At 36.9% G+C, this 288,358-nt stretch overlaps 21 protein-coding genes across 25 annotated transcripts in view; 7 read left to right on the top strand and 14 right to left on the bottom strand.

Annotated features, from left to right (window-relative positions):
* The window catches only part of LOC135692262 (ubiquitin domain-containing protein UBFD1), a gene marked incomplete at its 3' end in the record, with an annotated part of 21,362 nt that extends 20,298 nt beyond the window's left edge, over nt 1-1,064 (bottom strand). The window contains 1 exon segment of the mRNA XM_089112099.1: nt 608-1,064. Coding sequence (XP_088968225.1) covers nt 608-656 — 49 coding nt within the window.
* A 2,522-nt stretch (nt 1,065-3,586) lies between these two features.
* On the bottom strand, nt 3,587-8,704 carry LOC148958663 (uncharacterized). The gene has a single exon (XM_089112197.1). It carries the CDS (start codon nt 8,702-8,704, stop codon nt 3,587-3,589), a length of 5,118 nt encoding a protein of 1,705 aa, XP_088968323.1.
* Nucleotides 8,705-9,569: 865 nt separating this feature from the next.
* On the bottom strand, nt 9,570-10,385 carry LOC148958662 (uncharacterized). The gene has a single exon (XM_089112196.1). It carries the CDS (start codon nt 10,383-10,385, stop codon nt 9,570-9,572), a length of 816 nt encoding a protein of 271 aa, XP_088968322.1.
* Nucleotides 10,386-16,731: 6,346 nt separating this feature from the next.
* LOC148958661 (uncharacterized) lies at nt 16,732-17,643 on the bottom strand. The gene is made up of 2 exons (XM_089112195.1): nt 17,563-17,643; nt 16,732-17,466 (listed from the first exon to the last, which is right to left on the bottom strand). The coding sequence occupies exons 1-2, from the start codon at nt 17,641-17,643 to the stop codon at nt 16,732-16,734; spliced, it is 816 nt and encodes a 271-aa protein (XP_088968321.1).
* A 1,512-nt stretch (nt 17,644-19,155) lies between these two features.
* LOC135692114 (cytosolic Fe-S cluster assembly factor nubp1) lies at nt 19,156-36,892 on the bottom strand. The gene is made up of 11 exons (XM_065210150.2): nt 36,720-36,892; nt 33,668-33,772; nt 32,467-32,600; nt 30,529-30,597; nt 28,067-28,099; nt 22,615-22,705; nt 22,181-22,335; nt 21,739-21,849; nt 21,301-21,403; nt 21,009-21,092; nt 19,156-20,042 (listed from the first exon to the last, which is right to left on the bottom strand). Exons 1-11 carry the CDS (start codon nt 36,748-36,750, stop codon nt 20,014-20,016), a joined length of 945 nt encoding a protein of 314 aa, XP_065066222.2. The 5' UTR covers nt 36,751-36,892; the 3' UTR covers nt 19,156-20,013.
* A 9,632-nt stretch (nt 36,893-46,524) lies between these two features.
* LOC135692112 (small G protein signaling modulator 3) lies at nt 46,525-67,348 on the bottom strand. Its single transcript, XM_065210148.2, has 31 exons — nt 67,110-67,348; nt 63,469-63,665; nt 63,120-63,183; nt 62,786-62,919; nt 62,138-62,212; nt 61,485-61,544; nt 60,651-60,707; nt 60,269-60,403; nt 59,930-60,046; nt 59,464-59,542; nt 59,038-59,099; nt 58,715-58,798; nt 57,116-57,211; nt 56,783-56,914; nt 56,304-56,406; nt 55,876-55,923; nt 55,398-55,468; nt 54,319-54,386; nt 53,802-53,889; nt 53,389-53,443; nt 53,102-53,151; nt 52,011-52,069; nt 51,392-51,485; nt 50,486-50,556; nt 50,058-50,106; nt 49,634-49,690; nt 49,109-49,137; nt 48,863-48,925; nt 48,517-48,576; nt 48,099-48,159; nt 46,525-47,601 (listed from the first exon to the last, which is right to left on the bottom strand). Exons 1-31 carry the CDS (start codon nt 67,174-67,176, stop codon nt 47,530-47,532), a joined length of 2,457 nt encoding a protein of 818 aa, XP_065066220.1. The 5' UTR covers nt 67,177-67,348; the 3' UTR covers nt 46,525-47,529.
* A 1,302-nt stretch (nt 67,349-68,650) lies between these two features.
* Nucleotides 68,651-112,354, bottom strand: LOC135692111 (serine/threonine-protein kinase SMG1). The gene is made up of 81 exons (XM_065210147.2): nt 111,768-112,354; nt 111,117-111,256; nt 109,653-109,711; nt 109,172-109,249; nt 108,785-108,866; nt 107,668-107,715; nt 107,363-107,411; nt 107,041-107,117; nt 106,223-106,295; nt 106,008-106,105; nt 105,536-105,624; nt 105,102-105,186; nt 104,754-104,826; nt 104,364-104,515; nt 103,688-103,789; nt 103,492-103,568; nt 103,101-103,353; nt 101,993-102,123; nt 101,760-101,879; nt 101,035-101,150; nt 100,705-100,798; nt 100,359-100,460; nt 97,754-97,939; nt 97,424-97,556; nt 97,191-97,311; nt 96,805-96,894; nt 96,506-96,633; nt 96,182-96,346; nt 95,821-95,975; nt 95,461-95,632; nt 95,109-95,239; nt 94,621-94,941; nt 93,927-94,089; nt 92,795-93,657; nt 91,852-91,915; nt 90,975-91,082; nt 90,273-90,461; nt 89,881-90,025; nt 89,426-89,599; nt 88,786-89,080; nt 88,152-88,263; nt 87,585-87,755; nt 87,261-87,395; nt 87,004-87,098; nt 86,702-86,800; nt 86,256-86,418; nt 85,593-85,682; nt 85,182-85,285; nt 84,765-84,918; nt 84,334-84,453; nt 83,848-84,116; nt 83,558-83,731; nt 83,266-83,365; nt 82,961-83,033; nt 82,718-82,785; nt 82,269-82,373; nt 82,019-82,104; nt 81,652-81,790; nt 81,343-81,436; nt 81,151-81,249; nt 80,648-80,766; nt 80,339-80,434; nt 79,976-80,134; nt 79,115-79,390; nt 78,566-78,674; nt 78,073-78,377; nt 77,779-77,888; nt 77,360-77,432; nt 77,009-77,104; nt 76,652-76,828; nt 76,376-76,500; nt 75,845-75,923; nt 75,571-75,699; nt 75,169-75,267; nt 74,569-74,668; nt 73,951-74,062; nt 73,287-73,372; nt 70,901-71,041; nt 70,618-70,674; nt 70,158-70,264; nt 68,651-70,011 (listed from the first exon to the last, which is right to left on the bottom strand). The coding sequence occupies exons 1-81, from the start codon at nt 112,102-112,104 to the stop codon at nt 69,934-69,936; spliced, it is 11,121 nt and encodes a 3,706-aa protein (XP_065066219.2). The 5' UTR covers nt 112,105-112,354; the 3' UTR covers nt 68,651-69,933.
* Nucleotides 112,355-115,043: 2,689 nt separating this feature from the next.
* On the bottom strand, nt 115,044-122,047 carry LOC135692113 (serine hydroxymethyltransferase). Its single transcript, XM_065210149.2, has 4 exons — nt 121,654-122,047; nt 118,931-119,212; nt 116,412-117,244; nt 115,044-115,440 (listed from the first exon to the last, which is right to left on the bottom strand). Exons 1-4 carry the CDS (start codon nt 121,806-121,808, stop codon nt 115,139-115,141), a joined length of 1,572 nt encoding a protein of 523 aa, XP_065066221.2. The 5' UTR covers nt 121,809-122,047; the 3' UTR covers nt 115,044-115,138.
* Nucleotides 122,048-128,204: 6,157 nt separating this feature from the next.
* LOC148958660 (uncharacterized) lies at nt 128,205-136,810 on the top strand. 3 transcript variants are annotated; one of them, XM_089112023.1, is made up of 5 exons: nt 128,243-128,335; nt 132,183-132,228; nt 134,681-135,620; nt 136,276-136,369; nt 136,629-136,810. In XM_089112023.1, exons 3-5 carry the CDS (start codon nt 134,682-134,684, stop codon nt 136,679-136,681), a joined length of 1,086 nt encoding a protein of 361 aa, XP_088968149.1. In that variant the 5' UTR covers nt 128,243-128,335; nt 132,183-132,228; nt 134,681; the 3' UTR covers nt 136,682-136,810. The 3 variants fall into 3 exon arrangements, with proteins under 3 accessions (XP_088968147.1, XP_088968149.1, XP_088968148.1); XM_089112022.1 differs by lacking the exon at nt 132,183-132,228 and adding an exon at nt 134,278-134,347 and having other exon boundaries at nt 128,265-128,335; XM_089112021.1 differs by lacking the exon at nt 132,183-132,228 and having other exon boundaries at nt 128,205-128,335.
* Nucleotides 136,811-136,950: 140 nt separating this feature from the next.
* Nucleotides 136,951-165,978, top strand: LOC135691696 (uncharacterized). 3 transcript variants are annotated; one of them, XM_065209649.2, is made up of 17 exons: nt 136,951-138,636; nt 142,265-142,324; nt 142,914-143,085; nt 143,209-143,342; nt 143,755-143,839; nt 154,859-154,946; nt 157,886-158,076; nt 158,212-158,688; nt 159,001-159,222; nt 159,912-160,177; nt 160,338-160,430; nt 160,673-160,825; nt 161,335-161,529; nt 162,102-162,220; nt 162,326-162,465; nt 162,842-163,035; nt 163,704-165,978. In XM_065209649.2, exons 1-17 carry the CDS (start codon nt 138,484-138,486, stop codon nt 163,791-163,793), a joined length of 2,832 nt encoding a protein of 943 aa, XP_065065721.1. In that variant the 5' UTR covers nt 136,951-138,483; the 3' UTR covers nt 163,794-165,978. The 3 variants fall into 3 exon arrangements, with proteins under 3 accessions (XP_065065721.1, XP_065065718.1, XP_065065722.1); XM_065209646.2 differs by having other exon boundaries at nt 158,212-158,721; XM_065209650.2 differs by lacking the exons at nt 136,951-138,636; nt 142,265-142,324; nt 142,914-143,085; ... (1 more) ...; nt 143,755-143,839; nt 154,859-154,946 and adding an exon at nt 154,976-155,792 and having other exon boundaries at nt 158,212-158,721.
* A 100-nt stretch (nt 165,979-166,078) lies between these two features.
* LOC148958659 (uncharacterized) lies at nt 166,079-172,701 on the bottom strand. Its single transcript, XM_089112024.1, has 3 exons — nt 172,558-172,701; nt 167,964-168,259; nt 166,079-166,307 (listed from the first exon to the last, which is right to left on the bottom strand). The coding sequence occupies exons 2-3, from the start codon at nt 168,250-168,252 to the stop codon at nt 166,225-166,227; spliced, it is 372 nt and encodes a 123-aa protein (XP_088968150.1). The 5' UTR covers nt 168,253-168,259; nt 172,558-172,701; the 3' UTR covers nt 166,079-166,224.
* A 2,573-nt stretch (nt 172,702-175,274) lies between these two features.
* Nucleotides 175,275-176,616, top strand: LOC148958658 (uncharacterized). The gene is made up of 2 exons (XM_089112020.1): nt 175,275-175,499; nt 175,878-176,616. The coding sequence occupies exons 1-2, from the start codon at nt 175,442-175,444 to the stop codon at nt 176,276-176,278; spliced, it is 459 nt and encodes a 152-aa protein (XP_088968146.1). The 5' UTR covers nt 175,275-175,441; the 3' UTR covers nt 176,279-176,616.
* A 2,308-nt stretch (nt 176,617-178,924) lies between these two features.
* Nucleotides 178,925-180,107, bottom strand: LOC135691611 (inositol-tetrakisphosphate 1-kinase). The gene has a single exon (XM_065209513.2). The coding sequence runs from the start codon at nt 180,057-180,059 to the stop codon at nt 179,028-179,030; it is 1,032 nt and encodes a 343-aa protein (XP_065065585.2). The 5' UTR covers nt 180,060-180,107; the 3' UTR covers nt 178,925-179,027.
* A 23-nt stretch (nt 180,108-180,130) lies between these two features.
* On the top strand, nt 180,131-188,652 carry LOC135691609 (uncharacterized). The gene is made up of 4 exons (XM_065209510.2): nt 180,131-180,487; nt 183,037-183,351; nt 183,481-183,620; nt 183,923-188,652. The coding sequence occupies exons 1-4, from the start codon at nt 180,193-180,195 to the stop codon at nt 185,801-185,803; spliced, it is 2,631 nt and encodes an 876-aa protein (XP_065065582.2). The 5' UTR covers nt 180,131-180,192; the 3' UTR covers nt 185,804-188,652.
* Nucleotides 188,653-190,014: 1,362 nt separating this feature from the next.
* On the top strand, nt 190,015-202,042 carry LOC135691610 (cytochrome b-c1 complex subunit 2, mitochondrial). Its single transcript, XM_065209511.2, has 20 exons — nt 190,015-190,174; nt 192,271-192,363; nt 194,244-194,393; nt 195,219-195,283; nt 195,834-195,890; nt 196,071-196,131; nt 196,301-196,364; nt 196,998-197,031; nt 197,255-197,312; nt 197,445-197,502; nt 197,949-198,047; nt 198,404-198,467; nt 198,590-198,629; nt 198,797-198,852; nt 199,355-199,397; nt 199,671-199,751; nt 200,262-200,338; nt 200,445-200,517; nt 200,923-201,003; nt 201,766-202,042. The coding sequence occupies exons 1-20, from the start codon at nt 190,103-190,105 to the stop codon at nt 201,850-201,852; spliced, it is 1,413 nt and encodes a 470-aa protein (XP_065065583.2). The 5' UTR covers nt 190,015-190,102; the 3' UTR covers nt 201,853-202,042.
* Nucleotides 202,043-202,369: 327 nt separating this feature from the next.
* On the bottom strand, nt 202,370-212,092 carry LOC135691608 (uncharacterized). The gene is made up of 7 exons (XM_065209509.2): nt 211,501-212,092; nt 211,299-211,364; nt 208,379-208,434; nt 207,402-207,477; nt 204,858-206,839; nt 204,496-204,553; nt 202,370-204,228 (listed from the first exon to the last, which is right to left on the bottom strand). The coding sequence occupies exons 1-7, from the start codon at nt 211,604-211,606 to the stop codon at nt 203,585-203,587; spliced, it is 2,988 nt and encodes a 995-aa protein (XP_065065581.1). The 5' UTR covers nt 211,607-212,092; the 3' UTR covers nt 202,370-203,584.
* A 4,084-nt stretch (nt 212,093-216,176) lies between these two features.
* Nucleotides 216,177-223,759, top strand: LOC135691688 (uncharacterized). The gene is made up of 5 exons (XM_065209637.2): nt 216,177-216,379; nt 220,461-220,531; nt 220,859-220,922; nt 221,914-221,955; nt 222,384-223,759. The coding sequence occupies exons 1-5, from the start codon at nt 216,317-216,319 to the stop codon at nt 222,651-222,653; spliced, it is 510 nt and encodes a 169-aa protein (XP_065065709.1). The 5' UTR covers nt 216,177-216,316; the 3' UTR covers nt 222,654-223,759.
* An 825-nt stretch (nt 223,760-224,584) lies between these two features.
* LOC135691687 (atrial natriuretic peptide receptor 1) lies at nt 224,585-247,548 on the bottom strand. Its single transcript, XM_065209636.2, has 20 exons — nt 246,652-247,548; nt 242,863-243,175; nt 241,535-241,893; nt 240,662-240,797; nt 240,109-240,189; nt 239,487-239,681; nt 239,056-239,134; nt 238,754-238,862; nt 232,616-232,762; nt 232,315-232,419; nt 231,762-231,833; nt 231,344-231,509; nt 231,043-231,192; nt 229,906-230,089; nt 229,185-229,449; nt 228,516-228,584; nt 227,939-228,113; nt 226,833-226,931; nt 226,347-226,438; nt 224,585-225,985 (listed from the first exon to the last, which is right to left on the bottom strand). Exons 1-20 carry the CDS (start codon nt 247,156-247,158, stop codon nt 225,608-225,610), a joined length of 3,681 nt encoding a protein of 1,226 aa, XP_065065708.2. The 5' UTR covers nt 247,159-247,548; the 3' UTR covers nt 224,585-225,607.
* A 5,463-nt stretch (nt 247,549-253,011) lies between these two features.
* LOC135691698 (cold shock domain-containing protein C2) lies at nt 253,012-262,894 on the top strand. Its single transcript, XM_065209652.2, has 3 exons — nt 253,012-253,185; nt 259,916-260,044; nt 262,364-262,894. The coding sequence occupies exons 1-3, from the start codon at nt 253,049-253,051 to the stop codon at nt 262,512-262,514; spliced, it is 417 nt and encodes a 138-aa protein (XP_065065724.1). The 5' UTR covers nt 253,012-253,048; the 3' UTR covers nt 262,515-262,894.
* Nucleotides 262,895-270,807: 7,913 nt separating this feature from the next.
* On the bottom strand, nt 270,808-279,919 carry LOC135691697 (actin-related protein 2/3 complex subunit 1A). Its single transcript, XM_065209651.2, has 10 exons — nt 279,744-279,919; nt 278,032-278,117; nt 276,567-276,632; nt 275,208-275,313; nt 274,362-274,431; nt 273,869-274,083; nt 273,461-273,637; nt 272,933-273,122; nt 272,293-272,383; nt 270,808-271,018 (listed from the first exon to the last, which is right to left on the bottom strand). The coding sequence occupies exons 1-10, from the start codon at nt 279,814-279,816 to the stop codon at nt 270,980-270,982; spliced, it is 1,113 nt and encodes a 370-aa protein (XP_065065723.1). The 5' UTR covers nt 279,817-279,919; the 3' UTR covers nt 270,808-270,979.
* A 7,730-nt stretch (nt 279,920-287,649) lies between these two features.
* The window catches only part of LOC135691818 (astacin-like metalloendopeptidase), an 8,641-nt gene continuing 7,932 nt past the window's right edge, over nt 287,650-288,358 (bottom strand). The window contains exons 10-11 of the mRNA XM_065209796.2: nt 288,279-288,358; nt 287,650-287,837 (exon numbers count right to left, since the gene is read on the bottom strand). The exon at nt 288,279-288,358 is cut by the window's right edge and continues 60 nt beyond it. Coding sequence (XP_065065868.2) covers nt 287,830-287,837; nt 288,279-288,358 — 88 coding nt within the window. The 3' untranslated portion in view covers nt 287,650-287,829. The remainder of the gene's footprint in view (nt 287,838-288,278) is intronic.

The raw sequence follows: 288,358 nt of genomic DNA, 5'->3' as shown, positions 1-288,358 counted from the left end.
TCTTGTTAAAAAGTAATATGTTTTAGCTTTTCTATAGGACAGTATTGCAGCTTTGAATCCTTTGTGAGACTAATGGCTAAAAATTTTTAAAAAGTTTTGAAGCAGATTCTGTTAGGCACTGATAGATTCAGAAAACATTTCCAAAATCACATTTAGGTGTTAGATTACCAAGTTGATCATTATTGGCCTTTTACTTGGTGGAAAGTGGCACATTTTAAGAAACTTATATGAAACTCAATTAGAATTTTAGGTAACTAAAAAATTTTGCTGCAGTGCTTCTATTTCAGCTTGTGCAATACTTTTGCTCACTAAGTGTAGTAAATAGTATTTGGACATCTGATTAATAGTATCATTCGAATATCCCAACATTCCAAAAAATATAAACAAGACACGATTAAAAGCGTGTTAATATGCTTTTGAGACGAAAAGAAAGCACCATAATATGCTCGTGAAACGGGGCTATTCTACCGATAAATTCATTATTAAAATGGAGAGTTTTGCATTGCATTAGAATTTTTAAGTCCACCAAATTAAAGAAGAGAAGAATATGCTCCTTAGGTTGTCTGTGCATAACTACAGAAAAGAATTGAATACATTTAGTTGGTACCTTCAGCTGTTTTCCCAACTTCCAAATCCATGATGATACCTTCTATCATGAGGATGGATGTTTGATTTTCATGCGTGCCTATCTCCTGTTCCCATCGAAGTTTGCCCCGTTGAGTTGAATTTAATTCCGACAGCAACAACGAAGAGATTCGAGGGGTTGTTGTAAGTTGTTCGATTTTTTTCTTTTCATGCAGAACTTTGCAATCGTAAGGAAAACTTTAGAAGACAATGAAAATGAAAAAATAAAAATTTGAGAAAGAACAGAAAGGGGTGCTGCAGCTGTATTTCGGCATTTTGTATTTAGAACTCGTCGGTAGAATCAAATTTATAATAAAATATTAATGTAACAAAAGAATTTATTACACTTACATGACTTGTCAAGAATATTCTCCGTTCTAGATCGACCGATGAAACATAGGTAGCGCCAGGTGGAGAGCTTGGGGCTTCAGCCCCCCCCCCCCCCCCCCCACTTTTTTGCAGAAGTGTATTTTTAAGCAAATAAAAAGAATAAAGGAAAAAGTATAAAGAAAAAAATAATCCGACAAACTTAGTTGCTTAATTTCCAAGGAAAACGCCGAGGTCTATGGGGCCTCATAAAGTAATGAAATCAATTCTAAGACTGAATTAATCAAACATGATAAGAGCATGCCTTATAATAACAAAATGTTTTAAACGATTGCAAGAAAATACCCGCAAGAAATATTCTGAAATGTATTGCAAGCTAATCTAAAAAGCGTGGTCGTGAAAATTGTCTGCTCGCAGGGAAGCGAAGCGCCATGACCACATGCGTGAAAAGACCTCAACGAATTTTTCCATTTGTCGATAAAACTTTCCTTACAGTGTCTTCTGACTCGATAAAAAAATATTAAGGGACCGGGAAAAAGTGTACTAATTGGCGGGCGTCCTACTTATCCGGGGTCCTGGTTAAGCGAAGTTTTTATGCTTGAAAAGAGTAAGCAAGTTCAAGGGACCAGGAAAATCTGTACTACATAGCGGGCGTCCTACTTACCCGGGGTCCCACTTGACGAAAGTAAACTGCATATATGAATATATAAAGCGATAACTCGAGTGCTTTCACAAATCACTCGGCTTGAATATTATCAGCGCTATCTTACCTGATCAAACCATGACTGTTCTATCTGTGTACGATACAATCTCCTTATAAAAATCTTCTAACAACAGTGGCTTCTGTCGTAGATCATAGGCGGCATTTTACCTGAATGCAAAGATAAGTAAGTAGAAGGTGATAAATGTACCGGGGTACGCGGGGAATCTATGTCGGGTATTTAGAATATAAAACATCTTCAGTTACCGCAAAACATAAAAGCCTATCATGCGACTAACTATGTCCTAACGCTGAGAAGATCATAAACGAATATAAAGCACGAAGTACCTTTGTAACATAAAGTACGAAGTACATTACAACTAGCAATAACAGATGGTGTTTAAACACGAAAACTAGCATAAATTGGCAGTGGCACAGAGAAGCATGGAAAGAGTGATGGTTACCATCAAATACCTGGACAAGATGCCAAATTAAAGGTTCAAGCTCACACATCAAGGCTGTTGAAGTTATAGAAAAATCTGAAAAATATACGTGAAAGTAGGCAGGCTTTTTAGCCCAAATGAAAGCAAGAAACTGGAAAAAGAAGAACACTAAGTTGATTTTGAATTCTATGAAAATAAGATGGCAAGGACCTAAAAAGAGATGAACAGGTGATCTCCAGAACATCGCATAGATTGCTTGGATGAGGGTAGCACAGAGTAGAAAGAATCTAGGAGACGCAGTGGGTCTATAGTACCCTGAACAGCGAACAGCTTATGGTGATGACGATGCCGTAGTATAGGATGCTTATTCTTTGAAAGCATATAACTATAAAAATTCTATACGAATACACATTTTGATAGCTTAATCTTCAGTGCAAAGATACATTTAAAAGCACAAAATATCTATTAATCTTGAGGAAAACTAACAAAATGCTGTTTTTGCTTTTAACTTTTGCGTTATCCTTCCTAAAATTAAACATTTCAACATTCAATTTCATTTCCTTACATTTTCTTTTATCAGGGATCTTTTCGAATGTTTTTCAGACAACCAGAGATCTTTTCACCCAGAAAAGGCAATTTTTCGAAAATGATGCATATTTTTTAGACCTCTCAGGATCTATCTTGCTGATTCTTTTTAAACTTTGTATTCCAGAGAAAACACTGAAGAAAAAGTCATTTGAGCTTTTCACATGTCATATTATTCAGCAAATCACAGCTGGGTTCGCACAACCACCCCCAGTTGCACGCACGCACTAACAAAACCCCAACGTTCTATATATATACTGTAAACTAATTAATCCAAAATAAACTACCAATGACGATGCTCTATTCAATTTACGTCAGTTGGCTCAAACGAAAGTGTAATTATTATAATCGAAGCAATTAGAAAATATGGTAAACAGAAAAGCTGCGTCACCAAGTCACAAGATACATTTTAAGGCTTAATTACACTAAACCAAACCTTAATCGACTACGCAATGAAAATTTACGTGAAAACCCGAACACACTCCCCTCCTTGACTCGTTAAGAGTCAAGCATCAAACGGGTTTTCCACTGCGAATCCTGACCTGCTGCGCGTTTAGATTTCCTACGCTGGGGTTCTACGACGCGATTAGGACAAATTGGAATAGGTGAAAATTCACAAGCATTCTGTTCCCGTACTTCGTTCTCTTTCCTCTCGATGTCCGTACTTTTTCCTGCGATTTCATTCATTCTTGCAAGTTCAAAAGGAAAAAGTTTTTGCAAAGGTCGAGATAAAATTTCTGACTTACCACTACCACATACTTTTACCTTTGCACCCCGAACAACACCGTCTTTCCCTTGCACAAGTTCCACGATTTTCCCCATTTTCCATGAATTTCTTTTGACGTGTTCCTCTTGTACCAATACTATATCCCCGACGGACACAATTATTTCTCCATTCCTGTTATTTCTATGAAATTCCCTGAGTTCTGTTAAATATTCCCTTCTCCAGCGTCCTGCAAAATGACTTAATTTTTTGATTAAATAGCAAAAATCGCTTAGAGTATGCTGATGAACTCTCCTCTAGTTCTAAATCGTTGATATCTAAATCATCAGCTAATTGCGACAATCTATGACCGTACATAAGATGAAACGGAGTAAGTGGGTAAACTTCAACTTCATCATAAATATACGTTAAGGGGCGCGAATTAAGTGTCGCCTCAACTTCTAACAGCACGGTATGCAACTCATCAAATGTTAGCTTGGCATTTCCAAGCACCTTTCTTAAACACCTCTTTACACTTCCGACCAATTTCTCAAAATAACCTCCCCACCAGGGACTTCTTTCCAAGTTGAAACGCCATGTTATTTTCTTTTCAACCAAATATGATGAAACTTCACGACTATTTCCCAGCTTATCTAGAAACTTATTAGTAAACTTGAAAGTTTTAGCGTTGTCTGAATTAATCAACGAAGGCGTACCACGACGAGATGTAAAACGCCTAAGACTCCTTATAAAGGTCGGTCCTGACATATCTTCAACGAGGTCAAGATGTATTGCCCTTGATGTAGCACAGGTGTAAAGTGCAATATAGCATTTTTCCATCTTACCTATTTTGCTTTTATAAAACAATGGTCCAGCAAAATCTATACCTATGTAGGTAAATGGTGGCACTTCCTTGACACGAAATTCAGGTAAAGGTGCGACTGATGGTACACCGTACGATTTACCTTGTACCTTTTTGCACTTTCTGCAATCCCTCAATATCTTTTTTACATACTGCCTTCCTTTTGTTGTCCAAAATCTAGACCTATATTCCGTGAGCGTTGCGTTCAGACCTTCATGCATTACCCTTTCATGGCAATCCTCAATAACCAAACGCGTAAACCAATTATTATTCGGTAGAATAATCGGAAACTTAGTTTCTAGTGCTAAATCTGAGTTTTCCAAGCGGCCCTTGCACTTTAAAATGCCATCTTCTTCGAAGAGTCCCAATTTCAATGCAATCTCATTATACCCTGGTTGTTTCTTAAGGTCAATTTGTGAGCCCTTAATCCAAATCCTTTCTGCCCTTGAAACTTCCTCCGAATCTAATTCCCCTAATTTCAATATCTTACCTTCCCTTGCAGACCTTAAGTTAGTGACGAAACGGATCACTCTTGCTGTAACCCTCAATAATTTCTTCAAAGAGCTAAATTTATCCACCTCTATTATTTCAGTCACACTTAGTCTGTTTTGTTCTATTACTGCTGTAACATTTACAGTTTTCCTTTTTTCCTCCATAATCTCTGGTGAATCCTCAAAAGTGAAACTTTTAGGCCAATATTCCTTCCCCATGGACAACCAATGAGGACCTTCCCACCAAAGTCTGCTATCTCTTAAAATTGTTGCAGAGACTCCCCTAGAACCCAAATCTGCTGGATTACAAACTCCAATACAATGTCCCCAGTCTTCCTTTTTAGAAATTTTCAGAATCTCACTGACCCTATGTTGTACAAATTGCCTCCATTCACCTTGATTATTTATCCAGTATAATGCTGTCTTACTGTCTAACCAGTACCTACAACCGTCTATTTTAATTTGTGGGCTTAACGCATTATACACAGTCTCCATAAGTGTAGATAAAATACGACCTGACATAAGTTCTAACCTTGGAATGCTTAATTCCTTAAGCGGAGCAACCCTTGTCTTAGCACAAATCAATCTTGAATGCATTCCAGTATCAGTCTCGCATACTAAATAAACCATTGCACAGTAAGCCTTCTTACTGGCATCTGCAAACCCATGTAAATAACACTTATTTACCTTATCTGTACTTTTTTCATATAAACATCTTGGTAAGGAAATAACACCCACTGAACTTAAATCACATACAAATTTATTCCATTTATTGAGCATTTCTACTGGTACTTCATCATCCCATCCTAACTTCAAGGTGCATAATTCCTGAAACAAAACCTTTGCACTTACAATAATTGGACTCACAAGTCCTAAAGGGTCAAAAAGTTTGGAAATCATGCTTAAGATGGTTCTCTTAGTAACAGGTGAATTTGGAACACTGTTCTCTATTTTTGTCAACTCAAATTCCAAATTATCCTTCAACATATCCCATGTTATTCCCAAAACTTTACTCTTAGTGTCTGAAATTTCTTCCCCTAGCATTTCCTTTACATAGCTACATTCACCCCCTCCATCTGCAGGATGTTTCCCAGTTTCTTCCATAACCTTAAAATATTGAGCAAGTTGTGGATCATTACTCTTCCATTTCCTTAAGTTAAATCCTGCCTCTAACATTCTTTTCTTTGCCTTATTGTAGAGTTCTTTACCACTTTCTACATCATAACATCCTAACACTAGGTCATCTACATAGAAACTTCTAGACAATTTTGCTGAGAACTCTGGATCAGCTGTTTCATAAGTGCTTAAATGATGTCTTACAACAGCATTCAACAAAAAAGGAGAACTATTTACTCCGAAAACAACACGATTAAAGCGGTAAACTTTAATGTTTGGTTCACTATCACAAGAACTATCAACCCATAAGAACCTCAAGCAATCTCTATCCTTTTTATCCACTTCAATATTCAAAAATGCCTTTTCGATATCAGATGTTATTGCAATCTTATTTTCTCTGAATCTTATCATGATATCAAACAAAAGTGGATTTAATGGTGGTCCAACATGTAAACACTCATTTAGAGAGGTACCTGACTTCCTATCTTTTGCGGAGGCATCATATACTATTCTTACCTTTGTTGTTTCTGCATCATTTCGTACAACGGCATGGTGTGGCAGATAACTAAGCTTCTCACTTGGCTCAAGACTTGTAACCTCTTCAATGATTCTATCCCTTTCTTGTTGCTTTATAATCCCATCATAGGTTTCCATTATTGCAGGCTTCTCCTTGAGCTTTTTCAACTGCCCCTTCAATCTGTTGAGACTAAGAGTATAATTAGTAGAAAGGGGCTTGTGCCCCATTTTCCAAGGCAAACAAACTGAGTATCTATCTCCTTTAAACTCTATATTATCCAAAAATTCTTCATGCACCTTATCTTGCCTTTTAATTCCTAAAGTCTCAAGATCCCACAATTTTTTAATGTCTTGTTCTAATTCCTGTTCCTTATTCTGGTGCATCAAATTAACTGTTATACCATTACCATTTACAACCAAATTTGAAGAACAAGATTCTGCCAAATCAGTTAACTTACCCTTTATTGGCCCTGACACAACCCATCCAATCTTAGTATGAATGGCAACAGGCTCTCCTGGCTCCCCTCGTATTATACGACCATCTTGAAGCGTCCAAAGCCAATCGCTTCCAACTAAAATGTCTATAATAAGGGAATCTTCGTGCCTACAAACATCTGAAAACCACAAGTTAGTAAGATGCTTATAATCATACTTCAATATTTCAACATGTTCATTGCGTATTTCTGAAACTTCATTAACAACAAAGGCCTGTATTTTCACTTTCCCTCCACTTTCAACTCCTTTCAACTCTAACTCGACCACATCTCTTATCTTCTCGTCCATATTTTGAGATCCGAATGTCTTTATACCTAAGCGCACTTGCTTAATGGGGTTCAAACCAAGTTTTTCTACCATACTTCGTGTTACAAAACTCCTCTGACTACCTGAGTCAAAAAGAACACATGCCTTAACATTCCTTATGCTACCTGTAACTACGGCCTTGGCGGTTTGCAAGACTGCTCTCCCCCCAGAATCTATATTACTTACACAAGAAGTGGTAACAGTAGTATCAGCAGTCTTGACACGAGCTTGGTTAGCACTAGGCTGACTACCAACAACATTACAAATTGCAACATGGTGTCGTTTGTTACACAACTTACATTTTTCCTTCGAATGACACTGATAAGCTCTGTGTCCCTTTTTTAAACACAAAAGACAACGTCCATATTTAAAAACAAGATCCTTCCTTTCTTCCTTGTTCCTGACGTTGTGACAATCGGCTTCTTCGTGATCTTCTTTACAAAATACGCAGAACTTTCTTCTCACAAATCCACCATCTTGTTTCGTGAACAACGCACTCGCTGTTGTTGTTCGACCAGGAAACCTCGGTTTCATCTCACTTCGCCGTTCTGATGACGTCCTACCAGAAACGGTCCCATTTCCCAAAGCCATTGAAATCGAAACATGCTGTTCACGAATCTCCAATTCTTCTCGAAAAGCCACAAGCATTTCTTCCATATCCCATTCTTGGTGATTCTTACTTCCTCGAATCATGTTCAGGCGAACAGCCTCTGGAACCTTGTCCATTAAAACAGGTACAACTATGTTCGAGTATGATATTTCGTCGACCTCTAGGGCTTTCAATCCACGATGGTGTGTCTCAATAGTATCATAAAGTTCTCGCATCTTCTTAACATGTTTTTCATTAAAAACCGCATCTAAATTCAGAAGCTCGTTGATATGTGCCCTTTTTATCGTCGTTGGTCGCGCAAATCTCTGTTCAAGCAAATCGACAGCTACGTCATAATTTTTTTCAGTTAAAGCAAGTCCAGCAATTACTTTTTTGGCAGGCTCTTCCAAATAGTGCTTCAAATACGAAAACTTGTCAATCTTTGAAATCTCTTCGTTTTCGTAAACCGCACTTTTATAACTATCCCAGAACTCCTGCCAATCTTGGGGGCGGCCACTAAATTTTTTCAGTTCCAACTTCGGTAGCTTCGCACGAACTTTACGAGTTGCTGACGACGCTGAACTTTCTACAGAATAAACTGATTCTTCTGAGCCATGTCTTGTTAAATTAGGCTTCCGCGATTCCAACTGCTTCTCATTCTTCACTAAACTCTTCAACTTGAGCAGCGCTAGATTTATTTTTTCCTTCATCTCTCCAGCCTCAGAAATTTCTTGTAAGCATCCCAAACCATCTTCATCAATTTCGCTTACAAGACCCAAAATTTCGTCATCCAATTTTCCTAAGACTTCAAATTTCTCATCTAGCTGTATCTCAAGCTGCTTCAACTTCAATTGATCTTCCAGACTATCTTCAATCTGTCTGATCAACTGCGTTGCAAAAGCTCTATGTCCTCCTCTGATGTTTCTCTTCTTCTTCAGTTCATCCATAGTTCATTCACTGGAACACAAATGCATCTAGGTTCGGTGGACCAGATTTTTAGACCTCTCAGGATCTATCTTGCTGATTCTTTTTAAACTTTGTATTCCAGAGAAAACACTGAAGAAAAAGTCATTTGAGCTTTTCACATGTCATATTATTCAGCAAATCACAGCTGGGTTCGCACAACCACCCCCAGTTGCACGCACGCACTAACAAAACCCCAACGTTCTATATATATACTGTAAACTAATTAATCCAAAATAAACTACCAATGACGATGCTCTATTCAATTTACGTCAGTTGGCTCAAACGAAAATTATAATCGAAGCAATTAGAAAATATGGTAAACAGAAAAGCTGCGTCACCAAGTCACAAGATACATTTTAAGGCTTAATTACACTAAACCAAACCTTAATCGACTACGCAATGAAAATTTACGTGAAAACCCGAACACATATTTAATAAATCGTATTGTGGCTGTGCATGAAATTCGAACTACGTATTAATAAAGAGGATTGTAAATGAACGATCTCACCAATCTTTGTTTACCGTTCCTTAGGCCATCGACTCGAAGAAAACAAATCAACTTGGTTTTTCTGTTACGTCTTTTCTCCAGCGAAATGAAAACTAACTTTTTACAAAACTAGGTGTATAAACATAAAACGAGTGGACGCGACAAGGGTGTTGTTGACAACGTAACTATGGATACGTAGACAATGGAAGGTGTGAATGACAAGATTACAATGGGAAACATGAATACGTTTAACAATGGTCGCTACATAGCTCCCCCCTAGAATGCAAGCGAGGAGAAGCATTCGATACGAGTATAAAATAAATGAATATAACAAATATTAGATTGTTCAAGCAAGCAAGTTAATATTCGAGTACATCCGGAAAATGAACTCTTCTCCCGGAGCGGGTTGTTCGGCTTGGTGGTAATGTAGAAGTAGTAGAAGGTTGAGCGGATGAAGGTGTTGGTGCTGTTGGAACTGCAGGTGAAGGAAGTATATGTGTGTCGAGGTATGCTGGTTTGAGACGGTCGATGCTGATAGTTTGTTCTTTTCCATGCATGAGAATGGTGAAGTGTTTTGTGTAACGACGCAGGATTTTGAATGGTCCAGTGTAAGGAGGCTTGAGTGGTTTGCGGACAGCATCGGTACGGACGAAGACATGGGTGCAGTTATGTAGAGCTTGAGAAAGGTACGACTTGGTGATTTGAGGACGTGTTGAGGTTGATTTGAGTGATTGCATGGCGGATTGAAGACGATCGACATAGCTTGTTGAGTCAAGGGCGGGCGAGGAGGTGTCTGGAGTGATAAACTGTCCTGGTAAACGGAGAGATGTGCCAAAAATGAGTTGCGATGGGGTGCAAGCGATGTCTGCTTTTACTGTATTGCAGATGCTGAGTAGAACGAGTGGGAGGATTTTTGTCCATCGGGACGAGCCAGAATAGGCTTTGATGGAAGATTTGAGCTGGCGATGGAAACGTTCGATCATGCCGTTTGCACCGGGATGGTAGGCCGTGTTGCGAATGCGTTGGATTCTCAGGAGCGCTGTGAGTTGGGTGAAGAGTGAAGATTCGAATTGGGCACCACGGTCCGTTGTGATGGTAGATTGAACACCAAAGGAAAAATATTGACGGTGGAAGTGGGCCAACGATGTCGATGTGGAGGTGGTCAAAGCGTGCATCAGGTGTGAGAAAAGTTCCAAGTGGAGAGGTGGTGTGGTGATGAATTTTTGCTTGTTGGCACTTTTGACAGGAACGGGTCCACTCACGAATGTCCTTGTTGATGCCGGGCCAGACAAAACGTTCTGTAATCAGGTGTTGAGTAGCATGAATACCTAGATGAGACAGAGAATGGAGGCTGTCGAAGACAATTCGGCGGAAAGATGGTGGAATGTCTGGTCTTGGTGTAATTGTGGAAGTGTCGCAGAGTATTTTACCAGAGGAAAATGGTAATGGGACATCTTTGAGACAAAGAGATGACGTAGTGTGCAAGGAATGTATCTCTGGATCTTCTTGTTGGGCTTTGGCGAGGAGGTTGAAGTCAATTGAGGTACTGCAGTGGGGAGCGTTGATGTCCACGCGGGATAAAGCATCGGTTACTGGATTGTTGGACCCCTGGATATGGCGAATGTCATTCGTTAATTGTGAGACATAATCCAGGTGACGGGTTTCTCGTGGCGAGTAGCGATCTGGTGAAGATGATAAGGCATTGGTCAACGGTTTGTGGTCTGTCAAAACATAAAATTCGCGTCCCTCGAGATAGTGGCAAAAGTGGCGTATGGAGAGGTATATTGCGAGCAGTTCACGACCAAAGGTGCTGTATTTGACTTCAGCTGGTCTTGAATGTGTTGCTGTAAGACACCCCCGACTGCAACGTTAGAAGCATCAACCATAAGGCAATACGGTGCTTCTGAAGACGGGTGATTGAGCATTGTGGCCTTGGCAAGTGCGGTTTTGATGTTGTTGAAGGCAGACAGCGCAGCGTCGGTGAGCTTGAATGACTTGTTGGAAGATTTTCCAGAGAGAAGATCTGTTAAAGGTTGCAATATTTCTGCACAATTTGGGATGAAACGGCGGTAAAAATTGATTAGTCCAAGGAATTCTCTGAGTTTCCGGATTGAATTAGAATGTTGATAATCCTATATGGTCTGGACTTTGGCTGGATGCGGAGAAATTCCATCTGCTGAGATGTGGTGTCCAAGAAAGTCGAGAGAAGAAACTGCAAACGTGCATAGTTCCAGATGTTGAAGATGCTCATCGTTGGAATGATTGGCAATCAGGAGGTCGTCGATGTAAGCATACACGAAATCAAGGCCTCGGAGGACTTCGTCGATGAATCGTTGGAATGTTTGAGCAGCGTTCCGCAGACGAAAAGGCATACGGATAAATTCAAACAAACCAAATGGAGTTGAAATGGCGGTTTTTGGAATATCATCTGGATGGACTGGAATCTGGTGGTAGGCTTTGAGGAGATCGATTTTGGAGAAGATTGTTTTTCCATGAAGAGATGCAGAAAAGTCTTGAATGTGAGGAATTGGATAACGATCTCAGGGCCGCCGGAGCCAGGGGGCCACGGGAGCACAGGCCCCCTGTTTCCAAAAAGTATAAACAAGTGCCCCTTTTTGAAAAATATATTGCGTGTATTTTTTCACTGCCAGATATTCTGCCTTTAGAAGCCAAGTAAAATAACTTGAATCTGGGCGTTGTTGACGGACCATTCACTGAAATTTTCTTAAACTGTTACTTGGTCTTGATGCAAAAAGTGCAAGCCCCTGTGATGAACAATAATAATTGTGAAGGAGACAGCCAGTTTCGCGAAAAAATTTATTTAGTATATCTTCAGCAACAAAACACTGAAAGGTCCGCATCAAGTACCCGGCGAGCACAGACAGGGGCGAAACTACTGGGGGGTATGGGGGGTGCTGCACCCCCCCCCCCCCCCCTCCAATCTTCAAAAAAGCAGATTTTGTCGGGCAAATTTATGGCTGCCAGTGTATCTGTCGGGCAAATCTGGAAATTTTCTTTAGGTCGCACTTTTATTGCTACTTTTTGCCCTAGGTTGGTTTTTTAATTCATGGTCTTTTCCCCCAACTTTTTTTCAATCTCCTCCCAGTTGGGAAAACAAAACAGAAACGAGGCAAGGAACAGCAACATATATACATTTCTGTCTTTCGTCCGTCCACCGATCAGCGCTTTCGTCTGGAGCTCAACGCGCACATGTTTATCTTCGCCTCGAGATAAAGTCTGAAGTATTGATCGACAGCAAAAGTATAGACGGAAAGTAAAGTGTGTTTGATGCGAGAAGGAAATGAATACTGTGTATACCCCTCCCCCCTACTTTTTGCAAAACAAGTTAGCTTTTTTCAAAATCTTTTGTTGTGATTTCTAAATTTTTCCCTTGAAAAGCCCCCCCCCCCCTAACGTTCCATCCTGCCTCGGAGCCCATAGAACACTGACAGTTTTAGAAGCATCATGAATCAAAGCATGGAGGATATACCATCTCGGAATACGTTGTTGAGAAAATCAATCAATATTTTCTTTTCCAAATGTATGAAACTTTCATTCATGAAATCATACATGTTTTAGAGATTTAGGTCAGGACATTTGAAGAAGACATCATTTGGGTTTTTAAACATTTCATAACATCAACAGGAGCATAATAAAACTATTTACAATAAACATGATCCAACGTGAACACCTTTTCATTACAACGTGGCGTGAACAACTGACTAATGCAACTTCGAGGTCTAGGAAAGAGTGAAGGATTAACCGCGTGCTGCTCCTTCACAACAATACATCCATAAGGAGTTATGCCCCAAAATTATCTTAAGGTTTTACACTTACGGTTCGAAAGTATTGCACCCTTCGCTAGAAAATGGTCATACAGACGCCAAAGTTTTTTAACTAAAAAAATTTGAATAACCATAACAAGTAACAGGAAGTTTTGATCAGTTCAAGCGGGAAATAATATAAAATTTATCAAGAAATTGTAGTTAAGATATGAATTGCAAAAATCTTTCGAGTTTATTCTATTTTTGAACAATATCCATGATTACGAAAACATGAAAATTGAGCTTTGATGATAGGTATACCTGTAAAATACCTCCAATAAAAAACTTTTCTTTGCTTGAGGGATTTTGTTATGGTGAATTTAGATATACGTACTTTGTGCTTGGGTGTCTAAAAATATTGAAATTGCTTTCGGAGCAACCGAAAATTGAAAATGAAACTCAGAGAATGCAACTGAAGCTCTTTTTTGTTGAAACATTGTAATCTGCGTAGCTGTTTCTAAATTCCGAAATTCCCAAGCTGTGTTTTGGTGTTCCACTTTGATAAAATTGAGACCCTACTTCAATCTCTTTTTTGAATTGCTCTCTTAATAGCTAGGTGATTAGCTAAGTGAAGACGTTTTTTCTTTTATAGAAAAGACAGGCCTTACAAATGTTTATAGCCAACACCAGAAAAACTAGAGGCATATTTTTTAACTTAAAACAAACAGCCTGGGTCTAAAGACCCTCTCTCGGGCTTCCCGATGATTTGAGCCCTTGAGGCGATGTGCTCTAAAAATGAAGTTCATGTAGGACACGCCCTTTCATCAACCATGCCACGCCCTTTCGTCGGGCAACTTAGCTTCAGACCCCCCTAATGAAAATAGTAAAGTTTCGCCCCTGGGCACAGACAGTTGGTCCAATGTATATCGTGTGTGTTCCTGAAAGTAGAAACTTGACCTCTATCTCTGATTCTGGGTTAAGTAAAATGTACCCTATTCTGTGACTTTGCCAAAATTTTGTAACCCTTTTCACTGAGAACATTCAAGCTTGTGCAGGGATTTTTTATTATACCAATTCATGTTAGAACCATTCCTTTTCTTAAACTTATGTCTAGGCAAGATAAAAAGCAGAGTTCACTAAATTTGATTTTAGCAACAATCCCTTATGGTTCATAATATATATTAACAAAATCAGGCAGCTGTAAAACTATAACTACAACATATTGCTCACTTCATTACATTCAGGGCCGGCGAAACGTATTTGAAAGTGGGGGGGGGGGGGGGGAGGGGGCCAAATATGAAGGTCTTGAAAGGGCTTAGGTTAGGCCACCATGGTTGGCGGCAAGAAATTTTTGAGATTATCGTATTTTAGGGATGGCCAGAGACAGTATCTAAAATGGAAAATCCGAGAAAAATCCGAGAAATATCCGAGAAAAATCCGAGGACGTTTACTGAAGGAAAATCCGAAGCAATATCTTTAAGCTTTGCTTAATCAATATGTACAAGTTCAGCAAAAACAGGAGAACTATTAACTAAAATAAAAGCAAATTAACCAATTTGTACACTTGGGATATTGTTTTGTAACATCTGATCTTAAATATTTCGGAAAAAAGGTGCTTTTAACAAAAATCAAAAAAAGTTTTAATAGAATTTACAATTGCGTCTAGATTTTCTTTTTTAGTAGGAATGGATTATCGATACAATCAAGTGTTGAAGTTTTTTTGATTTTACTTTTTTAGAACAAATCTGCCCATTCTTTTTTCTCATGTCCTCAAAAATTTTCCCTATCGTCAGTTTCTTTCCCTTCCACATCGCTAGCAATTCCTCTCTTTTTGTAATGTTCCTGAGAAATTTGTTGTTAACAAATAGACCTTGTGAGCCACGTTTAGGCAATAGAAAAAACGAAACTCCGTCAATTTGTGCTGGCACCAGGTTATTCTGGATCAGGTTTCTCGATCTATTTTTTTTTTAAGCCAAGCTGTTTCTCGTTGTACAACTTAGACAATGACCGATTCCTTTGATCTTATTTCCCATAATCAAATTTATATATGTCTTCTATGGTAAAGTCATAGCAACCAAGCTAAATCTAAAGGCATATAAGCTAAATTTATATATGTCTTCTATGGTAAAGTCATAGCAACTAAGCTAAATCTAAAGGCATGTAAGGGATTACTAAACACAGTTACTTACAGAATGCTATACTACATTTATTTCCACTTTTGCCTAAAACTTTCCTTTAGCTCTGCAGAAAAGTGGGGGGGCCATGGCCCCCCCTGCTTTCGCCGGCCGTGACATTGTGTTAAATTTTTTTATTAACATTAAAAAGTTGTGTCCCTGCAATGAGTACTTGCTAGCAAAAACGTTAAATTTTCTATGGCAGTGAAGAATGTGCCCGCACCTCCAGTCGATTGCGTAAAGACGACTTAAACATAAAATTTTGTAGCTTTTAAAAAATATTCCATGGAGGCGAACAAATTATGTGCTTTAGTGGCGATGGGAAGGCGTAAATACCAAGGGGGACTAAATCGTTTAAATGTACAATTAAAAAAATTGAAATCATTACTCGAACGAGCTTTCGATAATCATAGAGACTGAAACTTTGCTTTGAAAGGGAGAGGGATTGAAATTGGCATTGAAATATATAAAGACTAGGAATTCAAAATTCCATTCAGTTCATATTTTGGGTTAGATTCATTGGTATGTTGCAATAAATTTGAACACTCGTTTAGTATAATTCGCCTGCCATAAGGTTAAAAGAAGGATGTGTGCTTGCCTCTTACCCGGGGCCAAATCCACTTACACTGCAAACTAAAAGGAAAGACAAGTACAGCGTATTGCAATAGAGGTATGAATCATACATGGAGGTACAAATCAAACATAGAAATGTCATTTTCTTATAAATTTCTAAATTACCATGAAATCTGTACCATTTTTGGCATTTACTAATGTTTCGAAAAAAAGATATTTGTGCCCTTTTTATTCGTTTTGGGGCCCCCCCCCCTGCGTCCGGCGGCCCTGTGATCAGGAACTGTGATGCGGTTGAGAGAGCGGTAGTTACCACAATGACGCCAGTCCCCAGGTGTCGGCTTGGGTACCATGTGAATTGGCGAAGACTAGCTGCTAGAAGAAGGGCGGATGATACCAAGTTGTAGCATGTGGTCGAATTCAGCTTCTGCCACCTTGAGGCGCTCTGGAGGAAGACGTCGGGACGGCAGAAGGCAGGAGGGCCACAGGTGGTGATGTAGTGTGTGATGTGGTGCTTGACAGCAGCATCGTTGTAGCATGGACGGATGATATCTGGAAATTTTGCAAGAAGATTCTGGTAGGGTGTTGCAACTTCTGGAAGACAATACACAGGACATGGAGAGCGATGCAAAGACTTGATGCCATTCACCGTTTAGTTGGTAGTCGTGTCAATGAGTCTCCGATTACGGATATCTACCTTGAGACCGAAGTGTGCGAGGAAATCTGCGCCAATGATTGGAAATGGAACATCAGCAAGAACGAATATCCAACAGTAATTGCGGAGGAGTCCGACATCTATGGTCAAAGATTTTTCGCCAAATGTGGGGATGGTTGTCTTGTTGACGGCCTGCAGGGTAAGTGAGGAAGGTGGAGGATGTCGTTTTACAGCAGGTATTGGCGGGAGAACACTGATATCGGCACCTGTATCCACCAAGAAACGTGTACCAGTGGTACGGTCGGTGACAAAAAGAGGCGACTGTGGTTGTTAAGTGGGCCAGTGGGACTTGTCGCCGTTAGTCGCTGGCTTGGTAGTTTTCCGACTGCTGGGTGGAGTTGTTAGCTGTGAAGGAGCATGGCATTGTACAATGGTGGGCATTTGATCCAAATCGGCGATGGTACCAACAAATGGAGCATTTTGGGCGGGTAGCACTGGCATCTCGGCGATAAGTGGAGGACTGTGAAGTTGCTGGACTGCGACCACGTGAGCGAGAACGAGAGTATGAGCGAGAACGAGGCTGGAATCGACATTGAGTGACAAGAGTAGCCAGGTGCGTCGTAAGGCTGTTGACTTGGTTGCGGAGGTCGTGGAGTTCCTTTGCTACGGAGAAGTCAGCTAGAGTTGGCGAGATGCTTGAAATGGATGGCTGTGGAGGAGCAGCGTCAAGAATTTTGTCAGCTAGCAGGGCGAGTTCGTCGAGTTGAACGGTGTCAGGGGTCGAGGCCAAGATCAGCTGAATGTTTTGTGACAAACGTTGGAGAAAAAGACATTTTAAAATGCCATTTTCCAAGTTGTTATCAGCAAGGAGTTGACGCATTCGTTTCAGCAGTTGGGAAGGTTTTCTGTCGCCAAGTTCTTCAGATATCAACAATTGGTCGAATCGCTTTTGTTCAGAGGCCGTGGTTCGTTTGATGAGTTCTGTTTTCAAAACATCGTAAGAGTCGGTTGTTGGAGGTGAAATGAGAATGTCCCTTATTTCTTGTGCGATGTCTGGTTGGAGCGAAGATATCACGTAAGCGAATTTCGTTGACTGTGAGGTGATGTTGCAAGTCAGAAATTGTGCTTCAACTTGAGCAAATCAGACAATCGGGTCGTTAGGCCAGTAGGGAGGAAGTTTCAAAGTAACTGCTTGGACAGTAGGCGATGTAGCAGAAGTGGTCGATGTTGATGTGGATGCAGCGGCAGTGAATGGAAAATCGTTGTTCATGGTGATGTTGAAATGGCAATGAAAATGGCGTGGAATGGATGGGCAAAATAACACCAAATATGAACCAGTAAGAATCCAAGAATAAACGGCGATAAAGTGGAATAAACGGCAAAAACAACGTCGTGGTTACCAATTTAATAAATCGCATTGTAGCTGTGCATGAAATTCGAACTAATAATAAAGGTTGTAAATGAACGATCTCACCAATCTTTGTTTACCGTGCCTTAGGCCATCGACTCGAAAAAAACAAATCAGCTTGGTTTTTCTGTTACGTTATTTTTCCAGCGAAATGAAAACTAACTCTTTACAAAACTAGGTGTATAAACATAAAACGAGTGGAGGCGACAAGGTTGTTATTGAAAACGTAACTATAGATACGTAGACAATGTAAGGTGTGAATGACAAGATTACAATGGGAAACATGAATATGTTTAACAATGGTCGCTACACATATTTAATTTCCCGCCCTTTTCATCCTTGACGAATTGCGTCATGTTTTACACGGCCGTAGCAGTGAACATCAGTGGACTTGAGCTTTTCATCGATCTTCAAGTCTTTAAAATGAATATTCAAAGTACCCGAGTGCAAAAGAAATCGTACAATTGTAGTTTTTTTGAAGAGAAAGGTAGACTTCATTTTCTCTCAGTTGAATTTAGCGATTTATTTCGTCGTTAACACAAACATCAATGCCGACAAGAAAAGATTTTAACATAGGCTTGTGAAGGTAAGTTCATATTTGTTAATGACGTTGATAAAACAACTTTTAAGATTTAAAACTGTTATTTTTCTGTTCTCCGTCCCCTCTAATTATTATAAGGATTTGAAAGAGACAGTTTCAAGCCTTTGTAACTAACGATCGCGGAAAACTTTTTGCTGAGTACAAGGGCAGTTTTTTCGTAAATTCATCAGAGATTCCATTTTTAAAAGAAAATTAAGGTTATCTTTCAGCACATTTTACACTATTATTTTTTGTGGGTAGTGGTAAAAGCATCTAAAATAGGCCTAGCTCGCTACAATTGAAGCAGCCCTGAAATGCTTGTTTGAACGTTACAAATATAACAAGCCCGATACATAAATAAGTGCATTTATTTAAAAGTTAAAATAAAACAAGTCCGAAACAAAACGCATTCATTTAACAGTCACAAAAAAGCCCTGAACATTTGCCAGATGTTTCTCTCAATAGTTATAAGATTTGCTAATTGGTTTAGGTCTGGGGCAAATAAGTCTGGGGCATCAGAGCAAGCGCAAAATATATGATATAAATTTTATAAAAACATGGGATGAACACAAGCCTAGGAAGAAATTAGAGCGGATTATTAAATTTACGATAAAGAGAAGGCGAAATGATTTAAATGATAAAAAAGTGGCAGGGAAAGGAATTCTGAAACATGTGGTATTTTATAAAACGATGTAAACTAAGTAGTTTAGACACGTTTCTCACCTGCCAAATATAGGAGCAAGGAGTGCCAGTATTTTGCCGATCAAAGTAATGAACATAAAAACGACACAAAATTCTTTCTTGATAATAGTCATTGCTAAACTGAGTCTCCCATGATATTTTGCATTTTGTAACAATGTTTTTAATACTTAACGTACCTATGCTTAAAACTTATAATAGAACTGCAGTTAAAACTTGGGTATAAGAACCTACATTTTTTCAGTTTTGCCTAGATGGGATCTTATCAAACGAAATGGTAATGATTATTTGGGTGTTAGGTTATTGTATAATTGATCCTTCCAGCCTGGTTTCCATATAACTCTTACGTGTCGCCGACGCATCGGCGCCACTCTAAACCCAGGCCTTCTAGGGAGCCTTTTGACAACAAACTGTGCCTAACGGGTGGGCATGTTGATTGATAATGATTTTGATTGGCTAGTGTGGGTCATGCGTCCATACAGAGTTGCCAACGGGTCGGTGATGTACGTTTCCATTAAAATTTTCAGTCATCGCCCACGTCGCCGACAGAAAAAAGTTGAACTAGATTTAACTTTTGCAGGGCATCGCCGATAAGTCGGCAACAACCTTGTGGCAGTGTTTCCATTTAACTTTCACTCGTCGATGACCTGTCGGCGATGCATCTTTCTTAATCCTTCAATAGGAACCAATTTTTGGAATTCCAAAGGGGTTAGCAACGCCCAACATACCATTCTTTAATATAGCGGTTCTTAAAAAAGTAGGTTTTTTATATGCGCGTTTTACTGTACATCATCATCTAAAAAATTCAATTAAAAAATACTGTACTTGCGTAGACAACACTTGAACAGTAGAATTTGTTGCTATGAAGCTTGCATTTGGACAAGGAAACTGAACAAGGAAATTGGGGTATCCATGCGTTAATTTCTACAATTATATCGCTTACTGCTACAAACTCATGGACGGTTGCAAAAAAGTTTCACATCTGCAAGAAAAATACATTTCTTTAAATACCAGCAAGCTCGATCATTATGCGCCTTTTTGAAAGGCAGATGATATAAGGCGGCAAAAAGATAAAAACGGGTAAAATGACAGTGAAACTCTGATTGAGGTTTGAATAGGAATTCATGCTCCATACTTTACAATACGATCAAAAGCAACCAAAAATACTTTGACAAATACAAACTGCAGATACTGAAGACTTTTCTTGACATAAATCATATTAAGAAACCACCTTCTCTTAGAATAATGCGCTGCAAGTGTCTCGACCCTATCATTCATTGCTTTGATACTGTTTCTACCAAAACTGCGTGTATTAAGTGATAAACGGTGGCAACAACAATCTAACTTTCGTGTACACTATATCTGGTTAAGTGAATTCTGAATCAAGACAATTATGTTGCTGGCAAAAGCTTGATAAAGGCTGTGTTTCTTAACAAACCCCAATATTTTTTCCAATCTTCTACACGCAGATCATATGAAAATCATTTTGCCTTACAGTAATATTTGCCATCTCAATTTTGTTCATTGGTTACTTCTATATGAGACTAAGATCCGTTTTCTTCAAGCCTAGGGTGTGGCAGATTTTGCAATGTAAATACCAAACTCCTTCAGGCAGCTTGCACTTGCAGATTTAAGACTGATCCCCATATAATCGGAAAAGCTTTTTTTTTCTGCAATGGTGCTACGTCAAATTGCCGTATCACTTCAATTTAAGATTGTTAGGTTTTCGATGCGAATCAATGAATCATTATCAAATATAACTAAAACATACTCCCAGTCAGAGTATGTTTTACAAACAAGTAATGTTGAATTGATGTTCTTCACGTCATATCATTATGCCATATTAGAATTGCTATAACTCTTCCGATTGATTACCTGGTGGCCAATAAGGTTTCGTAACTTTTACTATCAAATACAATAACGGAAATAAGATGAAAATTCCACTTACTTTCAACAATACTGAGTAAGGCAGCAGCTGCCGGTGATTCTGGTCTCTCTGAGAGAAACGACAGTCCATCATCACAGCTGCGACCTAGAAAACAATAAGGTAAACTTAATAAAACTTGGCAGACCTGCTCAGGATAAACATGCAATCAAAGTAATGACCATGTTATGGCATGAGGCATTGCAAAAGTCACTCATCAGTTTTTTCGAGTTTTTAAATCATTTACGAATAGAAGTCAAAATGTTGCAGAAATTTGCATAAACAGGGAATGACAAGTACTGTGAAAAAGCTCTACCTATGCTAGGATCGAGGGCAATTTTTCCCAAAAGTGGTACATTCAATACTTCTGCCATCTTGCCTGCTCCGCCAGTTGTTGGTGGAAAAATCTGTGACTGTTCCTAGCATGGAAAAACAGACAATGTTGGAAATGGTTGCGTTTAGGAAGAGCTCATTGGTTAAAAAATTGAAAAAAATCGATAAAAATTTAGTTCAATGGAATCAATTTGATACAATAACAAAACGCATAAACAGAAATTGCACGAGTCTAAGTTCAACGTATGGGACCTAATGCAAGACCACTGTATATGGCATAGATATTGTTAAACGATGACAGTTTGGAACAGTGGGGATAAGATGAAAAATGATGAAGAGGTCCTTGGAGGAATGCTTCGATGTTTATTTATCTATATATTAAAATATTGCGTAAGCTTAATACAAAATGTAAAAAGTGTACCTTACAATTGGGGCATATGAAGCCACTCATATTTTCAATTATACCTATGATTGGTAAACCCAACCTTGCACAAAAGTTCGCTTCTTTTCGAACATCTTGTAATGCTACCTCCTATTAAAAAAAAGAAAAGAATTATACATAATTAAACAAGATTACCAATTGAAATTATGAATTAGCGGCAGAACAGTGTACTCAACCACAGGCAAGAATTCAGCTGCCTCTAATACTTAACTTGGCAACGGCTTTCTCTACCTATCCACCCGCTTCGAATCTTCATTTTACTTTCGCTCACTAATCACAACAATAATAGCACTCGTTCGAGTCTCTCACAACTCAGATGCTATCAAAACATTGACTGTCTTTGAAATCGCATCATTTAGACATGGCACTCCTATGACAGATCTAAGTATGTTAAAAATAAAAGTAAAAAAATAATTTAAACCTGGGGTGTTGTGACTAGTATAGCGCCATCAACACCTGCAAGCTTGAGATACTGCGCAACAGATAAATGCTCATCAGATGTACCAGGTGGGGTGTCTATCAAAAGATAGTCCAGCTGACCCCAATCAACATCGCATAAAAACTGCTTTATCAGGCCTAGAAAAATACGAAATATTAAGAAGCAACAAGAAATAGAAGGAGCAACAAGTTTTCTTGGTATCGGAAATATAGTTGGGAAACCTAGGAGCCGAAATCTATAAATTTAATTCGCACTTTTCAACACATTTGCGATATTTAACGAGTTAAACACGGCTTGAAGTAACATACCGAATAAAATTTCATCTATAAAATGCTATTTAAAGGAACGTCATGAGTTAAAAACGTTTTTTTACAATCAATATGTACAATACAAAATACAATACACGAGATATGTACCATTTTTACGTGGGCCCCTCCAAATGACTGCTTCTTCTGGACTGCTGAGCAGGAAGCCAACAGACATCAACGACAAATTATCTTGAACGAACTGAAATGATGCACAACAACGATATATGAAATAAAGCGTGTTCAGATATATCAATTCATCATACAAAAATGCATGATCAAGAAAACGTTAACCCTTACTTGCGGAGTTGAATAATGGTGGTAAAAAGTTTTATTCTCACGGCCCTGGAATTTCAATCAACTGGAATTTCAAATTGTTCTCCTGGAATTAATCTTGAGCTAAATCAACCAAATATTAAAGTTAAAAAATGACATATATGTTTAACAAAAAAATGAATCTAGCGGGTTTAAATCGTTCTTGTCAAAACGCAAGCAATGTTGTACGGTAAAAAATAAGGTTTCCAAATTAAGCCCATAACTTGCGAGGTCCTGTCTCAGACCACTTTTATGCCTGATTTAAAAGAACAATCTTCTGTTCGAACTTCAATATCCAAAAGTAAAAATATACGCTAACGCTAAAAATGTAAGATATACAGGAACAAAGCAATACGACGACGAGAATCCAATGTCCAATGTCTAACACGGAACGGAACGTACTGAAAAACCTCACCAGACGCACGGACATCGTCATCAAACCCGCCGACAAGGGATCAGGAGTCGTAGTCATGGACACGAAGTTTTACATAAACGAATGCAACAGACAACTGAGCGACAAGACTTTTTACATAAAACAAGACAAAGATACAACCAACAAAGTTACGAGAAAAGTGACCAATTACTTACGACTGATGAAAAACGACAATCACATTAACGAAGAAACATTTACCTACCTAGCACCCAAACAACCAACATGCTCCAGATTCTACATTCTACCTAAAATCCACATCGACCGCAGCAATCCCCCTGGTAGACCCATTGTCTCAGCTAATGGCCATCCCACAGAGCACATCTCAGAATACGTTAGTAACATCCTAACCCCACTGGTCTCTAAACTGCCATCCTACATCAAAGAAACCACACATTTTCTCGACTCTATCTCCACACTTCCCAACGACTCTCTCCTTGTCACCCTTGACGTATCATCCTTATACACCAACATCCCTCACACAGAAGGTATCCAAGCTGCCAGGTTACACCTTGACGAACGCACCTCCAAAACTCCACCCACAGAAACTTTTTGCGACCTCATCAACATTATACTGACAAATAACAACTTGGAGTTCAACAGAAACTTTTTTCTACAAAAACATGAAATGCACAGCGATGGGTACAAGAATGGCACCACCCTACGCCAATATCTTTATGGGGGTCCTTGAAACCAATGCCCTTGACAAAGCCCTGCACAAGCCTCTTGTGTGGTGGCATTTCATCGACGACATTTTTATGATTTGGACACACGGACAAGACAAACTCACCGACTTCATCGATACACTCAACAACACCCATCCCACCATCAAATTCATCACAGAACAATCCAAAAAATCCATACATTTTCTTGACGTCACCATTATCTTGATAATGATAATACCCTCTCTACAGATCTCTATGTTAAACCCACGGATACACACCAATATCTCCTCAGCACCTCCGCACCTCTGCACACCCCAAACACACCAAACAATCCATTCCATACAGTCTTGCCCTACGACTACGACGGATCTGCTCCGAAGACGAAACGTTCAAATATCGCACGAGACAACTACTGGAATACTTGACAAAACGGGGTTACAAACCCAAACAGACAAACAAACAAATACAGAAGGCTGCTAAAAAAACCAGACAAGGCTGCCTCAGGACCACCAAACCACGCACTAATCATCGCACGCCATTTGTTGTCACCTACCACCCAGCTTTGCCACAACTATCCACCATACTTAAACAAAACCTTGACATACTACAAAACTCTAACACATGTAAAGAAGCCTTCCCCGACGCACCCATACTTAATTACCGCAGACCGAAAAACCTCGTGCCAAAATTAAAAATACCACACCCAGTGATTCCATAGGTTCTTACAAATGCCACTCACAAAGTAACTGCTATTACAAATGCCAACATATCACAGACGGGACTACAACATTTAATTTTTCTAACACTGACAAAAACTACGACATAAAACAACGACAGGACTGCAACTCCACCAACGTCATATACGCATTACAATGCAAACGTTGTCTACATAACGGAAACAAAAACTGCCAATACATCGGACAAACTAGCAGACAACTTAAAGACAGATTTAACGAACACCGACGAGACATTATCAACAAAAAAGAAGTCAAGTCTGGAGTTGCAGAACATTTTTGCAGCCCAGCATACACCATCAACGACCTTGCTATCACACCACTACTTAGACTTAATGACAAACGAGAGTGTTCGTCGAGCTAAGGAGCAATATCTCATTGGCCTGGTGAACACCCTCACCCCCAAGGGCATGAACAGAACTACCGACCGTTAACTTTACAAAACAACTTATCACCTATCACGCCGCCCTCACAACCCACACCATATTTTCCGTACCCATTATAATCATCATCACTACTATTACTATCATCAACATTCCATTATTCTCTGTTCTATCACAATTATTATTATTCTTTTTTTATATATATATATTCACAGTCATCATTATCATCTTATTGCATCACCCACCACCCTTCCCTCCCCCACTTCCATCATCTCATTTTTTCTCCACTGCGCTGCATTTACACCATTCGACATCCACCAATCCGGCATCACCATCTCACATTTCAAATCCATTCACTCGTTCGTTTCATCTACTCTGATGAAGCCCTGTATGCCGGGGCGAAATATTAGTTTATTCTTTCAATTTAATTTATTTTGAAAATTTTATTTCGTGACATTGGATTCTCGTCATCGTATTGCTTTGTTTCTGTATATCTTTCATAACAACATTCATTACAAGATTCACAGAATCCGGCGGACAGCCTATCCTGCGGTTCTTCCTTCTCACACAATAAAAATGTAAGCCTACTTTCCTCGTCAAAATTATTATCACATGAACGTTAATGAAAGTATAAAAAAGTATAAAAAATATCTAGAATGTCAATCTGGCTCAAAATAAATATGGCTTTTTGAACCAGCCGCCAAAAACACACGCCATAATGATTAGAAGTAAGCAAAAGATCAAATGCATCAAATGTTTAACATAAGGCCTTCTTTCAAATTCATTGGCGGAGATATTACATTTATCAACCAGGGGCATCGTGGCGAATTAATTCTAGAGGGGGCCAGAAAGAAAAAGTTTCCGAAAAATTTCTTTGATTTATTTGAAATAGAAGCATTTCATGTAAGTGTAAAGGGGGGTGAGGCAGAAAAACTCTTAACTTTTGCCTTAGCTGGGAAGAAATTTAAAATACATGTTGCCTTTTTTTCATATTTACAGTGAACGCCCCTGGCATCCGTAGATTAGGACAAGTTACTACCTGTGGCGGCACCATGGTTGCCGCCAAAGGGAAAAATTTTTGATGATCTAATGCTTTAAATTCATCAGAAATCGCATTATTTGAAACAAATTTTAATAATAAAATCTTATCCTTAAATTGAATATCCACTTGGGGAAATCGATAGTTTCGATCGACTTCTACCTTTTTTTACCTTACGCAACATAATTGCATAAATGCACGAATCTGGGACAAACTTTTCAAAAATCTGGTGATAGGCACCAAATTGGTACTGTCCCGGTTTTCAATATCAAATAGAGATATAATTTATACCCATTTTGACAATTTACATAACCAAATTTGGCCCTTGAAGTTTCGGATTTTAACTGGCAAAATCCGAACAGCAAATCATTCTATGGTGGGAATAAGTAAATCCTGAGAAATCATTTTGCTTTGTACAAATCTAGTATTTTCTTTACAAAAGTGAATTGCCTCTCGAATTTTCGGTAAGTACTTTAGTCCAAGTAATTTATGTTACTAAGGCCTGGTTCAAACATAGCAATTCTCATGTGCCGAACCTAAGTCGAGAATTAAGTGCATGAGGGGCGCGACGTTTGAATCAATTTGGTACGGCAGATTTAGTTAGGAGCGGCAAACTAGTTTGGATCGTCAGAGCTTGCCGAGCTGCACGACTCCAGCACGGCACGGTTCAGAGCGTCGAACTTGTCATGTACCGAACTCAATGGCTAGTTATATTTAATTTATTTTATTTTGAAAATTAATCTCATAACATTGGATTCTCGTCGCCGTTCTGCTCTGTTTCTTAATTTCAAACCAAGATCCTTTATGTAACAATCCTCAAACCTATTTGGCGCGACATAATTAAAGCCCTGTTTGCACTAAAACTTTCAACCTGGGTTGAAACTAGGTTAACGTTAACCTGGGTTAGAAATTTTGTAGTGTAAACGCAGCTAACCTGGGTTGAGCCAACCCTACTCTGGAGGTGGGTTGAACCTAGGTTGAACCCAGGTTCTAGAACTTCGAAATGCAGTGTAAACGTAAACCTGGGTTGAACCCAGGTTAACGATCTTATTCGCGCATGCGCCTTTTGAGCCATGAAAGGCGCCAAACACGCCAAACAAGTCAAAACAAAATTCGTCTTGCTCGCTCGTGCAAAAATGTTCTTCAATTTAAAGCAGCATATCTTGAAAATGAACGAAACAAGGCTGAAAGAGGTACACTATGGGGCGACGATGAAGTCATGTCGTTAATCGAAATATGGGCGGACGAAGACATCCAGCAACAGCTAGATTCATGTACCAGAAAGCGTCCTTCACAACGAAGCCCATGCGTGACGAATCTAACCTGGGTTCAACCCAACTTTGCGTTTACACTATACTTTGTTGTAAATATAGTGTAAACGAAAGTGGGTTCAACCTGGGTTCAACCCAGGTTAGCGTTAACCCAGGTTAAAAGTTGTAGTGTAAACAGGGCTTAAGTTCGAAGTTTAAAACGGGAGTCGCGCTAAACATGCTAAAGTGTCGCTCTAAACAGAGTTTGGTTCGGCACATGAGAAGTGCGACGTTTGAACCAGGCCTAAGAGTTTGAGAATTACCTACAGCTCAAGTTTGAGAATTTTTCGACAAAACAATGATTTTTCCGAAAACCCATCAAATTTTGAGGCCACGGCCTCAAGCAAAAATTCAAATGGCAGCTATACATTACATCAATCCTCTAACGGTATAAAACGGTATATTATTAGGTCCACAGCTATATCAAGTTCAGACTAAGGATTTGAGCTTCCAAAGCCTTAACAAATAGAGGAAAAACTGGCAAGATCTGAATTTATAGTACAGAATATTTGCCTTGATGTTCCCGTTGATACCGAGCAATCAGAAGCAGAAGCAACTCCATTTTCTTTGAACTAAATTTAAAATGGTAACAAAGATTCTTCTAAATGCATCGAACTTTTTAAACTTCAAAATGTGTATCTTTTCACTGTTGTTAAGCATATTTATAAACAATACAATTGTACTCACTACTGGAGACCAGCCAGATAAGCTTTGATGTACCTATCAAAAAATATCAAAGCATATTGACGATTATGAAGTGATGTTGTCAAATATTATTAGATTTTCCTCTATGAATTGAAAGCCAGAATTTTTCAAGATCATAACAATTGCATTTGCAGCCTTCTCCTTGACGTTTGTCATGCTTGCTAGTGAATTTGTTAAAGAAAAAGACGCAGATCTGTCAGGGTATCAAACAGGTAGATCATACCATAAATAAAATTGATAAATATTTTTCACCATTTTATCAAGGTTTTACCAAAGAATTAGCTATTAACCATAGAAAGTCTACATTGAATTCAATTATAAGTTCTTCTTGAGAGACTTTTGCCTGTTTTAACAACTGACTTGTCAGTTGATATTTGATATAAATAAGAAACTTCTAAATTTTGACAAAAGTAAAGTGAATTGGCTTTGGTTCTCCAAAATTTTGAACATGTTTACCGTACATACTTTTGTGCCTTTGGATAAAGCTAATACCTTCGCCTACATATGATAACACTATGAAAGATATAAAGATACGTTCAAAAAATCTAGGCTATATTTAAAGGTGAGCTGACACACAAAATTAACTTGACTTCAAATGAAAGCTTATCAAACATAAATACCTGAGACATTATCAGTCTTTTAATATTTAACATTTAATTTTTCCGAGCACGTACGAGATTGCCCCAGCCTTCCGCATAATCGTCACGTCAAAAACACCATGTTCAAATCACTTGAGCAGCACGACAGCATAGAATAAGTTACCGTAATGCCTCGAACAAGCGCCCCCCCCCCCTCAAATAAGCGCCCCCTCGAATAAGCGCCCACCCTAGAGGTGAAATTATTGAATAAGCCCCCCCCCCTCGAACAAGCGCCCATCCTTCAAGTCAATTCACCAAGAAAGATTGAATGACCAACACAGTTTGTTGTAGTTTTCATTCTCATTGTTTGCCTTTCAATCATAATAACATGCTTCAATTGAAAACACATTCATTTTTTAGTCTCTTCCAAATCTATTTTTTAAATAAGCGCCCCCTCGATTAAGTGCCCCCTCGAATAAGCGCCCATCCTGGAGCCTCAAAAATTAAATAAGCGCCCGGGCGCTTATTCGAGGCATTACGGTATTCTTATTCTGCCACGACAGTCTGGAAGGCCATAATTTTATGATTTTGCGGAAGAGTAGGTTGTGGCTCAATTTCTAAAACCTGTTTGGAAAACAGATTATGATTACTTTGCAAATTTTTCATAAAAAGAAGTGCAAGAAAATCGTATGATTCAACACGTTTGAGGCCCTTCCTCCGTCTTGCAGGACCCAGTGTGTGGCGGGCCAACATACCAAATAAAGGTAGCGATAAATATATTGGTAGGATTGGAAATAGAAATGGTAATTAATTGTAATTTTTAGCATTGAAAATCTTTGTAAGTGACATAGCAGTGACATAAGTGACTACAAAACGACTCCTTCGTGTGATCGACTAAATTGTCCACGATGATTTTTTTCTTATTTTCTGGAAACTTATCCTGATTAACTTATATGCTGTATACTGTAAAGATTTCGAATTCAAGTCACTCTTCATACACAATCACATGAAAGATTTTAGAACCTAGTAGAGCTTAAGAACCTAGTAGGATCGAGTCATTATTTGCAGGAAAACAACTTCGTAAAAAATTAAACTCCCAGGCCACTGCACCTCTGTAACTCGGGTAAACCGATGAGTTTGCAAACACAAAATGATGTTCGTGATTTATTTGGATGTAGAAATAATATTTCAAAGCAAGATTATTTTGGATTTATTCGAAAAAAATATACTAGATTCGTAATGAAATGAAAAAATTCTAACATTCGCCGCATGATTTACTTCAGAATTGAGAATATCTTCGAGCAGCTAAAAGTGTCTATTCCTTCCAAACTTGAATTCCCTCCCAACATTATGCAGTACCATAGCCTTTGTACATTTTATTAGCCTCGAATTTTTATATATGTTTGATCAAAGGCTACATAGATCTCCTCGAATAATAACTGAACTAAATGAATTGAACTGACCAGTTCGTGTGTGATTTGCATTCAAGGAATGAAAACATGGTGTTTGTGACGGTACGTGCGCTGGGTCACATGAAATGCCGACAATGGTCGAGCACTCGACGATAATTTCATGACATTTAAAGAGGAAGTGCGTCAAAAAGGACAACAATAATTAACCAAAAACCTGAAATTTAGTTTCCATGCATCGTTTTCTGCATTATATCAAAAAACAGTTTTACATGTCAGTTAACCTTTAAGGGTAATCTAGTAACTTGCTTGCTCTGTTTTTGCTTCTGCTCAGAGCCAATTTATCGAAACAATTCTCATACAGCCATACCTTTATCTTTGACTTAGCATTATGCTGGAATATGTAAAAGTTGTTGACAAGGACATCTTTGAAAAAGAATGTATACTGTCAACATACCTGTTCAAACTCTACTCCAAATATTCTAGGCATTGATGGACCACAGATGTCAATGTCAAGCACTGCAACCTAGCATATCATAAAAGCACTTAATCAATTTCCTTGTAAGTAAATGAAATTAAAGTTTGAGTACACAGTTAAAGGTCTAGTCACCAAATAATCAGAGGATAAAGACAAAACAAAAATCATCCTAGCTTTAAAAGCATGGTTCCAAATCATGAAAAATCGTTTCCACTATCTTTCTTTCATTTAAATACAGAGTAAAGTGGTTGTCCCCAGAAAAAGATGGAAGTCAATGGAAGATGCTTGCTACAAAAACTTGTTCTTTTGGCTGTGAACAGTGCCCTATTTCCATGAACAGTAACACATGAAACCACAAAGGAATTGCATTATGCCCTTTGAATACATTTGTAGTTCAACTCATTGTGTTATAATTCATTTGAGAGTATTCGTATCATCATGTCTCAGTTAGTAGTCGATTCTATGCATCAGGCATTAAGGAGTTTGGACTGCTGGAGAAAATTTACTACATAAGGCTGATCTGCTGTGGTACAAAATGTTTTGTGGTGATTATGGGTAGGGATGATTATGGATATGGGCAGCACTCTGGAATTCCATGACCACCAGTAACAGCAAGTTTAATATGCCATATGCAAATGAAATGATAGTTTTGGCTTTTGAGGTTTTGGCTAGCAGAAATGCTGATACCTTTGCATAAAAAAATCAGTTACTACTTTTGATGCTGTACAGGTATTTGATTAGATTTGTACATAAGGTGACATGCAGGGGCAGATACAAAAACAGTTGATGGTCGCACAATAAAACTACTCAGCAGGTGGTTTAGGGGGCCTCCCTCGTTCAATGGTGGAGCCATGACGGGGGCCCAGCCGCTGGGGACCAGAGCAACTAGGTATGAGCAACTAGGTATAGGTAAGGCAAAATGCCCTGAAATTTATCGTGTCAATTTTTTCAACCATAAAAAATACAAAAAAATAATACCACTTGGCTCAAGAAGGCCATCTTCATTTTTGGCCTGAAATAGCATTTGAATGTGATTTGTCTCGCTGAGCAAGACTGATAAACTTTGATTGATGAAAAGCGGCAATTGGACGTCCTTCTCTCTAGGAGCAGAAGTTGTGACACCAATGAAGTTCCTTTGTCTTGCAGTAATTGTGAGGGTGGAGCTGCACTGGGGAAACTTTTCAAAGTTTAGCTAGCTTTGAAACATTCAAATTTTTCATTTCATTAAAAAATTCAGCCTTTATAAGCTTTTCAAATTTCTCCAGCAAATCCAACACACAGTTGAAACAGAATATATTGAGATCCAAAAGTTTACACCCTCTGTGCACCTCTTCTGAATAGATAAAGGAAATTTGGAATCTTCTCCTTTCCTCATCCACTTTCTTCCCATGCCAGCAGAATAATCTAACATTGTGTTTACAGACTTTTCATGCTGCACAAATATGCAAAAACTTGAACAGTGATTGGAGAGATATGGTAATATTTTTGCATAACAAAGGCCCCTGCATAATTGTGCAGCATGCACAGCATACTAAAAAATCCTGTGCACAGTCTAGATTGATCTTTAAATTTCTTCTATATTGAATTAAATTGTAGCATTGGGCATGAGAACAATCAAAGTTGGTCCTGTGTTTACAAAAAGAGTTAAATGTATTAGCTGTAAGGAGGGAAAAAAGACTATGGTAAAAATGATTGTCTAATATTATTGGCCTGAAGGGAAAATTCAATTCTGAAAATCCTTTATCAAGGAGATCCAACTTATGCAAATTTCATGGCATCTACATATTTAACAAATAGAAATCTACAAATGATAATCTGATTTTAAAAAAGAGCCCAACACTGTTGCCACTGTATTTTCAAAACATTCAGGTTCTTTGATAGGTAGAATCCTATTTTGTTTCTAAATGAAAGCAATACCTGAGTCTCTTCATTTGAAGCAAGAGCACGCGCCAAGGATGCAGTCAATGTGCTTTTACCCACACCACCTTTTCCAGACAGAATAACAATTTTGTGCCTCACTTGTGATAGCACAGCATCAATCTTTCCAATATCTAAATAAAAAATATAAGAGAACGTGGCTGAGAATAAGATAGAAATGATGCAGAACAAAGATCCAATCGAAATTATGAAACCATAAATCATATCTTGATAAAACCTGTTTGCAAAAACATCGAACGTATAAAGGCTAGCAATTTGTAACACTGAAAAATCTGAAAACTAAGTAATTGAAAAGGTGTCTCAAAATTACTTTTTTATTGAAAATTGACTATGAACCCATTTGGAAACTGGCAGTTCAGCCTGTGACATTTATAATCAACTTTAACAAGCAGAGGGGAGCAGAAGCAATATGGGGTTGCCAGCATTGTATAAAGAACATGGGGGTATAGCAAAAATTAAACAGTTAAGAAATGGGTCATCATTGCTCCTCATTTTATTCAGTTTTAGCCCCCTTCCACTTTTCTCGAAGCTCTGCACTGCCTGGGTTGCCAATTTGGCAGGCAGCATGTAGGGCAAGGTGGCTTAAATCCCGAAAAAATGTCAAATGGCCCTCTTCCAACACCATTAAATACAAGTTTGTCATGGCTCCATTCTTTTGTCAACTGCAAATAAACAAAACTTCTTTATCCTCTATCAGAAAAACTCTTCCATGAATCAGTTAATAACAATAAAGGCTGTGTTGATACTTAAAATCTATAACTGGAATAATCTATTAAAAGAATAACAGGATGAAAATGTGAAGAAAAACAGCATGTGTGTGCAACTATGGCAGCGGGACTAAAATCCACTTCACATACAAATCCTCACACAGACTAAAATGTTTAAGTTTGAGACTAAAGTCCTGATATTGTTTTATGACTGCAATCTTCATTTTTATTAACAATTAGTAATCTTACCTATACCAGGTCACATTATTTAAATACTTTGGCATATCTGACTATTTAAAAAACATTGAGTTAAATCCAATTTTGAACACTCAAAATTAGGCTGGAATAAATTAATGCTTTGTAGATGTTCAAAACAATACTTTGAAAAAGTTTAAAAAGTTTCTACATAAGAGGACTTGGCAAAGAATTACAATAGGCGTTCTGATTGTGTAATATGCAGGAGAAATGTCAACCTGGATCAGGTGCTTTACTTTCACCTGTCAGACAGGCTTGTTGATTTGGGCAGCCTTGGCATGCACTAGACTTTCCAGCATCACCACTCTGTGTCCCAGGACAGTCTAAAGAATGGGAAATTAAGGTCAAATTTAAACAGTAAGTTTCATCAATTTCAATATCAAAGACAAAGCCCTCAAACTACCAAAATCATTTACCAAAATGTAAATGAATAATTTATCTCTTTTTGTCTTACACATTTGTCATTTCTCCCTAATGCCATTTATTATGATAATCTCATAATTCTTGGTGTTACATGGAACACATTAAAGCTCCTTTATCAATTTCTATTTCCAATATAGCAGTGCTTATGATTAGTTGTAGTTGTAATCTATTCTGCATGAAAAATTGGTAATAGAGAACTTGAAATGATTCAATTAGTTTGCGTGGATTCTGAATGTCAGAACTTCAATTCTATTCAAATTTGTTTTGAAATGAAATCTTTGCCAACCATAACCTAGAAAAATCTAGAGACAACTTTTCAACCAAACAGGTTGACAAGATGAGAGCTGAAATCCTTTCTAGGGTGCCCTGATTATTAGATTGCATTTCTGGCAACACATTAATCTTAGTTTGTTTCCTGAGTTCTTCAATACATATTATTAATCTTCTTAGTTTATGCTGACTAACATGTTAGCTTTTAAGCCCCGTTAAAACGCTCTCAACATTTCACTGAACATCGCTCAACATTTGTACAGCAATGTTTAATGACGTTTAGTGATGTTGAATTGGGTTGTTGAATCGCTCTCAACAATTCAACGCAACATTCGTTGAGCGGTGAACTTCGGACTCTCAGAGATCCAAGACAAGTTTGGAAGATGAACTTCGGATACTCTTTCACTTTAACAGTAGCTGCCTGATAATTTCCTAAGGTCAGGATATTGGTCTTGCAACATGCTTTGAATTGCTATCTCATCCGATTTGCTTTCACTGCCAACTGTTTCCAAGCGTTTGTCATGGTGTGCCATTCAAATTATAGAATTCAACTTCTCTCAACCTCTTGGTCTGATCTGAAATCTTGACACGCTGAAGCTTTTCTTTGGCACGCAAAATCCAAGTCTAGTGCGCTTGCACCGACTGAACATTGTTGTATGGGGTGTTAAAACGCTCTCAACATCTCTCAACAACAACTTTAACAATAGAAATGTTGAGTCGACCGGCTAAACATTTTTGAATCTGTTTAAACTCCACTCAACATCGCTGAACACTGCTCAACACCACTCAACATCACTAAACAGGGTGTTAAAACGCTCTCAACATTTGCACTCTACAAATGTTGAGCGATGTTCAGTGAAATGTTTAGAGCGTTTTAACAGGGCTTTAATTGTATTTTTTTCTGCACATGAATGCTTGAGACAAGAGCCTACCGCAAAGGTTTAATGGAGGGATATTTAAATTTTTCGAGATAATTTTGCTATAAATAGAAATATTAACAATTTTTATTTTAAATGGCTTTGAAAAAAGCAAACATTTAGTAAACTAAAGCTTTTCGTCTGACACTCTTCAGAGTTTAAAATGTCAGAACATAGATCGAAAACTCTACGCTAAGAAATATATGCTCGCTAAAACACTCTCAACAATTTGACGCAACTTTTGTTGAGCGGTGAACTTTGGACTCTCAGAGATCCAATCTACATTCTAATAGGCAAGCCGCATTGATTGGTCAACCTATACAGTCATGTGCTTGTGTTTCTGATTGGCCTATTTTGATCCACAACTGGGTATATATATTTCTTAGCGTAGAGTTTTCGATCTATGTTCTGACGTTTTAAACTCTGAAGAGTGTCAGACGAAAAGCTTTAGTTTACTAAATGTTTGCTTTTCTCAAAGCCATTTACAAGTTTTGTACCACCAAAAGATTGTTTGAATTTTTATTTTGTGTGTGTGTGTGTGTGTGTGTGTCCTTCAGTATTTAATTTTCCCCTGCTGACAATTTCATGTAAAATATGCTTGTAAATAGTGATAATGAAATGTTGAAGTTGAAGAAGTTGAAGTTGAAGTGTGTTGTGGGGTAATTTATCTGGTACGAGGCTTCTCTATGCACTGCACGTCCGGCGAAAGCCATGGCCCTCACTTTTCTGCAGAGCTAAAGGAAAATTTTAGGCAAAAGTGGAAATAAATGTAGTATAGCATTCTGTAAGTAACTGTGTTTAGTAATCCCTTACATATGCCTTTAGATTTAGCTTGGTTGATATGACTTTACCATAGAAGACATATATAAATTTGAATATGGGAAATAAGATCAAAGAAATCGGTCATTGTCTAAGTTGTACAACAAGAAAAAGCTTGGCTTGAGAAATAGATCGAGAAACCTGATCCAGAATAACTTGGTGCCAGCACAAATTGACTGAGTTTCGTTTTTTCTATTGCCTAAACGTGGCTCACAAGGTCTATTTGTTAACAACAAATTTCTCAGGAACATTGCAAAATAAGAGAAATTGCTAGCGAAAGGGAAAGAAACTGACGAAAAAAAATTTTTTGAGAACGAGAGAAAAAAAAGGGGCAGATTTGTTCTAAAAAAGTAAAATCAAGAAAACTTCAACACTTGATTGTATCGATAATCCATTCCTACTAAAAAAGAAAATATAGACGCAATTGTAAATTCTATTAAGACTATTTTTGATTTTTGTTAAAAGCACCTTTTTTCCGAAATAGTTAAGATCAGATGTTACAAAACAATATCCCAAGTGTATAAATTGCTTAATTTGCTTTTATTTTAGTTGATAGTTTTCCTGTTTTTGTTAAACTTGTACATATTGATTAAACAAAGCTTAAAGATATTGCCTCGGATTTTCCTTCAGTATAAGTCCATTTTAGATACTGTCTCTGGCCATCCCTAAAATACAATAATCCTAAAATTTTCTTGCCTAACCTAAGCCCTTTCAAGACCTTCCATATAGGCATACGTAAGGGATCACTTTCAAATACGTTTCGCCGGCCCTGCGCTGTGCCATAAAGTATAGAATTTTGAGGATTAAACGAATGAAATTTGTTTTTCCAATGTCCTCTTACTTTCTGCTGCGTTTTCTGGAATATCTGCCATCGGTATACTTTCGATTTCTCCGGTTTTCGTTTCTATAGTTATGTTTGTTCACAGTTCATGTGTTTGTTCCATTCATATTATTGCAGCCTCTTTTGGACGACAAATATTGGTCTCGATTGCGGTTATTTGAAAATTGGGAGGTTTCAAATTCCACGAAAATGGGATCGTCGCGGAGGCAGCGTGTATTTATGTCTCACAAATTTGATGTTAAGGCCAATTCGCTCTGGTCGCGCGACTTGGCGAAATCGAATCAACAAGTCAGCGAATCGGCGAACGCGATCAGTCCCCCAGTAGTTGTTTAACTGAGTTGAACTACTCAGCGAATGGTCGCGCATTCGCAGCGAATAAGGAAGTTCAATTTGCGCATGCATAAATGTGCATTCCCTCAGTCGCGCTACCAGAGCGAATAGGCCTTAACATCAAATTTGTGAGACAACAGGGCCTCCGACGAAGGCGGGGCGGGGGGCCTTGGTTATCCGCCTTTACTTATGATCAGTGATAAGGAGTGAAGGAGGTCAGTGTATAATATAAAATATAAAGAATTGCCAAAGAACTTTTTGGTGCCTAAAAACTGGAAGTGCTTTAGTATGCCATGCTTCCGGTATTTCGTGTAACCATAAAGAATTCCTTATCTTATGGCTGTTTTTATTTTTATGCATTATGACATCAATGTATCACATCTTGTTAAATTATATTAAAATAGACATCAAAAGTAAAAGCCACAGGGTAATTTAGCCATGATAACAATTTTGACAGGAATTTTCTTGAAACATTTTTGGGGGAGCATTCCCTGTATTATTCGTCCTGACCTGGAACCCATAAATCCTCTCCGCGGCCCTGCTTATGATGAAAGCTCATAAGAAAGAAAGATCCAAGGGGCCCACATGAAAAGTTTTAAGGGGCCTACCGGGAAATTTGCCGAGTTCCGATTAGCCACCATGCCCCTAAGAGGCTGTAATATTTTCTGCCAGATTGAACAGCGGAGAGAAAAATATTTGCTTTCCAATTGAATGCTCTTTACAAATATGAGGAAGACGAACTCGATGATTCTATATTCGACAAATATTGTAACTATGTTAATTTTTTCATCCTAGCATTTTTTAAAAAGTATGTTTGTAAAATTAAGTAGCTCCTCAGAATCTGTGGATAATAAATATGGTGAAATGAAATGACAAGGCTGCCTATCTAGTGAAATATTTGTGTCATTTTCTAGAAAACCGATATTGTGCCATAACTTTAATGACCACATTTTTTGGATTATTGGCAGAGCTCGGTCGTTATTCCATCTAGCAGTTTTCGAATCAATAAACATCGAAAAGAAAAAGCATGCTGAAGGAGTTTGTTATTACACTTGGAAACATTTTAAATAGGCAAGCGACACTTTGGGCAAGCCATGTGCTCGCGTTCTTGATTGGCCAATTTCGATCTACAATCGGGTATTTTTTTATAGTTTTGCGCTTTTCATCTATGTTCCGAAGTTTTATATTCTGAAGAAAGTGGGACGACAAGCACCAGATTGATTCATAATTGTTACTTTTTTAAAAGCCAATTTTTAAGACCTAACCACAAAAAGTAATTTTCAAATTTTCATCATAATTCTGAGCTTCGAGCAATGGCTACACTCTAACAACGCATCTTTTGTGAAGGCAGTGTCAACTTCCGGTGGGGCACCGTGTAGGGGTCTTCCCGTTATAGGATTCTCTCAAGATTTAACCATAACCCCACTTCGCATCACGCTGGGGCTTTGCTTTATATAAAGCAACCTTCAATGCAGATTAGTGTCTTTTAATTTTTAGTTTCTAGATGTAAAATCGTTCTAACATCCTAAACTGGAGATGATCTTAGGTTCTTTCGGTTCTTTCTGCGGAACCTGAAGTCAAAGTTTCTGTCGATATACTTTTTACGTAGCGTACGAACAAACGTGTTTTGGTGTACCACAGGGATATTGCCTTGAATTCTTTCTATTTATAATTTATACAGAAGCACGTCTCTGCCCGAGTACCAACGATGTGAACATAAATGACCTTGATTAAAGCGCTTTATTCTTCAATAAAATTCTTCAAATTTTGTTTTAACCCTGCTGAAAGGAAATCCATCCATATCCTTTTAGGAATTTTCATGTTTATTAGTGAAGTCATAATAGAGCTTTAAACTAAGCAGTAGAATGGAGATTTTTCCCATTACCAAGAATAATAAAACGAAATTCAATTTGTCTCCGTTAAAAAGGACCAATACAAACGTTCCTGAACACCTCACACCATGTTCCTGTTAAGAGTCAAGCAAACAGCTACTCGAGGATTGCTGCTTTGAAGGCATAAAGCAATGCTCAAGATCATAACTGAATAAAGATCTGAATCAAGACGATGAAAGACAAAGCATATTAGATAGCTTCTAGGTACTAAACAAATTTTAGAGGATTTAATAGAGAATGGTCATTGTTGCTATTCTCGTTTTTAATACTGCAATGCTTTCAGCTTTGCTTGTCAACAGGTGGTTGCTGCAATCATTATTTTTCAAAACCAAATCTGTAAATGGAAGTTTTATTACTGCAAAAAATTTCAGTTTACCACTGCACAATCCCGATTTATCATTGCACAAATTGGTTACCACTGCGCGTTTAGATAAACTTGTGCAAAATTGCAATATTGGGTCTCTTATTCTTGTTGGCATCTTTAAAGCTATTTCAGAACCAAAACGTTTTTATGGATCATTTCATTAAAATTTCTTTCACGTGAAAGTGTCTGAAATACTTTTCAGTCATTTAGGGAAGTTCTTCAGACTTTCTTAACGTCTTTTGAAACAACGTATACACGGTGAAACACTATTGACTGAAATAATTAATTTGTCTGCATTTTACTGTCTGAAAGAAAAATTTCACCGTGTATCTCGGCCTTTAAGGAATCCCGATATCTGACGATATCTGATGCCCCCTTCCCTGGGTACCAGGCTCACTATATATGCCCTTAATAGAATATTGAGGCTGGTACCCAGGGTAGATGCCCCCAAACAGCCACCGCGCACCAGCCTGAAAGTGAGGGGGCTGAAAAGAGCGTGACTGAAGTTTTTAGGCTATGCCTTTTAGAACTTCGGGAAACGCCCTTTTAGAAGATACTTGCTTCTGTCCAATTATTATTTATACACAGTCCGATTCATATATTTAGCTTGAGGACCATTAAACAGTAAGCTAACAAAATTAGAAAATACAGCATATCATTATACAAAGTCAAACACAAAGAAAATGTACAGAAAAGGGTTCCCAGTCAAATAGACCTGCTACTCTGCGCTTCAGTAAACTTTCTTAATATTTACTAACCTATAATATCAAAAAACGTTTCTAACTGCTTGTTGGAAAATTTGTTGGAAAGTTTACCACGTGAACAATTTCGTCAACAAATGTCTTTTTAAAGTTTGAACCTTTGAGAAAATCAATTCAATTTTCTGAAGTGTTTTTAATAGAGCTTCGCACGCATATCCATGCATATCCACTCAATTTCGACATTGTTGGCTCTTACCATTGTCATTGTACAGGATTATGTAATGTTATGTTGTGACATAATCAGTCAAAACCAAAAGTTCTCATGTTTCAAATATACCTGCTGACACGAACTTTGGTTTAGGTTTCATCTTATTTAACTCAACAAAACAATTTTACAGCTGAATATAGATTGCAAAGGAAAATGGTCGGTCAAAGTAAAGTTAAACGGCAAAAAGTTGAATGCTCCGTTTGGCGTTTGTCTTTCAATAGTGGCTATCGAAGAAAACACAATGAAAAATACCATTGTGAAATGATTGCTGCCCACCGAAGCATTCCATAGAAGATTTTTGGGACTCCGGAAAGTCAATTTTCTCTCGCGAAAAAAGAAAAACAAGCCACCCCGGAGACATTTCCTAGAGAAAGAGCATCATCGACATCATCGTCACAAAGTGTCCAGGAATCATTGACTGGAAAATCAGATGAAGCCTGTTTGACTCATATTGACATGCAACATCAACCAGATACTGATGCTCGAACGGGTGACCAGGCTGTAGCCTCTACACTACACTCTGAATCTCAGGTGACTTTGTGGCCAAATACATTTGGTGAATTTCCAACGGATCTGGCTAACTTCCGAGATACAAGAATAACAGCTGAACAACGTGCCGACATTGTGCGACAGTTTTCGAAGAATATCGATGGTAGATGCTTTCAATAATCATGGTATAAAAGAAATAAGAGTTAACGGAATGGTTGACATTATTATCCAAAGGAGTAGAAAATGTTTTGTTTCTGCAAAAAAAGATTTAGAGAATAATTGGAGTCAGATAGGTGTTGGAAATTTCAAGAAAAGAATCCAGAAGATCAGGACACACGAAGATATAAGGCTTCACTGTATTAGTCTTGCACAATGGGAGTCTTTTCAGCAGCGACTTCTGCATGTCCAGACATTTGATGCAGAACTTCCGAGGCAATATGAAACAGATAGGGAGAAGATATTATAGATCCTAGATCGAATCTTCACCATAACTTTGTTTTTTTGAAAATAAAAGAGATTTAATTCAGAGCTCATCGGCTTGAAAACCAAGCACAAGTACTATCTCCTCTACTGTTTGTGTTATGCATGATTCCACTGACGTTGACCTTGAGGAAGGTAGCAGCTTCTTATGAATGGGGTAATAAGGAATTCAGAATTAATCATCTATTATTCATGGACGATCTCGAATTATTTGCCAAGAATCAGGACTAAATAGATTCACTAGTACAAACTGTGCATCTCTTCAGCGAGGACATTGAGACGCAATTCGGATTAAAAAAGAGAGGTTGTGTTGGTAATGAAGAGAGGGAAAGTTGTGAAGCAAAATGGTATTGCACTTCCGAATGGGCAAATGATGAAAGAAATCGACGATAGTGGATACAAATACCTGGCTATTGTAGAAATGGATAAGATCAAAGAAACAGACATGAAGGACAAGTTTGCAAGCACGAATACAAGAGAAGGTTAAAGTTGGTTTTGAAATCGAAATTGAATGGTAAGAATATAATCTTGGCAATTAACACATGGGCTGTATCTTGTCATTGATTCGAGGTGTTAGGCTTGCTGAAGTGATGGACACTGAAGATGTTGTGAATAAGGATGAGTTCAAAAGAAGATGGAAGAATGAAAAAGAACAAAGATGGAAAGTAAAAAGAAAGTACGGGCAGTTTGTTAGAGAGATGCCGGAATCAACAGATGAAAAGAAGACATAGAAATGGCTGAGAAAAGCTAATCTTAAGATACAAACAGAATCACTTTTGTGTGCAGCGCAAGAACAGGCTCTCCGAGCAAACTATATTAAACACCATATTGACAAATCAGCAGAGTCACCACATTGTAGGATGTGTGAAGAGAAGGGCGAAACTGTACATCACATTGTCAGTGAGTGCAAGAAGATGGCACAGAAAGAATATAAACGAAGGCACGAAAATGTTGCCAGGATTGTGCATTGGCATTTATGCAAGAAAAACAATCTAGAAAGGACGGAAAAATGGTATGAACATACCGCTGAGGGTGTAGTTGAAAATGACGAGGTAAAGCTACTATGGGACGTGAATATTCAGTGTGATCATTTAATTGAAGCAAGAATACCAGGCATAGTTGTTGTAAGCAAAGGCGAAAGAAAATGCAGCATCGTTGACATTGCGGTGCCAGGTGATAGTAGAACTAGTGACAGAGAAAAAAAGAAAGTGGAGAAATATCAAGATTTAAAAAGGGATATCAAAAGGATTTGGAACATGAGAAGTGTAATAGTTGTACCTGTGATTGTTGGAACACTCGGCACTATAATGAAGAAACTGGATGATTGGTTGCAAAAACTGGGTATCACAGTGAATGCAGCACTCTTACAAAAGACGACATTATTAGGAACAACAAGGATATTGAGAAAAGTACTTGAGTACTAAGCCGGATAAATATTATTACACTGTGCCGGATAAATTCTATCCGCATCAAAATTATTTCAGATAGGCGTCGCGTTTACACTAGACCCACGTTATCCGCACGAATTTGAGAGCGGCTATCCGAACAAAATTAGTTCACCTAGGAAAGTGGATTAAAATAGTTTAGAAAGCTATGTGGTAAAGTGTAAACGCTTTTATCTGGATAAATTTTATTCACATCGTATCTTGCTCGAAAGCGATTGGCTATTTCATCCAATTTAGTTTTCACTGTCTCCCAATCAAGGCCTTTCGCCATCTTGGCTGCCTTGTTGTCGATAAATACTCGTGTTAAAAGTGCAGTATCTTGCCAGTCCACGTAAAATTGGCATCCTTGTCAGCTTTCCCTACTTTCGTTGCTAGTTCAGTGTCATTTTGTTTCAAGAACAAACTATTCAGACAAGTTAGGCCTAATTTGTATTGACAATATTTTTGGATCTGGTCTAAAAGAGAAGCAGATGATTCTGAAAAGAGAATGAAGTCTTTTTACGTTGGCGGGAATTTTTTTATTATTTTGTTGCCCAGAGAAGAATTTATTTTGGGCGTTTTGTGCAGTTGCTAGGCACAGTGTAAACGGGAGGGCAAAGTGGACAAATTTTGTGCGGCACAGTGTAAACGCAAATCAATCCGAACAGGTTTTATGCGGATAAATTTTATCTGACACAGTGTAAACGGGGTCTAAAGGACAATGACCCCAAGGGCCCCTTGGTCAAAGGTTTTGACCCGTTTTCTTGGGATGTAAAAAGTTGGCTATTAGAACTGCCAGTGCTTAAAGCAGAAGTATACGATAATAATGATAATAATAATAATTGGGTAAGAATTAAAACTGCAGCCGGCTGTGGAGTTTCGACGTGGGATAATGAGGTTACCCTTTGCCACAGTTACCTCCAGGTCACCCTTGAGCAAGGTGTAGTACCTGTTAGCTCTCCCCGAGACCATGAAGTACCGTGTTGGTGTCCGGCGGGGGCTAGTCTGTCTCATGGGTAGGAGGGACTCTTTAGCCTTGGTTGGCAACTCTCCTGGTGATGGTGTCACGATAACAATACTGGTGGTTGTGCAACCGAAAAATCACAAACCTCATAAATGAGAGAAAATGCAAAATGATAATTTATCGAATGACGGCGTGAATGAGATTGGAGCTAATAGTGAAGGTCTCTTGCCCGGCAGGAGTCGCCCGGCCAAGCAGCGGGGATCCGGTCGTCATCATGCTACTACTGGGATAAGAACTAGAAGGAAAAAGTGGAAAAAGGAAGTAAACAAGGTTGTGATAGAATGTTGGATTAGAAGTTACTCTACAACAAAGGATTCCGAAAAAGAATGAAACAAATATGGGATGAAAAAGGATTATTCTAGGCTAATGAAGAACCGTTATTTCTTGTGGCAAATAAAAGATGTAAAGAACAGATCTCCAAAAAGCAACTTGTGAAGAAGAAAGGGGTAAAGGTTGTTATGGAAGAGCTTAAGCAAAGAATAACAGCGAAAGCAGCAAAGATAGACAGATATAAAAAGCGGATAAACCAATTTAGAATGAACAGGATGTTTTCATCAAACCAAAAGCGAGTTTTCATAGAACTGAATAGTGAAGTAATTGAAGAGAACATAGTACCAAATGCGGACGAAAGTAGAAAGTTCTGGAGTGAAATATGGGACAACCCAATGAAACATAACAATAACGCAAAATGGCTACGAGAGATATGTTACCATTAGAACAGAAGGGCTGTCGTAAAGAGACACACGGAACGAAAGGTGAACTACTGATTGACAGAATGGTATTTAAGAGCTGTAAAAGAAGACATACCAACTTAGCTATGGCGTACGTGGACTATACAAAAAGGCATATGACACGATACCACACTAGTGGATACTAAAGGGTCTGCAATTGGTTGGGGCAGCTGATAATATCACGAACGTCCTTGAAAAGAGTATGACGAAATGGAAGGTACAGTTGAACGCAGGAGATGAAGTATTAGGGGATGTCAACATCAAACGTGGAATATTCCAAGGAGATAGCCTTTCGCCACTCCTATTTTATATCTGTCTCATATCAATGTCACTCATTTTGAGAAAGATGAAAGCTGGATATAGTTTGGGAAATAACCAGCCAAAATTAAATCACCTCCTATATATGGATGACTTAAAGTTATTTCGACAGAGTGAAAGAGACATAGAATCACTTGTAAATACAGTTCATAGGTTTAGTCATGACATTGGCATGCAATTCGGTATAGAAAAATGTGGTGTGATTATCATGAAGCGTGGAAAGATGGTCACCTGTGATGGAATTGAGCTACCAGATGGAGAGAAGATAAAAGGCGTCGACGAAGAAGGTTACAATTACTTGGGTATAGTAGAACTAGATGGGATAAAGGAGAAGGAAATGAAAGAGAGATTCGCGAAGGAATACAAGCGAAGAATTAAACTTTTATTGGAGAAGCAAAGATTTATTGGAATCAAACTTGAACAGCAGGAATGCCATTTCAGCAATGAATATTTGGGCAGTTGCTGTGATGAGATATGGGGCTGTGATAATGAAATGGACAAAAGAAGAACTGGAGAAACTAGACAGACAGACACCGAAAATTATGACAATGAATGGAGCGTTACATCCAAAAAGTGACGTCGATAGACTGTATGTTGCAAGACAGAGGGGTGGAAGGGGATTGCAAAGTGAATTAGAAACCATCCGGTTAGAGGAAAATAGCCTTAGAAGGTACGTTAAAAAGGGCAAGAACAGTTACTGAGAGCAGAACATAAACAACAGGAAATTTCCTGTTGTTTATGTTCTGCTTTCAGTAACTGTATGAACAATGACATCATTAAGCCATCATAGTATAGAGATCAGAGAAGAAGAGAAAGAGAAGTCATATGGCACGAAAAAGTAATGCATGGTCAGTTTTTCAGAGATACAGATGGGATAGTAGACAGGAAGAAGTCATAGTTGTGGCTAAAAAACGGATAAAAAACGGAAACTTGAAGAAAGGGACAGAAGCACTAATTATGGCGGCATAAGAGAAAGCAATACGTACGAATTACGTCAAACATCATATTGACAAATCAAGAGACTCGCCAACTTGCAGAATGTGTGGTGAGAAGAGGGAAACACTGTGAACCACATTACATATGAATGTAGCAAATAAGCCCAAAAGGAATATAAGCGACGCCACGACAACATAGCACGGATAGTTCACTGGGAGATTAGCAATAAGTATACAGTGGTACAATCATAAGCCAGAAGGCGTTACTGAAAATGAAAGCACTGTGGGACTTCAACATAAACACCGATTACGAAAATGAGCATAGACGACCAGACATTGTTGTCGAGCTAAGATCAGAAAAAGAGTGCTTGATCATTGACATAGCCGTGCCAGGAGATACAAGGATAAAACAGAAAGAACAAGATAAATCGGAAAGTATCAAGATCTAAAAAGATAAATTGCAAGGTTATGGTGCCTTCGAAAGGTAAGTGTCATTCCAGTTGTAGTTGGTGCATTGGGATGTGTCACAAATGAAGCAGAGCAGTACATAAAGAAAATAGGAATCAAGATCAGGACTGAAGTGATATAGAAAACGGCGTTGTTAGGAACTGCAAGAACATCGAGAAAGGTTCTCGAAACCTGAGGCTGGTTGTTCTAGCTTGCTTTAGGGAAGGACTTACCAGGAACATTTTCCTGTGATGGAAAGAACATAATAATAACAACTACCTTTTCACTTTCTCAAAACAAAGTACTGTTTTACAAGTCCTTAAAAGTACTGACTATAGCTTGGCCAATGCCGGCGATTCATCTATTCCCTTGAGCAATGGATGAAGGTATTAAGAAGGCAAGTTATATACAGAAATTTCTGATTCACCATATAATCCTCATTTGAATGCAATCAAAATAGTTTGACATGAACAAATATTTTGCTGTAAAATACAGGTATGGATTTGCTAAATTTCCCGATGAAAATAAGATTTGGGCACCTATGGTATGCAACCGAAAACAATTCAAGCAAAATCTATCTAATGATTCTAATTTACAACAATGTAAACAAATTCTATTATCTGAAAACATACCTCCAAATTCAAAACCTCCAAATTCAAAAATCAAAAAGCTTCGAGTTATTTGACAATTATGATTTAACTACCAAAGACAAGGTCAGAAAGTTTCCGGGTAGAATGAAATAGAAATTTCGCTGTCTATTGAATTCTTTAGTGAATTTAAAACCTGATTAAATATAATTCAGTACATTGTCATCTGTCGTGCATACCAGGTCGATCATGCTGATACTACAGAAGATTTATTGCGAACGATTTTTGGCGGTACAGAACTTGAAAATGCCTTTGGAAAAGGCAAACATTTCACAATACACTTTTAAAAGCTTTTTCGTCGTAAATGACCTTGTTAAGCTACTGTCTTTATGCGTTTTATACTCTGAAGAGTGTCAGACGAAAAATCTTTCAGTAGTATGTTGTGAAATGTTGCTTTTTTCAAAGCCATTTTCAAGATTTATTGCATTCGTTTTTAAATGTGAATTCTGGCTACAAGCTTGCTTATGTTGTTCATACTGTTGGAATGCAAAGATGTGAAATTTAAGATATGATCTTAAGGCTTCAGTAAATGCTGAGAGTTTTATAAGAATGATTCGGCAACAACTTATTCCCCATCATAAAAATAAGACTTTTATAGGTTGAAACCAACTTCGATGAAGCTACCATTTCGTCTTCAACTCCATCCAATTTGTTAAACATTGATGAGATATTTTTAACTACATTTTGATTTACAAAAAATATCGTGTTGTATTTAACAAATTTGTATGTTTAAAGCCAAAAAATGCATGCACTTAAATTGTTAAATATCCCAACTGAAAAGATGATGTTTCACCAACATGTCTTGAACATCTTCTTTCATGTCCACGGAGGTCTGCATAAGGGACATGATCCAGATTAAAATGATTACAAACAACGGAAATTGCAAAATGAAAGTGATGGGCCAATTGTCTGCAAAATGACAATTTAGTGTGTTATTTGATTGGTCTAAACCAATCACAAGCATAGCCAGGTTGGTCGAACCAATCACAAGCATAATCAGGTAATCACAAGTATTGCCAGATTGATCGAGCCAATCATAAGTATAACCATGTTGATCGAGCCAATCAAAAGCATTACCAGGCTATTCTAGCCAATCATCAGCATGACCATGTTGCTCGGACCAATCATAAGTATGACCAGGTTGATCGGACCCATCACAAGAATTACAAAGTTAATCCAACCCATCAAAAGCATTGCTGTATGCCTGATATTAAAGGTCCACTCAAAAGCCCTTCGACTATAATTTTACCTTTTATGGTCTGTGAATATTGAAAAATCATCTGTTAAACAAAAAAATTCATCAAACAAAGTATTAACCGGAATACTTACGTCTACTTCAGTTGAAATTTCCCAGTCAACCGAAAGCCGCAAGGAAAATTGGGCTAAGCACCTAGAAATTATGAATACCATCAGATATAGCCCAGAAGTAGTGGAATCTCAGTGAAAATTTTCTATGTAACTAAGAAAATGGCCTAAACAGCATATTTCATGGATCAAAAAATCCAAAATCAAATTTTCAAATTCGATAAATATCAATAACAAAAAGTATAATCTTTATAATACTCTCATGAAACGACATGTCTATTGCCTTCGTCGATTTTATGTTTCTAAGATTACAGGGCAAAAAATTTCCAAACCAGTAGTGATTATGTTGTTTCGAGGTATTCTGACCGTACTGAAACAAGAATTTGTATATTTTCTGCTGGAGATATACAAATAACAAAATTAACTCCTGAGCATCCATTACCTTAGTTCGCATTTTATTTGAATCCAGGCGGGACTTCTTAAAAATGAATGAGGGTGGTACCTGAAAAACGAAAAATTCATTATAGCTGAGTAGCAATCATTGTTTGTAATAAAGAGGCTATGAAACAAAAAGTACAAGGAATAATTCTGGGAAATGCGAACTCTGCTGTCTAAAATATCACCATTACACTACCCTAACAATGTTAAAGTGGGGGATTGTTGAATTCGACATCTTAAATTTATGAAAATTTTGTAGCCACAAGCAATTCATATGGCCAACAAAAGCTGCAAACTGCAAAAGCGTAGAATTGCGTTTTTGCCTTAAAAAGAAATAATAATGATAATACCATTTTGCGAGGACTTCTTCTGAAGAACAAAGCACCTCAAACCAAAGATGCAGCACCTGCTCACTGAAAAGGAAATTATTGTGTGAGGATGTGGTTAGTTCTACCTTATTCAAGAATGATTTTACATTGCAGCTAACTAGCAAACTATACAATAGATGATGCAAGCATTTAAACTTAGCTGAAAAGCAGCATGTAACAATAGACAAGATCTTGTAGAGGAAATAAAGACCGTGGCATTATACTTACTTCAGTCCATAGCAAACAAAGGAGCGAAACTGAAAATAAGCATAAAACAGTATTTAAGTCTGAATCAATCAACAATCAATCTTGCTTTGCTATTTCACTTATTCAACATTAGATATAAGAATGTATAGTAAAAAGTCAATAATTTGAAATATCAGACACTTAGAACTTGGGGAATCAGCTGGGGAATCAGGCTTATTTCCATAACTGAATTTGAGAAAATAAACTGGGAGAAATGTGAGTTAGTGTCACGACTATGGCGTGACTTGAGCCCGTGACTACCTGTGACCACTGCGCATTGCGATGGGTGCCGCGATGGCCCCCATGTGCACTTGGTAAAACGGGGGCAGTGTTGGTAGGTGGCCGGGCTTTGAGCTTAAATTTGAAAACGAGACAGTGTAGCTCAGTCGGTAGGGCAACGGGTTCGGGTCTTGCCCTGGCTGTGCCACTCGCTCTGTCTCTCAGCATAATTAGAGATATGCTGTTTAAGAATATGCTGTTTAAGAATGCCAACCTATGTATACCTACTTTTACGTCCATTGATACCTTGGCTGCATCGTGACTTGAATTAATTGCTTGAACGGCCTGAGATGTATTAAAAAAGCGAAATAAGTGAAAACGTGAACAAGCTTTTCACTGGCTCAATGACATAGCAAGTATCAACTGCGTACAGTCTTATGAGATCTTGAACAAGAACAGCTACAGCAAACTTTAAAAGAGTTTTTAAATATGCATTGTTGAGGGGAAAGTCTAGCAGACAAAGGTGAAAAAGGATCCTTTATTTAAACTGCCAACTTCATTCAATCCATTATATTTGGGAAAGCTTCCCCTCAGGTGTTAAAAAGGCAGATAGATTGATATGACAACGGAATTTGAAAATGCGTTTAAGCTTATCTAGATATTTAAAAACGGCAATATTTAAAATTTCATAGCAAACAGATATGGCAAATACCCTGTATAACAGCTCCTCCGGTGACAAAACTTTGCCATCCTCATCAAGCCTGTTGATAGAATGAAAGTCATAACAGGAAAAAATTCACGGGATAGAAGCTTGGTATTTCTACAAAATGCCACCGAGATGTTTTTCTCTATTCAAATGTAGTGGAGGCCTATAGCTGATTATTAAAACAGAACAGCTACATATTTCTTTACAAAAATTAATTTCTCTTCGACGTGTATTTTTCACCAAAGGTTCGATCTTTTCCTTATCTTTAATCCAATTTCCATCAATGATAATGGAGGTCAACAAAATACTTAATGAAAAAAAATGTGATGAGAATATTTGACGGCTTGAGGTTTCCTTTATAGCAACTGAAATTACGTGAAGAGTTCAGATATATCTTCCTCTGAACAGAAAATGTATTTCAGATGATACGTTACCTGTATGTCTTGCATAACACTAATCGAGAATACACTGAGCTAAAATCTCTTTGCACCTCTATGTTGCTAGCCTGTAGAAAAGAACCAAAATTGTTGAACCAAAATTTTAAGTTTTTCCAGCTTAGGGCAAAGAGCCATATTTCAAAAAGTGCTTGATAGCTTAAATCTAAAGAATATTCCTTTTACGAGAAAGGGCATTCCTGTCGTGGGTCAAAATCGATGGAGGTTCAGAAAGGGCCTAGGCATCCCGTGCGGTAGTGTAGAGGAAGGAAAAGGCAATCATAAAGCCTAGTTTTGTTTGGAAAATACAATATTCCCAGTTGATGGCTGGGTGATTTATTTGTGGAAAATATCAGGTAATTTAAATCTTAAAAAAAATTCCTTGTTTAATTATCGAAAACTTCATAAGAAATAAATCAGGGGGTGGGCATTTTTGGCGGTAGGGCCGAGGTAGAAAATAGGTAATGTTTCACAGCAGATATTTTACCAACCGTTTGTGTTCCTGCTTAGGGCTCCTAGATTCGTACCAAAAAATAACTTTAAAAGTAAGTTTAAAAAATCTTCTTCGTAGAAAAACGTAAATTTTTTTCCCGGGCAAAAATATAGGGGTAGGTTTTTCTCCACAGCAACTGTGTTTTGGTTTGAAATATTGAAAAATCAAGCTCGAAATCGAGGCAGGTGATTGGCTAATGACATTTTGTAAACAAACTCGCTGATTGGTCTAGAACAAAATGTGCTCTCGTTTTTTGTAGTTGATGTATTTGAAATACGCTGCGCGAGTTTGACCAATTACGAGTAGTAAAAAGAAAAACCTGGTTGGCCAGCAGAAACGTATTTCTATATACTGTTCAAAAACCCTGCAATAACATGCCTTCCTTTCAACAAATTCAAAATAGTTCTTCTCACCTCTTCGATAAACATCCAAGGGTGGTAATTTCCTCCAACCATATTGTATTTTCGGAATCCATTCTTAAATATCGCTCGGAGAGCTGTGCACAAGCTGTCATAAAAGTTTATATGAATGCATAAGAAAGCCTAGATTCATGAACAGTATTTTTCATTCAATAAAGCCAACTAAAAAAACAGATTGGAGAAATAAAGTGCCCAATTAAATTTACTCTGTAAGAAGATAAATTCACGAAGTGTCTTCTTATTTCGATTCCAGAAATTTTGAATGCTTTCTCGCTTGAGCATTGTTGTCTGTAGGTTTACAAAACAGCCATGTTCTTCTGATTTAAAACAATGGAAACAACACAACCCAAGAGAGACGGGCACATGATCGTCCACTGCTTTTAATTCCTTTCAAAGGGAAATACCCCTAACTGTGTACCTCGATTCAAGTAGGGACTTTTAAAACAACGTATTTTCTCTATATATCCAACTTTCTTTTCAATAAACCTAATTCAAATGAGAGCGTACTCTTAAAGAACTGGATGCTGGTTTACAACAGGGACACAAAGATCGACTAAGCGATACAATAAGATCTCATTACATTGTCATGCAAAATTTAAAACAAAAGACTTACTGTCCACGGACAAGATCTGTGACAGCTTCCGTGACAGTATCATCACCAGCCATGGAGTACTAAAACAAAGATAATTATTTGAAAACACTTTGTTTAAGACATTATTTCATGCCTTTACAGAATTCGGTTAAAAAATTCCAAAGACAAACATGTTACATAGACTTGACAATCAAAAAAACAAAATGTTCACTAGAACCAACTGGATCTTCACATCTCTTAGAATAACAGAGAGAAAAAAGTATCAAGAAATCATAAAAAGTTGAATCATTAACGCTTTTATTAAAGGTGAACTGACACGCAAAATTAACTTGACCTCAAATGAAAGCATATCGAGCATAAATACCTGATACATTATTATTTTTTAATATTCAACACAGTTTTCGAGTTACTGAGAGCCAAAGTTAGCCACCGAATATTTTTTGAGCACGGACGAGTTCGCCCGAGCCTTCCGCATAATCGTGACGTCACAAACACCACGTTCACATCACTTGAGCAACACGACAGTCTGGAAGACCGTACTTTTATGACTTTGCGGATGAGCATCGATACATTATTTGAGTAGGTTTTGGCTCCATTTCTGAAACCTGATTTTGTCTTCTTTACAAACCATTCATAATAAGATTTGCAAAAATAACGTTCATGATTTATATGATGTAGAAATAATCTATCGAAGTAATAATATTTTGAATATATTCGAAAAAGAAGCTAGATTCATTATAAAATGAAAAAATTTCATTAGCCTCGAATTTTCACCTATCTTGGATCAAAGGCTACGTAGACCTCCTCGAAAGTAATTGAGCACGATGAACTAAACGGTCCAGTCCGCGCGTGATTTCCATTCAAGGAATAAAAACATGGTGTTTGTGACGTCACACGCACTGGGTCACATGAAATACCGATAATGGTCGAACACTCGACGATAATTTCATGACATTTAGAGAGGAATTGCGTCAAAACCGACAATAATAATTAACCGAAATCTTGAAAATAATATTCCATGCATCACTTTCTGCATCATATCAAAAAATAGTTTTGCGTGTCAGTTTACCTTTAATGATTGCTAATAACAAACGTAAGAAATAATTGGAAACCTCTTTGCTTCTTTCGTCTAATGGTCGCACAAACTTTGCAGGAAACCACCCTGAGAGAAAGTAAAGATTGTCATAAAACTTTGCTTGACCATATATATATTAAACACATGAAATATATACAATATCTTCTACGTTCAGAGACCTAAGATTAACCACGCAAACCCAACTTGCTGATAGAAAACTAATCACAACAGAGAGAGCATTATCTTTGTCGATTAAAAGCAACTACAAATTATAACTGGCTCTCGCAGTTCTGAATAAAAGTCATTTAATGACTCACTACAAACCTCTCAAACCATTTAACTCGCCAATCCAGCAATGATCATCCTTCTGAGAAATAATCTGAAAAACGCAGAGAAAATCGTCACAGAGCTTACTGATATTGCAGACTAGAACACAAAATTGTTACTGTAAACAGTGAAACATTCTTAACATTCCTGCTACCAAAACATCCCGATAGAAAATGACGGCTCAGACATAGTTTAAAAGCCATAAGCTTTTCGCAGCTAGCCTTCTGAAATCATATTCTAAAATAGTTCATCTGACTTATCGACGTTAACACAACATTAAACATCAAATTTTAGCATTTCAAAAATTAATATTAACATGTCATATTGTAACAGGCAAGGAGGAGATGCTTTCTGCCCGGAAAATTCTTAGGATTTTCTAAAATTTGGTGTTATTAGATCAAAGTTCTTACTGTAATAATATCATGTTTTCGAAATCCAAGTTCGTCATCTTCATGTCGTTCAAAATCAACAATTGCCTTTGCACGACGAAGTTTACTCCTGGCAACAAAATAAAACGTGTCTAGTGAATTTTCTGTGATTAGCGTGAGCAAATGATTACACAAATAAGGGTAGAAAGTTTTGCTCTAACAAAAGCTCATTACCGAAATTAAAACTAAACTTAAACAAAAGACTAAATTGAAGCGCAACAGAAAGCACAATGGAAATGGAAGGAATGGCTATATTTGAAGAAATGTTGTAAAATAGAGATGAAGTAATATCCTTTTGGCTTTAGATATCACGACTGCTATACTGCAGTTACTAATGACATGATATTTCAGCAAATGTTGAAGCTTCGTTGAGAGAAAATATATTTCGAGCAAGAAATATATCAAGGACACTAGGCATCGTTACATTCAAGAAATGCATTTAAGTGTTTTAAGGGAAACGCTTCGTCCCCACTGTACCCAATTCCAATTATTACTTTACCTGGCAACCTTAATATAATTTTCATAATCTTTGGCGTGGCTGTCCAGTGAATAGTCAATTCCCAAGCTCTATTATGAAAAAATGCAAGTCACAAATCATTGATAAAAAGATTGCAATATTTTACCAAGAAATGTGATGATTCATGGCCGAAAACCAAAAAAGCTTTTGTGTTCGTGCATTTGCAACGAAGATAAAGTTTAAGCTTCAATGAATAGTTTATTCTGTAAGATGCTAATCATGTTAGGAGGAATATAAGAGCCAACTGCAGGAGCAGCTTTATTCAGTTATGGGACCAAAGAAGTATGACAAAGCGCAAAAAACCTGCCTTCAAGGCATAGTTGTTACGAGTACGGCGATGGTTTGCAAATCTATCCTTTTAGATGGGTCTCAAGTACCACAATACGTCAGAAAGTAGCGGGAAATTGGGAGCCATTTTTTATGTATCCAAACTAGATCTATATCTTATTCGACCATTAAACTTTGGTGCAGATCGAGTCAATATGAAAGAAGGTGTGCCAAATCAGTTTTTTTACACGATTCAGTTTCTTTGAAGCATTAACCTTGACGTAATTAGCAAACAATTATGTTTCCACATTATTGTGTCATCCTAAAATTCTAGTTTTATCCCTTTTTGATGAGACAATTATAAAGGACAACATTGCCGACAGCACTACACTGCAAGGAAGACAGGTAACCAATTGGAAAATACCAGATCATGTTTGACGCATAGGCTTTCGTAAATACCCCAAATTTCAGAAGTATAAGAGGAAAATGACTGTATTTGCCTCTAAAAATTACGTACTAATTTTGTCGTACTAATTTTGTCGAATTTGGATTAAAGCTGGTGATGTCTTATTTTTCGACGTGCAGACTATTCTGCTTGTTTGTTTATTCATTCAAATATACATTAATTAAGAGAGACAATTATCTTCCGAACAAAGATGAGATATAAAATCTTGTTATGTCTGCGGTTTTGCAGTTTTGAAAATCATGCCATAATTTTATCACTGTCTGACACTGACACAGAAGTATGCTGAACATAAGTGAAACAATGGAAATAACAGTGTTAGCTTTCTCACCTTCTTCGTTTGATTGCTCTTAAAATGTTTCGCTATAAGCATGATTGATTCTCGTAAGTCCGATATCATTTCTAAACAGCAAAAGATATAAGTAACTTATATTTAATCATTTAAGTTTAAGTTTAAACTCTAGCTACTCCATTCCGGAGCCCAAGTTTTCCTTACATGAAATCTATAAACAATACCAAGTTTCGAGGAACATCCGACAGGTTTTCACTGAGCTTTCTTTTTGAAAAAACGCAACAGCTTAACAATACCAAATTCCTGATATATTTTCACATATTTTAGCACGGAATAGAAAACTTATGCATTGTGCCATATTCTTTTTTGAATAAACAATATGTACAAAATACTGCAGAAGGTGAGGCTGAGTTGAAAAAAATTCTGATGGACATGAACAAAGCAGAAAATGTAAACATAGACAAATCAACAGAGAATACAACTTATTTTGCTGAAATAATATCACGCAGGAACTTGCCTGTTTTCTTTATGTTCTTGGCTTTCGCAGCAACACTCGAGTCTACACCTTTGATGAGAAAAAATAAACAACGATTGTTCTTATAAAGCAAAACAAAAGAGACAACACATCACAAGAGAGGCAGACACAACATTGTCCTCGGTGCTTTGAATGCACTCTGCTCTTATTTTTTTAAAGGAAAGACCCCTAAATGTCTACACTGTATTCTCAGTTTTAAAGTTTTTTATACGTTAAATAACAAATAAAATAATTAATCAAATGGGTTAAATCTCGCGTGGCTATCTTGGCTGGTCTTTACGTGAATGAAGGTCCCTAACAATAAGCCTCTGAACTTTTCCATAATGAGTCATATTAGAATTTTGCAACTAGGTTTCTTGAGCAGATTTTGGAGCAAATAGACTTGAAAGTAAAAATTTTATAACATGTACCAAGATGAGAGCCACAAAATTGGGTTGCAATCATCACAGGACCATATCGATAGAGAAGACTGAGCCAAGAAGTTGCTCCAGATATCCCAAACTTGTGCAGTGTCTAACAATGAAAACAATCCTCTTTATGCATCACTTATATGCATCAAAAACACATTGTGAAGACAGGCATGGTTTAATTTGATTCTCTCACTGACATTTCACCTTTACTTTACCTTAATTTTTCCGCAATTCCTTATCCTATCCTAACCCAGGAAACTTTCCAGAGTGAAAAAAGCTAAAGGCAAATTAAAGAACTGTCTGCATAAAGTTGTCAATACCTTTTTCAAATACAATGTGATGGGGGTTCTATAAAAATTCTTCTGAACACTGGAGGCAATAACCATTCTATTTCAAAAAATCTTCTTTATACTAATCTTTTTATTGGAAAATATAACTTTTTATAAATCTCATGAAAAGTGTGTATTTCAAAATGATACCTTCACTGAGTTTGCAGCATCCAGAAAGGATTCTTTTGACTTGCCAAGCTCTGTAACGAGAAATGCCAGATGCTTTTTTCGATGAGCGTCCAGTATAACATCTGTTAACGATGCTGATGTCTTTACGGCAGCCTGAATAAATAGGAAAAAAGCAAATGTATTCCTGACTGTCTAACCATGTCAAACGGAGCCATAACTTACAATATTACGACGAAGTTGTCAGCGATGCATTTTGTACCAAAGCAGACAATTTCATTGACGCTCAGTAAGCCATTGACTTGGACAGCATCAGTAAACCATGTAAAAGAAAGAGGCCTCTTTGGACAGCATTACCTGAATAAGCTCTTTGGGCTCGATCATTTCACCTGGAAGATCCGAGAGGGCATTGAAAATCTGCGCAGAATTTTCAAGTGTAAGCAGCGTCGGCTCCTACATGAAAAAAGTGAGATCAAATGAAAACCCAAGACACAAACCAACAATAGAGGACAACTTCAAACAGAAATAAATCGCAGTAACAACTAACGTTGCTAAAACGTAGAAATGCCCGCTATTGCTTGCACTGTTGAATTCTTTCCCCACTAAATTAGCAATAGGGAATTTCATTTATCTCTTCCAGTATATCTGCAATGCCTTCAAGCTATTACCTTGGCGTTAACGGTTTCCAGATATCGTTTGCTGAATAGAAATAATGGTTCATTTACGCTTCATTTATAAGCATTAATTCACTATAAATAACTGTACGCCCTATTACAAGTATACAGAATAAAATCAGTCAATCTGGAATTTACGATACAGTCGTTCGAGCATCAGAAAAAGAGCAGAATCACTCAGCCAAAGTCAAGCAAAAGATTTAGAGGTACCGTCGAAGGCCTAGTCCTAATTTCAGGAGGAAAAGAGGGACTGATGCAAGTGACTTGAGTCGAATTTCAAGGCAAATGTAGAATGTTTGCAGAGCAAAAGGGAAGCATCCTCTACCAAAAATAGGTTTTTCCCAGGACGGGGTGCTTAAACAGACATAATAGATCAGTGATTGTTTCAGCAGCTGAATGGAAAATAAAACACAATTATCGCAATAGAATGTGAAATTATATTAAAAAACAAGAGAGATGCGAACGCTTTCTCGGAAAGCAATAAGAAACCAAAGTTTGGTTGGACCTTGACTAAACTAACGAAAACAGTCAACCACAGCTAGAAGACCAAACTTGATACTGGAGGGTAAGAAAAATAGAACTTTGTTTAGATCTGACATTGCGTGCCCAAAGGAAGTGAAAACCAATGCAAAATGAACGGAGATAAAAACTTAAATTCTTCAATTAGCATAAAAGAGAGAAGACAGACACAAACAAGAAACAAAAGAGAGAAGACAGACATACTAGGCGGATATAAACCCAGTGATGATTGGATGTTCGGGTGGAAGAATCTTAGAACATTTGGAGAAATCAAAGAATGATTTGGATGTGAAGATATGACCCGAAGGGTACTTGGAATGATCCATAACACAGTGTTGATGAAGAAAGAGAAAATCATCAGAAAGATATATTATGTGTATGTGATATTACAAAATACAAATAGAAATAATAACTCTTTAAAATTTCATAGAATAGCAGCTTCAGTGGCTGGTGGACTTTTGTATTAATTTTTCTGGTCATAATGATTTCAACTGCAAAATATTCGAAGTAATAAAGCATTATATAAACCAAATGGCCTTCGATATATATTGGCTTAAAAAGGCCAATTATGCACTTGCAAGAGCAAAATGTAACAAAACATTATCAAAATAAATGCCAATCTTTAAGCATACGTTCTTCAGTTTTTAGGTTTGCAGCTTCAAAGTTCTCTTTACAAACTCGAACCCAGCTCACAGCTAGAACTAATATACATTTCAAAATTAGCTTAAGAATATGGAAATTACCCGAAATATCTTTCACTTACCTTTATTTTCAACATACCAAGAGTGACTCGAAAAATTGTAATGGAACCATCGTAAAAGAAAATGTCCCAAACACGGAGCAACACCTAGAAACGATTTGGGTGAATGCAGCCGTTAAAAATGTACAAAAGACACACAAAATACTTGGCAAGCGATTAACAGTTCAACAAGTTATCAAACAATTCCACGCAGTATAAAGTCACTTTTGTTCCCATAAAATCATACACAAAGAATGCTGCATGGATAACTGGCTTAGCAATAAAAGACAGCAAAAACAGAACGAGGCGGTACGAAACAGAGCAAATAAAACATAGCGATAACACACCCGAAGTGGTAAGACACTGGACATCATTGTTAGAAACCAATGCAATGTGATGAGAGATAGCTCTAAAATAAAATGGGTTTTCTCTGAATCAGGTTGTTGAATGTTGGCACAGTTTGGCTTTCTTAACAGTATTAATATCTTCTTAAACCAAACGTAAACCAACATTGTTTATGAAATAATTTTCTAGCTTTTCACAAAGCAACAACTCTCAGTAATTCTTGGGAGACAAGTTAAAGGCGTGATGCTACGTAAAATATAGCAAAACATAGCATAGTGCAAAAAAGTATCCAGCTACTCCGTAAAGTTTTAGTAAGAAAGAACTGCATGAGCTACACGTTCGAATTTGGTTGCCTTTTCTATTATGAATTGCACAATCTTGAAGCCAATATCACAAAAAGCAAACACAGAAAGAAAGTGCAAAGTTACCGATGTCGTGCTCCCTGAGAAGACCATCCAAATTTGGCAAGTAGCTAACGATGAGCTGACGCAAAACTCTTTGGTCTGCCTGATAAAAAGATAAGAGGCTGGTACCGACACATTCAATAATATTATTGAATACAAAAATTATGAAAGAAAAAAGGGAGGCCAACAGTTGGTCGTAGGATGACCTACTTTCGATAATGTCCTCTGCAATGAGAATTTACTCATCTAGAACAGCTGTTGAATCTAACATGGCGCCTAAAGAAAGCCCGTGAAAGTTCATTTGAACTAATTTAGAGAAGCAGAAGTTTTTTATTTCGAGTGCAGTAATGCAAACTCTAGTTAGGCTATAACCAGAAAGGAAATACTGACAAAAAGAAAATAATGGTGGCAAGACTAGGAGAATTTATCCTGAAATATATTTTCTTTTTGAATGCAATTAAATTAAATACGCAATTAACTGCACATCTACCTGAACACCCAGAAGAGTTGTTGAGAAATACGAGCATGGAAGTAAATCTTCGATTATGGTTCTCATCATCCAAAAAACATCTTCTTCGTCAAGGAACAGCAACAAAGATCCAACAATCTAAAACGAAGTTAAAACTATTTGTTAGATCAGTGCAAAAAGTTCATAATTATGTTAAAAAGATTTAGAATCTACTGTCATTATAATAAGAGCATTGAACCCAGATTTTATTCAACAGAAAACCGAGCAGCAAGCACAAAGGCTTTTGTAGCAGAAAAATACAAATTATAACGATATTTCTTCTTGTTATGATTTGTTAGTCTTGTTGAAAATAAACCTCACCATTCCAAGACCCTGACAATAACCAATATCAGGATAGAGGCCTGCAATCGCAATCAGAATTCGCTTCAGCTTTGGAATACCAATGGCATCAGCGGTTTGAAAACAAGCATTCGAAGGCATTGTCCTGCACAAGTCCTAAAACAGCATACCAATGCAATGTGGTAAGCAAAGTTTCTCTCGCATAATGCACATCAAAAGTGGGAACAGAATATGTACACAATTATGAAGTAAGCAATATGCACAACTATTTTGTAACCAAATGCACCAGTAGGCTAGAGAGTTAATTCAATTGAGAAGCAAAAAAAGGTTAGGGTTGATACCGCATTCCTCTGTGATACATTGTTAACGATTTATATATGTTTAACAAGCAATACCGGACTACCTTTTCAATTTGGTGAACACAAGATGAGTCATCATTGTCGCACTTCCTTAATATTTTCTACAAGAGAGCGAAGTTTCTTACAAAATATCTGAAATATCAAGAGATAATGTTACAGGTAAGACAAATAAATTGAATATTTGTGTGTTCTCGACTTATACATTCACACATATTTCCAGTAAAACATACACAAAGTTGATGCTTAGAGCTGAGAGAGGGCAAACAGCATCCAACCCGAGTGGCTTTGAAAAACTATGATCGTTTACATGAGACTCATCTGAATCAGTGAATGGGTTAATTTTGCCGTTAGTTCACAGTATCTCATACAATATCATGTTATAACGATAATATGGTTAGAAAATAAATTAAGTACTATTGAATGAATGAATTGAGTAATATTGAGTACTAGAATGAAATAAAATAGCTTGATTGATTAAAACACGACGTTTCGAGCATGTATTCGTTATCAAGTCACTTGGATGAAGTACCACACGCAACGTACATATTTAATTGGATATATCATGTTATCCTGGTAATTACTTGAAGTTTATTTTCAATTTCAGAGTGGAAACCGAAATTAAAAAAATCGAGTTAATAAAGTAATAGAGTAAATTCGAGCCAGCCTAAAAGCTGAAAGCAAAAAAAATCCATTTAACAAGCTTTTTATAAGCATCTTTTTGAACCTTAACAATTGTATATAACCGTCAGTATTGAAGTCATGAGGTGATGACATACATGCTTGTTTGAATCCTTTTGTAAACAGGCTGACTGGTTGATCGTATTAACATTTTGCTTAAGACTTGACAAGTTACAGAAAAACCTTTGCTTATTTCTCACCTTATAACTAATTTTGCTCTCCAACTTTTTTGCCAGTGCACCAGATATTCTTGGCCATACCTATTATTGGAAAAAGCTCTGATCTCTTCACAATAAACAAATTTAAATACTAAAATTAAAAAAAGAAATAGTAGAATGCACAATTTCCAAAACAAATAAGACATAAATATGGTCTATTTCCAATTCCCTTCATAATAGTACAGCGGTTTCGTTAAAATTTAAAGAACATCCGTCTAATATTGTGAAGAAAACCCATTATTCGATAAAAGTTAAACCAAGTGAGAAGTATGTCCTTTAAACAATGGATTTGCTCTGATAAAATCTAACAAGCTCAATTGTAGGCATTACCTTGCCAGAACTGGCAGTTTTCTATTAACTTATAATGGTCATGTTTATGATTTAATTTTGAAAAGAAGTTTGTTCCTTTAAAAAGTTTTCCAATTCAAAAAATTGTTGCCTCTTGTAGTTAGAGATTGCTAAATATAATTTTCCGCTTCTATTTTTTGTAAACTTATTGCATTCTTAACTTAAATTGTGTATGTAAAATTTTATGAAAATGAACTTGACCCTTTACCTTACCTAATATTGTTTTCGTTTTTTTCTCTCGAAATTTAAAAGAAAATCAAACTAAGTCATCAAATTTAAAAACTCACATGCATTCTCATACTGTGTGGTATTCCAGCATATACGAGTTCTCTCAGCTTGTCTGATTTTGGCAATAATCCAACCTGCACAAACAGAGCATTTCTCAAAAAAAGCCCATCTAGATAAACCAACTGGGCTGCGAAACGTATTAAAAAAAGTAGCATGAATAAGTCTTTTAAAAAACTGAAGGGAACATTGACCTTAAAGGCGATTTAAAAAATCATCAACATCATATATAAATCATAATAATGTTTGCGTCACTGCGTACGAATTCAAAAATGCTTCGTGACAGAGAGACTTTTGGGAAACCACTAAAAATAGTCTTGTTTTATAAAAACAGCGATTTGAAGCAACTCGAAAAATTTTACTGCACTATTTAATGGAAAGGTTCTTATTGGCCTTTGGCTTCAAAAGATACCAATCTGAACATGAGCTTTCGTGTTATGGAGTGTAAATCTGATTTGATCGATCAGCAACCGGAATTTGCCATGCAACGCAGTGAGGTAAAAAATGTGAGTTCTTGTGGCATGATTCGCCGCTTAACTGTCAAGCAGCTGGATAAGTTGCAATTTTCGTTCATCGAGGTTTTCAATCCAGCCAATCAATTTCTTTAGAATCATCGGCACAGTTCAATAAAAAAACTAACTAAATTCTACCTTATCCCAACTCAAATCCCCTGCTATATGGTTCTGCGTAAATTCTAAATGTGCAATCCATTTCAGCCTCTGAGTTGGGTCTTCTGTTGTCACAGATGTTTCTGCGTCAGAATCGTGTGTATCATCGGCCTGACCTGGTTTAAAATGAAAAAAGCCTTTCAAATATAAAATAACTTTCAAAACAATGCAAAAGGTACAACGAGAAGAGAAACGCAAGTTTCAATTTTATAGGAAGCTCACCGTTGCAGCAGCAAAAGGGCGACAGCAAAAGTGACAAAAGATTACCCCTAATGAAATCGAGAGCTAGCAGCTGACATCCACTTAAGATTTTTACCTGCTTCAATACAATTGCCAAACTCGTCGTAGTCGCATTCGGGGCGCGAGCCAGCATCCTCGGTCTATTTAAAATGAAATTTTCATGTTAGCACAAGCTAAGTTACGAAAATCTGACGATATTAGATTGATTTTAAGACACAATATCAAATTCATGACGGATATTTGTGAGTATTTACTACTGTATGGATTCTCCGGATTTCATAACAAAAAACGAGGTGCAACAAATTAATGAGTTAGCCACAATTTTGCTAAAACTAAATTACACAGCCTTTATCTTTGAACTGCTAACCTAATCTCTTATAACTGCCCTCCCAACGCTGTTCATAGAATGACTCTACAAAAAATACCTGTTGAATACGAGCGAGAATGTCCTGCGGCCACATAGTTGGCACTAATGCAGAAAATGGGCCGCATGTTCCGGGTATATAGGTGGCGCTTGCAGGCGTTCCGACCCCGGATTCACTGCCAATAATATCTGAAGAGGCAGTATGTCTCCACGAGGTATCGTTGTCACTTTCATCAGATGATTCACCAACTGTAGGAGCTGTAAATATTACACATTTCATTAGATTCATGTTTATTTAAAGACAGGACAACAAGCATTATTTCGACAAGAAATATCCAAAAAGGGATGGCTTCCTGCAGAGCACAGTGTCTGTTTTTGAGTTACGTAAGGTCGTGCGTAGCGTGGTATTTTGTGACTCTAACACAATTAATCAATTAAGAATTAGAATATTTGAAGAAACATTTTCCAGAAAATAGATTTTCTTTTTAATGGCAAGCACAACCTGTAATGGCACTCCTACCATCAAAGATCCAGCTAACTTCCTCTAGAAACCGACCAAGATTTTTTTATTTCTTGATTTTCTAAAACTTTTAGCAAACTTTTTAACTTGAAAACTGTTTAACAGGTATTTGTCTTTGCCAGTGCTTCATTGCTTAAATTTGAACTACAATGCAACAAAGAGGCGTGTGTCACTTTTAGACTGGTGGTTAATGAAGGTATAAGAACAGACAGTGCTTTTATATGCAAGACTGGAAGATAACTTTTTGCATGGAACAATGTTTTGAGACCAAATAAACAGGACTGGAATCTGTCCTCCAACCACTATGTAAATAGCATAGATATGAATAATGAATTACCCCAAACAAAACTAACAAATTCCTTGTAGGATAGCTAAAACACAGTTTTAAGTGTCATCTGTAAGACCCTGGTGTATCTGGTGGGATGCCAGCTTTTAGAACAGTGATACTTTACACCATTATAAAGAGGATTTTTAAGGAGATAGGTTGCTGGAAATGTTTTAGTTTCTATTAGTTAATCTGATTTGAGTAAATTGTGCATTATATTTAGTCCAATTTTCTGTGGCATAGGGGATAGGATGGGGCCAGGTTATAGTCCAAAAGCTTTTGCAATTGATAAAATGAAAATAGATTTCGTCATAGGTGAAAATTTGGTTTCTTCTTATGTGTAGATTTGGAGAAAACACAGTCATACAAAAGGTACCCTGAATTAACACAGTTTTCTCTTAGTCCAAGTCTAGCTTCCCTTTGAGTGATTGAGATTTTTCCAAAAAACTATAAGAAACCGCAAAAGATGGAAATTAAATTTATCAATTTCAATGACATCCACACAATTTATCAATTACAATGACATCCATTCTATTTTTAATAATTGATTAATTTTTTGCATGCATTAGCAATGATCCTTCATAAATATCATTTTTCATTTACAGAAGGCTAGAAAAGACCAATATAACCAATATAGAAAATCTAGGCCTGCTATTCACATTCTATTTTAATTACAATCAAATAAAAAAGAAACATAAAATAGACAATTTAACTATTTAAAGTCTTACAAAATAAAAACAAGTTATTAAGTTCTAACCTGTTGGAACCTGACGTTTTGAACATATGTTTTGGGAAGCCTACAGTTGCATTTTCTCTGATCCAACATTTAATCCTTTTTTAAATAAGGTTCATTGTAATTGATTGTTTTACTCTTTGCAGTAAAATCTGCCATAATTTATTACCAAGGTATAATATTGTCTAAACTCCAAAGGACATGGTTGGCCCCTTTAGGAGCTTGGCATCATTGCAATGTCTTTGAATGTAGCTAATAATTTGTTCTCTGAAAAGATCATCAATTAATGGTAGATCTAGATCTGATTATTTTTATAGACCTCAATCATAAGCAGTTTTAAGTACAAATGTCATACTATAGAGTTCTAAAATGATGATGTCAGGAAAATCTATTTCTATAACTTTTAAATTTTGATCCCATATCCTAAAGGAACATGGTGAAATACCTCTGTATACCAATTGGCTGAGATAAGGCCAAACAAGAACACGACTTTATGAACAGAGCCAGAAAGACAGTGATCCATTAGCAAATTTAAAATCTTTCATTGGATATATCTCACCCAGTTTTTTATGCATTTACCTGATTTTGCACATTTAAAAGTATTATATGGAGTTCTTTTATTTTATGTGGTCAAAATTCAAAAATTCTGAAAATGGTTTTCTGTGTCGTCACACTTAAGAACTTTACTACTTTCAAAATAACTTTATTCAGTATATTGATTTTTAGAACTAATTATGGTTTGTTTTGGCACAAGTACAATGTTTTTTAATAGCAAAAATGGATAGTTGCGATTTGCCTGCCGATTTGTATGGGTAGGAGAAGTGTACAAAAAATTCACAGGAAAGAGAAGTCAAAGTTATTCATCTTGCAAATTTAAGGCTCTTTATCCATTGTATGGATAGTATTTAGTCTAAATGCTGAAAATATGAAATTCATCTCTACAAATGGGCTCCATGGAATTTATTGTATGGAGGACTATGCAAGGTTGAAGAATGTTTAAAAGCAAGAAACCAATAAAGAGACGCCCACGAAATAGTGCACGCAGTTTGCAGCAAAGGCTTTTGAAGAGACCTTGTATTTCTTGTTTTTTACTATTATCAGAAGTTAGAAGTTTAGATGGTGGAATATTCCCGAGTAATATGACAAGATAAACAAATACCATGCACAGAATCTACAACAGATTCTTAATAATGCATTGGCAGAATTAAGACAGAATTTCAGTCTGGAACTCTTGGCTTCAAACCAAGTTTATTGTCTTTCTACATGTCTTGGAAAAAATCAGTGCAACACCAACACTTCTTAAGCATTATTTCATTTCCAGATACACAAATAAGTTTTGAGAACACATATCAACCTTATACCAATAACAGAATACAATTTCATCAAATTGCAAACTTTCATAAACTGCCATTTAAAAATGGAGGATGATACTTTCTGTAATTTTTACAATTAATCTTGTTAGAAAATTTCAGTTATTTGTTGAGACAGAGTATAAAAATCAAATAACACTTACTGAATTGTAGATTTTCAAAAGAATTTCAAAATTCTATGACTGACATGAATAACAACTTAGGCTAACAATTTGATGCACAGAAATGAAAAAAATGTGTGAATTAAAGATAGTTGAATTGAAAGTTATGTGTAGAATTAAAACATACAGCATGAAGTAGCAAAGTCTGCCACTAAAATATCGCTAAAAATTAAATTGTTTGCGCCACCACTTTTTGGTGCGTTTAAAATTAGTAAAAAGGGGATGAAACACTTAAGTTTCAACCCAACATCGTTGAGGCATTGTTGATTACTAAACACAAATCTGGCAGTTAAATTCAAGTAACTCCTGTGTTTTCGTCAAACAAAACGAAGCGTCCTCAACATCACGAGAACTAACACGTCCTATGTTTTGAAAAACAAATGTATCAGATGCCACCATTGTCATAAAACAATAAACTTTATTTCAGAGAAACAAAGCGCGACAGACAAATACGAAAGTATGGCTTGGTTAGGCCCTTTTCAAAAGCCGTTGTTAAAACTTTGCAAAATAATCATGAACCTGTGAAGAGATGGACCCATATATAATCATTACAGGAGAATTTTTAAACATGAATAAAATCGAAGCTACTGCACCTGTCATCCCAGGGTCTAAATATCCATCTGGTCTACGATTAAAAATATGCGCAAGGCCACCCAACATCTCCTTATATCGTTCCACTCACAGTACGCATAAATCTACACCATTTACCATGACAGAAACACACTTCATAATCTTCCTTTCATATTTATAAAACGAAAAGGCTCTTCCAAGTTCCAATGTCACGTCACCAATACTTTGAAAACTTCTTCCTTTCATTAAGAGCAGTTTTGTTTGCAAGGATCATTGATCAAAATAGTAGTTGTTGTTGTTGAACCACAAAATGTTGAACCAAAGAAACCTCGTCACCCGGACAACTGGAAATGTGACTGACATAAATTTTTGATCTCCAAGATTAGAGTTCCAAAGAGATGACGTGTAAAATATTTCTCTAGAATATTTTTTTCTTTATCGCTAAACCTTAAAGAGCATTATGAAAGCCTAAGTGGACAAAATCAGGTAAATTTTGCGCAAATTTACTGGGATGTGGCCACATGAGCACAGGTTCTTTCTCAGTAGGTTCTAAATATGTCAACAAGGCCAAAGCAACGAATGTCTGTTAACAAAATTCAGTTCTTCTACTTGCTATAATCTCAGGCAATTTTCAATAGATTATATGTATTAAGAGGTACTTCTCAGTGCTTACTTCAGGTTGGGCAGTCGAAAGTCAAAATTTCTAAATGTAGATCTTTGGTGACTGTTCACTTCTGATTCTAATAAATAGCATTCTTTACAATTATTGATTTTCATCTGAGTAAGTCTGTGGTTCAAAGTCAAATGTTAATCCCAATTTGTCACACACTGAGTTATTTAGCCAAGTTAGGTTGGTATCTCATTACGAACATTCATTCTGTTCAAAACAGTTTACCAAACTGTGGTAGGATCGGAACTTGGTTTCGATTGGAAGCATCTTCCAAAACTAGTGGTAACTGTCCGTTCGAGGTGCTGGTAGGTTGGTTTGGTATCTGACCCGGTTGGCTTCTGACCCGGCTGGCTCCAGAACCGGCTGGCTCCTGAACCGGCTGGCTCCTGAACCGGCTGGCTCCGGGACCGGCTGGCTTCAGAACTGGTGGCTCCTGGAGCGGCTGGCTCCTGAAGCGGCTGGCTCCAGAACTGGCTGGCTCGTGAACCAGCTGACTCCTGAACCGATTTGCGCCTGAACCTGGTAGGCTCCTGTACCCGCTGGCTCCTGTATCTACTGGTGCCCGAACAGGCTGGCTCCTGTACCGGCTCACTCCAGACCCTGGTTTCTCCTGACATGGCTGGCAATTAATCATCAAAACAGAGTATTCAGCGAGCACCAAGAAATAAGAGCATCTTTATCTAACATCTCTCCCAATGCTCATTGCAAGTTATTACAGTTTGCATCAAAACTCCGAAATCCAAAGATTGTTAGTGGCAGTTTTATTATAAACACAGGCTTACAACACCATTCTTTTCTAAAAAGCAGGGCACCAAAAAGACGTGAAGTACATCAAAATTACGATAATAGAATGATGATAAGGAGACAGATAACAAGTGGACAGAGATACTCGCATTTGGAAACAGGAATTCCATTTTTTGATAAAACAAGAAGTAAAACAAACGCCAAAGCAAAATTGTTACATAAACAAGAAAACAAGTATACATGAAAGCAGCTATTGGGGTGAAATCTACCATGCTCAAATAACAGTCAAATAACAATAACAAATCTACAATCGCGTAATTTAAACAAAGTGCTGGCAATTAGTTCACGCCAATGTACGACGCAAGGCGAAAATGCTGAATATGTATAAGCAACTTGCAGCGACTAGGCTAATAATCAAAGAAACATATCTGAAAAAGAAAACGACTTTGACATTTAAAGAATGAAGCATTTTACACTCTAGTAGAAAAAACCAAAACCAATATTGTTACAACTACAGTACCAGCATATCTGGCGTTCATTTGTTCTTTGAACCAACTGTTGAAGCTTCTCATTAAACGTAAGTTATAGCTGCTATTTCAACTATAAAAGGCAATTGAAACTTTGAAATTAACTTTGAAAGTTCATTTCATCTTAAAAAAAGTGTTGCTTATGACTTTCAGAATTAGTGCCTCCCTTTTTTTACTAATAACAGGTTCTTATGAAAAGATATCACACGATGTATTAGTTTCTGATTTGATCCGCTAAAAGAAACGGAGAAGCATCCTTTCAACAACAGTAGACAAATCCAATAATGGTTCAATAGTTTGACCAAAGGAACAGCATATGCTGCTATGATATCAAAGAAAAATTGAGCGCAATAAATGAAAGGAAATATTTCAAACAGCATGCTATTGCATGACAGAAATAAAGACATCCTCGGCGAATGAGACATACATTAGCAACTGGATGAACACCCCGAGCGCGAAGTAATGCTACATACTAGATGACCCCTGGCCTTGACAAGATGTTTACGTGTAGCTAACAGTATGCTCGGGTTCAATGTCCAGAGATCAAACCAATCTTCTTAAATACCAGTGAATTGACTTCGACAGCAAAATTAGCCAAGCAGCTACTCTTTTTGCTGTATGTGTCGCTTCAATTCAGTTTAACCAATTAAATTTCAAGCTGCAAAGCGACTTTGCATGATTTTGCAAATAAGAAAGGACCAGAGCACCAACTACAACCAAAGGCGACAGGGCTGTTTCTGCAAAAGCTGATCGCCAACACCTAAGGACTGGCTCGTCGTCTACTCATTCTGGTCCTGATTGCTGGCTTCCAACAACGACTCTTCAGGCAGTATTGGTCATGCATGGAATACAACGATTCCACAGTGATCTATCCAAAACCTCGGGCGAGGCGGCACACATTCCGTTCTACACCCACGGTGTCCATCCTTCGTAAAGCTGACAGAGATTGTCTACATCTACAGCTTCCTTTATGACAAAATCCACCTAAAGATTGAAAAACCAGAAATAGTAAAATCTCTTCCAGGTTTATTTTTAGACCAATTAGTTGCTTCCAATACAATTTTTAAAAACAGAAAGCGAGAATAATTTTCAAAGTGGCTTAAAGATTTTTAAAAACAATTACAATTTACCTGCTCATGGATGGTCATTCGATGATTTAAATCCAAATCTTTGCCTTCCAATTTTGCCTTGATACGACGCCAAACGTTGACTGCATACATGTTCTTCTCTTGAGTAGCTGAGAAAAGACACCAAATAATTTACATCGCGAAAGCGAGCCAGAAAGGATAGCAGACGCTTTTTGTCAGTAATCTATTAGAGAAACTTTATAGCAGGTATTTGTTGGGAACTATGAAAGGAAACTCATTATTTTTTAGATATCCCTTGCAACCAAATATGCCACGTTAGTATCTGAAAAGTAACAATGTATTTTTCAAATCAACGAGAACATTGTCTTCAGCTCGCAAACTTAGGCTCAATCCCTGAAAATGGGAAGTAATTATTTTTGCAAAATTTTTGGATTATTTTTGCATTTTATATAAGCAAAAATGGTTAAAGAATTAAGTTTGATGATAAACAACGGACTCTTACCTTTACCCGATTTTGGATCCTTTGTCAAACCAATTGCTTGCTTTGGACTAGTAGTACCTACGGCAAAAATGTTAAATTGATATCTAAAGCAGTATGGTTGAATAGGAATGGAACGTAGCAAAAATAAGCAATGTTAAAAGCATTTTGATTTCTTATCGAATTCACCACAAAAACTCAATATTTGGGAAAGTTTTAACAACTTCAGGTTGATCGCCCAACCGGGCTTCAGGTAAAAACCAAGTATGATCCCAAGCATGCAGTGAGAAGTACAAAGAAAACCCACCACCACGGGCAACTATCTTATGTTGCATATTTGGCGAAAGCACAGAATTGGTACTGGCTCCGTCTGGTTCTTGGGCCTGAGGCTTTGGCGTCAAATTGGAAGTCGAATCTGGCACTTTAGGCGGGCTCTGGTTTCTTAGGGCTACAAAAGAATGGCATATTACACTAATGCAATCTCATCTCACAGCCCAAGATGATACAGCTGGTAAAGCTAGCTTTCAAATTACAATTTAGAAAATCGCATAACAATCTAGAATTTAAATCAGCCTTCTATGAAAGTGATATATAATTTCGAAAGCATCATGTAGTAATTTTGAATATCTTATTAAACTATTTAACAAATTATGTAGCAAAAAATGTCTGGCAATCTTAAAGGTGAATTGAAATGCAAAATTAACTTGACCTCAAATTGAAGCTTATTGAACATCAATCCTTGAGACATTATCAGTTGTTTAATACTCAACACAGTTTTAGAGTTATTGAGCGTCAAAGAAAGCCACCGAACATTTTCCGAGCACGGACGAGTATGCCCGAGCCTTCCGCATAATCGTGACGTCACAAACACCATGTTCAAATCACTTGAGCAGCACGACAGTCCGGAAGGCCGTAATTTTATGATTTTGAGGAAAAGCATCGATACAATAAATGAGTAGGTTTCGGCTTTATTTCCGGGCTATTAGATGTGAGATGCTTCATATTAATTTGACACTTCAAAACAAGAAATCATTCTCATTATTTCTTTAAAAATCTAGGGGCCTATATTTCTTGACTTGCTACGGGTTCCTTAAAAAGGGTGATATGCTACGGGTTCCTTAAAAAGGGTGACTTGCTACAGGTTTCGCTACAGACCTCGCTGAATCACCAATTTTCGCAAGGCTCCATACATTGCCTTGTCGTTATTTGCAGGAAAACAAATTCAACTCTCGCTGCGCCCCTGAAACTCGGTTGCACCAATTAATTTGCAAACCCAAAATAACGTTCATGGTTTATTTGGATGTAGACATCGTATAGCAAAGTAATAATATGTTAGATTCATTCGAAAAAAATATACTAGATTCGCGATGAAATGAAAAAATTCTAACATTCGCCGCATGATTTACTTCAGAATTGAGAATTTCTTTGAGCAGCTAAAAGTGTCTATTCCTTCCAAACTTGAATTCCCTCCCAACATTATGCAGTACCAGCCAGTACATAGCCTTTGTACATTCTATAAGCCTCGAATTTTCATATATCTGGGATCAAAAGCTACATACATCTTCAGGAAAAGAATCTGTTCTGTATAAACTGAACTGGTCCGTTCGTGTGTGACTCAAGGAATAAAACTTTGTTCTTGTGACGTCACGCGCGCTGAGTTACATGAAATGCCGACAATAGTCGAGCCTCGGCGATAATTTCTTGACATTTGAAGCAGAATTGCGACAAAACGGAAAGCAATACTTAGCCGAAAACTTGAAATTCAGATTCTACGCATCATTTTCTACATTATACCAAAAAACAGTTTTGCGGTTCAGTTTATCTTTAAAGTTGTCTGGTAATCAAAAAAACGTGTGGCAATCAAAAATTGTTTGGCAATCTAAAAGTGTCTGGCAATCAAAAAATTGTTTGGCAATTTAAAACTCCTCTGGAAATCTAAAAATCGTCTTGCAATCTAAAAATAGTCTAGCGATCTAAAAATAGTCTAGCGATCTAAAAATTGTCCGGCAATCTAAAAATCGTCTAGCAATCTAAAAATCATCTTGCGATCTAAAAATCGTCCGGCAATCTAAAAATCGGCTGGAAATCTAAGAAATTGCATGGGTTCAAGAAAATAATCGTTAAGTAACTAAATCGTGTAGCCATTCTTCGTACATAAAGTCGAGTACAATTTTAAATGAACTGTGCAGCAACCTAAAATATCAAGTATAATTTTTAAAAAAATCGCAAAGGAAACTTAAAAATCGTTCGTTTAAAAGACTGTTTTCAGTCTAGGACTTCATTTGCAATATTTTCAGTAGGCAAGCGTAACCGATTGAGAAACCTCTAAAACATTTACTTGTGCTCCTGATTGGTCTATTTGGTTCCACAACTGTATATATATATATATTTTTTACCTAGCTGAGAATATTCGATCTATGTTCGGACATTTTATACTCTGAAGAGTGCTAGATGTAAAGCTTAAGTAATTTCAACATGTTTGCTTTTTTAAAGCAATTTTCAATGCTAGTACCACGAAGAAAGTTGGTAATACGTTAGGTAGTTTTACCCAAAATCGTAGAACATTAAAGCATCACATGGCAATCCGGTTGGAAATTTTGTCATGGATTTGAGCACATTACGTGAGAGCAACGTTTCACGAAAATGGTATGCCGGGGTTTTGGTAAATTGTAAGGGAAACGGAGAACACTCACCAGAAGCAAACGTCTGTGGGCCTTCTTCGTCCTCATTGTCATCCACCAGCACATTCGAAGCAAATGCTAAAAGCTGATCATGAAGCCTAAAAATAATGAATTTTTATATACAGCTTCTTAGCGCTAAAAAATTATTTCTTTAACTCATTTGATACAAACGGCATGATCAGATTGATTTTTTAGTTAATGCTTGACAGTCAATGCAATGCTTTCTAAGTCAAGTCACGTAATGAGGAAGATAGAGCTGTACATGTGAAATTAATTGTTTTACTTGATACAATGTGAAAAGCATGTTGCATTACCAAAGAAATTCTTTTTAAATTTTAAATAGCACCAATCTATAAAAATAAAATATTTTACTAAATAAGCATACAACTAGTACACTGATTGGCGTAATCGGGGGGAGGCCAGCAGTTTGTACCCTTCTGTAAAATGACCATCAAATGCATGATAATTAGCACAGATATACTCTTTCCTGTTTATGACAAAGACATCTTTATTTCAGGCAAAGTGAATCACCTAATGAAAAGAAATTTAGAGAAGGTAAACATTTTCTTAATGTGGGATGCAAACATTTCTCAACTAAATGAGCGCTGCCAAGGCCCTTAAAATAAAGGATTCGAAGAGGTAGCGACATCGCTTGTCCAAAGCCTACTAGACCCACCAGTTTGTGACAACTATAAGCTCTCTTATTTTGTCAATCACATCACTAGATCCTTCGCAGCTGTACTGGTTTGTGTCCTTTGATTCACTTTCGGGCTTGGTCGCACTACAAACTACAAAAAAAGAAAATTCATCTACAGTGAGTAAGAAGCTGCATTTAAAAAAATTGATAATAAATTGAAAGATTTATCTTATTGAGAAAAAATTAAAGTTATAATGTCATAATCGGGAACCTAGTGCACAGTTCTTCAAAAACAAAGCTAACACAGTAGCATTCTTAGTTTACCATTCATTTTTTCTGGTGATGGAAATATCAACTGAACAATGTGTAAAATAAGATGTTGTATATAACTGACTGAATCGATTAAGTATTTTGTTCAAATCAATCTGTTACATATAATATATGATTAACAAGAAATCATGGTACATTTCAGGTTGACAGGACAAAAACATATCTAAATGAGTGCTATTCATCGCATTGTTTTACTGTGCAAGTTTCAGGATTTTTTACTATGCAAGGAAAATTCTGCCTAAATTCTGCCTAAATTCTGCCTTCAAATGATGCCATTGCCAACATCGAATCAATGAGATTCTTTTATCCAAGTTACACTATTCTTACGTTGAAGAACTTTTCGCAGAATACTCGAGGCATCTTCAGAAAACTTGTTGTGAGTTGCAATGAAATTTCGCACAACTATACACTCTGGTGCTTCTTCGTCCTGAAAAGAAAATAACATCTTTTAACCAGGTCGGGAATTGCAGTGTGTTGCTGAGGCAATAAAAGGACACTGATAATAACATGGATTCTTGGACTGAAAGATCCCAAAGTTCTTTAGTCCCTTGTGGCGAAAAAAGTTGCACTTTGGTTTTCATTGATACACACAATTATAGCCTGGCAAATGTCTACTATCCTTTTTTACTAACAAAACTATAAAATCACGCTCTGGTGCATAAGCAGAATGATTCTAAATTACAACTCCGAGTTTCACGCTAAATGCGAAGCATCGCCGAATGATTGCATTAAGCGTGAAAACATGTGGACAGCTCTTCCTATAGACAGGTAAGCACTAAATGACAGACCGGACGGGCTGCATGTATGACATGTACTTCAAAAACTCAGACGGGCTGCATGTATGACTTTAAAAGACAAAATACACGAGTAAATGATTGCATGCATCGGCAAAATTTACGTGTTAATGATTATACGGCGGCTGTATACCTTGGCCAATGCTTTCAGCAATGATTTCACATCACCAACTAATGAGCTATGACCAGTTAGCAAGTTCTTTACTGACTGAACATGGGACTTTACGGTCTCCTAATGAAATGCAATCAAAATATTCCATCATATCCTATACCACATACAGTTTGTTATACCAAAAGAAGTGATGCTATGTATAAATGGCTCCATTTGAATTTCATCGTAAAATAGCTTTCTCTTCACTTACAAGAACGAAAAACCTTAGAAACAAAGCAAAACAAAAATGGAAAACTTTTAACAAACATCAAGCCCATCAAATACACGGTTGCATTGATCCGTAGAATGTAATACAAAATTCTGTTTGACTAAACGCTAAATAAATAAGGTGAAACAGAAAAATTAATTTCTTGTGACCCATACCTTATGGCTGTTGCTAGTTGATTTCAAGTTTCTTTCCTTAGCTCTTAAAGTCTTAAGCTTCTTATCAGCTGTATCAAGTCGATTCTTCATCCATTCCACATTTATCGGTTCCTTCGGTGGTATAGGGATCTAAACATCAATTAAGAAATGACATGAAAGATAAGCTCAAGTTGAAGTGATCTTTGGGTTGGCACAAGTTCAAGAAACCTCTAGCTACAGAATATATTTCACAGCCAAGGTTGGCTTGTCATATAAAGTTTTCTTTTTGACATACCTGAAGATTCATCATAAGCTGCTCGACGTCGCCAAGTTCCCCTGTGTTTGCTTCAAGAGCTTCACAACACTCCTTACATCTAGAATGGAAGACAAAATAATGAAAGCTAAAAAACAGCCTTAAGTTTTCACTAAAATGGCGTCTTTCGAAATAGCTGCGTGCAAGAATGTTTTCCTAAAAGTGTATATAAGTGGTAAAAATAAATTCACGCATATCTTTACGAGAATTTCTGTTCAGTAACAATCGCCTCGAAAAAACCAGGGGAACAGGAAAGTTTTGAAAAAGCTCCTTAACTGGTTTTCAAAGGAAATTTGTAAGAAAAAATGCGAGATTCAAAAGTATAATTACAGTTACCATTAGATCAAAACAAATGAAGCATGGGACCGTTCGCGTGCAATTAGACTTTTCAACCAATATCTATAAGTTATGCTGAACTTAACTATCATAAGTACAGAATGCGAGTCAATGCATCAATAAATATGGAAGGGTGTACAAAGGATTCTAATTAAAGAACGCAAAAAAATCACACACTTCTGCACGAGGCTCACGACAGACGCGTCAAAGGCAGTAGCATCTTTGGTGAAAATGCGAAATGTTTCTAGTCTCAAAACTGCATTGGCCAGCTCAATCACCTCTGGACTCAGTTTCTTTTCGCTCTAAAACAAGAAACAGTCATTACTAGAACTTCGACATGAAGCAAACTTCAAATTTGCATTCTATTAACTGCCTAAAAAGCAAGCCAAGGAACGAAAATGTAACACCCAATAAAAAATCAAGCATATTGCCTGCAAGTAAATGATGTCATACCGCAAGGAGAAGCTCTCGGACTCCTACTGTTTCCTCGAATTTATGTTGCACCAAGTTCAATGCTGGATTAGCTCCAGCTGCCCACTTCAGTCTCTGTTCGATCGATGATTGCAGTTGTGAGTAGCGTTCCAATATATTTGGGAAACTAGATTCAATTTGACTAATGGCCTGAAGACGCTGTGAATTGAACAAAAAACACTATTTAACATTTCTCAAAATACATCTAACATTCAGTTAGCAACGATGGTATAAAATCAACCATCGATTTTCAGATTTTTTCATTCTAGGCAAAAAGATTACCGTTATAGGGGTACAACGCACAAGAAAGCAACGATCATTTAAGGTTAAAATGTTCACCTTCTTGATTTCGCTGAGAACTGAGCTTCTGCTTGGGCTTGCCATAGGAATGATATGCTTCTTGCCAGGAGAGCAGAGAATTTGCTCATAAAGCCACTAAACAAAATTTAGAAAATGAATCATTATCTTTCATAACAGGGTTGATATTTTTCCTGCAATTATAGGTATGAAATGTTGAAGAAATTTTTTCAGGATAAAAAAGTCAAGTGAGAGGAAAGGAAATGGCAATAAAGTCCATATGATAGTGCCATATTCATAAACACGATCTAGAGTCTCCTTAAAAATTGTCCCCTAATACTGCTTACGCTAGAACCAGGTCAATAAAAAAGGAAAATTAAGTGACAAACTAACCTGGAACCGTGCAAGCTGAAGCTGAGCACGTTGGACGATGTCTTTTTGCACGACTGCAGCTGACTCCAGGCGCCTTTAAAGGAAAAAAAGCTAAAAAAATGCTTTTCTAGAGCAACGTAAAACTTAAATTAGTTTTGTCCATTTCTATATTTTATTTTTGACTGGAACAGCCATTACACATCACATCATCCCGTACTTGATTATGCCAAGCAAAGGGGCAAATGACCCATAGGAAAAGTTGTTGAGATTTAGGAATGACCCTTGTGTTTTCTTTAGGTTCAAATATCTTTTATTTCCAGTTCTGGTGTTTATCTATTTCCGGTTCATATACTTTCTACTAACGGAAATTGTACATTTGATGAAACAAACTCTTGTCGCAACCTTGTTCCACAAATTTTTTTTCGTTGGACAAAGTTTACCTGGCAAGGTCATGCTTCCGCCAAGCTACATCATGAGCGTGAATCAATGACGTTGCTTTGTTCAAATGGTGGTGATTGAACGAAGAATTCTTTAAGCAGTGCTCGACAGCCTGTCAAAACAGAATAAGAATCAAATGAATGAGCCAAATATTCTTAATCAAGGCAAGAAAAATCAAACGTGCTTTGTCAAATCATTAAAAAATTGAAGTGGATACAATGTATATTTACTACTACTAGAAAGTCTGCGAACATTGAAAACATTGTTGCAATTTTGGGAACAAATAAACATCATACCTTTTTACATAGGTCGTCGATGCTTGTATTGCACTTCTTGTCTTTTAGATCTTTTGAAACGTTTGGGTTGAGCAGGCTGACAAAATACATTATAAGTTGGGAGAGTGAGTAGGATGGCATGCCAACGATGAATTTCTGAACGCATTCTGCGACAAACTGTTTGACGTGGAAAGCAAGAAGTTCCTCGTTGAACACAGTTATGGATTCTGAATCAGTTTTCGATGGATCCCCAGTGTTGCCGTCTTTGTTATATTCAACTCCATTTGCTACATTTGACAAATTGGCTGTGATACCTCTAGTTGCAGCTGAAAAAATACTGTATACTTCAATAATGGCCAGTGTTTAAGCTGCAAGATGCAAATATCATAAATCGATGCAAAAAATAATACCAGATCACAAACATCATGTCCAAATGTCCGAACACATGTCATAAATTCGTATCATATGCCAATGCGAAACAAATAAATTCAGTTCGAAAAATTGGGCAACTCACCAGCTTGCTTTGTACAGGCTTTGAAAAAGTTATCAATCACTTGGATTCTTCTTGCAAACAGATAACCAAGGCAATGACCAAACGGTAAATTTGCCATGTTTTTGCTCGTCTAAAATAAATTTGTGGAAAACAATGTACTACCAACATCCCAAGATCAGAGTATCGTCTATCTAAAATACTGTAATATTTATGAGATGATTAGCTTTTTGACAGGCTAGATTCAAAATGAGTTGAGATAGTTTGAGAAGAAGAGCCTAAATTCAAAAAGTTTAAACGGGAAGATAAATCAATGATCACTTTCAGATAAAGGGAACAAGGCAATGCTTCCCTTATCTCGACTTAAAAAGCAATCTTCCTATTCGACAGTTCCTTGAAGCATAATCACACAAGATAAGGGAATATAGGTCGCCTAAACCTGATCCAGTACTTTTTGTTTTCACTGAATCGAATAAAATCAAGAATTAGCTTTTTAAGATTGATAGACGACTGCTAAAACGCAAGATAGGTAAAGAGGATGATACTCAACCACTTTGGTGAAAATAATCCTACCTTGGGCAACTTCTGATCCTGGTGCAGGTCAAGGTTTTCAAAAGAGTCACTGGGCTGGAACTTCTTGAATGAATCATACAAGGAACCAAGCTCGGACTCTATTTTTGTGAATAAGCCACTGAATCCGGCAAGAAGCATTTGACCAGGTGACATTTTCGTATCGCCAACATTCTCTGTTTTTCCGTTCTCAGTTTCCACCAAGGGTTCTATGATTTTGCCGAGGTCATCTTTCATCGATTCTATAACACTGTACACTTCCTGATTATCATCAGTTGCCTACAAAAAAGTACAATGCAAACATAAATGATAGCAAAAACAATTTCCAAGAACAGTGTAAACCATACATCGTTTAAACTGAAAATCATTACACAGTTAAAAAATTCATTCAGATATTTTTGTCATCAAGTGACATGAAAAAGAGCTACTTGCAATGTCCGTTAGATTTCGGCTTGAGCTCGCTTCTAAGTGTACTAGTCTCGAATCGGTATTGGTGTTATTGCAAGAACCTCCGATCTGTTACGAGTGGGACCTACTTCATAAATGAATTCATCTCCACAGGCACCAAGAGCTAGCCAGTCTGAAAAAAGTTTCCTTCAGCGGATTCCGATGTAGACGTAATAAAAAAGATGGTATTTGTTCAGGACAGGCTACCAATGGAAGCGATGCAGTAAATACGTATTACGCTTCCTAAATCTCACATTGGAACAAACGTATACCTATTTAATTGACCTAAATTGTAAAATGAAAATTTCTACAACAGCCAAACTTCCTAGCAGAGCCAGGAATTTAACAAAAAAGCGGGCAGGGATCTTCTTAATACATTTATTTATATGGCGGAGCCAATATTGCCCAACTACTCACCGAGCCTTGCAGATTTTCCACGATATTTGACAATGACATTGACGCCTTGGGAAGACAATCAGAAAATTCCCCCGTGACTGCCACGTAAGACTCGTCCCCATTTTGAATGCTCCTCAGTGCTTCCGGCAAGATTATTGTTCGAAAATTAGACATCATTTCCTGTTTGATTGAGAGATACCGGCAATAAAACGGCAAAGATAACTGTCGATTTTGTTATACGTTCTATTGCATCAAGTGACATACATCAAGTGACATACATCAAGTGGCATGCATAAAGCGGCATTCAACGACAAAAAATTGTGAAAAACAAAAATCATCTCTTCATGATAACAGCTACAATTAATAATTTAATTAAGAGCAAACCTGAAAACTGCCATAGACTTTAACAGAAGCAAACAGAACTTGCATGCAGTTGTTTATTTGCTCAAGGGTTTCCTGTTTCTGGAAATTCTTTGGACGCTAGAATAAATGACCAATTTTACCAAAATAAACATATTACTTGAATATAATACAAGCGGGACAAAAGGATTAAGTTGTGCAAAATTATCCCACAAACTTTTAGATGGAACTGAATCGTGACAAGAATGTTACAAGTTATATCTTGAAACATCAACCACATAAAAGGTGCTTCCTCTTTCACAAGGTCGGTTAATTGAAGTCAAGATCACTAACCAGTGGGTTATTTTTCAAAACGGAAAGGAGCTGGACAATATTGCCACACATTGTACAGAGTTCATCTAAGAACCAATCGCCATCCCTTGATGTCAAATGCATTAGTTTATCACCGGCAACTGTTGACGAAAAGGTAGAAATATGTCAAGACATCGTTGCAAGAAAACTTAAGACATAAGGACCATATGCATCCGTCAATTGTGACACTACAAATGGCTGGGAATTCCTTTATAGAACGTTTGTGACATTTAAACGAGGAGTTGAACCTTTGTCATCGCCCTTCACCAAAGTTAGAGACAGTCCGGGTCATCTGAATACGTGAATGTAAGGCTCGAAGCCTCCCTCCTAGATTAAAAAGACTACCTATTCTACTTGTATCGCTGTGCGTATGGCACGGGTTTTCTTCGCTGACATGAAGTGCTTCAATCGTTCTATAGAAACCATCGGAAACAGCCAACAAACAAGCTTCACAGCTAAACAAATGGAGATGTGACAAATCTAACCTGTTGCAGCATTTTCCATTGCCATAAACCTTTCATTAAGAGTAGTCAAGGCTGTGATAGTGACGCAAGCCAAACTTGTTGCCCCAGCAACTCCGGCGTCTGTGAAAACATCATTAATTGTTTATTTCAACAGATAATGAAATTAACAAACAATGCCTGAGAAAGTACCAAGCATAAATGTGAGAATGTTACCTCCGACAAATTTCCTCATTGCATTCCAAGTCTCCGTCACTGGACCCGATAAAGAAGATGTTTCCTTTGGTTCTTGGCCTCGCCTTTCACTAATCTAAAACAAAATTTTGAAGACTTACCAACAACAAAATTGTGTGAGTTACAAAACCAAATAAAGAGCATCATTTACCATCCGCTGAATGTATTTATGGTAAGTTAGCTTAACTGGATGTACACAAGCGCAGTGTGTTGATGAAAGCCTTAGTTGATTTTCCGATATTTGTTTTCTCCAATCATGAATGAAACTTGACTTATTAAGTAGCCACTGACCTTGACAAGTTTTGAATTCTGATCTACATAATACTGGTGCAGATTTGACTCCAGAGATGTGACTGCCTCCTCGCTCTCTTTATTGGATCGCAGCCGACGTTGGATTGACATATCATGTTCTTTCAAAACAGTGTTACAGCTAAAAGAAAAAAATTTTCTTTTAGCTTAAATTCCTCCTGGTCTTTAAACATCTTAAAATATTAGCTCTAAACCATAACTTCAATGATGAATATACAAGTAAACATAAAATAATTTGAAATTAAAATTGCATAAAAACTCTAGTCCTTGAAAAGATATTTGTTTTTCCGGGACTAAATGGCAAAACAATTTTCACGAAAAAATTAATAATTTTCAAAACTGTCCTCACGTTTCTGCCGTGGAATGTGATATTATTCGTTCCAGCCATGGAATCCACTTGGCACACCAAGTCTGTGAGGCATAGTCACTTGGAAACTAAGAATGCAAATCAAAATTTAAACATAATCTTAAATGCGTAAAAAATCATTTAAAACTGAAAACAACCGTGAATGTTTAGAGCACCAAATATTAAGTGATATAGCAATTAAATTACCAAGGAATTTTGACGAGAAAATGAAAATAATAAAGACTACACATACCTGTACAACAATTGTGGTGTATGTAAAGAGAGAATCCAAACACAATCGAAGAGATGAGCGCCTTTGGCTTAGGAACGCTGCCAGTTCAGTTTCCATCTGGTCACACTACCAAAATAAATAAATCCATTAGCTTAATAAGTGTTATGAGGCAAAAAGGACACCCCGAATGACAAAATTATTTGAAGCATCTCGGGCCTGAATCATATACCGTAACATGAAAATATATATTTATTTTTTGCCAATTTCACTCTTTTCTGCTAAGAAAATTACGATCTTATTCGTGATGAAGGTCCCAACATATTTCCAAAAAATATACAAAGAATAACCATAAACTAAACATGCCATTCTCGGTAATTGTTATGATTAATACATGATTAGTGATGATTAGACAATGTTGTATTCAAGCTAAAAATCGGGAAAAGACGGAATTTGAAACGTAGAAAGACTACCTGAGCAATGACATTTGCTTGTCCGGCACTTCGCAAGAAGCTAACGACAGGTTCGTAAAACGGTTTTCCTTCGAAACAAAGAGGAACGATGAAAGCAAAAGACAATTGCAAGACTTTGTTTAACATGCAAGCAGCACAGCAAAAATCGACATTATTATTAATAGCCTTGTTATTACAGAAGAAAAGTCAGAAATGAAAAGAAGTCAGGTATAAAAGACTGAAATAAAAAACCACTTGAATTACCAATGTCCACCGGCTTGCGAATTTCGCTATAAATATCGTGAATGGTGTTGTCTCTCACTTTGTCAAATCCAGCCTACAAAATAACATCTCAATATGGAAGTGGGCAACTCATCGGCATGTTTTAGCACCTTAATAGAAACTGTCAAATCCTCCGGAGCTGTGTGTTACAAGAAATGAACGCGCTCGTTATAAAATGTCAATTTATATGAACGCATAGGTACGTCTAAATACAAAACTATAGCAACTTTGGTTTTTTGCTTGAATCGTTTAACTGGTCTACAAAAAATCAGCTAGAAATGACAAACCTTGTCCTCTCCAATGAACTGCTTACACTCTTCTGTTTTATTTTGTATTTTGAGCTTGTTGTCCTTCAAATTATTGACAAGCTTTTCTTGTCTGTCATACCTATGAAGTCAATATTTAAGGAGCTATTTATTTACAGACACAATCTCATTGAAAGTATTCTATTAAATCACATTTACCGTGTTGACATATATCACATATACTGATATAAAAAATGAAACGATTTGTTTAAAAAGGGTTTTCAAGCAATAAACAAAGGTTAACAAAAAAGACCAAATAAACAAAGATACCGACCTTGCCTGTAGTGAATGCAGCGGGTGGTCTGCTCTCCCAATAGCGGCCATTAGTACGTTATATTGGTGCTGAATATCCAGTCGGTCCTTTTGAATATTTCGCTGTTGGTTTAATGTTCCACAGTAAACACTAAGGGCTCCTTCAAGCTTCTGCAATACTGCCAGCAAGTCGTCCCTAGCAACAGATAACCATGAAAATATTTTCAAGCCAATTTTGATTTTACTTGATATAATGAGAACATTTTAAGTGACACAATCAGAATTATGTTGTTGAAGTGTCGCGTTTCGTACCTGTTAGACGTCAAAGATACTCTCATTTCTGCCGTTCTGGTTGCCAATAACGTTTGAGTAATACTTCTTTCCATTTCTTTCTTGCTATATTTGCTAGCATCTACCCCAGCTGCTCGGCCTCCGAAAAAAGCACCAGCAAAGGCAGCATCGTTGGCAGTGGTCCAGTCCACCAATGGATCATAAACGAATGCCTCCAATAGGGTAAGAAGTGTTTCTCTTCCTTGGCGAAGAATTTGCATCACCCTCTCGCATGAAATTCGAAACAGTCCCTAAACGTGGAGTACAGAATTTAAGGAACCATTCAATAATTGCAAACAGATAAACACTGTTTTGCAAATCACAGACGATGTCCTTCAATTCAAGATAAAAATAGCATGCAAAATGCCATTATTTTTTTAACAATGTGCAAACTTTGATTAGAAAATGAAGCTTGAAATGTTTACTGGACAACAAATGTGGAAATGAAGGTTATTCTAAAAATCTGACCTCAACACCTGAAATGCCAAGTGCTGCCTCGATGTTTCTCGTCATTCTGAATGGGACCTTTTCAGACACTCTAAGCGCTTTCCCTTTTTCAAAACAAACGTTGTAATCGATATGAACAACCTAAAAATAAGAATAATTCAAAATAAGATAAAAGGCTGAGATCAATAAACATGCTTATGGTACAAAAAGATGAATCGATTTAAGCACATTGCAAAATGAAAACAAAGCCGTGCAGTAGCACTAGTCATTAAACTTTACAGCTAAACTTCGCTGTGCGAAAATGCATCACGTATGACATAAATTTTTGCGAAACGTGGGCTGTGTTCTGCTTTGTTGAATTGTAAACGCTGATAGCAACATTGGACTGCTCTTGAGATGCCTTCATACTCTCTCCTACGTCCTGTTCCAAAATGAAACGTAAATAGCCATACCTCGCCTGTTGAGAAATCCACAAGGATGTTGTCAAGATGCCTGTCCCCAAGACCAATCACGTACCCAATCATCGACATCACAGCCACGGAACGACAATACTTTTTCGTTGCTTTCCACCAATCAGCGGCTGTTGTCGAAGAGCACCAAAGCTCCCTGTCAAACAAAATTTAAAAAAAAATAGAAGGTACTTCCGAAACCTGCCAAGTTAGTTGACATAAAAATAAGCTGTCTTTCAATAGAAGATGGAACAGGTTAATCGCAGCAAAGGGGCTTATAATACAGTTCCCAAACCGCATCACAAGGTGAATCACATTCTAGAATTGATTTACGAATCCAGACAATAATAAATTGTATCATCAATAAAAAACTGAGGATAACAATCATTCTAAAACCAGAAAATTGGCGATGAAACGTACTTGGCCAACAAATCACACGGAGTTTCATCTGAAAGCTCATGATAAACTTTCTTTAAAATCGCCAACGGCCAGTCTTTCCTTGAATTCGCGGAATCATGTATACCCTTAAAAGCAAAAATAAGCAATTTTGTTTAGAACGTCTAAATATATGTGGTCACTTCTACATTGCTTATTTACTATCTTTAAATAACGGAAACACAAAATATTTTGGAAAAATTACATCCTACCAAGTAAAAAATTTATGACACTAACAAAAAGTTTCAATAAACATATGCCATAACATTTTGAAATACATTATCTTTAAAAATCTGATATCAGTTAATTCTACATTTTGGCCTTCATCCTAAATCCTCAATATCTCATTATTTGTTATCTGACTTTTGAATAAAGAATTCCTGCAAATCTGAATACCTTTTCTTTCAGCAATGGCGATATCTTGTTATAGAATAGCTCGCTTGGCCGTAAAGGGGCTGTAGGCACGATATGAGCAGTCTTTTCCGCCTAGAGGAAATTAAGTAGACTTTCATACATATTCAGAAAGGAGCAACAACTAGAAAACGAATATAAAGATCCATTCAAGTAGACGTTTTCTTGCAAAACGAACATAAATCTATTTTTGCTTAAGGTTAACTCGTTAGACAGAACAAAAAATTGCACTCAAAGGAAGGTATTTAAAAACATCGTTGAAAATGCGCCGTTTTTGAAAAGGCCTCATTCAAGAAACGATCATTTTGTAACGGAAATACCAAAAACAGCAAATACGGAAAACGCTTTCACAAAATCAATTGTCAACCATGGCAGAAAAGAAAGGATGGCAAATAGTATGCATTGTGAACTGGAGGCTAATGCGGAATGGCCGCTGGGTAGCCTCTCTCAGTAAATCTTTTTCGCTTTGTCGAAACAAGAAGAGTTTATTTATGTATGGTTAAAGAAATCGGATAGAGGAAAACGGTGCAAAAAGTTGCAGATAACTTAGGTAAGACACTTGTTTAGAAGTAAACGAAAACACACTAGGGGGAACGATTATTTAAAGCGCAATAAAAGCAAAATTAAAATATGTAAATAAAAACCAACCTGAGAGACCTTGGCTATATTCTGAGTGGCAGCATCTCTCTGTTGCCATCGTTTGTAAAGAGTGAATATCGGGGTAGAGCCGTCAACCCACTGAATAAGACCAGATCTGGAGCCCAATGGTGTCACGGAATACCTTCGTGCGACAAAACGTTTGATGGAAGACCTACAATATCCAATATAATGTATATTCAGTGACTATAGAGCAACAACTAAAGCAACAATTTCGCCTTGTTTACGCCGGGAACATGGAAGATTAAATTTTCAAATATCTTATTATAATTGATAAACTTTAACCCTTACATAAGTAACACCTTAACATAACATAGCTAAACGTCTCATAGGCAAGGAAAAGCGCAAAAGCAGTTAGAAAGGTCTTCAAATGAGGATGAAGAATAAGTTAGTGACGACATAATACAATATCTTAAAAGCAAAACATTTATCCATACTTCTCATCCTTTGCAAACATATGATTGCAAATCTCTAAGAACTGAGTAATCCTTTCGTCGAGGTGAAGATCCTCCAACCCTTTAAACAGATACGTATATCTGGAAGGAAAACCTTGTCTTAGCACGGAGCTCTAAACGAAATTACGATGCAACTATAAAGAGAGTTTAAGTATAGAAACAGAACTTTCATACAAAATAACTTTCAAAAATATAATGAATAGTCAAATACGCAGTCCTTCTGCGAACAATAATTGTGCAATCTAAAAAGATCTTGCAAAAAACAAAAAGGATTTGACACTGACCTATGCCCATCTGATCCAATCATGGCTAACTTCTTCGGTTTTGTCTTTGTTGGCAAGATCACCACTTCGTCGGCAAACGACTCAAGAATCAAAACCTATTAATATTTGCAAGACAGTTATAAATTGTTCGCCTACCTACAGAGCAAATTCATTCAAATGATTATAATAAGTTAACTGACAAGAGACCGACAAAATGATGAAGAGTAGTAACAAGCAAAACGCAGGATGATAAGGAGGTATGATCGCCAAACACTGACCTGGTTTCCACTGAAGTCAAACCCTGGCAATGGCATATGTTGAAACTTTCCCTTAGCAAGAATTGGGCTTATCTCTTCCATTGATAACGTATTCATGGACCTCCGGTTAGTTCTTGCATGCAGGGCAGCGTGCAGCTGTAAGAAATAGTTTACCCGTTCTCTCAGAAGCTTACAGTCATGGGGAATTGATAAATCAAATAAAAAAAGAAATCACTGCGAAGAACATCTTAAATGAATACAAATGAACAGAGTCCGGTTGGTACTTCAAAATTCAGCAACAGGACATGAAAAGTAGATTCTTTTTGCAACTAAAGAATCTCTCACCTGTTTCAATGGTTCCCAGTTCTTCTGTGGGTCGGAGGGGTCAATAGGCATTTTCAGCTTCTCAATGACCTTATGCACAGTATGACCAAAGCTTTTTTGGAAGCTTTCTTCGTGCTTGGTTTCCGGTTCTTGACTAGTGATTTTTTCAAGACGTTCCAGAGAGAAGACAAGCTAGTTAGAATAAACCAATAATTAAAAACAAAAAATGAAATGAGTCTTAACAAACAATTTCATTGTGATCAATAATAGATTCAACAGCCTGTATGGAAATATATTCATTCTGAGAATACCATATAATTTATATTTTAACATTTAACAATGCTAAACGTTAACAAAGAATGGAAAATAGCGTTATTGTCAAACGGCCGACGACATAATCAAACCACATAGAGATTTTCCGCTCTAACGACATTCTTCTGGCTGTTACAAATGACCCAAAATCTTAGCCAAAAAACAATGGAACCCTTGAGGACGACAAATTTCTTCCCGAGTCTCAAACCAACCCTCACCCGGGCTTGGTTAGAAGCATAGGAAAACAACAACAACATAAATGCAACAACAACTTACAGGTTTCATGAGGGCCGTGTACTTTTCTTTGATCAAAGCAGTCTTCTGTGGTGCAGACAACGTCTGGTTTTCATTAACACGATGGATTTCTTCTTTCAACTGCTGAATTCGCCTAGAATTTAATGAAATTATTCTCTTTATGGTACTCTCTCAATGATACAAACTTTACTTCGGCAAACTGATGCGAGCAGTCACTTTCGATGCTTTCGAAAATATTTGAAACAAGCGTCAGTGTTCACACAAGACTGTGTTCACTTCAAGCCATTGCACATCAACGTGGTATGTAGTACTATTGGCATCCCTTTAAATGTCACTGTGAGAAATGAAAACGAAGCTACCTTTATGAAACAGAACATCCAGACCCTAGCCGAAATGGATTCTTGTGCTCAAATATCAGCTCAAATATGATTCGATATGGTTTCATAACACATTCAAAGCGGAGTGACCTGACGCCATTAAAACGACAAAGAGCATATCAGCTCTAGGTGAAAGTATATCAACCGAACATCTATCCGATAACAAAATTGATCCGATACGAAAAGAATTTGGTAACGTATGGAAATGCTTTAGTGTTCACACACAAAGGCGTTTATGATATAAAGGTGCGTGAAACAAGAACTTCATTGCAGAATACCTTTGTGCTTCGTGATTGAGTTGCATTAATGAACCAATCCAAAGTTCGTCCCAAAGTAGAGTAATTCGCCTTAATTCCTTTACAACTGTTTTTACTTCACTGACGAGGCAAGGGTTATCGCTAGACAAAGAGTCCAATATTGTGTGTAATGAGCTCTGAAAGATTTTGTCGTTCACTCCTTCTTGCTGCATATCATCTTGGCTATTTCCTTCTTCATTTTCACCCTCAGCCGCGTCATCTTGAGGTTGATCACAGTACTCCGATGTGTCCATCAGCTTATAGCCTTTCAAAATTCCTGAAATTGGTTTTGTACAAAAATACTTTATGTTATAAACTGTTGTAACAGAATGGAAAATATAAACCCTGAAAACGTAGCTACTGCCCTTTGAGTTGTGGCCGACCTTAATTTGCATAGCACTAAAATCAGTGTTCTTACATTGATGAAATGAAAAGTCTACAACATAACTATTTATGGGGTTCTCTATTTGCAAGGAATACATTTTCAAGCAGTCGCCTCATTCTTATATCAGTTTCGAGTATCTAAAATGCAATTTTAGGGAAACGTTCCTAAAGTTAACACATAACACATGGCAAATAGAGATGAACGTTTGATGATAGAGATGAAGGTGAGAATACAAACCAGCGGCAGATGTTTTGCTTAGCTGAGCAGGGATGACGTCACTGCAACCAACCACGGTTGGGTAGACTATGAGATGAGGAAAGTCTTTTGCGATGCGACATAGCAAGCTTGCCACACTCGTTTGAACGTATATTTCAGGGTGGTTTAGACGAGCAAACAGTTGCGGAATGATCCCTGCAACAAAACAACACCAAAACAACATTAAAAATGAACAGATAAATTTGGGAACATGTTGTATTTTCCAGATTCTCAAGTAATCAGAATGTTACTTAGTTATTCACCAACAACAACAAAACTGAAAACTGAAATTTACGGATTTCAGGCCTTCAATAACAAAATCCGGCGCTTTATCAGTCGCTGAGTTTATTTACTGAAATGCAAGGACTCAGTGGTTTCGATCCGAGTAAATCTTAATTGCATTATAAAGTAGATCATGTGAACCAAGGTCTGACTACCTTTCCATGGTTTTGTTGGAGTCTGACCCAGCTGGGCTTCAAGCTCCTGTTTCAGCTCTCCTGAATATTTCACCAATAGTCTGAGAATCCTCAGAGTAGCCGTGATATGGCCATGCTCACTTCTATGTTCCTTGAGATTATCCAACTAAAAAAAGGCAATTCGAAAATAATAAATTAAACAGGAATTGATGATTCAAACTGCCATTGGAGAGTATTGATGGCTAAAGAGGTTTCGTAGAAAATTCATCTAATATGTCAATATCAATTGCAGTTTTGAAGTGAAGCTTTATGCAGATAATCAATACTCTTATTAACTATTGCAGAGAAAATAAAAAAAAAGTTTTCAATAAAATAAACATTTCTCATTTATTAATAAAAATCGCTGTATTTACCTGAGCATCTCCAAGTTTAAGATATGTGAAGTAGGCAGCGCTTGCTTGCTTATAATAAGAGAAAACGCGATCTACGATGCCACGCCAAATTGAGAGCAACGATGAAATCAGAGAAGGTTCTTGCATCAGGTTTGGACACGCCATTGTTAGTTGATACTTTGTCTTCTCCTCGTCATCTTCGGTTAGGTTCTGAAGCAAAGAAAATAAGCATCAATATCACAAAACAGCGGGAGATGGCACCATTCATGATGCTACAGAAAAGACTTGCTTTTGAATTCTGAATTCTTCCAAACTGGTAGGATGATCAGTTGCTGAAATATATGCTAAATGGTGTCCTGATAAGGGGAATTGGCGCATTATGTTTTGTACTTTAGAATTACCAACCTCATTCATGTATAAACGTAGCATAAACGTCTGATAATGTGCGAAGGTAAGCAGAAAGTAATATTAGCTAGAACTATAGCCAGATGAAAACTCTACATCTTTAAGCGACTATTTTGAAAAACCAAATGGCACCAGAAAAACGTAGAATGCCGAAAACAGGTTACTATGAGAAATATAGCGAAATGTAATGGAATGTCTAAGAAGCTGCTTTTATACAATTACAAATCAAATGGCTTGACGCAACTATCTATTGTGTGCCATAAAAGAACAAAGAAAATACAACATCGAAACTACGATGCAACATGATTTGTCTAATACCTCGGTGAGTTCTGTAGTTGATATATCCTCATCCGGAGAGATCAATTTACTTGAATGGGCTTTACTTAAGATTGACATTACTGATTCGATATCCTCGCGTTTCGTACCCTTTAAATAAAAACAGTTCATTCAAGCAGGAAAGTCAAACACACATTTTCAAAAAACTGCTTTTATACTTATCCACTGTGTGGTTTTTTATGAAAAATTTCATAAAAGAAAATCTGATAGATCACGAAGGCAATTCTATAATATTTCATTATTATTTCATTTCATTATATTTGCGATATCTATGATCACTATTATAATGTCTTATCATATTAATTTTATAAATCAATCTATTTTTTAATTTCATGTAAACAAATTTTTGTTTTTTATTTTTGCTATTAATGCCAAAGCCATTTATTGAATCATTTAGCGCTAATTTGGATACCATAATGATACATCACTGTTTGAATAAATCACATCTTGCGAGTTTAAAGCTCGCGGACAACAGATCCAAGGGTCCGTGGTTCGAGTCCCTGACATGACCAAACTTTCACCCAGAGTGAGGAGAGTCGCCAGCTCTATGTAATTCAAGGCGTAGGAATTATGAGGTGTGGTCACATCGAGAGGAAGGACCAGGACAGTGCTCGATAAGCATAGTTTCTCACTGTCCTTAAAACTACCTTCGGAGGCTAGGCTGGGTAGAAACAGATACAAAAAATGGTTCTAGAAATCAATAATGAGAAACTCCCAGCACCAAAACATTAGAAATTTTAAGAACCTTCTTAACAACAAAAACTATACATATTCGGTACCGTATTTATCCATATATGCCTTTGGTAATTAAAAGGGTGAATCTGTGATTTTATAAAGAGAACGAATCTATAAACAATACCTCCGGTAAAATTTTGGTGATTTTATCTTTCTCCTCCTCGAGCAATTCAATTTTTCCATTCCGGCTGGAAAAGGAAAAGAACAAATGAATTTGTGAATACGTTTCATGAAGCAGAAACTTTAATTTCTAACCCATCTACACACTAAGTATCAATTTTCACACGATTATCTTATAAATGGCTTTGAAAAAAGCAAACATTTAGTAAACTAAAGCTTTTCGTCTGACACTCTTCAGAGTTTAAAACGTCAGAACATAGATCGAAAACTCTACGCTAAGAAATATATATACCCAGTTGTGGATCGAAATAGGCCAATCAGAAACATGAGCACATGACTGTAAAGGTTGACCAATCAGTGCCGCTTGCTTATTAGAATGTTACCAATGGAGTCCTAAGGTGAAAACGAACTCCTTTTGTCTACACAGTAGCGGTTTTTTCGTGCTTATGTAGATAGATTCTAAAACTGCTAGGTGGAACGACGATCGGGCTTTACCAATAATCCAAAACATGTCGCCATTATAGTTTTTTGCACAATCTGGGTTTTCTAGTAAATGCTGCCCGATAGCAGAATCGCAGGTTTTAGTAGTAATTTTGGATTTGCAAGACCGAGACCGATTATCTTACTTGGCTTACAAAAGCGTGTATATATTAAAAGCGTGTATATATCCAAAGCGTGTATCAAATCTACTTTTATAAAGCGTGTACCGAACTGTTGTTTGATGATCGAATTTAGCGTGAAACTCGGAGTAGCAACTTAGAACCGTCCTGTTCTATACACCAAAAGCGTGTACAGCTCTGCCTATACGGCATAGAGCACTTTCTGACAGACCGGTAAACAGACCGGTAAACAGACCGGTAAACAGACCGATAAATTTTATTATCTTCATACCGAGATAAATAAAGATAAGCATGTGTATGTGTGTTATTAAAAAAGGCTGTGCTTGCCTTGCTTGCTCCACTGCCTTCCTGCCCCACTTGTAGCACCACTCGGCGTACGCATACCATGTTTTGTCAAGAGATGGACAACGATGGGTAGAAAAATGCAGCAGCTGGCCACAAATCTTGTCACATTCTGGCAACGAAATAACAGAAAAGCTCACATTTTGCAGAAGTTTTACTGAAAGGCCACCAGTCTTCACAATAATCTTCAGTATCTCTTTGATTTTAGCCCCGATAAGCACAGGATCATCAACTTCATTTGGCAGTGAGTTAAGCAGTTTAGGTTCTGCAAGCAGCCAGCGGGAGAGCGTCAATAGCGAACTAGCTGAAACCTCTGATAATCTACAGGCGCCTGTCGTTTTCTGCACAGATAAATGATGCCTTTCAGCCAAAATTATACTTGAGCACAAGGTGTCAGCGGCATCAGAGCTTTGACCGAGAACTCGCTTCAGTTTAGCAGATTCCCTGAGAATCTCAACAGCTGACAAGGGGTCTGAGACTTTTCCTGAATGAGCAGAAGTTGAAAGTTGTCTCAACCTTATTTGTGCATTGCCGATGTTATGCAGCTTGCTATCAGAGTGACCTTTACCTTCAGACAACAACAGCTGTTTAGCAAGCAAGGCCTCTGCCAACTTCACATTTCCTTGCTTTCTAGCCAGCTTCGCAGAATAAACCTGCAACGACGATATTCCAGAAACCTCACTGAGTGCATTTGACGATTGAGCCACCCAACCTTTCTTGTTTGCAGAGTGATGGAACTGAAGATATGATGCAGACTGCAGAGCCTCGTTGAGAACACCGGCATCTGTCTTACTGTGGTCTAAACATCTCTGGATATTCGAAATCTTCACCGTAAAACTTTCATTGTCCTGCAGATTTTGGAGAAACATTTTGACGTCAATATGTTAAGCATCCCTTAAAAGATCTGCATTAGCATACATTACAACATCAGTGTTTTATTAATAATCAACGAAAGATCTTTCTGCACAGCTATTGACACACAAGATGAAAACGACTTGAAGCTAAAATGGTAAAACATAAAACATCATAACACCATTGCATGACTAGATCTTGCCAGATAAATGCCATGTACATATAAGTCAAACTCAATGCTAGCAAAGAAGTTGCCTCTGCATACTTGATCGTTTGACAATGCAAAGAATGTATCGTGGATCGTAGATAAAGTTCTCAATTGCATAGTGATCAGTGCAGATTCATTTGGAACACCGCAAAGGAATAAGTCGCGAACTAGCGTCATTAAAGTATCCTTGGCGCGTGTAAGAAGCTCTTCTAGTGTTTCCCTGCAAAACAGACAAACCAAGCTTTAAGAATACAAATCATAAACAAAGATTAAAGATGCACACTAAATAAGCGTCAAATTCAATTACGTCCAAAAAGCTTAAAAAGGGATGATGGGTATTATGTTAGAAGTATTGCTTATTTTGAGTACACATCACAAGCCCAATTTGACAAAAGAAAGAAAACAAAGGTGTTGTAAAATAAGTAGAAGATAGGATAAGCAAATTCATGTGAATATGATAAAAATGGGGTGAGATGTGAAACAGTAAAATAACAAATAAATTCTTTAATTGATCTAGACAACAAATTCAAAGTGGCTATATCAAAATTCATTTGGTACTTGCGCAAGCTAGGTTATTGAAATAAAACGCTGCTTTTCATTTCAGTTTTTGGCTATTCAGTTGTTTTAAACGGATATTGGAAGGAATTAATTTCAGAGCAAAATGCAATGCATTTATAAGAAAGTTAAGAATATCTCCCTATATTAAAGAGATTTTAAGAATTTTGCAAAGGAAGAGCATTGCAATACTAACCATGATGTGCTATGCAAACTATCGCTTCTTCTTCCTTTCAATGTGTTTAGTCCTGATGACCAATATAGTGTCAATGCTTGTAGAAGGTACAGTTTACTCTGCATCATCAGTTCACGGGCTTTCCATGAGCCTACCCCCAATCTTAACACGCTCTTGCTATCATTTTCCTTCTTGGAGGCAACACTGTGATCCTTCTCTTCGTGAACAGTCCCCAATACAGGAAATTGCTCCTGCAACACATTGGATATGGTTGCACCTGGTATCAGCTCAAGCTGCTCTCTAACGCCTGGGAAGTCATTATCATCAAACTTGGCCATGGCTCTAAAAAGAAGGTTTGTCATGAAGCAGCGATGCTGAGTTGATATCTAGGTTAAAACTATCACGTGTCACTAAGATTTACACGTCTTCCTGAAAAGCATTAGCATTAAATATTACATAATCTCAGGCAATTACAAGCAGTTTTAGATGATTCCAGGTATGACACTTACTTAACATAATTCAGATCGACTTTCGCTGACAAGCCCTGTACGTTGTGTAGCTTCTGATTCATTTCGTAGAGGTGCTGGCACCAATTTTGGACTGAGCTCCAATCGCCAAGCTTCATGTAGCAATCCAGGACCTGAAAACACGAATGATAACTTAGACTTAACTTTACAAAAAATGCAGCAGTCACCCTTGACAGTTTTGTTGATATCTAACTACTCAAATCGAAAAGATTGCTTCTGTCAACAAAACCCTTGTCACTAATATCCATGGCCATATATTTAGGAATGATCTAATCGAGTTTAAACTCTTTAAATTAAAGTTTGCGTCTGGCATGAGCATAAAGTGCGGGCCTACCTCATTTGAAAGGGAATTAGTGACTTGTGCATCTGAATGGATTACAGGCTCTTTAGTCAGGACTGTCAGTTTTTTCTTTTGTCTTTGGTCTTCGACGTGTTCAAGGAGTTGTCTATCGGGAGACAGATATTTCTCCAATCCACTCTTCAACTGTTCACTGGCATTCTCTAAACTATCAAACAAGAAGCGCGACAAATCGTTAGTTGGTTTTTAGAACCTAAAATTAGTCTTTTTTCTTCTTCTCATTTAACCAAAACAAAGAGCATGATAAGTTCCAACTGAATGTAGTTAAGTACAAATAAATTATACAGAGATAGTTCATAATCGCAACTACAATTTTTGGGAAATATTGTTCCTTACCATCCTTTCGATTTTGAGACAAAGCCTTGAAGCCAGAAGAAGTTTCGTCCAGCAACATTTTTACACCATTCAAGCAGACCACTTACAGATTCCCAAGACTGTGCTTGACAAAGGCAGCTCGCAACAACAACAACAGCTCTCTCAAATTCGGCACCCTAGAACAGAAATTGTATATCGAATTATTTGTTTGAATTCAAAGCATCAAAAAGTGAGGCAGTAATTTCATCTTTGCCCAGTACCAAGTAAATCTGCCGGGTATTTTTCATTCTTAATGACGTAACTTAATATGGGAATACGGGAATACAAAAGGCGCTATGACATTAAAGAAAGGGAAATTCGCCCAGACCGATGTAGAACTTACGTGCACACATCCGCTGTCTTTAAGCGATTTTAGCCATGAAAAGCCATATCTGATCGCAGTTGCTGGACAGCCAACCATTGCAGCCACGTGACATGCAGGTTCACGAATTCTCATCAACCACTCCTGACATGTTGTCTTATTCGTTCGAAAAAAAGTTCTAACAGCCTTAAGAAAAAGAAACATTTTGGTATTAGCAGTTAGAGAATTGAAAACATCTTCTAATGAATCGACTCTCGGGAGATTTTATCACGAATGATATACAAAGCTCTAAAGCAAATGAAATAAGCTTTGGGTACAACTAATTGAAAATAGCGAGAAACTTACACGCATGGGCTGGGGCAGCGATACCGCACATCCTTCAAATGCATTGTACATCTGTTTTTCCAAACTTTCTAAAAACTGGAGCAATAATAGCGACTGGCGCAGTTTTCGGTCATGCGTAGTGTTTGAAGCTGTTAAAAAAATTAGAATGTGGCTTGGTTTTCTTGTCAGTAAAAAAGGTAAAAAATAAATCACGTTTTGCAAGAATAACATACATAAGTTGTATACAATAAAAAGCTTTATTTGCACACATTATGTTTCTGCATCAAAAGAACTGAAAATTGATTATGACCGACACATACCTCGGTTTGAGCCTGCCATTTTCTCCCCGTTACTTGCAGACAGACGTGACATGTCACCCTGCAGACTTTGTTCCAAATCTTTAAGCACTCCTTGAGAAACAGGAAAATGTGTAGCTACAAATAGCCTTAATATATCACACACAAACTACAAATACTGTAGAATGTGTTATGCTCTTTTAAGACGAGATCTGTTGATTGTGACTCCGCTGCTAGAGTTGGTGATGATCAATGGTGATAACTCTCCATTAACGATAATCGAAAAATGTAAAACTGGCACACTTTTTAAAAAATTCAAACAATTATGTACCACTTCTGGCAAAATGGAAAATAAATAGAGAAATAACGCTAACAATGAAAACCACTATAAAAGCAAAGGTAAATTATACCTTCAATGGCATTAAAGGTTTCCATTGCCTTTCCTAATGGGGTCTTTAGCCTTGCTAAAAGGCAAAACTGAGCCGCTTCCCAAGTGGCCCAAAACCAAAGCAATTCCCCGGAGCAATTCACCTGAAATTAGTAAAAACACTTTTAAGTGACGAGAAATGCTTGTTTTTGATTGATGAAGCCAGGGGCTGGAAAGTTGTGCACTGTCAGTGAAACTTATCTGAGAAAAACTTACGTTTAGTGGGAGACTGGAATCGTGTAACAAACAAAGCCTCTGCATGCAATTCATGTCACCCATTGCAGGCGGTGTTATCTTCCCGAGTCTTTGGCAGGCAAAGTAGATGTCTTGAATCCAGGTGGCCTCATTTCTGGACGAAAGAGATAAAACGTGAAAAAAGTCACAATCTAAATAGGTAACGATCGCCAAACAAGGACGGGAGACCAGCCTCCAAAACAAAAATACTAGAAGTGCCTAGTAAAAGATGATGGTACGGAGGCGTACTTAATCAAAAAGGGGTTTTTGGCCATAAATCCTAGAGGATGATCATGAACAAGTGACACTTACTTTGAGTGGAGACCTTGCAAAATGTGGCCCATGATCACTTTGAAGTTGTGAGACCGCAGAGTGCCTGTAGCAGTCCTCATCATGTGACACTTCTTAGCCAACCAAATGTCTTCTCTGCACGTGACTTCCTTGAAGTGACCTTCACTTGCATGTCTGATACAACTAAGCGATTGAGAAGCAGCCACCCTTTGAAAAGAGGATGAAAATTGAGGATAAAAAAAGAGGCATCAAACATAATTACATTAACTGCAGCGACATGTAGTGCAAGAACGTTCATTATTATGTTCGAATCAAATGGGAAAATGTAGATAAACATCTAGTTTCATTTTCAATCCCAAATATCTAGTTTCATCTTCAATCCCGACTTCTAAAATGATCTCCAGCTCTTCTTATTGAACGAGAGGTTCCTTCCGGCAAATGTTTAAAAAATGCAGATTATTTCAAAGGCAGATGACCCGCTAACACAAGACATCCCTTCGATTTCTCTCTCCCAGCTATGACATGCGAATCGAACTATAATGCAGTTTCATTGGCTCCCTTTCGGGTGCTACAAGAGTTTGCCCAATTTACTCTCCCATAAACATAACCATATGAAGACAGCTAGCTTGTGAATACCATTGACCAATAACTATGGGGCGCCAAATGGGCCAAAATTTCAAGACGGGACAGAATCTTGTGAAGACCCTAAAATATCATCAAGAGTTGGATATATAATCAAGATTAGAATATATCTCTCTTTACAACAAAAATTCTTCACAAGATAGCATATATTCATTTTTTCATGACATTTCTAGTATCTTTACCAGAATATTTGCACAACTTCTTGATGAGATTTTCGCTGATCGCTTGATGAGATTTTCAAACTGAATTTTGTCCCAACCGGCATGGTCCGCAAATTGTGAGCCCGCAACATGCAAACGAGGCCTTTACTCAAACGAAACCCAAATATGGCGTTGGTGTTGCCAGAGATCGTGGGTGCGATGCAATCTGGTGGGTTTTTGTTTGAAGACCTGAAAAGGTTTCGTTTCTGTAACCAGTGGCGGATTTAAGGGGGGGCAACTAGGGGCAGTTGCCCCTCCCTCAATGAGTTGAAGCAAGTCTGGCGCCCTTTTTTTGGAAATTGTGCGCCCCTTTAGAAGAATGAGAATCAGATGAAAAAGGTTCTTGGACCGGTAGGTTAATTTGCTTCAAGGAGTGCCTCAAAGTCATGCTGTTTTTTCTGAAAAGGTATCTGAAATTGTTGTATACAGCGTACTCTCGTAACCAATTTTTGAATATTTTTCAGCGCCTCCACTACCAACTGCCCTTCCTTCAAATTTGCTCTGGATCCACCCCTGTCTGTAACGACGATTTAACGTTTGATTTACTGCAAGTTAAAATGCACATAGCAAAAGTGGTACATGTTCTCTAATTTAGTTACAGACATCAACTTTTTCAACTTGTGACAAGCAGATGGTTCTAATACTGACAAACACAAGTTCGAGTTGTTTTATGAATACTAAAATCCCAATTCATCAGCATTTCAAAATTTCAAAGAAAATGTTGTTTAGATCAAGAAAGGAAAGCAGCGTTTCATAAAGGGTGGTCCTTAAAAATTTTCTAGTAGCCAGAAAAATGTGTGTGCAGCCCTATGTTTTTGTGTGCATTAGATAAGCCTCTGAAAAAATCTCGTGTGTGCATATGCCACACTCTGCAGACTGTTCTGGCACCAAGTTCTTCATCGTTTCCACATGGTTCATAGCTATACAAATGCCACAGAGGATCACGATGAACTCTTCGACTTTAGCTTGCAGTAAACCATACGTTAAATCGTCGTTACAGAAACGAAACCTTTTCAGGTCTTCAAACAAAAACGCACCATATTGCATCACACCCACGATCTCTGGCAACACCAACGCCATCTTTGGGTGTCGTTTGAGTAAAGGCCTCGTTTGCATGTTGCGGGCTCACAATTTTCGGACCATTCTGTGAACATGCCGATTGGGACAAAATTCGGTTTGAAAATCTCATCAAGCAATCAGCGAAAATCTCATCAAGAAGTTGTGCAAATATTCTGGTAAAGATACTAGGAATGTCATGAAGAAATGGATATATGCTATCTTGTCAAGAATTTTTGTTGTAAAGAGAGATATATCCAACTCTTGATGATATTTTGAAGTCTTCATAAGATTCTATCCCGTCTTAAAATTTTGGCCCATTTGGCACCCCATAAATAACCGATAATTTTGCAAATGTTCTGTGACTTTGTGAGAAAGCTTTTTCTGTTTCGAATGCTTATCAAAACACCGAATGATATCTATATCAAAATACAAAATTTTGTCTTAAACCTCTCAGAAATAAATCATTTTGCTGCAAAATATTTGTTTGAAAATTAAATGTCATTAAAATATGTGCCCAAAATTTCTTTCACTCAAAAATGTTTGATTGTTAATTCAATTACATGCAACTCACAGCGCACTGAACATTACGTCAACAAAAAAACTTCCCCACACTTGAATATTGTCGCAACAAAGAAATTCTAGTCACCTAACACATTCTAATGGAATACATTAGTATCATTTGAGTGTCTTTGTAATACGCTAAAGCAAACAGATGAAACTTTTACCCTGCAAGGACATCCACTGGAAACTTCAAAATGATCTTGAGAAACATGTCTTGTATTTCTGGCCTCGTGTCGTTGAGGTGAAAAAAGTTCTCGATCAACACCCTAGGCGCAAGAAGAGAAACAGATACCATGTCAAAGGGTTTTTACTAAAGAATTAATAAATAATAGCTGGAGGACACATCTTATACCATAAAAGGTTTCGCTAGATTATGTATCATGAGCAACCACATGATAAATCAATATTTTGATCTTCAAAAATTAAAGTAGACTTGCAGCGAATGACAACTTTGAAAATAGAATTACCACAACCTGAACTGATAAAAACAAGACACGGCAATAGGCCTACCTTGGCAAAGTGAATTCACACGTAGTTTCTCCACTGAGAAAGGCCTCAAGGCACATAGCAGACAGAAAAACCACTGACTTCTCCGCACTGAAAGCTACAAAACAAAGAAAAGAATCGCATATTCAGCGCTTAAAACTGTGCTTTTTCATGATACAAATTGACAAAGTTTTGAGATTTTTGCGTAACGATAAGGCCAAAATCGCCTGCCCGCTTCGAGCTAAGGTGAAGCAAAGAAATGGTCATATCCAACAGTAAACATCTTACAATAAATAAGAAAGAAACGAAACATTGACATAAATGCATTTTAAAATATTTTAATTTAGCACTTACAAGCATTTATCTGTGCATCAAACAAAGATGACAAATTTTCAAATGTCTTGAACTGATATGATGAAATCCCTTGAAGTGTTTTGACGATATCGGTTAGCCACAAGGTACAAACTTCCCTGCAATGTCATCAATGAACAGAACAATCATATGGACATATAAAATAACATTGTTGTTGATCGATAATATGAAAACAAAAATTGCCAAAATTATGACCAATTATGACTTTCTCGTACTAGAGCGTTACTCGCTTCAAAGGATCACAACATTTATTCTCCTGGCAACCCGACTGTATTGAAAGGAAAAACCTGCAAATGCATTTATCTATTTGTTGGCCTACAGTTCTCTTTATCTTTGGCGAAAAGAGTCAATCTTTTTTCTCCCATGGAAGGCTGCAAAACTAGATCTACACGTCATAGAATTAAAATAGAGGTTCATTGTGAAAGAGCCTTCGTGGCAGGAGAACGAAAATTATATACTGTTCTATGGCTTATGATACGCCTGTTCGAACCTAGGAACATTATTCAATCAGTCGCTATTAGGAACAAATTAAAAATGTGCTGAAGCGAAACGGTGGTTCTGCATCTCAGCATCTTTAAAGGATGAAGCAGTCTTAAATAATACAGCATAGTATTAAAACGACTGCTGCAAGCTTAAGCACCTTACTGAAACTGATCAATTCAGCTTCATTATAACAAAATCAAGCATTCAATAAGAACTGCGATTACCTCGAATCTGGTGAAGAGGAGAGGTCAGATACAATGTGGCAAATAATCTTAATTATTTGCGAAAACTCTTGTGACACAATGGTTTTCTTCGCATTTCCAATATGCAAGAAATGATTGGATCTACAACAAAAAGTACAGATTAGCAATGTTGAGAATGGCGTATAAAGGAGCCGCTAAGTACAGTTAGCAATATATCTATAGTCATAAAAATGTCATAGAAACAAGAAACGCACCTCTGTGAATGGGTATAGAGTGTCGATATTATGCTGAACTGCACTAAAGGATACCGTACTGCAACAACTTCATTTAGCGGTGAGATGGTGTTTGTTAGCAAATGAAATGTGTTTGGGTTGACATTCCAAGCCTAAAAACCAAACAAATGCGAACAGAAGATTAGAAACTACTAGCTAAATAAGCAGGTAAAGTGAATATTATTAAACCCCAATTAGAATTCGAAGCAAGTTCTCTGCTAATGTCATATCTGGTAATGTAGCCAAAACTTCAAAAACAAGGATCGTTAACTGCTAAAACTAACCGTGTCCTGGTGCCTCCAAAAAACCACGAAAATATAGAATTTGGGATCAAGCATGAAAATAGAATCATTTCTTTTCAATATTTTTGATAACGAAAGTCAGTTGTTTGTTTTTCTTTAAAGAAGTAGCAAGTTGAATAAATTTAATTGTGGCATATTCATTCAACTACTAACTTATCCACATTTGAGACAGAGTCTTGGCACAAGCTGTTTAATAAGAGACTAGAAATATTTACAAACAATTTTTCAGAAAATCTTATTCAACGTTTGTTTAATAGGGCAAACAAACGATCGAATGATTCAACATAGTCTAGCGTAATGAAGCCAAAACTTTGCAGAAACATAAAAATTGGTGCACCGGAATCTAGCAAAGAAAAAAAATTTTGTAGCCATTGTGAATCACTACCTTCATCTCATACTACAGATTTCTCACTATAGCTCTTTTGAACAAAAGCTCGGAAAAGCTTAGAGATAAAATAAAGGGTAAACCAACATGTAGGCTGCGACGAGCCCATAGTTTAGGAAATCCTGCTGTAATAATAGTAGCATCCTTGATTTTGAAACATCCCTTTGTAGCACAGTCAATTGACGAGGAAAAAGAGTAACTAGCTGTGCTAAACAAGCCACACTTCTATCTTCGAAAAAATTCTGAATAAATACCAGGGAATGAAACCAGCACAGAAAATCACAGAATCAAAGCAGACGTATAAAGGACAAGCAAAACTGGGCAAAATGTGATAACTTTTATATCACTTGACTTTTATAGAGCTTGACAAAGATTGACACGAGTAAAATAAAGCTTTGCTTACACCAACAATGGCTGATTTGTATGTCACTATTTCAGCAAGAACCGACAGATCAAATATGATATGGTCATGTATCTCTTCTGCCCTGCTTCCATTTTCACATTGCTTTGATTGTATTTCGGCCTCTTTAGTTGCTTCACTATTCGCCATTTCTCCTTCTGCATCGGTAATTTCCTCGCCAGTAACGTCATCCCAGTCAGCTGCAGTGAGAGCCTTGAGTGTATGAAAATTCTCTGCAACGTCATCAGCCAAGCATCTACGATGAAAACTTAAGCTCGTGAAAATCGAAGGAAACAAAAAAATTTCAAATTTAAATTAACTTGTATCAAGCAAATAAAACGATTAAGACTGAAACAAAAAAAAGAAAGTTTTCAAATTGAAAAATAATAATTACTTGTAAGCTGCTTGGACAATAGGAATGTTCTTTGTGCTTAATAGTGCTTCGAATGTTCGCAGTAACAAAGCGTAGACCTAAAACAGCACAAAAATGAAATAACAAACATGAAGGAATTAAGCAATTTCTGGTTAAAGGTATCTATTCTGAGCAGAGTAGAAAATTGTAGATTAGGACGATAACACCGAGGGATTACCTTTGCACTTCTGACACTGCGCAGTTTATAAAGCGCAGAATCGGCATGAAATAGAGTGTTGACGACTTTGACCGGAACTGACACGCCTACCTTGAGAAACATCTGCGATAAGAAGTAAAATCATAGGCTTTAATAACGTGTGGGGTCCTAGATAACCACGGTATCATTAAAAACAGAGTAACCTTTCTTCAGAACACTTCAGAACTGAGGTTATAAAGGTTTCGAATGGTTGATGCATAATCAAAATAAAATATTTCAATTGCAAGTTAACACGTTGTATCGCCGTTTAAATTAATCAACAGTAAATGGCATAAAAATCAGCCCGAAATTTGTTCCTTTCTTCATATGAAGGAAAAGGGAGAAATAATCTTCAGGAAATCATTTAATATAAGGATATTCGCATTACGATAATTAAAATATTATTCAAATGACAAAAAATCATAACAAACTTCGATAAATTAAGAAACAAGCACACCAGTGCATTCTTTAGTTTAATTGTTAAGATCAGCAATCAATTGTTCATAAATCGAAGCATTACTTTCAAAAGCGCATTAAAAATCAATTTGAGTATTTTCTTGTGTTTAAATTTTACAGTATACTCTAGGCAAATTTACATTGAATACAATTAGTAAACAATTTCAGAAGCATTTTTAAAAAAAGGAATGCAGATTCTTACGGTTTCTAATAACGACAAAATGGATACTAAGTGACAATAAGAGAGAGTTTCTTCAGACGACAGCTGTCCTGTGACATAATCTGCAACTTGGTGACAGTTTGGTGCAAAGTGTGAGGTTAGATAGCCAATCATCACCTTCAAACAGTCGTTTGCTGTGAATCACAAGAAGATCACTTTACATCTAAATAACATCTGCCCCAAATCAATTAATACATCTTTATCGCCAATTTTTAATGCAGTATTCAAAGGAAATTGACTGATGGATTGAGAATTGCTTATTCAATATAACTTGTAAAACGTATTTATAACCCTATCGCCAGTTTATTGAGGGGTCTTTGGTAATATTTGAGCTTTCCTACATAGAACAATAAATAAGGAAAAAGAACGTACCTGAAATTAGAAGCTTCTCGAACTGAATACCATACGATGTTATGTCTGTACACTGGATTATTCTTGTCACCGTCTATAAATTGATATAGGCAGAGGTAAATAGGCAGAGTGGTATAGACGGAGTGTGTGAAATTACTGTGGTTGCATTTTTAGGTATTCTTAAAAGACAGAAAAATTATTAAAAAAGTATTGTAAAAAATGACTAATTATGTACCAAATAAATATGTTTCACGTATTTATAACAGACCATAAGCCTAAAAATTTAAAATTATTCTAATACGCAATGCGAAAGTGTATAATGAAGTACAAAAGCCAGGTAGAAAATTGTGTGAAAAGAGATAACCATACTTCATTGACGTATGATGCGTTGACAAGGCAACCTCTGCCCGGAATGAAAAGGTCGCCAATTCCTGAGACAACTGTCGTAAAAACACTGGGCGGGAAATAAAAAAGAACATACTTTAATTACTGCAAAGAAACATCAAAAGTTGGAAATTAAAACTAGCAATTTAACTACGATAAGAAACTGTACAAAGATACAAGGTACAATATTTACTGCAAAATTAAACTGGAACACATGTTTATAACATCGTTTTCTAAAATGATATATGGATGTACTGAAAGAGATCCAACCGAGAACAGTAGCTCATAGTGACAAAAATTATCATTATGATGTTATTCTTTGATCAATTGAAATTATGATGAGTTAATTACTAGGAATTAATAATTAAAAGTAAGCAATTGAGAGTAGGCTTCAAAAACTGCTTTCGCAATTCGCATACCTGACAAGAGAGCTCAGCTTCGGCAATGCTTTAAAAGCTGAGCTTGTTTCTTCTTCGTTGTTGTCACTTTGGAATGCATTCTTGAGCACCTAATGAAGCAAGGCATTTTTCATGGAGTTCATGTTTTTCTTTCATTACTCTATTAAAAAACATTTAAGGATTTTACATTCTTATGTTTTGCTGTCCAGTTTAAAACAAAAAGATGCATGAGAAAGTGTTGGTAACTGAGATCAAGTCCACATAATACTAAATGGATAATGTCCCATTGCCACTGAGAAGAAATATAATGTTTTTTTGCCTTTAGGGCTTCTTCATAAGGCATTTAGTGGATCGGGTGTACCCCTACTCCATCTAATGATAATTCACCCAGTTACTGCCACACTGGAGGTAGAATGGTCGCAACTCCCTTGGCAACAGAGCTTATTCATGCAATCATTATCATAGTATAAGCTAGATAACCTTATTTACAAACCTCAGAGTAAGCTTCCATATCTTCCATAAACTGGCTCAGAAGCGTTAAGGAAAACCCCATATCAGCAACCCAGTAAGCATGAAATCTGATCAAACACTCTGAAAGGCAAATTGAAATATTGAGTTTATTGACAAGCAAAATTTTTGGTAAGATTTTTTCATCCTGGCAGCAAAAGAGAATGTATTCAAGAAACAAACAAAGCTATAGAAAGAAACCTGAGGTGCTTTTAACCAGCGCTTCACTTTGACTTGTATCAATGTGCCAGCCAACCAAGATATCAACAATGTCCTAGAAGATAAGGTTATATTACTGTCATAAAACAAGTTTCAATATTGTCTCAAAAAGATCTCTTTATGGTCTCGAAACAGGTCATTAAACCTTCTCAAAATAGATCCTAATACTGCCTTAAAACAGGTTGTAATGTTGTCTCAAAACAGATCTCGTCAAATCATCTTTAGCTAAACTACCGTAATGCCTAAAATAAGTGCCCGGGCGCTTATTCAATTTTTCGTTAATTTTTCGTATTAAATAATCGATAGGGCGCTTATCTAAAAAGTAGATTTGGGTACAAATTGTGTTTTTTATTAATCTTTTTTGTTGAAATGCCTTCTAATTATGTTTTCGTTGAAAATTCGAATAAGAGTCCGTTTCTGAAGGTTGAAGGATGGGCGCTTATTCGAGGGGTGGGCGCTTATTCAATAACTTTACCTCTAGAGTGAGCGCTTAATCAAGGGGGGCTCTAATTTGTGGAGGGCGCTTGTTCGAGGCATTACGGTACACATATTTAGGAATTAATCTGACAATATAAAATAATTTCAATCAGAAACAAACACATTTTAAGAACATTTTGCTTCATTTTCTTTCATATCTGTTAGGACTATTTTTTGCTGTGAAAATACAAATAACTGAAAAAACAAGCAAAGAGTTAGCAAAATTTGTTTAATAAAAATTTTTCAGAAAGTTTAGCAAATTACCTAAAGAATGTTGTATAACATAACGCAAATCACTTAGAAACATAATGTGTTATGATTACCTTAAAATACTCCTCAAAAATATCTGGATAATCAGCACTGATTATGCATATGATGTCCATATTGACCAATAACAAATCTATGAAAGCAAAAACATTTTGAACTTATGTTTTCTTTTATGCTGGGAAGTCTGAAAGCGTGATCAGGAAAGTTGTGACATGGGGGCATGACAGAAGGGAGGTTTTGAGTCATTACAAAGGCAAGCTGACAAAATATGACAAGGTTATCCCAATATTTGATCATATATTATTTATAAATTCTCTAAAGAAATTGATAAAATTTATAATAAATTCTAACTGAAAATGAAACATGTAGAAAACAAACCTGGTACATCAGCATTTTCCAGTATATCTTGCAAACTTGCCATAATCCTCTGCAAGAAATAGACTGATTTTAAAATTATTTTACATTGCATGTTTATAGACAACTAAAAAACTTGGTATTCTATTCATTTCATTTTCACAATTCACAACATATAACAACTTTCAACATCAACTATACTCAACTTGTAAAAACAGCAGACCTGGTTACGAGATATATAATTCACAATTTTACAAAGAGTGAGAATATATAAGAGAGCTGTATTAGGGACCGCATAAACTACACAATGAGCAAATACAACCACTTACCGGCATTGCACTATAAAAAGTTTGTTTTCCACCATCAAGTCTTACAGCCTGTTAAACAAATGATCATGCTTAGGGAAGTTGCTGAAACCCAATAATATTAAACATAGAGATATTTCACATCTATTTTAAATGCAAGACAGTAAACCTCTCAACAAGATATATAGACTCCTTCTAATAATACTTCTTCTCATAGTCTTACTTCTTCTTAAATCAATTGAACATGTTTTGTTATTCTCCAAAAGAATTTTCACCTCTTATTTAACGTAATCCACCCTGTATAAGTTGGTCCTTTTCCAGATTATTATTGGCTTAGTTGGAGGTTGTGTCTTATACAGTATAATCCGGTTATAACATACTTTAAGGGACCAGCGTATTTAGTATGTTATATCCGAAGTACCTTGAAACGACGGTAAGTAATAATTGATTAAAACCAAGCACACCTTTTGCCAGGACCAAGCACACCAGTACAAACATGGAATTAAAGGTTGCATCTTATACACAGTAAAATACGGAATAATTTCATATATACAGGCAATAGTTTCTATCCACAGACACATTGCAGAGTAGTTAAAAGTATAAAATGCAATAAACTTCTTCTTGACAATATGTCTAGTTGAACATTCCTTAAAGCAATTCACACAGCAAAAATTTAAAAACGCAGGTGAACTGAAATATCATCAACAACACTCAAAATGACTACCAAACACTAAACAAAGCAGTAAATAAAAGTTGAGTGAATAATTTACTGACATGTTTAGCAGTAAAGTAAACCTTTAAAGGAAGATCTACTGATGATCCAGCTTGACTATATGCTAAATTGTAGCCAAAATGGTCATAAAATGTATTTTGATTGCTCAGTATGACCATTGTTTTTCAAATAAAACATGATCATGATTTTGTTTAAACCAATAAATATGTAAAAGAAGCGTAAATATAAAAACTCCTCAATTGTTCTCTATACAGTCCTTCAATTTTAAGCTTAATGTGCCATTTTAAAAGTGGATAGTCTAATGTCTAGTATTATATGGAAATCGATTTATAATACATTGGTCTTATAAAAATGCATTGTGCATAACTGATAATATCTGATAATAACTGGTAAGGTGATGAAACTTACTTCTAAGACAGTGCGTAGGTACAAAACCCTTAAATGGTCGCTAGAAGCATTAGGAACTTTTGAGAACACCCATTTGAAGAACCTTGACAAAAGACAAAAACAATTTGTCAAAATGCAAAGAGAACAAATCTTCAAAAAAAGCAAGAAAAATAGTGTAGTTCTTTTTTGGTTGGTTGGAGACTTTTGCATCTTTCTAAGATTAGATTGAAATGCGAAACTTTGGAATGCAAGGAAAAAAGGAAAATTTTAGATAAACTTGCACTAAATGATTAAATTGGCTTTATGAAAATTCAATTGGACAAACCAGAGTGCATTTGAACGTCTTGAGTAGATGGCAGCAAAAAATATATAGCTTCCTTATAAAAGACACTGTTAGCTGTGACAAACCTTTCAGAATCCATGTCTAGCAGCAATCCAATCAAGCCAATGCTAGATATTATCTGATCTTTAAGCTCATTTTGTCCTCTATATAAAAAAATTGTAAATATATCAACCTTTTTTTAGAAAGGTATAGGTAGCTCGGTAATATACACAAATTTCACATGAAGAATGTAAGAGCTGTAATTTTGCTCTTCAAACTGTATTACTTTTCAAACTTATTTCTGAAAAACTATTATGAATACATATTATTTGTATGTACTTGGTGTTTGATAATCCCTCAAAGTGTTACATATAATAAATACTTTACCCACATAGTATAAAATCAATAAATATATTGTATAGGTTACAAGTTGTTATTTTGGAACTCTACTGAGTTCAATTACAACAGACAAGAATATTTACCTAAAGATGACAAAAAGATATATACTTTACTTTGTTACCCTGGCAATATCAAAAAATCTACTCTCTAAAATGGCTGGTTATTTACCTCTCTTTTAAAACTTCTTCCAAAGCGGTGAAGATGTTACTGCTATTGTATCTGAGAAGCTAAAAAAAATAAACCATGAGATTTCACAATATGTTCTCACAAAATTTAGCTTTCCTTATATCCATGCATTTTGGTAATAATAATCATTTTGAAGAAGATCTTATCGCAGTCAAAAAACACACATCTTCAAAGAAGAATAAAAGACTGTCAAAGAAGGCTACTGTGCTGTTGTGGTTGAGGTGTTTGGCTCACAATCCTATGGTTGAAGGTTTGGGACCAGGACATGCCATTAATCATTGTATTGATTCTTGATTAAGTACTTCAGGGAATGCAAGACTATCAAATGTTACCTTCCCATTCTTTTAAGAAGGTTACTTAGACAAACACATGCAGGTAGAGCTTTGTATTACAATATGTTAAAGAAAATTAGTTATTTTGTAAAAATATTGAATCAAAAAATTGGCAATCTTAATGACATTGGAAACAGTAAAAATAATGCACTGGCAGACAGAAGTATTGGTAGACCTCAAGTATGGGTATAAGCCTATAATAGTTATATAAAATGGAGTACTGTTTCCATTATACATTATTGCAACATTATTTATGCCAAACAAATTATTGCTGGTTTAAGGAGTTACAATTGTGACCAAGATGCAGATCTAACTAAGAGTTAAAGTTAAAAACCTCACTAATCGATTTATTAACATCTTTACACACCTGCCTTGAAAAACTTACTCTCAGACTTGAAGTAGGGCCTCAAATTTTGGGTATGTACAATTACTGGTAGGTGGTTTTTGGTATGTAGTATAACTGCCTATAGTCTTTTCATCAGGCGAATATGAACATCAAAATACGAATATTTTTGTAATGAACCTTCCAGTGAAAAAAATTTGTTTTGCTAAGCCGAAGTGTTAAAAAGTTAAAAGAAAGGAAGAAGTTCATAAATTCTTGTTGACCACCAACCCTAATTGAAAACAATCAGTTCTGAATAAGCTAATAGCGAAAATAAGAGATAATAGTTTTTTATTGTTGTTTTTCCAGAATTTTCTACAAAACTAGATTCTCCTTTGAAGCATTTTATTATCCTTTTAGATCTAAATTTGTTTGATGTTTAGAGCAATAGAAACAAAATGGCAAGCATTCAAAGTGAATATCTTATTGCATTGAAACTTTTCTTTGCTTAATGCTTTAAAATCAGTCTTATAATAAATTGGATCCTAAGGACAGCTGGACGCAATAGCCAATCTCTCACAGATACTATAATATCACCAGTGTCAATAAAAAAGGAGTTAAGTCCCTGGTATTGCTATCAACAAGAAAAGCAGCAACCTTCTGAATTGTACTTTAAGAGAGTTTTAAATTTATGATACAATATCATTTTCTTTTCACCTGTTCATTTTGGCCAAAGTAGCAAAAAATATCATAAGAAACTTCTGCAAATGGCTGTAGATTAATATATCAAACCTCAATATTAGCTGGGTCTTGAATGTATTCTTTGAATTGCTTAGAAACCTGCAGCCTGTTGCCACTGTCACCATGCATATTTGTCAATTGACCAATCATTTGTGCAAGCTTTGAATTGTCTTGAAACAAAGCATGTCTATCTAAAATGCAATACAAATAAATACATTCAACTAACCCTATCCTTGGAGAAGCATAAATCCCCTTACAGGACAATTCAATAGAGTAAGTAGACTAAACTCTTCTTGACACTACAACAGCTTGAGGCTAGCCTAGGCTTCTGGAACTTAAGAACCAAAAACATTCTGATATTCTAAAGATTCAGGTTTAGAGTATAATACAAGGTCTGACTTCCTGTACAACACAATTTGTTTATTTCAATATAAATTGGTATATGTAGTAGAAGCAATGCGCAATTTTCTTGCACTTAAGAGAAATGTCAGAACCATATTTAGTGAGGATTAATCTGTGATACAAAAAGTCTAGTTCGATTTCATATCTATTAGAAATAACAATTAATTTTAAATTATTAATTTTATGGAACCAAAAATCATGAAGTAAAAATTGTTTTTTTTTTAAATATATCATCACCATAGGTTTTTCAAATGTACCTTGTTCCATTGACAAAGTGAATCTTGTATTAAAACAACATACCATTGGATGCACTTTTATTTGCATCTCTCCCCTTTTCGTTTGTCAAAGCACTGCTTCTCTGTTTAATATCATCTTTCCTTCCAGACAATATTTTGGAATTCGATGGCTTCTCAGTGACAAATTGATTTTTGTTGCTTTCCCGTGTCTTGCGCGGGCTTCTACTTGTCCTTGTCCTGGACGTCTCTTTCTTTCTTCCTTCATCTTTCTGGCTTGTGCGTGCATTTGAAGATTCTTTCTCACTCCTGGTTGAGTCTTGAGAGTTGTCTCTTAGGCTAGAGACTTTTTTATCTCTAAGTTTTTTCGATCTACTAAGATTTGGCTGTCCCCTTCCACTCATCACATTTCATGCTGAAATGCTGTCACTTTAACCAGCTATCTTAGAACCAGGGTCACTGTTACCCTCAAAACCCGTTCGCCTCAAAATTCGTTTCAAAGTGAGTTGGTTTGGTGACAGGTGAACTAAACTGAGTGAACCTATTTACTGTATAGAGATAAACATCACTTGTCTTTCTTCCACTTTTGAAATGGTATCCTCAGTCCTTTACTTCTTTATGCAGACCTCCATGTAAAAAATCACAAATCCAACATGTTGCTGCCAAATTTGTTGAATTGAATTACTGTCTTCTCCAAAAGACCCTCCAAAAAGACACTGGGCCAAGACTCCGTCGATACGCTCAGCGGCGTCGTCACTACGTTGGGGCGTTGGGGGGTGTGAGTCAAGGGTGTTTCGTCGGTAAATTTTCAGACTTGTCGTCAAATAAAAGATGGCTAACCCACTCACCCCTTGAGCACAATAGGTAGTGATGACCCTGGAAATGCTGCAACGTTTTTGCATTCAAAAGATTTTACAACACAGGTGCAGGGGCAGCAAGGGTACAGCAAAGTGACCTTTCCAAAAATTGGTTTCCAAGAAATATCAATTCCCATCAGTATTTAAATGTTAGTATGATCTCGGTAAAAGTGTATCTTGATTCCGATAATCAAGAAGGAACTCAATATTTTGCGTTTTTGATAAAAACTTAAAATAGATTTGCAAAGCATTTGAACTAAAGAATTCTAGTTGATCATTTTTCTTCAACCTTCATCATCATGCTGAATAAATTTAGTTTGCCACTAATGCCACCAACGTTGGCTCGCATATGTTCGACAATTCAGTCAAGGGGTTAAGGATGTCTTTAGTTCATGACCTTTTATTCAAAACGTTTTGAAATCAAGAAGTTTTCATGTAGCACGGTATTCATATTTGACATCTTGCGGGTCATTTTTAACATACTGACTAGTGGGACATTTGCCCCAGTGGACCCTTTGCTTGTCTCAGCAGTGAAGGAAAATTATTGCTTCAAATTACCCAGCGGTCTTTGTCAAATCGATGTACTTTTCAGTTTTCTCTTGTGAACAGAGCCTGTTCTGTTTTCTCTTGTGAGGCAAGGCAAGTAATGAAGCAGGGGCGTCGTGGGTAATGACTCTAAAGGGGGTTCGACCAATTTCCGAATGGCCGATTTTAGGGGGCACGTTCCCCCTGCTCCCCTAAGAATTCGTTCAGATGTCAAAGATAGGCCAAGGTAGATCACTTACATGTCAGTACACAAATAGGCAGCCCTACGTAAGGAAAATGACAGAGCATTGAGCTGCATGTCAATCCACCATCTTTAGGTTCTTGAATTAAGGAAGGGCAAATCTTTTCGTAGTGGGTTATAATACCGATCTACATACCGTAAATCCTCGAATTAGCCCCCTGGGGACTTATTTACTTTTGATATTTTTGGATGGGGGTTATTCGAGGGTACGTCTACAGTAGGAGGAGGATACGGCAATCAACATACGGATACGGCAATCAACATACGGAATCTCTTTCCCATCCCACGGAAGATGATACCAATGGGCACATTGTTTTCTGGAATAAACATACTCTGTAGAATATGTGTAATCTATAGATATGCTAATTGCGTTTCTAACCATAAAGATACTAGTGGTTTACAAATTTTTAGGCCGATGTGAAGCTCGTAGTGAGTGTCAGTTTTTCGGTGTTAAAAATTTTTCCATGAAGTACTCTGATGAAAGGAACCTTCATGTTCGATAAAAATTTTGTTGACCTGCAATAATAAAAAATACATCGGATCCAAAACTGTCCTAATTAAAACATTTCATCGAAGCTAAAACAAAGTCTCTTGGTGCTAACGTTCGCTAATAACTTTCCTTTCGCTTTCCACCAATCAGATCCAGACATTTTCTTAGCCTAACAAAGGGCAAGACTAAAACAAAAAGGTTACAAGCCTGTACTCGGAAAACCACTTTCCCCTCAAGCTGTTCTTTACAGTGTGACTTGCTTTAGATATTTAGCTACCCTTCAGACCGTTTTTAAACATTTAATCAGCTGAGCAGATACAGAATATATGATTAACCAATCCGACCAAGAAGCATGTGATCTCCAGAAATGCTAAACGACCGAACAAAATGGTTCACCAGGACATATGCTAAAAAGATAACGGGAAATTTCTGTAGTTCTTGGTTTATAAAGACTAAAGAAATGAGCTGGTTTTTCACGCCTTATCACACTCTTAGTAGGTGTATAAATTTAGGCGCTTTTAAAACTGCTTGAATCGTTTCCTAGCAGGGATTTGTAGAAAGGTAGCAATCACATCCCAGTAGTATGTTCTTAGTCATTCTATTGTCGAAAACTGTTTCGTCATGCCCTGATTGGCGCTAAATTAAAATAAGATCAAAGAAACTGCTCAAGTAGTCAAGGGGAGTTACTTTCCACTTACAGAAAAGATTATGCTTCACTGCTATCTTAGAAGGATAAACATCCATTGAATCGTAGATTTAATCAATATAAATGGAAACTAGGGAGCAAATAGAACAGCAGAATCGGCTTTTTCGCACAAAACGGATCAGTATTTGTACATGAGACACGAATGAAATTAAAGATAACCTCTAGTGGTCGTGGTACTTCTTTTCATGCCACCTTTTTGCACCAATAATTACATCAAGATCTTACCTTTGTGGCTGAGCATTGAGAAATTGCTCAAAGAAAGAGTTGTCCTGGTATGAAGGTTAGAAACAATATTTTGATCACATCGGTTACCAAAACAGAACTGAATCTGCAGCCAAGCCTTACTTCAAGTCGACAATTACTGTACCTGAACTTAGGGCATTAAACAAATCAATAAATCTTATAAGGCAATAAAAATATTTTATGATTTATTTTTTACTAGGGTTTTGCCTCAACACTGAAAAAATACTAGGGTTTTGCCTCAAAAAATGAATAATCACAAATGACTACCATGTTCGGACTTCTGTTATATCTTAATATTTAAATAAAATATGGAAATTGATTACACAAATCTTTTGAGTCTACCAATGTTTGCTTTTTATAAACCAGGCATCGGAAACTTGCTGGCAAACTGTTCAACTTTCTCTCTAACCTCGTCAATTTTGGTTGCGAACTCTGGTTCTTGCAACTTTTTCTTAAATTCTGCAAAGGTTGACATTTTCCCTGATAAATTGAAAGACCTTTCAACTTGAACTGCAATTCGAATGGCGTCATGCATGAAATCACCGACAATTTGCATTTCAGCCTCCTTCATGTTCCGTGATGTCAGCGCAGGCGTCCCTATCCGCAAACCGCCTGCTCGCAGTGCACTTTTGTCACCAGGGACTGTGTTCTTATTTGCTGCCAAAAACAACAGTGTCAACTTGGCTATTATTCAGTTTAAATGAAATGAATATGCAAAATAATCAGTCGGTTTCGTGCATAAAATAAAGCAGTCATAACAATTTAAGTACCGAGATATACGTAGTCGACGGAATTTATTAATATATCAATGAAAAATTACAAAAAACAAAATCAATTATTTTCTAAAAGGGGCGTTTTCCGGTGTTCTAAAGGACGTAGCCTCAAAAAAATTTTGGTCTCACCCTTCTCAGCCCACCCACTTTTAGACTGATGTGCGGTGCCTGAGACATTTCACAAGACGATACCACAAGAGCTGTGATCAAGCACATCTCTCCTGCAGCCAACACGAAAACGACCAAAAACAAGCAGTGACTAACAATAACAACGAAAAATAACTTTTAGGAAGAATTTTGAGGATCAAAAATGGCACAAGCAAGTTTCATAAAACATGCTTTATTGAAGGTTTTTGAGACGGGGGGAGCTTTTCAATGGTATGCGGTATATATGCAAACAGTGGGATGGCTAAACTGTTGCGCATCGTACACTGATTCTATATTGTTGCATCAAGAAGTCTATTTTACATACTCGGGTTTACTGCAGTACCTTGTCGCTATACCAATATCATAACAGGAACATGAAATAATCATTTTTGATGAAAAAGTGGCCTTAAAGGCTCGTACACAACCGGCATGCTTGGCAACCATATTTCCAAAACCGGGCTGGTATCGTACTGCATGAAATTTCTAAATTTAGTCCATTGCTCTCCGCATAAAAACAGCTACCGAAAAGCATGTCAGCTGCGCAAGAGCCTTAAATGAAATGCAAGAGCCTTAATGAAATATGGAATATATGATGATGAAAACATAGGAAAAATGAAAAAAATGATGAAATTTTGAGGTTCAGCTCTTATGGCAGGGTGCTTCCACTTTGGAATAATACTTGAATGAGTAAGAAACCGGAAAAAATACCTGTTACACTACAGAGCTCAAGTACTCTGTCTGCTTTGCTGCCATCGATTCCCTGTGGTTTCAAGTCTACTAAAAACATGTGCATATCAGTGCCACCAGTGATGACTGCGTAGCCCTTGTCCTTCAGGAAATCTGACAATACCCGTGCGTTTGTGATTATCTGCTGCACATACGCCCGAAACTCGTCAGTACCCGCCTGTTTCAAAGCTACAGCTATTGCTGCTATATTGTTATTATGGGGACCGCCTTGCAAGGCAGGAAACACCGCTTGGTTAATGCGGCTTTCATAGTCGTATTTGATAGGTTCTCCTTTACTGTTTACAGTTTTAACTCCCTTTCTGTAGAAAATCATCCCCGCGCGTGGTCCACGAAGACTCTTGTGTGTTGTTGTTGTGACAACGTCCGCATAGTCGAACGGCGACTTAAGAGCGTTGCCAGCTACTAACCCACTGATATGTGCCATATCAGCTAAAAGTACAGCGCCAACAGAGTCACAAATAGAGCGAAATTTAGCGTAATCGAATTCACGAGAATACGCACTGCTCCCGGCAACGATAAGCTTCGGCCGGAACAGTTTTGCTGAATTTTCAAGCTGGTCGTAGTCAATAAGACCAGTTTTTGGGTCCACTTTGTAAGGCATCGATTCAAAATAGATTGATGTCGCAGAAACCCTTCGTTTTTCCGTCATGAAGCCATGAGTAAGATGTCCACCGTCAGGAAGATCCAATCCCATAATTCGATCGTGTGGTTTTAACAAGCCGGTGTAGACTTCAAAATTAGCTGGAGACCCGGACAGGGGTTGGACGTTTACTCCCCATTTTTCTGGATCCAGCCTACAAAAAGCATTGGTAAAATTAATACCAAGTTCAAATATTATAAGAGAGTGCAGTTATCCATTTCTGAAAATAGCCTTAATTGGGTAAATATAATAATATAATATAATAGGCATAATAAGAGCGATACCACGTTAAGAGCAATACAAAGCCAACAAACTGCAACATTAAGTAATATGGCGACTACTATCTAATATTTGTATGTAAATAAAGGAAAGTGCATGGTAGCAGGCTGCTCGATGGAATCCAATGGAATGCTTGCGGCGAACAGTCGATAAAAATGTAGAAAATAAGAAACACCGCAACGCGCCGAGAAACAAACAACAATAAACACAGGCAAATAAATAGCAACTTAAATTTCGCCCTGGCATACGGGACTCCACCAACGCAAAAGCGATATCACCCTCACCCTAGAACTATAAATTGTCAAAAAGCCCCCCCCCCCCCCACTGTCACTGTAAATTATCGAATTGGACCCCTCCATTTGATGACTTTTGCCATCTGCGGTTGCCTATGGCTTTTTATTGAATTACCACAACAAATTCATACTTCTGGTAGTAATTAATTAAATGCTCATAAAGAAATTCCTACCAGAATAAACGAGGTCTTTTAATAATGTCTTCTTAATGTCTACAATAATTTTATAAGCCCCCACCCCTCGTATAAGCCCCCCCCCTCGAATAAGCCCCCATCCAAAAATATCAAAAATAAATAAGCTCCCAGGGGGCTAATTCGAGGATTTACGGTACATAGGTGCAGACTGATATCTTGACCTACTCCATTGCATTGCTTTTTCTTTTTTAGAGTCCTGTTATTAGCTACTTTAATATGTTAAGTATGTAGGGTATGAATTGCCAAACCAATGTAGTACCTTAAAAATTCTGCTAGAACATCTTAACAGCAGTTGACTTTCCTCGGGCTTGTCTTCGTAACTTTGCTTGCTTTTGTCACTTACTGTGTAGTTTGTGTCGTCATCGTTGTCAGTTTCAGTTGATGTTGGTAACCATTTGTAAAGTGAGATGCTACCTGTGATCTTACGGTCATACTGGTTTTTGCTGCTGCATGTGAGGTAGTGCTAGCAGTCACAATTTATGGAGTCTCTTTGAACCTTGGTGTCAGCCTATTTTGTCGGTCTATAACATACATATGATCTCCAATTTCTAAGTCACTTGTTTTTGCTTACCACTTTCCGTTTACATAAGTTCATTGTATACCTGACATAGTTCACTTCTCTTTGCTTCATTGTGTCTACCAAAAACTTATTTTGTGCTTTTTAGTGTCTGTAACATCCTTTGGATTGTTTTGTTGTACAACAGCTCCCCACGAGGTAAATATAGCGATCTGTTTCTTATCTTATAACTTTACACAATATTTGGTCAATAACAAAATATTTGAGGAATATGGAAGGTTCTAACGTGATAATATATTTATCTTTGTAGATTCTATAAATTTTTATTACATTTCATTGTTTACATTTCACATTTTACATTCAAATTCATTTGCTGCTTGAAAATATTATGAGGGTTTACGGTGCAGTTTTTCTAAATATATGTCACATGCCCAAAGGTAAGAACTATTCTAAAATATCATGGGGGGTGACATTAGATGAACTGTTTGTGAATAAAACTTTGCAATTGATGGTGGTAGAATAACAAGCTTCAGCTGATTTCAACAAAAATAGACTACCTGTAGACAGAAAGTGCTCTTGACTTGCAAAGGTCTTCAATCTTGTCAATATGATCATTACCACTGTAATATCTCATCCCAACTTCTCCTTCTGAATACTTGTTAGTCAAACAAGATCCAAGGGCCTGCATAACAGCAGCGCTTGTAAAATTTTCTGATGCAATTAGCTCTAGGCATTTGATTTGCCGTTCCTTTTCCTTGCAGATCAAATCATAAATTTCAGCGTCATTCTTTTCCAATGATTCATTCAACCAATTGGGTGATGCCATGTTGTTCATGTGCCTATGAAAAAGATGACTGAGACAGAGCACACTACATTATGATGTTGCTAAAACAACATAGTGTCCATTGATTCTAGTAATCTTTAAGATGGTTTGTAGCTATTCCAATACACTATAAGAGAATGTTGCAAGCACATGCATCAGTTCAATCTTAATTGTATTTTGTGGAATTTCAAATCAACTGAAACTGAACTGAAGTTAAAAGAAAACAAACACAAAGGGAAAATTAGCACTCCTACCAAGCAGTCAGTTAGTAGTTAGAATTTCAGTTTGCAATTTTCACGACAGCTCTTCAAGAATGGCAACAGACTTTAGATTGAGCAACAAGGAATTGTTTGCAGCATGCTGTGGTGAAGTACTTACCCTACCAAGGGCGAACGGGAACTTCGAAAGTGGCAATGAAGATTTGCCTAGGCCCGATGAGATCCACTTTTGGTTTAAAAACTGGTTTATGTTGTGTACATGTAAAGGTAGTATTAAATCTTACTGCAATTCAGATTTTTGGGCTGATAATTCGAAAATGTCAGATATTTAATAGAATTGCATAAAATATGCCTAAAATAGATTAATACCTAAAATTATATCCACCTTGCTAGGTATCTACAAACAGTGGCCAATCAATGGATGATTTGCTGGTTTTGGGTATTTGGGCTGGAATAACTGGACAACTGTCAGCATGCATTTATCAAAAATTTAAAGACAAGAACTTTAGTCAAGAAGACAAGGGTTTCAAAATTCTGCAGAAGGACAATGAAAATGCAAAAATCAACTACCTACTACATATACAGTGGAATACAGGGGTTATATTCAGGAGTTATTCAAAGGGACCAAAATTTTAGTTCATAGCAAGAAAATTAACAGCAAGATTATTTTCATAGCAATTAACAGCAAGAAAAGAAATTTGTTATAAGTTCGAACTAGTGGGGCCATGTTATAAGTTAGAAATTTGTTAAAACTAGTGGGACCATGGCCAAATCTTGTCAACCCTAGGCCATGTCACTAGATAAGTCACACCAAGAGGGGAAGGTTTGATATTTTTAGGATTCTTAAGGTGTATTTTTCAAGATATTTCAATCACATCAAAATGTGTAGAATAGTTTGGGTTTGATCAAGTTTTTCTCTTACAATAAAGCTCCTGTACCACCTGCTTGGTTACAATTTCTATGAATAATCAGAAGAAAATGTGTTACCTTTAGGGTACAATGTTCTTTTAATTAATGTATTCTGTTACTGTCTGTTGTTTAGATACACTGTTTTTAAATTTTTAGAATGAAGGTTTTTTGGTGCCCAATTGTTTTTCCTTCTTTCCTTCTCCTGTTTTCGCTTCAACTCAACATATTCATAGAGAACAGTTATGAGATAAAATATCTGACATATCTTTTGATAAGATAAGGTCTTTTGATAACCTTGGAAACATACATCATTTAATGGTTGTGCTTTAAGTCCTCCCCTTTTATGTCCATCCTGGTATGAATTTCCTCTGGAGACTTTGGTCGAGATGTTTTAACGCAAAAACTGTGAATCTTACTCCAAGGTACTTTCTCTTTTGAACAACTTTAGTTAATTGTTTCATATATTCAGCTCATGTAAGACTTCATTGCGATTTTCAAGACAATTATGTTTTGCTTGACATTAGAGAGCATTGACATTAATGTTTTGCTTGACATTAAGAAATCTTCATAACTCCCACTCCTATTTCCCCAAAATCTGAACCAACACTACACCATAAACATTACAAGCTTTACCAGTTGGCAATCCATTGAAGCAAACAAATTCAGAGTGGAGTGAAATCCCCAAAAAATTGTTGGTCAGATGTAAAAAGAAGGCAAAGATGTTTTTCAAAGAGCCTCCAGATGACTGGTAAAACTGTTATAGGGCATAGATAGATTTTCTGCCTGCCTCCATCTTTGAAAACTAGAAATGTTTGTGGTCTTAGCAGGAAAACTACGAAAGGCCTTCATTTATTCAGAAGCCCCGGAAGAAAAACTAGCAAAATTTGATGTTTCTATCGATCGAATTTTTCTTAACGATAATTTTGATGAATCATAAAGGAGAAAAACACTCTGGGTGGTGGTTGACTAAAGTAGACTTGCGAAGTCTATGAGGAAAGAACAGATACAGATTTGGGTCAATCATTTGGCTCTTGCATAATCTTGAAATTGTCTGTTGAAATTTTGAGAACGACAAATGCAAAATACTCTAAATAACAAACTCTCATAGCATGCGCACACCAGTTTCTCGGTCGTCTAGAGCTTTTACCAGTAATTCTTTGGTAAACAGGTTTCTTATTGCAAAATACGGTAGGCCTACGTCAAAAAGTAGGCCGTGAACCGAGGAGAAGTTCGAGTATCACAAGAAAAAATTGTTGCAAGATTCCTATCAAGCTCTAGTATTAAAAAAACTTTTTGCCTAGTAATATGGCTAAATTTAGTTGTTTCATACCTCTCAATAGACAAGCGACAAAGTAAAAGCAACTTGCCCAAATACCAACTTTCTTTAGCAGATGAGACCGTCCTTGACCACACGGCAACGTGACCCACGCGAGCGAGGCGCCAAAACTTTGTTCGCGCTCTTTTTGTTTTTTGCCAACTTGGCATTGGTCCAGGGACGCCAGTGCAAACTTTGGCTTGGGGGGCTCCTGAGTTGGAATATTTGCCTCCATCGCCTTTGATGCAACAACCTTATCAAATCAAATCAAACTTTTTCATTCAGCAACAATCGTAAAAGCTTTAAAGGTATACAATTGCTAAGATTATGATAGATATGCAAAAAGTCACATATATAATGCTAGGATAGTTAAATAAAAATTGCCAAGGACACTGAGGTCGACCTTCTTTTTAGACTGCCCCCCCCCCCCTCAAAGACAAGCAGTGGTGGATGTTCAGGCTTTCACAGGGCCGGCGAAACGTATTTGAAAATGGAGGGGCAAAAATATCAAAGTCTTGAAAGGACTTAGGAATAGCCGCCACTATGGTTGGTGGAAAAATTTCAGAATTATGGTGTCTTAGGGATGGCCAGAAACTGTATCTAAAATGAATTTTGACTGAAGATGTCACATAGTCGCGTCTATTGTGATGTTGACTTGAAATAGAAAAGTTTTGCAAAGTTTTAGAATAACCACTATCTTATGGCTCGTAATGAAACCTTTCTTTAAACTTTAAAAGTACCCGAAATAAGATGGGGGAGAAATATAAATGAAACACGGATTAATAAAAAAAATTAACGTTGAAATATCAGCAGAAGAAAACATCTGATCTTAACTTTTTGGGAAATTAAGTGCTTTAACAAAATTTTGCAAAATCCTTCAAACTGGGCTTGTCAAAATGAGTTTAAATAGAATTTATATTGCGTCGATATTTTCTCTTTCTTGGTAGGAATGGATTATCCAAACGATCAAACTCTGAAATTTTCTTGATGATACTTTTTAAGAACAAATCTGCCCATACTTTATTTTTTATATTCTTAAAAAGTTCTTTTCAGCTGTTTCTTTTTCTTCAACAGCTGATTTCTCTCTTTTTGTAATGTTTCTGAGAAAGTTTTCGTTAAAAAATAGACCTTGTCTGCCAAGTTTAGGCAATGGAAAAACGAAACTCCGTCAATATGTGCTGGCACCAAGTTGTTCTGGACTAGGTTTCTCGATCTACTTGCTAAGCCAAGCTGTTACTCGATATAAAACTTAGACAATGACCGATTTCTTCGATCTAATTCCCATCTTCAATTTTATGTATGTCTTCTATGGTAATGACATAGCAAACAAGGTAAGGCTAAGGACACATTTAAGAGAATACCAGGCAAAGTTACTTACAGAATCATATACTACATTTATTTCCACTTTTGCCCAAAAATGCTACTTTAGCTCTGCAGAAAAGTGGGGGACATGGCCCCCCTCGAATAAGCCCCCACTGCTACCGTAAATCCTCGAATTGGACCCCTCGATTCATACTTTTGGTAATAATTATTTTAGTGTTTATATAAAAATTTCTACTGAAATATACGAGGTATTTTATTAATGTCTTCTTAATGTCTACTATAATTTTATAAGCCCACCCCATATAAGCCTCCCTGAATAACTCCCCATCCAAAAATATAAAGAATAAATAAGCCCCCAGGAGGCTAATTCGAGGATTTTTGGTAGGTTTCCTTTAAATGCAGGTCTATGTCTGTTATATAATTTTGTATTTAGTTTATGAGGGTATCACATATGCTCAAAAATCTAATTGATATTCTCAATGAAAGTTTCAAATTGTTTATTTATCTAGTCTACACATTTGTGAACAAATTATTACAGAATTTTACGGATTGTATTGATTACGTTTTATCATCTATGTCTTATAACATTCATCATTAGTAATAAGGACCACATAAGGACAGAAGTTTTAAAATTATGTTGGCATTTGTTGCAGAAGAGAAGAAAATTCATTTGAATTTTAAAATATCTATCAAAGTCTAACACCTTATCCACATTTGCGAGTTAAACCAGCTTAAGGAAAGTCGTTTTCGATCCAACTTTAATTGTTCCATAACTTTCGATTCATAATTTAATTGGTCGATTCGATCTAACAAATCGGATGCATTTGACTGATTGCCTAGTATACCATTAGAGCGCATAAAATAGTTTCATCATTAGAGGCGTTAAGTTACATATGTTGTTGTATGTTTTTTCTTTGGCCTTTTCAGAAAAAAAAACCAAAGAGTATTAAGGCTTTAAAACTTGATTTAAATTTCATTAAGTATAGGGGCCCCAAAACACCACTTTTACCAACGGCCCCACACTGCTCCGTTACGCCACTAAAACGAAACAACAGTTTATGGAGCAAAAACCAGAATAATATATAATGATAATAAAAATTCGGCGGTATAATAGTTCGGCAACAGTTCGGCGATTAGTGATACAAACAAATATCGGCGGCGACAAGAATTTCGGCGGGTACACTTTACTCAATTTAACGGCCAACGGAAACTGACAACAAGTGATGGCAACTAATGAGAAATGGCATGGCAACAGATACCGGATTCATTTCATATCGGATTTACTGTCCCAATCAGGGCCTAAAATAAGCGTGGATCTGACACACTTTGTGGAGTTGTAAATTAAAATTGTGGATCTGTAATTGTAGAAAGTGTGGATTTGTAAATAATGCATGTTCTTAAAAGTGCAACATAAAATACCAATCGAAACGCCTAAGAAAGCAATGGGAACATTTTTCCAATTCGAAGTGAAAACCCAATCCCAGGCTGGGGCGAAACTTCACTATTTTCATTAGGGAGGTATGAAGCTTGGATGCTCGACGAAAGGGCGTGGCATGCTTGATGATAGGGCGTGTCATACATGAACTTCATTTTTAGAACACATCGCCTCAAGGGCTGAAATCATCGGGAAGCCCGAGAGAGGGTCTTTGGACTCAGGCTGTTTGTTTAAAGTCAAGAAATATGCCTCTAGTTTTTCTGGTGTTGGCTATAAACATTTGTTTCCGAAAAGCAAGCATTTGTAAGGCCTGTCTTTTCTATAAGATAGTCTTCACTTTCTAAATCACCTAGCTATTAAAAGACCAATTCAAAAAAGAGGAATGAAGTAGGTTCTCAATTTTATCAAAGTGGAACACCAAAACAAAACACGGAATTTAGCAACAGCTACGCAGATTACATTGTTTCAACAAAAAAGAGTTCAGTTGCATTTTTTAAATTTAATTTTCAATTTTCGGTTGCTCCGGAAGCAGTTTCAACATTATTAGACGCCCAAGCACAAAGAACGTATTTCTAAATTCACCATAACAAAATCCCTCAAGCAAGGGAAAGTTTTTATTGGAGGTATTTTACAGGTACACCTATCATCAAAGCTCAATTTTCGTGTTTTTGTAATCATGGATAATGTTCAGAAATAGAATAAACACGAAAGTTTTTTGCAATTTATATCTTAACTACATACAATTTCTTGATACATTTTATATTATTTCCCGCTTGAACTGATTAAAACTTTCTGTTACTTGTTACGGTTATTCGAATTTTTTTAGTTAAAATTCTTTGGCGTCTGTATGACCATTTTCTAGCGAAGGGTGCAATACTTTCCAACTGTAAGTGTAAAACTTTAAGAGAATTTTGGGGCATAACTCCTTATGAATGTATGATGAATGTTTCATACATTTTGAAAAGAAAGTATTGATTGACTTTTCTCAACAAAGTATTCCGAGATGGTATATCCTTCATGCTTTGATTTATAATGCATCTAAAACTGTCAGTGTTCCATGGGCTCCGAGGCAGAATGGAATCACAGCAAAATATTTTGAAAAAAGCTCTCTTGTTTTGCAAAAAGTAGGGGGGAGGGGTATGCACAGTGTTCATTTCCTTCTCGCATCAAACACACTTTACTTTCCGTCTATACTTTCGCTGTCGATCAATACTTCAGACTTCATCTCGAGGCGAAGATAAACATATGCGTGTCGAGCTCGAGACGAAAGCGCTGATCGGTGGACGAAAGACAGAAATGTATATATGTTGCTGTTCCTAGCCTCGTTTCTGTTTTGTTTTCCCAACTGGGAGGAGATTGAAAAAAAAGGTGGGGCAAAGGACCACAAATTCAAAAGCCAAGCTAGGGCAAAAAGTAGCAATAAATGTCCGACCTAAAGAAAATCTCCAGATTTGCCCGACAGATACACTGGCAGCCATAAATTTGCACGACAAAATCTGCTTTTTTGAAGATTGGGGGCCGCAGCACCCCCCATACCCCCCAGTAGTTTCGCCCCTGATCCCTGCCTTATGTATTGCACTCCTTTTTTATAAGAAAATTGCCATAAAAAATAAGCAATGGACAATTAAAAAGAATTAAGAAACTTCAGAACTCAAAGCTTCAGTACATGCGGAGAAAAATCAATTGCACTTTATGATATTGTTGTGTGCTATTTTGAAGTGAGATGGACTCTGTATACAGCTTTGATTTCAAGACATCATCTCAATTTAGTTTAATTGTATGATTTTCTTCAACTTCAAAAGAAAATTATGATCTCCTGCCCGTAATGTATGTTGGGGTTTATGTGATATCTTTCAGTAGATTTCAGAAAAAGCTATAAAGCAATTCAACTAAGGTGTTTTAAATTGGAGAAGCATTGGAAAAATTCCTCTCAAGGCTACAGCAGCTGAACGATGATAAGCCTCTCGGTGGTAGCTGGGAGAAACATTCAATTGGGAATGTTGTATGACAGGGACTATAGTCCTCCCCAACTTTTTTGCAATAATGGGTGAGAAAATGCTTTGAAAATTTACGCTATCGAACGCATTAGTAGCAGTTCTGCTGGGAACACGTTTTTGTTCTTTTTGATGGTGCTTTATCTTGTGTGGCCAAAGGTAAATTTGTATTTTATCTAACTCGGTTTTGTATTTTTATGTTAATTGAAATCTTCTCTAAATCGTAATATTTATGAATAAGGACAGATAGAAGCGAATATTTTCTGAAAGGAGTGTTTTTCGGGGTTTCGAAGGGCGTGGCCATAAAAAAAATTAGGGGCAAGTCCCGTTCCAGCCACTGCATTATGGGCTGGTGCCAGTGTGACATGATCTAGCGTAATATTAGCATAATATTGGCTAAAAATCGTCATTAAGCATAAAATCTAGCATAATTTGGAATCTAGCATAACTCTGGCATAATTCTGATTTTATTTAAAAGAATCATTGTTTCTATTGGAAACACTTTACACCAGCATCTGTGGATTCATTTAGGGGTAAATTGTGACTTTCCACCTTCAGGATTTTGTCAGTTGTTTTGAATGGTTGGCAGCCACATATTATCTGTGCAAAAATTTTTGTTTCCTTTGAACTTTCGTTGTTTTTTGAAACATGCGGCCAGAATTCAGCCAAATTTTTCTTCTTCGGCCAAATCAATTTGTGGCGGCCAAGGGGTTTTGACAAACTGCCAAAATGGAGAAATTTGGCCATCAATCCATGAAACTAAATTGCCTTTTTGTTTATGAAGAATGAATACACTGGGTTATCGAAAAGGCCAAATTGCAACTCTGGCCACTTTTGATATTCTGAGCATGCATTAGCCTCTTTCTCGAGCAGGGTTGCCCTGATTTCCGGGTGAAAGAGTTTTCAGATAACGTCTTTGATACTTTTGCTGATTTCAGGCCAAACAAGACTTTTCAACGAGGATTTTATACATGCTTAGAAGAAGTACTGGACTCATTCAAAGTTTGCTGTCTGCCATTATTGTCGTATAACCTGACAGTATGACCGTTGAAAGAAGTGTTTCATTATATATTCATAATTAAGGGAATCAACATTAAGAAATAAACTGTTCATTGCATGGAATGGCCTCCCAACATCAAAGTTTGACACATGGCCAGCCATACCAAGATTTTTTAATAAAAAAGATTGTCGTAAATCAAAGCCAACTATGGAAACTCACAAAAATAGAGAATTTATTCCTCAGTTTTTTTAATGGATTTTCTGGGACTTTCATCAGACATACATTTTCACTTTTGGATAATATCTTGACTTCAAGTGTCAACACAAAGCTGTTCATTTCATTTAAAATACGAAATGAATTTCTTTGAACTATGGAATCATCAAAGCTTTCTAGAAAATACCCCTTTTCTCCCGTTTTTGCTTGTTTATCCCGTCCCTTTTCAAAAATTGCCCCCCTACTTAAAATTTCTTTAAAAAGGCACTAATTCTAATTTTAGTCATTGAAAATGTACCCTTTTTGAGCAGCTGCCCCCGTCACTTCAAAATGCTTCCGGTGCCCCTGAAAAGGGCACAGAGATGTTATCGAGGCCCCTCGGGGAAAGAGGGAAAATCGGATCAAAAAATTCGGCAATTACGCCCCTTAGATTAGCTTAAAATTCCTTTTCAGAACGATTCCTTGGAGTAATTTCGACACGTTCAACGGTTGTCAATTATCCGACGAAAGCCTGAATTTTCCGATGGCATCGCTGATAAGGGGGCCTGAGCCCCCCCCCAAAAACCCCATAATTTCCGTGACGGAGTTGGTCAAGTTGAAGGTTTCCGCCACTTGTCTGCCTCTCCTACGCAAGGACTTAAGGTGGTAGCGTTTTTCTTGCCATTGAGTAATGTAGGGAAACCGGGAAACCGCACTCTTTCGGGGAGTTGTTTTCTAAAGATTCTACTGAAAGTAAGTAAAACCTTTTTTGGTACATACATTGATAAATTTTCATCATAATGATATATCGATGGAAACAATATTTCAGTTTTATCTTCTTATCAATCCATCCTTCATACAATTTTAAACAATATGCAACACACATGGATATCTATGAACATATACAACATGGATATGTATCTAATGCTGCTATAGACACATTCTTTACAAGGGACTGTTTATGAGATTGGGAGTCCTATGATGACCAAGAATTGAGAAACCATATAGTAATAATGGTTTTCATGCATAAGTACAGCAAATCGAAAAATAACTTAGGCCAGATTGATCAGAGAACCACTGCGCGCTGCTCTAGGATTTCACCGATTTGCAGAAAGGCGGAAACTGTTTTTCTCTGTGCGCAATTTGATTGGTCAAGCGCTCGTGGTCGAGTGGCTGTAAGCCACTTTTATCTGTGTCAAATGCAGGGCCTCCGACGAAGGGGGGGGGGGGGCCTTGGCCCCCCCACTTTCTTGCAAAACAATAGAGTTTTTTCAAAATCTTTTGTTATGGGTGTTAAATTTTCACTTGGCCCCCCCCCACTTTCCAACCTTTGTCGGAGCCCATGAATGAAATGACAATGGACATCGTTTTCAACAACCTTGTCCGCATTTAGGCATCTATCTCCTGTTCAATTGATAATAAAGATAGAGGAGCTCCATGCAAATTATAAGGCTTTATTTTTCATAGTGAGTTGTGTTAAATCTTTGTTTTTCTGAAAAGTAGCTCTCTAGCAATTGGCTACCAAGTTGGTATTTAAGAGATCTTTAAGAAATTTTCGATACTGAAATCAGCAAAGAACCAAGAAACACAGTATTAAATTTGAGCTTAGTTATATTTGAAGCCTGTATAATAACACAGATTGGTCAACTATACCAGTCTTGTGCTTGCGTTTTTCTGATTCGCCTATTTCGATCCACAACTGGGTATATTTTTCATTGTGTTCTTATGGTATGTTTTCTTTTGGACCCTTATTCTGACGTTTTATGCTCTGAGGAGTGTCAGATGAAAAAGCTGTATAATACCCTACCCATAGGTATTTCATGCAATGGTCAGTGTAGAAAAGAAAATCAAACTTGTTTCAGTGATAAACAAGAGTTGAAAACAGTTGTTTTTGTAATGTAATCCTAAAATTATCAAGGACCACAGAGGATACTACAGATTGAGAGAGCTAAATCCTTTTGAGGGGCAAAACAGGCTAAAAACCAAGAGCAGGCAATTTTCTATGGCAACAGGTGCCTAAGTTGCTCAACTTTGGGGCTTGTAAAACAGGTGCAGATAAACTTTGTGTGTTTGAGAATCAGTTTTTTGCAAACTATGTGATAATTAATCCTTAAAACCCTTCGCAATGGACAACAGAAAGGGAACTAAGTTGGAAACGAAACTGGGCCCTGGCAAAAATTCAAATCACGTTTTTTAGAATGTCAGAACATGCTTTGTGTTGAAAATCAAAGTTTTATTAACAATCGGCAGTGGCATGAAGAAACTCTCAGGCAATTTGACTGTATTTCAGTATGATGTTTTTTAAAAAGTGTTTAAGATTTTTGGCTTCAGTTAGTCATAATTTCTATTTAGTTCAAAACTCCTGGTTTTAACGTCTCATATACAAAAAGCAAGATGCCTAAGAGTTATAAGTTGATTTGAAAAATAGAATAGCTTGTCAAAGAACGCTTAGAAAGTATTGTCCTCTATCATATCTTTAAGTATATAGTTTTCATTATTAAAAGATAGTTGTTGGCCCAAAGAAACAGGACTATTATTCAAGCTAGACAACACAGGGAATATGCATATATTATGCAATCAAAATGTATGCAAATTTTCAAAGATCCCCTCCCTGCTGAATTATCATTTAAAAAATTTTTTACAATTGGCCATAATGACTGTAGCTGTTTGTATAAATCCCCTTCCCCCAACTTTGTTTATGTAATATGTAAATGTTTGCATACCCAATAGCCACATATCTATAATTTTATCCAGTTACAAACAGTCTGACTCAAAAGAGCACAGGGTAGTGCTCAGTATAACTTTTCTAAAGTGCAAGCCCTTTCAGTTATTGGATATCAAAAAACTAGAAATAATTTGCATCAGTCATAAGTCAAAGAACAAACATGGTTTGTCATAAATCTTGGGTTTCACACAAAATTATTAGTCATTAATCAGTTGGCAAAACAGTCTACTTGTTAGCTAGTAAAGACCCCTACTACACCCTCAACAGATAGTGAATCAATTAAAGTATTGCGCACTTGCTTGAATAAATTACAAGCTAACCAGGTTTGTAGCTGGAGTAGGCCTTCTGGCTGCTACATAGTAACTGATGTCAATAAAACATTTTGCATAAGAAAAATGAAAAGCTTTTAGTAAGTTGCAAAATGTTTGCTTTTTCAATGCCATTTTTAAAAAAATATGTTCTTTTCAAGTTTTTCAATTTCAAGAATTTTTTTATCAAACTTTAGTCTTTCTATGACTTTTAGGATTTGGAAAACTTTGCAATTAATTTTAATGTTGCTCAACTTAAAGGTGAAGCTAAACTTTTTATGCAAACATGTTTTTGATAAAAGGTCAATTTTAGTTCAGTGCGAAGATTATTTGCCTTTTGAAAGTTTTCAAGTTTTTTGAAAAAAAAACTTGAGGCAAAGGGCGCACCAGGGAATTCCCCGGTGTCCTGGTGGGCCAGTCCGCTTCTGTTCAAGCTGAATTTTGGAAATTTTGGAGGGTTGAAGCCTGGTTTTCACAGGTTTTAACAGGTTTTCAGAAAACAATATTACAGGAAAAAATGGCTAAAATACCTAGCAATTTCATTACACCTGACATCAGTGCTAATTATCACCTGCAACACATATATGGAAATTCATCTTTTTAGTTTATATTAATGATATCTATAATACAATGGTAACTTCATGCAATGGGTCAATACTTGTGGACAACAAAAAGAAACTCAAAGACATGACATAGCCTTCACTGAGCTCCAGCCTCAACACAAAGCAGACACCTTCTGATGCCATTGGCAAGAGAAATAAATGAAAGGCTGAAAAAAGTTGTACAAAAAATTCCTCCAACAAACCCAGGTAGATTCTAGATACCAGTTATAGACAGCATACTCCAAACTGTCACTTCAAATGGCAACCGATTTCCTCGATTTTGAATTCCTCTGATACTTTGGGATAAAAAGATGAATTAGGAAGCTGGGAACTTTGTCGGAAACTTGTGGAGGGGGGGGGGTTCAATTCAGTATGTAAACAGAAGAACTGTAGTCAGTCAGGGAGAAATGCAGCAATTGTTGCAATTGAAATTTTAGATCAAAAATTCAAGATTTACAGAGAAACATAGCTCTTAAAAATTTGACTGGTTTTTTGAAACCTTTGCAACCGGTCTAGATCTGCACTTGATTTAAGCTGATAGTTTGATATGATCAACATGAATAGAACTTAGCAACATACACTACCAGGACAAAAGTATTGCAACACCTGTGAAGGGGATTAATGGCGGATTACACTATAAGTTTTGTTGTTGTCTGATTAAGCTATTGTTTAATCAGCCAATGGCGCACAAATAAAACTGCAAATTCAATGAAAGGTTAATTCGAATATTCCATTTTCATTTTTGAAAATTTAAAATCAGCAATTCAAGTATTAATTAAACAAACATTTTGTAGAGGTGCTTTTGGCTCTCTGATAAGTGTGGGAAATTGCTTTGAAATTGATGCACAAAATTTGTTAGTGAAATGCAGTGGGATGCTCATTCATTCTCAAAAACATCTCTAAGTGGATTTCAAATCAAGTCATTTTCATTGGCAACAAGAAATTCTTGCTTATTTTAAATTTAGGTCATTGTGATGGCCAAGGAAGGACTTAGAGTTTGCAGATTTTCAGGTAAATTTGAGAAAAAATGGCCTTGTAAGAGGGATGTATTCAGAGGTGGTGCCAGAAATCTTCTGACAAAGGGGCTGGAGCTTCCGCTAGGGGGGGCTATAATGACGAAAATAAGCAGTTTTCGTACGTTATTTTGTCAAATTTGCTCCGACAATAACCTAAAATTTCCTCCGATGGGGGGGGGTAGTTGCTACCGACAGAGGGGCTGTAGCCCCCCTAGCCCTCCCCTGGTGCCACCACTGGATGTATTGCTGCAAAACTTAAATTTTTTTGATGCCATTTTCATTTGGGTGTTACAATAGTTTTGTCCTGGTAGTGTATATGAATGGGAATAGGATTCCAAAATATAAAACTAAATTATCTAATTGTTGTATGTCCATAATGTGTTGTACTTTTCAAGGAAATGAATTTTTCACATACAGTGGCTGTTCCTGGTCTCTAGGCATAAGAACTGAGATTGAAATTCTAGATATATTGTGGCAAGAGTTTATTAACCGATTTAAAGGTATATGTTAGTTGAAGGTATGATCCCAGATAATAATGTCATTATTGAGAAAAGATAAAAAAATGTAGAGAGAGAGAGACAAGTGCTGACATGTATAATAATTCTTACTTTGAAGGAAAGTCTAAGTACCATAAATCCCCGAATAAGCCCCCACGCTCGAATAAGCCCCCCTTTCTCAAATAAGCCTCTACCTAAAAAATCATTATTGCAAATAAGCCCCCCCTCGAATAAACCCCCATGGGTGCTTATTCGAATAAGCCCCTACATAGAAATTCATTTTTGCAAATAAGCCTCCAGGGGCTTATTTGAGGATTTACGGTATTCTAAAAAGTTTTTGCAAGTTCATTTTAGTGGTATTTCGAAAGATTTAATGCAAGTTTGTTGCAATTCAATCCAATAACTCAAAACTTTCTGTGGATAGTTGGTAGAGCCAAGTCATTGTTCCATTTAGCATTTCTAGAATTCACCAACATAAAAATTAAAAAACTGCTGTTCTTCGACTTCATTTGTAACCTAGTGTATTTTCAATAGAGACTGATTAGGCAACCGTAACAGTTGTGTGCTTGCATTTCTTACTGCCCTTTTTTGATTCATCTGGTTTTACATATTTCCTAGCTAGCTTAGAGCAATAATTGTCTGCTTTAGTTTAGAACAAATGCATATTTAGTTTAAAAAATGATTCTGGAGCCGTCTCAGATAAGAAATCAACAGGAGAAGAAAATAATCAAAAGCCCATAACCAAATTTCAAGAAAAGAAGGAATTTCAGTAAAGATCTAAGGGTTGGGTTAGACCTAATGGCATTGTCATCTTGTTCTTTGGGGGTTTTCACTCAACACCCCATGTTATGTTGCCATGTTCCAAAACATCCTTTCCAAAAGTGCCAGAAAAATTTATGGTTGTATAAACTAGCCTTTTTAATCAAGACAATTCTCCATGTCGCACAACTTCTCAAAGTCCAGGTCCAAAAGTAATTGAAAATGCTATGGTTTCTTTGGTTTTTTATGAAAGATTAAGCGAATCGCGATCCTTGGAAAGCCAAGCAATAATGAGTTAATAAAACCTTTGAGCTTTGTCAAGTATTCTTATCACTTATTTTGAAAATGGATACAGATAATTTCTTCACAGGCCCTGTGCTGTCCTTTTGACTCTTGAGTACCTCACCAAATATTTAAGTGAATTAAATGAATAAAATGAATTAAATTTAATTTTAAAAGTGATGTAATTTACACTTTGGTTTATGATTAGCTGAAATTTTGAAGTGATTCCTATTGTCATTGTATAAATATAAGCAATAAACGTTTCTTTTTGTTTTCATTAACTTGAATCAGCACTGCACAACATTTGCTTTTGTTTGATTTCTTTTGGGAGGTGAGTGCATATATAATAGCTTAAAAGTTTGGCTGGGAAGCAATCTATCAAAATCCAAACTGCTTTAAATCTTGCTCTTCTAATAATTATATGCTTTTCATGTCCAAAAGCTGAGTCCTACAATCTTTAACATATTATTGAATTTTTTTAAAATTTTTTTGATACTAATCTCTAGTCAAGTGCTGATGATCACATAGCATATTGGATGGCTAGTCCTCTTGAAGCCTGAATCACATTGCCAGAAGGTGCAACTTATAATGTTCTATATTAAGAATAATCATTGTTTATAATCTAATCAGTCAAATAGTGACTGAAACTATAATTCCTTTCAGACTGCAAACTTTTTTGTTTTGTGAAATTTACACATCCAACTTGTGAAATACTACTGAGTAACTACTAAACACTCATCCCTGTTATTTCTTTTTGTGCTGCAGCTTTTCTCTGGCCCCTTTCTCTTGTATAAAACCCTATTTAGTGTAGGAGACTGAAATACTTTGTTAGATTTCCATTTAAAGGGATCTCTCTTCTTTATTTTTCATGACAAGGCTTGACTGCTAACATTGTTTACATAATTTCAGGATGGAAGAAGTAGTGAGCAATGCAGCACTTCAAGGAGATGGACAACCAGAAAATGTTGTAGTTAACTTGAGAAGAATTTTTGTTGATGAGTCACGTGATTTGAATTGTCCAAAAGATTGTGAAATGTCAACAGAACAGGCTACTGTTGACCTAAGTGATAAAACTAAAACAGAAAATGGTGTGAATCTTCCTAAAACCCAACATGGAGGTCTTGTTAAATGCGATAATACAGAAACCGTGAGTGCAGAAAGGAATCAAATGTTGAGAGATGAACCAATCAGTGAATCAGAGTTTCAACTGCTGTTTGTGAATCTAGATAATCTTGAAAACAAGAATCCGTATGTGAACCAGCATAATTTGGAAACGACTTTTGGTCCTGGTAATGGATTCCCTAAGACTCAAATAAATAGTGATGTGCCAGAGAGCAATAATCCTTCACTAAAAAGAGGTCGTGGAAGACCGAAAGGATCCACCAATAAAAGCACTGCAAAGAAGTTGAAAAAGAAAGAATCAAAGACAAAGCAGAAGCGATTTGTTTATCAACAAACCGAAATATTGCCGGACAGGTTGAAGAAGAAAGTGAAAGTCGAGTCGGATGTTGTCATTAACTTGACAAAGAGGATAATTGCACCCGTAATGGAGAAAACCTTCGAACTAAAGGAGAATGTTGACAAAAGCACTTGGAAGCTCCTAGATAAAAAGTCGATTGTCTGTGCTCTTTGTAATAAGCCAGGAAACTTTGCTGTTCTTGGCCCTCTCTTTGGTCCTTATAGACTGAGTGTGAATAATGACCCGGGAAGACAAAAACAGCCACACAAAGATGAAAAGACCCTTTTTATTAGATTGCACAGAGACTGCAGTATATGGACCCCTGGAATCTGCATCATAGAATCAGAGCTGCGTGGCATAGCGGGTGCCATTTCGGAAGCTGCTAGAAAGGTCAGCCATTAAATTTGGAATGTTTTGCATAAAATTGCTATCTACCCGGATGATTAAGTTCAGTGAAAAGTGAATTTTGAATGTGCCTGTGAATTTTGATAAAGACTTGATCCAAACCTATAACGTATTATATGTCAAGTTTATCGTTCAGTTCTTTTTTATCAGTAACTTAGATATCTACATCAACTAATTGTTTTTTAGTATTTAAGTTTTGTTTCTAACAATGCTTATGTTTTTGTCTTTAAGTGCTTTTGAATAACCTTGATTCAATGTTTAATGGTAAATTCAAATGTTTGTTAATCATATCTTCAGTTTCCTGCTACGTGCTTGATTTACTCCTAACTGGGCATTCTGCTAGTCTTATAATTCATTTCTAGATTAAATTAATTAGTAGCTTCTGTACTATTTAAATGTGAATGAACTTCATTTGGCTTTCAACAAAATTTCCCATGTAGACATTGTTCTGAGTCAAAAAAAATTGTTAGATATTATCTTTAGCTGAAGATTACTTCTCATTATAATATCAGTAGTCTGCTTGCATTTTAAATTTAATTGCAACTACCAGGTGCATTTTAGTAATTTGACTGCTTTAGGAATGGCTTCATACGGAGTTTTATTCGTCTTTAGTAAATGTTTAATAAACATTCTTTTTCAGAAATGCAACATCTGTTCTGAAATTGGTGCATCTCTTGTCTGTCTCAATGGTGCTTGCACGAGATCATTTCATTACGTCTGTGCCAAGCAAACTGGTAAGCCGTCATTTTCAAATTTTGTATCGGAAAGGTTAAGATAAAATCATCAGTCCGCTTATCAATTGGTCAATAGAAAAATTAATATAGACAAATGCAGTAGTATAGGATACTGAACTAAGAATTGTTGTTTATAAGATTCTTATTTAAAAAAATGACAAGAAACTTTCATTACCTTTGACATTGAATCTTCTAAGTACAAGATGTAGAATAATGATGTATAATGAGCATCTTCAGTAACAAACCGGTATCATTTCAGGATGCGCCTTCAATTCAGAAGATTTAACAATACGCTGTCCTAGCCATAAGTGATGCAACAACTTCACCTGGATAGCCTGAAATGTGCGTTTCAAGTACTGACTGCGAGAAGTTCCGTAGATGTATTATTGTCTCATAGTTAACTGTGTACACCAAATTGAACTTTAAGCAATTTAGACAGAAGGTGTCTTTTCATAACGTCTTTCTCATAACTTGGAAGCTTTCAGTTTGCTGGTTAAGCGTGCCCATCATGTATATGCAAATTTATTGATCTAGCTTTGTGTCACAAAAATGAAAGCTTTGTGTCCATTTTTGTAGTGGCACTGCAACTATGATGTTTCTGGATGAAGGTTTAACATGTGCTTAGTTTTAAAATGCGAAGGAAAGATGAGAAAGATGGTTCTTGAATAGTATGCAACAATTGATCACCAGTCACTGGTCCAAATTAAATGTAGCGAACTTCTTTATTCTTGAAGCACGCTGGTCTTCCCATGTACCAGCACCATTTAACCCTAATGCATGATGCCTTTCAGGATTCCACTACCTTAAAATTGGGTATTAAAGCTTGAAAGTAGGATTTTGTTTGTCTTCCATCTTTTTCAAGGCTTTAAATTGGTCGTGTCTGCTTCTGCCGTGCCGTGTCTAATGAAAGCACTGACTGTCATTAAGCGAGGACACCACTTGAAATAGTACAGAATATGCATGTTTATTCAGAAGTGTCTATGCCTTAATCAAATCAAAGGGATTTTTTAGACAAGTGATATCAGAATTGACTGGATACCTTTCAATGAGCATTGCTATGGAGATGTTGTCTCTGTAAGAAGAAGAGTGAATATTGACGAAATTTATTCAACAGTTTTCCAAAATGCCGTTTGTTTGAGTTCAAGCGCCAGTGAGTCGAATATTTTGCAGCAGTAAAGTGAACTATGATTACACATCTCTACTGAAAGTATGGTTGGTAAGAAGCGCATAGCTTCGTTCCAAGTAAGGCTGTCATTTACAACAGTATGTAAGCGAATGTGAATGTTCAAGCATGGTGTGGGCTCTATGAATGCAATCATTTTTGACAGCAATTAACCTACTGAATTAATTTAATAATAGGGTGGGAATGATTGCCGTTAAATGCTATAAATGCAAGCGTTTCTTTCTAATTTATAATTTGATCGATTAAATGCAAGCACCTGTTCTCATTTTCAAGTTGCTCCATCCAGGTCTTGGCTTGGAGACGGGGGGCTTCATTGGAATCTTTTCCTATATCCTGGATATACCTGTTTATAAGCTGCTTCTTGCTGGTTTTAATAACCATGAACAATTTTTATTTCTAGCCTTTATAGACTTCTGTACAGCCGCCTCGAGAAGCCATTGGGGGTGTCTATTTGCTCACAGAGCATTTTCTCATTAGTAGCAAAAGATGCATTGGTTCTTGCTTCATCTGGTCAGGTTTAGTGAAGAAATGTGTGGTCATTATAAGCCTTTTTTCTGACAGTTTTTTTTTAAATGATTGCACTTCATAGGTCTGCTTTACCCCCGTGACACCTGCTTCGCGTTCTATGAATAATTTTATGGCTCAGACAATTCAAATCTTTAACCATACCCTAAAGCTTTTAGAATTATGGCTGAGATGTCATGAAAATTTGGAAACATTAACCTTACGCTCAAGCTTAGTGCTAATTTAGCCTACTAAGCGAGCAGGTATCAAGCGAAAGTCAGCCTGTCCGATCATATCATTTTGTCAACATTTTGCTTTTTATATCCATGGAAACGTGCATTCGCAATATGGTCATACGATGAGTTACGACGATGGAAGAATGCTGCATTCCTCGTAATTCTGTGCTATTTAGTGAGAGTATTGGCAAATGGCATCCAAAAGGACTATCGTCATCAAGTTATGCCTTTTCCTTCACATCTTGGAAGTTCTCTTGGGAATTGTCTTGACAGTATTTTCATTTTTGTTGGAAAATGCTGCTGACGTGAGTTTGGCTGAAACAGCCAGCTGGCTCGGTATACCAGTGAGTTTCTTAAATGCTTAAATGAGTTCGATTACTTATTCTCAGTTGAAATGGAGTTTTCGTTTATACTGGCCGGAAATGCAAAACTTAAACTGTTTTGTTTTCATTATCCTTAATCAGTGATTAGCAAATGAGCATCTGTTGTGCATCTTCTATTGTACTAGCTAATAGTTTCAAATTTCTTAATATATGGAGTTTCTAAATGCCAGTTTATGTTCTTAAATTTACTGTTATTAGCTTGTATAGTCCCATTCCTTTGCCGTACGTGGAGGAATTTGATGCCGACTGCACCTTTTAAAGACATCTACAATTTTTTTTGATCACATCTAAAGTCATGAAAATATTTGAAAAATACGGTCATCATCGCAGGATGCAAAGAAAATTCAAGTATCAAGTTCTAAAAATATATGTTTTCAATTCGAATTTGAGTTATGCAGAAATATTACTGCGCATAAAAAATGACAATGTGAAAGAACATGAAAGATGTGGAAGATGTGAAAGGAGTGTCAATTGAATCTAAATGATTCATCATTCGACAGTCATGATCATGATTTATCTACTAGGATAAGTTGCTAAATCCAGGAACGAAAGGAATAAGTGGGCGCCTATAGTGTCAAGTCTTGTTTCTATCCATCAAAAGGGCACCTGATGGTGCTTTATTGCATATTATTCAAGTAGTGGATTGGGACCCAAGTGCATCTGAAGTAGCCATTGCATAAACTCTACTATAATTCGCCGTTGATTTCATCACCAGATTTGATTAATCTTTGCTATTGATCAGCAGCAGCCTTTTATCAAACGCTGTATTTGATTACTAACTGATTTTGTTTTACCGCTACTGCCTAGCAATAGAATTAATTTTCATGCCGCTGTTGCAAACAGAAATGTGCAAATCTTCTTTATTGTTTAGAAATGCAGTCATTTTAAAAGCGATGTCTGCAAGTTTTACTGATGTTGTTTTCTTCAAAATTTGTACATTCCTATTACCAAAACCTATGTGGATATTCGAGCCAATAATGTCAATCATGTAATTTGATTTTCTTGAACCTAAAAACATATGTCAACACCTCCCACCAAAGCACATTTAAACGTTCCTTTTTCATTTTATGATATTAAGTTTTGATGAACACAAATTCGAATTCCTCCTTCTTTGGTATGAACATATATCTTCTGAGACTATTACAAGAAAAGTGGTAATAACACCAACACAGATGGGTTCACTCTCAACCCAACTAGAATAGGATCATAATTTGAAGAATACAGAGCAGGAAATTTTCAGGAAAAAAGCTGCTAATCAAATAGGTACCATCGACAGAATATGTCGAATAATTATTGATAAGACATAAAGTTAGCACGATATTGTCACCTTTACTGGATGTTATTTCAAAACACAACAGCGTGAATGAATTTCAAAGGTGTCTTATGCTCAGGGTGCAATGGCTACTGATTGAGATTCTTATAATTGACAGAATATGTAATATCTATTGGTAAAACATGAAGAGAGCAAGATGATATTGTAGCACTTTCTTGAGATGATTTAGAAGGAAATATAGCGACGTGAATAAATTCTTTAAGTGGCTTTTTCTCAGGTGCAATGGCTACTGATTGAGACCTAACAATTCACAATTACGTTGCATTTTCATTTAAAAGACACGAAGAGAGCAAGATATTGTAACATCTTCTTGAGATGATTTAGGAAGAAGCATAGCGTCGTGAATGGATTCTTTAAGTGGCTTTTGCTCAGGATGCAATGGCTACTGACTGAAATCTTACAATACGAACATTGCATATTTAATTGTAACTATTGTAACTTTTACTTGAGACGATTTCAGGAGATGAATCTTAAAATTTCTAGTAGTTTGAACACCTGTAATTGATTAATTAATTTTGCTTCAACAGCTGTGATTCAGATTTGAGTTGCGTCATAATTTCGGTTTTGCGAATGCGATTTATGTTTAGTAAAATTTATGACTTGTGCAAAATTGTAGTGGCTGGAGTATTAATGGTTTTAGAAATGCAACCACTGTGAGTTAAGTGTCGTGCATAAGGATAATTCGATGAGTAACTGAACATTGCCGCTCACAGTAAAATGCTAAGATTCTTTGCGTAAAGTAATTTCAGCTTAAAATTGAACGAAAACTGCACCTGTTACAGATGTATTCATTGCACCGCAAGGTCAAAAATTAACCATGATTTTGACATCTCTTAATGGACTTTGATAAAATTTTTACGTGGAATGCATTTTGAAGTCTATTTGAGGCTCTATAAAATCGATCTCGTACTTGACTTGGTGATCATCGCGAAAAGAGAGTACACAATAAACCGGTTGTCGTAAACTCACGGTTTTCCAATAGTTTGGTGCTAGGAATGTTTCTACATCATACTGTTGCTAAATCAATACTTCTTACGTGAAATATATACTTTGCCAAACCCGTTTTTAACATAATGTTTCTATCCAAGCTATTTCAACTCTTAAGGGATGTGTCATAAAGCATCTACTACAGGGTGATGGAGGATATAGGTCGGGGCCACCAAAACTTTTCACAATAGGCCACAAAAAATGTTTGCAAAATTTTGATTGGTCACAAAAACGTTTTGAGCAACTCGAACAAAAATGTTTAGAATTATATGATGCTGTCATTGACTGCAAAAGAAATGTTCAAATTGTTGTAAACAGTCAGAATCTGAAGTTGAACTTTAACAACTACTTGAACTTTCCTGGATTGCCTTTCTCTGAAGACATGAAAATAATGTTCTCTGTTTACTTTTGTCCTTCTCCTCTTTTGCCTTCTTCCTCTCCATATGCAAAACTGATCCACTTGCTTTCAGAACTCCTTGGTTGTCCAATAGCCTTTTCACAAACCCTTCTGCTCTCTTGTGGAAATGGTTACTTTCCAACGAATGCTTAACTGCATTAAGGTGAAACCATTTCTGAGAGTCTTCTTTTTCCTTGTTTCACTCTTCTTCTTGTTTTCTGCTTGCCTAGTCTTTCTGCGCTTTGTTTCTGAGCTCTTTGCAATCGATTCAGGGAAGTTCCTTTTCAAGGTAAGGGCATTGTGATTCGTGCAACAGTCAGTAACGATGATGACAGTGAATAGGGAGATGATGACAGTGATGGTAAAAGCATCTTCATAAAAACAAAAGTGGTCGTGTCTACAACAGAGTACCACAAAAAGTTCGTTTCATTAAGATACATATTTAGTTACAATAGACCAGCGTAAATTAGTGTAAATATTGGTTTTCAAAATATTTATGGCAACAATTTTAATGTCATGATGAAAACATGCAAACAAAATGATAACTAAATCTACCACGCTGAAAAATAAAACACGAAGTTTTGACATTGGCTACGAAAAACATTTGCCTTTTCACAATAGGCCATGGATTTTTCTCTCCCTTTTTATAGGGGCTGTGAAAATTTTTGGATAAAGCCACATACCCTCAGCCCTCCTGTCATAGATACTTTATGACACGTCCCAAATGTAACTGAAAAACTAACCCAAGTTATCCAGTTCAAACACTAGATGTTTTCTTCCCTTCTGATTTAGAGCCTGCAGAATTTTCTCTTTTAAATATTAAATGTATATTTATTGTATATAATTTGTAACGCAATTACTTTATTCTACAGTGTGCACTATTTGGCCTCGTTGGAATAGTCATCATTGTTTTAAACAAATTAAAGGAAGAGGTGGGATTATTGTTTTTTCATTTCACAATTGCGGTTGCTTGTAAATAACCCGCAGACAGGGCATTTTTTAACATATTCAGTGTCGGGGGAATTGCCCCACCAGGCCCGACGATTCCCCTACCACTGACGAGCAAAATGCTACTTTTACCCTCAAATGTCAAAGCAACTGTGAGGCCTTTTAAAAAGAGCTAACATGAAAATATGTTCTGGCAAAAAGAAACATAATATTCTCTTTTTTATCATCATAAAACAACCAATCTAGCCCTTCAAACAAGCCAGGATGTGTAGCGTAAGCGAGGTATTTATACCCCACAAACTTTCTGGTGGTAAGCTTGAGTTTTTTTGAAAAATGCCCCACCACTAAAAAATTCTTAAAAAATGTCCTGCCATCAGACATCGATTGATGCTCAAGTGTCGAAGTGTCTTTTGCTTTGGCATGAAGCATTTGTTATCTTGTTTGAAGTTTTTTAATGTTATATCTAAATCTTTAATTTTATTAGATAAATTAAATAAAATTAGATAGCAATGTTGTTGTTTTTATTTTGAGCGGTGTTATGTATGTTAAACAATTTCACCCTTTACTTTGCAGCTCGTTTTTGTATTAGTCTTTCATGGACTTGTCATTACCCTTTCCATCATATGTTTGATTCTTGTTGCTCCGAAAGTCGTCAGATGGGAACCAGTTTCAAGCTATCAAACATCGGGCAAATGTCATCAGTTAAAAGGAAGCTGCAATTGTACTGTGCCCTTACCAACTACAGGTTAGTTGAACTGCGTTGCTTCATATTTGAATGCAATTTCAAAATTTACGGAGCAGCCCAAAAAAAATGTTTCACTTTTTTTATTCAAACTTTATCATATTGATGGAGTTGAATTTTTTGCAGTGTATAAGTGCGTTGATTTAGCCGGCATTTACGATTTGGCCCTGATCATTGCTGTCATTGTTGGACTGTGCTTAGCGATTGGTGTCTTGGCCGCATACTTTGACTTTCTTATCATCAGCAAATACGTTCCAAAGGTAGGAGTTACTTTCCAGTTTTAGCGTAATAAAACATATATAAAAAAGAAACACAATGTATGACATGAAATATTAGTCTGTGCTGTAATTTAAGAAAAATTCGTAAAATGAAAGTAAAAATAGTTGGTCTAAGCTACATAACGATATAAGAGCTTATGTATAAGAATTGCCAAGCAGTTATGGCCAATGAATTGCCAAGTAGCTTTAGATTTTCGAAGTAGATGTAGCGGTATAAATGACATAAAATGCTCAGCGATGAAGCAATAGTCTTCTGTGATATATAGCTACACAAAAAGTTTTTGTTAGCTCTGCTCTTTGCCTTATAAAAATTCTTCTTGTTACTACTTAATAAAGAACCATGTATAACTTCCACATTCATTACAGTGCTTGGCTCTGTTTTATTATCTTTTAGGATAATCATATGCAAAATTCGAATCAGACAAAGAAAGGAGTTTACGACCAAGAACACCTTGTAGATTTATCTGAAGATATTGGACGTGAGTGTTATCTTAACATATTATTCATGCTAATGTCTCCATGACGAGACAGTGGATATGTTTTGACAAACAAGGTGTCTGGTAAATTGCACCTAGAAATTGAAATCGAAAGTGAAATCAGGTTTATTGCTTTTTCTTCAGATATCCATAGCGTTCTGCACGTCAGTGCTTTCCTTGTTAAAGCAGTTTAGATGGTAGAGCGAAAAAAAATTGGCTTATATGCAAAATCATATGCACAGGGCTTCCGGAGCTGGGGGGGCACGGGGACACAAGCCCCTCTGATTAAAAAAAATCTAAAAATGCTCTTCTTAAAAAATATTTTTTGTGTATTATTTTCACAACAACGTGGTTTGTCTTTAGACACTTTGTAAAATAACCTATATTTTGGCTTTGCTGGAAAAAGCGCAAACGTCTGTGATTCTCAATTTCAAACAACATCTACTGCGAAGGAGACTGTCTCTTTGGCGGGAAAATTTCTTCAGTATAGGTCGACCAGCGTACACAGTGTCTTCAGTATATACACAGTGTCTTAGCTGTTTTGTTTTTGTCTTGCTAACTTTAAAAAAAATCCCCTTGTAGAAAATGCTTGCTTATTTCCACTAATTATTTACAAACAGTCTTTTTCAAAGAAGATATTAATTACTATAAAGATAGATATGATTAGCATTAAGATAATAAAAAACCAAGCTAACCATGTCAGAAATACCAAATATCATTACAGAAAATAAAATACTAAGAAAATTAACAAAAAAGGGTTCCCATTCAAGAAGAACTGCTACTACGTAAGATCCGTATGAATAAACTATCCAAATATTTTCTAACCTACTATTGCAAGAAAGTGGGGGGGGGGGGGGACTATAGCCCTTGCTAGCCCAATGGCTGCGCGGTGCCTGAAAGAGATAGTAACTGAAACTTCACCTTAAAAGAGAAGAGACTGAATGTTCGCTTTGGAAAGGATAGAGACTGAAAGTTCGCTTTGAAAAAGATAGATTGAAAATACGAGAATTCCATTCATTTCTGAACATTATATTTTCGGTTCAACTTGTAAGTTTTATTACTATAGTATGTATGATTGCATTAACGTGAATTCATTTTTTTTCTTTAGTATGTTATAATTGATCTGATTATTTGTCGAATATAATGCACCTTTCACAAAAATCGGGGAAGGGTGTGTGCCTGCCGCTCAATCGGAGCTACCCCAAGTTACAATAAAAATTAAAAAGAAAATTAAGTACAACGTATTTTAAAGAAAAGATGTATCAAAAAAGAGGAAAGACTCTTCATACCACCTTAATGAAAATAGTGAAGTTTCGCCCCTGCTTTCGACATTAGTTGTCTTTTCACAAATTTCCCTTTGAGTGAGACCATCAAAATATGTGCCGATGCTTTGTACCGGAGCGAACTTAATAGCCCACCATTCCCAGAGGAAGTATTCCTTGAACTGATGGAAACTGCAACACGTCCAGTTGAATTCAGTTTTAACAATAAAATGTACCAACAAAAAGATGGTGTCGCTATGGGTAGCCCTCTGGGACCTGCCTTGGCTAATATCTTTGTTGGCTTTCACGAAGAGCGTTTGTTCGACTACAACCAAAAGCCAGGTGTCAGTTTTCGGTATGTGAATGACACATATGCCATTTTCAAAACAGAGGCTGAGTGTGACATTTTTCTCAAAACACCTTAATAGCCTAAAAGGGAGAAAATGATTCCTTGCCATTTTTAGATGTTTTGGTCGAAAAGTCTATCGCTGGATTTCTTACCAATGTATATCGCAAGCCTACTTTTACCGGTCAGTACATACGCTGGAATTCATTTTGCCCAAAACAACGCAAAGCCAACCCAGACCTACCAAGTCACACGCATTTTGCGTGAGACACACGCATTTTGGTCATTTCTCACGCTCACATGCATCGAAGCAAGATTCTCACGCATTTTGCAACAAACTTCTTGGCTGATTTAATTTATTCAATTTTTATTCCAAATCCTAGCAAAATCTCTCCTTTTAACAAGGCATGTTGGCACGATAACAGCAACTAGATAATAAGATGACTAGATAACAGCGAATTTGTCCAGGTTAAGTGATGTTACATTCATTGGCAAGCCTACACGAATAGCAGGTTAGCTGCGACTATTTGGGATATCAGTTACACTGTCGCGCTCCGCTTGCTCGCACGTAAATTCCTTCCCCTGCATTCCAGGTCCACAGTACTGTGTACTTTTGCAATTATTTGCGCAGCGCAGTGCACCAGATTAATTTAATTCATGATTATGTACTGTTATACATTCTTTCTCAATAAAAACAGAATAAAATGGCGAAAAACAAAGCCCCCTCGATCCCCCTGCCACTTCTGCGGTCCCTGCTAAAAAAGGTGTGTCGGAAGAACTAGAGGGCGTGGCAAAGGAAAAGTTTTTGGGGCTACGCCCTGTGACCCTGCTTTGCTTTGCTTGTGTGGTGGACAGGAATCGTTCTACAAGACCCCACCCATGACGATCCTTCCTTTTCAAAAAACTCACTTTCATTTTCAAAACTGAAACTTGACAGGTCTGCCAACCTTGTCAAAACTTTAGTACATAGGGCACTGATGATCTGCTCGAAATCTAAACTGCACGCTGAACTGGAAAAACGTAAAACAATCTTTTTGGACAACGGTTATCCAGAAGATGTCATTTTATCTTATACTAAAGAAAAGATCGCAAGTTATACGAACAAAAAAGCTGCGATTGTTGTCGTGAACTCAATATTGCTTCGAACGCAACAACTACATGAACAGTTCACGAAGCAAGAAATAGACCTTTTTAATTTTTACCACGCCGAAATAATCACTAAAATCATTACAACTCTACTCACTAACCACCACTTAGAAAAGAATCCCCTCTTCACGGGCACACAGCCTCTATTTATACTCCTACTTATTATTACGTAACTTTACGAAAATACCTATCGTGATTACATCATACTTGCAAGATTACCATCGAACGTTCCAGAAATTTCTACGCGTACCATGAATTATAATTACAAAGCAATGTCAGCGGGGGATAAACAAAGCAAGTCTTAAACAAAACAACCGCATACGTAATGTTTCTAAAAATTAAGTTAGTTTTCATCACGTGTCTTCGTGACATTTCCCCCTCCTTCGGTAGACAAAAATGGTACATTTTTGACTGTCTTTTTACAACGTGTTCAAATCCTTGATAATGTGTCCGCATTTGAGTTATCCTGTCCTCTCCGATACTCTACTCTGTAGTTATACATCTGTAATGCCAAACTCCATCTAGTTAGCCTGCTGTTCTTCTCTTTCATCTGGTCCAACCATTTTAATGCATTATGGTCTGTCTGAATTGAAAACTTCCGGCCATATAGATAAACTCGCAACTGCTGTATTGCCCATATGATAGCCAAACACTCTTTCTCTACAACAGCATAGCGTCTCTCTCGATCAAGTAACTTGCGGCTAAGATACATTACGGGGTGTTCTTCATTGTCATCTCCAATTTGACTAAGAACTGCTCCAAGTCCTCTATCTGATGCATCCGTCTGTAGTAAAAACTCTTTGCTGTAGTCAGGGCTTCTCAAGACTGGTGATGAACATAGAGCCTTTTTAAGTCTTCTGAATGCGTTTTCACAATCATCTGTCCATTGAATAGTACCTTTTACTTCCTTTTTAGTGAGGTCCGTTAATGGGGCTGCGATGTTTGCATAACTGGGTATGAATTTTCGGTAATATCCCGTTAAACCAAGAAATGAGCGCACTTGCTTTTTGCTTTCTGGTCTCAAAAAGTCTCTGACCGCTTTCACTTTGTCAGCTTCTGGTCGAACTTTGCCATTTACAACAATATGTCCCAGATAATGCGCCTCGTTCATTGCCAATGAGCATTTCTTTGGATTTGCTGTGAGCCCCGCTTTACTGATACGCGTCAATATCTCCTCCAAATGTTTTAAGTGGTCCTCCCATGTAGCACTGAATTCTATGACGTCATCTAAAAATGCTGCTGCACATTTTTCCATTCCTTTAAGTATCTTGTCCATCATCCTCTGAAAAGTAGCAGGAGCTCCGTGTAATCCCATAGGCATAACTCGAAATTCAAATAAACCAAAAGGTGTTGTGAATGCTGTCTTTGGTACTGCATCAGGACTTAATGGGACTTGCCAATATCCTCTTGTAAGATCCAGGGTGGAGATGTACCTTGAATTGCCAAGCCTGTCAAGAATTTCATCAACCCGCGGCATCGGGTATGCATCAAATGAAGACACCTTGTTCAATTCTCTATAATCAATACATATTCTCAGCGATCCATCTTTTTTTGGAACAATCACTACTGGAGCTGCCCATTCACTATTTGAAGGCTGGATGATTCCCATCTCTTCCATTTTTTCGATTTCCGTCTTGATTTTCTCATACTGTGACTGTGGCAGACGATACGGCCTCTTCCTAACTGGTTTTGCATCTCCTGTGTGAATCTGGTGTTCTACTACTGTTGTTTTTCCAGGAGAGTCTTTCAAAACGGTTGCGAATCTTTGTAGTAGGACATGCAATGTTCTTGATTGGCTGGCACTAAGATCTTCCTCAATTTTTACTGCTTCCCAGCCATCTTTAGAAAATTCGTTGTTTATAGAAGGTACCACTAAGTCATTCTCCTCTTGATCTTCTGAGCTATTTCCCCTCTCTATAAACCTCACCTTGCCATTTAATGATGACTTCAACTGCGCATACTCCTTACATTTATCCAATGTTGTGTCATTCCCCTGCATTTCTCTTATCTCTGCAGCGCTCCAACTGGAATTCTTCATCTCTAAACTTCCTTCATTTTCGTCATTTGTATTTATCTTTGCTGTTTCCGCCATCTGTACTTCTTTTGACCCAGACAACGATTCAACTGTCCCCTCGGTATTGTCGTCTCTATCCACATCTCCAGTTGAAGAATTTATCTCGCAATTTACATCTGAAGTTTCCTCTGATTGATTGCCTTCTCCGCTAGCGTCGCTTAAAGCCCGCGCTTTTGCACCCGAGCAGATCTCCCTGGCCAACTGTATCGCCTCTTCTTGTTCCCGTGCTTTCTCCTGTGCTCTGGTCACTACTATAAAAGCTTCAATTTCATCCCTCTCAAACTTCTCATCATTTACTATGTCCATGCCTAACAGAACCGGTCTTGGAAGATTCGGAGACACCACAACCCTTTGCAAGAACACTTTGTCTTGAATCTTTATGCTGACTTCGGCAGTCGGGTAGCTGACATAATCACCATGTGCGCATTGTATATCAACTCTGGTTTCCTCATTGACTTTGCCTTCTGGTATCAAGTCTTTGTGCACAAGTGTCCTTGAACAGCCAGTGTCGACAAGAATGTCTACCGGTCTCCCTTCTATTTCCCCTCTGCAGCTGAAAGCCTTTAGAATTTTACCAACTGAATGCTCTCCAAAGTCAAATGATTGTGCTGATCTGATCAACTTGTCTTTATGTTTAACATAATATCCCGTATGTCTCCCTCTGTTGTTGTTGTTGTGGGCCTGATTTGACGGACAATGCAGATGTGTCCTGGTCTCCCGCACTTAAAACACTGAATTGTCGAGCTCCTTGTAGGTGTATGTTGTATTGTATCGTTTTCAGGCTTTCTTTTGCCTACTGGTACCGTCGTATCTGCTTGTTTTGGTACAGGGCAGTTCTTTAAAATATGGCCAGTCCTTTTACAACCATGACATCTAATTTCTTGGGTACCCTGTCCCCTGATTGTGGCCTTTCGTGCTAACAGGTAATCGTCAGCCAATATGGCAGCTTCTTCTGATGTTGTAGGCTTTCGCTCTCTGATCCAAATTTGTAGCTCTAATGGCAGAGAACTTAGTAGCTGCTCCAATATGATAGCATTGGAAATCTGCTCCTTTGAACTTGTAGAGGGATGTACCCACTTGCAGTATAGATCACGCAGTTTCACCTCCAGTTCAGTGCAACTCTCCTCGTTCCTTTTCCTTGTGGCTCTAAATCTCTGACGATAGGTTTCTTCATTAATATCGTACCTCCTCAAAATGGCTTTTTTCACTTCTTCGTAAATGCGAGACTTCTCTGGGTCCATGTTGGCATACGCGGCTTGTGCTTTTCCAGAGAGCAATGGTGCTAATTTCACCGACCAAACCTCTGCTTTCCATCCATATGTTTCCGCTACACGCTCGAATGTGGTGAGAAAATGCTCTATATCGTCATCGTCACAGAGCTTTTTAAGAGCAGGCTTCCCAAGGTTTATCATTGGTTCTTGTCCCTGGCTGGATAAACTGAGTTCTGCGAATTTCTCTAAAAATTGCCTTCTCTCGTTGTCAGCTTGAGCTTCCCACGCAAGTCTTCTTTCCTCCTCTCTGGCCAACCTTTCCTCTTTCTCTCGCTCACGATTTACCTTTTCCAGTTCTCTTGCTTTAATTTCTCTCTCTCTTTCTCGCTCTCTGGCTTCCCGCTCTTCATTCTGAAGACGAATAATTTTCTCCAACTGGGCCTTCTCCTCTTGTTTTCGCTGCGCCTCTTGTGCCTTTACTTGCTCTTCTATGTCGGATTGCTTTTTTCCAAGTGTGGCTATTAGTTGCATAAACTGCTCGTCTCTCTTTCGATCCTGCTCCTCTCTATAGAGGCGCTCTTTTTCTTCTTTTTCTGTCATCCATTTAAGTATTTCTAAAACTGCTCCACTTTCCCCTCGTTCTTCGCTTGTATGCTGGGCTTCTTCCTGCCTTTTCCCTCGTCTTCCTTCGGCTGCCATGGTACTATTCCAACACACCACAGTATTTCAAACCAAATTAAACAGTTTTTACTCCACTTACGTGATCCTCGCCTACCGAAGTATTTTTCCTCGGCGATAAATGACCCCACTTCTGGTACCAAAATGTCGTGAACTCAATATTGCTTCGAACGCAACAACTACATGAACAGTTCACGAAGCAAGAAATAGACCTTTTTAATTTTTACCACGCCGAAATAATCACTAAAATCATTACAACTCTACTCACTAACCACCACTTAGAAAAGAATCCCCTCTTCACGGGCACACAGCCTCTATTTATACTCCTACTTATTATTACGTAACTTTACGAAAATACCTATCGTGATTACATCATACTTGCAAGATTACCATCGAACGTTCCAGAAATTTCTACGCGTACCATGAATTATAATTACAAAGCAATGTCAGCGGGGGATAAACAAAGCAAGTCTTAAACAAAACAACCGCATTCGTAATGTTTCTAAAAATTAAGTTAGTTTTCATCACGTGTCTTCGTGGCACTCAGTGACTCCGTCACATTGTGTAGACAGAAGGGGTTCTTGGGCTCCAGTGGGGATTTTTCTATATGCACGCAGCACTGATTGGTCAATTATACCGGTCTTGTGCTTGCGTTTTTCTGATTGGCCTATTTCGATCCACAACTGGGTATGTACTTTTCATCGTGTTCTTTCGGACCTTCATTCTGACGTTCTATGCTCTGAGGAGTGTCCGACGAAAAAGCTTTTAGTTAATATGTTGTGAAATGTTTGCTTTTTTCAGAGCCATTTTCAAGTAGCAAAGTTATTTCTAGCTATGTGCAATGTTTATTACTTCTATTAAATTTCTAAACTACCATGAAAGCTGTACCAATTTTGCAGGGCCGCCGGACGCAGAATTGAACAGGGGGAGGAGGGGGGCAAAACGAATAAAAAGGGCAAGAATATCTTTTTTTTCGAAACATTAGTAAGTGTCAAAAATGGTACAGATTTCATTGTAATTCAGAAAATGACACACGTTGGACATAGTGAGAATTGTCTTTGCTGAAAGTGGACATTGCCCCGGGTAAGAAGCGAGCACACATCCTTCTTTTATACCTGTGGCAGGCGAATTATTCTCAACAAATGTTCAGATTTATTGCAACATACCAACAAATCTAACCCAAAATATGAACTGAATGGAATTTTTGAATTCCTAGTCTTTATATACTTCATTGCCAATTTCAATCCCTGTCCCTTTAAAAGCAAAGTTTCAGTCTCTATGATTTATTGAAAGTCCAGTCGAAGAATCATTTTAATTTTTTACTTATATATTTAAGCAATTTAACCCCCCCCCTCCTTGGTATTTGCCCCTTCCCATCGTCACTTAAACACATAATTTGCTCGCCTCCGTGGAATATTTTTTAAAGGCTACAAAATTTTAAGTTTAAGGCATCTTCACGCAATCTGCTGAAAGTGCGAGCACATTCTTCACTGCCATAAAAAAAATTTTGCACCATTGATTAGGTTTATCTCATCAGTCTTATGAACGAAACAAGTTTTAAACTCTCCTTAGACTTGATCCCGGTGGGCTCAGTCAGTTGGCCAAACGTATTACATCTGATTTCCGAAAAACTCCGAGAAAGGAAGGTCTGAAAGCTAGAATTCTGGGGCATAGAATCTGCTTTTTTAATCAGTCAGAGGAAACACAAAAGGGCAGGAATTTACTGATATGATGTTACAGATAATTTTTTAGGTAAATCAGTGGCATTAAGAAAGTACAACAAATTTAGCATCTAGTCTTGAATATTGTTTCAATCCTGGGTAAGAAACTTAAGTCTTTGTTTAAGTCTTTGCTAGCATGTACTCATTGCAGGGACACAACCTTTTTATGTCCTCATAGAAAAACTTTAACACGATGTTGTGAAGTAGGCAATATGTTGTAGTTATAGTTTTACAGCTGTCTGATTTTGTTAATACATATCAGGAACCATAAGGGATTGTTGCTAAAATTATATTTAGTGAACTCTGCTTTTCAACTTGCCTAAACATAAGTTTAAGAAAAAGAATGGTTCTAACATGAATTGATATAAAAAATTCTTGCTCAAGCTTGACTATTCTCAGTGAAAAGAGTTAGACAATTTTGGCAAAGGCACAGAATAGGGCACATTTCAATCAACCCAGAATCAGAGATAGGGGTCCAGTTTCTACTTTTAGGAACACACACGATATACATTGGACCAACTGACTGTGCCCGCCGGGGACTTGATGCGGAACTCTCACTAATGCGTTTGTTGCTGAAGACATACTACGGAAATTTTCTCGTAAAAATAGCAGTCTCTTTTGCAGTTGATATCATACATTACAGGAGCTTGAGTTTTTTTGCATCAAGACCAAGTAAAGATTCAAGGAAATTCCAGTGAATGGTCCTCCAACAACGCCCAGAGTTATGTTATTTTACTTAGTTTCTAAAGGCAGAATATCTGGCATTGAAAAAATTGATTTATCGAAAAAGGGCATTTGTTTATACCTTTTTCAAACAGGGTGCATGTGCCCCCGTGGCCTCCTGCTCCGGCGGCCCTGTTTTGGCAATATAAAATGTTACGCAAAAATAGATGTTTATGCCCTTTTTATTCATTTTGCCACCCCTCCCCCCTCCCCCCCCGGTTCCAACCTTCATCCGGCGGCCCTGATGCAAAAATGTACAATGAAAAAAATTCAAACAGTTAACATGAAGTAACTAATCGCCTTCAAGGTACCCTTTCAGCCTTGAATTACAGTTAATCTTGCAGAGAAGAACCTTTTATTCTAAGAACTATTAGCTGCGAATGCGCGACCAGTCTCTCAGTAGTTCAACTGAGTCGAACTACTCAGCAAATGGTTGTGCATTCGCAGCGAAGGAAAAAGTTCAAAATGTCCATTTGCTCAGTCGCGCGACCAGAGCGAATCAAGTGAAAACCGACCTTTAAAGTCTCATTCAAACGACACCTATTTAACGATTTAGGGTGTCAGTTGTTGATACAAGAAGTATTTTAGTGCAAAATTCAGATGAGGTTTCTATAACAGATCGAAAAGATCGAAAAAACAGATCGAACTGCGGTGGAGAGACGCAGCGATGGATTTCGCTCGTGAACTGTTTACAACGCATGCGTAGATATTCGTCGCTTCGCATCGTTCGGGCAGATTGACCTAGTGGAAAAACAGTTCTAAATTAAAGAATTAAAAGGGTAGATATAGGAAACTGGTGAAGTTCTAAAAAGTAATGGTAACGGTTAATCCTGTATTTGTTATCGAGCGTTGGGGAATGCGCTGTTAGGGTGCATCGTCCTGAGCCACGGCATTGTGTGGTAGGATGGCCAGTTCCTTTCCACGCCGCTTTTACCTCCCTAGTATAGTTCTACTTGATAAGATTCTCTGTAATAAGGATTCTTTTTAGATTGCTCGAAGACTTCATTGGCTAAAAGTCTAGAAACATGTTCACATGATAACCGGGAAGGAGAAATAACATGCCGAAATCACTTTGATTTAGAAAGGTCCTTTTTAAAAAACGGCTTTTCCTATTCTTTGAGTGTTCTTGAACAGTGTGGCTCTGTTTGATTCTTTATTTGTAAGTATGCAAAGAGATCTGATCCATTTTTAGCTGTCAGTAGAAAGGTTTTAATATAGAAAGAGGGGTAATAATTTCAATTCTTGATGAGAAATGGGCAATTTCAAGGTATCCTCAACTGGCTGTGCTCCTCTACTTTCTTAATGAATTATACGTCCCTGCGTAGCAGTATATTGATACAACCATTCTACGACTCAGAAACTATCAAGTGAAGGATCCGATTTTTTTCTGTTATCAATGCCACTAACCGCATATTGAAGACAAAACCTGTCGTCCCTAGACCGCCATTCATTATACTTAGAGATAAGATGTTTTGTATTGAATCAGAAAATCACTTTATCTCCAACTGCTTGATACTACAGAGATGCAACCGTTGTCCAATGACTGTTCAGTGGGACTTCACTTAGAAATTAGACAGTGCCATTAACGTAAATCATCAAAGTAGCTACTTTCTCTTGTTTCTCGTTTCCAAATGGATATTTCACATTGGTTTGTATTTCACAGGAGATTTTGAATTTTACTTATACTTGTTTTATAGTATACTTTTATTGCTAGTGATTCGTCAGCAGATGAATTTTAAGACCTTCCACACCCCATGAAATGTAAGAAGAACCTGAATTATTACGATGTATCACCTCTTGTGCCTTCGAAAGTAGAAAATACCCAGTTCATCATTTAAAAGGAAATTCTTATTTTATGCAGATATTGGACCTCTTAACACGCCAGACCTAGTGCCGAAATTGGATGACGAGATTCCCTCGAGAGTCATCTCAGTAGAATGGAACAGATGGTATGTACGTTGAATCAGTGTCCAATCGATTCGAAGTATTTACTGACAATGAGACCAATTTTCTTGCAATGTTAAATTAAGATATTTTCGCCATCATATTCGAGCTGGCTTACGTTATGGTAGCCAAAATTTCTAGAGCTAAAAAAGAAGCTAAGCCAAAATTTCTCAAGGTTTTTATCAAAACTTTTAACTTTTGACGGTAGGGAGAGTTTTACAAGTCGTCTAGATATGCAATTTTGCTTCTGGGACGGTTTCAGCAAAGTTGTTTTTGTCCAAAGTTTTTGGTCTATTTTATGAATAACTTTATCGAATCGCAGAAATCGGTAAGTGCAAAATTCTGCAAGAATTTGCCAGGACAAGCTATTTCAGATACTAACCAGCCCACGTGATGAAAATATTCGTCTTGAATACAGCTTGTTTTACACAGAGTTTCGTAAACAGCATGATATGATTTTGTCAACAATTCGCCGGGTCTTCTTGTCAGCATGAATATTAAATGTGCTTTAATATTTATCGTACGATATCTCAAGAAGCAGGTTGTTGAATAGAGAATGCTTGCCTAGTATTGAAACTGAATCTGAACCAGCAGGAATAGTGGGATACCTGCAAATAACATCCAGAGCAGACAACCAAGGATTGCGTTCGGGAGAAAATTTTGGCCATAGCCACAATGTTTTATGCATTTGCACAAAAGAATAAGGCCGAGAAGCCTACAAAGAAACAAGACAGATATTTCCATGACAATCATTGTTATGATCAGCATAAATTTGACTATAAGTCGGAATATTTGGAAGAAGAAAATCCCGAGGAATCAATAGATGGAAATGGTGAAAATAGTGTGCAAGGGTAAATTTGCAAATGTCAGAATTTTTCGTCAAGCCTGTTAAATTTTTCCCAAAATAAGTGACCAAGAAATTATCTTTTCGCTAATTAATTTCAAGGTTTTCTTCATCTTTGAGCTTATGTTAATTGTAAGCATGGAAACACATCTCATGTAAAATTGTAAACTTTTATTTTGTTGCCTAAGTAACCGACTGGGAGTATTTGTATCTTAGGTCCATTGGAATTTCTAAAATGTTAAGGAACTGATGTTGGGAAGAGTGTTCTTTTTGCAACTGCGAGCGCTATTTTATCGTTTGTTAACTCTATTGCTCAGCCTGCAGAAAGCGTGAATATTTACTGATATATTGCCTAGCCGATGGTGAACATTGATCAGTTACCGCTGCAGTGAAGCACTTTCCATTGCTGCAGCTAACGCAGCGATTTAATTTGTCTGTACATCTATTTACACATACAATTATGTATAGAGATTATCGCAGATTCGATTCAAATAGATTTAAACGAGTGCTCAAGAAAAGTCTTTATATTATGAATAGTGTCGAAACTGAGTATCCTGCAGACGGATTGTTAGGTCTGGTAGAAATTGCCATCAGAAAATACAGTATAAAACAGTATTCTTATCCTAGAATAAACCTCATAACGGAGAGTGTACAGCAAATCCTCAAAATTTCAGTTCCAGCTAGTTACAACTGAAAATGTTTTGCATAAACAACAAGAACTATAGCAAAGTAAGGCATCCCCGACTGACAATATCGATAACATGATTCTAAAGGAAGATTCTGATATTTTCTCTTATACAATACAAAAACCCTTCAACCAATCCATAAATAACGAAACGTTTCCTTTTGAATTAAATGATGGTAATGTTACGTCTGTGTTTAAGAAACTACATTTATTGCAGAAAGGAAGCTATCGACCAATAACAGTTCTAGCTCAAATATTAAAAGTTAATGAGCGTATGATAAAAGCCAATTTGGCCTTTCTCAGATCTCTTATGAAAAAAGGTAAGCTGGAGCGGTTTCAACGGACCTTTTCAAGGCTTTTGACTGCCGCAATCAAGAACTCTTGATAGCAAAACTCTTGGCATATGGATTCAGCAAAGGCGCTCTTAATCTAATACACAGCTACTTGTATGAAAGGTGACAAAAAGTAGAAGTAAAAAGCTCTTCAGTACCTGGAAAAATACTTCATTGGACGTTCCACAAGGCTCAGTGCTAGGCCCGCTGCTCTTCAATATTTACATTAACGACATTTTTACTACTATACTACTATCGTCCCATGTGGATCCGATCTGGACGTAGTATTAGAATCGCTCGAAAGAGACGCTTGCTTTTTATCGCATGAAAATGAACGGTAAATGAATGGTTTGAGAATAATTACATGAAAATGAACGAAGAAAAATTTCATCTTCTAATTTTTGGGAAAAAGGATAAAGAGGACTCTGTAAGCATCTGTGGGTCTGAGATAAAAGAGAGCACCGAAGAGAAACTTTTTGGAGTAACCTTAGACAAAAGGCTAAGCTTCCTATTTTATGTTGATAACCTCTGCAAAAAAGCCAGTAAAAAACTTAATGTTCTAAAACGCATATCAACATTTATGGATGCACCTCAGCTAGTTCTAACAATGACATCATTATAATGCCTCATTTTTGTTATTCACAAGATTCATGAACGTGCACTTCAAATCATATGCAAAGATAGCTCCTCCAATTATGTTCAATTATTAACTAAAACAAAATCAGTGTCTATTTACCAGAGAAATTTACAGCTGCTCTGGTTCGAGATATATCAAATTGTCAGTAACCTGAATCGAATAGCATTATAGACGATGTTTTTGTGACTAGTAATCTAAAATATGAATTTCGAGCAAACAGCAACATTATCTTTGCCTAGTGCAAAAAACATATGGCACAGAGACCATTGAATTTATTGGTCAAAGAATATGACAAAAGCTACCTACTGAAATTAAAGATTATGAAAAACGTATAATGTACATTTAGGTAGGCTTTTTATAAATAATTACTTTTTATAAACAATCATTTTTATCGTAAAAAGCTGGCACAATGCCACCTTTTAACCTGATGTTTACATCTTCTGCAGCAGTGAGGCAGAAGTGCCCTTGGAAGAGGTAATGCAAGAAGTTGAGAGATATTCAATGGGTAGTGCAGCCTCACTTCCAGTCTGTCATTCTGCTGGTGACCCTAAACCTGAGCAATTAGACAAAAAATCACGGCCTTCTTCGATGCCTAATTCTGTCACTGGCAGCAAGCAAAGCATTCGTTCCAGGAAAGGTAAGCATTTGCCCCAACATAATTCGATTGAATATTTTACTGCACTTTCTTAATTTTTGACAAAAAATCGGATACCTGTGATCAAAATTTGAATATACAGTTGAGCACATTTTGAATCTAACGAAATGTTTTTAGACACACTTTTGCGACGTCTGCAAACAGTACAGGCACGTAACCAGAACGACGAAAATGGTGGTGAGGACGACCAGGACGATGCTTTATTGAATGAGCTGGAGAAAAACTCTCGATCCTCTTCTGCTGGTCAGCTTGATGGAAATGCTTCTCCCATAAATGGCAACAACATCCATGAAAGCAACAATCAAGCTAAAAATCCTGTTAAAAGTGCATCAAGAAATGCAACTGGTGCAGAAGAGGGAGGAGATGTATCCCCAAGAACTTCAACCCAAAAGGCCGATTCAAAACGAAGCTGTTCGGAGAGCAATTTTAATCAAAAGAATATCAAAGGACAATCACAAAAAGTTGAGGCTCAACGAAGTCTTTCAGAAGGAAATGTTGTTGATGAGGTGCGAAGGAACTCTAGGATTAGATCTCTTGGACAAATAAAGCCAACAGATTCAACCGAATTGAAAGATGCGTTTAAGAGTGGAGAAGGTAATGGCGTAGATGGAAGAGAAGAGGCAGATCGTTAGTTATCTTACTTTCTTGCTTTTCTAACCATCATAACCATCATCACACAAGTGTGTGATTTAATCAATAGAATGACCTTCAACAAGAAGTAATATTGACATTTATCACTTGTGTGAGATTTTGAGAGATAAATCATTAAGATGTAGCACTTCTTCTTCTTTGATATTGAAATTTTGGTATTAAGTTATCAACATATATTTTCACTTGGTACATCATTAAAGATAACTGCAGGCTGGCTGCCCCCTTAGAACTCGATTTTTTTTATTTTTTTCACAGAAGATGAATTGGCTCAAGGAAATGCAATCTCGCAAAGTCCATCTCGTCGCTCTGGCTATGCTAATCGAGAGTTTTATGGACTCCCGCCAATACCGCTTAAGGAATTAAAAGCTGATCTTTCAATCCAAGAAAGGACATTTTCGGCACCCTCTTTGCCATACTTTGATTTGAACACCAAAGAAACAATTACCTTGCCAAGAGCAATTAGGCCAGGAAGTTCAGGTGATAGTTTACATTTCTATTAGTCTTGTTAAGCAGATTACTAAGCACTTTAAAGTCTTCAACAACAAAAAAGAGCTGGTAGAAACGATCTCATAAGAATCTGCTTTTAGAATTTTTGAATTTGTATCATATAACTGAAATAAACACTTTGGAAAATCACAAAATGTGCAAAATTTTCTTTGACGAATGAGAGCCTAATGGATCACCGTTGTTCGTAAATATTTTCACGAAGACCAAAATACAGTGTCTTGATGGAGAATGTGCCAGTGCTCATGTGACTAAATTGAAGTCAATCAATGGAGTTTTTTCAAAATTTATTATTGAAATCAAAATTCTAAAAATATTTTTTTTAAAATCTAAAAATATAAATATTCTTTGTTAGTTTTATTACTTTTTATTAAACCTAGGATTTGTCATAGATCTTAGGGCCTAAGTTTGTTTATCGAAAAGAGCGTTATCTGCTGTAACTTATTTATATCTTGCTAGATGCGAGATGACATCATTGAAATGCAGCGTAACAGCATAGTTATAGACCATGGTAACAGGTTGAATGTCATTTCTCAATCTTTTCTTAAATGTACGCAAATATAGTAAAATGTACGTATAAAATGTACCAAAATGTAGTAAAATTAAATCGAAAGTTAAATCGGTACAGTAACTATTGAGAAACAAAGTCTTTCACGTTATAGGAAGTCAGGTTCTTGCGAGAGACAAGAGGCGAGATTTGCCACAGACCCGAAACAATCTCATTGACGATGAACTCCTCGTTCACCAAACAAGTAATCTTTATGAGAAGCAAGACAGCATTTCTGAACAAGATGACGAGCCACGACGGAGAAATTCTTTCGAGACAGTATCAACTGACATTGACATAGACGATGGGGCAAATATTTCGGAAGCTTCTGATGAGCAAGGAAAGAAACCGAGATGGCATCCACCCTGGCAGTTGAAACAAGTAATTTTTATCTACAGTAATGCTTGCTTGAAATATTTATTAGACCTCGTGTTTTTCTATAAGATTATTGCCCTTCCAATTGATTATTGCCTTTTTGTTGAAACCAAGGATCGATTTATGATAAAAGCATGTAACAGGACATTATGTGTTTTCCCTAAAGGAAATAATTGCACACAAAGAGTCGATTCCTGTGCTGGCGATAGAGCCAAGAAATCGCTGGTTTGCATCTGGTTCAGCAGATAAAACTATCAAGGTATTTTTTGTCATACCTTAGTTTTTACAATAAAAAGACTGTTTTTTCTTACTGAAACCATTGCCTATTTTGCAAATGATTTCCTTGTATGGAAATTGTTTTCTCCTGGTTGACTATTGTAAACCAATGTCAGGAATTCAAGTGAATGGCAGTAGGCTTGAAAAGTACCTTTTACGTCCCTGTGGCTCGGTTCGTTCGTTTCCAAACCCCCTCATTTTGCTGTCATAAATCTATTTTTTCAGATATGGGATCTAAACAATGGCAACTGCAGACTGACAGTGAAAGGACACAAAGCTGGGGTTCGTGCACTCACCTTTGGGAGCAGCGGTCACAGGTTCATCTATTCAGCTGCCGATGACAGGCAGCTCCTCTGCACTGACATTGAAGTCAACAGGGTAAGGGTGTTTCCTTCAATAAAACCCGGACTGAATATATTCAAAAAAGAATGTTTATAAGGACCTTTAGACTGAGAGATCTCAAACGTCTTTGACGGGGTCTTTATGGGATTTCTTTTCGGTTAAGTTCCCATTTACCTTATTCTCGGATCTGATTCTTTGATTTCCGTCTTCATGAATTCTTGATACAAGTAAACCCATTAAACTCCATGGGTAACATTTTCAATAGGCAATCGGCACCGATTTCGATCCACAAATGGGTATGTATGTTTCCTAGCGAAGTGTTTTGATCTATGTTCTGACGTTTTATACACTGAAGAGAGTCAGACGAAAAGCTTAAGTATGTTCTAAAATTTTGCCTTTTCCAAAGCCATTTTTTTAAATTTTGTGCCACAAAAAGATTGTTAACTTTTTGTCATTATTCAGGGCCACTTGAATGGCAATCTTACAGGAATATTGGGTAAAATGTTTAAACTGATTTTTGAAGATACTCGTACCATTTTTTCCAGATTGTCACTCACTATCCTGACCAAAGCTCTGTTATTTATGCAATGGGGATGTACAGGCAGGCTGAGTTGCTAGTGACCTGCGGTAGGGATAAATACGTCAAGATATGGGACACGCGGGAGAAGAAGTGTATAAAAACAATGCGAGGCCACATGAACAGCGTGTCTTCGATTGCAATTTTAGAAAACAGCGGACAGGTAAGCAGACATCGACTGTTTTACGGTTTTGAAATTCTATTTGCAGATGAATGGCTGACACAGAAGCACTCGCTATTTTGTTAGAAAGAGAAGCTGCTTTTGAGAAGGACTGCCTGCAAGAGGAGCTATGTAAGAGAGGAACTACCTGAAAACTTTTGCTCAAAGTATAGACTCTTGGCTAAATGCAGTCGTAGCGAAAGAGAGTGTTATTTTTTCATCGACTTCATGTTTTCAAAAATATTTCATGTGAAATATTTCAATTCGTTCAAAATTAAATTGTCTATTGCGAAGTGTACAAAATTGGCAAAATGACAGACCAAAAGGTCCCTTCAGCCTCTACATCGTTGCTGAATATCAATAACCTGTAGAAATTGAGAGTTTAGATGGCAAAACTTGCGTAAGCCCTTCTCGCAAATAGCTCAGTAATGGGTGGGGCGCAAGACTAGTTCCGCACCTTTGCGGTTATTTCAGCATAAAATCAATCAAATCGCCTTCCTCCTTATCTTTATTTTAAGACTTGAAATTTAATTGTTATGTTAACCTTTTCAAATGACTGTTGTGTTGCTTTTAAGATTGTGAGTGGTAGCCATGATAGTACGATGCGCATATGGGATATTGGCGAAGGTCGTTGCACCCAGATTCTAACAGGCCACGAAAAAAGTGTCAGATCAATTGTCATCCACCCAGAAGAGTAAGTTTCTGTTTTATCATTCTATAAATATTTTCCTTTTGAAGAAGAAAACTTTCCTGCAGAAGTTCTCGGAAATATTTAATCAAATTTATTTTGAAATTGCAGGCCAGTAATAAGTTCAGCTTCAACTGAGAGAATTATTCACTGGAGCATGCCAGACGGTGAAAAAATGAAGGAAATCACACCGCAAGACATTTCAATAAACTGCATCTCGGTGAATCCTCAAGGGGCGTTGGTCGCTGCAGGTGGGACTAGCATTTCTTTATTTCTTTATATATGCTTTACTCTTTGAGAGGTGAACTGGAAAGAATGATCTTCTTAAAGATGCAACGAAAAAATTCAAATGCAGTAAACTCCGAAACAAAAATAAATTATCAGCACTCTTATTTGCAATTTTTTCAATTCTGCATTAATCGTTGTAAATCGTCATGAACATCCGACAAAATAAACTTGCATTCAAAATATAAGCAATGCAATGGTCATATAAAGCACAAGAAATTAAGATAGGATACTTAAGATATCACTTCCGTTGCGTAACCGATCAATGTTATTAGTTAGATTTGCTCCTTAAAGTCTCCAACATTTATTGATATCTGTTTTCATTCTTGATTTTTCTATAAGGTTCAAATGGAGTCATTCACTTATGGGACTGGAAAAGTGGTCACAAATTTCAGAAGATCCATCGAACAAGAGTATATGAGTCGCAAGAAGTTCCAATTTGCGTATTTTCAACAGTTTTTGACAAATCTGGAAGTCGGCTTTTGGTATCAGATGCAAGTAATATCATAAAGGTTTATGGTGAAGCGTACACAAGGGTATGCATCTACAAACTCATTCATAATTTCAAAACCTGTCCCAAGACCATGCCAAGTATTGCTAACTTATATCACCAGGAATATGAAATCACAATTGAAAAATGTCAAACTGTAGTTGGGTGAAACTGCAGTCCATAAAAGACTGCATCATTTCTATTTCTATGTTAAAAACGACGGATCTCTCATTTTCATTTCCGTAGATTATGATCATTTCTTGAAGCAAGTATTGAAATAATAGAAATATCATTGTGCAAATTGTTTCTCATACAAATCTTTATAAAATATAGAAGTTTACTGAGGAAGCAATGCTAAAGATTTGGTTGTTATTATTTCAAATGGGTTAACACACTTTCTCCACGGCTGTACTTAGATCATTCCACAGTTTCGAGTCTTTGTATGGAAATCATCTTTCGTCACTAGCGATCGTTGAAAGTCACAAAATCAAATTGATCATACAAGATCAGCTTTTCTTGACATGGTAATGGTTACAGAAATATTAGAAACATTGATGTTCAACCAAGTGGATTTTCAGGTTTTGAGACAAAGGTTTCTCGGATTCATCAAGCTTTGGTAAACATATTGATACACTAGATATGCGTAAAGTGAAGTCGTATTGCTATTGAGAACTGAAAAGCTTTTATGAAATCATATGAGAAAATATTTTGCAGGTAAGGAGACGATTCAATGTCCCAGAAGAAAAGAAACAGCGAAGGACCACAAGCTCTGGACGAATGACTGGAAATAATGCTTTTAGTTGAACATGAACCTAAATTTAAATCTGGCTGTGTTGGCAACCAATGGACAATTCTCACGTTCCCGAAACAATAAAAGATGTCAGATGACTAAATGTGTTCCTCGGTGTCCATGAACATACAGATATTCGATTGAGTGATGTTTTTTTATGAAATCGTTTTTATGATTGCAATCGTGTTTTAGTCTACATGGGCGGCGCCAGGTGTAGGGCTGGGGGGCTCCAGCCCCCCCTCCCCAATTTTTTTGCAAAATAGTGTTTTTAAGAGAATTAAAAGAATAGAAAAAATAGAAATAGAAGAAAAGAATATTGCGATAAATCCTTTTACAGTATTGCTTTATTTGAAAGAAATAAGCCGGGGTCTATGGTGTCCCATAAAGTAACGAATTCCATTTTAAGACTGGAATTAATCAAGCAAAAAAAACCATGCCTTAAAAATAGCAAAATGTTTGCAAAAAAGGACCGCAAAGAATATTCTGAACTATTTTTTAAGCTAGTCTAGAGGGCGTGGCTGCTAAAAATTACTGCTCGCTTCACTCGCAAAATTTTCTGCTCGCCCACTCTTTGGATATACCTAAGGCTCCCGACAAACTCTCGCCGCCCTTTCCAATAAAATCATAGGCATAAAATACCGTGAAGCATTTCAGTGCGTTTTTTTCAAAAGTTGGTTTTTTAGTCTAATAATGTTATCAACACTTTGAATTTCTTGGCGCCGCCCCTAGTCTATACTGATAAAAAAAATCAGATTGCAAGATTAACTCAACAAGGTAGATGAGTTTCACAAGATTGTGCATTCATTAAATTATAGTTCTCGTTTGAAAGAGACTAAGAACTGTAGACTGTTTATTTAAATATGTATTGTTCCATGAAATTTGCCGTTTTAATGTCCTGGTAAGGAGGCCTTTTAGATCATATTTTCATTGAACCCATTCCAGGGCACCGTTCTCCATTTAGACATTTACTACCACGAACTGGAACAGGATTCCATTTCTCGCAGTAGTTAGCCTTCATTTGCCTTGTGCCCTAGTCCCTAGTGTTGAATAGCTAGCCTTCATTTGCCTTGTGCCCTAGTCCCTAGTGTTGAATAGCTAGCCTTCATTTGCCTTGTGCCCTAGTTCCTAGTGTTAAATAACTAGCCTTCATTTGCCTTGTGCCCTAGTTCCTAGTGTTAAATAACTAGCCTTCATTTGCCTTGTGCCCTAGTTCCTAGTGTTAAATAGCTAGCCTTCATTTGCCTTGTGCCCTAGTTCCTAGTGTTAAATAGCTAGCCTTCATTTGCCTTGTGCCCTAGTTCCTAGTGTTAAATAGCTAGCCTTCATTTGCCTTGTGCCCTATTTCTTAGTGTTAAAAAGCTAGCCTTTATTTGCCTTGTGCCCTAGTTCCTAGTGTTAAATAGCTATCCTTTATTTGCCTTGTGCCCTAGTTCCTAGTGTTAAATAACTAGCCTTCATTTGCCTTGTGCCCTAGTCCCTAGTGTTGAATAGCTAGCCTTCATTTGCCTTGTGCCCTAGTTCCTCGTGTTAAATAGCTAGCCTTCATTTGCCTTGTGCCCCTAGTTTTAAATACCGTAAATCCTCGAATTGGCCCCCCTTCGAAAAAGCCCCCCTCTCGAATAAGCCCCCACCATAGAGCTATAAACTCTCAATAAGCCCCCCTCGAATTAGGCCCCACTGTTACCATAAATTCTCGAACTTGACCCATCAATTTGACGATTTTTGCCATCTGAGGTTGCCTTTAGCGTCTTATTGAATTGCCAAAAAAATCATACTTTTGGTAATAATTAATTAAATTCTCATAAAAAATTCCTACTAAAATAAACGAGTTCTTTAAATAATGTCTCCTTAATGTCTACAATAACTTTTTAAGCCCCCCTCGAATAAGCCCCCATCCAAAAATATAAAAAATAAATTAGCCCCCAGGGGACTGATTCGAGGATTTACGGTAGTTAGCCTTCATTAAACTCTAGTCCTAGTCCCTAGTGTTAAATAGCTAGCCTTTTCTGCCTTTTGTACTCATAATGTGACTTATTTGTCTGATTAGCAAGTATTTTTGGCAGCTCGGGCTACATGATATGAAAAATTGAGCCTCCTTTTTTTGTATTTCATCTGCCGTATTCGTGGTAAAACGTTGCTATGGTATTGAGCCGACTGGACGTGATAAGTTATAAAGGTACTTAGCAAAAGGCTTTTCGAATTTCAAAGTCAAACACAGCCATTAGACGGGAATAAAAGCCGCTAGTTGCTTTGTTTTCAACGACAAGGTTCAGAAATGTACAAAAAATTCACTGTTCAATCAGGTTTTTAAAATATATTTCAAGCAAACTGCTTAATTAATAACAGGTTTAAACATCACATAATAGGAAGTTTCACAATTCATACTGTTCAAACACACGATACTTGTTACTTGAGACAAAACTCAGAAAAATCATCGTCAAGCAATCATCTGTTTTTGACAAAGTCCTTCATTTCCTCTATCGTTGGCTTGAATCTGTCAATATTGCCACCAGGTGTTCTTATATATGCTACAAAACAGAAGAAAAGGCATCAATTAAAGTCTACTAACTTCCTGCGCTTAGTCAAGACCGTATTACACATATATAAAAATGGAATAAAGCGGAGATTTTCTCACAATTAGCAGACTGCTTTTTCATCGCCAGAAAATTATGAAACTGAACTCCTAGTCAATATGATATTTTCAATACACGATGTCCTTGCACCCAGGATAACGATATACCAGCTAGTCTCCGAATAATGAACTGTCTACATAAGAAGACGTCGTAAATGGTTAACTTTATCTCATCAATAAGACGAAAGAGGCCATCAAGAGGAATACCGCTCATTCAAGCAATTTTCAGATATTTTAACAATGTCATAATCAATCTTGTTCGAGACGGGGCACTTTCAAGTGCTTGTTAATGATCAAAATCTTTTAATGAATCACAATACCCTCTTGTATTTCAATATTATTGTTAAAGAACAATTCTGAGTGCATCGGCTACATTCTATCGCAAACTTTGCAAGCCTTGATCTTCACATTTGTTCTTCGCAAGTTCAAAGTCCTAAGCTCAAATGTTTATAATAAAGAACATTCTCCTTTATTCCTTGCAAAAGCCCTGGACGCACTAACAAGATTTCAGGAAAAACTTCTGACAAACTTAATCTCTATTGTTCATAGAAAAAAGGAATTAAGCTTGTTAGTAAACAAATGCTGATTTTCCAGTTCAGCCACCCAAAGGCCCTGAACGCACAGATTTCTGACATAAAGCTCATTATTTTTGTCAAAGTGGAAAATCAAGAAAACTTTTTCACACATGAACTGCAGAGCGCTTGAATTTCCAAGCGGAAATCAGATTATCTTTGTCAAACTTGAAAAATTATTCTCGATTTTCCAACTTGACAAAAAAATGCGTTCTACGTCAGAAATCCGTGTGTCCAGGGTCAAAAGCAAGAGCGTTAAACTCAGACCCTGTTTACACTGTGCCGGATAAATTTTATCCGCATCAAAATTAGTTCAGATAGGCGCAGCGTTTACACTAGACCCACGCTATCCGCACGAATTTGAGAGCGGCTATCCGAGCAAAATTAGTTCACCTAGGAAGGTGGATTAGATTAATTCGGATAGCTATGTGGTACAATGTTTAAGGGTTTTATCCGGATAAATTTCATCCACATCGCATCTTGCTCGAAAGTGATTGGCTATTTCATCCTATTTAGTTTTCACTGTCTCCCAATCAAGACATTTCGCCACATGGACTGCCTTGTAATCGATAAATACTCGAAATTACTTTTAAATTTTGGTCTTCTCAATTAGACTTACTTACAGTAAATTGCTCCTCATCATTTTACCTTCAGTGTATCTACTACTGGCATAAAGCCCGCAATTCAAGAGAAATTTTCTGGTCTGGAAAGAGCTGAGCATTTCTGGCAGCTTTAAAAAAACTATCCTCAGATAACAGACCACAAATGATTATTTAACATGAAGTATTTAAGCAAAATTGAACTGATCTTGATACTGTGCTGTACCAAAAGCTAATGAACTATCACATCCGTTTAACTGGTTTCACAATGAATCTTGTTCCCGTTCCCAAAAGGCGCATCTAATCGAAAAGAGTATGTCAATTATTTACCCTTATTTCTAAAATAGAACAGACTTTTTATTGTAACAATAAAGGCCTTACTTTTGTTATCCCTGTAGTTATCCCAGGCTGCTAAATATTCCAATGCCATTTTCCTGCAATTCTGTTTATGGTTGACAGGATCTCTGGCATAACACTTTTCCAGTCTTTCGCGATATATTTTGATCATCTCAACTTCAACTATTCGAGCATGGTACCACTCATCTCTGGCCCGTGCAAATGCTACTAGATCTCCTTTAGGAAGATCTGAAAAAAAGTTCTCTGGCTCAGAGAAGCTAAAGTTTTCCTTGGCCTTCTCCTTTGCCTTCAATAACGCTGGATCTGATGCCATTTTGATCCTACAAAAAACCAAAAACACAGCATTAATTAAAAGCTAAAATCAAAATTTGATGCTATGCACAATTTTACAAAAAGAGGGAGAAAGCTTGGCATTTACTCAATGAGACATTGAATACAAAAAGATTCGAATAGATTCTTAAATTATGAAGATTACTGTTAACCAAACTGCTGCAAAGTGGAAAGTTTTGTAGAACTGAATACATTTTCTGCTCATATCTACTTTCTGGAATACATTTTCTTTCATAGATGATGAGGAGCAATTTGTCTTTTTCCTGGCTGAATGTAGAAAACATTATCCGTTATGACAAGGGCATGATAAGAACATAAACAGATTATGTCCTGAAAGCCTTTCAGATAAATACCTGCCCAGATCATGTTTTTCTACATACAATACGAGAAATTCTCAGGTTCTGGAGATTCTTAGATAAATTTCTCAGAAAGAGTTTTCATTATGCATCTTTGAAAGCCTGGAATGATACACCTTCCAGACTTTGTGAGATACTGACTTTAACGCATTGAATACGCATTGAATGCATTTAAATAAAAACGCATTGAATGGGCTAGACTCATTATCAAACACAACTACCTGGAACAATAGCAGACTAGGAACTAGGCTGTCATTTAGATATATATAGATTTAAATATTTCATTTAAATTTCAGAGTGCAAATTAATAAGTGAAGTTGGTAATTTATTTGCTGAAGGGTTTTTCGTGCATAAATAAATAAAAATGAAGGACTCTCGAACCAGTTCATTAACTACTCAAAGTGACAAGGGATTTTGAGGAAGTCTAATCCCTGTTACATACATGAGGGGGGGGGGGGGGTAGAGGGGGGAGGTAGCCCACTCGAAGGTGAGATTCTCAAGAAAGGCAGGTGGGATCCCTTTAAGGTGGGATGCCAATTAACCACGTAAATGCAATCAGGTGGGCTAGCTCAGTCAGTAAACATCATTGCTTGTGCGTAAAGGAAGATGGCACCAATCAAATCTTATCTACAAATTGACAATGACAATGAGGAAAAACTTTTCTTGCAAAAAACATAGCAAAAGCTTACAATAATATAAATAATGCTGTTAAAAATCCATTCAAGTTGACAACTGAGATGGTTGCCAATCTGATACCATGACGTATGATATGATACCTAGCATACCAGGTAATTTTGTAATCAGAAAAAAAATCAAATTGATATACGCCATTGTTGTGAAAATTGACATTCATCATTATGGCACCAACAACTAAAAAAATATTGTTTACAAGTTTAAAATGCAAGCCCATCTGAGTGGGATAGATTACATTATACTGTAAACAACACACCTGTGAGACCAGCCCATTTACCGTATTTACTCTAATATTCCCGCTTCTCTTTTATTCCCGCCTCTCTAGTAATCCGGCTTGTATTTCATAGATTGTAAGAATAATCCCGCCTCCCCAATAATCCCGCATGCGGGATTGGAACTTTTAATTGGCATTTGCTATTCTTTACACACTTTGTATGGCTTGAAAATCAAGCATTGAAACTTATGCTTGGAGTGAATGGGTTAAATCACATGATAATGTCATAGACGGGAGAGGGCAGAGAGCTGTCTTATTTTGCAAGTTTATCATACATCCAAGTCTCGCAGCATAAAAAGATGTTTGTTTTTTTGACTTTGTACTACTGTCTATAAAGCACAATTTCTGCTTTGTCTTGTCTGTTAAAATGAATAACCCACCCCCCATTTAATTTCAACCCCCAATACATGTTGAAATTGCATATTTGTTCTCTGATTTGCCACAATCACATTTAAGAGACTTTTTTGTTGAAACGGTATCCTCAAACTAGACTTCAAGGCATTGAAAAAATAATCCCGCCTCTCCAATATACCTGCCTCTCAAATAATCCTGCCTTTTTTTGTTGGGTTGAAACGCTAATCCCGCAGCAGGAATATTAGAGTAAATATGGTAAGTGAGCTAGCACATTTCATGTTAACAGGCCCTATTTCAAAGGGCAACAGCTTCTCAGCCTTAAATAAGAGTTTCATTTTTGAAAAGGAGTTTTTCAAGGGAATTGGCCAATTTCAGCAGTAGATAATGTAAAATTGTCGACATCGGGATATTGCTCTTTTTAAGAAAACATTTATCACTGGAAGCAATTTATCGCTCTCAAATGTAACACTAGGCATGTGCCTGCGCACTTGCATGCCCCCCAACTAAAAACCATGCATTATCAAAACAGAGGTTTTGATTAAGTGTCACAAAGCTTGCTGGCAATGTGATCTGAGTATTTTAGTCTAGGCAACTTTGTTTCTGTTTTGTTGTTCTATGATTCTAGATCTAACAAACATTTGAATATGCTTTTCTCACATCTATTTCAACTATAAATCTTTGAATTCTACCAAACATAATTTTTCAATTAAAATATAATAAGTCAAGAAACTTCACAATTATCCTTAAATAATTTTCAATTTACATTTTTGGCTTTGAGAAAGTCATCCCATAGATACTAATACAGTCAACTCAGCTTATGATCACTCCATCCAAAGTCACACTACCGGTTACAGTCACCTGAAACTTAGACCCAAATATGCAAATGGTTCAATTTAACTCCTTTCACAGTCACACTCTGCTTACTGTCACCGATTAAATCAGAATTCAGAAATTAAAACAATAGTCCTTGAATTCTTTTGTAGGTCCTTTCATACTATAAGATATTCAGTTCTCAAAGTAGTAAATGCATGTGAAAGTGCTTGAATGTGCAAGCATGCATGGTTGTGTCAAGCCCTGAAACTTGTTTTAGATTTCCATTGGGAATAAATCTTCTTATAAATTTAGTAGAATTCATCTTCTTTGGATTTGACATGAAATAATGATTTTTTTCAAAGGCATTCAATATACAAACTGCCATCACTTGCAAGGTTTACAAGCCAGTAGCTTCTGGCTCTCATAACTACAAAAAGTTGCCTTGGAATTGATGCGTAAACATTTGTCGTAAGTGCACTTTTAACTCTCTGAAAATTTCAGGAATATGACAAAACACCATAGGTACCTACAAAGCGAGGGGCATAGACTCATGCCCCCATCAAGAAATTGTGAGTGAATGGTCAGCCAGCCCTGACAGCGTCTTGATACAGAACAGAACAGATTTTTAGGGAACAGCAACAAATCGGTATATTTCAGAAATTGCATATCAGACCATGTGCTTTGGCCATATACAGACCCTTATGATACAGGTACCCATCAATTGCTAACATTTAAATGCACCAATGATAATCGTATTCAAGTATCATGAACCCGTTTTAAAGGAAAAATTTTCATTTGGAACTTTCAACCTGAATCAATTCAATATAAGTTCATTACTTATGAAAAAACTTGATGAGAAATAGTTACACACTTAGTCTCCCTCCTGGGGATTCTTTATTATTTGCTATTTCATGAGTTAACATATTTCTCAGCCAAAAGTCAAAGACGAACTACATAATAGAGACTCCTTATCTCCTGTTGGATTCAAAGCATGTATGATGTTTCAGGAAGATTTGCTAACAGGCAGTTTCATTGGCTAATTGTCAGCACTGCTACCCTTTACTGTTTTGGAGACAGCAACTCAAACTTAAGGGCAGCAGCTGCCTTTCTGTAAATTGTAAATCCCAACTGCAAATTATCTTGCTAATGTGTTTCATCTTAATTTACTAGTACCCCCTGCCATTATACTATAGTATTGGAACACAAAGAAAGATAAGATCTCTAACAAAGTTTCAAAAGCATTCCACCACCCTTTTTTTATTGATCCCCATTTTAATTGTTGCCCCCTTCCTTCGAACAAATAGATTAAATTTACGTTTTAACAATCATATTTGAAACCATTTTTTCTATTATTCAAAATTTTTGTTCAAAAAAATGTTATTGTTGTTTATTAATATTGTGTATTGATTTATAAATACAAGCAAAATTCACAAAAGATGGCACATGGCTCTAGAGCCCCTATGGGTTATTTTCTTGTGTTATTCAGCTATAACTTTATAGATACAAATAATTATTTAAAATATCTGAACCTTGTATGTGTCGAAGTATAACTAAAATGGTATCTTAATTAATTGTTTAATTAGATCAGTATATTGTAATTAAGCTGAGAATACAAATGAAATTGAAAGTGAAATGTAATAGAGTTCCAGTTCTAGTTTGCTGGTTTTATAGACTTTTGATGTATTGACTAACAGCAAACTTTTATTCTACCCTCCTTATAAATATTCAAATTTCTTATGATCAAGTCAAAGAATACACCTGAATTAGTATAAAGCCAAGGAAATGGGTGTTATACTACCTTGTGCAGTGCGACTGATTCCAGATCCAAAATTTTCCTCACTTCAGAGAATCTAGGCCAGGCCTATTTCAAAGTCAAGACCAATTGCTCCTTCTCAGCAGTGAGAAAGCCACGCGCGGGTTTTGCCATTTGTCATGATATTTTTGCTTTTAAAACTCCTTTGTGTACAATCTCCCTGAGCGTAGCTAGCGCCCAGTGTGGGGGGGGGGGTTGGTGAAACCCATCCAATTCTTTATAAGTTTGTCGGTAAATCTTCAGCTGGTTCATGAAATCCTTAATGGGTCGGTAAAATCGCCTATCGTTAGGTAAAAAAGCACCTAAACCTTGTCTAATGAACCTCCATCCTTTACTACACTCTGAAAAGTCAATCTACGCCACTGCTCTGAGTCCTTGGCAGAAATGGTGGCGGTCGGAAATTGGTGATGTTTCACTGCAGAATTTAACAAACGATAAGCACTTCTGCTCAGGGTTCGGAGATTTGTACCAAACGAATACTTTAGCAACTAGGTTTGAAAAATCTCTGTACAAAAACGTAAACCTGGTTATTCTCCAAAGCAACTGTGTTTTGGGATGAACTCTTGGAAAACCAAACTCGCAGTGGAGGCAGTTGATTTGCCAATAAGTTTTAAAAACAAACCGGAAAATTGCTCTAGAACAAAATGTGCTCTTGCTACCGAGTTATTAGGAACGAACAAGATGTAATACTGACTTTCTGATTGAATAAAAGACACAATTAATCATCTTATAGCTGCTGTTATTACCTAGGAGGCTTTATCAGTTTTGTAATTTCTTTGTAATCTTTTGGCATGGTGTCTTCTAAACATAATCCAACAATCAAGATGCCTCACGGCATTGTCAAGCCAAAATACACCAAACTCGTAAGTCGTAACGAGTTTTTGATTAATTTTTTGAGAATTTTGATTAACATTCAATAGTTTATTCTGAAAAAATTATTGGAAAATAGAGCTCGCAGGACAACAAAAAGCCATTAGACGGTTTGGTTTTGAGATTGCTAAAATATGATGCTAGTGGCTGATAATAAGAAATACTGTTGAAGAGCTTGCTATTGTCTCGATCTATGTTAACATTTCTGCTGATATCACCTCACAAATTCTTCTTGGAATAATCAATACCCTTGCGTGTAAGGAAATGAAGTATCTTGAACGCACAGCTTCCTTGCCTTTATGTTCCTTGCCCTATGAAGATACGCCCTTTTCTATATTTCTAATACTTTCTACAATGCTTTTGTATCTGAATATGAGGAATATGAGTCACACACAGAAAAGTACAGAACTGATAGCTATTCAGTCTGATGAGAGTAACAGGACCAAAATACATGAAAGAGATTTTATGAAAGACCACAAGCGACTTACATTTACAGCCTGTTAATAGTAATTTGAAAGACAGCTTGTTTTCTAAACGCCTTTCATAGACTATGCTTTGACAACGAGCCAAGTATAAGGCTGTTTTGAATGACCCAAAGTCCCGAAGTGTGCTCTAGCTGCTTCTCAGTCCACCAATTCTAAATAATGAATTATAATTGAGCTGCCGATCTTTGCACCAATATATTTAAAGAGGTCTTGTACAAAAGTTTTTGAAGCAAATTTTTTCCCTAGGTCCAAATTCATTTTTCAACAACCTATGCTTTAGAAAATTAGGAAGTATCTATTCAAGAAACTGTTATGCTATTCATACATTTTTATATTTTCATGAATCTTATCTAGAACGGTGAATACCCTGATCAAATGATTTAAACGCGGTTAACTTCACAATTTTTTATTTCAGATTTAGGTATTTGTGTATTTAGAGCGTGGCTTCTTATCTATTGGTTTGACTAGCTTGACTGTCACAAATGCAATTTTCTCAGTCATTTTTAGAGGTACTTTTGAGTTAAGAGAGCTACAATCTCAAGCATCTTTTAATGACGTTTTTTTCTAATTTGAGGCCAATGATTATGAATGAACATGCAAAAAGGAACTAATGGTTAAGTTTTACGATGACATTGTAGAGAAAAACATCTACTGTACGTCAACAGCTTTAAATGAAAATCTGTCTTGTCAGGGGGAAACAACAAAAATGCTGCCCATGCATCCTGCTTGGTGATGATTATCAATTCGGTGAAAAGTAAAAAAGGCTACCCCCGTTTGCTCTTTTTCTTCTAGATTCAGTGCTGGTAAGGATATTCAGCTCAAAAATACGGCGCGCGACTTGCATATTTAAGGTCAATAAATTTCTGTAAACAACTTGAATGACAGCACGCGCAAGCACAAAAGATAATTTGCAATCATAATGAACAAGAAAATTCGGATTAATTATTCAAAGCAAAATAAACTTCTGGCCAAAAACCATATTTTTCACAACACGTTCGCTGCGTATAACATAATGTTTGCAACTTACCTTATTCTTGGCTTTATAGCATTTTTGTAAGATCGTTCAGAAAAATTTATTCTTAAAGAAAGGTTGTTAATACTTATGGAATCAATATTTTATGAAATTTACATGAAGAAATTGAAAAGCATTAAAAATAATCGACCTTGCAAAAAGAAGTTAAATTGTGGGTTATCTTTTAAGCTAAGAAGTTTTGATATTTTCATGTTTGCTCAAAATTGTATGACGCAAACGTCATAAAAGCACGTCAAACTATCAAGAGAATTTGATACCAGTTATGGTTTTATTTGTGGTTATGAATTAGAAGAACTCTGCGGACCATTCAACAGGTTTTCATTGATAAACGACAAAAGGAGCGTTCCGTGTTCAAAACAACCCTTAAAAGCAGTTGATCAAAACAAGACCAACAGAAGCATTTCAAAACAACGTCTGGCCATCCACTGCTCGAGAGCCGCATTTACAATAGCGAGATCCTTCATGCGATATTCTACTCAAAATGAAGCTAATATGCTGCTTGTTCCTTTGCACATTTTGTTGTGTTTTGAATTTACAAGGTAAGATTTCAATGTTACTTTAATTGTGACATAAAAATTTATGATTGCCATGAACTAGAATTAATTGGACGAGTACCATTTAAAAAAAGGAGCTTTGTCGGACGCTTGTGGGACAACATATTCTTGAATGAACATAGGTAGCGTTGCCAATCGCAATTTCATTAGTTTTTTATACCAATCAAATGATAATAGTCAATATTATTTTCACAGAAATAACAAGTGGAGCAAGGAAACTCAGATCCCCATAGGAGATTCAACTGACGCTTTTTGTCACAAAACTTATGCGAATAGTTTCAAATTCATTTTTTTGCTTTTCAGTTCAGCGCTCATTTTGAAACATTTTTGCTGTAATGAAGCATTTTCAATTGAAACTTGCAGGATTGGTTGGAGGATCGGTGGAGCAACTTGGCTCAGTGCACCGGGGGAAGTTTAAATGTTGTCAGCTTGGCACAAAAATGGCTAAGCATGGATACATGGAGTGCAGATGGTCCAGCCGACTGGTTCGAAACGCCCATCGAATCGATAGCCAGTGGAGAACGAAGTCCCCAGTAACCGCTGCAAAACCATCGCAATCATTGATTAGTCTGCGGAGGCTGAATAAATGCAAAAGCTTCAAGTATACTTTCAATCGATGCTGCCAAATTGAGAAAATAAACAACCAAATTTACATCAAGAATTTGCTTTCTGAATGGAGAGAAGTAAACGAAAAACTACAAAACAAGATCACTGAAGACATGAGATTCAACAAGGAACTGCAGAGACATTTGAGAAATAATTGAATTTTCCCCCACTTTTGGATTGATTACTGAAGCTATTTGACATCTTCTTGTAAAATGTCTATAAAAAGATATTTGAAATAATTGTTTGTTTGTGATTGAATCGTGTAGCATAAGGATAATTGCGAAAAATTAGTGTTAGTCAATGTAGTACTGACAATATGATCATGGAAGCTCATAACATTTCCAGCTAGCGTGAGATTTCGTCGAATTTCATTGAAATTTTAGATGCTCATTTTTTTTATTCCATTGCAGTTTGTAAATAGAATAATTTTGTCTTTGTAAATTGACTTTTATTAAATGATGTGTATATCTTTTCAATATTATACTTGAGAAGCTTATTGCACTTCTGGTTTTTGCATACCTCTTCGTTTGCATGCACTGAAAGGCACGGATTTTGCTTTTCAACAATGTGAAAATATAATTGAAAGCACCTTATTGCAAAAAATTAGGAATTGTCAATATTAACCTCTAAGAAAATGTTCCCAATTAAAATTTAACGCAGTGCTTTCAATTTTCGATTTTGAAAAAATACTTTATGCGAAAGGAGATTAAGCAAGTTGATTACAAAATTATGATGTTTTCAGGTCCATTGACTAAAACACACTTAAATACAGAGCTTTAATGCAAAAAAGTCGAAAGATACAATAATGTTTTTCGTCAAATTTTTTTCATCTAATCGATTAAGTTCCATCTAATAATCGATGAGTAAAATGCATGGTTGGTATTATGTCAATGTGGGTATGAGATTATCGCGAATATTTCAATTTTGCGTTAGTTTCGTCAGTAGTTAATTTTGTATGACAAGGTATTTCATGTGATACCATTCCTGCATCAGCCATACACTTTTTTGAATGATACTTTTTTGATTTGGAATTTGCCTTAACTGGTTTCTAATTTCATATATTGCAAAAAAAATTCCCAATTTCATTTTTTTCGCAATGGTAATTAGTAATTTAAAATTTGGCTACAGGAATCGACTGACGTTTATCGATAACAGGTCCGATTATTCAGTTCTAGGCTTCAGCATGAACACTTATTGCACGACATCTATCTTCAATGTTTTCTATTATTTTCTTGCTTACGCATTTGGTGTATAAAACAGGACATCAGGAAACTTAATGCGATAGCCAGGCAACTGTTCAGTTCAAAATATGATAGTATGTGCAAAATGCAAGACGCTTTGTTGCCATAATTAGCGAAATAGTTGTTTGTAATAGTCGATTATCATGCAGGAATTCCGATGGAGAATACAAAACTGGTACTTTTGCAACGGTTGGCAAATAACACAAAATTCAGTTTCATTCTGAAATGAAAGTATAGTTGTGAATTCTCCAGCAATTCCTTTTCTACACGGGAATTTCGCTTCTTATCAAATTTGCTTCTAGTTGTTATCACCGCTTAAATGACATAACGCTAATCAGATGATGTGCAGATCTCAGGAAAAAAGTTGAGCACCTTCGACATATGCGATCACAGGACAATTGATATGCGCTGCATCATATGATTAAATGCAAATAATGAGAAGCATCTGACCTTTTCTGCTGCATAAACTGTAAACTGGAGGCATTGAGCAGGATTGAAAGAAATGCCACAATGTTTTACTTGAGGAATTTACTTCATTGGATGGTTTCAATAATTCAGTGCAGCACCCAAAAAATTGACACATAGTCTCACAGAGGGAATCCAGTAAAGGCTAGCAGAAAAGACTGCATCTTATCAGCTCATCTTCTCCTATTCCAGTTGTGAAAAATTGTCGTAGCATTAATTTTACAACATTTTGCCAAGGCTAACAATATAAACTACAGGCTCATCACTTGGATTTGAAACCTTGGATTCTTTTCCAGCTCTACAAATAAAAGCTTTAGAAAGCTGAGCTGGGTATGGGTAATCATTGGCTTAGTATTGATAGCCACTGATTCTAAGAAATCTTGACAAACGCCTAGTAAAAATATTGAGCTTGAGCGAGGATTGGGGGAGTGAAGGAGGATACTATAGATAATTCAGCAATAACTCAATAAAAAGGATCAAAAAACAATTTTTAGAGTTTGAATGATATTATTTCATTTAAGGAATCTGCTTGAATTGGATTCTCCCTTGTAAGTTTAGCTTCTTTACTTGTGAACTTCTGTAACAAAATGACTTGTGTCATTTCCAAAGTGTTTCTTTCTATTGGAAGGCCAAGAATGATGCAGCATGGCTTGGCTACTTTTGGGTGGCTAGAGAGATAGCTTTTCAACAAGAGAGATAGCAAGCCTGAGGCTCCACAGAAATGCTGACTGACGAAAGAAAACCATATGATGTGTTTCTTGGTCAGTTGAGTTTCTTGGTCATTGATGTTTAAAGAAAGCTTTTCTAGCATTCTTTGTTTCTCATTACAGTTACAGGTTACAAGTTGGAAACCAACAGACAATGCACAGCAAGACACTTGAATTTTGCACTAAAACATTTCAAGTCAATCATAGCAACTGGTATAGACTCAGAAGAATTTGGTAATTTTTTGAAGTTTTGTCATCCGGAATAGAATTTCCCATGGCTTTATATTATCTAACACGAAGATATTAACAGGAATGTATAGCGATTTATCCAAATCAAGAAACTGCCAACAAGTACATGGTATTTAACATGCAAAAGAAAGCACACAGTAAATGTAAGCATATAACAAAATATGATTTCTTCCAGAAGGGGATCAATTTGACAACATGGAGATAAACAATCTTGCCATAACATTTTTCTTACTGTCACAAAATAATTAGTGACTAGACTGGAAATTCTGGCTAGGTTTTCCTGTTTCTAGTAAAAGGTGAACCAAGTCTTTTTGAAAGAGCTCTTTAACTCCATCGTAACCAGGAAAGTAATTTATGTCAATTATTCCATAATTTCCAGTGTTTTTGTCTATGATTACATCAATCCCCAACAACGTAAATTCAAATTCTCTTTTCAATCTTTGTAGGAGCTCATTCACTACATCTTCTTCTAATAATTTTGGATCATTATTAACCACGTTAGTCTCCCCTGAGCCGCTACTGTGTAAAGGTGACTGTTTTCCACGTTTTGAAATATTTCCACTATGAAAATGTATGGTAGGGTAATTTCCAGGAAACAGATCTTTGATAGATGGTCTTTTGCACAAATAAAAATGTGTCCCCACTGTGTATATTTTCACCATATAGCCATCATGGTTATGAAACTGTTGCAGGAAGCACGGTGTTTTAATATCATTTAACCCCTCAGGACCAAATATGATAGACATTTCATGGGCCACTTTTCCAAAGCTGGCTGCCATAAAGTGCTTGACGATGATTGGGTAAACAAGACCACTTGAAGATATTATTTTCTCTGTTGTTGCTGAGTTGTCTTCAAGATCCTCTAAATAACAAAATTTTGGTACAAATACACGTTTTCCAATCCTGCTTGAAAACTCGCAACGGGTAACTGCGTCCATTGTTTGAAACCTATTTGTCAGGAGTTCACACGTTGAGACAGGGTCAATCAATCGCATTTTATGATTACTGATATATTGTATAAATTTATCTTTATAAATTTCACCCTTTTCTTTATCTTCGCCTCGAAACTCTAAAATCTTGTGGAGAATTGTGTCGAAAGGTCCTTGAGCATCCAGAGGTGCCTCCAAATCTATGTCAATAATTTCGATATTATTATCCTGACACAGCTGGAATATTGAACTGGGAAGTTTGAGTTTCTCCCTTTTGGATCTCGCTAAACAAAGCCCAACACGTAGCGGCTGACATTTCCTCACCTTTCTGTCAACATTCAACTCCATCGCACTCACTGTGATCGCACTCAACTCTGCCCACTTTGCCTCCTTGGAATGTTGGTTGAGAAAGAGTTGTTTTTGTCGCTTTCAACTCCCTGTGTTTTGCCACAGCAACAACAGCCTCACACTATCCTCAGGAATGGCGGGAGAAGAACATTCTGAGCTGGATGAGTCTCTTAGCTTCACATCGGAAAATTTCAGCCCAGAACAAGCATTAGTTTCAAATAACATTATCACATCATCATCAGGTGCAACAGTCTTTAATAATCTTAATAAGTACGTGGAAAGCCTTTTCAAAAGTGAGAGTTTTCGGTCTCTAAATTGGCTACCGGACGCGTTCTTAGAAGCAAGAGGTCGCTCGCAAGTGCTTGCTAGACCAAATGAAAAAGATAGACATGATCTAAGAATTCGTGGAAAGCCCAACAATAACACAGGTGAGGAATCAGCTTCCCAGATAATTCATTTTTATTTGGCCAAATTTTTTGCCCGAAAAATAATAACGCCCAAATACGGAGTATACTCGAACACACGTGAGCTTCTAATATCAGTCAAAAATGAGTAAAATATCATTAAAATAATGTTAAATAATAAGCATTTTCAGAATAAGCATTTAAGCATTTCACAAATTTTCTTTAAAAAAAGCGAATCTCCTCCACAACATCAGATGAATATATCTACCCTGAATCTAGGGTGGGCTGAAGCCCCCCAGCCCCCCATCCCATATGCCTATGCTTCTTCTGAAGAATGCTATTTGGGTAACGAAGCGTGTGCATCTTTGTGCTTGGGACCTGAGCCCCCTTATTAATACCGCAAATGTGCCAATTTCTGCTTTTGCTATTGTTTTTGCAACATTTTGTGCAAGGGCCCTCTTGCTATTTTGATAGCACTACACCCCTGAAGTGTGGGGTAGGCAGGCATCGCGAATCATTGAGAAAAGTGGGGGGCTAGAACCATATAAAAAGATGCTTTAATGCCGTTTGGTCATTTTTTAAATATTTTCCTTTGGTAAAAAGCACCAGTAGAAGTATATGGAACTGAAATTTCAATTAAATGTATTTTGCAGACTGGCCAAGGTGGATGACAAGGGGGCAATTGCTCCTGGGCCCATAAACAAAAAGGAGCCTGGTGGCACTTTTTTCAATTATATATACATACTCTCATTTCATGGATAAACAAGTTGGTTTGAAAATTTTCCAAATCATAATAAAGATGTGGATGTGTAGCAGTCACTTTAATATGGAAACAGAAGGAATGTAAACAAGATATTGGTTTCTTAAAGCTTTGGCTTAAAGTAGGAATTATAAAAAACAATGTAATAGCAATATTTAGTTTTTAATCAAGCTTTCTCAAGTTTCTTAATACACAAGGCTTGAAAATAAACAGTGAGTCTGGAATAATGATAACCTGAATGGATTTTTGCAAAAGCTATTAAGCAGGGAGAGATGTTTATATTGGGCGCTAGAGTAGACAATTCACTCTATTATTAACCTAAATACATTGTTCTTTCAAATCCAATAAGAAGCCAGAGGCTATTTAAAAGGGAAAGACAATCTGCTATCTACAAGGCTATATGCACAACATAAGTCATGGCTGATTTATAAAATGGATTTTGAGATCTTTTCTTTGACATTGAAGTTCCAATTATCCTTCTAGGAAGTGACATGCCTAGACTTCATAAACTGATAGATAACTGAAATGGTAGAAACAGAAAGCTCTATTGTAAAAACATGTTTTATTTTGGTACTCCCTTTTAGACCAATAACTGTCAATGGAATGCGTATTATCATTAGCAGAGCAGGCAAAAGAAAGACAAAGATAAATCAAATTCCAAATTGTGAAAGTTTTAGCCAAAAATATTTTCAAGTTTAAAGTATTTGGCAGACTGGATGAAATTATGTTGTGGGCCGGAGGTTAAGAATGGTTTTAGGGGTAATTTCCACAACAAAACAGTGGACTGAATTGGTTTATTGGAGCCTATTTTTTCTTCCTGTGACTTACATCTCCTTTTACCTTTTTTTCAAGCAGAATTTCACTATGCTATTTTTGCATCATCTATTATAAGGGGGCCAATTACACACAAGCTGCCTAGAAGCCTGGCATGGCTCCCAACTGACTTTTAAATCACAAAACATTGATCAGTTTGTGTCAAGTTCTGAATCACCAGTTTTGTTGCTATTTTGGCAGACAACAAAGATAACAAGTTTGGTTTAGAAATGACAATCAATAATGTATCTGGCTAAGCATAAGGTTTGCATTGCTGAATGCTATCTTTAGTTAAAGGGTTTGATATGACCCCTAGGTGAAATTCCCTAGGATCTTGTTTGAATCAGAGACACTTGAGCTCAATTGAGCTCCCCAAACATTGAAGAACAACCTTGGCATTTACTTATTCTACGGACATTGCTTTATTTATATTTTTATTTGGTGTAATGTATTGCTTAGATATAGGAACTGGCAAGCACAGGGGGCATGTGTCCCCACTTCTAAGAGAGGCAGATGTAGTTGTATTTTACCTATTTTTAGCTCATACATTTCCCCTTTTTTGCTTACATTCTCCCCCCTCCCAAATTTAGAATGGTTCCTAATAATTAAAACCAAATATTGAAATGATATTTTACCTTTGTGTTTGTATGAAATTAAGTTCTCCATGACGAAAATATTTCTTCCATTTTTATTTCTCGTTTCTTATTAACTACGTAATATCTTGAGGGTTAGAGCCCCTTTAACTAACCCCCATCTTTAAAAAACATCCTTAACTGTGATAGATGTTTTCCAGGATCTTTTGTGTTAACCCAGTGTGTCTTGGTAGTTGACTGCTTGTTTGCCAACTTTCTTTCTTTTTGTCAGTCGCAAAGTTTTATTGTAAATATGCTAAAACATTAATAAATGCATGGACATTAATGGTATTCAATGTCCTATGTAATTTACTTCTGTGTGAAATCCATTTGTTTGAAAATATCATGAAATAACTTTGCTTTTGTAGGTGAAACATCAAATAATACCAAGCCCAAAATTTCTAACGAAAAACATCAAGAGGGAAATCATGATGCCTTCCAAAAGCCTTTCAACATTGGTAAAAGTGAGGTTGCTGAAATTAAAGCCATGCCTGGAACCTCAACGGTTGCCACTGGAATGCCAGGAAATGTTACTGCATCAAAAGAAGGAAAGACGAAAAATAATGCTTACTTTAATGACAGAGCTGGGAGACTTCAGAATTTAATGGTTGGTGAAGTGGAATCAAATTCCCGTGAAGGGAAAAAAGGACGAAAACGGCTAGACGTTTTTGAAAGAATGGAAGGTACTCCAATGTTTATACCTCTTTCTTGTTGAAGCATTGCTCAACTGTGGAAATATTAAATGGATATGCTTACTAAGCGTCTCAAAGGCCAGTGTTGTGTATTTTTCATTGTTTGTTTTTCCATTGCAGCTTGCCAGCAGGGGCCACTGAATGTGCTGTACAAAAGTATGCACCAACGGTTACGGCTGAAAGTTTGGACACGGAGGTACAAGGGACTTAGAGGGGTCTGCATTGGGTACTTGATCGCGTTTGACAAGCATATGAACCTGGTAAGAGTCCTAAATGTGATTTTCTAAGAAACAACGACTGGAGTTCTTTTCAGAAATCTTGCATCCACTCGTCTTTTATCCACTTTCTAGTTGTCGCACCATGATGTCTTCATTTGCAATCGTTATGTCAGTTTAACGCAGCATGGTATCTGCACTTTGATTTTTTTTAAATTGAAACCTTAGATATTTGATAGTATTTATATTGATTCGTCATCCTTTAGCCTGCTCCAAAGCATTGCAAGCAGTTTGAATGTATGTAGGGCAGGAAAGATTTTGTTAAAAAACTCTCCTTCATATTTCAGGCTATGATAGATGTAGATGAAATTTACACAATCGAAATCCGAATGTTATCTGATGAAGAGCAAACGAGGATTCGACACGTGAAGAAGAAGGAGAAAAGAAACCGGTATCGTTTGAACAAAATCAAACGGAATATGGATTTGCTTGAGGGGAAATGTGACAATGAACGAGAAGTAGAGTTTAAGAGTGGAAAGGAGTCTTTGAAAATGAAGCTTGATGTCAGGAGTGGGCAAGTTAGTGAAACACATTCTAATTTTCTCCAAACAGAAAGCTCGTCCGTCAGAAGAAAATTCGCTGCCTTGAAGGACGGTGACTGTGATGGAGGCCAGATAGATAGTAGGGTACTTTCTCAAAATAGAAGATTGAAACATGATGAGGAGTTTGAAAATGAAATTGATGTATGTGAAAGTGATTTACCAGACATTGGGTCTACGATTCAGCCTGATGATCCGGCAGAAATGGAGCTTGCTTCTCGCGATGCGGATTCGTCTTATATTGGAGTAATTTGTAAGAAAAAGGAAGAAGAGAAAAAGAGCATTGAAGATTCTATTCAGAAAGATCAAATTAAATTTGGCTTGGAAGAAAGAAGCAAAGAATGTCAACCCAGAACTTCAAAATCGATAATGTTTAATGAAGAAGATTCTATAAGCGCGGTTCCTTTAAGTTTTCCAGATGATAAAAATGTTTCAGAAAGTACGTCAAGGAAGCCAGGAGCGTCGAATTTGCAGAACAGCAAATCTCGAGAACCAAACCTATGTAGTTTTTTCTTATGCAGTGGCTCTTCCTATCATAAGCCATCTCACATAAAACCAGAGCAAGTCCTCCAATTGTCAAAAACTGAAACGAAAGCATGTTTTAAGGAAAACGAAAAGATTCAGGAGCATTTCGCTTCTAAGTCAAACTTAAATGACATTGCTCAGGGAAAAAGTCCCAAAGACCTCGCAAAAATAGCTAGCGGACGAATTGAAAAGAGTCACGAAAATGTGCATTCATCCAGTAGCCAAAATATAAAGAAAAAACCAAAAAATCGTTCGATTGAGTATAAACTAGTAAAAGTAGATCATAGTACTCAAAAGACATGCATTGATGTTACAAAACTGTTGGAAATAATAGGAAGTGATCAATGTCGCAAAGATCCGCGTATTATTAAAGCGTTAAGTAGACAACAGAATATGAAAGAATTTTCCCATCCCATTCCAATTAGTTCTGATGATATGGAGGACGGCACACCTCAAGCGGTCACAAATCGGGGTACAGTTGCTGCATTAGCTTCTCTTAGCCATGCAGAGGAACTTTTAAGGCCAAAATATTCTGAAAAGGCACCGGAAACAGCACAGGGAAAAACTGAATGTAGAAAATTAACTGAAGATATATCTTTAAAACGAGCGATTTCTACGGATTCCCAGAAGCAGACTACATCAGATATTAAAGGGAGTTTTGCGATAAAGAAGATAAAAGATCGGTTGAATGAGGCAGCGGGAAACTACGCGGAGGAGGATAGTACGACGAAACGAAGTCAGGCAGCGAAGGAGCCAGGGAGTTTCGGAGCTGCTAATTTAGAGAAGACGTTGGAGGCAAATAACGGTACCCTCTTGGGCAAATCCAGTGTGAAATCTTTGGAGAAAAACGTGCGGAAAAATATCAAGGAAAGTCCCAGTGATGAAAGTTCCAAAGTGATTGGGCCTATGTTTGATTCTTGTAAGACAAACGCTTCTCAATGCACAACATCAAACATTAAATTTACAAATATGAAGGACCGAAAGTCTTCGAAGCCTTGTTTAGCTACGTTTCCAACACTGACTGAACATGTTGTAAGAAGGAGACATGTAAATCAATTGTTTATTCGTGGTGATAATATAGTTCTTGTTGCTTTAGATCAATAAAACTAATGAAATATGCAATTTTTGGATTAAAGATAGGAGTATATCTTTTATGTCTATATTTGCTAAAACAGCATTTGTTCCTTCATTTCAAAAAGGTTCTCCACTCATTTGAATGGATATATATTATGGTACATAGATCCTAAATAAAGGCTGCTGAAAGGCTGATAAAGTGCTTCTGGCGCTGTTTTTTATATAATTATTTCCAACAGTACTCCCGATAATTTTGTTCAAGATGAAACCTCTTGATGTGTTTGAATTGTTTTTGGTTGTTGTTTTTTGTTTTGAATGGTTGAGTTTTGGTGGCTCACGAATTTTCTTTGAGTGATCACAGGAATAGATGAGAGACATATCAAAGAGCAATACCTCATTGGCCTGGCAAACACTCTCACACCGAACGGCATGAACAGAACCACTGACCGTTAACCTTCGTTAACCTTACAACAATATTATCATTATTTCATATTATAGTACTTCATCCTCATTTCATTTTCATTCCACCACCCACGCTCTCTCATTCGCCACCCTTCCCTCCTCCACCGCTGCGCTGCATTTACATCATTCCACATCAACTAATCCGACACCATCGCCTCTTTTAAATGTATACATTTTTATGTGTGAATTAAGAAAAAGTCACGGTAGCAGGCTGCTCGACGTGCTCCAAAGAGTTCTTGCGGCGAAAAGTAGATAAAAATGTAGCAAATAAGAAACACCGCAATGCGCCGATAATAAACAACAATAAATACACATAAATTAGTAACGGCTAATATTTTGCCCCGGCATACTGGGCTTCATCATAGCAAAGTAAACGGACTAAAATGTATACACTTATTGAGGAGGCTCCCGAAGGGCAGCAAAAATTCTAAGAAAATTTTTTGATCGTGTATGTGTGTTTTTAATTATGGTTTATAAACACATTAAAGGTACCGAGTTACCAAAGTATGACTTGAAGCCCGTAGTCTCATTGCCAAGGAGCTCTCCAATGGTCTTCACGATTTTGAAGTTTTTGTAACTGGTCGATGTTTGTAGACCCAGCACAACCCCAGACAGAAAAACAGTATCGAAAGTGGGGCTCCACGATACCAGTATAAAACGTTTTCAAACTTGCCATAGGCAGGCAGAAAGGATCTAGCATGTCTCAGAAAGCCGATCGCCCTGGAGACCTTGGTGGAAATTGCCTTAATTTGCTCTCTCCAATCTAATGAGCAATCGATTTGCACTCCAAGGTACTTTGTCTTGTGAACTACTTCGAGCTCATTGTCGCGTATCTTCAGTTCCAAGGCTTCATTTCGACTTCTAAGAGAGCTGCCTTTCTGCCTGGTGGATATGAGCGTTGAACGAGTTTTTGCCACATTCAATGAAAGCTTATTGCCTCGCAAAACAAGTCTCCAATTTCTTGAGATCGCTATTTATAGCCTCATTCGGCCGAGTCAAGTCGTGAGACTGGTGACAAAGACTGGTATCATCAGCATACATAGTCACAGAGGAATCTTGGATGGCCCGTGGAAGATCATTGATATAGATGAGGAATATGAAGAGGGCCAAGGCATGAACCCTGTGGGACTCCCGCTTCTATTTTCCTGACATTTGAATCAACACCATTAACCCTACAGAATAGTTTACGGTTGGATAAGTAAGACCTAAACCAAGACAGCTCTTGCCGCCGAACCCCATAAATTTCGAGATTTTTACAGAGAGTATCATGGTCGACCATATCAAATGCCTTTGTCAGGTCAATAAATACCAATCCCACGAGCTTACCGAGATCGAGCCCGTTGTACCAGTCATCACTCACTTTAAGCAAACAGGTTAATGTGAAACGTAGCCGCAAAGAACCTAATTGGTCCGATGTAAAGAGGCCATTTTTTTCATATACTGGTACAGCTTGTTGAAAACAAGCTTTTCAAAGAGCTTTGAGATGACAGGCAAGACTGATATGGGACGATAATTAGATTTTCAGTCCTATCTCCATCTTTGAAAATCGGAGTAATTCTCGCTACTTTCCATGCATCTGAGAACTGGCAAGTTTCAATGGAAGTGTTAAACAGGAATGCCAGAGAGTTCCCAATAGAGGGCAAAGCAAGCTTCAAAAAGTAACTGGAGATATTGTTAATCCAAAAGCTCTTTGTTGTTTCAACCTTGGCAAATGCATCCCTGATATCTTTCAGCTCAATTATCTTGAAGTTAAACTTAGCCTTAACTTTGTTAACTTCATACTCACCTGTTAGAACGGGATTAGCGGCAGATTGTATTTTTTCTGCTAGATACCTACCTATAGTGCAAAAGAAATTGGTCATTGCATTAGAAACATCTTTTTTGTTCCGAATTTCTGTACCAGATTCTATGAGACAATCAATGCTACTTCATTTTGATCTTTTGTTGAGAAGTTCATTGATTGCTTTCCAAGATTCTTTCATATTACCTTGACATGCAGAGATCCTATTGGTATAATGCTGCTTCTTCAACCGAACATTAAGGACATTGACCTTATTACGGATCTTTCTGTAAGCGTCTATAAGTATTGGGGATTTACCTTTGACTGCTGATTTTTTTAGTTTGTCTCTTGTGTGCATCAAATCCCTAAGATCCTTGTCATTCCAGGGGCAATATTTCTCAGAAACCCGCATTTCAATCAAAGACGCATGTTTTTCTATAATCAGAGAAAATATTTCAGACCAATAGTTGACAAGCAGATTGATATCATCAGTTTCAGAAAGCATTTGTTCCCAACATATCCCCGAAATATCAGCAAAGAATGCTTCCTCATGAAAATTTTTCATTGTAGTGATCAATCAAGGAAACCCCAAGCCCTCCGGATTTTATGTTTCCGGGACATGTTGTAGCAAAACGGTCAATGACTATTGCAGTGTCAAGAGTGACCCTGGTAGGTTCCTCGATAAGCTGTTAGAAACTGAAAAGCTCATACAAGCTAGAAATGTGTTGTCACAATTTGTGTCTCCGAGGAGAATGATTTCTTTGCCCTCCTTGTCAAGGAAAGCAAGGAATTTTTCCAGCTTATCAAACGAACCAACTGGGTCACTTGTTGGTCTGTACCAAGCAACAACAAGAAAGGGTTTGCTTTTGGGTGGAGATATCTCCACACAGAGAAGTTCTAGTCCCTCAGCAAGCACATCGACCCTGGGTGTCATTTTGATGGAGTCTCTAACATATAGTGAGACACCACCTCCAAAACATTCCCTGTCAATTTCAGTCAGCTCTTTTGGAATAGAACCACCGAGCTTAGTTTCATTTAGGGCAAGAATATGAATTCCCTTGTCATTTTTAAAAGAAACTTAATTTCATCATGTTGACTGGGCAGACCGTTGATATGCAGGGATGCCCCTCTGAAAAACCAAGATGCTGATGAGACCAGTCGGTTCAGTATCACGATCACCGGCCTCCTCCCTAGACCGGTGATCGTGATACTGAACCTTTTACAAAACTCGTCTCTCATTGAGCAGCCACGTTTTTCTACGGTCAATAGAGTCTCTGCGATATCGTCTGCAACTGGACTTCCTGATGCGAGGTTATATAATTTATCTGAATCTAGAGCTGGATCGAACGGATTGAGAAAATCTTCTGTCATGATCTGTAAAATTTTCCTTACTCTTTGCTCGGATCCGTTTATCTCTGACTCGCGGAAGCACTTTCGTGGATTATTTGATACGTGCTTGTTTGGGTTGCAAAATTCGAGTTCAGTGCCTCAAATTTGATGAAAATGCATTTTTTCCATCATCAGAAAGACGTTTTTTAAATAGCATGAGTCCCCTTTTGGGGTTAAAAGCTTCCATAGTCGATCACTTACTTATTATTTTATCAAACAACATGCAAGTTCGGATTCATATAAAATTTGATAGAAATAAATATTTCAAAATAATTTTCTAGCAAATTTTAACATTGCCCTCATTTAGGGGCATTTCCGCGCCCTAAAAAAGGGAAAATGATGCGAAAAACTATTGAAAAGCTTAAAAATACATAAAACAATATATAAAGTTGCGTTTTACGTATAGATTTCTTATTAATGATAATGGTTAATATTTTTGCTAAGGTTTCATTTTGCCCACATCTTGAGGGTAAGTAGCTCCATATCTTATAAACGGTCTCTCGCCTGACTAAAGAACATCAAAATTCGGATTTTACACCCCAAAATTAACCAAAATAAATGTAAATAAGCTCTCTGGGTGTCTTTATTCACATAGAAACGTCTTTACCTGCACAGGGAACCAAGCGAGCAAAACTCTAACGGTGTAATGTGTCGCCGTTCGTTCCCATGCCCCTTCGACAAGTTGATTTTAGGCCAAGATGTTCATGACAAGAAGGGTGAAAGCTCTGTCATCATTAAGCAAGGATTGCTTGCAACTACCAAAGTTATCAGTAAGTCAGGTTTGACATATTAAGCTGCTTTATTTGACAAGTCAACTATTTTTATGGAATATGTCTCATTTACTTCTCTAGAAAGGATAAATTGGCCTGCCCTGCATAAACCGGCGTTTCATTCACTCACTGGGCTGGGCTCGACTATACTGGATAATGTATTAATTAATCTTTAGATCTCGAGCTTGCAAAAAGGTTATGAAATTGTTCCCAATGCACATTAGTTCTTTTGTTTATCTGTAGGTGTTTTAGCTCATGCTTTTCGAGGGAATATTATTTAAAAAACTTCATAGTGTCTAAACCTTAGAATATCTTGTCAAGGTTCCAAAGCTTCTAACTTCTTGTCGAAAGAGTTCATATGCTCTTCTTTCAGACCTTGACCATGTTGCTACCTAGTCGATTCATTTGTCAATTCAGCCAGCTTTAACAAACATTTGGTGCTTTTGGCCTGTTCTGCTTTGACGCAATGTCCATTTTCATGATATTGTGGACCTACCTGATGCAAAACCTTTTATGCCACCTGTTGTTTTTGCATTGCAAATCTCCTATCAACAGTGGATTAGCAAGAGGGAGGCAAGAGGACACCCCCCCCCCAATGGCAAAAAATTTCTTTGAAAAAGGATGGTTTTTTGGCATTCAAAGAGTGTGGACCCCTAATTTTCCCTGGCTCAACTCGCCTTTGCCCCCCTAATCTTACCGCTCAGTTGTTATTAAAATATCTTAATCACCAAAAGGGGAGCAGAAGAAAACTTTGTGGATAGCTTTAACAATGTAGACTGACCTCAAATTCATCATAATTTAGGAGGTTTGCAACATAACATACTCAAAAATGGTCTTACCTACTGTTTTCAAACAAATAATGTAACTTGTGTTGTATCCAAAAAGAAATATTTCATTTTCTCCTCTGCAGAGGCATAGTGGTAACTGTTTCATTCTCATTTTCACCCCTTAGGTACCAGCAGATCACCGTTGACCATCACTTTTCTGAACCCCTACATATGTGGGTACTTGAAAATTACCACAGCAATTAAATCGCATTCAGGTGGCACCTGCCTAAGAGTTAACCTGGTCTATAAAAGATCTCCAGCCATGGGTGTAGCAAGTTTTTATAGGATCTGAGTAACACAGCTCTGAAACAGTGTCAGATAGTTTATAGATTAATGAGGAACATGATCATATGTGTTAATATTGTGCAATTTTACCTTGACACAATCTTGAACCCACATAGACAAAAAGGTTTCTAAAGAAAAGTTATATTACCCAGAACAAAGTGAATACCTTCATTAAATTATTTCAACCTACTTATTTGGCATTAATGCTATTGATTTTTACTAAATTAACTTTTATTCAGCCAAAGCAGTTCAATGCTAAAATTTCTTTAATGCTAACTGTTTCTTTTTGAAAGTTCTCATAGCTGATATGCTCTTTTCTTTTCACAGAACTTAAGTCAGGCAATTTGGTCACATTTGAGGTCTTGGAAGCCAAAAACATTCTGCATTGTAAAATTAATTTTTGTTTTGCAGCCACTATTTGAAATTTCCTCAACAGCGCTCCGCTCAGTTCCTTACTACTGTTAACAGTTTTGTTTTAGCCAGAAAATAGGCCTAGCCCCACTTGAGTTCTCCAGTGTAACAGTCCTTGAGTTCCCCAGCGTAAATGTTTCTTTATGAAACTCCTAATAAGAAAAACATTATATATATAAAAACCACAGTTTGGACAATTTATTACCCTATAATCTATCTTACATTTAGTTATCTATGCAATATGTTTTTTAAAAAGCTGCCTCTCAGATACTGGAGTAAAACTTTAAATCATAAATATAAATGGTGAGCATCGATAATCACACTGCCTAGACGTTGAGAGAAAACACAGTATGCAAAAATGACTTCCCTGTGTCTTTACTATATATAAAAGAAGAGTCCTGTAATTTGTTATAGTTGTTTGCTTTGGAAAAAGAATGGCCCTCTTCTGAAAAATTGCAACTTTTTGTAACTTTTGAGGTATTTTCAGTTTGCTTCTGTATTACCAAATAGATTTGTTAAAATTATAAGCAGCTTATTTGTCTTAGTATATTGTATAAATGTTTATTTTTGTAGCGCCACTATGTGCAAGCAACGCAGGTTCCAGTGACAGAGTGCCTGGATGATTCATTAGTTAGCCGTGGTACCCCAAAAGAGCCTGAACTGAAGGTTATTATATTTTTCAAACGATTTGAACATTTCAGAACATTCCTTGTCAGAAATGACGATAATTGCCTAATTGTTATTTTTAATTTGTACACAACTTACAAAAGGGCATTTGTGTTTTAGATAATTTTTTTTCATTAGCTGGTTTTTTATTTATCTAATGTTGATAAATAATACATAATCAAATCATATTAAATTATATTATAATCAATCATCATATTTTTATATAGTGATAATATCATATAAAGTGATATATACTGGCATATACTACAAATAGTTTTCATTCTGAAAGGCTGAATGGGGTGATTTGAACATCATAGCATTAAATTTGACAGGAGCAAACACTTTGATTGTGCCAGCACATCCGGAAACACAACCATGCAAGCTTTGATCGATCACATAAATGTTTGATCAAAAAACAAATTTAAAGTCATCTGTTTGACCCAAGCAAGTGACATAGACGATACAAAGCTGGTATCAGAACACAGGAAACATAACTGTGCTGAATTAACCACGTTTTATCCGGAAAATGCAATTGAATACCAAACCCACCTCTAACCTTTAGGAATGTTATAGGCACTTAGTATTTGAACTACATTAGCCTTGTGAACATCCTCTGGGCAGTTAAAGCATTTTAAAAAGGTTTCGTGTAGCATTTTGTGACCATCCACCAATAACATCTATATGACCTTTGTGATGTACATAAAATTTATAAATAAAGCACATTTATATTTGGTATTCAGTCTTTCGTGGAGTGCATCAAATATCATCACAACAGTTCCTTTTTATTGGATGTTACCTTACACTAAAATATATTATAAGAGGATTATTTAATTTTTATAAACGTTGAAGATGCTTTTAGCAATATTGATTTTAATTACTAACATTTGTTATCTTACCTGGAGTGACTGCTCGCCCAAGAGAAATCATGCTAGCAGGAGGCCACTCATGTGGGATGTTTCCTTACAAAGAGGCCTGCATCACATTCTGTTGCCCTGTGGCACTAGACCTGTTTGTTATTCTGCATATGCTACAATGCTAAGACTTTGGGTAGTAGATTATGTGAACTCTTGTTACTCCAACTTTGGGCTTCATAGAAGTTCTTGTGAAAAAAAAAATTAAAAATAATTCCTGCTCTAAAAGCTAGTACAAGGCTCATCCATCATTTTATTGAAATCAGCTAAAAAACCAATTTGAAATGTTTCGGAGAATGGAAAGTGCCCAATAGTTAATATTTCAAACATAAAAAACTGTTTTATGTATAAATAATACCATAACCAAATTGTTGATCAGAGCTCAAAAAACATTTTCCTTCCTGGTAGCAAGCTTATGACGAGCTCAACCTTCCTTTGAAATTTTTTCAAGGCACATGCAAAAATATAATGTTCTTGCATTAAGGATGTCAGGGCTAAACAAAAAATGTCAAGTTTGGTAGCTGAAATGGACAATCTTTGAATATAACTAGCCATGCTCAATTGATATGCTCCTCTATGAAAATATGCAGCGAATATTGGGCTCATTTTTTGAGAATCCAGTTCAGGCCAGATTTGCTTCTGAAATCCGGTCACCTACTGAAGCCGGTTATGAACTGTAATCGTAAAAAACACTTAAAAATTCTCCAAGGTTCTGTTGTAATAAAAGAGACTTTTCCCCTTCTTCGGAGGAGTTTTGAATGTCTCCCTTATCTCCTTACTTCTTTCCCTCCTTCCCCTACTTCCCATTTTCCCTTTTTCTGCCTGGGAAATTGAACATTGTAGTTACCCTACTGGCAGTGCCGTTACCACTCATTTTTTAGGCCCTGTTGTTGATGTCATTACTGACCCATTATATTGTCTTATATGCTTGCTAGTATGCTAAATTTGGTTTGTATGCAATTGTTGTAGGTTACCAAACTAGACAATGGAGTCCAAATCATATCTATTAACAGTGATGGTGGTGTATCAAAAGTATCAGTCTATATCAAAGCTGGAAGTAGATATGAAGACCCTTCGACTCTTGGAATCACACACTTTTTACGGAATTCTGCATTTTTGGTAAGGATTGTAAAAGAACGGTATTGGCAATTATGATGCAGTTTTTTCCACATCTTATGATATCCCAACTATTCTTGGAAGTCTTCTTTTGATAATTTTTTTCCACATCTTATGATATACCAATTATTTTTGAAAGCCTTCTAGTGATATACTTTAACAACATGGATGAACCAGTTTGCAATGAACTGTTTGTCATTTTCGTTAGACTCAGTATTTGTTTCTAGTCTGTAATGCTAGTGTCAGGAGCCTACATCAAAGCCCTACAAAGGAGGGAGAGAGAGATAAGATCAAGAGTAGGGCCCTCCAAAATTTACAAGATCGGGGAAGGAAGGATGAGTTGTGGGACAGAGTTTGCAAAGCTAAATTTAGACAATGGGCACTGAAGAGTAGTCTGTATAACATACCTGCCTCAGGTGACCTGGGATCATATCTTTGATCTCCTTAGAGCAGCGTCTGTGGTAGAATGTCCAAAAAAGTGAGAGATTGGTGACACAGTGTCAATGAGAAAAAGACTAATGGCTGATGGGAAATTGGATTTTTTCAAGAAAGCAAGGGGGAGATTTTGGAGCACCACCCAAATACGAGAGTGGTACTCAAAGGAAGGACAGATTTGGAACTTATAAATTGTCAAGTGTTGTGATGGCGAGAAGAATCCACGTGCTCTAGAAACGAAACCAATTTTTTTGGTTGAAATGAAGGTTTAGCAATAGAAATGTGAGATTTCCTATTAAGGTTTGGTGATACAGAAAGGCCTAGTTGCGAAAAGAAGTGGACATTACAAGATTATAAAACAAATGATAACAAATGGGCATTTTATTCTTGCAGACAAACAAAAGCAAAAGCTCATTAAGGGCCACAAGGGAATTGCAGCAGCATGGTATTTCTCTTGGGTATGTTTGATGCAAACCATGAATCTATTATTTGTAATTGTATTTGTTGCTACCTAGCATCCGAAGGTAGTTTTTAGGACATTGAGAAGCTATGCTTATCGAGCAGTGTCCTGGTTCTTCCTCTCGATGTGACCACACCTTATAATTCCTACGCCTGGAATTACATAGAGCTGGCGACTCTCCCCACTCTGGGTGAAAGTTTGGTCATGTCAGGGACTCGAACCACGGACCCTCGGATCAGAGTCAGCGCCTCTAACAACTTAGTCATCCTTGCATTATCGTAATATTTAAGGGCCAAAGAACTTATTCATTCACGATCTTGCTTTTAATTCAATGTTAATTTGCCTGCACCTTTAAGATTTCCTCCGAATTATTGTTAGAATCTAACTTAAATTGTGTTATTTTGTAATTTCAGTTGAATTTTAATGGCGCTCTGGGTTGCAATATTCATAGCTTGTGAACTATTATCATTATTCCTAATGTTTTCCATTTTATCTTTCTAGGACAGTTTTTAGATACTTGTATGATGTTTAAATTTTTTTGTTTTCAGTGTCACAAACTCAAGAGACCATTTCATATATTCTGGTTCATGCATGAAAGACTCAGTGTTAGTAGCTTTGCTTTTCTTTAATTTTGCAGATAAACTTCCTTTGCAAGCCTATTTCCTCCAAGCCATTTTTCTTAATTTATTTATAAATACGTGTGTTTGATGGATACCAAGACATTTATCTCCACAATCGCAATTTTATAATTGTTTGAAACTATGCACTTTTTTCTTCATCATCAGAAACCCAATGTTGGAGATAATTGCATCATCTGTTCATGGCCCATTATTTCAAAGCTGGGAGGTTTGTAATCTTGCACTTGCCAATGTAACTCATTGCTGCTACAATAAGTGAAAGGCATAATTTATTCCATTTGTTGATTTACATACCATAAAACAGTTTAAAAGCTTTCAACATCGGGATTCAGCTGTAGATCACCCATGACAGGCAGATTATTTTGTTTGTCTTGTAGATTAAAAATGCAGATGATTTATGCGCAATTGACAGAAGCAATTTGGAAGCTTACCTCCAACTCGGTATTGTATACAAGCAATTATCGCACAGTTTATGTTGCACTTCATTGTACATTTGAAATTTATTCTTATGTGCTGAAAGTAAGATGAAATTTTTTCATTTCGTTCCATCTCTCAGAAATCTTTCCTTTTAAAATGGTAATAAATATTATTATTTCATCTAAGTTCTTATCTGATCAAATATACGAAAGTAGGACACATGAGTTGAGATGAAATAGAGATGGCGTGGGATTAATAAAATTTCATCTCGTCCAATTTAAAGTCTGAAAGATCAATAATAATATAATAATAAATAATTTGTTTAAAGTTGGCGTACTAAATGAACGGTTGATAGCTATAAAGAAGCTAATTAAGGCCAACTATCTAATAAGAGTTAGTATGAAATAAAAATATATGATACAATATTAAAAAGGTTTAAGGTATAATGTTCTAAATAAAACCTAACCCAGCAATAAACCAGGTCAAGATTCATAAGCCACTTACTCTCACAAAGAGGAGAAGAAAAGAGTGAAAAGAGAGGAAAGAGTGAAAAGGCCTTTTTGCAAAAAATTATTCTATGATGCAAATGCTTTTTCGCTGCTATGCTATTTAGTCTGCAAAATAATTTTGTTATTCTTATGATGAATTACTTTCAAGGTGTACTCGATAAACTACACGGTGCAGCCTTCAGGTGAGTTTGCAAGTGATTTCTTCAAACCATAATCTCATTTCATCTTTGCTTCGTTCCCTTTAGGTGGCAAATTGCTTGTCGCCAACTTACTATATGCCGGAAATGTAAGCTGCAACAACAACCGCAACAGCAGTGACAAAAGTTAAAGCGACATCTTGACATTTTAAATGATTGCGAAAATTTTCTTCGTTTCTTTAATTTGGTGTTGTTTTCCTTTGTGCAGGTCTGGTCTAGGGAATTCAATATATTGCAAAGAGCATAGATCATATTCAGGAGAGCAGGTAACACTTCCTCATTAATTCATTTAGCCAAAAACTTGTCCCCAGTTAGCGCAGTCCAATGTCATTCACATTTTTTATATGAATTAAAGATATTTGCATTTCAATGGCTTTTTATTTTCCATTTTTTGCCAGATGTCTGAGTTTATCAAGAATAATTTCGTCGGGGAAAGAATGTCTGTCGTGGCCATCGGTAATTCGCTTGAAATATTCTTTTACTATGATGACTTTGTGTTTATACGGTTCGCGGAAACCGGTTCTTTGAAAACCTTAGGATCCCTTTCCTTTTTGAAGACATTAAAAGGTCAACCAGTGTTTTCGTTTTTGTCGCATCAATATTCCCTTTTTGATGTTCTTTTCAAATATATTATTCAAATATAATTTGCCAGCCGAAAACAATGTGCGTATTTTACATGAAGGAATGCAGCCCTGTCGAGCGAAGTAATGAAGTTGTGCAAGAGTCATTTACTACAGTTTTTTGTGTCTAATCGTGAGAAACTACTAGATTAAGAGCCATTCCTTGCAAAAAGAAATGTGTTGTGGAAATATTTGCATTCCTGTTATGTTGTTTATCGTTATTCTCGGCAGTAATTTGTGAATTTTGAAAAAGCTCACTCAGGTTCTCTTTCCGAACTTCAGGCTGTGAGCATGAAGCATTGGTAAAAGATGTTTCAGTAACACTTGGCAGTATCCCACGTGGGACGGTCGTCTCCGAAGGAAAGCAAAAATATTTTGGTGGTATGTTTTTCTATTTGATCTCAACTTGGTGGGTGAGACTTTTGCGAGAAGATTAAAATGAAACTCCAATCCGATAAGTATCAATCTATATTAGTATAGACAAAATGAAAGTTGTGGTTGTTGTAATTGATTTCTAATACGTTAGTCACATTTTCAGTAATGACTTTGGGCATGCTTTCAGTTATATTAACTTCACAGATTGTCAAAGTGCATACTGGAGAAATAACACAGACATACAATGTTCCACTCATAATCCAGTTTTGTTGGAGAATGAGAGAGTGATTTGGCATATCAGCTATATCTCTTTATTGCGCTGCAAGGCGAGATTCGTATAATAAGTTGATTTTTCTTTCAAGGTGAGATTCGCATGGACAACGAATCAAAACTTAATCATGTCGCTCTTGCAGTGGAAGGCCCCAGGTATTTGCATCACACTTATTTTTTTATTCGAATTCATTCTCACTATTTTATTTCAAAATTCGGCTATTTCCCCATAAAACCAACTCAATACATTTTGGATTACTACTATTTAATTATTTCAGTCACGTGAGCAAAGACCTCTGTACCTACGGAGTACTTCAGGTATGTATTTTTACCTCCGTCTTATATTTTTCTCTTAAATTTTTCAATAAATAGCAAGATTATTATGTGAATGAATCATATTTCACTATGCTTTGCAAAATTGCTGTATAATTCGCTGAAATGCATCATTGATATATATCTATACTATACGTCCCTGTTGTTTCCAGCATATGATTGGCAGTGGTTCGTTTATCAAATATGGCAGTAACACAGTTTCTTCCAGGTGAGTATCACTGCTTTCATCTAAATGCTTATCGCTAAGGTCTACATTATCTGCTCATTACATGACTTTTTCCATGAATGTCTTCAAATCTTAGCTGTCAAACAAGGGCCTCTTAATTGAAAAGAATTGTCAAATTTGCACTCGGTTCAGTTTCGACTGAAGAGCTGTTGACAGAAAATGTTTTCCAGGGAAAGTTTTGATTTAGCCAAATAACAAGCAAATAGATCAACATCTAAAGCAAGTGTTTCATTGACTATTATGCCTTTTGGTCAAGACATGGACCAGTAAAAGACGCGGAAGATTTCTCCTTGGAACTGTTTCAAAGTAAAATTCCTGTTAGTTATTTACATTTTCAACGACACTAAATCGTATTTGAATTGTTTTGGAAAAATATTAAGCGATACCCTTGTGATTCCTAAATAGGTACTGTCATAACAGTCATAATGAAAGCAACAAATGCCACGGTTGTTCGGTGACAAGTCTCTTGCTGTCTTTCTTTCAGGTTAAATAAAGCAGCTGCCAGTGTCTCAGAGAGTCCATTCATGGTGAGCTTTAAATTAATTTTTCTCGTAATCGTTTCATTTTAGATTGCCATCCTCTTTTGAAGAACGTAGCCTTCGAATACTACTTTTTTAGAATCTTTGGGAGTGCATTATAAAATGGCAAGCAGCGATTTTGTGACAATTAGTGCCACTTCCTTTTTGCATATTTTCCACTCTGCCAAGGGGCTTATGCAAAGCCTTGTAAAATGTGATACTGGCAGTTTTATGCACCAGAGTAAAAGAGCATATAGAGCAGAGAACAATCTAATTTTCTAGGCATCTTCTCTGAACATTTGTCACAGTGACAAAGGCCTCTTTGGTTTCTACACAATCACTGACCCAAAGGATACGACCCAGGTATGGGAATATTCATTTTATTGATGTTTTAATTTTGTCTATCCGCCATTTAGTGTCCATTAATCTTTAATCAGATTGAAGAATTTTTCGAAAAATACATCTGCACAAATCATCGACTTGGGCAGCTGCGGAGCCAAGAAAACTGTTTGAAGGGGTGAAGAGGTGATTTTTGCCGACCAGAAAAGACGTCTCACTCTTTAAGGGTGTGGTCAAAAGATAAATACTCTTACATGCTACTTTTATGCGTTTCTGTTTCAAAGTTTATAATGTAGTGCCATACTTTGAAAGTTCAACTACACAGAACTGTTAATATGTTACAATTACCCCCCCCCCCTTTCGCGACGCCCCTGGACCTGGGTCTTTCTGATATTTAAAATTAGCTCGCAGATTGCCTGAAATATAGAAAGCGTAGAATCCGGTATTTGAAACAGTTTAGCCATCGTCATCAAAGTATAAGAATTTTGAAATGAATTTCTAATAGTTAATGCTTACTTCTTTCTCCTGTAAAAGGTTGTTAGAGCAGCAGTTAACGAAATAAAAGCCGTTGCCAAAGGAAAGATTACGGATGAAGAAATGGCCCGTGCCAAGTATGTTTTAGTTAAATTTTTGTTCAAGTACATTTTACAACACCGCGGCCTTTTTTGTTATAGATTTCTTAATAAAGTTTTTTAGATGATGTCGTTTACCTCCCAGGAATCAGATGAAGGCTGCTGCCCTAATGGCCAATGAAAACAAAGATGCTATGTTGGAAGATGTTGCGAATCAGGTAAGGAAGTCTTCTTTCCCTCAATGTTATTTGCGTGTTTTCACCTCTTCACTTCACAGTCAATTTTTCATTTAACTTAATGAATCATGCTTACGTCATCCAGCCAAAGCTATCACTTAACAACTTGATTTTGAAGCTTTTCCTTTCTCGTAGATGATCCGAAATGCATCATCTTTGATATTAAAGAAATTAATTTTGTAAAATTTTCCACCAAACAAATATACCTTCATGACAACATTTAGTAGGGAAACGCAGTGTGTGAATTATTTGGATTTTGGTAAATCTCTAAGCATAAAAATGTTTGCATAAAAATTGCATAAGACTAATTTAGCATAAAAATGTTTAAGCATTTATCATCTTGTTGCGTTTGAAATTACCAAAAGATTCACTTCTGACTACTTACAGATGCTCTCTCGCGGTGTCTACCAATCCCCCACTGAGATCTGCTCTGGAGTTGATGCAGTAACTAAAGCCGATCTCTCAAAGGTAATTGAAATTATTTTTGTTGACTTCTTGTCTTGATGATGTTGGTGAGCTCTACTGAGTCCTCCGAGACTGGGGGAATTACCTGAGCCCAAAAGCAACGCAAACCCCTGTTTTAACATTGCTTTCATTATCTTATTTAAGATTTGAGATTAAGATTTGAGGTTAAGATTTTCTGGAAACTGACTGTGGTCACCTTTTTCAAGTTCACTTTCATTTGATTTTCAATTTCGGTGGAGGGTAATGGCGATCTATCTATAGAAAGATCTTGCAGAATAACTAAAAAGAATTTCTATTGTCATTCTTACCCGAACATGCGCTAATTCCATAGTTTAAAGCATACCCTGAACGACTGTAGCATCATTAGAGAAAACCTGTTTCATTGGAGAGTTCAAGTTCCTTTTTTAGCTTCATTCATGAGTCAGTCACAATTTTATTTATTTTGAGCTTTGTCTGAAAAAAGGAGGGTTAGTTTTTAAAATGCAGTTTGTTTGCTTCATTCTGTTTGCGATTAGGGTTTCTCAGATTGTGAGCGACAATAGGGCTCAACAATAAATTAAAGATTAACATATTTAATGTTTCCTTACATACTAATAGGTATTTTCAATTGTTGATAGAAAGACAATTTTAATTTTTCAGAGTGACATCCATTTTTAAACTCGACTGGCACTAATAAATGTATTCTCAATCTCCTTTTTATTATTTTGACCGCAAAATCCATCGTATACTATCGAATCTATAATCCATAGCTTCTCTAAATTGCAGGTCACTCAGGAACTTCTCGCAACCAAGGCGTCGTTTGTCGTTGCTGGCAACTTGGCCCATGCCCCCTATTATGATGAGTTGGCTTAGCTTGCAATAAGCAGTTCAACACTCGTTTTCAGTGAAATTTTATGGACTCGTTTGGATGTGTTCCTAAAGTGTTGCTTACAATGATGGATCAATATAAACACTAGATTTGATCAATTTCTTACGTACTTGCCAATGCTGTTTAGATGTCTGAATTGTCAAAATTTAAATAAATTCTTTTGTGGTATGGTTACTTGGCAACTATTCCTGTGAAACTGTCCTGTTTGAAGGTCTAGTAAAATTATCGCTAAAATTTTAAGAGGTTCAAACATAGAAGACTCCGGTGGCTTGTAATTAATTATCAAACATGTATCCTGAAGAGGATAGGTCTTTGGTCTTCTCACAATTTCAAGTAAAATATCAGTATTCAGTAGTTGGGGCTCCGGCGTGCCTGAGCATACCTACAATTCGATCGACCTGGTTAATTTTTTGATTTAGAAAAAAACGTGATGCATTTTGATTCATGATGGATTTTAGAATTATAATGATCAGCAGAAAGTATCGAAAGTAAAATCGCAGATACAAAGGGTTGGTTTTAATTCATTAAACGTCTTCAAGTCAACAGCAAACAAAAAACCTCTTACGTCCTTTAATACTAAAACATTCCTACCGACTGCGCTATAAATAATCAGACATATTTTTGCATAGGCACAAACGGTAACAAACTGCCTGTGGGACTCATTGCATGGTTCTGCAGGCACATTACAGGATTTTGTGGGCACTTGGCAGGAATACTGACTTTAGAATATATGTGATCGATATTCCTGCATAATGAGCTCAAGCGCCGTTTTGTGAGGCAGATGAAAATATCTGAATTTTTCCAAAAAACGTCAGAAGGGTCAATGTTTTGATAGAATGCTTTAAAAATTGACCTATGCGCTGAAATTTCACCAATCTTGATCCTTGCCCTGAACCCATGTAAGACGACGAAATCAATCGAGTTCCTGCAGACTGCGTTTTCCGTTTTCACAGTTCGTCCCTTAGGCGAAACGTTGCATCTATCAACATTTAAGAAATAAAAAGTTAAATACATAACGCTGATTGAGGTTTAATTTACATTCAATGCGTCAACCTAAGACTGGCAAAATTCAAGGTAATCTGTTTGGAAAATTGCAAATTGCCATTCCACACTTACATGTTTCTGGATTTGCAGGCGCGCTTTAATAACCATCTTTGTTATATTGATATGAAAATGCTTAAGAAAAAGATTTCTTATTGATATTCTTTTTACAAGGAATATTTTAATTTCAGATAATTACGACCATTTCTCAAAACATATATTCCTAACATTTGCTAAAACCGAATTTAAGGCTACAAAGACGAGGTTGTATTCTGAAATAAATTGTCATAATCTTAAAAGCGCAAGTACGGGGTATTTTAACTGATATTTATCTGAAATAGTTTTATACTTGAACGAATTAGCAGAATTTGATATATTTACAATACGCTATAAATACATGCTGCCAAGACAAGAGATCGACTCTCGACTGAAACTAGTTCCATCTGCGATAAAGAGATAAGCGCGTTTACTAGAAAATATCAAATCTATAGTGAATATTTTGTTAGCCAGGATTCTTGCTAAAACGAAGGAAATCCAGCATTTCATAGCGTGCAAAAGTCAACGAAACATACCTTTTCAAAACACCATAGCTGGAGATTTACTGGTAGCGACTGACAATCTCTTTTTACAACGTAGAAAATTAAAATTAACATCTATAAATAACTATTTATAACACTAGAAGTCCCATTTTTCAGTGTCGTGAGAGTCCGCCGCCATCAATAAATGATGACTCCCTTCAACATCAAATATCGACAAGGGGTCATGTGATTTTGTATCCTCGTACAAATTAGCAGACATTAGATCCAAATGCAAACCATCAACACAGTGATGGTTATCCAAGTCTTTACCTACTGGTTTATCGATTTGTCTATTATGAGAACTGTTAGTGTTGTCCAATTGGTGCAAGCCAGGCCAGTCCAAGTCATTTGCTGAAAAATACGATTGATCGGTCTCCATGTCAACGTCATCTATATCCATAGAGTTTAGAGCTAGTCCATGTGCATTGTGGCCAGTGTTCATGGCATTAGACGACGCTCTGTGTGGAATATTATGAAGCGATCCGGTAGCTAATAGAGAAGGCGTCGTGTTTAAGTTCAGACCAGCACCAAGTAAGTTCAAATCGCCCGGCAGCGACCCATAAGGGCGTTGCGAAGTTAGTACATGAGGTGTTAATGTTTTGTTTTTAGAACTCGTTAAGTGGAATGAAGAAGGTTCTCCCTTGACCTGCATCTCATTTTGCAATGTCTGTGCGTACCGTGCATACCCAATAGACTGGTTTTCATTAGCATCTAATGGCGGAGCTGCGCTTCCAGAAAGCTCTAGAAATGCAAAAGAAGAAACACACATGCAGTCATAATTAAGGCAGACAGGTGACAACATCGACGTTACAACCCTTGTCAATTATTTGCTAATATTTTGCAGTACTATGCCCTCATTGGACATATACAATGAGTTGGAAAGCATGCTCGAAGACGCTTTCTTCCAAACCGTTCCAAAAAGTGTTTCATTTTTATTCACAACATTGAAACCAGCCCCACCCCTGAAAGTATCTCTCTATGATCAATCTACCATTAACGGGCACTTACCTCCTAATATGTCCATTAAATCATCGGACGCATCCGACGGACACTTCATGTTCGTTTCCTGTAAACAAGAAATTAAAGATTTCCACTAGTACCACAACAATGTAGCAAGTTAAATTTCCATGATTGAAATAGCTTCTATTACAACTTTCAAAACATCTCAAGCAAATAGAAACCTGTACAAAGTTTTAATTTATGGAAAAAGGCAGAATGATGTAGTTGGATTTATACATTATTTTGTCACTTGCAATGAGTCAATTTGAGTTTCTTTGTAACTTAACAGAACGCAAACCAGCTAAACCAAACAAGCAGACACTAATTTGGATTTTCAAGACTTTTCAAAATGAAGGCTATTAAATACATACCATAATTCCACTTGGTAGTGAAAATGTACGCAAATCTTTCCCGTTTGTTTTAATATATGTGCCAGCATCATCTGTCCTCTCTGTATGACAATTTGCAGCCATATGTGCTGAGCGGTCTTGACTCGCATACATGTCAACGGTTGAACGCGACATCAGCGGATCAGTCTGTGACCTATCTCGAACCTGTCCGATATTAGTCTCGTACTGACGATTATGCTTACCACGAGTCTGGCCACCAGTGTTTATTTCCCATTGGTAATGATGTGGACTGCCTTGCTGTTCATTTCCTGCGCTAACGTGCTCATGATTTTGTAGATGATGACAACTCTCTGCTTGCTGAGAGTTCTCTTGCATGCTTTGCAACTTGTTTAGTAAGGACGTATGACGAAAATCTGCAGCACTATCGGTTTCTGACGGTTCATAAGAAGTCTGTGTTTCAATAGTTGCTTGCGGCTTTGAAGCCTGATGATTTACATGTTCACTGAGCATTTGCAATGTCAACGCATCGATCACAGGATTTGGATGTCTGTCAAGCGCTGATGTAAGGTCCAACAATGCATTTCCTGCTAATGTATGCGTTGCTGGTTGCGACAAATGAATTTGAACTTCGGAAGTATTGATAAGTTGTTGATTAACTGACTGGCTTACAGATTGGTCAACAACTTTCGGGAACGATTGGTTCGGTTGGCTCACGACTGAGCTCATGACATTCTGCAATACTCTCTGATCAATGGACGACACAGAGGCTGGCACTTGCAAAACTCCTTTGGTATGAAGACCACCATGTACCCCTAATTGTTGAACAGGGACATTCTCCGACTGGCCATGCCCTAAGACAACCGAGCTTGGAATCAACTGATACTGAATTTCTGATGATGGAACAGCTTGGACCAGCTGAAATGTTTCGCCATTTTGCCCCGCATACGTTGTTACTTTGATAAACGAGCTGCCATGAGCTGTTGTTGGGCAAGACTCTTGAACAGAATCCTGAGCAGAACTGGTGTTAGTTGGCATGTTAGCGGGGACTGGTGAAAAAGCAACATCAGCAAGTTTCTCTTCGGCTGTAGCTATTTTCCTGTCTTCGTACGACTTAAGTCGCTCCAGCAACTTAGCCTTGGACCCTGAGACTGGCAATCCTCTCTGCCTCAGTTCAGAACGTAGATCAGATACTTTCATATCGTCAAGCCCGGCGCAATTGCTGTATGAAACTGGAGCATTCGTTGGAGTAGGTGACAGCTGAGATTCATTTTGACAATGAGAACTCTCTTCCACATCCATTTTGTCCTTAACTGGGTCCTTAAGGGAACCATTTATTGCTTCAAACAGTGCATTTTGCTTCATTACTTGCAACTGGAGAAACATTTGTTGCTGCTCCAAAAGGCGCTTATAACGATCATCAAGGGGAGCTTGATACGTTGGAGGCATTATCCCTGGAGGTTTGTATTCATGATACTTGTATCTTTTTATCTTTTGCTTGTTTTGCGACTGTTGCTTCTTTCTATTGCCTTTCGATTGTTTACGAATAGCGGGCTCCTTTGCTCGTACATTGTTATTTGAGAAAAAATCCGATGTGGACACAATGCAGCTTTCTAACTCGCTAACTGCACTAGACACATTATTGCTCACAGGAATGCTTTCAACTTTCACATGTTCTGAAAACGCTCGAGAAAAAGTATCAATAGGATCACCTGCAACAGGAGACAGCGAATCTATCGAACAGCGACTGGCATCAACCTCAGACAAAGGCGAATCTGGGTACAAGCTGCTTACTGGAGATGTAGATACATCCCTACAACTTGGGTGAAATGGAACACAACCATGCTTAACTGCATCTGCAAAATTCGGTTCAACTTTCAAGATGTTTTCCCTAACAAGTTCCAAGGGGCCAGGTCTATTGAAAAGCTGCTCGTTCAAGGAATCTGCAATCCGGTGCCTTTCTAAAGCTGACTGTTTCCCTTGCAGGGAGGCATCTATTTTAGAATCTGTAAAGCCAAAGCATCAAGGTTTCAGTGTTATTAAGAATTAGGACATGAGAGTTATAGCAAATTTCACATCGCAATACTTCTAAAAAGGGGAAATTACTGCCATAAACAGAAAGGAGGAAGTCATTTTCGTAGCAGGACGTGTGCAGCCAAATACTACAAAACACTGACTTCTCAAAGGAAGTTGTCTTAATTTCTGTCATGCTAGCTACCATAAGGTGAGTTAATGATCGAATGGCAAGCAAAGTCAGAGCAATAGGTTAATAAACTTTAATGCAATCAGAGATTTCTGTGTAAAAACCAACACAGTCTGTAATAAAAGACACAAACATCCAGGCTTTTGCATGACAACTTGCATGGCAAAACATGATTTTTACAGGTCCAAAAACTTCAAGTAGGTTGAGCAAGTTAGGAACTGGTATTTCCAGCTAATGAATACAAAACATTACACAAGGTTTACCTAAGAGAATATGGCACCCAAGAGGCGCTCTAAAAATCATGCACATCTCATTAAACACAGCAATAGCAGCTGTTAACAAATTAAATATCAAATGAAATTTACCTGCTAAAATGTGACGCTGAACAAGCTGCTGTCTACTAGAGCGTACCCTGATCTTTTTCTGCAAAATGTCACCAGTCTAAAGACAAAATATTTTGAAAAAATCTCAATTGCCTTTTGCAGATTTATTAGCTTTAAGTTTGGAAATTTCCAAAAAAGAAACTGTTATGCTTTCAGTTGCTTAGTCTTATGTGAAAGTTGAGCAAACAAGGGCTAAATTCATCTGCAAGTAGTCAAAGAGATAGAGATAGTTGTGAAGTGTACAGTTTGATGAAACTGCAGTCAACAGATTGTACAGTCCATGTCCTTTTTCCACTCATAGGATATAGGTATAGGATATAGATTGTGAGAGCACTTGTACAGTGGAAAAGGGGGTTAAAACCCAAACAGTTTGGGCATGTGCAATATAGATGCCCTTAAGATCTTGTTTGTATCCTCATATTTGCTTTGGGAAAAAAATCTAAATATTTGGCTGCTTTTCATCCCAATTATTTTGTCCTGTTTACCATGGATTAGCCCATACTTGCCTTAGCCTGATTTGATTACCATATTCCTTCTAATAAAGTATTCCCGAGCCCTTATTGAATCTTTTGAGGAAATAGATGTCAAGAATAATACAAGGGCGTGTCTCACATAATGGGCATGGGAAAAACACAACATTTGCTAATCTTACCCAAAATAGCATGTCAAACTATTGAATGAACTATCAAATAATGAAACTATAAACTCCTAAAATATCAATAAATAATCCAATTAATAGTAGTTTAAAGCATATACCCCTACTGTTAAAGATTCTTTGAGCTCTCCTTAAATATTGTAGAACTTTCTCCTCTTTAAAATCAGGGTTTGGTTTAAAATAAAACATTGACAAGTTGTTGCTTTCTTGTAATTAGCCATCACTAACTAAACAACACTAACTAAACTAACTAACTAACTCACTCACTAACTAACTAAACAACACATCACTAAACAACAATTACCTTAGCTCTTTCAAGTTGATGGATTTGGGCAGCAAGACTGGGAGATGCATGATTTGCTGTAAAATAATACAAAACAGATAATTTAAAAATATTCTAGCATATATTTAAACCTGTGGGTGCAAATTAATACAAATTAGAATTATAACAGAGCTTTAACTAAGACTGACATCCATATATTTATGCTTAGAATAATGCAATTCCCACTTAAGAAAACAATAAAACAAATCCAAACTTTGAATAAAACATATACCACTAGACAGAAAAAAACACAAACTTACAAAAATATTGGAAAAACAATAGCAACAATCTGATTTAGGAAAAGATCAAAATTGATATTTAAGACCTGTTGTTTTTAAGTCTTTGATCTACACCCTTTTTTCACTGTACTAGGCACACTTTGGGCAAACAGATACCACATTTACACAATAAATTTATATCAGCACAACTTTTTGTTGCCTTCTATGCAAAATTGCTATAAAAATATATGGCTAGTAAACTGGGGGTAAAATAAATTGTGCACAGGTGAAGAAGAAATTTGCTTAAGGTTGTTTAACTTAATAAATTGTCTACTGGCATTGTTGGATGCAACCGCAAGATTTTATAAATAAGTGGCTATTCTCGCAATGGCTTATCACAGGAGGAGATTCCAAAGACTTGCATTCCTAAAAGAGAGCCAAATACCAAAAGTATGGAAAACTTAGAAAAGAGAAAGAATGACTTGTGGAATTTTGATATAAAGAGGAAAAAGGGTACTTGGTGCTCAAACTTCATAAGAGTTACCACTGCTTCAATTGCTAATTATTCAAATCAACAAGTCTTTGCTATAAGACTAATCTACTCTTGAGTGTACATGACCAAATACAGAGCTGTGTGTTCTGTGTAAATGGGAGAGAAAATTGAACAAATAGAACAATAATCACAATGTAAATGCAACCTTTGAAAAAAACTTGCATCAGAAAAGACTTTTCCACTACAGAGTAAATAAGACTTCATTTACAAGTTAAATATCAATTAAAATTGTCTGGTCTGCATTCTTGAGTCAATATTTCCTTTTTAAAACAAACATAGTTGTTTATACTCTAAGTTCAACAAAAAATACTGGATAATCTTTATCAGAAGACTTCCCTTAAGTCCTCTGACATCTGCTACAAATAACAGACTAACAATATACAGATCCCTATATGAGGCTAGCAAAATCAATATATAAGGCTAGCAGTGGTGCCCCCTACAGAACAATGTTGGTTTACTATCAAACAGGTTAGGATTTTAGAAAGCCCTTTCTTTTGTTTTGCACTTCTTTTACGACATTTCTCTAAATTATCAACATTATTTTAGGGGGAAGGGGCAGAAGTAGTAATTTTTTTTCATGAAAGGAATGAAAGATATCAAATGCAGCGTAAATAGCCGGGTGTTCCAAGTACTTTTGGTAGGCATTAACTACTTCGCAACAATTTAGCAAAAAATACTTCTTTCAGCTTGATAATTGTTAGATCAATATAATCAATATATCTTATGACTTAATACATGGACAAATTTTTGCATGTAAACCATTGTCCTTGCATTCCAGTAGGCACTCAACTGCAATAAAAACTTTCTTCTTTCTAGCACAAATTTGTAGTCTGTATAGGTTTCAGAACTACTAATCTTTCATATGATCTGCCATTTCAATTAAAGTAGAAAGGTTGTCAAACTAACAAATCTTTCATTCCTGCATTGACTAGCAGTAAAAACATCAACTGCCCAAGAATAAATGGGAAATTCAAGCACACAACCCAGTGAGTTAAAGTATGTCACTGCAAATATGATTTAATTGTATCTAGCTGAAAAATTCAAGTCCATATTGTTTTCTACTGAATGTTCTATTAAAACATAAATACTAATAAAACATGCTTATTACAGACCACTAGCAAGGTAGAAACCTTCATCTCGTGTGAGTCAATGTTCCTTTAAATTTCCCAGTTTTAAATATCAGCAAGGACGCATAAGCTATTTGCCTTAAGTACAACCTTTGGAATAAATATTGTGCTTTTCTCAAATCTGCAACTGAATTTTGTTATCAAACAGAAAATATATAATATTTAAATTGATGTATCTCTACCAGTCATAAACTGTTAAACCATCATTCTTCACAGGTATCCTTTCTAAAACTACTTCTACCTCACTTATAAACATTAAACTATCCATTATGTCTGCTCTTGTATCCATTGTTATCCATTAAGTAAAATATGTGAATATGGCTGTACACAAATCTATCAAATATTGTTGAAAACAAATCTGCCAATATTCCTGTCTCAGTTTAGTAGTAAAAACCAGTAATTTTTTAGTTTATGGTATACACTGCATCAAAAAGTTAAATGAATTTTTAATCAATTAGAAATATGATATACAGTTCCTCCATACAGTTTTGAAAACCTATAGCATGGTTTTTAGAGGCTTCAACTTTGTCATTTAAAGCATCCAAGAATCTCGAGTTTACAATAAACATCAAGGCAATAAACATAAACATGTAAACACAGCTGATCTGTAGCACGGCCTAAAATCGTGTCTAAAATGCGTTTACTTTTGATACACATCTACCCAAGTACCTAGATCCATTTGTCCGTTCCATATAATAAGCTTAGATTGACAAATAATAAAACAACAAAAATTGTTTATGTTAGTAGGCAACGTAGGCTAGTAGGCAAAACCGATGATATCCATCAGCGACTATGTTTAATAAAAAGCGGATGGAGACCATTTCAAAAGGCTTATACCTTTCAACATAACACAAAATGGAAATAGCTTTGAAAATTGCTTTACATTTAGTAAACCGCCGCCCAATACTAAGGTTTTGCTGGTGTGATCAGCGACGAGTCGATCTAGCAATTCCATGAGATAATCAGGTACTTCTTGTCCTGGACGCAAAGAAATACGAACTAACCTGGTAAAATGCCTCTAACAATCAAGTCCTCCCTTTCTAACCTGTACTTTAGCCTTCTTTCCAGAACTAAAAAGAAAATTTTGGATTTGTAACTTTTAACTAAGCAAATATGACAAGGATAGAAAGCAGGAAATGCGTCAGTTCTATTTGTCTGGGCCTAGTTCTAAACAGGAGCGAAGACGATAAATGCACAAACACTTACCATCTCTATTACTAAAGAGATTATCCGTGGAAGGCGAAACCCCTCGAGCATGGAAATGTTCTTCACCAAAAAAGTTATTGTTGTCATCCTGATGATTATCCATCATTTATCAGTGTAACTTGCACTGAACTTGCCAACACCTGGCTGCCACTAAGGTAGGCATGCAATCCTATCTGTCGGTTGCCTCGCGTCTTCTCCGCAGCACAGTGGCCGCCTCCTTCAGACTTGCCCCGTTTACTAGCTAGACAATGGAGCCGTTGGAGCGCTGCGGAGATCAGTGTGTTATAACTTTTAAGTCATCAGCTTCTAGGAGTTTGAGGGCGTACTCAGCCTTCTTTGTCCCTGAGTTGATATATTTGATAAGCCTCACTATAATTCTAGTACAGTGCGTTCGGACCATAAGGCTTTTTTATACAATTAAAACCACAATAATAACAATTAAAACATAATATCGTGGAGTTCCCAATGCGAATGGTGGTAACAATTATCCCATTTACAACTTTCGTTATCTAGATTAAAGAAAGAAAAATACATTAACACAAAATGTGCAATCGCTGCAATTTAGGTAGTCATTCGATGTGCTATCAACACAGCTATGAAAAAGCAAAAGCAAGATTAGAAATTTCACTTAGTTCTGTGAATCATTGACTTCACATGGAACAACCCTAACGTCGTCCATCCTTATTTATGAAAAAATTATTGCTTCTAACGCTATTTTATGTTCATTAACATTCAAGTCAGGTTAATAGGCTATCTTAATTTTATGATTAAAACATTAATGGAGATCCATGCTCAATTCGATGTTAGGGAGCCATGTTCCCTAATGGCGTCGCAATGGTACAGTGGAAGAATGGATGCAGTATGAAAGTACCAAATAAATGCACAAAAAACTGAGCAGCTCCGGTCAAAATTACTCAGAAGAGTCTTGTTTCTTAGAAGAGCAAAAAGTAACAAACCACTCCCCCTTTCCTCCTAAGAAAGGATGCTGTTACAAAGGCCTATAACCAAAACTGTCCGATGAGGTCATACTGATGAGTATAAAGCTCTGAAACTTATCCTAGTCAACGCAGTTTCCAGAGAAGAGGGGCATGCTGCTGAAAACATGCACCATTTCAGCGTAGCATACCAAAACGTTTGGCAGGAACTGAAGATCCTTGCCCTACTTGGGTACCTGATTGAATTGGTTTATTCATATCTTGTCTGAAATGACGGTGCATTTACCAAGAGAGGTTCCTTTGTCTGTTAGAAGAGAAACCAAAGCTTATTACTGCTTGCTAGCTTCCTGGTAAGAATTTAGTATGATTGCGCTAAACTTGAAAAGATTCTTGAAACACAATATTTTGATTGGTATTGAGGAAGAAAAGATAAGAACCAGATTAGATAAAGCGGATCCAGGCATTTCATCAAAAACCATTTCGAACATCCTTGGCTGATAGTTAGCACGGGCCATTTGTTCCTTTGGAAAATGTCAATACCACTAATATCTAAGAAAAGTGTTATCGAAGGGACTGGAGCCCCGACCAAAGGATGCAGAACATTTGGCCCAACATTTGTGGCAAAGGCAATCTTGCATTATTTGGCCACCCATGTTCCACCTTTTGACGAGGACTTTACTCTTTGCCCTAGTAAAAGACAAAATTACATTTATCATGTTCATAGATTTCAGCTAGTCACTTGCAGATCTACTGGAGCAATCGTCATGAATTGGCCCCCACAATGGTCATTCATAGGGCCAATTATTTTTACTGGTCTTCCCGAATAACGAGAGCTTCACATAATAAACCAGCATAAGTTCCACTGGGAAACATTCTGATAGCTGTCAACAACTTATTAACGATGCAAGAAGGCTAGGTCAAGGGGCTAGGCCAAGAACGGGTACATTGATAATGTTAATGAACTTTTTGAAAAATTATGTTGTTCAGGAAGGATCTCCCGGTTGTGACCAAAACTGCTTATCTTATTCTATTAACAGTGGATAAAACATAATTTTACGATGGCAGGCCATATTCTTTTAGTAATTTGGGATTAGAAAATGGTTCTTCGTGCTGGAAGAATGTGGGGAATCCAAGGCCGCCTTGGTGTAAATGTATACTCCCTGTGACACACTCACTGAATAGATTCACAAACAAGTGCGTCTCTTTCAATGCTATGATAAGGTACGTTTTCCAGCTTAGGCCCGTATTGTTATTCTCCAAGAAATCAACAATGCGTCGTGTTTATCTATCTATCGAATTTCACATAATAGATCCTCGACTAAAAACCTAATCCCTACAGCAAGCTACTCTACCCTTATATACTGTTCGTCACGTGTGCAGCAATACAGTCTGGAATAAGTAAGTTACAGCATGTTACGTAAGGCTAATTTTAGAAGTTTTTACAATTATTTTAGTAAATTTTAATAACGTGTGCTACTTGCAAGCATTATTAAGAAATTGCTCGAAAGGTCCAGTTCACCACAGGGACTCGACATTTAAATGTTGCAGAAGAGGGTAAGCGGCCGCTGCCTCCTGAATTTCACTCATAAATCACTAATCACTGTTACTTCTTTTCTTACGTTTTTCTGTTTCTACGTTTATAAGGATAGAAGACTGTTCGCTATCAGGAGTACTGTGCAATGATATCATTCTATTGACCTAGCGCTTCATTTGATTTGCTTTCGGTACCATCAATATGAAGATATGCTAAAGTCAATATTAACGCCAATCGCTGATGTAGATAAAATTCTATATTCAATTACTTTATTCCCCCTTTATTCCACTACGCGGTGTTTTTCACCGTACTCCAGGTTGTTGCCATCAAGAGATTCTTGGCCAAAATGAGCAAAAAATTAATTGAGCAAAGAGACGGACATAATTCTGTTTGAAGGTTTACGGGGTCGTTTCACATCTTGGTTAGTTTTCAACAAAATAGGGATAGTTTTCCAATGTGACAAATGTTCACTATGCAGATTCAATTTCTATTAGGATGTGGCTCTGTAAGTGGGCTCATTCCATATTGTAGTGGTTTCGTTTCCTAGCGTAGTTCCTTTTGTAGTTTCCAGTTTTCATACTAGAGAATCATTTCGTATCATAGCAAGACTTTTTATTTTAGGATCGTTTCATAGAGCGGAGAACGATCACGGCTTGGCTGATCAAGCAGGATTGATCATTAAGTCACTTAGACTGATTGAAAACACAATGTTAGGCGCACCTTTCCAGAAAAGCTAACACTCTTTAACTTCTCTTAACTGACGATTTATGTGGGTCAATAACGTAGCCCAAAAAGCCTAGCTCCCTTGTGTGTTTTTTCCTACTCTGCCATTTTTCCAAGGCTAGCAAAATTAGGGAACCAAAGCTTTCCCCTTTTTCTGCAGCTTCAAAACTACTTGCTTCGCAAAAGAGTGGGGGGTCATGGCCCCTCCGCCCCCCTCCTGTGGCGTGGGCCCTGGAAAAAGGAGGTTGATACCATAGTATGGTAACTATGGTATGGTATGACAGATACGTCTCCTGCGTAAAACTTTATCATAACCGTTACAAACTCGTTATTGCTTGTTTTACGTTTAAAGGAATTTTTCAAATGATATTGATATAGGCCAATTTTTTTTATTACCTGACTGTCTTTTCCGTGTTGTATGAGATTTTAGCATGTTGTTCGTCAACTGGATTGGTCTTAACTTGGCCACGACACAAGAAACCACGAAATAAAAGAAGTCTAAGTGCTATCAATCACAAGCAGATCATAAGTGATTCTTCGATCGATCATGGCTGATTAGCGAAGCCGTGACTGACCGTTTCCCACATTTTGAAACGTTCCTATAAAAAGAAACCTCGCTGCAATTTGAAACGATCCGCTTATACTAGATTATAATAGGAAACTACACAACGATATGAAACAACACAAAGATTAAACAATTAGAAAGAAGGCCAATGTGTTTTTTGTAAAAATGTTTCTGTCTTGAAAAGACAGAATTATTCAACGAAAAAAGTTTAAAGATTTCAAGAATGCCGTACTAGCATTGTGACTTGCAGATTATTTTTGCATGCCCCCAAATTCACTACAAGGGTCTACAAGCACCTACATTCATTTAAATCCTCATCCGCCAAAATTTTACTTTTTAAATTTTCCTTCCAAAACTTTTTAAATTAATGAGCACTTAATTCTAAATGTTTTGGTACTGTTCACAAGTAGGCTAATTTTTCGAAAGCAGATATACCGTAAATCCTCAAATTGCCTCCTCCCCTCGAAAAAGCCCCCCTCGAATAGCCCTCGCCCTAGAACTACAAATTGTTGATAAGCCCCCCTCGAAAAGGCCCCCACTGCTACCGTAAATTCTCGAATTGGGCCCCTCAATTTGATGATTTTGCCATCTGAGGTTACCTATGGCGTTTTACTGAATTACCACAAAAATGTATACTTTTGATAATAATTAATTAAATGTTCATAAAAAAATTCCTACTAAAATAAAAAAGGTCTTTTATGTAATGTCTTCTTGATGTCTACAATAATTTTATAAGCCCCCCTCGTATAGGCCCCCCTCGAATAAGCCCCCATACAAAAGTATCGAAATAAATCAGCCCCAGGGGGCTAATTCGAGGATTTACGGTATGTATGATTGGTGCAGGGTGCAGGGTGCAGATCCCTCTCTGTTTGGTGCATCCAATGTACCTCATTTGGTGCATCTCCGCGTTTCCAAACATTGTTTCCAAATCAAATGAATGGGACCGAGGCTCATTAATGGCCACTTGCCACCCAAACAGAAGACATGCACTGATCCATGGAGATGAAGACCTGACTGTGGTTTAGTTTTATCAGTCTATCAGCTGCTCATCACACAACGATGGAATCGGTATGGGAGTCAAAGTTTACTGCCTTGAAAAAGCAATGTATTGATGTTGAGAAGGTTAGTGTTATTAAAGTTTTATCTGCAGGGAGAAAAGAAAAAAGTATAGTAATAAATAAATAGCATAAAAGGCAAGGCATGTAGTTCTGAATTTTGTTATATTCATTGTAAGTTCTTGTCCTTTATCTTGATAGACTTTAGAAAATAACTTTTATCTTTAGAATTAAAGCAGTATAGGCGTCCTTTGTTGGAAAGATTCTTTGCTGCCTTTTCTAAATTTACCCAGTTTAAACTCTGTTTGAAATTCTTTTTAGAATTTCACAAGGGTCCAATTGCCCTTGACTGGGCTGGACTGCAGAGTAGGACAGTTTCCAACGAGATCTCGGCTGTGCAAGAGCAAAATTTAAAATGTGCAAATGTGCACTTTGGTTTACTTTTCACTTCAATTGTGACATTAGCATAAACAACTATGTTAGATCCCAAAGTTATCAGGGGATATACCAACTTATTTTTTGGGTAGGCCATAGACAAAATCTTACGGTACAGGTGGGCCAGCTAAATAGGTATTCAAATCATCAGCAACTTTGAATTGAACAATTGTATGTATGTATTTATGTATGTATGATAATAATCTTTAACATGAATTACAAACTAGGGTAGTCATAGGTAGTGTTGGACACCTTCAATTGTTTTGCCAATCTGTCAATGCCACTATTTCTTTTTCGATAAAATTGTTTGTTCTTAGGAAACCATATCTAAAAGGAAATTTTCTGATGAATTTATTTTTACATAACAGTTCCATAGTTTGTTGTTGTTTTTAAATCAGCGCTAATCAATCCATGTGGGTAATGTCGGGCATCCATGGGTAATGGCGGACAGGCAGATTAAACACAACATAGTTTTGGCAATCTAAATAAGAATAGGATATAAGGCCAGGGATAATGCAAGAGTTTAATTCTAGGGTGGGAAATGGTAATATTTTCCTGATAAATGTCTTTATTAGTTGAAAACATGTATCATCAAAGGTTTGACAATAATGAGCTCTGACGGAAAAGGGGGATTCTATCCAAACTTGTATTATTCATTGTTATCTGGCAAAAAAAATATTAAACTGGAAACCTGCCTTCTCTTGCTGGGAATAGGGCTAATTTATTCCATCAGTATAGGTATTATCAAAATTTTCTGGCTGCGTCATTTTTCAGGGAATCATCCCATTAGCTGTCTGGCATTGCCCATGCGCACATGCAATATGCTTCGTCCAGGGATGTTGGGGAATCTCAAAATTGTGCCATGCGATGAGGATACTCATGTTATCCAATCAATATATTTCTCAATCATGCAATCAATCATAGCATGAAGTCAAAACAAAAACATTAAGCATTCCCTGATCACTGCAGAGAATGACATCTCAATTTTGAAGAGTAGAAAATCGAGGGAATTTAGGCCCACTCACTTCACTGACATGCATTCAAAACACATTTATCCATTAGCCCGCACAGCAAAAAGGCTCAAAAGAGAAAAAATTGAACATAAAAGGCACCCAAACATGATTTTAAAAATCTTTTCATAAAACGTTCATGATGATTTGAAAAAAATTATTCCTAAGTAGATTTGTCCGTGATTCCAGCATTACCCATGACTATCCTAAGTTTGAAAACTTGTTTTCAGTTTGGTTCAGAAATTAAAGTACAAATAATGTAAATTTAACACAAAAGCTCCTATAAAGCTTTTAAACATGATGGTACAAATGTTGAACTCAATCCGCTGGTGGAGAGGTAGCCAATTTAAATTAATAAATGAAGGCTGGCTAGGTGTCCTTCTGTTAAAGTGCCTATGAAATGAAATCTCACATATAGTTTTTTGCAAGAAAATGAAACTTCTACATGTTATTGCAATATAAAACTAAAATTTACTCAAACTTTTCACAGGAAAGTTTGTTTTTGCAAAGCATAAGAATCAGTGACGTCACAAGGTTTGCAGTTGGTTCCATACTACTTAGTCAGGTCTGCTAGTCAAACAATTGTGCAAATTGTGATACGAGCATGAGGTAGTTTGATACGCTGAAAAAGATAGGATATGGAGCCCAACTGAAATTTGCTCCCTTAGCTATTTTTAGATAGGGGCTCTTTGCCCCAAGCCCCTAACAGCCTTATCATAAGATCTCTCCCGAAAGTAGGTATAGTAGAACGAAACTTCACAACATGGGGCAGTTTGATACGCTACAAGAGATAGGATATAGAGCATATCTGAAAATTGCCCCCTTTTCTATTTTTAGACTGGGGTTCTTTGTTCCAGACCTATAAAGACGGTTTGATTGCATCTCAATCGTACTTTAGTACTACAGCACTAAACTCTGCAAAATAGGACAGTTTGATATGCTGAAAAATAGGATAAAGAACCCAACAGAAAATTGTCCCCTTGGGCTATTTTTAGACTGGGGTGTCTTGCCCAAGATCTTAATAGACGGTAAATGTTTTTTTATTCCTGGATCCCTTCACCCAATAACACCTTAGGATTACCGTAAACGCTTTTGAAACAATATTTGGTTTTTTCTCCCTGAAAGCCGACCTATTAATGCTTTTGGATTATACATAATTTGATGCACAGGAATGTGATGACTTCAACCATATCAAAATAATTGGCAAATATTGTAAAATGATACACTCCAAGCATATTGCTTAAATCAGTGTTCCATGTTCAAATGTTATTTGTACCCTTACGTTTTAGGTAACAAAATCTGGCTTATATAAGCAAAGAGCCCAGATCCTAAGCTACCACAGCATGTCTCAGATTTTTCAAATTCTTCCTCCATTTGAAACTATACCCTGTCAAAAACTGGTAAACAATTTTTCTACCCTCCTGTAGTTGTATTTGGCTATGAAAGATGAACCAGAGCAAATGCAAATATTCTGAGACACTCTTTGCTTACCCAACATCTGTCCTGGCGGTGTGCAAATTTTGAGCCATTTGATTGTTTCCCTGGATACCAAATAGCTTTTTTGTACCTGTATGTAGAGATATTGTGAATCCAGAGAAAACAGGAATTTACTGATGGCACTTGAAAGATACACTTGTAAACTACAGTGCAATCCGGGTCAAGTCATTTGTAGCTAAAAGATCAATAAACCTGTTTAAATAAAAACACGCTTACATGGGATACATGGATATGTCATGTGATTGTAACTAGTTATTGTGAATGAGACATTGGACCCAAACAGCAAAGCAAGGATAATCGGCTTAACATTTTCAGACCTCAACTTAAAACTTTGATAAAGAAATTATGGAAACCTTCATTTATATAGGATTTCTTCCATTTTCAAAATTTTTGTAAGTCACAAACATGGTATTATTGTATGCCTTGAAAGTTCAGCCACTAGAATGTGAAGAAATCAAGAAATGGATATTTTTATCCAGAAAACGTTTATCGTGACCTCAACTCGATCCCAATAGGTAGGTAAGAAATGTTATCAGTTCCTTAATCAAATCTAGGTTCAATCATCAATTCAAAAGCAAATTTGACTGAAGCACCCATTCTATGCATTATCAGTGCTGTACATTCTTTTTCAGAAATATGTTTGTTTATGTGTCGCTTTTTCTTAGGTCTTCATTGTGCCTATTATAACATTATTTGTTTTACCTTTTATGCAAGTATTAGGTTAAAACTCATGTAGTTAAAGATCCCATTATCTCTGATCACTATCTCATAAGCATTATCTCTGTGCAGGGAAGCCAATTGTGAAAATTTGTAGATATTATGAATGACCAAGGAGACTTGAGCTCTGTTAAATTCCTGTAAGCATTGCCAGTAGCATGCAAACAAGCTCTGCATTGATCTCTCTTTTGCAGGGCTCTTGTTTGCCTGCTTGTCCATCTTTGTTAGGTCACAACCACTGGTCACCACTATAGCATTCCCCTCAGGCCATTGGTCACTACTGTTGGGCAGGGGAGGTGTGACACCCCCTGGAAAAAAATTATGTTGCAAAAATTGTGTTTTTCCTGTAATTTTATGGGAAAACATTTTCACAAAAGGTTCTTCTAATGTTATAAGATGACACTGAATCAACCTTCTATATGTAGTTGACTAGAGTTTTTGTATTTCTCCAGCAGAATCGATGTGAACTTTATTTCTTTTGAATTTTAGAACAATCTGAAGCTCATGAATAGAATATACCATATCAAGAAGATGACAAAACGAGCTCAAAAGGAAAGGAGGTTAGCTGCCTGTTTAGAGTTGTGGCCTTGAAAAAGCTTGTCTCTTCCTTTTGCATAAAACAGAGCTTTTCACTGATGATAAATGTCTACTTAGCAAAAGTTTTTAATGCTGCGACGCCCAAGTCTAATTACCTTTGGCCTATTCTTCCTGTTTTGCAATATCCGAAATTTCTTGAGCATATTGCAGTCTTAAGCCCCTATCCATGGGTTTCCGCAAAAGGCTGAAACCTCAAAAGATATTAGAATATTTGCTAAAGCCATCTTTATCTCTTGCGTTATTACATTGCATTTTGTGAATGTAAGTGCCGGATGTCATCTTTTTTTCAGGGCGATTATGGACCGACTGGATATGCACAATGATAATTTTCGATACTTTGACCTGTATTTTGAGGTAGGTTTTTCTTAATAACTCAATCTTCAATATACAAAATCAATTTTGCTGCGTGAACAACCAGGGACTCTAGAATCAAAACCTTCAAAGCCTCAGCAAAATAAAAAAATAAAAAAATGGCAAAAAGCAATGGCAAGCTTTTTGTTGTTATTTGTCCTTCTGTAAAGGTATCAATATATCCAATTATATGTGATAATCAAGCCTACCTGCTGATATTATCATGTCAACACGAATGCTTGTGTAGTTCAATAAACGCAAGGACATTCTTGGACCAGAATTCCTTTCAAGTTATTGTATTTCGAGTTGTATGCCTTTTTTTTCTTCAATTTTTTTATCCAGTAGAAAACTGGTCTGGTGACTGGATCAACCTCCGATCCTTCTTCAATGGGCAAGACACTAGGTTTATTGTTGCCGTCATCGAGTATTAAATTAATTCTTGGCCTCAGCTCTTCTATTTCTTTTACCCTGATTTCGCACACAAATTTTTCTTTTCTCTAGCAAGGGCATTGCTTTTAATACACATAAGTTGTTTTCAAATTTTGTCTAACTGACCTTGCTTGGCACATTTAATCCCTAATAACTTGGCCAAACAGCTTTTGCTTTGCGTTTAAGCCCGATGTTCAATTTTATCTTCGTTTGTTTCCCTAGTGTCAGCTAATTTCCGTTCCGTTCCATGTCTGCAACCCTTCTGAAACAAGACAACATTAAAACGACAAATAAAAACACGTGGCAAACCCTATGCATTATTTTCTGACATTTTTCAGTCATGTTCTGCAACGTGGGCTTGGCTGCTTATGGTTGATTGATTGCTTTAGACAGTTTTCTCTTTGACATTGCATCTATGTCGGTGGATGGTGCTTCTCTTGACCTAGGCGTATGAGAATGACCAGTTTGTTTTGTTAGGTTTAGGTATTTGAAGTTTCTGAAATCTCTTTCTTTGCTACCATCCCTTTGTGTGTTTTTCAACAGGCAATGCTCAATATCTTTTCAGGCCGATGTCTTGAAGGAAAATGCCGCGGTAAAGCCACAGAAGGTATTTGAAACAGACGTGCCTCTCCTTAACATCCTTAACATATTCCAAGCGCAAATTTTCATGCACCCACAGGCAATAGGGGAATTAAACCGATGGCTTAAGCTGCTGTTTCTCACATCTACAGGCCTAGTTGGGGATTTCTTACAGATACTTAGTACGAGATAGTTGTATGAAATCTATTTCCCTGGCGCATTCGTCGCAGCGACAGTCTTTTTGATCGACACTATCTTTTGTTGTCTTTGCAGTGTCCTTCATTTCAAGCATTAGATAGAACTTTAAACGGGTCCTTTGCAGATACTGTGGCAGCCATTTGTTATTGAAGAAAATTCAATGTGGCCTTTTTTCTTGTTTTAACAAGTTACGTTTAAGTTTGTTAGGATTATGGAGTTGATTTGCTATTATGAAGCCAGCACCTTTCTCCACTTCAGAGATACGCCAGAATGTATGAAAGTTCAAGGGGAAGCTCTGCAAAGCGTTTGGGTCAGGATATGGCATCTGAGTTCAAAGATGTTGAGATGACTCAGGAAGAAAGAGTTGCTCCACGGCGGGGCCTAGTACTGTCCCCAAATTTAACCTCGTTTACAGACAATTCCGATTTGCAGAGTAACATTTCGCTGCCACAGATACCGTCACCAACGTTAGCAGATGTCGACCATCCGTTCGGTATGGCCACTATTCCATCGCCTTCGTTCCGATAGTTGAGAGGAACCTCTCACAATTTGAATCAGACTGATACACATAGAAACAGGCTAATGCTCGGTCCTTTTGTGGTCGAGGTGACATGGGTACAATGTTGATGACTATAAGGAAGGACCTGATCATAATTTTCTTGTTGTAATTATTGGCATGTACACGTTTGTAGCTTCTTGCTATCAACAATGCCTGCCAAAATTACCTGGAACTCCAAGAGATTTGCGTTAAATTTTTTTGTATTTTTCATTTCTTTCCCCAAATATAACTACTTTCGCCCCCTTTCCCCAAATCCAATGTTGGCAGTTCAGGCAAATATCAAGAATTTTGCAGGGATTGTAGAGCATATACAAACTTTAAGAAATTGTTAATCGTCAGCCAGCAGTATGTCTTGATTCATCCCGTGGAAATTCAACGACGGTTTCCTCAATTCACGATCCCTTTTATACTGCAAGTCAAGGTTTAACCAATGAAAACCAAGAAATGGAAAAGACGAAATACATACAGCTTTAATGGCAGCTCTTTCCATTGCAACCATCCTGTGGCAAAATACCTTGTTTTAATATTTGACGATGATTCTTCCCATCGTCGAGCTTTTATGTTCAATTAGAGAAAAAAAATTCCCAGGCACGGGATACATGAATGACTTTTATGCCTCCCAAGATTCAACCTTTAGTATGTCAACAGAGAGTCGAATTTATGTCTGACGCAGCCATTAAATGGGCTTGTTGTTGTTTATTTGCTTTCATATTAATAGCTAACAGTAAACTGTATACTAAATTAACTAAACCAAATCAAGCAATGTCAAAATGTATACGAAAGTTATAATTGAATGAAATTAAAACTACTCTTTATTCACATTCATTAGGCGTTAGATTCATAAAAAATCTTAAGTATTTCAAGTTTTCAGCGAATTCCGTTTTGTTTGGTAGGCCATTCCATATTTGAAGCCTAGCGAACCAAAAGTTACTTGATTTGGTCCTACATGCTTTAAGTCGTAAGGATTTCTGGAAACTAGTGCAAAGATCCTAAGTGTAAAGAAAATTTTTATAAATAGTGGAAATAGATTGTCAACTGTTTCTTAGATTACATTACAAAGAGTTCTCTGGTGCGAGACTTGTATTGTAAATGTATCTTCCTGACTTTTTGAGTAAATCATTAAATATGCTCTGATGATCGTTGGAAAGAAATCTTAGTGCAGGCTCTTGTACTTTTGCAATTTTCTGAAGCGACTTTCAGGAAGAAAACACACAAAACAAAAGAACCATAGTTAAGTTAGAGTAAACAAAGCTTTTTACTAGGGCCTTTAAGTGCTCAAGTCCATTATATGATCGTAACGTTTTTAGAACATTTAGTTCTGTTGCAGCTTTTTTGCTAAGATCCAATGTTACACCTAAAAGTTTTTACATTTTCTTTTTAAATTTATTTCACAAGCCTGTGAAACTCCTGATAAAACATTTTTCAAGGAATTGTTAATTGTTTATCCGGACACAATGTTTTCAAAGTAGGAATAGATACGCATTTTCATCAGAATCATATTTATCGAATTTTACTATGAGTAGGTCATGTGGAATACAGCCAAACGCTTTATAACAGAAATCCACGAAAATATCCCCTACAGCAAAGTCCTCATCTAGCTTTTTTCTCCAGTCCCTTTGGAGCTTTTGACCTTCAACTAAAGCCGGTTTATCTTGGCACAGTGTGGGTCTCACCTTGCTTAATAAAGCCTTAATACGAGTATGCTGTTCATTTTAAATAATAATTGTCATTATTAGTAAAGAAAATAATTATACTACGCAGTTATAACGGAGATAAACGTTATTGTCGATATTCAAACCCTTAAATGGTACAAAAGCCAGTATTAGCTTTGGCAAGTACCCCATTAATGCTCTAACAATTCACGCTATAGTTGTGGGAGAACAGATAGCAAGGAAACAGCTTGAATAGGAGTTGCATTAATTTGTAAATCACAATACTACATGATAAAAACATTTTAGCATTTATTACATACAACGTGTATTGACTTGCATGAATGCTCATTGGAACCCTGTGTTATCAAAGTGGCCCTTATCAATTTAAGTTGATCGATTTAGTGGAAAAGATAAAGTGAGATGGCTGCAATTTGGGACAAATAAAAACAAATATACGAGGGGACATATTAGAGGGGAAATAAGAAGAAACTAATACGAAACTAAGGGTGAAGGGCCAATTTCTACTAAATTTAAAATAAAAAATTTAAAAAACAAAACAATTCTATTCATTTACTGATACTAAAACCATGAATTGGATGGAAGAAATGAAAATGTACGTTATACACAGTTAAATATTTACATCATATTGTCACATTTTACACAATAAGTTTACCTATGTACTATTTCTTGACTATATGAACTACATACCTACCTCCTACTCAATCTTTCACGTATTGGGTTTAGTAGCTGGAGTATCAACCCAGGGTATAGTTGTGACATTCCCATAGAAATACTCTTGAATCGGGGTAACTAGTGATAATCCTGTCACTACAGTATATCAAATATTGTCCCCAGTAGTCGTGCGAGTAACCTAAAGCTCCACTATAATTAACCCGCGTCATTACGATTAGTAGCACGGAAACCAGCAGCAGGTCAGCCGTAATGAAGGACTGGCTTGTTGCCACTTGGATAACATCAGTAAAAATGAATACCATTTGAAAGAACTCCTAAAGGCAGTTGCCTTTGAAGCTTGTTAACCCGGCAGGTAATTAAGGAAGAATATTTACAGAACGCCTGTTCAAGCAATCGACATTTGAAGGTTTACAACGAAAAGGCTGAACTGATGCACATCGGCTGGAAAATCCCTAAATATTGATATCATTCTAACAACCAAATGCTGTTATACAGCTCCTTTTGTTCCTAGTGTTGCGGGTCAGCACTGACTAATGATTCAGAGCTATAAAACCAAAAATTTTACAATTTAAAATGATTCAGCACTTAGAAAATTCCTCCACCGGAGTCTCTCCGTTTTCTAAATTCGTACCTATTGGAGAACTGGAATTAAGTAACTGCACTCGCTCTGCAGTTACCACGGTATCAAACTCCATTTTCTTCTTTTTCCGCGTGGTACAATTAAGTATCGACGGGGAATTGTTCACTGAATCTTTTGGCGTGCCTCTAGGCGTCCCGCTTAGACCACTGGTAAGGAGCTTAGCACGGAGACTGGGAGAGTTGCGTAGCAACGCCATCGAGAACTGACTACCAATTTTTGCATTGTGACATTTGGGCTTGTCGTCTTCCGTCCCTCTGGTTCGCTTAAGAGACTCATCGGCATCAAGGAGCCAGTAGGTGGTGACACTGCCTTTACCCTGCGGCAAAAGAGACAAACAGCGTGACCCGAAATCAAGGCGCTCTGGGGGCAGACTTTTTGGCATTTGTCATTAAAAGAAGGCAATGTTAAAACACTGCAAAAATATGGTTTCCAATACTACTTTGGTTTTGTGTAGCCCTCCCACCTTTATTCACCGTTAAACTCTGCAGATGAATTCCAGTTGCAAAGGAAACAAAGAACAGATGCACTTTGAATTGCATTGATACCTATTTCTTTAGACTTCATAAAAAGGGGAGGATCATCAATTGCCCAAAAACTGTGAACATGCCTTAAGTGTAACAGGTTCGGGTCAAATAAAGTGTTCTTCGTTTTCTATAAGTGCAAAGTTGAAAACTCACCTTGAGGAAAACTTCGCCCCTCTCTTCAAGTTGAAAGCCACCTAAGGCAAGCAATGCCTTCCCAGTTGATGCACTTATATGTATTTTGAGCGCTACAGAACAGAAGAGTAGGGTATCAACATCCGTGAATCGCTTGGACACAAAAAAATAGTTAAAAAATTCACAAACCAGGTTCGGGTTTGCTCGTCCATGAACATCTCATAAATATTTCAGATGAAATAAATTATTCCCAAAAGAAAGAGTGAAAAGCTTGATGTATTGAATTATCTATCATTTGTTTTCCTTCAGAGTAAGCATTTTTACTGTAAATGCCGTTAAGGAGCTCTTCGAGAAAAAGAGATGAACAATAATCCCCATCATTAATTGCAGAATCTTATGCAAAAGCTTTATGAAAGCAAAACACCAAGAGCAGACAATGGAGGGCCAGGTGAAAAAATGGAATGAATTCTTTTCATCAGAAGCAATCTGATGAAACAAGATACTTACGAACTCCAGTTGTTTCCATCCTTGATGACGTATTGACAGTATCCCCAAACAGACAATACCTTGGCATAACTGTGCCTACCACCCCAGCGACTACAGGGCCTGCAGCGAGAAGCAAATAAACTTAAAAACATATTTTTTTATTATTCATAGAAATTAAGACCAATACAATTTTACATTGTTTATACACCCTAATTACTGTACTAACGATACCATGAAGAGCGAAAGACAATGACTACCCTATGTCCGATACATAAAACGCACAGCATTAAACGAAGATAGAAAGATATATAACTAAAACTAGGTAAACTAATTACGGATACAGAGTAAACAGACAAAAAGTAGATGCTAATGTATAGGAGTGTGCAGCAATGGAATATTTAAAGGCGTTCTGAAGCATGAATGAATTTGAGCGTTGCCTGAAGTAGCTTCTTATTTGTGTCCATGGTTAAACGCTCATCACCATACAATATAAATTAGAATAAAACTTCATTTGAAAGAGACGAAAATCCACGAGGGAGCAATATTGCCGAGATGACTGACCCTGGTACCAGGGGCGGACTATTGTTACTGATTAAAAGTTGAAAACTCATATTTGAGCCCAACACTAATACCCGCACAATACGTTGTGCAGTACGTTTTGAGGCTGCTCGCAAAAGGGCCACCCATCTCTTCAATCGGTAACAAAAAATCACTGCATTTCATCCCTATGAACACTGCCGGCCCTCGTTCCAGTTAGAAGGCAGTCCTCTATCCTGCAAGAGGGATCTAGACCTTCAAGACTGGCTTTCACTGCTTCTAATCGCAATCTAAATATTTGTATTTTCCTACTTATACTGAGATTAGGAGAAAGGAAATCAGCCATCTCTTGTAGAAAGGCATGCATTAGTGAGGCCGCCAAATAACTAGTTTTCGATATTCTCAAATTGACGGAAACGTACAAAAGCTATAGAGACCTAAAATTTGTCAACGACAACTCGGAACCGCAAGAAAAGACGGCTGATATGGGAAATTTTAATAATATGAGTCTAATAGTCGTCAAAAGGACGCCAAGAAGTGTGGAGAATGAAACTTGGGCAGATGTTGATCTAACTGTATAAGAGGAGTACCTGTATGAACACCAACTCTTAGATTTAGTTTGTAGCCTGGTTTATGCCGAATTGTAAAGTCTTTAACTTCGGATAAAATGTTCAGCGACATCAATGCGATTTCCTTCGCGTGTTGCTGTCCATTTCTAATTGGAAGGCCAGATGCAACCATGTATGCGTCTCCTATCGTCTCAACCTTCAACAAAATAATCCAATGGATAAATTAAAAAAGTCGCGTAACAAGACGGTGCGCAAGATTTCATTCATTCATTCATTCATTCATTCATTCATTCATTCATTCATTCATTCATTCATTCATTCATTCATTCATTCATTCATTCATTTCTTCGTTCGTTCGTTCGTTCGTTCGTTCGTTCGTTCGTTCGTTCGTTCGTTCGTTCGTTCGTTCGTTCGTTCGTTCGTTCGTTCGTTCGTTCGTTCGTTGATTTGTCAAATAATTAATATTTCATTGATCTATTTGGTAAGAGTGCCCTTCCAGCAGCAATTGTTTGCGCTAAGCGAAAGCTCGACAAATAGAAGTATTCTGGATTTGTTGTGAAAAGTGACATACAGGAAAAGTTCAAAGATTATAACTGACCTTGTATACATCGTACACTTTGATCACGTCATCAAATAGAGTGTACAGGTCGTTCAAAATATTCACAACCTGGAGAGAAGACAATTTTATCAATAATCAAAAGCGGGGGGAAACAGAAGAGAAGGCGCCAAAGTTTCCTACAAAAATATTGCTCTTCTACTCTTTCATTGTAAGTGCAAAGTCCAAATAGAATCAAAATGCCAAGTGTTTATAATCAAAATATAATCATTGATATAATCGAAAATTCGCAATTGATATAATTTAAAATGTGCAAAAACAAGCATCAAAACATCTGCATGGCTATTTGTTCATGCAAAGTCACTAGGACTTTGTTTTGTTTCAACAAGCGCAAGCAAATGTCATTATTTTTGAAGCATTTGATGAAAACCGCTTAATGTCGAAAAGACATGTGCTACGACTCACACCTTACATTCTTGCCAAAATGTTACGTTTAAGTTGAAAACCAGTGAAGTCTCAAATCACTTTCAGGGAACTCAACAGGCACGTTTCTTTTACCGAATTGGTATCTGATAGAGAATACGCGCTTTAGCATGAATCTATCCAGTTTCCTTGGAAATAGAAGACCACAAAACCACCTTAAACGCTGAAGGAAAAACGTTTAAACGAAACAATTCGTATAAAAATGAGTTTAGCTCGTTGGATTCAAACCTGCATTGGGGTGCATTCGGCACAGAGTGACGTAAAACCGACAATATCACTGAAGTATATCGTCACATCGCTGAAATGCTCAGCTTCGACAGCCTTGCCCTTTTTCAGCTGCTTAGCAACAGTAATAGGCAGCATTCTCTCCAATAGCGCCTCCGTTTTCCGCTTCTCTTCCATTAATTCACCAGTTTTACATTCAACAACCTCCTCCAGGTTTTCAGTATACCGCTCCATCATATAAATCATATTGTCAAATATGTTTCTTTTCCTATGAAAGTAGTTGGCAATATTTAGAGACAAAAATCGTGGTTCTGCATCGGCAAATGGAAATTAACATTGCTTGGAATTACTTTTTCACGAAAACCTTACCAGCCAGCAACAAGCCAGCATACAAATACCAAACTCAGAAAGGTAGTTAAAAGCTCGAGCTTCATGACTTGGAATATATGACACGACATACGACAATGAAATATAGTAATAATTTACATTGGCTAGTAGTCTGCTATTTGGACAACAAACAAAAGCTGCAGTGTATATCATCAACTCTCGAATGTCGAGAGTATTTGGTTTCATCAAATTAACACATTGAAATCTATCAGAGTTAATCAAAAGTTGCACACTACAACACAGTTCATAAATCCAAATCTATTTTTTAATCTATCGCCATCTTGCCAAAGAAATCGAAACCTGCATTTAGCAGAAGACAAAAAAAAAAGAAGCTTACAATCCATTGTGCGCCATCATATTCTCAATTTCTTTTCTGATTTCAACGATGCTAGGCCGATCATCCGGCTCTTCACACCAGCATCGTTTCATGAGGTCCCTCAGCCCTTCAACTTTTTCTATGAGATACGGTACTGGAGGCCTAAATGGCGGGCATTCAGTGAATTTAACACGCTCTATAATGTCTGCAGGAACGAAAAGACTCCAGTTGAAAAACAGAACGAAGGGTTGGGATTTCATTAGCTTGATTCTTACTCATTAATTAATTAAAGCCACATCGACTTGTCTGCTCATGAAACAACATTGCAAGTTTATATCTTCAGAACGTGATGAAACAACAAGAAATTTCCTTTTCTACTTTACTGACGTTTCTCGTAAAAATTAATCAAAACAGACTCATTTCACACGCTTAGAGCAAACATTTCCGGTCATAAGCTTCGGCGAAGAAATTTTCGGAAAAAATTTGTACATCCTTTTTTTCATCTTCATTTAAAACGCTTAAAAATCGATTATACATAAGTCCCATTATTAAAAGCAGAAATTTGTGGAGGAAAAAATCCATTTCTTGAAGCACTTAATTCTATTGTGAATCTATGAATATGCAGAGCAAAGATAACTGAAAGGGGAAAAAATAAAATTAAGAGCATTGTTATACGAGATTTTGACGGGCAGACATTTACAGCAGCAAACGGATAAAGAAAAAAAAAAGATTTAGCATCTGATCCATCAGATGTATTTTCATTGAAGATTAATTTTAAGCCAAGAGAGCAATACTTTGACATATTTTGCATGTTATCATGAAAGAAAATAACGAGCAACAGTTTTATTGCAGGTTCGCTTTTGTCACTATTAATATATGATTTTAGGATTATTGTTGAGGTTTCAACTAAAACTTTCGGTGTGACAATAAACAACTATTCGTAAAAAATCTTTGATAAATTACTGTATGTTAGAATATTATCTTTTTCTGCGTTAAGTTTTTGTCAATGGAATATCTAAATGAAGAGAAAAGCAGCAAGAGCAATGACCTTTTTCTCACGAAGAGCCCGTTGCTGTGTAAGGGTATTATAATCGCATTTTTGTAAGCATTTTCATTTAAACGGGACTGCATACAAAAGAAAATAAATACTAAAATTACCTTGAGGTTCTAAAAAGGTGCCACTCCAAGCTCCTTCTCTTGTATGGCATTCTTGCAGAATTATAGCAAAACTGTACACGTCACATTTTTGATTACCCTGAATGGACTGGGGCTCTGACCGGAGGCGCTCTGGAGCACACCACAACAACCCTAAAAACAACAAATCAAGAAATAAGTCTTACAGAAAATGTATGCGTGAGAAAGAGAACAAGTTTTCATTGGTTACGAGAAGAAATTTACTGTTTCTCTTTAATATTTATTAGTTAGATTGCGTGTAAAATATTATGTTAACAGTGCTTACGTTTGTAATATTCTCTAGTTGACATTTCGCTGTCATCTTGGCCCACTTTGAAATGATACAAACCAAAATCAGTTAATTTCAACATCCAGCGACTATCAATCACGCAGTTGGACGACTTCAGGTTCCCATGGGTCTTGATTTCAGTGGAGCTTAGATACAGGAGACCCTACAACAAAGAGCCAGTTCGACTTATACAGGCTGGTCCATTAGGAAAGCATCTAGATATGAACTCTAAGCAAAGTAAAGGTTAAAAAAAGTTAAATCTATAAATAACAAAAAAATCAACACAACGGCAATACTGTAGTGGCTGCATTACAAGTATTAAGCATGGCGACTGTTGATCAACAAAACAGCAGGGAATCTGCTTAGAAAAGTCTCAATGAAAATACGGAAAATGACGTAAGATCGCTTCACGTACCTTGACAATATCGTACAACAACGACAAAATGAAGAGATTGTCTAGTTTTATCGTCTCGTTTTCTAAAACATCCTGAAATCAAATAAAATCGCTATTTGAAATATGACTACTGAATTTTAGTTAATTTTTTATTGTATTTCGCAGTTTCTAAACAATTTGGTTACGCCCCAGCGTAGTTTCTTATTCAAGGGTAGGCAAGGTCCATAATAATAATGAAGAGCCTGGAGCACAAGCTGCCTAAAAGAAGCAAATTCGATTTGACAGTGTAAAGTTATGAAAATGGTTTTCGTCCACACAGTGCAACTGGAGAACGAAGGACTTGTACCATTTCAGACTGAGTCAGGAAAAGGAGCGATTCTGAAACAGCATGTGTCAAACTTATTAAGTAACGAACTCAGCTTCTGTTCATATGTAAAAGTAGTTTAGGATTATCTTTCAAAGTCGGCTATTCTGTCAATTTATTCTTTTGCTATTAAGCAGCTTGAAGCAAATTTCTTTAATACTTAAAAATATGCAGATAAATTCGCTTGAAAAAGTATGTTGAAAAATGAACCTGCAGACTGCCTTTAGTTGCGTATTGAGTGACAATAAGGACATTTCCAGGCTCTGTGCACGCTCCAATGAACATGTTTATGTTATCATGTCGAATGTCTCGCATCTACAATCGGAGAAACGATACATAATCAAAACGTACAAGGGGGAAAGCATCACAAAGCTGAAATGACTCATTATCTGTTGTTTAGGGATGAGGCGAATCAATAAATATTAGAATAGGGAAATGTTTACGTGAAATAACATAAATTGAGGTTTTAATTGCCAATTAGTTCAAAGATATTTCAAGATGAATTAATTACCTGCTTAAGTTCCATTAACACGTTGCGGCTAAGTTCAACAGTGCGCTTGTTGATTTTCTTCACGGCAACAAAAGTTCCCCTGTAGATGGCCACCGTTGTAAATTTTTCTCTAGGCCCTTTCTCCATTATGCTCCAGCTGTTGCTTGTCTAAACGAGATATACGGATAATTCCGATTGAAAAAGCAATCATTCACGTCAAAAGAAAATATATGTAAATTCAAAGTGTCGTACGAGTGCAGTTATAAATACATGTGCTACTATAGACTTTCAATTAAATAAGAGACATGTTCGCAGTTTCACTGAGTTTCATGCTTGCACACTCATCAGAGAAACTCATGATTGCACACTTATCAGAGAGGATCTATGCTTGCACACTCATAAGAGAGGATCTATGCTTGCACACTCATAAGAGAGGATCTATGCTTGCACACTCATCAGAGAGAACCTATGCTTGCACACTCATAAGAGAGAACCTATGCCTGCACACTCATAAGAGAGGATCTATGCTTGCACACTCATCAGAGAGAATCTATGCTTGCACACTCATCAGAGAGGATCTATGCTTGCACACTCATCAGAGAGGATCTATGCTTGCACACTCATAAGAGAGGATCTATGCTTGCACACTCATAAGAGAGGATCTATGCTTGCACACTCATCAGAGAGGATCTATGCTTGCACACTCATAAGAGAGGATCTATGCTTGCACACTCATCAGAGAGGATCTATGCTTGCACACTCATAAGAGTGGATCTATGCTTGCACACTCATAAGAGAGGATCTATGCTTGCACACTCACAAGAGAGGATCTATGCTTGCACACTCATCAGAGAGGATCTATGCTTGCACACTCATCAGAGAGGATCTATGCTTGCACACTCATCAGAGAGGATCTATGCTTGCACACTCATAAGAGAGGATCTATGCTTGCACACTCATCAGAGAGGATCTATGCTTGCACACTCATCAGAGAGGATCTATGCTTGCACACTCATAAGAGAGAACCTATGCCTGCACACTCATAAGAGAGGATCTATGCTTGCACACTCATCAGAGAGAATCTATGCTTGCACACTCATCAGAGAGGATCTATGCTTGCACACTCATCAGAGAGGATCTATGCTTGCACACTCATAAGAGAGGATCTATGCTTGCACACTCATAAGAGAGGATCTATGCTTGCACACTCATCAGAGAGGATCTATGCTTGCACACTCATAAGAGAGGATCTATGCTTGCACAGTCATCAGAGAGGATCTATGCTTGCACACTCATCAGAGAGGATCTATGCTTGCACACTCATAAGAGAGGATCTATGCTTGCACACTCATAAGAGAGGATCTATGCTTGCACACTCATCAGAGAGGATCTATGCTTGCACACTCATCAGAGAGGATCTATGCTTGCACACTCATAAGAGAGGATCTATGCTTGCACACTCATAAGAGAGGATCTATGCTTGCACACTCATAAGAGAGGATCTATGCTTGCACACTCATCAGAGAGGATCTATGCTTGCACACTCATCAGAGAGGATCTATGCTTGCACACTCATCAGAGAGGATCTATGCTTGCACACTCATCAGAGAGGATCTATGCTTGCACACTCATCAGAGAGGATCTATGCTTGCACACTCATAAGAGAGGCTCTATGCTTGCACACTCATCAGAGAGGATCTATGCTTGCACACTCATCAGAGAGGATCTATGCTTGCACACTCATCAGAGAGGATCTATGCTTGCACACTCATAAGAGAGGCTCTATGCTTGCACACTCATCAGAGAGGATCTATGCTTGCACACTCATCAGAGAGGATCTATGCTTGCACACTCATCAGAGAGGATCTATGCTTGCACACTCATAAGAGAGGCTCTATGCTTGCACACTCATAAGAGAGGATCTATGCTTGCACACTCATCAGAGAGGATCTATGCTTGCACACTCATCACAGAGGATCTATGCTTGCACACTCATAAGAGAGGATCTATGCTTGCACACTCATAAGAGAGGATCTATGCTTGCACACTCATCAGAGAGGATCTATGCTTGCACACTCATCAGAGAGGATCTATGCTTGCACACTCATCAGAGAGGATCTATGCTTGCACACTCATAAGAGAGGATCTATGCTTGCACACTCATAAGAGAGGATCTATGCTTGCACACTCATCAGAGAGGATCTATGCTTGCACACTCATCAGAGAGGATCTATGCTTGCACACTCATCAGAGAGGATCTATGCTTGCACACTCATAAGAGAGGATCTATGCTTGCACACTCATAAGAGAGGATCTATGCTTGCACACTCATAAGAGAGGATCTATGCTTGCACACTCATAAGAGAGGATCTATGCTTGCACACTCATCAGAGAGGATCTATGCTTGCACACTCATCAGAGAGGATCTATGCTTGCACACTCATCAGAGAGGATCTATGCTTGCACACTCATAAGAGAGGATCTATGCTTGCACACTCATAAAAGAGGATCTATGCTTGCACACTCATAAGAGAGGATCTATGCTTGCACACTCATCAGAGAGGATCTATGCTTGCACACTCATAAGAGAGGATCTATGCTTGCACACTCATAAGAGAGGCTCTACGCTTGCACACTCATCAGAGAGGATCTATGCTTGCACACTCATAAGAGAGGCTCTATGCTTGCACACTCATAAGAGAGGATCTATGCTTGCACACTCATAAGAGAGGATCTATGCTTGCACACTCATAAGAGAGGATCTATGCTTGCACACTCATAAGAGAGGATCTATGCTTGCACACTCATCAGAGAGGATCTATGCTTGCACACTCATCAGAGAGGATCTATGCTTGCACACTCATAAGAGAGGATCTATGCTTGCACACTCATAAGAGAGGATCTATGCTTGCACACTCATAAGAGAGGATCTATGCTTGCACACTCATAAGAGAGGATCTATGCTTGCACACTCATAAGAGAGGATCTATGCTTGCACACTCATCAGAGAGGATCTATGCTTGCACACTCATCAGAGAGGATCTATGCTTGCACACTCATCAGAGAGGATCTATGCTTGCACACTCATAAGAGAGGATCTATGCTTGCACACTCATAAAAGAGGATCTATGCTTGCACACTCATAAGAGAGGATCTATGCTTGCACACTCATCAGAGAGGATCTATGCTTGCACACTCATAAGAGAGGATCTATGCTTGCACACTCATAAGAGAGGCTCTACGCTTGCACACTCATCAGAGAGGATCTATGCTTGCACACTCATAAGAGAGGCTCTATGCTTGCACACTCATAAGAGAGGATCTATGCTTGCACACTCATCAGAGAGGATCTATGCTTGCACACTCATCAGAGAGGATCTATGCTTGCACACTCATAAGAGAGGATCTATGCTTGCACACTCATAAGAGAGGATCTATGCTTGCACACTCATCAGAGAGGATCTATGCTTGCACACTCATAAGAGAGGATCTATGCTTGCACACTCATAAGAGAGGCTCTATGCTTGCACACTCATCAGAGAGGATCTATGCTTGCACACTCATAAGAGAGGCTCTATGCTTGCACACTCATAAGAGAGGATCTATGCTTGCACACTCATCAGAGAGGATCTATGCTTGCACACTCATCAGAGAGGATCTATGCTTGCACACTCATAAGAGAGGATCTATGCTTGCACACTCATAAGAGAGGATCTATGCTTGCACACTCATCAGAGAGGATCTATGCTTGCACACTCATCAGAGAGGATCTATGCTTGCACACTCATCAGAGAGGATCTATGCTTGCACACTCATAAGAGAGGATCTATGCTTGCACACTCATAAGAGAGGATCTATGCTTGCACACTCATAAGAGAGGATCTATGCTTGCACACTCATAAGAGAGGATCTATGCTTGCACACTCATAAGAGAGGATCTATGCTTGCACACTCATCACAGGGAATCACTATTTCAGTTGCTCTGTACCTCTGTGCATCGCACACGGTTATGTCAGAACAGACAACGCATTCAAGAATACAAATACTGTTGCATATTGGAACTGCAAAACACTACAAACGCAGCCGCCAAAAATTGATAACGTAGTTCAATATCAATATTCTCATAAAAAAGAACATTTGACAACGTACGTACGGCATACAATGAAGATGCAATTGGGAGCATGATAGGCTACCCATAAGCCGTTACAAATAACAGTACTGTAGTACTAAAGGCTTAGGGAAAGCCAGTTAGATCGAAATTTATGCTGGTTTTTTTAAAGAATAGCAAATAAAATATGCAATATGATTTCGGTATAGTCTCAAGTGCTATAACTGCATTACTTAATATTTAATGATAAAAAATTGATAGAGAAGTATGAATTTGATTGTATTTGCTGCTGCTACAAGAAACGATCTGATTGCGTGAATGAATTGATTGTGAATGAATTTTAGCACAAGGGTTTGATCTGACAGGTTTGGGAATATCAACATTCTGATACCAAAAGCGTTCTGCTCTTATTGCATCGAGGAAGACTAAATTTCAAGTCAGCGAATATCGCTGGACCAAAGCAGACTGGAATTCGTGTAGATATCCAGAATAAAAAATCAAAGCATATCTCTCTCTGTGTAATATTTCTAGTTAATTATACCCAAATCTTATTAGAAGTCTTAAATAATTTAAAAAGCTAGGAAGCAGCTTGCTGTCAAGAATGATCTTCAGCTCATTTCGATTAGCATGTTAAGTGCGACAAGTGTGCCTTGTAGGTGCTGCCTTTCTGCTTTTGATTAATGGCAACAATTGCATGCAAATCGAAAAGCAGTGAACAAATATTTTGAAGACAAGGTAGCAACAATTGATCATTCCATTATAAATATTTTATATGACTTTTATATTATATTGAGCACCAAAACAAGCTTTTTTAGAAACAGTTAAAGCCATGCATGAAGCAGTTCTCCCCAGTTAATAAATAATGCAAATGTCATGTAGATTCGCTACACAGCAAAGAAAGCAAGAAAAACAGCTGAAGTGAAAACGATCTCACATCAACAGCCAGAAGAGATAGTGGGAACAATATGCTTTACAGCATATGTTAGCATCAACATTATTCAACGATTAACAGGACGCTAATAACATGAGAGCATGAAGGCGTCATGCCATCTGCCGGAGAGCACCTTACCATCCCATTCATAACTGGCAAAACAAGCACTCTTTTTTATCTATTTAACAATTCAACTTAGCTGTTTTGACTTAGCCATGTATAGCCTTCCTTGGAAAATCTAATTTGAAAAATCCTTTCCTGCCAAATCGAGAAAAAGATTCCAAATAGAAAAAGGCCGTTTTGCAATTCCAACAAAAAGAATGAAACTTAACTGCAAAACATAAATTGTTTTTAATGCTATGTCTCAGGCTGTAAATTAAAAAACTTTGGAAAAGAAGGAGCATTTAAAACTTCATTATTGAGTATAAAAATTTATAATATGATACTTTGATTAGATAAGATTTTGAAATGGTTTGGTTTTCTTGTAGACAATTATTGACTTTCATCCGAAATGTTTCGCAATGATTATGGAAGATTCGAGTATTAGGCCACATTTCTCCAAACTGGCTCTTATTAAAATGAATGCAAAAAGCACCTTTGGTGACTAGGTTGATGCAGCTGATTGTCTAAAGGCTGAAAAGTTTTTAACTGATCAGTTTCAATTTCACAGATTTTTTTTGTCAGTTTTGACTGATCCATCTACTCGTTTACACGATCAGTCAAAACTGATGATCTAGTATTACTTTTCTTCATTTCTTCTTCATTTTCACGATGAACAGCGACACAGACGTTGCTGCTGTGGCATTAGTTATAGCTGTAGTTTCAAAACGAAAAAAGAAAGATTCAAAACGGAAGGAAAGATTCTCGTGGGATAAACCATGGCTTCAAAAACCAGCATTGTTAGGTGCCTAAAAAATTTGTTTGTTCGATGTGCTTTGCTTTGCCAGCCATTTAGTTTCAAGAATGATTTTAGTGAAAACTGACAGTTTAAACTGATCGTGTATTTCAGCCTTAACAACAGACGCTGAAGGAGGTAAGAACGACAGAAAAACAACAAAAAACATAGTGCTTGGTGAATACATTGTATCCAGCAGAAGAACATGCGAGTTTAAAGACTTACGATGCTTCCAAATGATGAGCACGAAGGAGCTCTTCCATCATAAACGTACAGATCGTTCGGATCAATCTTCCAAAGTTGGCTTGTAAGCTCGCGTTCGAGTCTGTATTGCCTAAAAGTTACAACGAAAACAGTCCAATCAACACGTGAAACTTCTTCAAACAACTGCTTACGAAATTTTTCACCATTAGGCAAGGGTTCTTGAAAATAAGTGCAATGGTTAAGGGATTGCGAAAAATGGCTAGCATTCGATGCAAGGATGCAAAGCATGCAGTTAGAAATGGCTAGCATTCGTATAAACGTACCTGTACATAACAACTGGAATGATAAAAAGCACGATTGCCACTATCGACAGCGCTACAGCAATAGCCATGAAAAGATGATCTACAGGCGAGCAAACACGTGACATTAGACATGGTTATGAAACAAGTTAAATAGCAAACAACACAAATGCGTGACGTCATTAGAGCATCCTCCAAAAATGGCAACAGATGACAGTACGTAATCAGCCTTCAAACACGTAGAAATAAAAGGCTCAAAAGGGCAAATAAAATCGAATTCCTTGCAAGGGAGAAAATTGCAGCCAACTAGATATGATTGTAACTAAATGGCCTAATCTGTAATATCCACAACACCACTGTTGATCTGACAGACCATCTGCTATGACAGGACTGGTTACTCTTTCATTAGTGACCTGCTAACAATACCCAGGCAACGAGTACTCAATCATGTTTACCCTTTTTGTCTTCCTTCTGCGGAGGAGGCAAGCAAAATTCACCATCAAACCCACATGCGGGGCTGTCACGAGGAGCTTTGCCCAATCCTGGCCATTGTATCTCCTTCTTTAACACCAGCTTCACTTTTCTTTTAACCTTTGTACTGTTGGTGACAGGTGGGTGTTCCAAGACGAATTCCCCAACTTGCTCTATAACTACAAGGTGAAACAATTCAAATTAATCTTATACCCAAATTAAAGAAACTTGTCTGCTACGACTTTTCCATAACCGTAATAATCACAATCATGACCATCACATTCTTCATTTTCATAATACCAAATTCTACAACATTATTAACATAAAAAACAAATTCAAACATGTCACTTTTAGATTTATTTATCCAGGCGAAAATGGGGAAAATCACAGTCGATCGGTTCTGGTCACGGATGGTCGTATCTCCTGCAACAAATCTTAGGTTGGTCAAAATCTAACTTTTTCAAACTGCAAGCCATTCTCTCGTTATATGGTATCCTTTCTCACTGGCACAAAGGACACACATCTTGCGCTAGGTACAAAGAAACAGTACAACATGGCAATAATTGTAGCAATGTTGATTCTCTGTGAAGTGTATGCTACACTTACGGTCTCCTCTTTTATCCAAAACAGTGTAATTAAGTTCGACCTGTCCATTTTCATCGACGTAAATATCATGCCCTAGAATGCCTGAAAGTAAACAAATCAGTATCAATTCCGCTGGCCGAAAACTTTTATTACCAACGCATGTCATTTTTCAAACTGAAATAAAACTTTAAAACTAAGGTTGCTGGGATATCATATGTTTCGGACACAAAAAGTCATTCTGATAACATCAAATGTTTACGAGGCGGCCTAGAAGTCTTTTAACAACCAATAGAACACCAGTAAATATGTGACGGGAAATTCAAGGGAGATCGTCACTAGGACAATGCTTAATATATTGACAATCACCAGGGCACTGGCTGCATATTCAGTGCCGCAGTGGCAAAAAATGGATTCACCAATATGACGAGAAATTATATCTACTATTCTTTAAAGGCGCAAGCTTACATTCTACTGTGCATAGCAAGTAAATTTATAGAAATATTCTTTATATAAACCGCATAGGATGCTTTTAAGTTGATCTACATAGACATAAACCTACAATTAAGGTGCTTACTTTTAAAGGTAGTCGAGCGAATGTTATCGATAACAGCCTTGCCATTCCGGATAGAGTTGCCCTGTTGAAGGGATCTGTTCAAACCAAGTGCATACAGTTTGACAGCATCATAAGCTCTGGCACCCCAAGGAGGTGGCTAGAAAAACATAGCACTGCCTTGAAATAGGATTAACTCGACGGGAAAGAAAGGGGTCAACGGCAGCAGAGAGCAACTCAAGAGTGCAATTTGAAGAAGCAATGCAAAAGAACGCAAGGAAACTGTACAAGGAAAATTTTTGTCACTTTTACAAGGAATCTCAAATACGACATTTTTCGTTAAAGAACGCAGCAAATGCAAAAAGAAAATAACTGCAACAATTAAAGAAAAGTAGCAATTTTCAGTCGAAAGACAAAACAAGTTGTACCATCTCACTTTGAATATTATTGTTATTGTAATCTTTTTTACATAGAACAGGAGCAAATGATATCTAAGTAAAAGTATAAATGTTTTAAAGAAAATTATCTGCAATTAAAATTTTCTACCTCAAAATCAAAAGAAAAAACCAAGTGAAGTTGAGTATGGTTTTCTAAAAATTTCTAAATGCGAAATTGAAATGAAATATGTCGTGGTCCCTGCCTTTAGTAACTAAGAAATTCACTCATTCCACGCGTGACAGCTACTGCAAATAATAGCTTGCGTGACAGCAAAGGATATGTGGAGGGCGAAAAGGACAATAAGAGTGACTCTTTTTTACACCCTGAGAGCCGTAAACTCCCCTCCCCCCAAAGGCATTATAGTCTACAACTATGCGACAATTATTTTCTACTGAACAAGAATTCTCTTTGAAAAAGCCTTCATATGAAATCAGAGGAATCACCATACAAATAAACTACCTGGCTTTGAGACTTGTCCATATGCGTTCCATTGATTTTTCCTATGTAAGCACTACTATAGAATGGAGCCTTGCCCATTGTTGTTCGAAGGCGATCGACAAATGCACCGTATGACACAGCTGGCATTTTCGGCGCAAGAATTAGCGCTGCATCGAGCGCCTTTTTTACGTCCCTTGTAGTATGCAGAGTTTCGGTGTAATGCGAAATGTACCACTTAAATTGGTGCTTGAGTTTCCTCTTGACTTCATCGACATCTTTCATGCATATGATAAAAGCGTAATCTCCTTTGGTCATGCTCTCGTTGAAGGCAACCAGCATTGCTTCTCTAGCCGTTGGGTAACTTGTTAAAAACAGAATTACTGAAAGAAAGCGAAAGACTTTCAATACGATCGGTTATGTTGCAATGTCATTTTTGCAATGTCGAAGGCATATTAAACAAATCAAGTAAAATATGTCATAATTGTTACTCCTGGAAGGCTAAATAAGGTTTCGAAATTAAACAAGATCCTTTGATGAAATTTTAAAATGTAATTCTAGTACTAGAAGCTGGAAGAGCTGCGAAGCGAAGTGAATATCACGTGAGCGGAAAGCAGAGAAATGCAAAGAGGACACTTTCTTAAGCAATCATATTTTATCATACATGAAGAAAAATCTATTTCGGGGCGGAAGTCTGAATCCTCTTTTAAATGCGATGAATAATATCATTTACCATTTGAGTGGGTATCATTTACCAGTTGAGTGGGAATATGCTTGGTCACTTAATTTATATCGTATTTTAAGCGTATCAGAGAACAAGGCACGGTAAACAATTTGATTTAAGTATGCAGTTCGTCGTTCAATGAATTCTTCTGACAATGAATCCGATTGCAATGTGACTCAGTTTTCATGTCAAGCAAAAGAGTGAGGTAGGCGTAGGAACAAACAGGATTTGATTTACCTGTAGCTAAAGAAAACTGAGACCTACGTAAGACTTTCAGGATTTCACAAAGGATTTATGAGATTAAATGGTATGAATTGACCACTTACAGCCTCAAATCAAAACCAATAAATAATTTAAACTAGAAAACCACCAATGACCCAAAATCATTCATTCATTCTAGAATCACAGGTGCGATGCCTTTATGCTTGTATTCGAGTTACTTAACTTCTGAATGGCCTTTAAAATCCAACATTAATGACAGTAAGGAAGATCAGCTAAACAATCGACCATGCGAGTCTAACACCATAGCGCAGACTCATTACAGAAATCACTGGCTATCATTTACATTTCCAACTTGCCCCTTTCCAAACTGCACAGAAGCAAACAGGTTATTCAAATTTATCCTTACTTCTTGCTTTCCTCTTTGCTTCTCTCATTTTGATAACGAGTTCATGGTTGTCATCAAGAGTTGGTACATGGTTTGGCGGACTTGGCAGATAATTTTTTATTGCTATAGTAATATTTTCACTCTTCATCTTCTTTACTACATATTCGGCAGCATCTTCGTCTAAGGCTGTCCGTTCAATAAAAACTGCAACCCTTTTCCATTTGAAAGAATCAAGTAAGGCAATGAGGGTTGGGGTCAAATGCTTGTACATCGCTGCAGTTCTAGCAAAGGTAGGGAAAATTGTTCTATTGGCTAGCTCAGGATCCAGGCACATCTACAAAAGAATGACAAGCACAGTACATGCAAAAAGCTTTGGAATATACGATGTACACAATGTACAGCTGAATATACAATGTTAACAGTAAAAAACCTTATAAGGCTATGCTTTACAAGGCTATCAATTGCCTGTGGTTTTTACGACCAAAAAATCTCAAATAACAAAACTTGATTGAAAAGAGCCCAACTTATAATATAACAAGATAATATCAAGTTCGTTATGTAACAAAAAAACTGGCTGCTGTTTTCGCAATGAAAAAGCTGACAAAGTAACAAAATTAGCCATAATTTTATTGCTGTCTATAGCAGCTTTGAAAACAACAACTTCAGACAGGTCTGCAATAACAATTAAAAAAATTCTTCAAAACTTAAGTGACCACTCTGACACATTTTCAAGAAAGCTTATTAAGAAAAGGCTTGTGAATCTATGTTCACCCTGATGGTTAGTTTCTTACAAATGACACAGCTCAAACTAAAATAAACCCACCTAAAGCATACAAGAGTGTTGAGGTCAATTCAGGTTAACAGATTTTGACAGGTCATCATTCTTAGCATACATGGTTCCATACATTTTTTTCTCAATTTTGTTCTTAAAGTATGTAGCTGGTCATAAAGAACAACCCATTGTAAAAAACGCCCATTTTCAACATTTAATCCAAGCCAACTTATTACTTTTTACTAGAGCAGACAGATTTTTATACATTATTGACACAGTAATAAAATAAGGTAGAGTTTAATCTTATCACCATTGTCACTGCTTTCCTGTTTTATGCAAATATCAATGATTTTTGATTAATCACGATTGTTAAATGGCTTCTCTTTCAATCATATTGAAAATGAATTTTTCTGCAGTCAAATATCAAACTTCAAATCATATTTAATATGCTATGGAAAAATTTGGTTAGCAAACCACTGAACAGGATTCAGCAAAGCTAAAAAGATGTCCATGACATTTCTTTAAAATGTAAAATATTTTTCGACTTAACTTATATATATAACATATTTTTTACTGTGTATAAGACACAGCTTTTTCCGAATTATTACTGGCTTTGTTTGAACATGGTAACATTGACCATCCCATCATTTCCTTAGAAGGCAAAGTGTTATTTTAAAGACAAAATATTATGATATTTAGAGCACCTGTTCTCTTAATTCGAATAATCACACTTTTACTGGGAATTTCGAAAAAACTTTGAGATTCTCCAGGCGCGATGGAAAAATCACCTGACAAAAGCTTTTTTACTCACAAATGAAAGGGTTGTACCCTGCATTCTCTTAATTGGAAGGCACATCACTGTAATTGTTGTGAATATTGTGCATAAAACAGCTGGTAAACAAGAATTTTATGGATTTTGGAATTTGTAAACATTAAGTATGATTTTGATTAATTTATGGTGTTAAACTTTCTACTCAATGATTTTAATCATACTAGTTTAACATAATGTAATATTTTAAACATTGCAGTTTAGAGGATTTTTTCTCCACAGAGTTAGTGTCTATAGTATTCCAATATTTATTCTTTCACTGAAAGATACATGCCTTACAAGAACTGTAAAAAGGGTTTGCATCTTATACACAGTAAAACACAGTAAAAACTTTTTTTCAGAATTCGAACATGGAATTAAGGATGTGTCTTATGCAAGGATGCGTTTTATACATGGCAAAATATGGTAGTTACAAGAGGTGAAGGGGGTCTGTAGCCTAATTTAACCAGATTTTGTCAACAAAACGTCTTTTTGTGTTTGACCATCTAAAAGTATAGATATAATATTTCCCAGCCAATGTATAAGCATGAAGATTCTATACAATTCTATACATTTAGATGTAAAAAACTTCTAAAAATGGAAATCCTAACTTTATGAAAAGGATATACACCTAATATTTTTAAAAGAGCAAAATTTGATCAAGTTAAAGTGCTAAAGGACCAACACTTGCTGAAGAAATTATTTTGAAAAAAATATAGCATAGAAATACAGTGCTTCATTGCAATTTTATTTGAAAGCTATATACATAAATTTTAACTTCTTCAAAAAGAAAATATTATTGTTTTATTCTTTTGCATCTTACTTAAACAAGGCAACAGTCTCTTGAAAAATTGGGCAAACACTTTGTTACTCAGACTTTGAGCATTCATCATTTTGCTACAGTCTTTGAGCATTCATCATTTTGCTACAGAAATCAAGTGACAACTGAATTACAAGCAAATTTTTTCTTAGCTTTTCATTTGCATAAAAACAGAAGGCTTTTATATTCATTACATTCTTCCCTGGAAATCAGTACACTACCATAGAGTGTTTTCATTCTTTCTACATAGAAAAATCAATCCTATCTAGAAATTTGGGAGAAATTAATTTTCTGTGAAAAATGCAAGAAAGGAAATTTATCCACAAATATATAAATGTATCATTCCTAGTACTAAAACTTAAAATACTTTTCCAGCCTGGATGGAATTGTGCGAGTCTTGGTAGGCCATAAATACGGACTGAATTTCTATACAGAAGGCACAGGCTGAGATGTGAAAAATTTGACCTTGGCGATAATTTGCTTGAAGGCCAGATACTGGATAAGTCTGTTGTAATGGTTTGGTTTGTGTAATGGTTACGTCTTTCAAAATGACAAATGTGAGATTTTTCTTATAATACCAAGGAAACTTATGTATTGGAGAAATATTAGAATAAATTCATAGCTTTTTTAGGCTTATAAATTTATTTAAACAATTTTTTTGCGGTACAGAATTTGAAAATGGCTTTGAAAAAAGCAAACATTTTAAAACATACTTAAAGCTTTTTCGTCTGACACTCCTCAGAGCATAAAACGTCAGAATAAGGTAATGTTTAACATGAAAGAAAATTTATTTAATGGTTCATTCTGACTTCAATATGTCAAGGATGAGGAATGTTAGATTTGCGTTTGCTGGATAATAATTTTCACTTCCGAATGGCAACAATTTTTCATGTTAAACAGCCATAAACTTCAATGCTTCAAAATATATGACAATTCAGATTTATTGCAATTCAAAATGACTATCGTAATTTAAATGATTAATTGCCAGGCAATGCACTTCTGGAATCTATTCTGACAGGAAACCAAACATCTTAAAGTAAACAAAATCTATCTGAAGTGTAATTTTGTTTGCATTGTTTATATAGCTTTTATCCTTTGTTTTTTAATCAGGAATCATACATCAAAATATCATCCTTGAAATGCTGCGCTTAGGATTAAGCTGTAAAGCTGCAGGTTTTAATTTTCACAACAAAATTGAGAAGGAAAGAAAATTTCACAAGCGATTAGAATATTTTCAGCTTTTACAGAAGCTTTAAGTTTAAGCCTTTGCTGTGCCGGTCTCCGAAAATATAAAAATAGAGATCTTAATTGAAATCCCAACGCAATATTGGCAAGAAACAAAAATGCATTTGCTTCATTTTTAAGGGAAGGACGAGACAATCGAAGGCATAGGTTTGTCATTTCACTTACATGTGATATAATTGGCATGTTAAGAGCAACAGCATTCCTCACAACTGTCGTGCACTTGCAACCTGTGCCGATAAAGGCGTCAACACCAGTACGCTCTTCACCTTGGAAAGAACTGTGCTGCCATAATTGACTCTTTATAGCAAGATCAACCAAGCACATTGTATCATTCCATACGTAACGAATTTTGATGTTCGGCAACAGCCTTGTATCGTTATTAATATCTTCTATTGCAAGCATGAAGGCTGCTGCGTAGTATTCCCCTCCACTATAACCACTAAGATCAGCACCACCGGTCACTTTGTATGGGATAAGAAGGCCTAAGACCACCTCTTTCTGTTTGTTCAAAGTTCTCTCCTTCTCTGAACCTTCTGTATTCCTTCTTTCACGTACCATAGACTCACTTGACTTTCTCCAGTAAGTTTTGAATGATTGACTTCTCCGAGCACCACCAAATGTTAGATGATTGACCAGACAGTAAATTAATAAAAGGTTCCTAGAGAACGCCATTTCCCCAATAACGTGAAATCAATCCAATGAATCTCTAGCGTTCGTTTATCAAATCTTAGTTAAATTCATGATGATTTCGCAATTCAAGTTACGAACTGCACAGGCCAACCATCCACATACAAAGTGAACGGATGTGGCCGCAGTGATGTCCGAATAAGACGTCGTGCAAGTTCGCTACAACTCGTGGTGCGCTCGAATTCTTACCACATCAAGCAGAAAGTCATATCAATAGATGGCACCTGCACATCCACTTTTATCCACACCATGATTACAATCCAATAATTTCTGGCTTCGAAACCACAGAAGTGTTTATGTCACCTGCACAGCGCAGAAAAACAGCAACCCATTCGTCAATCAGTCTTCGAGATTTAGGCCTCTTCAATGAGGAGGCTGAATATTTATGAGCATCGCAGTGTCAACTACGCAGCGTTCCAAAGCGAGAGGTCCCTTTCTCCAGTGCAAACACAAAAAACTTCGAACCGGCGAAGTATGCTCTCAGGGGAGGATTTGATAACATACGGGGAAGAAATCTAAAAAAATAGATGGGCAGCCCTAAAATATCAGATTAGAGCAAAAACTATTGAAACTACAAAAAATTGACTTAAAAACTATCTGTTACCAACTGCTACAATTAAGGACCGCGGATCATATTACAGATTGGAGGGGCTAAAACCAGCGGTGGAATCGGGGGAATGGGTGGACTATTCTCCCCTATATTTTCAGAAAGTTGGTCCTAAAGATTCTTGCACACCTGATGGAAACTTCGGGGGGGGGGGGGTATGTATGTTCATGTTAGCCACGGTAAATAGCAAAGTATTTTACAACTGTTATTGACACAAGCATGCAATATACTACCCCCCCCCCCCCATGAGTTTTACATCGCTTTTGGACAAATCTCGAGGACCATTATTTAGAAAAGTGGGGGTTCCTGACCCCCATTCCCCCCTTGGGTACGCCACTAAAGTTTCGTCCATCAAGTTGCCATGTATGGAGGTGCTAGGGTCACTGACAGTGAAAACAGATCAAAAATTCTGAGGCTCAAGAGCCTGCCATTACCTTACGTTTGCTTAGACGAAGAGTGAGAAGAATTGCCCAAGTTTCTGTGACTTCAGGTGTATGAATAATGATGGCAAGTAACACCAAGAGAGGAAAGATGAAAAAGCTGGGATAGGACCAGGACCAGGACCAGGACCAAGACTAGGACCAGGGCCAGGGCCAGGGCCAGGGCCAGGGCCAGGACCAGGACCAGGACCAGGACCAGGACCAGGACCAGGACCAGGACCAGGACCAGGACCAGGACCAGGACCAGGACCAGGAACAGGACCAGGACCAGGACCAGAAACCAGGACGTCTCGTTGGACCAGAAATTTCCACTTATGCTAGGTCAAATTTACATGCATAGAAAACCAAAATGCACCGCAAAAACCGTTATTCATTTTGTAAAACCGTATCTAGCACAGCAGAATAGATACCATAATGCACAATGGTTTTTTGTCGGTTATGTTAAGGAAAAGCCTGGAAGTTTATAACAAAGCCCTTATAAAAGAAAAGAGAAAGCGGTTAAGAAAAAAGTGAAGTAAGAAATGTTTGGTAATTTTAGTTTTTAGTAAAGGCAGGTTGTAAGTGTCTGAGAAGCAGAAATAGATTATAACGTTCCAAATTTTATAAGATATGGAAAGGAAAGAGTTGTGGGAAAGAGTTCATGAATTCGACAAAGATACTTTGAAAGGGTGAGCACTGGAAGAGATCTGGTGATGTTGTAGGAAAGATAGAATAGATACATCATCATGTGAACAACGTCAATAATATCACTAATGCCTGTTCATCAGTACCGCATTAAAGCACAAGGCAAACTGGGCACTGTGTCCAGGGGAACTAGTGTTAAAGGGGTCCCAAATTTCTAGAATGATCTGACTTTTTCAGAAAGGATTTTGGACACGTTATCAAATCCAAGTTTCTTGTCAAACATATTTTACTTTTTTCCCATTCTGCAGCATTTATCACACTTTTTCACCGCTTCAGAAAAATCATATGGAAGTGCTGCTAATATATCAAGGAAATTTTCTGGGAAGCCGGCAAGAATGAAAAAAGTTGACAAAATTTACATCCTACGCATGCCCAGTTTGATTGGCATCACAACTGTTGAATGCAGCCTCTGAGTGGTTGCATCTTTCGCTTTACTGGTAAAGGAAGTGTATGCTTTTTTCTCAGCTTGCACATATTGCTGGAGTATTCTCAAAAGAAGTTAACAAAGAACCAGCTAGCCGTTATAAAAGAAAAGCGAAAGAAAGGAAAGGTAACATTCGCCAAATTTTTCTAAGGAACAAGCCGGTTGCCCAATCGACGTGCTTGTTGTGTATTACAAAAATTATTTACGATTGTGTTGCTTTGAGGTACAGATTGTGCACAAGGCCCCGAAATTCTTAATACGACCCTGCTGCTCAGTACTTTAGATGGAAGTGTGCAACCTTTGTCTTTTACTGTCTTTTACAAGTCCAATTAATGGATGCTTCTTTTCCAAGGGGCTATTTAGAAACTTTTTCGACTGGAACAAGAATAAAATGAAACTTTTTCTGACTTATGCAATGAAAATTTAAAGAATTTATTACAAATGGCCTGGAACCATAAAGTTTTATTTAATACCGATAATAATAACTCGTTTGATATTCATTAGTAGTCAGCCAATACGAATGAATTAAACAGGTTGATCAATTTTTCGTGATGTTATCACTTCTTTTGATCCATAAAATCAATATTAATAATAATAATAATAATAATAATAATAATTATAAAAATAATAATAATGAATCATGACCAGTATCTCCACAGGGTGGCTTTTCATCTGGTCGTTAAATACTACACGATGTAAAAGTTGTCATATGAAAAGTAAAGATTGAATAGTTTGAATTCGATAAAATGTAAATTGGAATTAAAAGTTAGGTTCTTCTCTTTATGAATCAAACTAAAAGCCTCTTTTTCTTTTTTGCTTCAGTAAGAAAATATTCTTAAGTTTTTGATGAGAATTCGGCTTTCGTTTTTGAATTTCCTATCGCATTTGGCATCTTGTTAAAAATTTCAGCTGCACTGTTCCTCAAAATTTTAGAATTTGTTGTAATGGCAATTTGTGGTGCAGAGTTTGACCTCAGATGTTTACTGTTTTCTTTTAATGATATGTCAATATATGCTGGTTTGTTATGATCTGTTACATAATTAAAAGCCAGCTTCACAAGGTGCCATTCTCGTCTATCTTTCATAAGTAACCAGCCTAATGATATGATATCCTTTTCTTTAACGTAACGACCTAGAACAAATCTGGCAGCTGCATTCTCCACCTTTTGTAGTCGTTTTTGAAGTTTTAATGAAAGAGGATGAAATACGACATCGGCATAATCCATTTTGGATATTATTGGCAACTCGGTAACTTGCTTTTTCAGTTTTAGTGTCATGATATTTTTGAATTTTTTTACTATGGCAAGAGCCCCAAAACAGGATGATGTTATCTTGTTTACGTGCTCTTCCCACAAAAGATGCTGGTCTAAGATAACACCTAGTAATTTTGCTGACTTTTCACGTTCAATTGGTTGTTGTCCAATTTTTAGCGCAGGAGTAAAATCATCGAGATTGTGATGACGTGATAGCTGCTTTGTGCTGAGAACCATGACCTTCGTCTTTTTTGGATTTAAGGCAAGATTAGCAGATGCCGACCACGAATTTAGCTTCATTAGGTCACTGTTCATGGCATTCTCAAGGGAGTAACAGTTCTTTGGTCTTCCTTGTACGATAATTGTTGTATCATCAGCATATTGAAAACAAGGCTGTTCGATTTGTCAGTAACATACAGGTTAAACAAAACAAGACCCAGTATTGATTCCTGTGGTACACCGAATCTAGTCTGTATCAGTTCTGACATTTTATCATCCACTTGAACAAACTGGTGACGGTTATGAAGGAAGTTTACCAGCCATTCCAAGAACAAATTTGAAAACTTGAGAGCATGCATCTTGTAAAGCAAAGTTTTGTAATCAATTGTATCAAACGCTTGGAAAAGTCTGCAAGAACCATTAATGTAATTTCACCTCTTCCCATTGCCTGTACTATCATATCTTTAATACCGAGTAACACAGTTACCGTCGAGTGTCCCTTCCTGAATCCGCAAACTTTCTCGTTTAGAATTTGTTTTTTCTCATTAAAAGCAACAATATGATTTAGTACCAAACGTTCGAAAATTTTAAACAATACTGGCAATATCGAAACAGGTCTGTAGCCATCGTTTGCTCTTGGATAATCTACCTTTGGAATCGGGGATATTCGAGCTGTTTTCCATTTCGTTGGAAAAGCTGACGATTGAATACAGGTGTTGGTTATATGACACAAAGGAGATGGAAGAAACTTGGCAATTTTATAAATTGTGTGGAAATTTGGTCAGGACCAGTGGAACAATCGCTTCTTAGGAGCTTTGTTGTATTTAAAACTTTATTGTGAGTAACAGGTGCCAAAGTAAAACTGTTATCCTGGCATTGTAGCCCTTCTACAGTTTTAAATAAGTCATCTTTATTTGATGGTGAACATTCCAGGATTCTTTCAGCTTTGCTGTTGAAGTGCTGATTGAGATCACTATTATTCGCCCTTGTTGGTTGAGGGCTAGAGTTTAATACTCTGTGAATGGATACCATACATCTTGTTGCCGTCTTGATGAGAGAGCAGACTTGAAGAGTTTACGCTTGTCTTCCTTTATTCTAGTTTTGAGTTCATTCCTCACTTTTCTATAAGCTTCCCAGTCCGCTCCAGATTTTTTGCGATGTGCCTTAATTTATCTCTCTGGTGTTGGAGAGACATGACATCTAGATGTTGTGTTGGTAGGCAATCGACAATCGTCGGAGAGACAATCTCTCTGGTGTTGGAAAGACAATCGTCCTTGATGTTATGACTTCTTCAGCAATTCCTTTTGGAAATTACCAGGTATTTGAAAATTTGAAATGAACGGTGGAGAAGGCTCAAGCTTCCTAGCTCCCGCTATCTCGGATGAAATGAATAGTTTCTATCTGAGACGTCATTGGCTACTGTGTCCAAGGTCCCAAATGTTGGCAAAGTGAATGAGCCATATTTGCCAACAAGCTTCAACATTTTTCAACCATGCATCCCTAGATAGCATTGAACTCCACAATCTTGCAACAGAATACTTTTTCAAGGGCTGTCACAGCCCTCAACCCTCCCTCGACAGCGACGGCCCTGGTTCCTATTACGATGTATTTGTCGAAACAGTGAGACTGGATATGATAATAGATTATGTTAAGAACCAATAATGCCGGGATAACTCGTTCCTTTCAGCGGCCAAAGCTTGCTTCTGATGGGGCGCATTACTCTGCCAAGGGGTCATTGACATACGCGGGCCAACATGACCGCTGGGACATGGAAACCAGACTTAAGAATTTTTGAATTTTGATCCCATGAACTGAAAGGGCATCATGTAATACCTCAAAATATGCAAAACCAGTTCAAGGTGATACAAATTGGCTAGGATATGACCACTTAAGCACAGGCTCTTGCCTCATCAAATCTCTGTAATTTGGTCTTGGTTCATAACTTTATGAACCAGGCCAGAATAACAGTAATCCGTTAGCAAACTTGAAATCTTTCATTGGTCATATCTCGCCCACTTTTGAACATATCTAGCTGATTTTGTACAATGAGAGGTATTTTATCTCGTTCTTTCAGATTATGCAGATTATGTGGTCGAAATTGAGAAATTCTTAAAATAGATTTTTAATGACGTCATACTAAGAATGAAGAGGAAAGGAGGAGAGAGCACTGGGAGAGAGGCCTGAAGGTGTTGGCCTAGTATTGCGGTGGCGCAAAAGAATTATTCCTCTACACTGAACAGGGGATCATCATGGCGTCGTCACCATTTGCCAAACACGAGGAGTCGAAGAGTGATAAGGAAGGATTCCATATTCCTAAATCACCTCGCCGACCACCATTTCTGATTCCAAGCCCAATTCCATGTAGAAGAACTCGTACATCATCACAGTAAGTATGAATTTAATCTGCGTGTGATCTTTCATTCATTATTAGGCCAAACCGAAGACCAAATAAGATCAGGCTGCTGCTCCCCAGCAAGAAAAACGGATTTGATTTAATATTTTAGTTAAGAATTTTGTCACATAGTTGGGTAGAATATTTTGAGATTTTCTCTGTTCATTCTCCAAACAGGGGAAGCTTGAAGGCATTTTCAATAAATGACCAGGAGTTTAACTTTTGTTTGACAAGGTCGTACCTTCCCCTTGTCAATTCAATTCATTTAAATAAATTCAAGCTTTTTATTACAGGTTACATGATTATTGAATTACTTACAAATATGAAGCTTAGGGCAAATAAGAAGAACTCTGATGAGCTATCAAGTTATTTACCCTATTACACTGCATGCATATATCCACAAAGTCAAACGATGCTTAGATGTGCACTTTGAAATGCATTATTTTTGTACAGAATGGATCGCAGCTTACAGAAGGATTATTTTTGGAAGCAGCTTTTCTCAAATATGATACAGTTTGCACAATCAAATGGCAAACATAAATAGTGCTGCACATAATCAGGCATTGCTTCATCTAGTAGCTTTAAATCTGATCACGGCAAGCTTGCCAGTTTTTCAAGATTTTATTGAGCAATTTGAAATGGAAAACTGTTGCTCATGGTGCTTCCAACCAGAAATTTCTTCTCGAGGGAAGTTATGGTGGATATGCAAGTTCCTGCTTTTTGTGAACAGTACAATCATTACAATTACTCTACCACTAGAACAGATCTATCTAAATGACAGCATAGATTTAAGAACTCTCTTTAAGAAACAAGCATTAGACAAACAGAAAAATTTAAAAAACTTCAGTACTTGAAGCAAAAAGTTAAGAAACCGTGAAATCTAAAAGTTCATAAAATTTTCTATCAATATGATTTGTCAGCTGGCATAAAACTTTAGACACAAAGAATAAAATTATGATTCCCACAGTCAAGTGTAACATAAGAACAAAAGGAAGTCTCTTTACAGAATTGTCAAATTACACTCTGAATCTCGTCAATGAAAGCAATCAGTTGTTCAACTTGCTAATACTATTACTAGGAAATGGTTTTAAATATTGAACTTGGTTCCTAACAGAATTTAAAGCATACATTTGGAAAGCTTGTATATATAATTGGTATATATTCTTTTTATACAGTCTTTTAACAGCTCTGAATATAAAAAAGTGCACAAAGAGGGCAACACCTCTCTACTAAAGATAAAACTTTGTTCATAACTTTATGATAAAACTTAATGTCCCCAAATTTTTAGAAGTTCATTTGCTTTAAAGGTGCCTCTGTTATTAACAGGAACGGGAACACAGGCCCAGCCATAAGGCTTTCAGTAAGGGAGCAATAAAGAGCTCTCCTAGTATTTTCAATGTGAGCTTTTTGAAGGTAAATAAGAATAGAAACAAAGAAAAGTGTATTTCAAGGAGGGCAATTTGCTTTTTAAAACAATTTAGTCTGGTTTTATTTATCTGGTCTGGTACCGGAAACCAAGACTTTCTGATGGTAAAAGAATAAGTATTTCAAAATTCCCTTGAAACAATCATTTTCACACAATCATGCCATGAGTAATGCTAGTTCACAGGTCACTCACGAATGTCTATTCATACATTCATGGATAATAAAAATTTGTTTCACAAATTCATTAATCGAAAATACGCTGATTACACAGTAACGCCAAAGTACCTGGCACCCCTTTCATACTAATCAGCTGCCATCTCCATCTCAACTGAAGTTCTAGAACATTCCAGGTGGTTAACACAAAATCTTTCCATCATGTGTTACTGCTACAGAATGTTGTTTTTTTTATTTCTTTGATGGCATTTGATTCAGCAAAAAATTTTGCAAGGCTTAACTTGTCTGCTTCTGGGGTGATTTTAGCAGAGGCAACCTTTAAAATCCCCACTTCATGACTGAGCTCCCTGTTACAGCACAGAAGTCATGAAGTGATTGGACAATAACTTTCATGGCTAAAGTTGCCATCAAAACATCACATTTCACAGTCCCCCTCCATTCCATCAACAGCACCCTTCCCATTGGATGATGCAAAAAGTGCCATGCCAATCTGCCTATGCTATTTCTTTCACACAATTGTGGAAGATAGTTAAAAGCATGTTGATTTTAAGTTGGGATGATGGCCTATCATTGAAAATATCAATGTTTCTGAACCAATGTTATATAGACAGTATTCATAGCAGCTTGTTAATGAAGATGGTAACTGATGTTTTGTCATGATCAAGGTCATTGCTGACAAACGCAAACGATTTCTGTTTCTGGTGCACACAAATGCAGACTTAAAAAAATTTGAGTTGTTCTATTGCACTTTTCCTTGGCCTTGAAGGGGGTATTTTTCACTAAAATTGACTTGAAAAAGTGCACTTTAGGATGGAATACGAAAAATCTTGAACTGGAGGTGGTTGCTTTGTGCTCGCTTTAAGAAAGTGTGAACCAAGAAATAAGGGATTTTCTCAGTAAGTCCCTCTATGGCTTCACCTATTAATTTTTCTTTGACTTTCTTCTGGATTGAACTTCAGTATAATCTACCTCTACCCATTCCCACGTATTCCAGTAAATCTGATTGTTCAAGACCTCATTTGTAAAATTTTTAAACAAAGCATCAGCCTTATCTTGCACTCTAGACATAAGCCAAACATGCAACGTTCTGATGAAGCAGACAGATCTATGTGAAAACCCTCCCCAACAATTTTTTGTTGAAAATAATGACATATCATAATCAAGAAACTTTTAAGAAACAAGGGTATTTAAATTTCCCAAAGCTGGAGCACTCCATGCTAAAAAATCTAATTCACAATTTGTACTTTTATCATAATTTTACTTGAATACCCTTACAAGAAAACATATTGCTTGGGTTGCAGAGTCACAGTGATTGTCCATTCAGGTAATTTGGCATTTATAAAAATTTGCACCCAAATTTTGCACATGGGCAGGATAAAGAGGCATAAAGTTGCAATGTTTTGTGAATTAGGCTGAAATCTTATCAGTCTGTATCAGAATTTCACTGTCACTACTCTCTGCTCCTTTCTTGTCCGTTCTATTATTTTCAAGGCCTTTAACATATTTTTTGCCATATTTTTTGTGATCAATAGAAATCTTTGTAAATCTTTAGAAACAGCTAAAGCAACACTTTATCCTCATTTTGGGATTTGAGAGAGTTGCTATATCTTGTTATTTGAGTTAATAGAAAGCTTACAAAGAAGGACAATAAAGTCAGTTCTAGAGCTAATGAATAGAGAGGCCCATGTCCATTGTGTAGATCAGCCATTCTTTAACTCTAGCCCTCAGGCCAACTCCGGCCTGCAGCAAGTTTTTATTTGGCCTGTCGAGTGCTTTATCTCAAAAAATGATAATGTGCGTCCCATTGACCAGTAATTGGTCTGAAAGGGAGGTCCAAAAATAGGAAATGCTTTATTTAGTCATTTAAACATTTTATAGCAAAATAGTTTGACTGCTTTAATTGAATTCAATAGGTCGTTAATAAACTCAACATGACCTTACCCCTTCATCTACTTTCTGAGATCCCAGGCCTAAGGCCAGACTTAGTCTTTAGTTCACGAAGTTCATGCTTATTAGCGTATGTGTATGAGGCAGCGTGTGTGGACTAGGGCACTGGCTAATGCTTTATTGCCAAACTATGTTTTATTTATTTTCTCTCTCCATCTTATTTTGGGTTCATTCATTTGTAAAAAAGTTGATTATTCGCTGTTATGCTAAGATAATTCTAAAACTTTGGAAGACCCCTTCTTTTCATGTCAGCATTAAAATAGATAAAATTATGGAACCGTTAGCATTTCTCCCATCAAATTATATTCTAGATAATCTAAAGTTTTTCTTGCTGCCAACCATGGTGGCGGCCTTTTTTAATGCAAACATAATCATTAAATTTTGGCCCCACTTTGAAATATGTCCCTGTATCCAACTTCAAGTGCATTAAGACGACCTAACAAATATTGACGTTGTAACCTAAAAATAGCAAACTATCTTCTGATTCAACCTGGTAAAAGAAACGCATGCTGCAAACTTTTGTGTAAATCATTTTTTTGGCTTCATATGCTTTGTTACAGTTTGAATCTTTTAGTTTTCTTCCCCCAGAGGGTTATCCATGGCCTTGTGCGTGTAAATCTGTCAGGTATTGCACATTGAGTCAATCCCTTTAACATGTAGACTGAACTAGATGTATGCATGTATTTATCAATGATTCCATACCTTCATTGACAACTGCTCCCTTCACATATCAATGAAGAATAGACAAAATGATCTTAGATATCTCAAGAGGATTATGACCAAAGTCTGTGGCACAGCTTAGAATTAATCTTTCTTGCAAAAACACATGTATGGGAATGGGAAGTGCCAAAGTGTTTTCCTTATAATCCTTTGCTGGAAAAGATTTCCACTCCTCAAGCTTGAATAAAGACTTCTACTTGGATTGTTTGTCACATTTTTTTACTGAGCTCGTGAACTGGGTAAAAAGGTTTCTTTTTGAGTTTCATTTAGGTGAACATTCTACTTCGGTTTTATATTTGCTGTGTACAACCCCTGACAATGTGAAGGAACATCTGCAAATAGGTCCTCCCCCCTAATAATTTTCAATGATTGAAATCTGACAAAAAGGAAGTTTTTATGTGGTTAACTACTAGTTTTGAATAATAGTCCCATACAATGCATATATTAAGCAAAACCCCTAATCATGACATCAATATTCATTAAGATACTACAATGTCAGCATGGGCTTACTCTCCTGAGATTAACCAATTTAAATTTCATGTCAACTTTTGATATAAGATTGATAAAAGGACACTAATCTGCCATTTTAATGGTCACATTCATACTTCATCTTTGGATTTTAGAAAATTTTTTCTCTATGACAGTACCATGAACAAGGGATTCAGTGGAAAAGGTGCTTGAAGTGCTGAAGCCTGAAATGAGACCCGATTCACACTGCTTCGTTTCCATATAAAATCTGATCATAATGTTTCTCAAAAGCTTTTTGAAATACCAGAAACCACTGGTACGAATTTTTTTGGGTTGCAAATGTTTGGAACCTCATTTAGAATAAACCTCGTTGGTCATCTGCCAAAAATTATCATTTAACTGTGTTCTAAAACTACAACTGAACTGTCTACTGAAATAAAACTGAACTGCCAAAAAAGAAAACTGAAGAACAAAAACATACAAAACTGAACTGTAACAAAGAGCACAACTGAACTGCAAAAGAACATAACTGAAGTGTCAAAAGGTACAACTTAAATGTGTAAAAAAAGAAAACTGAAGTGAGCCTACTGGGCCATCGTACACATTATCTGCTTGAAAAATACTTTTCCAGTAGTGAAGTTTCTTAACTTTAAGCAGTTTCGAAGTATCTTCTGAAGTGTTGTTTATAAGAGCATCTTTAAATCATCTTTAAATCATCTAATAAATAGAATTTATAAAGCTACCTAAATATGCATGACCTCTGTTTTCTGAGCATGCAATGACCATGGTCACTTATTTTTTCCCAGACTTTCATGCGCTTTCACACCCAATAAGCAGTGACGTGTTTACCTCTGGCCCGAAATTATTTTTATTAACGTCAATTCTCCGAAAAATTTTCCTCCATAAATTTGTGAACTTATTTTGGCTATTAATGTTTCTAGACAATCAAAGAAAATATTTCGACTGTGCTCTTGTCCAATCCATTTGCCAATAATCAAGGCTGCAAAGCATTACTGGAGAGAGCTGTGTACTTGTGATCGCACATGCCCGCGTTGTTACACGAGTGAAAAATGACACTTGAGTGAAGGTTATTTGCACTTTTCAGAAGCACCTGCTGAATTGATTTTATACATGATTGATACCAAGAAGTTTGCAGATGGCACGAGCTGTTAATGATAACAGCAAATGTGAAATGACTATGTTGAAATACAAGATCTTGTCAATACCTGCCATGATCTTGTCAATATCTGTCATGATCTTGTCAATACCTGTCATGATCTTGTCAATACCTGTCATACTCAGGTTCCGCCTTTAACTTCAGATAAGAGTGGACATTTATTAGAAAATGCTACCACACCATTCAGCAAATTTGCAGTACCAGTTCACTTTTCTCAGTTGCTGCAATCCCAAATAAAATTTATAAGGATTTAAGTACTACATCTTTTTGGAATTCTCTCTACAGGTCTCATTGGAAATTTCGCAAAAAGAGTATCAAAAAGATTTGTCCTGGTATCTGTATCTTCCTGGCTGATAGTACATTCTATTTACTATGATCCGCTTATTTATGCATTGTTATTCAAACGTGATTGCCAATTTGTAACCCATTTCCTACCTTCTATATGAATACGGGCAAGAACGAATAAGGGTAAGAACTAACACCAAATTAAAGTTTGGAACGAAAATTTCGATACTGTTATATGAACTTGTCTCTACTGAATACCAAAAATTTGTATTGTCGTAGCTATTATTTCCAATCATTTTTTCTTTGTCCCACTTTTGCTTTGTCCCACTATTGCTTTGTCCCACTGTTGCTTTGTCCCACTGTTGCTTTGTCCCACTTTTGCTGTGATTAGAGTTGCTCAATGTTGTTTTGATGCGATTGTCAATAAGAAAATGTTCTCAAGATTTTGGTGGTGAGCTGAGAATAGACTTGCGCCTATGAATTTCTACGATTTTATTGCATGTAAATGTGGATTGTTTTCTCTTTTAGGTCTCGAATGGCTGCTGATAGTCCAGTTCAGACTGGCACTGTAACCGAGTTTAGTCGTTCGCACGGCCATGGATTTGTTAAACCAGACGAGGAAAGTGATGAAAAGCATTATTTTGTTCACATATCAGAGTAAGGCTTGTTTCAATGCTATCTTTATGTAATGTTTCACATATCGTAAAACTCAAATTACTCGTTAAAATTTTTGAAAGGGATGACCATCGCAACTTATGTAAACTACAAAGTTAATAGACTGAAAGCAATAAAAAATGCTTTATCCAGTTGGCCACCGACCTGCTAGCCTCGAAGCCACTAAGGTTGAAACTTTCTAGTAAGGATGCAGGTCTTGGGGGCCTTCAGTTCTGAAGCCCCCTAGTTTTAGAGAAGTCACAGTGAAAAAGTATCGAGATCCAATTTTGACAGTTCCAAAGTTGTACAATTTTGAGAGATCCAAAGTTGCTCTAAAGACAAATTTTGGCTTGATGTTTTTTAAAACCGAGTCAGTACTAATCTGCCGAAAATTTTCATCCTCAAAAACCTCTTTCGCACAAACGTATTTTAAATTCTCATGACAGGAAGCCAAACTTTTCTCACTCGTACATTTGTCAATAGTGCCTACTGAGATGTTTAAATAACTAGTGTAAGAATAGTTGTGTCTGATACCTTTTTTAAATAACATTCATGGATCGTAATCTTATAATCGTTTTTAGCAGTCAATAACCTGAGAGAAAAGTTTAGTTTCTAATAGTTAATTTTTGACTGTTGACTCAATTCTGAACATTTATTTTCAACTTCAATATTTCACATCTGGTACACACTTACCTTGATATTTATTCCCCTAAACTTTGCACGAGAAACAGAAACATCAATGCAATTAGGAGATCCATGCAAAAAAGCATAAGAAGAGTTGTAGAGCCATTGATTACCGTATTTCCTCTAAAAGTGCCCTGGGCGCTTTAATTTACTTACTCGGGAATGAAATACCAATGCAATATAAAGGGCATGAAGCTCCTTCAGAAAAACTGCCATAGACATCAGAAAGGTCAGTCATGAGGCTACGTTCCCACATCATCGAGAGCCAGTTGGGCCGTTGGTGCATCGGCGCCAATCGCTCAACCTACCATATAGGGGTTACTAAGGAAAGTTACACAATAACCCCCAAACATGATTGATAATTGGGAGGGAATGGACAGGAAAAGCTTCTTTTCCCCACCAATAGCCGATGCACCAGTCCTACCTAATAGCATCAGAAAACTCTAAGAAGCATAAAGGATGCCTAAAGGTATGAGAGGTTTTAACGATGCCATAAAAGAAACTCAACACGCAAAGTTATACTGAAAAGGCATTTAGCATAAAGAAACAAAATGAGGGAGGGAGGGCTGGGAAAATACAATAAAACAGCCTAGTTGTATTGTGGCTTCACCAAGCTAGGTGAGACCCACACTATGCCAAAACCTTAAATACCCCTAGATTAACCAAGGGAATGAACACGCCACGAAACACAAATCTTACCCTGGTTATACAAATCAAATTCACAGGAGGCCGAAAGACTCCCTGCATTGCCCATAAACTAGTAGAGCAGATACAAGAAAAAACGCGAGGAAGCGTGGAACAAGAAAACATAACGAAATAGTAATAACAACAATCTCAAGCGATTTAGTTGACGCTCAAAAGCCCCTCGTGAAATTAACTCTGATTAAATTTCATTTAATCATCATTTTTAAATTTTTGTTTGCTTTAGTTGGGCGCTTGTTTAAGGGGGGGCATTTTTTCGAGGAGGGGGGCATTTTTTCGAGGAGGGGGGCATTTTTTCGAGTGTGGGCGCTTTCTAAATTTTTGTCATTCCACTTAGTTAGTTTTTCATCAAAAATTAGATTAAAAACAACTTTCATTGATTGATTAAAACGTAAATGTCTTGTTCAGTCAACTTCAATAACAATGCCCATTTTTTTATCACCATCATCATTTCCGTCCACGACATTCTCGTTGTTGGCAAGAAAAGAATTGTTGTCAGTTTCGAACAACATTGGCGATTTTTGGAGGGTGCGCGTTTTAGAGAAATTACGGTATTAACTAGCCTGATGTCTTGATGGCATCTCACAGTATGATATATGGCCGTAGAGGGTGAAGTGGGAGTCCTGTTTTGGTTTAGACAACATCTTTAACTTTGGCTACATGTTTCATTCCACTGGAGTTTAGTGCAAGGATCCTGCACCATGAGAGCAACAGGGGGCAGCGTGGGGGCAATGATCACCCTTTTCCTCGCAAAATTAAGCAATTATCTTCATTTTGCTACTGTTTTGCCATTTTTAGGCACTTTGCCTTTTTGCCCTCTTTGGGTATAGGCTTCCCTGGCTTGGTGGCAATGAGCATTTAGCGCTCAATTCATGTTCTTTAAATATACTTTTTCTTCTGAATTGATTGCTAACTTCAATTTTTTGTTGATTTCAGCGTGGAGAGTGAATACGAGCTCAAAGAGGGGGACAAAGTTGAGTTTCGGACAATATTGATGCCCCCTAAGCTAACGGAGAAACAAGCAGTAGAAGTCAAGTTATTGAAAATGTCAAATTCAAAACACGAAAAATGGGCATCTTTCACGTGAACTTGTCAATTCCACGTGAGCATGGTATGCAGACATGCAATTTTCGTCCTCGCGGTTCTACGTCACCGTGTAACTTGGCTGTCATCCCTATTTTGATTTTTCTCTAATCATTGAAACATTTTGGACAATAGTACCTTCATATATCGTTTAGAGAGAATAACAAAAAGTGTTGTAATTATTTCGATTTGACATTTTCTGTAATTCTTTTGCAAACATTGTAAATTCATACACAATTTTAAACAAATTTCCAGTTATTGTATCCATCGATATTTCCATTTCGAGCAAATGGTCGTATAAAGTTGCAATGTTCTGTGAATATGGCAATATATTTTTCAACATGCAGATGTGTGTCGCATTATGATGGTCTATTGATTTGAAAAGTTGTTTTTCTGTTGTTTTTCATTTGTAATTTGTTTTTTATTTGTAATTTGTTTTTCATTTGTAATTTGTTTTTTATTTGTAATTTGTTTTTTATTTGTAATTTGTTTTTTATTTGTAATTTGTTTTTTATTTGTAATTTGTTTTTTATTTGTAATTTGTTTTTTATTTGTAATTTGTTTTTTATTTGTAATTTGTTTTTTATTTGTAATTTGTTTTTTATTTGTAATTTGTTTTTCATTTGCTCAGCATTGAAAAAATGTGTTACCCGTTTGCAGCGTGACGGGTCGGAAAGGCTGGTTCGCAATAGCCAAATTACCTCATGACGTCATTTGACGCTTTTGCGCGGTGCATCTTGGGAGTGATTTCTTTCGTATGTTGTTTACTTCGTTGGTTATTTACTTCACCCATATGGAAAAATACGACACTTCGACGGAAACAGTCAGTTAAGTTATTCTATTAAAAAATACTTAAAGTCTTTGAAGAGATTATTGATTCTTCGTTTGCAATTGTTAGCCTGAGCCCTAAACTCCAAATAGACTGAATTTCTTTCTCTGCACGCAGACCAAAAGCGGTGCAACGGGAGGACTGAGGGACATGTCCCCCAGTTCTCAGCAGGGTCAATTTTATATTTCTTTTAAATTCGACGAGAGAATGTTAGGGGAAGGGTAATATTTTGGCAACGTACTTGTTGTTATGGAATCCTTTTATTTTCAAACTGCCTTTACGTAACTAAAAGTTAGTAATGGGCGTTCCCTTTAGGTGAAATTGGCATTCCATTTTGTTAAAAGGGCGTTTCCTGGTAGTAAGAGGGGTGTGGCCTAAATTTTTTTGTTTTACCTCCTCCTCAGAGCCTATTGTCTGGCGCCGCCATTGACCCAGACCTTACTTTAGCTTTTTGTAAATCTTAACCATGGGGTTTTGATATTTCCTGAGCCTTTCACTCAATCTTTTACTTATTCTACATACCACAAAAAGCTAAAATTCAAAGTAGCTCACCTTAATTCTTGATCCCCTTGAAACCCCCCCTTGATCACCAAATAAGGTAATGGTCAATTTCAGGCATGCTAAGCTACAACTATGAAAATGGTCTTTATTCTACAGTTCTGGGACCAGCTGCAGTGGCCAAAGAGTTAAATCGAGTAATTTTAGTTTAGCTTGGGACGGACTGGTTGGAAATATTTGGGTATGTGACAGCCTGACCCTTTAGTTTGTGCTCCTGAATTGAATCTTACAGTCTTTAAGATGTAAGGACTGCGCCAAACTTTCATATTTTTGTGCCCTCTTCTCTTTTTGCAAACATAATGCCAAAACAATTGCAAAATCACTACTCTATGCTTACAGGGGTTCCCCTGTTTCGGCTACATGTGCCCTTACGAAGCGCTTTCTGAATTTATGAGTGGCTGCCGAGCCAATTACCGTAATGCCTCGAATAAGCGCCCAGGCGCTTATTTAATTTTTGAGGCTCCAGGATGGGCGCTTATTTGAGGGAGGCGCTTATTCGAGGGGGGCTCTTATTTGAGGGGGCGCTTGTTCGAAGCATTACGGTATGGGGGATTTTGCAGTGTAGCCAAAAACCACAAAAAGTGACAGACAGTCGAATTAAGTTTCTGGGGTGTCACACCCTCTCCAAATACTCTACAATTCGTAGGTCTCAGTTTAAGCTATTATTGTAAAAAGTTGGTTATTCTGATGGCTCGTGGACAGGTACCCTGGGTACCAGACTCACTATATACATATATAAATATGCGCATATTGTTTTTATATAAAGTGAGTCTGGTACTCAGGGTAGTGGACAGGGTGAGAGCATTATAGGCAAGAGAGAATGTAAATCTACTGATAAGCATGATATTATTGCCGTAAAAGTACGTCAGGGAAGTCTGTCCTAAACAATTTGTGGACCCTTCATCAAAACATAAAGATATGGTGCGGAACTATTCTTATCTTGAATACACCAGAAGTACAAAAAGCGAATTGGATTAAACACAAAAAGCGACAAGAACAGCACTAGCATAATTAGTGCTTGAAAAGGTTTTTAAAGAAGCAAAAAAGCGGCTATTATCAAACATCTAACTTTCGTCAGCTCGAACTAACGCCAGATTGTGTGAGTTTTGCACTGAATGGTGTCAGAAAGAAAGTTTTTGTTAAATTTTGCAAAACTCAGTCTTCAGCAGTTGTACAAATTGGGCTTAAAAGACGCATAAAGGTGAGCTTAAAGTGCATACACGAACATTTTTATTCGCTTAAATTATCAAAGAAACGTCGCTGGAAACGATGGTGGACTCAGTTTTTTCATTTGCGAATTACTTTCCTCAATAAACGGGGTTTTCCAACACCCACTCGAGCTAAGATGTGTCACAACAAAAACGCGGTCCGATCTCTGGTCACGTGGTCCTTGTGACGTAAAGTGGTTGTGTATCACTGATCTCAAAAAAGGCTAGATCGAACAACTTATTGTTCTCCTACATCAACATAAGGAAGCTGATCGAGTCTCTCCGTTTTGAGACCTCTCGCGCCAAAAGCTTTGGGCTGCCACTTGCTAAAACGACGCACACACAGTGCTGCGCCTTAAAAATTGTGCATTAATCATTGAATTCTTAAATATTCTAAGTTACAACAGGCCTAGGAAAATACGTGAACAGTGGATTCTCTCTTAAATGAGCTTAATACCACGACAAAAACGTCACTTACGAATAATGCAAGTTTTTGTTTCAACGGTTACTTTCAATTTTGCTATGAAAAAACAAGTTGAACTGAAACCAACATGATTGCTCTCTAGTCTCATACAACGCTGCGCGGTCTCAAGATGGACGCTGCAATGTGGAATCAACGCTGGGCTGGATAAGCTCGATCCAGTCTTTTTTTAGATCAGCTTTTTAAATTAGCCATCATTTATTTGTGTGTTTGTTGTTGTTTATTCTCGTCGCATTGCGGTGCTCCTTAGTTACTGAAATTTTCTGCCATTGAGCACCCTTGTTACGATTTTATCCTGTACCGTACGAGGCATAGCTGGTGAACGTCGACGGGGACAGAGCTTGAGAATGGTGAATTTCCTTAATTTTGGCACACTCTCCTAAAGTTTTGATGCAATTCATAAACCAATGAATGGGCCTAGGTTGAGTAGGCCTAGGTTGAGTAGGCCTAGGTTGAGTAGGCCTAGGTTGAGTAGGCCTAGGTTGAGTAGGCCTAGGTTGAGTGGGCCTCGTTTGAGTGGGCCTCTGTTGAGTGGACGCGGTTTGAATGGGCCCGAGCTAAGTGGGCCCGGGTTGAGCCAGCCCCGGCTGAGTCAGGGTTGAGTCAAGCCAGGTTGAGTCAGCCCAGGATGCGTGGGCCCCGTTTGAGTCAGCCGGGGCTGAGTGGTCTCAGGTTGATTGAGCCCGGGTTGATTGAACCTAAATAACGATCAATGTAGGTAAATTGTACCAGGAAAAATTTTTTAAAATAATTAACGACGTGTCGAGCATAGCCCATTTTCAAGTAAATTATTTATTAATTATCCGTTATCACTTGATAACGGGCTATACTCGATACGTCGTTAATTATTTTAAAAAAATTTTCCTGGTACAATTTACCTACATTGATCGTTATTTAAATTCATCATGTTGTACCGCACGCATTTTAGTATATTGATTGAACCTAGGCTGATTAACCCATGTTAAGTGGGCCTAGGTTGAGTCAGCCCGAGCTAAGTAGGCCTAAGTTGAGTGGACCCCAATTGCGTCAGTCCAGGTTGAGTGGGCCCGGGGTGTAAAGGCCTGGGTTGAATCAGCTTTTATTATTATTATTATTATTATTATCATTTTTGCATTATTCAAAGTTGGTATTTACAATAGCTAAATACAACAGCCAATTTAAACCAACTATCTATAAAAGAAAATTTTACAGAATAATTCTAATACCAAAAATTAAATATTTTACATAAATAAAACTTCAAAAGGGGTTTCCACTGATGTTGTTCTACCGACAGTTTTTACATTTATAGTTATCACCATTCCATTCTTTTATCAATATTTTGAATTTATCAACAGACAATGAGTCTTTTATAGTATGAGGCAGGCTGTTCTCTATACTATAAAAGCCTGGGTTAAGTGGGCTCTGGGATAGATGGGCCTAGGTTGAATGGGCATAGGTTGAGTTGGTCTAGGTTTTTCAACACAGGGTTCCCATTCATTGCAGGACATCACATGACATTTGCATCATTGCGCTGCGATTGCATCAGCTTTTGTAAACTATATTGTTCTTTAGGGTATATAAGGGGTGGTTTTATAGTTAGGTTTAGTTTTTTCGAAACTTTTGTCGCACTACTAGAAGCTCTGTTGCTAGTTGTCGTGCCTGTTGGAGCCGTGCTGTTATTTGTCGAACTTGTTGTTTTTAGTCGTTAGTTGAATCATTGCCGTAAAAAAAAGAATTTTGATTTTATCCGCCGTTGCCGTATTTTTGAGCATTTCTGCCTACAACGAATTCACATTGGTAAAACCCCCTTTTAAGCGATTTGACATTGGTGCCCCGTGTGAGGACAGCCGTGCCGAAGGAATAGAGGATGAACATGTATCGATACCTGCGAACCACAGACGACCAGCCGATTTGTAATTATTTTAAAACAGTGGGACACGTGGTCAAATATTGCAGAAGACGCCCGTTGAAGCAACCATTGCAAGAAAAATCTCCTGTGGCCGTGGACACAATGAACCCAGTTTTTGAAGCACAAATTCAGACGAAAACGACAACACAAACCACCACAGAACCCATCGTTAAACTGTGCAAGCTGTTCCGCCAGTTAGAAGATATAACAGAGGGGCTTGCTAACTTGATGAAAGAGCAATTGGGCCAAATAATAGAGATCGACGAGGCAAAAATTTTCAAAACGCCCCTGACAACGATATTCAAAGAAATTACGTCAATCACCGATCTACTGTTAGCCCCATCACATCTGTGCAGAGTATCATCATCATCATTTTCATTACCAAAAGCAAAAGTGTTGTATATTTTGATTTTATCCGCCATTGCCGTATTTTTGAGCATTTCTGCCTATAACGAACTCACATTGGTAAAACCCCCTTTTATGCGGTTTTACACTGGGTTGATTGAGCTCAGGCTGATTGAGCCCAGATTGATTGGATCTAGGTTGAGTCAGCCCGGGCTGAGTGGACCTAGGTTGAGGTTGAGTGGGTCTCGGGATGAGTGGGCTTGGGATGAGTGGGCCCGGGTTGAGTGGGCCCGGGTTGAGTCAGCCTGAGCTGAGTAGGCCCAGGTTGATTGAGCCCGGGTTGATTGAACCCAGGCTGATTGGGTCTAGGCTCAGTGGGCCTACAATGCCTGCCGAAAGTACTTTGATATCTTTCATTCCTTTCATGAAAAAAATTACTACTTCCGCCCCTTCTCTCCAGGGGCGTTTCAGGACTTTTGGCAGGCATTGACCTTGGAAATCGACGTCAGTGTTCCAAGACTTTTGGCAGGCATTGTAGGTTGAGTGGGCCCGGGTTGAGTAGGCTGAGTTTTAATCAGCCCGAGCTAAGTGGGCCTGGGTTGAGTTGGTCTCGGTTCAGTTAGCCCACACACTATTATTTTTACATTTTTCTATTTTGTTCGACGTGCTTTACACTCTTAGATGGGATATTCTTCCAGTGTATAAGTAGAAGTCCGTGACAGATTTTTCCTAAGGGCCCCTGATGCCTCCTTCACATCATTGCCCAAAGCACATAAAATATTTCGGTCATGTCACTAAACTGCGCATAGATTTCTCCCAAGACTTTATCCATTATAGAAGCTAGTCTTTGACCGCTTTGTACAACCGCTCAAGATTAAGTTTGTAAAATTCAACAAAAAAAATTCCTTTCCGACACCAATCAGTGCAAAACTGACATTTGTTTGTGCTGTCAGACGTTATGTCATTTATGACAGCATAATAGCTGTTTTCTTTTACTTCCAAAACAGTCCTCTGAAGCACTATTTTCACTGTTGATGTTTATGTCGCTTTTTGTGTTTTCACACCAGGTTTCTTCAACCTTATTCCATTACTTCTGAAAGCGCTCACGATAACGGCCACTTTACTCATCTCAGAGATTTATAAAAATGTTCGAAATGTAGTTTTTCTGATACATTTTGTTTTTGGAGAAACCTCCTGCCCGAGTTTTGTTCGAAAAAACCAGCTGCCTGAAACCAGTGCGGCAGAAGCCCCCCCATCCCCCCGCCCCGTGCACCTATGATCCCGATAGCGGGTAAAACACAAGTTAATACATATACAGCACATTGTAAGTACTGAAAGAAGGAGGAAGAAGAAAATTGCATAGTAGGCTTTATGAGATGACTATCATGTCTTTTTTTATTCCTTCTCTTCTCCCTCTGCTTCTCAATGCATCGATTCTCTTTACATTGAATTATTCACAGGTGTTACGAAACATCTGTCTCCATTCAGATCGGTTCTCTATCTTTAAATTCATACTGAAGATTTATGGTGTTTTAATTCGAAAAATGTTATCTAGATACATGTGAATACCTCAAGATTATCAAATGCATTTTGAACAAATTACAACAGGAAGACGAGCAAGCTGTCTTCATACGCACAAGCAATGTCTTGTTCTTGTCAAGGTCTTGGCAACCGTGCGACAAGCAGCGATTGTAAACGATGGGCATGTACTTCTCTGCAAGAATATGTATTATGACGTCACTCCGATAAAAACCTAGCCAAAATAAGCAATGAGGTCTCTAATCGCACAGTTTGAGTCAAGCTTATACTGACGGAAGGAAAATTGATTATTTGGGTCTCTTATTATTCATGAAGGATTTAAGATAGTGCCTGGCGCTTAAAAAAACCTTAAAAGAAAAGTTGCTGAAACGTCTGCCTGCAACAGGTCTGGGGTTTTTGCCATCCCTGCTCCACAGGCCTGGTAAGGGGCCTTTAGTCAGACTAGAGGGAATCCCACTGTATTCCATCAGTATATGTTGAATAGCTAGCTACTGTATTTTCATCATCAACTTCATATCGTTGTCGAACGTATTGACTGCCCCGAAAGCTCTCGACAACCACACAGAATATTAAAGCTGGAAACTTCCAGCATTTATTACGATCTTTGAAATCATTCGACCCCGCCCCTCCTAAGCAGCTCATATGATTTGCATTCAAGTTTTTTACAGAAAAGATGCTCGCCGGAAATGACAAAAATAAAGAAAATGATATAAAGAAAAAATGCTGAATGACGCAGAGGGGCGTAACATACAGCAGAATGACTCCAGGAAAGCACAAGAATTTTCACCCTAGAGCAATTACCTATGGAGAAAATCCCATAATTCTATAATGGAATGCATTGTCTCTGCAATAATTGAGGTCTTTAATTAGTAAAGCTGTCTTCTTACAGCATTAAATTATTTAAGCTGCTAATTATTGAAGTGACCTATATATTTTCAGTGACTTACGATATCATCACGCCAAGCACAGAGCAAAGGAAAAATTAAGTTACATTTTCGACTTGCATGCAAACCGTTTTATTGCTCAAACAAAAACTAAAAAATCAAAAACTTGTCACCATAATCTGTTCAACGAAGTATGTAATCAGTTCCTAGAAGACATCATGATACTGGGCAGGTTCTTCGTTTGTTAATGAGGCTGGCGCAAATGGCACATGCATTTCTAAGTCACTTGCAACTCGTGCAGTTTCTTATCGATTCCCAATCAACCAATGAATGGTACATCAATTAGAGACATGAGCCAAAAAATGAACAATAAATAGAAGTCTTCAAGATATTATCTTGGGCAGGATATCAGACATGGCAACGTCGGAATGCAAGTGGGAACACATCTTATTTAGACTGTTTAACCCAATAATCAATGGTGAAAATTAAAAAAACCTTTTCTACGAAATTATTTTGGAAACGTATTTTGTTCTGGCAGCAGAATACTTGAAATTGAAAGTGAGTCTTCTGTTATGTGATGAAAAATAAAGGATGACATAAAAATCTACACTTTTCTGTGATGCAATGCAAATCATTAAACATTGCTACATTAGATCAACACATGAAATAGTTACTTTCTGCTTTTGTTTTTGCTCAAATCCGGGAGATCCTAGCTGTAATTAATAACTTCTTTGTCTTCACACTATCTTCAAATCCTCCATGGACTTCTCAAGGGTCTGTAAAAATTACTACTCTGTTTAATATCTGGTTGTTAGACGGCTATACGAGTAAAACATCATTAGAAAATTTAAAGGCAAATAACATATGAAAATGCTTAAAAAATAACTGAGAATAAGCCGCACTAGAATGCAATATGGCTGGGATAAATGATGTCACTTCCTTCTATAGAGAGGTTTATTTCACCTAACGCTCTGTAGTTATCCAGACATTTGTTCAAATTAACCAACCACAGAACAAATCACTGTTCGACCAATCAGCTCTTTTTTGTCTACAAAATGAACGCTTTTTGTCTACAAGGTGAACTCTCTCTATCTACAAAGTGAACATGTTTTATCTGCAAAGTGAACATGTTTTGTCTACAAAGTGAACGCTTTTTGGTTTACAAAGTGAACGCTTTTTGTCTACAAGGTGAACTCTTTCTATCTAGAAAGTGAAGTCTTTTTATCTGCAAAGTGAACATGTTTTGTCTACAAAATGAACGCTTTTTGTCTACAAGTGAACATTCTTTTGTCTACAAAGTGAATATGCTCTGTCTACGAAGTGAACATGTTTTGTCTACAAAGTGAACGCTTTTTGTCTACACATGAACATCTTTTGTCTACAAAGTGAACATGTTCTGTCTATGAAGTGAACATGTTTTGTCTACAAAGTGAACATGTTCTGTCTACAAAGTGAACATGTTTTGTCTACAAAGTGAACGCTTTTTGTCTACAAATGAACATCTTTTGTCTACAAAGTGAACATGTTCTGTCTACGAAGTGAACATGTTTTGTCTACAAAGTGAACGCTTTTTGGTTTACAAAGTGAACGCTTTTTGTCTACAAGGTGAACTCTTTCTATCTACAAAGTGAAGTCTTTTTATATGCAAAGCGAACATGTTTTGTCTACAAAGTGAACGCTTTTTGTCTACAAGTGAACATCTTTTGTCTACAAAATGAACATGTTCTGTCTACAAAGTGAACATGTTCTGTCTACGAAGTGAACATGTTTTGTCTACAAAGTGAACGCTTTTTGGTTTACAAGGTGAACGCTTTTTGTGATACTGTTTTTAGAGAAACTCGATTTTAAATAAACATTTCTTGTTTATCAAACAATTGATGGTCCCGGCAATTCAAATTTTCTTTGTTTTACAGATCTCTTCGCTGATTTGCCAAACTTGTGCATAAGTTTAGCGTTTTGGTGATAATGGCCAGAAAGCTGTTCTATCAAATCGGCAACTAGCCCTTTTCGATCATTAGGTGCGAATACAATACTTATGAAAAGGCTATACCTTAAGGTGCCATACGACAACCCTTCCATCCATTCCGCAAGATGAGATCTGTTCAACGTTTTCTCTTGGTCCACCGTAAAAACAGAGTTGCCTACAAATGAAACAACATTTCACATGAAGTGATGTAAGAGACAAAATAGTTTTAATGCTTAAAAATCTGTCGCTAAAAAAAACTTTTCCCAAAAAGAATTGCATTGCCAAAACGTTCTTGAGATTGTGAAGACATTCTGCAATCGAGTATATCAACGCCTATAAGAAATAATAATGAGTAAGATAGAGTTATTAAATAAATAGCGAACAACCCTTCCCACCACGAAAAAATATTTTTTGGTACAGAACAGGAGAACAGTTAGAAAATAAAAACAAATAGAACCAAAAGATCTACATATCAAGGATCTCTATATAATGGCTCCTATCAATGTTAAAATTTTATCTTGTGCAATAATCACGTTTTAAAGGATGATTGGCTTTTGCATAATACAGGTACTAAGGCTAAAAATTAGCCCTTTTACGTTGTTTTTGTTGTTGATAGGTTCCTAAAAACCAAAATTTGCTGATTGATGTTCACGCAAATCTCTTTTGACATCATTTGTTGAATGCCCAAGAATATAAGATTGCGCAAAATGAAGAGGAAACATACTTGATTGCATTTGCATGAGTTGTGACTGATTTGGCAGAAGCAGAACCAAGAGCCTGCTTGTCCATGGAACGGAATTTCGCCATGGCACTCATTGCTTCAGCCTCCTTTTGAATAGCAGCATCTAGCTTGGCCATGAACGAAAGCTTTCCATCCCCACTTACAACAAACAACATCGGCAAAAAGTCATGGCCTAAAATGAAAAAATAGTATAACGCATGAATCAATACTAACAAGCATCAGCGATTGTTAAACTGACCACAAAACTGTCCACGTCCAGCTTTATATAGTGTTGAAAGCGCGTGTTACAAAGAATTGGAACAACTTCAGGTTTTCCTTCGGGAATCAACGACAATTGATATTCTTTCCATTATTGCATTAAAGAATAAATCCTGTACTTAATCCTATTACCTCCCGCTTAGCAATCATTAAAAATTTCCCCACAAAATCTTTTAACGTGGAGGGCCTTTCAATCAGCCCTTGCTGAAAGGCAACTCTCCTCAAATTATTTGAAAATGAAAAAATGACTACCTGCAGCAGCCACAGTATTTTCAGTTATCCACAAACAAGACAGAAAAGGAAGAAACTGCCCACGAAGAGTTTCAACTTCTTTCTTTTCCCCATCGACAAAAGAGATGCTTGAATCGTGTCCAACCCAGGCCAGTTTGTTACCTGATGGTGAGAAGGCCACGCTGTGTACCCAACCACCTAGAAAGAAATCGTTTAACTTAGCGGTTTCCTATGCGCAACAGTAATAGCTTCAAACTACTTCCATTCATTACTTAAAGAATTATAAACTTGTTCGGCATAGAATATGCTGAAATCATTTCACTGAATACAGATCCCTTTGCAGATTCATTCATACATCAAAATAGTCCAAAACAAGATGTGCAAACAGAGAGAAAATTGAAAAGATTTTTACAATATTGAAGAGCATACCTCCTCCATTGGAGTATTCAACCATACAGCTTCCAAATGGCATTTTCTTTCCCCAAACAGTTTCCGTTGGTTTGCTTTCAATCTCTTTGATATACGCAGAGAACACCCTTGCTTTGAAATCCGATGATCCAGCAGCAATAAGAACATTATTAGGGTGCCAGTCCAAGCTGAGAACGGTCGAGCGAATTGGCTTCTTGATGTGTTTACTAACCCACCTTAAAAGAACAGATTTCTTAAACACATAGTCTCCCATTTATAGTATTTACTTTTACTAGCTAAGATAAAAGGCGAGTAACTAATTTTAGTCTCTTGCCAGGACCACAATTAAAATATTAAGGTAGAAGAGAAAATCAATTTAGACTAAGTAGTCATTCTTTGTGTAAGGAAGTTTCACTTTATAGTAATTCATAAGAAATATAATACAATACAAACTTCTCCAGCTCACGTGGCCATGCATTATAAAAACTGGGGTATAGATTTTTTAATAGATTACCAGTCATTTTCCTTCTCAAAGTAACAAACTGATATGAGCCTGGCCCCACTTGCCACAGCAAACTTATCCTCTACAAAGCAAAAGAAAATAAAATTTACTGATGGCAAATTGCATGAATGATAATGCTAACACGGATGCAAATATGTGAATAGATAGTCTGGCTACGGGAGAAAAATAAAATCAGACAAGACAGCCAAGATTATCTGATTCAAATTGTTGGAGAAGACTTCATTTAAAGCTATGCTTCTTTAAGGTTTATGGCTTCCAACAATTATTCCATGTGTCTAATGTTATATCAATTATCCTCAGTTTTGAATAATTTACTTGGTATGAACTAAAGCAAGTTCCTTCTTTTCCAGGGCATCAAATTGTATTATCAGTACAGACTTTAAATTCTAACTTCTTAACCATACGCATTTTTAAAGATGCTTTCCAGCTTCTCAGTTTTCCTCATCCCGAACATAAAAAACCAACGTTGTATCTACTTCCACTTTTAATTCATGCGCAATACATTTTATGTTCTGGCAATATCTAATAGACCTTTATAGAGATGTAACCTAATGTTAGAAGCAACATTCATTTGTCTACTTAGGCTAATTACAAATGTTTTCTTTCAAAATTCTTGGCTGTTTTATTGAACGGGCCGATTGTCACAGCTGGTGATGGCTTTCCATCCATACTTTTGACTTGAATTGCCATCCAGAATTGTAGTTTGCTCAGGTCCTCATAGCTATAATTTTCTTTACAAAAAGCAGAAAACCAGTGGTCTATATCATATCAATATGACTGTAACAGCTAACTGTTTCTACCTTGGAGAATAAGCAATAAAATATTAAGAATACATACCTTTTGGGGACCACTTGACAAAAGTGGCAGCTCTGTTCAGTCTCACAATGACAAGAGTAGGCTTCCATTGACCATCTTGTTCAGTCCATACATAAGCATTTCGGTCCTGAGCATCAAATTAGACTGTGTTTTACAAGGAACAGATGACTATATAATTCATACATTTCAATGTTCACATCTTAAAACAGCATTCCTATAAATGCTAGATCAGGGACTCAGGGGCGGATCCAGAGCAAATTTGAAGGAGGCAATGGGTAATTGGGAATGGGGGTGCTGAAAAATTTCAGAAATTGGCGACGAGTGTACGCTGTATACAACAATTTCAGACACCAACTACAGACAGGAGGCTTTCTATTCACTTTGTAAGGAAATCTTCACAATATTTGTTGCATACTTTGACATAATCCTTGAAGTAAACTAACCTAGAAGTCTCAGAAACTTTTTAACCCGATTCTCATTCTTTGAAAGGGGCGCAAAATTTCCAAAAAAGGGGCACCAGACTTGCTTCAACTCAGTGAGTGAGGGGCAACTGCCCCTAGTTGCCCTCCTTGAATCCCCCACTGTGCTAGATCTATGAGGTTAAAAAAGAAGCAGTGCAAGAGTATATACTCTTTGATAAACATATCTGGATGATTTGCTTCCTCTGGAATATTGAAATGATAAACAGATTTTAATTTTTATATATCCTTTCAATTTGCCAGGAATAAAATCATCTTTAAACATGTTTAACAAAAGAGAAGAGATTGTAGCATAGACTCTGGTGTTACTTCTTTTTTAACTGATAGCAGCACAATTTTTGTCTGCAGTAATACAGACAAAAATTTCATCAACAAATAAGAGCAAATTTACAAAAAAAATATAAATAAATTATACTATGTAATGTAATTGTCTTGAAAAATGACAAAAAAATGTCAAAAAGCAATTCATTGAAGATGGGGTATGGTACCGAAAGGTATGTGTTGTTGCTTGGTAGCATAGACAAATATAATAAGATCGTTGATCAAATTTTTGCATTTTGTTCTCTCAGTTTGGTTACTGTGAATAGGGTCTTGATAATTCATGGCACAAATAATGACATGAACACATAAAAACAAAGCACTCCAGGCAACAGAAATTATTGAAAAATCCTAATTTCAACCGAACATAGTTATTTTTATCACAAGGAAAATGTCAGAATTACAGAATGTTGTTTTCTAGACTTTTAACTCGCACCGCAAATGTGATTAAATAGTTGAATCAATGCTAAAACTTCCATTTGTGTGCAAAATAGTTGGTCTGGCTTACTATGGTGAAAAGCTAAATGACAACACAAAGTGCCTCTCAACAATTCATCAATAGAATAGCTTTTTTAAAACTTACCACACCACAGCTAACAATGCGGTTGCTGTTTGGTGCCCAATCAACACTTGTAACAGTTTGTTGATGCTAGATAATTCATGGGAAAACAAAACAGAATTATACTAAAGACAGTGTGTATTTTGAAAACAATGACAAACTTGGTTAACTTGATAAATCTCAGTGGTATTGTTGGGATAAGGGGCTGTTCCTTTTAAAGATTAAGTATTACCTTCAAGCATCAAAATATCTTTTTTGATAAGTTATTAAATTTCTGCCTAGACAATGTAATTGAATTATAACTCAACCAGTAAATTAGCAATATGCTGAGTTAGAAATTACAGCAGCTCATTCAATACTATTGCAAAAGATAAGATAGCAAACTTCCAGCTATTTTCTATAAAATTTTCTTACAAAGACATCCTTCAAATAGGATGTTATTGGATCTAAAACATTACACAAAAGCACTGTCATTATTTTTCAAATGCACCTGGTAACAAAACAGCATATCTGGGAGGGAAAAACACGGCAAAATTTTATATATAGAGGTCTTCACTTCTGTATTAGATGGGCTTGTTTAAAGAAAACATACCAGGCTTTCGTGGGAAAAATATGGCAGGCGTGCTAACCACAGCACGCCTGAAAACATCCAGGTGTGTAGTGGCATGTGACATTTTATTGCAAAAGTCTATGGTTATCATAATAGATCCACGCAGAAATTGCCAACACAACAATGGTGACACCAATAATTTTGATGAAATTTAGTTTGCTGAATCCTTAGTATCACTACTAACATTTTAACAAAAAAACATGTTATTTCTGAAGACTTGAGCAAGTTTCTACATAGTTTTCACCAGCTTCGATAATATATCTTTTTAGCAGAGTCATTGGGTGCTTGGCGTTCATCTGGTTGTAATGACCATTTTGTATGTAAATCTGTGCCCTGAGGGTTATCAAGCATCACAGCTATTATATGTATTTGACCGGCTAGATGTCGATAATCCATAAAGATAATGCATAAAAAATAATGATGGGCCATTTTTCATTTATTTAAATGTTGCCAAAATCTAGATTTAAAGCAAAGTGAAGTCTGTACAGGGGGCTGAATATGGGTAGCAAAATCCGCAAATCTGCATAATTGGCAAGTCTGCTACTTTTGTTAAATTAGCAATTGAAAACGAAAATTTTGTTAAGAACATTTAATGTTCCTTATAAAATTTGGAGTCAAAAGTGTCTAATATAGTCTTCTGTGTTTGGATTTGTTCAAGTGTAAAGTTTTGCACAAATCTCTTTTCCATTTTTGCGTCATAAAAAGTGCATGTTTGCCAATGTCTGTTTTGCTGCAAGTATATGCAAGTTTTCCAGCCCAGAATAAAGCAAATTCTTGTAATTTATGAGTCTTTCGTAAAAGGTAAATTCCCACCTCCCTTCCCAACAGTACCCGCAAAAAACAGTAAACAATTTAATGAGCATTGGTGCTCTTCCAGACCTCATCTAAAACAGCTTCTTTTTCCCACTTATTCCCAATTTTCTTGAAGATTATAACTGTTTGGTCATTTGGAGAAATTGCAACTCCTGAAAAAAAAGATAGAAGAAATTTAATTGACACCTTAGGGGCTTCAAGATTTCTCTATGCCCAATGATGCTTTTTTCACAGATTAGATAAAATTCTGCAAAAGGTGGAAAACACTATATTTTCAATTTTCCCGTTCACCATAAGGGCGAGTGGCCCAGATTTCATTAATGAAAACAACCAGTTGTTCAAATTGCAAATTCTAGGAAATTGTTTTGAATGTTAAAGGTGAACTAACACGTTAAACTATTTTTTGATATAATGCAGAAAACGATGCATGGAATCTTAATTTCATGTTTTCGGTTAATTATCATTGTACAATTTGACGCAATTCCACTTTAAATGTCATGAAAATATCATAGAGTGCTCAACCATTCTTGGCATTTCATGTGACCCAGTGCGTGTGACATCACAAACACCATGTTTTTATTCCTTGAATGCAAATATGCACAAAGTGGACAGTTCATCGTGTTCAGTTACTATTTGAGGAGTTATCTATGTAGCCTTTGATCCATGATATATGAAAATTTGAGGCTAATGAAATGTACAAAGGATATGTGCTGGCTGGTACTGCATAATGTTGGGAGGGGATACTAGCTTGGAAGGAATAGACACTTTTAGCTGCTCAAAGAAATTCTCAATTCTGAAGTTAATCATGCCGACGAATGTTCGAATTTTTTCATTTTATCATGAATCTAGCTTCTTTTTCAAATCTATCCAAAATATTCTTCCTTTGATACTTTATTTCTACATCCAAATAGATAATGAACGTTGTTTTGGGTTTGCAAATTCATCGGTTCACTCGAATTATATGAGTGCAGTGGCCTGGGGGTTGAAAATTTTATTAAGTTGTTTTCCTGCAAATAGCAGCCCGATCGTACCAGGTTCTTAACCCCTGAAAATAATGTATTGATGCTCATCCGCAAAGTCATAAAAGTATGGCCTTCCAGACTGTTGTGTTGCTCAAGTGATGTGAATGTGGTGTTTGTGACGTCACACTTACGCGGAAGGCTCGGGCAAACTCGTTCGTGCTCGGAGAATGTTTGACGGCTAACTTTGACGCTCAATAACTCGAAAACTGTGTTGAATATTAAAAAAGTAATAATGTATCAGGTATTTATGCTCCACATGCTTTCATTTGAGATCAAGTTAATTTTGATTCCTATAAACTTGATTCCCAGCGGACTATAAAGCACATATTTGGAAAGTGGTATTATTCATTTATACGTTGGTAACAGTCTTTTTAACAGCTTTATTATGTATAAAAAAGTGCACCAAGAGAGTGATGCCACTCTACATGGAATAAATATGTAGTCATTCTTGGTATATAAAAATTAGAAATTAATACGACTGTTTGGGGAAATTACACACGAGTAAATTAATAAGATGTTTTGCCTGGCATTCTTCTAGATCAACAGAAATTGTGATATCGCTTATTAAAAAGTAACCTCGTATATAAATCTTGAGCAATGAAAGCTCAAATCCACAACTAAATTTAAGGAAATACAGTTTCGAAACGGGTCATCCCTCCACTATATTTGCGGGATACCAAAGGACCTACATGTAGATAGAGGAAAAGGGCCTAAACGTAAGCCAAAGATCTATCCATTAAAACTTTGTGTACTCACGGGATCTATCGCTATTAAAGGCATGGCATGTAACAGGACATTGCACCAACTCAAAAACGTCTTTTCCAGGCATTTCACCAGCAATTTTGTTTCAAAATCGTCTCCTCAGAAGAAAATAGCCGCGGACTCTGGTCAGTCAACACGACAAGGAAGTCACTGGGCGTTGAGATGAGTGCGCAAGCGCAAGGTTCGTCGTCCTGGACGACTCCCCGGACGGTGGATCTCTCAAAAAATCTTTTACGAGATTAGTGCGACTACATAGTACCTGGACCCAGCACCCCACTGCAGTGGCGAAGGACTAGTCCTGGAGAGTCTTGCGAATCCGATGATGAAAGTTCGGACGGGGGGAGGGGGGTATGTATGTTTTCTAGATCGTCAGAATCTGATTTTGGTGTGAAGCCATTCAGATCTACTGTTATTGGCTTTCTTCAGTTAAAACAACTAATTTAAATAACCAACGCTAAATATAGTGTAAATCAAATGTAACCGATGTTGCATATATCATCCTTGCAAATTGCAAAGATCACAAGTACAACTGAACGATGTAAAAGCTGAGATTTTTTCTTGAATATTTGATAAGTTGGGGAGTATTTCATTTCGTTTGGAACTGAGTTCCTGATGTCGTAGTATTTGTATGTGCCATTGTTTAGTGTTGACCTTAGTATTTTGCATTGCCACGCTGTTATTTGTATACAGTCCCTATTGTAATATAATCAGTTCACGAGTAAACAAGCTACAGTTCAGTCTTGTGTAAACTCCCTCTCACTAAGAATATCTCATTTCCATATTTGGCTAAATCTGTATAATAGGGTATTATTAAATCAATATATTTTTGTAATATGGCTCCGCTGTTTTGATTTAGGAGTTTCTTAAGAAATATGAGATGCATTTTTGGAAGATTTTTCATCCATAAAAAGTGGATTCAAACCGTTAATATTTTATAAGTTTCTAATCGCAAGATTTTGTAAAGTTTTCTTATGAGAAGTTGTTCAAAAGCTGACTCATAATCATCGTGAGCTCTTCTCATTGCCTTTTTATGAATCCGGTTTATCCGACTATTACTTTTCCTGTTGCGAAACATCTAAATGATAAGACACTAATTGAAATATGATCAAATGAATGTTTTCATTAAAAGAGCTCGCATAGATTCGTCCATATAGGAAGCAATCCTGGCTAGAGCGTTTACCTTGTTCACAGCTTCTTTACAAAAACTCAAAAACTGTAATGTTTTCTTCTTATCTAAGCTGTTGGTCTAATGTTACTCCCAATAGTTTACATTCTTATTTTCTTTCAAAGTAGAGCTATTTATCTGAATTTTAGATTCCTGTAATCTGGATCGGTTGCCTTTAAAAGTTCTAAGCTTGCTTTCATCACCGTTGAGCACCAAAAATTTTCGCAAAACCATTTATTAAGAATAGCTGCTTCCGATTCTAAATCGTCAGTATTGTATTTTTACGCATTTGTTAGGCTAGCTTGCGGTGACCGAAGAGCTAGATCCTCCTTTAACAATGCGATCACTGGCAGAAACAGAGAAAAAGACACAGTGCCAATCTATGATTTACACAAGTACTTATATCTCTAAAACTCTAAAACTTGAGTGAACAATCAGTAGTTAGTTAACTACTTTTATAGTTATCTGTCTTGTTCCCTTGACATTCCATTCTTCATGTTCACACCACACCACTATGTTCACACGTCTCGGTACTTCAATCGAAACATGTTTATGACTTTTGTTTGTTCGTAACCTTATTTTAAATTTTTTACCGATTTGCTTTTTTACAAAGGTTTGATATATGTGGGTCAAAGTTCAATTTGTAGTCTAGTGTTACACCTAGGAGTTTAACTGGGTGTAGAGGGTGTACAAGCTGCACAGAGCATCAGAATGCACCAGAAAAAGCACCAATTAAGCCATGGATCTTGCCTGAGAAGCCTTGGCGCAGAATTCATGTTAATCATGCTATTAACTTTATGGGTTCCAACTGGCTAATTGCTACTGACGCCAATTCCAAGTATTCACAAGACACAGTCAATAATATCAAAAGCTACAATGCTACATCTGGAACAAGATTTCGCACATTTCGGATATCCGCATACAATTGTAAGTGATAATGCAGCAACCTTTACATCTGAGGAATTTCAAGAGTTCTGTAATGAGAGAGGAATTTGAAGAAACAAAGAAGTGAAACGAAAAAAAGCACTTATGTCAAGACGTTTCCTGGTGCTACGGTGGGACATATGAAATGGCATGTCATACCATCACTTGAAATGAACCCTGACGAAATAATATTCATGTGTAGGAAAAATAATCTGCGAAATAATCACCCAAACCAAGTTGCAAAAGAGATCATTGAGCTGGCCATCAACACAAAAAATAAAGTACAAAAAAGTTGCTGTATCGAGCATTATACGGAGAACAGACAGTTTGGGTTTTGATGAGAAGAGAATGAATGTCAATACAATATTAGAACAGGAATTACCAGATTCTATTAACAATGACAATATACAAGACGAGAACGTAGATCGTTGGGGACTCCACTTAAATTATACCGGTAAAAACCTCCTCACAGGTAACTTTATAACCTTTTTATCAAAAGCCTGACTAAATAGCTTAGAAGTTTTCAGAGAAGATCGTAGCAGCGCTATTAGACAAACTCTCGAAAGCAAGCTCTTATCCTCTGTAAATAGTTTAGCAGGGTCTGATTCTTCCAATTCAACTTCTAGCAAAGTTTCATCAGCAGAAAATTAATCGGGGCCGAGTAGCGAGTCTGACAGTAACGATATCGATGAGTTTTTTAGTCTAAGGGCTGAATGTGCTGGGAACTTGCTCATAGGTTTTTCAAACATAAACAGTCTTAGAAATAAAATCACTGATCTCAGAGTGATCGCTGAAAGATGTTTACCTGATGTATTACTCATAGAAGAAACAAAATGAAACTCGGATTTTAAAACGGAATCGTTTCTCATTAATAATTACAAAAGTCCAACACGCCTGGATAGGTCTGAATTTGGAGGAGGTCTTATGCAATACTCAAAGAAAGGCATTATTTGCAATAGGTTGCTCAATTTTGAAGTCACGTTTCTTGAACTATTGTGTTCTGAACTCATGGTTGCAAAAATGAAATGGATATATTATAGTATTTACCACCCACCAAATGCTAATATAGAAACATTTTTCTCAGACCTGTCCACGTCTTTAAATCGTGCACTGGATCGGTACGACAAAATTATTTTAATGGGCGATATCAATATTGATACTCAAAATGAAACAGATCCCTGTTTCGTCAAATTAGCTTCTTTTTTGATGTGTTCGGTCTATCCAATTCAGTGACGTCGAAAACTTGCTTCACTAAAAATCACAGCTCATCAATTGATGTTATTCTGACAAATCGACCAAGTCCGTTCAGAAAACCTCTGTTTTCGAAACAGGTCTAAGTGACTATCATAGTCTTGTTGCTACCACTATGAAATCAACTGTTCCTAGGTTGAAACCGAAACAAATAAAGTATCGCAGCTACAAAAAGTTTGTCCAAGAGAATTTCTTGAGCGATGTAAAGCATATCCAATTTGAATGCGACAGGACTGACCCGGATAAATCCTACGACCATCCGACAAACACTTTCCGAAATATATTGGACAATCACGATCCAATCAGAACAAAGTTTCTAACGGGAAACAATGCACCCTTTATGAACCCAGAGCTGAAAAAAGCGATGTACACACGTGCTAGGCTTGAACGAAGATTAAATAAACATACTTCAAAGCAAAATGAAGTAGCCTTCAAGAAGCAACGAAAGCAGCGAAATCACTGTGTTGCTCTCCGTAAAAAAACCATAAAGAATCTCTTCAAGAGAGTTACAAGCAATGGTCTCATGTCCAATAAAGCTTTCTGGGATCTGGTAAAACCTTTTTTCTCAAATAAGGGTGTTCTAGCTGGTACCAATATTTCCCTGATTAAAGATGACAAAATAGTCACTGATGACCATGATTTAGGTGAGATTTTTAATGACTATTACAAAAATATAGTTGAAAATATTTCTGGTAAGAAGCCTTCCAGTATCGCTAATGCGAATTCGATGCGAAATTGTAAGGTTAATTCTTGACAATTACAAGGATCATCCAAGCATTCTAGCTATATTTCAAGAACCTGAGCAAACTTTTCAATCTTTTTCTTTCAATGAGGTTACTGCTAGTGAGGTATGGCTCCAACTGAAAATGCTCGACGGTAGTAAATCAACAGGTTTTGATCAAATTCCACCGAAACTTGTTTTTCTCGCTAGCGATTATTTGACTGTGCCTCTTACTAAAGCCATCAATTGCAGCATTCGAAATTTCATATTTCCTCAGAATGCAAAAACTGCTGCAGTTTGCCCTTTAGACAAAGGTGAGCCAGTTCTCACTGTGGAGAGAAATTATCGTCCAGTCAGTATACTCAACACTTTTTTCAAGATCTTTGAGAAAATTCTAAAGGAACAGCTCAGCCCCTTCCTTGATAAGACTCCTTCAGTTTTTATTGCAGCTTATAGAACAGCTTAAATTACACAGCATGTTTTGATTAAACTTGTAGAAGAGTGGAAATCTAAGCTTGACAACAACTTTATTGTAGGGTCCGTTTTGACGGATCTGTCGAAAGCTTTTGATTGCATCCCGCATAATTTGATTATAGCTAAACTTCATGCATATGGTTTTGATGAAAATGCCCTGGTTCTTGTCTATTCCTATCTTAAAAAACGGAAGCAAAGTGTCCGAATAAATAACGTCTACAGTTCCTTTCAAGAAATTGTATCAGGAGTACCACAGGGATCCGTTTTAGGTCCTATTCTTTTCGATTTCTTCATAAATGACCTTTTCTCTTTTATAAAGCAAGCAACCATGTATAATTATGCTGATGACAAAACGCTTGCTTTCTTTTCAAAATCCTTGCCAGATCTTGTCAGGGTCATGGATGTCAGGGAATGAAGCCGACAGCGCTTTGTCCTGGCTCGAACAAAGTGAAATGATTGCGAACCCGAACAAATACCATGCACTTTTTGTTAAAAAAGACCAGACAAATACTTGTGGCACGAATCTTAACTTTCAAGGACATTCTATCAAATCTGAAGAGACTGTTAACCCTTTGATGCATGATGTTGTTGTGGAACAACAAATTCATTTAATGTAATTCCAAAGGATTCTCAGAAAAAAAATATTTTTTTGCAAAGAGGGTCCCACAACAACAACTTTCAGCCAATAAATATTTTTTTCGAGTCTCTAACAAAAATTCATGCGTGAAAGGGTTAATTCATTCATATCAGTACTTGACAGCCAAATTATATTGTCATCTGCATAGTTGCATAAGTTGCTTTTGTTTCAAATGCAGAAAAACGTCGTTCGTGTAAATATTGAAAAGCAACGGGCCTAGGATTGATCCTTGAGGAAATCCCTGCTTCATTTCCATCCAATCACTGACATTTTAAAAATCATGCAAAATCTATTGAAACAGGATTTGAGAATTTCACAATCTGTTGAGTCTATGAATAGCAATAGTACTCTTTTATCTAGATAACTATACCAAAAGTTATATTGCATTGTTGCTGAAGCTATAAGATTAATGTAAGGGGTAATGTATACGAGGTAAAAGATCAAATGCTTTTGATTAATCCATAAGCACTGCACCCAAGGGCGGATCCAGAGCAAATTTGAAGGAGGGGCAGTTGGTAGTGGGGGCGCTGGAAAGTTTTCAAAAATTGGTGACATGAGTACGCTGTATACAACAATTTCAGATACCTTTTCAGAATAAACAACATAACTTTGAGGTAATCCTTGAAGCAAATTAACCTATCGGTCCAAGAAACTTTTTCATCTGATTCTCATTTTTCAAAAGAGGCGCACAATTTTCAAAAAAGGGGCACCAGACTTGCTTCAACTCGTTGAGGGAGGGGCAACTGCCCCTAGTTGCCCCCCTTAAATCCGCCACTGACTGCACCAGCCATATCTTTTTTCATGGCATTTCTTCAGGCCTTCAATAAGTCGTAATGAAGCGTGCTGTGTGCTGTGTGCTGTTAGGAATGCCATCCATGTTTATCAATTTGATCTTAAAATCATACACACAGCATGTAAGCGATATAATAATACCATGTCTCTATGAGCATCACAATTAGAACTTTAATAATAATTCCAAGACAAGAACGAAATTTTGCCAGACTGAGACAAAAGACCAAACATTATTTTCCATGTGCTATTATAATATTATCGATGGTTGGTGCTACGCAAGGGAACTGGTACTACGTACTCTACTTTTCAATATTTTCCTAAATCATATTTTTACAGCCTTACTGAAGGGTCTTTCTGTAATTTTGCTGATGAAAACACGATATCTGTCACTGCAACAGATACTGATGAACTATTGCAACTTGTAAAAATTAACACCAAAAAATGTCTTGATTGGTTTAAATCTAATGAAATGATTGCAAATCCCTCTAAATTTCAAGCTATCACAATCGGCAGCAAAGATAAATGCATAAATGAGTTTGAAATTGACCAAAAATTTGCAATTGAAATAGAGAAAAACGTTACTTTGCTGGGTGTTTAGATCGATAAAAATTTAAAGTTTGATGCTCATATCGATAAGATCTGTAAAAAATCAGCTAAACAGTTAAATTCTTTAAAAAGACTGGCAAGATTTATGGGCGACAGGGAAAAAAGATAATTATAAATTCATTTATACTATGTCACTTCAATTTTGTCCATTGATATGGATGCTATGTGGTAAAGGAAGTCAGGAAAAGCTAGAGAAAATTAACGAGAGTGCATTAAGACTAGCCTTTTCGGACTATTCATCTTCTTACAAAGATTTACTTGCTAACTCAAAAGAAACTACCATACATGTCCAATCAGTTAGAACTTTAGCGCTCGAAGTTTATAAAACACTTAACAACCTTAATCCTGTTTTCATGAAAGACTATTTTGTACCCAAAACAACAGGTCATAACCTTTGACTCAAAAACCCCCTTGACATTCCAAAAGCCAGAACTACCAATAATGGTATCAGATCATTAAGTTTTCAAGGGCCTAAAATCTGGAATTCACTTCTGGAATCAATAAAGACAGCACAAAATACTAGACAATTTAAGAATTTGATCAAAATTTGGTTCCTTGAAAGCAAGTGCGCATGCTCATTTTGCAATAAATGAACTGTCTTATGCAATCCTTGAAATTGCTTCATGTTAGTCTTAATTAGTGTTTATTCACTATTGTAAAAACTAACATTAAATAATCTACAATACAATACAATACAATACAATACGTATGAGCAAACCATTATTTTGAGTAAATTTGGAATGGAATGTCATTTGAAAAAAAGCTAAATTTAAAAAGATTATATGCACTTCATTTTAAGTTTGCAAAACCATCTGGCATGCTTTCAGAAAATGCAATGTCAGATTCAAAAACTTTTTTTGTAAGGTTTATATTTGGCCGGATAACTTGGTCCTTCTTAGAAACTTTCATTAATTTTAGGAGTTTTTTGAAAAACCAGCAAACAATCATTAACTGTAGTTCCGTTAGATGGCGGCTGAATTCCAATCCCCGTTGGCAATCCCGTGGTCAGCGTCAAATTGCTTTTGCTAGTCCTTCACTGTAAGTGTGACTGAACATCCACTCAGATTCATTATACACAAACTAAATTTTTTGTTCAAAAATAATTTGCGGAAAAGCCAATCGCTCAGCCAATTGCGACACAGCTCTTAACGGATCTATTTTGAAAATTCAGAGTAGGTGTCTGCGTCTGTAAGAAGGTTTCAGGTGCGTCGTATACACAAGGGAACGTTAAGAACATGGTTGACTTGGATAGAAAAGAACCTTGTGCATTGACAAAGCTAGAATGTTATGCGATATGATTTCACAGACGAACCAGAAAAGAATAACACGATTGTTTGCAAATGCTTCTGTACTTATTGAATAATGTAAAAGTGGACAAGGCAACAAATGCCATACTCTAAAAAATCCAATGTCTAAAATTCAAATAAAAAATGTTTAATACTGTCGTGCTAAAGCTTCCAACTTTTCTTCTCGTTCTGCCTTCGTGCAATTCTCTGGGCGTCATGACTGTTTACCCTCCTAAAGATAGAAGAACATTTTGTCAAAAATGAATTTTTTTTCTAGTTAGAAATGAACCAGACTTATTCAAAGACTTGTTATAGCTTTTTTGAGCAACAGCCCTGGATGGCAAAGACAACTAGGCCAGGTAGATTATCCAAAAGATGTTGCCATTATAGTTTTTGGCACAAACTTTTCTTGTAAATGTTGTCCGATCGTTTTTCTAGTAGTTTAAGAATCGATGTACATAAAAATGGAACATTTTTGCTCCCTACAAAATATTTTCACTCCCTACACACTTTTGACTTAATATATTCTTATAAAGACATTGAGGCTCAAAATCGCTAAAATTTAAGAATAATTACTTTTTTGCTTTTTTAAAGTCATTTCTAAATTTTCATGGGTAATAATTAAGTAGCAATGAATATAAACATGGTTCTCCTAGTGAAAGTGAGAACTTACTTGATCGATAGCACCGGTATTTGACATCAAGGTACTTGAATGTGCCACGGCAAGGATCACCAAACCTCCTGTTCAGCGCA

Source organism: Rhopilema esculentum, chromosome 13 (genome assembly GCF_057945365.1).
Source record: "Rhopilema esculentum isolate cy_ngs chromosome 13, ASM5794536v1, whole genome shotgun sequence".
Taxonomy (NCBI): Eukaryota; Metazoa; Cnidaria; class Scyphozoa; order Rhizostomeae; family Rhizostomatidae; genus Rhopilema; species Rhopilema esculentum.
The sequence above is the reverse complement of the archived record's forward strand: the minus strand, read 5'-3'. Positions and strand labels throughout refer to the sequence as shown.

Bases quoted from the DNA above. Each gene is read 5' to 3' on its own strand.
- LOC135692113 (XM_065210149.2), bottom strand. From the start codon at position 121,808: ATGCCAAGTTGGCAAAAAACAAAAAGAGCGCGAACAAAGTTTTGGCGC. The intron at 119,213-121,653 runs GTATGAAACAAC...TCTTTTTCATAG, and splicing joins TGTCGCTTGTCTATTGAGAG to GCACATGAACAACATGGCAT. The intron at 115,441-116,411 runs GTATTTTTTCCG...TGTTTTTGGCAG, and splicing joins TGAGCTCTGTAGTGTAACAG to CAAATAAGAACACAGTCCCT.
- LOC148958659 (XM_089112024.1), bottom strand. From the start codon at position 168,252: ATGGCATCAGATCCAGCGTTATTGAAGGCAAAGGAGAAGGCCAAGGAA. The intron at 166,308-167,963 runs GTAAGGCCTTTA...TCTGTTTTGTAG, and splicing joins TAACTACAGGGATAACAAAA to CATATATAAGAACACCTGGT.
- LOC135691697 (XM_065209651.2), bottom strand. From the start codon at position 279,816: ATGCCTGGAAAAGACGTTTTTGAGTTGGTGCAATGTCCTGTTACATGC. The intron at 274,432-275,207 runs GTATGTATTCTT...TTTGCTTTGTAG, and splicing joins TGTCAAGTGGTCCCCAAAAG to AGGATAAGTTTGCTGTGGCA. The intron at 271,019-272,292 runs GTATAGCCTTTT...TAATTTTTACAG, and splicing joins TTGTCGTATGGCACCTTAAG to ACCCTTGAGAAGTCCATGGA.
- LOC148958660 (XM_089112021.1), top strand. From the start codon at position 134,682: ATGGAAGAAGTAGTGAGCAATGCAGCACTTCAAGGAGATGGACAACCA. The intron at 135,621-136,275 runs GTCAGCCATTAA...ATTCTTTTTCAG, and splicing joins TTTCGGAAGCTGCTAGAAAG to AAATGCAACATCTGTTCTGA. The intron at 136,370-136,628 runs GTAAGCCGTCAT...GTATCATTTCAG, and splicing joins CGTCTGTGCCAAGCAAACTG to GATGCGCCTTCAATTCAGAA.
- LOC148958658 (XM_089112020.1), top strand. From the start codon at position 175,442: ATGAAGCTAATATGCTGCTTGTTCCTTTGCACATTTTGTTGTGTTTTG. The intron at 175,500-175,877 runs GTAAGATTTCAA...TGAAACTTGCAG, and splicing joins TTGTGTTTTGAATTTACAAG to GATTGGTTGGAGGATCGGTG.
- LOC135691696 (XM_065209646.2), top strand. From the start codon at position 138,484: ATGGCATCCAAAAGGACTATCGTCATCAAGTTATGCCTTTTCCTTCAC. The intron at 158,722-159,000 runs GTTAGTTATCTT...TTTTTTTCACAG, and splicing joins TGGAAGAGAAGAGGCAGATC to AAGATGAATTGGCTCAAGGA. The intron at 160,178-160,337 runs GTAATTTTTATC...TTTTCCCTAAAG, and splicing joins CACCCTGGCAGTTGAAACAA to GAAATAATTGCACACAAAGA.
- LOC135692111 (XM_065210147.2), bottom strand. From the start codon at position 112,104: ATGAGTGGAAGGGGACAGCCAAATCTTAGTAGATCGAAAAAACTTAGA. The intron at 101,880-101,992 runs GTGCGTTTCTTG...TTTTTGTTGTAG, and splicing joins CTCTATACCCATTCACAGAG to ATCCAATCATTTCTTGCATA. The intron at 86,419-86,701 runs GTATGGATAAAT...TGGATATTGTAG, and splicing joins ATGTTTGCAAAGGATGAGAA to GTCTTCCATCAAACGTTTTG.
- LOC135691609 (XM_065209510.2), top strand. From the start codon at position 180,193: ATGGCGGGAGAAGAACATTCTGAGCTGGATGAGTCTCTTAGCTTCACA. The intron at 180,488-183,036 runs GTGAGGAATCAG...TTGCTTTTGTAG, and splicing joins AAAGCCCAACAATAACACAG to GTGAAACATCAAATAATACC. The intron at 183,352-183,480 runs GTACTCCAATGT...TTTCCATTGCAG, and splicing joins CGTTTTTGAAAGAATGGAAG to CTTGCCAGCAGGGGCCACTG.
- LOC135691698 (XM_065209652.2), top strand. From the start codon at position 253,049: ATGGCGTCGTCACCATTTGCCAAACACGAGGAGTCGAAGAGTGATAAG. The intron at 253,186-259,915 runs GTAAGTATGAAT...TTTCTCTTTTAG, and splicing joins AGAACTCGTACATCATCACA to GTCTCGAATGGCTGCTGATA. The intron at 260,045-262,363 runs GTAAGGCTTGTT...TGTTGATTTCAG, and splicing joins TATTTTGTTCACATATCAGA to CGTGGAGAGTGAATACGAGC.
- LOC148958662 (XM_089112196.1), bottom strand. From the start codon at position 10,385: ATGCACGCTTTGACCACCTCCACATCGACATCGTTGGCCCACTTCCAC.
- LOC148958661 (XM_089112195.1), bottom strand. From the start codon at position 17,643: ATGAACAACGATTTTCCATTCACTGCCGCTGCATCCACATCAACATCG. The intron at 17,467-17,562 runs GTTACTTTGAAA...ATCACCTCACAG, and splicing joins CATCGCCTACTGTCCAAGCA to TCAACGAAATTCGCTTACGT.
- LOC135692112 (XM_065210148.2), bottom strand. From the start codon at position 67,176: ATGTTGGGTGGCCTTGCGCATATTTTTAATCGTAGACCAGATGGATAT. The intron at 62,920-63,119 runs GTAAAAATCTTA...ATTTTAAACCAG, and splicing joins TGGCAATTGTATTGAAGCAG to GTCAGGCCGATGATACACAC. The intron at 62,213-62,785 runs GTAGAATTTAGT...CTGTTTGTGCAG, and splicing joins GGGATTTGAGTTGGGATAAG to GTTGGATTATTGCCAAAATC.
- LOC135691610 (XM_065209511.2), top strand. From the start codon at position 190,103: ATGTTCATGACAAGAAGGGTGAAAGCTCTGTCATCATTAAGCAAGGAT. The intron at 199,752-200,261 runs GTATGGGAATAT...CTCCTGTAAAAG, and splicing joins ACCCAAAGGATACGACCCAG to GTTGTTAGAGCAGCAGTTAA. The intron at 200,518-200,922 runs GTAAGGAAGTCT...GACTACTTACAG, and splicing joins TGGAAGATGTTGCGAATCAG to ATGCTCTCTCGCGGTGTCTA.
- LOC135691608 (XM_065209509.2), bottom strand. From the start codon at position 211,606: ATGATGGATAATCATCAGGATGACAACAATAACTTTTTTGGTGAAGAA. The intron at 211,365-211,500 runs GTAAGTGTTTGT...TTTTCTTTTTAG, and splicing joins TCTCTTTAGTAATAGAGATG to TTCTGGAAAGAAGGCTAAAG. The intron at 206,840-207,401 runs GTAAATTTCATT...TTGGCTTTACAG, and splicing joins TCAGCGTCACATTTTAGCAG to ATTCTAAAATAGATGCCTCC.
- LOC135692114 (XM_065210150.2), bottom strand. From the start codon at position 36,750: ATGGCAGATATTCCAGAAAACGCAGCAGAAA. The intron at 30,598-32,466 runs GTATTGCTTTCA...ATGATATGCTAG, and splicing joins CTTCAAATGAAGAGACTCAG to GTTGCAGTGCTTGACATTGA. The intron at 28,100-30,528 runs GTATGTTGACAG...ATTTTTTGATAG, and splicing joins TTGGAGTAGAGTTTGAACAG to GTACATCAAAGCTTATCTGG.
- LOC148958663 (XM_089112197.1), bottom strand. From the start codon at position 8,704: ATGGATGAACTGAAGAAGAAGAGAAACATCAGAGGAGGACATAGAGCT.
- LOC135691611 (XM_065209513.2), bottom strand. From the start codon at position 180,059: ATGGAGTTGAATGTTGACAGAAAGGTGAGGAAATGTCAGCCGCTACGT.
- LOC135691687 (XM_065209636.2), bottom strand. From the start codon at position 247,158: ATGGCGTTCTCTAGGAACCTTTTATTAATTTACTGTCTGGTCAATCAT. The intron at 240,798-241,534 runs GTAGTTTATTTG...ATGTTTTTCTAG, and splicing joins TGGACAAGTCTCAAAGCCAG to CCACCTCCTTGGGGTGCCAG. The intron at 231,834-232,314 runs GTTCATTTTTCA...ATTTGATTTCAG, and splicing joins CAACTAAAGGCAGTCTGCAG to GATGTTTTAGAAAACGAGAC.
- LOC135691688 (XM_065209637.2), top strand. From the start codon at position 216,317: ATGGAATCGGTATGGGAGTCAAAGTTTACTGCCTTGAAAAAGCAATGT. The intron at 220,532-220,858 runs GTTAGCTGCCTG...TCTTTTTTTCAG, and splicing joins CGAGCTCAAAAGGAAAGGAG to GGCGATTATGGACCGACTGG. The intron at 221,956-222,383 runs GTATTTGAAACA...TCTCCACTTCAG, and splicing joins CCGCGGTAAAGCCACAGAAG to AGATACGCCAGAATGTATGA.